Source organism: Artemia franciscana, chromosome 14, assembly GCF_032884065.1.
Source record: "Artemia franciscana chromosome 14, ASM3288406v1, whole genome shotgun sequence".
Lineage (NCBI taxonomy): Eukaryota > Metazoa > Arthropoda > Branchiopoda > Anostraca > Artemiidae > Artemia > Artemia franciscana.
The window spans coordinates 11,043,716-11,275,491 of record NC_088876.1 but is presented as its reverse complement, the minus strand read 5'-3'; the positions used below and the strand labels follow the sequence as shown (position 1 = coordinate 11,275,491).

General features: G+C 35.7%; 4 protein-coding genes across 8 annotated transcripts in view; 1 reads left to right on the top strand and 3 right to left on the bottom strand.

Annotated features, from left to right (window-relative positions):
• Nucleotides 1–245: 245 nt before the first annotated feature.
• On the bottom strand, nucleotides 246–117,047 carry LOC136035303 (protein transport protein Sec16A-like). 4 transcript variants are annotated; one of them, XM_065716997.1, is made up of 26 exons: nucleotides 116,997–117,047; nucleotides 109,553–109,609; nucleotides 106,986–107,020; nucleotides 101,805–104,129; nucleotides 96,133–96,946; nucleotides 94,581–94,754; nucleotides 91,824–92,022; nucleotides 90,111–90,236; nucleotides 84,694–84,756; nucleotides 81,733–81,857; nucleotides 78,762–78,951; nucleotides 72,908–72,993; nucleotides 63,466–63,616; nucleotides 57,705–57,849; nucleotides 42,968–43,112; nucleotides 38,795–38,961; nucleotides 36,345–36,462; nucleotides 32,599–32,801; nucleotides 28,846–29,026; nucleotides 26,722–26,964; nucleotides 20,309–20,487; nucleotides 14,795–15,151; nucleotides 9,930–10,058; nucleotides 9,609–9,768; nucleotides 4,412–4,525; nucleotides 246–400 (listed from the first exon to the last, which is right to left on the bottom strand). In XM_065716997.1, exons 2-26 carry the CDS (start codon nucleotides 109,581–109,583, stop codon nucleotides 396–398), a joined length of 6,465 nt encoding a protein of 2,154 aa, XP_065573069.1. In that variant the 5' UTR covers nucleotides 109,584–109,609; nucleotides 116,997–117,047; the 3' UTR covers nucleotides 246–395. The 4 variants fall into 4 exon arrangements, with proteins under 4 accessions (XP_065573069.1, XP_065573070.1, XP_065573071.1 ...); XM_065716998.1 differs by lacking the exon at nucleotides 90,111–90,236; XM_065716999.1 differs by lacking the exon at nucleotides 14,795–15,151 and having other exon boundaries at nucleotides 116,997–117,046.
• Nucleotides 117,048–119,745: 2,698 nt separating this feature from the next.
• LOC136035302 (ras-related protein Rab-21-like) lies at nucleotides 119,746–136,893 on the bottom strand. The gene is made up of 5 exons (XM_065716996.1): nucleotides 136,827–136,893; nucleotides 135,171–135,323; nucleotides 122,251–122,418; nucleotides 121,308–121,426; nucleotides 119,746–120,146 (listed from the first exon to the last, which is right to left on the bottom strand). The coding sequence occupies exons 2-5, from the start codon at nucleotides 135,294–135,296 to the stop codon at nucleotides 119,927–119,929; spliced, it is 633 nt and encodes a 210-aa protein (XP_065573068.1). The 5' UTR covers nucleotides 135,297–135,323; nucleotides 136,827–136,893; the 3' UTR covers nucleotides 119,746–119,926.
• A 30,912-nt stretch (nucleotides 136,894–167,805) lies between these two features.
• Nucleotides 167,806–199,792, bottom strand: LOC136035301 (ribose-phosphate pyrophosphokinase 2). 2 transcript variants are annotated; one of them, XM_065716994.1, is made up of 7 exons: nucleotides 199,664–199,792; nucleotides 193,209–193,315; nucleotides 184,867–185,059; nucleotides 177,936–178,159; nucleotides 175,071–175,244; nucleotides 173,269–173,428; nucleotides 167,806–171,328 (listed from the first exon to the last, which is right to left on the bottom strand). In XM_065716994.1, the coding sequence occupies exons 1-7, from the start codon at nucleotides 199,763–199,765 to the stop codon at nucleotides 171,236–171,238; spliced, it is 1,053 nt and encodes a 350-aa protein (XP_065573066.1). In that variant the 5' UTR covers nucleotides 199,766–199,792; the 3' UTR covers nucleotides 167,806–171,235. The 2 variants fall into 2 exon arrangements, with proteins under 2 accessions (XP_065573066.1, XP_065573067.1); XM_065716995.1 differs by having other exon boundaries at nucleotides 184,876–185,059.
• A 4,787-nt stretch (nucleotides 199,793–204,579) lies between these two features.
• The window catches only part of LOC136035300 (F-box/LRR-repeat protein 20-like), a 106,836-nt gene continuing 79,639 nt past the window's right edge, over nucleotides 204,580–231,776 (top strand). Inside the window, exons 1-2 of the mRNA XM_065716993.1 lie at nucleotides 204,580–204,670; nucleotides 221,914–221,949. Of these exons, the coding sequence (XP_065573065.1) occupies nucleotides 204,632–204,670; nucleotides 221,914–221,949 (75 nt within the window). The 5' untranslated portion in view covers nucleotides 204,580–204,631. The remainder of the gene's footprint in view (nucleotides 204,671–221,913; nucleotides 221,950–231,776) is intronic.

Sequence of the window (231,776 nt, the reverse complement as noted above, 5' to 3'; positions counted from 1 at the left end):
TTTCTTCACATAGCAACATAATGATTTTTTATGCTTTACTGCTGTGGATTTGGAGCTTTCTGAATATATAACTAAAACTAGTGAGATTTGCAAGGGTAGACAGCCCAGGATTCGTGCCCATCCTAGGCTATTATAAAAAAAAAAATTCTGTTGATGATAGCAAATAATGATTCATCTGTCAAAAACGAGATTAATACAGCCTTACTGTCCTCTTTTCGTTATTTTCTAGTATTTTGTTTTCTTGATGACCTTGCTAAAACTTGTTTATTCCGAAAAATAAAAGACAAAACTCACAAACATCCACAACCAAATAAATGTGGGTAAACTACTAATTTTACAAATTCAACATAAATTTTCCAAGCAATTTTTCTAATCCAGTCTCTATCCATCGTCCACTAACCTGAAAAAACAATTAATAGCATATAAAAAAATTGTAATAACTTGGTCATAAGCATGATAATAATAATTTTCGTAGAGTTTTTTTTTATCTATATAAAAAAAATCTTTCTTCAACTCTTCGAACTGCACATTAGAATCGTTATAAAAAAGGAAGAAAAGCGGAAAGATTTGTGAGCTGTGGGAGACGAATAGACTCTTTATAACTGCTTTAAAACGTGAGACTTTTTTTTTACAACTGTTAGAAAAGAGATGTTGCTTAAACAAGCGTCTTTTTTTCACCCTCCAAGTCCATGAAAAAATATTAAGGTACGAAATATACTTTTTCAAACTTGAACCTCAAGACAAAAAAATAGAAATGGCGTATGTAAAAAAAGGGACGAAAGAGTTCTAGAGGCGGTTTCTCCGAACACGCACATGTAAAGTACAAGGTAGGTTTACTAGAGTAGCTGTGAGAGTTAGTAGGCAGGTTTCAAGGTTAGATACAGAATGTAACGAGTGCAAACAGGGTTGCACACTGTCTCCGAAATTATCCATCCTGTCTAAAATTCTGTAGTGGCGTTTATTGGAACGAGTAACCGATGGTGAGTTTTGATTGCGGATTTACTAAGGAACATTAAAAAATTATTTGATATTTTAGAAGATTATTTCGATAGGAAAAAGTTAGAACTTAATCTAGATAAAACGGATATAAAACTAGATAAAAGGTTAGTAGAGGAATGGTCATGTTTAAGAGTTAAGTTTGAGGCGAAAGGAAATTTATTTAGTCGCCACATAGAAAGTAGGATTGAGAAAGGTAAGGTATGTTGTAATATGGCATTAAAAAGTCAGCTTGGGGGTGTTAAAAAAAATTTATGTAGTTAATGAGGTTTTCAGGGATAAAATTTTAGGTGTTATGCACTATGGATCTGAGGTTTAGGGGTATGCAAAGGAAGGTAGGCTAGAAACCGTCCATTCAGGAAATTATAAGAGATAGCTAAGGATAAGTAACCATACAAACAGTTTTTTTTTAGATAGGGTGATTTAGGTTTGTTTTCTTTAAGAAGTCTTAGGCTAGTTAACATGACTAGGCTTTGAGAATTTTTTTTTAGGGATGCCAAGGGTGCGGGTGGTGAAGGCCGCTTATTTAGAAATGTTGAAGTGTGGCTAGGAAGCAGGTGGCCGTACCATGCATTAGATCACTGTGGATGAAGTCATATGTGGGGAGCAGTTTAGGGCTTGAGGATATGAGTAACGAAGTAAGTGGATTACTTGAAAGGATTTTAACGGACCAGGAAATACAGGAATGGTAGGCCCAGCGCTCACTTTGGAGTTCACTGGGTCTTCGTTGTTGGTCAAAAGATATTAAGGATGTAGTTTATTCTTTAAGATGGCTTTAAATAAAAAGGAAATAAAAAGCTAATAATTGAAATGAGGGCTGATAACTTGCCCCTGAATCAAAGAATAAAGTTTATTGGGAGGGAAAGGTCAAAAGCTGGTCCATGTTTTTTTTTGTCCTATGTGTAGAGGTTTGAATGAAAGAGTATATCACTTGATGTGGGAATGTGAAGAACTGAATGCTTGTAGAATTCAAGTGTTTGGTAGGGATCATTTTGATATTGAGCGGTTGGTGAGGGTTTGAGCGGATGAATAATTTATGGGTGTCAGAGGTTTGACATGATTCCGTTGTCTCGTGATGGATCATAGAGCTAGGTTTCCGAAGGAATTGTGTAATTTCTAAACAATTGTTCTTTTTTTTTGCCATGACCTATGGGCTTTAAGCGCAAATAAACTCTATCACATTGTATACCACTAAGATTGGGAAAAATTGAATACGTAGATTCCACTTAAAAGCAAAATAAATAGGAAATATAGAACATAACGTTTCATATACTTTTTGCTGTTTGTCACAACCATAGACGTAGCATGAATTATATAATTGATGAGTATCGGTACAACGTAGATAATCCCTTACAAGTTATACAACGGATAGTTGAAGTCAATATTTATAAGGACTTTTACAATCATATCCCAGCTGGGTTTCCGTCATTATAAGGGATTAAAACCTGTTTTGTCTCAAGATGGGGGGTCAAGTTGAGACTTTCACGACAAGCTTTCATGTTGATTTTTTTTTCTGGGAGAGAGAGAAATTTTTCTGGGATATATATATATATATATATATATATATATATATATATATATATATATATATATATATATATATATATATATATATATATATATATATATATATATATATATATAATATATATGCGTACATGTTGCTGCTACTTACCGACTGATTACAAGAACTTAGCTTCCGAAGAAAAGTTCTCCCATGCAACAATAAAGCTTGCTAAATCTTTGCAGCAGTGTGTCTATGCATCTCATAGTGTTACCCTCACCGGGGACGTGAACTGCGACCTCTCAGTGCCAGATCACTCAATATACCAAATGCTTCTGTCCGCTCTTTCCAATCTGTATGTTGCCACAAGTGATCATTCGTAGACGTATATCCAAAACACCGGAGCGACGAGTTCGCTTGATTTCGTGCTCTGCTCGAACAGCGTGACTTAGTATGGGTCAAGCCATGTTGCCTTTAGCATATCGGTATTGGATCATTTACCAATCTTCAACTCTTGTTATTGATAGTGTTCTCTCTCAAAAAGGTGAAAAGAAACGGAAGTGGGAATTCAAATGTGACTGCAAGAAAATAAATACTGTTGCATATAAGGCAGAGCTTGATGCCACACTTGACATAATAAGATCCCTTTCCAACTGCTGCAACAATCCTCAGAACTCACCAAGTCGCAGAAAAAAATTCTAATCAACATTTACTGTAGTGAAACCACACATGCAATGCGTTGTGCCGTTCCTGTATATTAAGTTTGTCCGAGTTCAGAAATACAGGGCTTGTCAATAAATCCGGCTTTACAGCATAGTTGCGAAAATTCGAAGTTTTGGCACCAAATATGGAATGATTGCGACCGGCCGAAATCTGATGCCGTGAATGATGTACGGTAATATACTAAATGTCGTTTTGCTAAGTGCCTTGCCAATCACAAAGCTGAGGTTATTGACTGCAGGATCGAGCGTCTTGCAACTAACCCCAATAAAATCTGGAGATCCATCGGGGGAGAAAAGTCAAAAGGTGTCGCTTCAGAGCTCCCAAGTGAGTGACTTGATCAACTGTTTCACCAGTGAATTTTCTCCACCTGATCCACTGATAGAAACCTACTATGAATCACTACTAGTGGATAGTCTAGTTGATACTGAGTCAGATATTGGTTTCGAAGTTACGGCCTCTGATATTTTTAATGCTATCATTCACCTTCAAAAAAAGTTCTCGCTTGGTTATGATCAACTAAATGGTTTTCTTATACTACATGCAAGTGATAAGTTGCTTCAGCACGTACATTTATTCTACCAAATCATTTTTAATTCTGGTGTTGTCCCCGATTCTTTTTCTGTTGGAACATTGACTCCTGTTCCGAAAAAAGATTAAGATAGCCGGCAACGTCGTTACAATAGGCCTATAATAGGCTCTTCTGTTCTATGTAAATTGCTAGATTTACTAGTGATTAAGGACGTAAAAAAGGCTTGTCCAACCCTGGACAACCAGTTTAGATTTAAGGAAGGCTATAGTTGGGAACACGTGCATTATATACCTGTCAACGTTATGCGGGATATAGAGAATAGTGACAAGTTTCTTGTCCTTGTGGCATATGATGTCTCTTGATTCTTTTTGATTTGCTTTTGATTCTAGTGTGAATTCCCGTTTGCTGCATAGTGCGCAGCAGCGAAGTTTTAATCGTTCAGTTCTGCGGGTATTTATAAAAATCTGTATGCGAGATTACGCGTTGTCGTCAAAGTACCTACTCGTCATGGTTACTTCATGCGTCAAGTTGCAATTCGAATTCGGAAAAGAATCCGCCAGGGTGGGGTAACTTCAACACCATTGTATAACAATCATGTGGTTGCACCCCAGAAAAAGACTAAAATTAATTTTACAAAACACATTTTGTATCCAAAATACCTTGGTTTTCTTGATTCGATTGATTTGGGACTGCAACAGGTGTAAAGTTAAATGGCCTTTGTTGTGGAGGACCTCGGAAATTTCTTTGTGTAGTTCCTGACTGAACTCTTTTATCTGAAAGATACAATAATAATAATTAATAATAATATATAATAATATAATAGCATAAACAACGAACATGGTCTGCGTAGATATCAATCTCCTGATCTGCGCAGGTATCAGTCTCCTGATTCGATGCCTTCGGGCGGGGGTGCAATGCGTGGTTGGGGGTAAATCACTATATCGGTTTCTTCTTCGTATCTTTAGTAGTTAGTCCCAGATTTTGAGTCATTTCACTCTTTCCATGAATCAAACAATTAATATTAGCTATGAACTAAAGTTATGTTTATAGTTATAAGGATTATAAATTAGAGTTATAAAAAAATTATAAAGAAAATGATTCATGAGCCTTTAGCCCTTCAGAAGCAACCTTACAAGGAAAAGACAGTGAAACAGAGAGAACAAAAACTACAAATATAGAAGACTGGAGAAAAGGAATTCATAAACATAAAACGTAAGAAGTGAGAAAACAAAAAAAAATTACCAAATTACCCAAAAAATTACCAAATCTTTAAACATCACATAATTAGATTTCAAGAAAATAACCTATTAGATAGTTTTTTGTTGTTAAAATACCAGCTATGTATCAAACGATACGTTGTGAAGCTCCATATCCAATCGCATAAACTCATCAGACAAGCATGACTTTCTGGAGATGTTTCGCAACGAAAAACTGCTAGACAAAAACGTACTTGGAAGTGGTTTGTAGAAGAAAAACAAGGAAAACACATTTGAAGAAAAACTACTGTTACAGGAGTAGCTGCAATCTAGTAAAGACAAATAAGTGATAATTCAAGTGCGCAAATTCGTGAAGAAATAGACAATAAGAATATTTGAGCTACTAGATCATAAAACCATTGATTAGCATAAATATTCAGGGATGCTACACTAGTATGAACACAAAAAGAACTGCTGAATATGAAATGACGTTTTGTGATGTTCTGAGCTATTTGATTGTAAATTCATTTCTCGACTTCCAGTCGAATTTTTCAATAAAAATTTTTAACACAAAATATCTCATGTATTCAAAAACCCCCATTCTTGTAAGTTATCGTTAATCATACTGATAAATATATTATAAATTTACACAATATAACCTTTCCTTGTTTTGACAATTTTATTTTCTCTTTTAGCAAAAAGCATACACTTCACAGAAAGTCAAGACAAAGGTGTATGTTATTTTTTTTGTATTTAAGAATTAACGACGCTTCTTGACTACTATGGTCCCTGCGTCGGCCCTGCAGTGCATTCCTGCAGCATGATTCGATCTCTGGGTCCCGTATTACCAAGCTAAGGTCAAATCCACTGCGCCACCACAGGACAAGGTGTATGTTAGTTTAACAGCAATACAGTATTCAAATATATTGCAAGTTTGAGAATACAGAAGGCAAACTGTTTCAACAATACAAGGAGACGGTATTAAAAATTAAACGATAAACAAATTACACTAAACGATTAGCAATAACATAGGGCTATCATAATTAACAACAACATATAATCCAACAATAACATATCAGAGACAACGCTATAGCGTTATCTATTATAAAGGCCACGAGACTTCAATTTTATTATTCATTTATTGTTTTTTTTTCCAGAGGCATTTCATATGATCGTATGAAACTCGGAAGTGACTAATTCGATTGGAAATCTGAAATTCTAGTGCCTATTTTAAGAGTCAAAAGTGATCGTTGGGGAGACAACCCCCCCCGCCTAGTCTCTTTTTCCCCAAATACACCGACAACAATTTTGAGATAACCATTTTATTAAAAACAGTTCAAAGATCAAATAACAAAACTACAGAGTCAACACAATGCCCCAGGGCCCGGTGGTAAGTATTGTAAGTTATGTCCTAGTGGGTATATACGGTCATTATGGAGGGGATAGTCGTATAGGCTTCAGAGGAAGCTCATTCGATTGAAAATGGGAATTTCTAGTGTCTTTTTTTAGAGTTAAAAGTGACCAGAGGGCAACTGGCCCTCTCAAACCCTTTTTGCCCCAAAAAAATTCGATCAAAATTTTGAGATCGTCATTTTCTTCAAAATAGTTAAAAAATCAGACAAAAACACCGGGTTCGAAACAATCCCCAGAGCCCGAGCGCAAATTTTGTAAATTATGCCCCGGGGCCATATAAAGTTTTTATGTAGGGGATGGTCATATAAACTTCATGGGTGAGGGGGGGGGGGTGTTCTCTTGATTGGAAATTGAAAGTTCTAGTTCCCTTCTTAAGATTCAAAAGTGATTGAAGGGCATCTAAACTCCCTCCTCCTATGCTCTCTTTTCTCCAAATGCATGTGATCAAAATTTTAAGATGCCCATTTTGTTCAAAATAGTCAAACGATCAGATAGCAAAACTTTGGGGTCCCGAGAGGAGGCTTGTAAGCTATGCCCTGGGGCCACATACGGTTTTCATGGAAGAGGCAGTCGTATAAACTCAGGAGAGGAGTCAAATGATTGGATACTGAAAGTTCTAGCTCTCTCTTTAAGAATTAAAAAGTAATCGGATGACACCTAGCGCTCCCCACGCCCTATGTTCCTCATATGCATTCGATAAAAATTTGAGAAAGTCATTTAGTTCAAAATAGAACAAAAGATCATATAGCAATACTCCGGGATTTACACAAACCCCTCCCCTCCCAGAATCCAGGGGGCAAGTGTTTTCAGTTATACCCCAGGGGCAAATAACGTTTTTATGGAAGAGGTAGTCGTATAAACTTCGGAGTGGGCTCAAATCATTAGAGACTGAAAGTTCTAGTTTTCTTTTTAAGAATCAAAAGAGTCCGGAGGGCAACTAGAACTATTACCGTCACTTCCCTAAATACATCCGGTCGAATTTTTTAGGTAGCCAATTGTTCAAAATAGACCAAAGATCATACAACAAAAACTCCAGGGTTGACACAATTCCCCAGAGCCCGGGGACAAGTGTTGTAAGTTATGCCCCGGCGGTATATAAGATTTTAATGGAAGGAGTGGTCGTGCAGACTTCAGAAGGGGCTTATTTGATTAGAAACTGGAAGTTCTATTTTCAGTTTAAGAATCAAAAGCGATCAGAGGTCAAAAAGACCCAAACCCCCATACGCTTTTCTATAAATGAATTTGGTCGAAATCTTGAGATGGCCATTTTGTTCAAAAAAAAGTCCACGTATCACATAACAATACCTTTGGGGTTGACACAGCCCCGCAAAGCCTGGAGTCAAGGGTTTTAAGTTATTCCTCGTGAGCATATAAGGTTTTAAGGAAGTGAATGGTCATGAAAACTTTGGAGGAGCCTCATATGATAAGAGATTTAAAGTTTTAGTTCCCTATTTAATAGCCAAAAGTAATCCCGGGGCAGTTGCCCCTCCCCCCTCATTTCCCCTAATGCTTCCGATTCGAAATTTGAGATACTCATTGTGTTCAATTTAGTCCAAGGATTATATAACAATGCCTTCGGGGTTGATACAACTCCGGAACTCCGAGGCAAGGGTTGTAATTTATTCCCTGAGGGCATATAAGGTATATAAGGAAAAGGCGGCAACATAAACTTTGGAGGACGCTCATCTGATTAGAAATTGAAAGTTCTATTTCCATCTTAAAGAATCGAAAGTGATCGGAGGGCAAATAGGTCTCCCCCACATCCTCTTTTCCTCAAATGCATGCAACCTAAATTTTGATATTGCTATTTCGATCAAAATAGTCCAAAGATCATATAACAACGCCTTCGGGAAGATCGAGTTCCTTTTTAAGAGTCAGACGAGACATGAGGTTAACTAGGACCTCCCCCCACGGCTTCTTTTCCCCAAATGTATCGGATGAACTACCCATTCTGTTCCAAATAGTCGAAATGTCAAACAACTATGGTTCTGGGTTTTAACCCGTACATCCCTCAGGGAAAGGGCCATAAATTATACTAGTTACATATTGCTAAGATGTAAAGTTTTTATGAAAGGCATGGTCGTATAAACTCTGGAGAAGGCTTTTTCGATTGGAAATGGAAATTTCTTTTGCTCTTTTGACAAGTCAAAATTGATCAGAGGGTAGCCACCCCTGCCCTCACAATTTTTTCCCCATATAAACCCAACTAAATTTTGAAATAGCCGTTTGGTTCAAGACAGTCATAAAATCAAAATAACTATTAGTTAGGCGATTGAAAAATTCTCCATAGTTCCCGGGGAAAGGTTTGTAACTTTTTTAAGTTACCCATTGTTCATATATAAAGTTTTTGTGGAATGGGTCGTTGTATTAACTTTTGAAGGGGCTCATTCAATTGCAAATTTAAACTTCTAGTTGTTTTTTAAGAATCACAATTAATCAAAGGACAATCAGAACACCCCCACCCCCCTTTTCTCAAAGTTATCCAGTCAAACAATGTGACATAGTCATTTTGTACAAAATAATCCAAAGACCAAATAACTATGCTTTTGGGGTTGACCGGCTCTCCCAGCCCAGAAAAGAGTGTGAATTATGTAAGTTGCTTATTGTTACTTGGATATTTTGTTTACTTCGATACTCCGCTTTACTGATTTACGGGGGAAAGACATGTATGTTATGCAAGTTATTTATGGTTACTTTCAACTTTATTTACTTTGATATTTTGACACTTTGTTATTGGTACTTGGATACTAGCTTTGATACTTTGATGAAAATATGACGTTGAAAAAAAAAATGAAATAGGGAATTTTGAAAAACTTGGAACTTTGGCAATGAAAAACGAACACAAATTAAAAAAAACTTTTCGAGAGAGAAGATTTAAAAAAAGTAAAGGCCATGCTAAACTTAAGATCCGCATAAATATAAGTCTATATCTTATATTTATGTGATTTTTGTACGTTTTAAGCTTGATTTGCATAATTAATTTAAATTTTACTCGTTTTAAGATTTTTTTATTCGTTTAAATTAGTACCTGCTGTATATTTGTTTGCTAGGACTGTTTTTTTTTTAATTTTTCGTTCGGCTGGGTTTTCTTAATTCTTCAATAGTGATAGATTTTTTGTTCGTTTATGCTTGATCTGTATAGTCAGTTTAAGTTCTACTCATTCTAAGGTTTACTTATTCATTTATATTAGAACTTGATGAGATATGCTAAGTTTTTTCTTATATAAATAACTATGAACAGACTCACTTCTCAAAGCAGCTCCAGATGCAGTTGGGTTCTTACTTACAGACTGAGCAGCCATGGGTTGACCCGCAAAAGTTGAGCGAGGTGGAGGAGCTCGGGTTTCCGTCTCCTCATCTGGGTTTTCAAGGTTTACCCACTTCTTCTTGGCTTCATCATACACATACTAAAAATACATATGTTTGTAATAACCAGAGGAAGAAAAAAAAGAGATTTAAATAAGGAGAGAGAGAGAGAGAGAGAGAGAGAGAGAGAGAGAGAGAGAGAGAGAGAGAGAGAGAGAGAGAGAGAGAGAGAGAGAGAGAGAGAGAGAGAGAGAGAACAAACCTTCTGCTTCTTATCGTCAGGTAAAATGGCTTGTGGAACCTTTTTTCCTCCAAATATAGATGTGAATTTCGAAAATAGACCACTTGCTTTGTCGGTCTGTTCTTCTGGACCACTCTTTGCACTGGGCGTCTGAAAAGCAACAAATAGGATGTCATATGTTTTATTCTACAATAAAACTGGAAAGTTTTCCGTCAGTCGAGAATAAAGTCACTAATACCTTCTTTAAACAATTTTTTATTTGTACAAAAACAAAAATTTCTTGTAAATATGAAACGGCACTAAGAAGGAGGTTTTAGCACACAATAGTTTCTGAACGATGGAATTTGAGCCAATTATAATCTACGCAGTTAAAATATATATTGATTGACAACAATCTAATTTTAGTAAATTGCCAGATCATACCTTGGCCATCTATTTTAAACTGAAAATATAAAAATCGAGGAGAGGATTTTTATAGACCATTCTGTCAGTAAAAAAAATTTAAAATAAACGGATTTGCCTTACATGCGAGATATTTAAGGTCATTCTCACTGAAATGTTTAGTATTTAATTTTTCTACTTTTCTCTGGTTTTAATATATAAACCAAAGACAAAAATTTCACTTTCATTGCATAGCTTAAATTCAGCTCTTTAAATCTACTTAATTACATTTTTGAAATTTGGTTTACATGCTTTATAGATTGAAAGTGCATTAAATACTCATTGAAAATTGCCGAGTATAGACAATTTTTTTATTTTTAATACAAATTTAGATCCTTCTCGAGCAAAAATTCTAAGTGATATTATAATTCTGGCTCAGTGAATGGACGAATCTGAGACTAGCCAATCCAATAATCATAGTATTCTGTCCTTTTAGTGCAAGCTAGAGACTTGGTGCAATGTCACTTTTTTAGGGGGAATATACACCACAAAGTGCTTTAAGATTGATAGCGTAAAACATATTACATGTGATTCACAGAATGCAATTTTTTAAGATTGTCTTAAAATTACTAAAATCAATTCGCAGCTTCTACTTCAAAGCTTTGAAACTTTAAATTTTTAGTTAATTAAAAACATCAATTGAATTATGTTTTGATTGATCAATATAATTTTTTAGTAAACAAATCAATGATTAAATCATCTTTAGTTAACTTAATTAATGGTTGACATCCAATTGATTTTAATTTAAAATCAAAATTCATTAAAATTACAATAAATTATTATTTAAGGTAGGAGATACTGTACTAAGGCATCTTATATTATACATACTTTTTTCTTACTGAAGTGTTTTTTCTTACGTAATGTTTAACATCCAATTAATTTTAATTTAAAATTGAAATTCGATACAATTACAATAAATTATTATTTAAGATAAATGATGCTATACCCGTTGTCTCATATTTTTGAAACAGCTACTCTCTTTCTCTTTTTAAAACAATTAAATTTTAATTTAATTTAAATGATATAAAATACAAATTTCAATCAATTTTTAATTAATCAATTTGATACTTTGAATGAACTAATCAATTATTAAATCATTTTTAGTCAACTTAATTTAAAAAATCCAATTAATTTTAATTTAAATTTAAATTCGTTACAATTACGATAAATTATTATTTAAGGTAAATGGTGCTGTACTAAGGCCATCTTATGTAATACGTGTTTTTTTTCCTTGCTGAAGTGAAGAGACTGGATTTTAGCATATGAGAGATTGAACCACAGGATGACACCCATGGTCCCATATTTTTGAAACAACTGCTCTTTCCATCTCTCTTTATCAAACAATTAAATTTTAATTTAAATCAAATAATATAAATTGCCAATTTAAATCCATTTTTAATTAATCCATTTATTTTTTTAATAATTATTCTATGCTTAATTCATCCTTGGGTTAATTTAATTACCATCTAATATACAATCAATTTTAATTTAAATTACAGTTAATTAATACAAATTATTATTTAAGAGAAACAGCGTTGCACAAAGCTATGTTCCGTTTCACGTATTTTTTTTCATCACTAAAGCAGAAAGATATGATTGTGGCGTGTGAAAGATTGTGGCACGACACCCACGGCCCAATATTTTTTTTAAAGGTGTACCCTCTTTCTTTCTCTTATTCAACCTCTGCTTAAAATATTGGATTTTCATTTAATTCACATTATGTAACATATAAATGGAAATTAAATTTTTAATTATTAAATTTAATTTTTAAATGAATTAATCCCCAACTTATTAATTTTTAGTTAATTTAACCAATATTTGATATTAAATTAATTTTAACTGAGAATTGTTATTAATTAATTATTATTCAGGTAGCATTTTTGTTCCATATATTTTTGTTATATCACTGAAGTGGAAAGATTGGATTGCAGCAGTAGAGAGATTAATGCACAGGATGATTTCTATGGTCCCATATTTTTTTAAAGATGCACTCATTTCTGAATTCAGCTGGAGGAGACTTCTCATATTCAGATAAATGCATGACATAATCCTAGAGTTTTTTGAGCGATTGGGCATTATAACAGCGCTTGACAAAGTATGATTTGCATATAGCCGTTTATAGACTGTAGGACAAGTTATTGTCATTGGTGATAACAATCCTGCTGAACAAATATTTTGCATAGAATGGGCCCTGGATGCAGGAAAGAAGTGATACCATTTAGATATGCCCACATAGGCAGAAGTATATGCCAACATAGGAGTCTCGCTGACATGTTGCCTTAAAAGATGGTTGCAATATATTATATAGCAACCTAGCAACTATATATATAGGTAGAATTTCCGTCCCTATCTTAGAAATTCTACTGTGTGGCCTCATCGCAGCGGAGAGATGGAAAAGCAACCATTACTGAGAGTTAGACGAATACGTAGAGGGTGCCAGCAAGCTGGGGCTTTGTTGGTCAATTAAATTCCTAAGAAACATCTATTTGAATGCTGGGCGAGGCAGATCAACGTCTAGTTCCCGTCAAAAGTAAAGTACATAACTTCCCTATCAGGATACCCTAAGAAAGCCTCGTAACTGCACCCCAGTGAGACAAAGGAGATACAGGGGAAGTCGTAAAATATCATATTTAGCCTGGGCACTGTCAATATATAAGTAAAAAAGAAAGAAAAGTGGCGAAAGTGAAACAAATCATCTCAACATGAAGCGAAAACCTCACTATGGCCAACAATGAAAAATATCTATAGCAATTAAATCAGTATGACCCCAGCATTCAATGCTTCTGTAGCCAAACTTCCAGGGAAGAACAAATGATTTGAGATTGGACTGAACAAATTTTAAAAATCTGATTTTTTGGTAGTCCGCATTCTGGCGAAACTGTCTATATTACCTAACTGAGATACATTTGGTTTTATCTATAATTTGAAATCAATCGTAATGAGTTATTAAAGTCTATTAACAAAGATTCATTTGACCTAATTAACTTCCTAAGCGTTAATAAGACATTCAATAAAGTTTACTTTTGGTGATGAAACTTTTAGTAAAGCTATTTATCACGGCTACTTGAGATAGAATAGATCTTATTTGGATAGAAATTTTTAGTATTTAGGATAGGACAGATTGAGAATAGTTTTGCTGTACAGGAATAAGGTCAACTAACTCCAATTTTTATGCTTCGAGAAAAAACAACAACCTAAAAACACAAACAACCAATCAAGGCCGTATCCAGGGAGAGAGGGTTTGACCCCCACCCCCCGAAATGTTTGTCTGACTCGTAAAAACACAACAAAAATGAACATAGATAAATTTTTGGTGTTTTTTTAATAAATTTGTACCCCCCCCAAAAAATAAATCATTTTGTATCCCCCCCCCCCTCAGATACGACCCTGCAGCTAAGTAATAAAAATTTATTTCCATTTGTGCCGTCAGTTTCCCACCCATTCTTCTTTTTATTATTCAATAATTAGGTACCCTCTCATGATTTTATCCTGAAAGCTAAAACATCAAGATCTCACTTAAGTTTCCAATGAACTAACACAAATCAAATACAGGAACAGGCAGATAAAAGCAGAGATGCAACAGAGAACTTGGCATAAACTAGGAACTCGCGAGAACTAGAAAAGACTAGTAACAGCTAGAGATTTACTATATTAAGATAAAACATGCAAGTGATATATAGTTCTAAAAAGCCTTTTCATTGTATATCATAGTGAAAGAAATTCATGATACAATATAGTAATGATGCGGCTTTTGCATGTTCTCTTGAGTGACAAAGCTCGTACAACCAAAATCGTGTAATAAATACCGTACAAAGGGGGACATTAATAGGACCAGGCCTAAGTTTTGGGGAAGAGGGTCTACCTAGAGTAGTAACAATCTTCCGTTTATTTATTTCTCTTTCACTCAATAGATTCTGGGTATTGAAATCTTTTTGGGTCAGGACCACGTATTCGTTTTTATTTCAATACATCCGCAGGCTTGAATGTATTCGCTGGATAACTTTTTTTGTTGCTCAACAGATTTGTAGAAATAAAACGGTGGGGAATACGACATCATAAGGCGAAATGGGGGGGGGGGGTCCCTCCCTGCTTCCGACATCTGCCACAGTATAGAAAACAGAGAAAGGTTAGACTTTATGAATTAGTTTGAGATGAGATTTAAAATAACTCAACATCTTTGATAATTTTTGCCACTATGTCAACCTCAAGTGGCTTAACACTGGGATAAGTCTAAAATAGAAGTAGTAAAGCATCATCCCCTTTTTTCAGAAGTTATTAATCTATAATCAAGCATAATTACGATTAAATAAAAATAAAAAAAGGCCTAGCAAAAATTCAAAGAGCAAAGTTCAAGTTTTATTAAAATACATCATGCAAAAACAAAATAAAAAAGAAGAGAACAGAGCCAACATACAAACAGTAAGCTTCACTATAACTTTGCATACCTCAGGAGGTAAACAAGAGTTAGATTCCTCTTCCACCACTGCCTTCTCCCTTTCCGGAATATCTTCTAGGCTGTTCCTGCTAAAAGGTTCGTCAATTGGGAAAGTCCTCGGTTGCCTACTTCTACTTGTGATTGGCAAATCAATTGGATATGTACCATTAAAAATGACCGATTTTTCAGTTTTGCCAACATTATAATTGTTTTTAACAAACGAATGGCTGGTTTTGCTCAAATATCCAAGGAATTCCTCTTCCAGATCTGTTTCAGATTTAATTATGTCTTTAATCGTCTTCACTGGTGGTTTATTTTGGATGCTCATCGGTTGTTTCGCATTACCGCGTCTATTTCGTAACTGTGGCTTGTATAATAAAAATCTATGAATTGTCGTGACTTCAATTATCCACATTCATAATTAGAAACTGAAGAGAGGGAACATAGTTGGCTGCTGTAAGCATTTGATATCCAACCAAGGGACAAAATAAGTTCAACTGTAGGGTGGTCATACTTATCCCCCCCCCCCAAAAAATATAGTTCGAAACGTTCAAGTTCGAAGGTACTAAGTTGCACATAAAGCAATGATAAATAATATGTTTAAAAAAGTAAATCAAAAAGGATATATCTAGGTATACTGCAGACGTATTCATTGTATAGAGCAAAATCCAAAGCCAATTATTTTGCACCTGACTCAAAACCTGTTGGCACAGCGAAACTGTTTTTATCATTGAGCGATATCGCAAAATGGATCAGATCATAGACTCTATTAAAAATTGCATGTTTATATTAATAGACTTCAAAATGGGTACCATTTTGAATTCTGTACAGCAGAAGATAGCACTCTGAAGCATTAATACATTGGTGAAAGAAACAATTTAAAATGAGCGTAATTTTGAATTTTCTACAGTAAAAAAAAAACAAATTCTTTAAAATTCCAAAATTGATGAATGAAACAACCGAAAGAAACAAAACATGTATTAAAGACAACATCCCTGAAACAAAGAATGTAACAAAAAAAAATGTAGAGCGTATGATTTAATCCTATATTATGGATTAAGATGACAATTCATATAAATATATATATATATATATATACTAGCTGTTGGGGTGGCGCTTCGCGCCACCCCAACACCTAGTTGGTGGGGGCGCTTCGCGCCCCCCCCCAAGCCCCCCCGCGCGCGTAAGTCGTTACGCGCCATAATAGTTACGCGCCATTGTAGTTGTGTCCCTATGTCCCACCTGTGAATATAGATATATATATATATATGGTTTTAACTACGTAAAACTTGCGAATATACAACATTCTTTGCTGTCCCATTGTCTTTGCATATAAATAGATTGTCAGGTTATCCCCCTGTTTCCCCCGGTGTCCCCGTTGTAGTTGTGTCCCTGTGTCCCGGTCGTCATTTATATTCCCTGTGTCCCGGGTCCCGGTCATCATTTGTATCCCGGTGTCCCGGTCTGTATATACATTCGTTTTTTAGTTTTGTTTTTCTCCTTTATTTTTTTCCTTTTTTTTTCTTTTTTAGCTTATTTAGATTTTTAGATTTTTTAGTTTTTTTTATTAGTTTTTAGTTTTTATTTCTTTTTAGTTTTTTTGTCCCGGTCGTCATTTATATCCCCCTGTTTCCCCCGGTGTCCCCGTTGTAGTTGTGTCCCTGTGTCCCGGTCGTTATTTATTTTTTAGTTTTTTACCTTTTTTTAGTTTTTTTAGTTTTTTAGCTTTTTTATTTTTTTTATTAGTTTTTAGTTTTTTTGTAGTTTTTGCCTTTTTTTTAGTTTTTTTAGTTTTTTAGCTTTTTTATTAGTTTTTAGTTTTTTTTGTAGTTTTTGCCTTTTTTTAGTTTTTTTAGTTTTTTAGCTTTTTTATTTTTTTTATTAGTTTTTAGTTTTTTTTGTAGTTTTTGCCTTTTTTTAGTTTTTTCAGTTTTGACGTCACCTGATCCAGTTTTTTCAGGTGACGTCACCTGATCCACGATCCACAGATCCACAAACAACTTATTTTTATATATATAGATAGTTTTTTTTTTTTACTTATGTCCTGGTCGTCATTTATACTCCCTGTGTCCCGGTGCTTTGTTGATTGCTAATCGAACATTCCTTTTGTCCTGGTCGCTTTCTCTTTGAGTGTCGTCATTTATTAGTTTTTTCCTTTTTTTTTTAGTTTTTTATTGGTTTTTACCTTTATTTTAGCTTATTTTTCAGTTTTTTCCTTTTTTTTAGTTTTTTTTTATTTTTTATTTTTTTTAGTTTTTATATATATAGATAGTTTTTTTTTTTTACTTATGTCCTGGTCGTCATTTATACTCCCTGTGTCCCGGTGCTTTGTTGATTGCTAATCGAACATTCCTTTTGTCCTGGTCGCTTTCTCTTTGAGTGTCGTCATTTATTAGTTTTTTCCTTTTTTTTTAGTTTTTTATTGGTTTTTACCTTTATTTTAGCTTATTTTTCAGTTTTTTCCTTTTTTTTAGTTTTTTTTTATTTTTTATTTTTTTTAGTTTTTTACCTTTTTTTAGTTTTTTTAGTTTTTTTAGTTTTTTAGCTTTTTTACTTTTTTTATTAGTTTTTAGTTTTTTTTGTAGTTTTTGCCTTTTTTTAGTTTTTTCAGTTTTTTTTTAGTTTTTTATTGGTTTTTACCTTTATAGTTTTTTTAGTTTTTTAGCTTTTTTATTTTTTTTATTAGTTTTTAGTTTTTTTTTGTAGTTTTTGCCTTTTTTTAGTTTTTTCAGTTTTGACGTCACCTAATCCAGTTTTTTCAGGTGACGTCACCTGACACATCCATCCATCCATCCACAGACAGACAACTTATTTTTATATATATAGAAGATATATATATATATATATATATATATATATATATATATATATATATATATATATATATATATATATATATATATATATATATATACAACATTTACATTATATTCTTGATATTAATTTGATATGTCATATATTATTGATAATTATAAATAATATGAAATAAACAAGAATACAATACACATAAACAGAATATCTTTGGTTATAATATATTACATTTTATAGTGTTTATGCACATATATACGAGCAATATTTATACATAATTCTCATTTTAAGTCATTTAATAAAATGATTTAATATAATTAAAATTATCAACACTAATTTAAAAGTATGGATTAAAAAGACGAAACCATACATTGCTCTTGCTTAAAATTTTCCGTTTATATATATGATTACGATAAACAGTAGATGGGGAAAAAGTACTATTTTTTAGGTGGAGATTTTCATATTTAAGGAAGGAAGTTCTCCCAAGAATGATTTAATTTACTGTGAGGACAGAAAGGGGGGGGGGTGAATGAACGAAACAACTGTCCATATATACATCTTAAATATTAAATTTGTAGAAAGTACGGTACCTACATCGACCCAGATAAAATTAAATATACGACTCAAAAATTGCGAGACACCAAGGGTGTATATACATTAATAAATATCCTTAAAAGAACAGATTATAGCCATGACATTCTGTTTTGAGAACCCGGTACATTTTACGTGCTTGGTTTTAGTCCTGACGCTATACCAGTTATACCTTATAAAGGGGTGGTAGTCAAATTTTGAAAAAATATTGATTTTTCTGTATCCGTCGGGTGGTATAAAGATGCATTACATGAATCATAAGAAGACCAAATATTTACATCCTTTTTTAAAACTCTTCTTTTTAAAACAGTAAAAAACTTTAGCGTAAAGAGCGCGGCGTTGATGAGGAAGCAGCCCCTTTCATATACGAAGTAATTTCTGCTCGTTTTAAGTTTTAATGTCGCTCCTTACTTTCAGTTGAAAAAACTTGTTTTTTATTATTTAATTTCTGAACGTTTTTGAATCAATGCATGTTTTGATTTTGGCTCTCCGCGGAGAAATAATTATAACGAAATTCGCATATTTTTTTTTGGGGGGGGGCTAAATGGCTTTCTCATAATTTTGATCGAATGATTTTGAGAAAAAAAGAGCGGGGGAGGAAGCCTAGTTGCCCTCCAATTTTTTGGTTAATAAAAAGGCAACTAGAACTTTTAATTTTTTACGAATCTTTTTATTAGTAAAAGATATACGTAACTTATAAACTAGCTTACGTAAAGAATTTTGTATTCTCATGTCTTTATTACACATATGAGAGGGTTCGCCCCCTCGTCAGTGCCTCTCTCTTTACAGTAAATCTTAAATTTTGGCCCAATTCATTAAGAATGACTCCTGAATCACCAAAGCCGTAGAATAAATAGTTGACATTACTAAAAACACTTTAGCGTAAAGAGCGAGGTATTAGGAGGAGGTGAGCCCCTCATATGGGTAATAATTTCTGTTCGTTTTAAGTTTTGATGCTGCTCCTTACTTCCAGCTGAAAAAACCTTTTTCATATTTATTTTTTCATTGTTATTTTTTTAAAATAATGCTAGTAAATCCTGCACTCCCTTCATGGAAATTTTCTTCCCCCATGACAAATTCCTCGATGGAAAGTTCCCCAGTATATCCCCCTCTTTTCAACCCCTCCCCCCAACCAAAAAATTCTCCTGAAAACCCCTGTACACTTCCCAATAACCATTACTATATGTAAGCACTGGTCAAAGTTTGTAACTTGTAGCCCCTCCCACGGGGACTGTGGAGGAGTAAGTCGTCCCCAAAGACATAGTTATAAGGTTTTTCGACTATGCTGAATAAAATGGCTATCTCAGAATTTTGATCCGTTGACTTTGGGAAAATAATTAGCGTGGGAGGGGGCCTAGGTGCCCTCCAATTTTTTTGGTCACTTAAAAAGGGCACTAGAACTTTTCATTTCCGTTAGAATGAGCCCTCTCGCAACATTCTAGGACGACTGGATCGATACGATCACCCCTGGAGAAAAAAAAAAAAAAAAAAAAAAAAAAAAAACAAACAAACACGCATCCGTGATCTGCCTTCTGGCAAAAAATACAAAATTCCACATTTTTGTAGATAGGAGCTTGAAACTTTTACAGTAGGGTTCTCTGATACGCTGAATCTGATGGTGTAATTTTAGTTAAGATTCTATGACTTTTAGGGGGTGTTTCCCCCTATTTTCTAAAATCACAAAAATTTTCTCAGGCTCGTAACTTTTGGTGCGTAAGACTAAACTTGATGAAACTTATATATTTAAAATCAGCATTAAAATGCGATTCTTTTGATGTAGCTATTGGTATCAAAATTCCATTTTTTAGAGTTTTGGTTTCTATTGAGCCGGGTCGCTCCTTACTACAGTTCGTTACCACGAACTGTTTGATTATTGTCTTCTATTCCAGAAATTCAAATATAAATTCAAAATGACATGAAAACCCCTCATTTTTATTTTTCTTTATAAACTTGGCCAACCTAAATTTGGCATTCCTAAGAAAACCTACATTCCAAGCTCATCAACACCCATATCTTAGTAAAATTCCGTCAGTCTCATCTGTAACTCAAACTATAATGATCTGATTACTTTTAGTCCGATGCAAAAGAAACAATTTTAGAAAACGAGCTTTAGAAGTCCACTTACAGCTTCCAAAACTGGTTGAACTGGGGTTGCTCCCATGTCTGGATTGGGGGTAGATGTTTCTTGAGGAGGTGGATAACTGCTAGTAGAGGCTTGAGCATTAAAAGATGAAAATCCAATCTCATCGGCATATGGAGAATTCAGCTCTACGTTTGGATGTTCAGTCAGCGAAGAAAACGGAACTAAACATGAAAGAAAAACAGTAAACCGACAAACTACATAAATTTTTATTACAAAAAAGCTTAAATTATTAACGAAGAATTCCACAGATTTCGGTAAAAATTAAGACTTGGTAAAGCTGCGACTTGACTGTCTAATTCCTGAAAGATTGCTCATTACTATTGCTCTGCACACATGTCGTTAGTCACACCGTTTTGGAAAATCATTACTCGTACAGACATTAAGCTTATTAGATCGAGCTACTACCCTTTTGCAAAATATCTCCTTCGCCACTCACCCTGGACCCAAAACTCGTTTGTGTCTAAGTAATATAACTGATCCATGTACTACCATTGCGACAAGTATTGTGAATTTCAACACTAAACTATCACGCGAAAGGAGCTATATCCTGCAGCAGGAAACGGCCACAGTGGAAAGTAGATTTTTTGTCTACACACATTTTCTAAGAAGTTTTATTTGTTTAGTTTCCTTTAGTATATTAGATTGTGCTGTATTCTGTCTATAAATCGTTTTCTTTTTCTATGACTGGTTATAAATAAATCATTCATTAACTTAAAAATATCTTTAAAATACTTGAAAGATTAAAATACCGTTTTATATAATCGATTACATAAATATAATTAAAATATAATCCACATAGCTTAAAACTTGCCCAAAGATAGAAGAGGGAGAGAGCAAATGAGAGAAGGTGAGAAAATGAAAAGTAACGAGTTTATTTAATCGACTTTTAAAAGATGCTAAAAATGACAAGTTCTGTACAAAGGATTTTAATATTCCCAAATTTGCCGCCTCACCGATGAGACTGAAGATAAATAATTTGATAAAGACGAAGAAAATTTTTTTTGGTCCCATTATAAAACTTAGAAACTTGACACTTTGTTCCAGGCTCTCAACCATTTTTCATTCTTCACATGAAATCAACTCTTCATGGAGAAACATTTTCTAGAAGGCTCCAAACTTTGCTCCGGGCTGTCTACCATTTGTTATTCTTTACATGAAATGAACTTTTCATGGATAAACATTTTCTAGAAGGCTCCACACTTTTCTCCAGGCTCTCTACCATTTCCCGTTCTTTACAAAAAATCAACTTTTCACGAATTAACATTTTCTAGAAGGCTGTTCTAGAAAGTCTTGTTCCCGACTCTCTACCGTTTTTCATTCTTTACATGAAATCAATTTTTCACGGATCAACGTTTTCTAGAAGGATGTTCTAGAGAGTCTTGTTCCAGGCTCTCTACCGTTTTCCATTCTTTACATGAGATCAACTTTTCACGGAGCAAAATTTTCTAAGAGGTTCCACACTTTGTTTCATGCTTTCTGCCGTTTTCCATTTTTTACATGAAATCAACTTTTCACGGCGCAAAATTTTCCAGAAGGCTCCACACTTTGTTCCAGGCTCTCTTCCATTTTCCATTCTTTACATGAAATCAACTTTTCACGGAGCAAAATTTTCTAGAAGGCTCCACACTTTGTTCTAGGCTCTCTTCCGTTTTCCATTCTTTACATGAAATCAACTTTTCACGGAGCAAAATTTTCTAGAAGGCTCCACACTTTGTTCCAGGCTCTCTACCGTTTTCCATTCTTTACATGAGATCAACTTTTCACGGAGCAAAATTTTCTAAGAGGTTCCACACTTTGTTTCATGCTTTCTGCCGTTTTCCATTTTTTACATGAAATCAACTTTTCACGGAGCAAAATTTTCCAGAAGGCTCCACACTTTGTTCCAGGCTCTCTTACGTTTTCCATTATTTACATGAAATCAACTTTTCACGGAGCAAAATTTTCTAGAAGGCTCCACACTTTGTTCTAGGCTCTCTTCCGTTTTCCATTCTTTACATGAAATCAACTTTTCACGGAGCAAAATTTTCTAGAAGGCTCCACACTTTGTTCCAGGCTCTCTTCCGTTTTCTATTCTTTACATGAAATCAACTTTTCACGGAGCAAAATTTTCTAAGAGGTTCCACACTTTGTTTCATGCTTTCCGCCGTTTTCCATTTTTTACATGAAATCAACTTTTCACGGAGCAAAATTTTCCAGAAGGCTCCACACTTTGTTCCAGGTTCTCTTCCGTTTTCCATTCTTTACATGAAATCAGCTTTTCACGGAGCAAATTTTCCAGAAGGCTCCACACTTTGTTCCAGGCTCTCTTCCGTTTTCCATTCTTTACATGAAATCAACTTTTCACGGAGCAAAATTTTCTAGAAGGCTCCACACTTTGTTCTAGGCTCTCAACCATTTTCCACTCTTTGCAAAAATTAACTTTTTACGAACCATCGTTTCCTAGAAGGCTCCCCACTTTGCTCCAGGCTCTCTACCCTTTTTCACATTACATAAAATCAACCTTGATGGATCGGTATTTTCTAAAAGGCTTCCCACTTTGTTTCACACTCTTTACCATTTTAAACTATTTACATAAAATCAGTTTTGTCACAAGATCAATCTGATTCTCCCGATTTTTTCTGGAACCTTTTCAGACTCTCTCCCCTTTGGATGTTATAAAATAATCTTTAAATCCACTTTAAGGGGCTACAAGACTACAACAAATACTTTTATATCAATCAATCAATCAATTTATTTATAACCCATCTACAAAAAAGAGGGCGGAACGCCCTTAAGATGGAGTAATAAGAGAAAAATAAAATAAAAAAAAAGCTACAAATAAATACAAATCAACACAAACAAACAATTAAATAAGTAATGCTGACCATGGGTGAGACACTTTCGACATAGAAGAACGAAAATCATGAAGCCTTTTATCAATAATAGATGTAGGAGAAACTAGGCGGAATTTGTTCATTAAGTAACTATTTCTAGTCCAAGGAGGGTAACTGAGAAGGAATTTAGCATAACGAAAATATACTCTACGAACAGATGGTTTCTGAGGTTCACTAAAAAACTGCCAAACCGGACAAAGAGAAAGGCGATGAGATACAACTAGGCTATTATAGATTTTCGCAAGATTTAATTTATCAATGTGTTTAATATTAGATACAATTGAAGCATAAGCAATTCTCAGTTTTTTCTTCAATTTTCAAGGGACAATTTCACAGTTTCTTTCATATTATTTCCAATAGGCATTCCAAGGTAAACTAATTTCTGAGAAAGGGGGACTTGAACATTAGCTAAAGATAAAAAAAATAGGGCCATTTGTCTCTTTAAATTGAAAGTAACAACAGCAGTTTTTTTCAACATTGAAAGAAAGCCCAATATTTTTATATTCATTGTAAAGCTGATTAAACGCATTTTCCCATCCACTAAAAGTACGGCTTAGATTCAAAACATCATCTGCAAAAGTTATTAAAGACAAGTTAAATCCCCGGTGAATACAACTAAAATTAACAGAATCTTGGGCATTTAAAACAGAGTTATTAAATAAAGAAGGTGAGGTAAGGCCACCTTGTCGGACTCCTTTCAAAATATCAAAAAGGGAAGAATATGGACATAGTGCATTATATTTTTTATAGAGATGCTTTCTAAAATCTTGCTCCTGAGTCCTACGTTGAAAATTTCTGTTATAGACAACCTATATATAACCGTCACATTTTCACATGGGAATTTACCTTACAAACAATGTCGTCTGGGGGGGGGAGCGACCCTGACTGAGTGAATACATAGTTTTAGTGCAAATGCTAGAGAAAAAACCTTAGGTACTATGGAATGACATCGGACCATATAAATCACCTGCACAACGCAGTTTATGAACAGGTTTCAAATTTTCTCAGAAATAAAGGTAAACAAGGGCTAAAAGCTCATATGGCAATTGTGACGAGGTCAGAAGAGCCAAGAGCTCACATGGTATGAGCTCTAGCAAAATTCTAAGAATCAGAGCTAAAGGAAAATCAGAGGCTTAATATCGGTCGGGATTTAAAATAAATCGCGAGGTCCTTCTAAATATTAAAATTCATTAAGATCCGATCACCCACTCGTAAGTTAAAAATACCTCGATTTTTCTAATATTTCCTCTCCCTTCAGCCCCCCAGATGGTCGAATCGGGAAAACGACTTTATCAAGTCAATTTGGGCAGCTCCCTGACACGCCTACCAATTTTCATCGTCCTAGCACGTCCAGATGCACCAAACTCGCCAAAGCACTGAACCCCACCACCTAACTCCACCAAAGAGAGCGGATCCAGTCCGGTTACGTCAATCACGTATCTACAAAATTTATAAGCGTTTTCCAAGATTTCCAATTTCCCCCTCCAACTCCCCCCAATGTCAAAAGATCTGGCCGGGATTTGAAATAAGAGCTCTGAGACATGAGTTCCTTCTAAACGTCAAATTTCATTAACATCTGGTCACCCGTTCTTAAGTTAAAAATACCTCAATTATTCTGATTTTTCCAAATTAACAACCCCCAGCTCCCTCAAAGAGAACGGAACCGTATCAATTATATCAATCTCGTACGTATAACTTGTACTTATTCTTTCCATCAAGTTTCATCCCGATCTCTTCACTCAAAGGGTTTTCCAAGATTTCCGGTTTCCAAGATTTCTGTTTTCCCCCTCCTACCTTCTATTTCCCCGGATACGATTCGAATTGAAAATGGAGCATCTGAGACATAAGATTCTTCTATATATCAAGTTTCATTAAGATCCGATCACCCATTCGTAAGATACCTCGATTTTCACGTTTCCCAAGAATTCCGGTTTCCCCCTCCAACTCCCTTCAATGTCGATATTTAAAATGAGAGTTTTAAAGCACAAGATCCTTCTAGATATCAAATTTCATTAAGATCTGATTACGCGTTCGTAAATTACAAATACCTCATTTTTTCTAGTTTTTCCGAATTACTCCCCCCCCCAACTCCAGCAAAGAGAGCGGATCCGGTCCGGTTGTGTCAGCAACCTATCTTGGACTTGTACTTATTCTTTCCACTAAGTTTCATCCTGATCTCTCCGCTTTAAGTATTTTCCGAGATTTCCGGTCCCCCTCCCCTAATGACACTGGATCCGGTCGGGATTTAAAGAAAGAGATTTTAGTTTCGAGGTCCTTCTAAATATGAGATTTCATTAAGATACGATCACTCTTTCGTAAGTCATGTTTCGTCATTTTTCAGAATTAACCATCCCCTCCAACTCCCCCAAAGAGAGCAGATCCGTTCCGGTTATGTCAATCCCGTATCTAGGACTTGTGCTTATTTTCCCCATCAAGTCTCATCCCGATCCCTCCACTCTAAGCGTTCTTCAAGATTTTAGGTTCCGCCCCCCCAACTTCCCCTTCACCGGTTCCGGTCGGGATTTAAGATAAGAGCTTTGAGACATGAACTCCTTCTAAACATCAAATTTCATTAAGATCCGATCACCCCTTCGTAAGTTAAAAATACCTCATTTTTTTAATTTTTCAGAATTAACCCTCTTCCCCCAAAGAGAGCGAATCCGTTCCGGTTATTTCAATCACGTATCTAGGACTTGTGATTATTTTTACCACCCAGTTTCATCCCGATCCCTCCACTCAAAGCGTTTTCCCAGGTTTCAGGTCCCCCCCGGACTCCCCCCAATGTCACCGGATCCGGTCGGGATTTAAAATAAGAGCTCTGAGACACGATAACTTTCCAAAAATCAAATTTCATTAAAATCCGATCACTCCTTCGTAAGTTAAAGATACCTCATTTTTTCTAATTTTCAGAATTAACCCTAGCCCCCCCCCCCCCCCAGCTCCCCAAAGAGAGCGGAACCATTCCAGTTATGTCAATCACATATTTAGGACTTGTGCTTATTTTTCCCACCAAGTTTCATCCCAATCCTTCAACTCAAAGCGTTTTCCGAGATTTTAGGTTCCCCCCAACTCCCCCCCAATGTCACCGGATCTGGCCGGGATTTAAAATAAGAGCTCTGAGACAAGATATCACTCAAAACCTCAAATTTCATTAAGATCCCATCACCCTTTCGTAAGTTAAAAATACTTCATTTTTTCCGAATTAACCGGCCCCCCATACCTCCCCCCCCCCAGATGGTCAAATCGCGAAAACGACTATTTATAATTTAATCTGGTCCAGTCCCTGCTACTCCTGCCAAATTTCATCGTCCTAACTTTCCTGGAAGTGCCTAAAGTAGCAAAACCAGGACAGACAGACCAACACACAGACCGACCGACACAATTTGCGATCGCTATATGTCACTTGGTTAATACCAAGTGCCATATAAAGAGGCTCCTTTCATTTTATGGGAATGGGAGGTGCAACCATTACTTTTGGGCATGAGGATATGATCCGTTTCTATATATAAAACTCTGTAATACCTGTATTTTGGGCTTCCCAAGGAGTATCTGTCACTGGAGAAGCCGGATCAAAGACAGGAGAGATGGGCTCTAAACTCGATAAAGTTGGCTCCATCGGATTTGACGTCCTAGCACTCATTGTACTCTCAGTTTGATTAATCTCAGCTTCTGACAAGCAGGGCTCATTTTGTGGCACATTAAAAGACCAAATAATACCTGAAGCTTCAGTAATCCAATCAGGATAAGTTCTATGACCGTCTTCATCTACAAGAATGATCAAGCTTAACTTTATAAATTCAATTCTATCTTCGATTGTACGAGAAGATGAAAAAAAGAAAAAAGAACGATTAGGACAGTGTAACATAGAACTCATCAGTTAAGTGCTAAACTTTAGTCTAATGTTTGCTAAATTCTAACAAAACTTAACTCCTGGAGAGGGATAAACGCACACGCAAACATATTTAAATATATGTTTTTTACTGTACATACAGTAAGAAAGAGAACTAGAGAAAAGAGCGACAGGAAGAAAGAGAGAAAAAGAGAGAAAGAGAGAGAGGAGGCAGATAAAAGGAATCAAAGAAAATGCATATTCAACCATTAGATTGGGAGCGAGTTTTATCCACAGCCATATATTGTTCCACCGGCTGAAAATTCCCATCATTGGTTTTGTCCTCTAGTTTTTTTTTTTTTTTTTTTTTTTTTTTTTTTTTTTTTTTTTTTTTTTTTTTTTTTTTTTTTTTTTTTTCTGTCCAAACAATGTAGTGTTAGACCTTACTAGCAGAATATACAATTATATCTTTTAGTCAAGGTGCAATTAAATAATTTGAAGAATCCATAAAATTCTATAAATCAATTTCTAGGTAACTAAGATTAAAAAAACAGTAAACAAATTGGAAAAAAAATCAACTTAAAAATTGGAGATAATACTTTTAGGAAAAAATTGGAGAAAAAAAAGGATAATACTTTGTTTTCTTGTTAGCTGGGAATATATAAACATGCTAAAACTAAAAATGAGAGTGTGCAGTGGTCAGGACAGTTATCCTTGAATAGTTATAGCATAAAATATGGCTTCACCATGGTTTATTTTCAGTCTAAAGGGTTCATTTTTCCATGTGAAAGGGGAAATAGTATTATGGCTTTTTAGCGTTTGGAAATGCAATCTTATTTTTTCTTTACTATTATTATTATTATTTATTATTAATTTTTAATATTATTATTAATTTTCAGTAAATTATTTAGAACAAAATAAACAAATAAATATTTTTTATTTTATAATTTAGCATAATATCATACAACATTCATTTGAAATAATGATTCATAGTTAATAAACTAGCGAAACATTGCTTGTAAAACTTCATAGCAAGATCACGCCTATATCTGCTTCGAACAATATATCCATAGGATTATTTGCATATGATGAATGCCATATTTTAAGAGAGTTTCTCAAGATATCATCTTTCAATAGTTAATATTAGAAGATTTGATCCCCTAAACAGACAAAATAACAAAAACGCAGAAAGTTTTTCTTTTTAAGAACCATCCTTTGATATTTTATGAACAGACCAAAAAACATAATGCATAACTCTTATTTTTTTATAGACTTTTTTTAACAATTTTGTTTCCAAGTCAAATATCTAAATTAATTTGGGACAAGATAAGATAATATTTATTTTCAAAAGACTATCACAAGCTCTGTAGAGCCGAACTCGCTTTATATGTCAATAAAAGCTAAGAAAAAAAAATTTCAAATCAGTACATTAAGTCAAACACTTAAAATTAAAAAGGCAAAATCATCAAAGATAAAGGGCAAATCAGTAAACTTGACAATTAAATTACAAAAACATTACAGTAAATCAAAAATAAAAACGGCAGGAACAACTGGGGAGCCTCATGTGATCCAACCGGCGCAGCAACAGGATGGAGACAGTAGGAATTTCTCCAACATTTTCCTGGGTATATAGACATCAGGGATATAATCTGGTTGGAAAACAACACTCAAGATTAACTTTACATTTTCTAGCCCGTACCAATTTTAGTACATAGTCCATCCTTGAATAGTTAAATCGTTACAATGTTAAAGAGTTAATATACTACTACTTACATTAAATAAATTATTATTAATCATTAAATTAAATGGCAACTTACTAATCGTATTTGGATCTAGAAGCATTAGTTTTTGTCCCAGTTCCAAAATATTCCTTGCAAGCTGGAAATCATCTCGTGTATATGAAGTCCTTAAACAGCTCCAAATACTTTGACAGTATTTATAAGCCGCACTGTACAAGCCATGGGTGACAAGAGCCAATGTGTATTTGAACTTGTATGCCTACGAAATTATAACAGAATTACAGACAACCTAGTAGAATTACAGACAACCTAGAATAAGGATCGAAATCAGATCCGTGACCGACATATAAGGGTGTCGTTTTTTCTTTTTTTCGAACAATTATCACAATTCTCATCTGTAATCCTTGTATGCGGGAGACATAGACATAACGAATTGTCTCAGGGATTTCATTGCGCTTTTCCTTAGATAGCAACAACAGAGATTTAGCAAAGACCCAATTACAATGAAATTATACTAACAACACGACTTTGCTTGCGCTAATTTCAGCCAATCAGATTTTTCACAGAATTTTATAGTTCGCTGAAGAATTCTGTTTTGCTTTAATCAGCAAAAGCTAAAGCTCGGTGATAGTAAAATTTTACTGTGAATGAGCCTGAAGGGGCTTAAAGCAGGCAAACCGGTTAATTAGGTCTGCTTCTTTATTACCACCCTCTTAACTAGACATAAGGTGGCTGTTTACCCACTAGAGTATTCCATTTCCTTTTCTATATCATCTGGCATCTATTCAGTTAAAACACCGAGGACAGTGACAATCAAATCTGATTATTAGAAATGCTTAAGCAGATGCGTAACCAACTCTACTAGGGAGGTCTGAAAAGTTTCGGATCTCAACGTGAAGATGGCGGAACTCGTCAATAAAAGTGCGGAAATGTAGTCGTGCATCTTTTGACAGCAGCACATCAAAGTTTCAGCCATTTTGGAAACGTAGTTTTTATTTGACAGCGGTTTGAGTGAGTCGATGTGAGTCTTTGTGTGAAATTGGAAAAAATCGAGTATCGAGCTGTCTTAAAATATTTTTTTTTGACAAGAAATAGGCCTAAGAAAATCAAAGATGAGTTAGACTCTGTGTACGGTGACTCTTCACCGTCATTTACCACAGTCAAATTTTGGGCAGCTGAATTTAAACGTTTCCGTAAGAGCTCGGGAGATGATGAACGTTCGGGACGTCGAACAACTGTAACTACAAAAAAATCTCTAACACTCCCCAAGTTGTCTTAAACTATCGCCGAATTAAAGTGAGAGAAATAGCAGAAGCAATGAAAATGTCCAAAGAACGTGTTCGTCACATATTAAATCAAGATCTAGGCATGAGAAAGCTGTCCACACGCTGGGTGCCGCGTTTGCTAACGTTAGGTAAAAAACGTGTTCGAATGAACATTTGCAATGCTTTGTTGGCGCAGTTTAGGCACAATAAATCCAAGTTATGGCGCCGATTGATTACTGTAGATGAAACTTGGATACACGACTATACTCCTGAAACAAAAATAGAGTCAAAACAGTGGACTACAAAGGGGGACCGGCTCCGAAAAAAGCAAAATCTGTTTTTCGATTGGGAAACTGATGGCGACTGTTTTTGGGATACTCTTGGAGTTATCCAAATCAATTTTCTTCAAAAAGAGAAAACCATTCCCCTAGGGTACTACGCATCTTTACTTGACAAGCTGAAGACGGAAATTGCGGATAAATGGCCACATTTGCAGAAGAAGAAAATCCTGTTTCACCAAGACAACGCCTCGTCTCACACCTCAACAGTTGCAACGGCAACCACCTTAATAAGGTGGATGCTTGACCATCCACCTTATTCACCAGATCTAGCTTCAAACGACTTTTTTTGTTCCCTCAGCTAAAAAATGCACTCGGAGGATAAAGATTTTTGTCAACTGAGAAGGCAATCACCTTCGCGAACAATGATTTTGCAGAGGAGAATGCCGAGTAATATTTTGATTAAAGCGATGGGAGCATCGCGATAGAAGTGTATAGAATCACATAGAGCCTATGTAGAAAAATACAAATATATTCTAAAAGAAAAATTTTTGTATCCATGTTAGGTCGAAAACTTTTCAGACCACCCTCGTACGCATCTTTAAAATCAGGAAATATTGGGATTCTAATTTTTAATTTAAAAAGCCCCTATATGCAGTTATGGAGCTTTTGGTAGTAGTTGGCACCAAATTTAAAAACAAAAGAAACGTTGGGGACAAATTACAAACAAGCTAAAATCATCAAAAAAATTAAACTAAACTAAACCAAAAAAAACTAAGATGTGGCGCTCCTTCGAAGGTTCGAGAGTCTCCTTTGACGTATCTTAAATAGTACATAAAGAGACCTTTATGAAATTTCACCCAAAATGTGAAATACAAAGCATACGCAAGCGAGAAACACTTTGCTGTTCTTCTTCATTCAGAAACACTACCGGTTGCTTTTTATTTCGTCTTTGGCTAAATGAAATAATGTGACATTTCGAGGCCTTAGTTCTATGGGAGGTTTTGTCTATAGGGACTTCACGTTTCAAAATTCACTAAAAGATTTAATTTTCTATTTGCCTGGTCCCAAAATTGTACTAAAGAACCCGACGAATTATATTTATTATATTTTTTGTAAGAAATGATCTTTTCGAGAAACTCAAATTCCGTATATAGCAGGTTATAAAATTTATAACCTATTTAAGTATAAAAAGGCATTATACCTTGCATCAAATACTTTGTGTCAAGAAAGTTTTTTTGGGAAAAAAAGAGTAATAATACAACAAACTGTGGCATTTAAGTCGATATCCATCAAGCTAGGATGTTTCGAAACCTATTTTATTTAAGAAAAAAAGAAAACAGCAGTATATAACTAAAATAATACTAACCTCCAGTTTTTTCTGTAAGTCCCTCCCCCCCCAAAAAAAAAAAACAAAAAAAATTATGTAGCATTAGTAGACAAGTTTCCTCAAACTGACATGGAAATTATCAATCTACATCAAAACAACTTTTTCCTTATAAAGGAGTCAAACAATCTTTGTAAAACTTTGGTTTCTCAAAATTCCATTAGAATTTACTTATCAGGTCAAGACCAAGCTGTATCTAATGGTAGTAACAGGTACAATGTAAGCAATTTCAAATGAAGTGTATTGAGATATCTAATAAGATCCACAAATTGAAATTCAGAAAAATTTTGGAAAAAAAATGATGACGGTAATCTAAATTTTTAATAAGTGAATATCAACATGTATTTGCGATTCATAGTATTAAGGCTTACTACAGGGCTTGTTTATCTAAATTTACAAACGACCTTTGGGGATTATGGTTTTTAGCAAAAAAGGGCACGAAAAGCAGAGGTGCTCCAAGCACTTCAGACTCTTAAGAGGAACAATAGAACTTGCAACTTCCCATCAAATCCCATTCAATAGAATCTTTACATTTTTTTCAAGAGTTGTGAATATTTTCTCTCATCATAATTTCTGTTTCAATATTTCTATATATTTTCTGGAATTTTTGTTCCATTATCTATTTGAAATTTTCAATCCAAACAAGGGGCATTTAGTTTCTAAAAAAAGAAAAAAGGAATACTTGAAAGAATTCAAGAAATCAAGTAACATATTAAACAACATTTGTTTTCACAGATTAACATGTAGCTAACAGCCTTAAGACCAAATATAATTACTATAATTACAAAGCCGATTGCCCTAAAATCACTCTAACCTACATATAATTACAATTAAACCTAGGATTATCCAAGATAATGATTCTTTTATTAAATCTAAAATAAATATTAAAGTGTTTTCTTACAAATAGAAATCTAATCGAGTAATTGGGAAAAGCCAGTGACATGGCGTATTCATAGATTTCCGTCATCTGAATAAATTCTAGCAACCTAGATGGGTTGAGCATTTCCTCCCTTGTGGCCCCAATGAGCATCATCCGCGGTGTTCCAAACTCCACTCCTGCAACTAGGTAGCAAAAATGTGCAGCATAACTGTCTCCTCGTTGCTCTGTTAAAAGAATATGTCAAATAAATGCCAAATAATAATAAATGTCACACTGCCCCCTTGTTACTCTGTCAAAATTAAATGTTGAATAAATGTCAAATAATCATAAATGCCAAACTGTTTCCTCGTTCCTCTGACAAAATAATAAATAAACGTCAAACGTCGAATAAACGTCAAATAATAATAAATGTCACACTGTCTCCTCGTTGCTCAGTCAAAATAACATGTTGAATAAACATCAAGTAATAATAAATGTCACACTGCCTCCTTGTTGCTTTGTCAAAATAAAATGTTGAATAAACGTCAAGTAATAATAAATGTCACACTGTCTCCTCGTTGCTCTGTCAAAATAATATGTCAAATAACTGTCAAATAATAATAAATGTCATAGCGACTCGTCATTGCTCTGTCAAAATAATATGTCGAATAAATGTTAAATAATAATAAATATCACACTGTCTCCTCGTTGTTCTGTCAAAATAACATGTTGAATATGCGTCAAGTAACAATAAATGTCACACTGTCTTCTCGTTGCTCTGTCAAAATAATATGTCAAATAACTGTCAAATAATAATAAATTTCATAGTGACTCGTCATTGCTCTGTTAAAATAATATGTCAAATAAATGTCAAATAATATTAAATGTCACACTGTCTTCTCGTTGCTCAGTCAATAAAATATATCTCATGTTTATTGTAATAGAAACCCAATTAAGAAAAGTTCAATTATATAAGTTAATCACAACTGGCGTCAATTTTTTCACTGAGTTTTTTTTAGAATATACTTTTGACATAAAAATGGCACCCAAAACTACAAGGGCTACTACCATAAACATAGACAGATAATTAATGATCTACATGGCAATCAATGACCAGTAATGATCATCAGGGCAACGTAGAACAGGAGACTAAAGTCTAGCCAAACTTACGCTGCCCACTGATTTTATTTTTTAAATAGTTTAGCTAAGTGTTCTTGCCTATAACCTCAGAAAGATCAAATTTCAGATACGACCTTTGGCCGTGGTTAATTTTCACTCCAATTTCAAGTTTTCTACAACAAGCCGGATCACCAAAGTTATCTTACATTTTATTGTCTTTGATTACCTATTGCTCCACTGTAATTTATATTATAGTTTACCTTTGAATACACACAGTCAATATCGCTAATCCTGATATATATATATATTCATATATATATATATATATATATATATATATATATATATATATATATATATATATATATATATATATTAAAAAAAAAAAAAACATAGGATACAACACAATAGGATTCGATGGGAAAATAAAAAAAAAAAACACCTAAATTCGTATTTATGATATTATTAATGCGTATTTACGTATCGTAAAGAAAGATTCAAGGGAAATGGGACTTTTCTGGAAGGGTGTAAAGAGGGAGGCTTTGAATAGATTAGGATGGACCAGGAACGTGCGTAGCTGTGTTGCCTTCAGGCGGCTTGGCGCTGTTGTGAATTTTTAGTACTAGTATTAGCAGGATTTTCGAGGTAATATCTTAAATTAAGACAAATCCCAATTTGAACGTTTATTTGTTAGTATTAGTAGGACTATTTATGGTTATTAAATACCACTAAAATGTTTAGGTGAGGTCTTTTTTTATTAATTAGGGATACAAACAAATATTAGTCCAGTAAACTGATGAAATCAAGCAATAGTTAGTCAATTAAGAAAGTTAAGATTTAAACAGCTCCCTATTAGCAAGTTAATTTCAAAACATGTCAATTAAACAAAATCAAGTGCGACAATTGTCTCTTCCTTGTTCTCTGAAATCATAACTGATGTCATTTACTGTCAACAAAAAATTTACTGTTCAAGAAGCACAAATAAAGGAAAAAAAGAAACTTATAGGAATGTGGATTCAAAGTCCGGCTTGAACACCTGATTCAGCAATTTGGAAAATCCGTCCTAGTCAATACGAGCCACCGATCACTATTACTTGAACTAGACCCTCTAAATAGTCTTACTCGGTTACAAATAAACTTCCACCCCCTAAAGCAGGAACTAACCGTTACGCCAAATCATTTGTGCCTTTCTTCACACCAATTTTCAATGCTGAGTCGTAGTGTGTGATTTTTGTTTAAAAGTTTGATTTTGTGACATTTTGTAGTTTTTAAATATACCGATCTCTCTCTTTCTCTCTCTCTCGATTTTGAACCAAAGCAAGTAGAAAGTGAGGCATTAAAGCTTTACAAAAATGACAAAGTAGTTCTAATTTCAAATTAGAAAATAAAAATGGACAATCAAGCATATATTCAATTGGTGCTTTTGAATAGTTCTCAACAAAAATATTTTGCAATTCCTCAGATTTTATGACACAATTATTTTTTTCAATCCAAATCCATAGATTTTTGTCAAAATTCTCAAAAACTGGATGCGAAACATATGAATCGAAGAATAAAGACAAGAATTTACGAAAAAAGAGAAATCAAGCGCTGTAGCAAAACAACAGAAAAACGAAGAAAAAAAACTCCAAAACTGAATGTGAAACTATAGATTATACAAAAAAAAAAAAAAAACTATGGAGAAAATCCAAACGTCACATGAAGACATCGAAAAAAAGGAGAGGAAAAAATTCCCGAAAACTGAATATGAAAAATATAAATTAAAAGAGAAACGCAAGAATTTACGAAAAATAGACAAGCGACGCAGAAAGACAATAAAAACAAGAAGAAAAGAAATCATCATTAAACAACTCGCGAAAAGTGAAAATCTCGTATACATATCAAAGATTTTTTTTTAATAAAGTTATTCAAACAGACTAGCAAACTGACATAAATCGTAACTAATAAGGAAAATATTATTTCTTATAATGTCCATTACAGCCTTATAGGACAATGTTTTGCCCTTTCTTTCTATTATGGGCAATTATTGCCTTTCTTCAAGCAAGAAATAGCTAATATGAACGTTGAGATATAACTAAAAAACGATCAGCTAGACGTTTTTCTTACCTTAAAACGAAACAAAAGGTAAACGATAACTTACCATAAACATACCGGTAACAACCTACCGAAATATACCCTAAACCTACGCATAACAGCCAGCAGAAACATACTATAAACGATACTATAACACACAAAGATGATATACGTCATTTTGAAATTAATCGATTTGATAGAAAGTGATCGAGCGCTGTATTAATTATGATACGATTATTAATTATATTACTTTTAGATAGTCCAACGACGGCTCCAAAAGAAGATGACGATAAAAATGATCAAGATATGACATTAGTCTATACTATAAGGCCTACAAAAATGACACTAGTAGTATTGTCTTGACTTATTTTTGATTAAAAAAAGGAAAAAAAAGGTGGTTCGTGCCTAAAGAGATAAAAAAAAGTAAAAAAAAAGTGGCGAGATTCTTTGAAAATATGTGGTCAGATGTCACCGTTAACCCGCTGCCACGTTATATTGGAAATACTTTTTTTTTATAGAAGAATGGAATAATTGAGGCGAAGAAGCAACAATTTGGCCTCTATTCTTTTTTCTATCTCTACGGTTGTACCACTTACCCAAGGAATCACCCATAGCAACAATCGAAGTTTTATCTAATTCTGGGTTTCTGGACGGGTTAGATAATATCACAGCCAGGTGTTTTCGCCAGTCGATCATCTGGTTATTACTTAAAATCTGAAAGAAAACAACTAGGGAATTAAACAACGCATAAAGAAAAAAATATTGAAAAAAGCAATATACATATAAAGACAAGAAAAAAAGAAAAGAAAATAAGAGCCACAGAAAATGATAAGAAGCATAAATTAAAGCTAAATAGAAAATTTTCAAAATTTCGGACAATGCCCGAAAAAACCTACGTTAAATTTATATTACCCCTCGTAGTGATACACTCAATCAGTCAAATAATTGTATGATGGTAATTCGTTCTGGGCTGTTCATAAAAATCGAACTGTAATTGATTTTCAAAGATACAGAATAATCCTAATCTAGTATTTTTTTTATGCCATTAATTTATCAAAAACTTTCAAATTTCAGATAATACCCGAAAAAACTATGTTAGATTTACATTACCCCTCGTAGTGATACACTCAATCAATCAAATAAATGTATGATGGATAATAGGGATGAACCCTATTAGGCATCTGAATCAGGGGAAGGAGATCAGATCAAAATGATTCGTTAACTTTGATCAGTGATATCTAGGTCTCTGCTTTAGCTCCCCCGCCCCAAAATACAGTTTTCGAGGTCTTCTAGTAATGAACTTTTTTATTTAGTTTCAATGGACTTTCACGAGTCTTCTGGATTTTTTTAAGGATTTCTACAATTCATCATTTCAAATATGTGAAGATTATTCTCTTCGGCGGTTCATTATTCAGTCTTTGCTTCGACGAAATTCTCTGTACAATGGTTATTTGTGTATCTCAAGGGAATTAATTCACGGAAATAAAAGGCAAGGAAAGATTTTAAGTTTTTTTTACTTTTTTTCAAATGAAAATACGAAAACAAAAATTTTTCAAACTAAGAATTGAATTTTAACTTTTTTCTTTTCCACTAATAAAATGTACACAACAAATAACCAAATGAAACACCATACGAATGTTAAGATTTTGCTATTCCAGAAAATATACTTAACAATTTGCAGCGTCCTCTGCCAGCAGAACGTTTCCGTGTTGGATGTATTTCGGATTTACCAAAACATCTTCAAGAGGTAAGTAAACTATTCTCTTTTATACTAATAGTTCTTAAAAAGCCGAGTTTTTTTTCAAAAAAAGGTAACCGACAACATCAAAACAAAATACGTGCAGAAGATACCCTAAATACAATTACCAGCTAAATATAGATCTGGAAATTTGTTGCGAGACCAATCTTTAGTTATCTTCGTAATTCAGTTATCTTCGTAATTCAGATCTAAAGATTCTAGACTTTCAGTCCCAAACAGGAAAGGGTTGCAGACACACTTACTGCTTAAACTCCCAGCTGTTGAAACGATTAAGAACGTAACCCACAGCAAAACATTTTTAACCGGTAGTATACCCACCTCCCTTGATTTATGGTCGAGCCAATAGATGAATGCCTATATGGGAGTTACACTCTTATTTCCCTTCGAGAGCAAAGATATGTGCACGTCTCCTAGCTGGTAAGTCATCCCACGGGAGGCACACAACTGATTGCATACATGAAGCATACAAACAACTGGTAAATGAGCTCTAGATTGGAAAGAAGCTGAAGTATTTTATAACTGACATACAACCAATATGCTATCGGTGTTTCGATGAAAAAATTGTAATCTATTTGCAGTTGAACGGAAAATTTTTATAATGAAATTATGATTTCTTGAAAATAAAAATTACGGTACCCACAGATTAATTTGTAACTGCTTGGAAATGCTAAGCTTAATTGACCAATTCAAGTAAATCTCTCAGTTGCATATCCCTGGCCCTTAGAACCCTTAGTTCACATCAATTCCAATGCCTACCCCTACCAGTGAGCCTCCTTTCTGAATGATTCTTCCATCCACCCTTTCAGCTGTTTTACAGGCCCATACACAACGTATGATATAACTCACTCTCTTCCAGCACATATAACAAAAATAGTACCAGCATCAACCTTATTAAGACTTAAATATTTTTACTTAAGTTGTTACATTAAAGTTCTTATTTTATGTTTCGTTGAGGTTAACTCCTAAAAATAAAACATACAGAGTAGGCTGCCCTTTTCTTTGCACGTTCCCCATCCAATGTTAGAGCTCTGCTACAAGTACATATAAAATGTACGATATCTTTGCCCTCTTTCCTGGATATACGACAAAAGAAGGAACCAGCAGCAATCCTATTAGGACCCAAACATTTTTACCTTGGTTTTGCATGGAAGTTCCATATTAGGTTACGCTGATTTTAACTATTTAAAGGAATAGAAGAAAAGCAAACGAAGAAAACAGGAAGTGGAGAAAAGGGAAAGGGAAAAGGTAAAAAGGGAACAAAGTAAAACCGACAGAGAGAAAACTTACAGAGCATGCGACCGGTTGTCGTCCAGAATGCAGCTGAGAAAATGTCTGAAAAGAAGATGGTGACAATGACAACGCATACGCCTTCCTCACTTTTTTCGCCGCTTGTTCGTCCATTGAGAAAGCGACCTCATAAGCATCGCCCCAAGAGCTACATTCAATAGCGTAATCTGTACATAAAGATGTATCATTAGTAATTCATCAAAAGTCTGCACTAGATGCAGTAAGAGGAAGTAACAGCACATTAACGAAGTGAAATAAAAAGAACAAGAAAACAAAGCAAAAGGAAAAAAATAGAAGCGGTTGTCGAGAAATTACAAAAACATATTTTAATGTGTTAATCCAGTTTTCTATTGAGCTGCATAAATACACGACGCAAAGTAGCAATTCAGCACACTTGTAAATGATTGACCTCATAAGAAGGTAAACAGAGGATCTTCAGACTGATCAAATTAAATACTACCTTCCTCTTTCAATTTTATTTTTACGTTTAGAACCCTTCATTTGTCATTGCCTAGATGATACACCAAGTATATTTTCAAAGGATTCTTAAGAAGTCTTATTAGAAGGAAATGATTGTTTAAATGGTAATTTCAATGTGTCTACTATTTTCTATGATGTTCGAAAAGCATTCGACACTTCAAACCATGGAATTTTTTTGGTAAAACGGAAAATTCGGGCACAAGAGGGGAAGGACTAGAGATAATAAATCAGACCTATGTGGACTTAAAATCGCGGTAGATGTTGACCGAAATCTGTCCTATTTAATTAGACGTAAAGATGTTGGTGCTCCTGAAGGTAAAACATCAGGTTCACTTTTATTCTTGATATATGTTAATGATCTTTCACGAAATTTGCAGGAAAATATTAGGATTGAAAATTTATTTACGGATGACACAGTTATATCACGAGATTCATCTACAATGACTAAAATTTCATTATAATTCTTGTTTCGTGTTAATCGTAGGTTTGTTTCTGATAATTTAATAAAAAAAATTAGAAAAACCGAATTTTTGATTTCCGGTTGTTTAAAACGTGCTACTCGCGAAATTTTTTGTTGAGAGCTTCAGGTTGGTGAGCACAAAATCCGTAGGGTCCATTCATATCGTTAGTTAGGATTTTTTCTTGATCTCCTTTTGTCATTTCCAAATCATATTGAACATAAGGGTAAAATTTTCTCAACCATTGGGTCGATATGTCATTTAATTTTTTTTTCCATCTCAACAATAATTTATCAGTAATCAGTTGCTTCTTGATTTATGCAATTATTTTTAATAGTATTTTTAGACGGATATAAATCCATAAGAGGTAAATAGGGCAGTGAGAGTACTAGGAAACATTTTGAGTCGACTATCAGAGAGAGAGAGACACTTTTATTATACATATCATCAATATACAAAAAAAAAAAAAAAAGTGGGAAAAAGAAAACAACAGGAAAATAAAGAATAAAAAAAAAAAAAAAAAAAAAAAAAAAAAAAAAAAAAAAAAAAAAAAAAAAAAAAAAACACTTAAAAAAAACAAATCAATAAGCCATCCAATTTAAATTATTTATTTATTTTCTACTCAGAAGGTGATTCTTCAGTCTACTCTTAAACTGGCTAACATTTTCAGATAACCTTATACTCATTGGTAAAGAATTCCACACTACTGGTCCAGCAAACTTGGGACCAAAACTTCCCCTCTGAGAGCTGCGACACTCATATACCAAATCATCCATATTTCTAGTCTCATAACTGTGGTATGAAGAATTCCTTATAAACATTTGACGAAAAATTTCAGGGGTCAAACCATAAATACAAATATAGCAAGTTGATAATCATGAAGTTGGCTAACATTAAAGATCATAAGTTTCCTATAGCAATTAACTGTATCATTTTCACCATGGACATAATTTCCTAGTAGTCTAATAACTTTATTTTCTAAAACCTGAACACGTTTAAAATTTGTATAAAATCCACCAGCCCATATCACACAATCATAAGAAATATAAGGCATGACAATAGAATGATAAAGAGTTAAAAGGGCAGAATGAGGTAACTGATTTCTCAGACGCCGAATCAATCCAAGCCCTCTAGATACCCTAGCTGCCACCTGATCACCATGTGCTTTCCAATTCAGATTTTGATCAAGCTGGAAACCAAGGTATCTCACCACAGCTACTTGTTTCAATGGCCTATTACAAAGAAATATTTTTCCATTTAAATCAACTGGACTTCCTTTCCTACTAAATAATATAAAATGAGTTTTTAAAACATTCACTGATAAACGGCTAATCTTTGTAAAAATTAAAAGATGACTTAAAGCTTGATTAATTTTCTCCACAAGATCATCAGCATTTCTTGTAGCAGCTGAAAATACCGTGTCATCAGCGAAAGAAGTATTAACAACACCCGGAACATAAAACCGCATAGTATCTACATATACAAGATATAGTGAGGGACCCAAAACAGAACCTTGCGGAACACCACAACTTATAAAAAATTTATTAGATATAACATCATCAAAACATACACGTATCGACCTCCCTATCAAATAAGATTCAAACCACTTTAAAACTTTAAATCAAAACTTAAAAATATATCAGACACATAAACGATATTTTCTTTCTTCAATTCGTTAGATTTAAAACATCTAAAAAAAAACCTCAATATTTCCATATGACATTTTCAAATACAAAATCCTAGTAATTATTTTTATTACAAGCCTCTGTAAAATTTACCCCCACGTTCGGCTCGTTGGCGTTCTAGAACATACCGAATTCCCTTTGTAAGTTCTGGAAGGTCTAGGCTTTCAATTAGGTACGAAATGCCATTAATTTCAAACAAATATAAGCTGAATGAAAAAGCTCTAATTGATTCAGAACGAAAATCACAGCTGAAATTAAAGAAAGAAATGTTCAACATTTTTTATTGACCAATGATGATGGAATATTAAAATATATAATATTGGAATGTGTCTTTATTATAATGTTCCCATGTTGAGATGGCCTCCCACGCCCCTCTGGCCCATCATTTCTTTGCTTGTTTTTTAATTTTAATTTTTTCTTGTAGTTATTTTAGTTAACCAAGTAAATTTTCGCTATCAAAATGATTATGACGAGATATAATCTTTTATTATATATCCTACCATTTATATACCCAACTTTACAAGCTCTGTTCTCCGTTTGGGATTAAAGTCTTCTGTAGTTTTAATTGAATCAAACAAAATAGTTCAAAACAGTACTTGGCCCTTTAGCTTTATAAGAAGAAGATTGATTGAATAGCTGTAAAAGCATAAAAAAAACTTGTCCTAAAACAGACTAAAAACTTGCCTCGCCAGGAGAGTGCCAACAGTTTCCGCTCCGCACCTATGTTTATCAAGCATATTTTTTAATTATATATTAAAACAAACACATTCAAGGTAAGTGTTTCTGAAAATTTGTTTTTTGAAGGATCAACTCCTTTGCCTAAGGGAAGACTTCTCATTCCACCTTAAAAATAACAGCTATGTGAGATGAAAATTTTTTCCCAGTTATATCCAGTAAGTGTGTATCCAGTAAGTTCCAGTGTGTATCCAGTAGCCCAGTGTAAGTGTATCCAGTAAGTTGTATCCAGGGAGTGTGGAACTCCCTGAGCAATCATACTGTATCCAGTAAGACCGTCGAATAATTCAAAGTCTCACTTGACAAGGAGTGGAGCAATAAGGAATGGAGGCTGGAATGGGACACCTTGGAGTCCCAGACCAGAGCATAAACCCTAGTTAATAAAACCAACTTAATGTTCAAGCAATTTCGAGTCGATCCACATGGCAATTTTTTTTAGAAATGTTGAGCAATGCTACAGGATGGAAAATGCTTCAATTGCTCCAAGTTGCAATTTAAGGTAATTTAAAATAACGTATCTGATTCTTATTATACGTTATTATTCGGAAAAAAAAATCTGCAGCGACAATATTACTTGATAGAATATGTTGAGGTCAATGGTCTTGCGCAAGTCATCAAAGAATGTGCTAGGAATCCTCAAAGAAATCATGGGTTAGCATCTATAGGACAAAGGAATCTGCTAATACAAGCCCCAAGCATCGCAAGCAGAGTTATCGACCTTTGTTCGGGTAAACAAAGGCAGTTGCTACAGTATATACAATGGCAATTAATAAAACAGCATAAAATAAACAACTAAAGAATATTAAAGTAGCTACCTAAAGCTTCTTGTCTCTTCCCAGCTTCGATCAACCATTTAAACCAGTTGAAATCCAGAGATTTCCTATTATCAATCTCTGTAGGATAGATACCTTCCGGTTCGTCACCAGTCAACAGTCTGCTTATTTTCCAATTTTCTGGATACTAACCGGGAAAATATAGTCAATTAAGGACATTTTACAAGGAGGTGTAAAATTATAACCAACAAATTTCCCAAAAAGTTAGACCTTACTAATTGTAAGGTGACAATTAATTTTTGGGACAGGTAAATATCATTCCTTAACTTTCCTAACACGCGTCTCAACACACAAAATATTAAGAAAGAAGGTATGGTATCCTTCGGCTAACCAACGAATGCATATGATTTTTATTTTGTACTTTTTTTTTATTTTTTTTGTTGTCTTTCTTTAACACCGTAATTGACCAAATTGGCACTTTGTCTTTCGATGGGCAGCACAAAACGAAATGTTCAACGAAATGCCCATATGAGTGCCGTCTAACACATTAGCAACACCCGGTGCGTATACATACATATATTTTTGGAATCTTAAGTATCATTTGGAATTCGATGAAATCTGGACGAAATTACATTTTTATTTCATCAAAAAATAAAAAGAAAAAAATTTGTGGTACCTGTAAAAGACAGTCAAACAAAGCTCTTTAGACATAATATCTCGTGAGCTATTTTGGCAAAATTATAAAACTGCAAAATCATTAGAATGGTTGGAGATAATTTGCAGCTTTTTTTATTTAACGGAAAAAGTTTTTCAATGGTAGGTTATTATATTCTGTTTGGATATATATAACCTTGTCTCTGAGCTGCAGCCTTCTAAAATTTTCTTTTTAAAAACCTTTTTTCGTCACTTTTTTGAAAACATCAATCCCGAAACTTCAGAATTTTCTGCTTTTAATGCAAACCAGTACCATACGATACTACGTTTCCTAATTTTCTGAACAGAGGAATTTCTCTTGTGAGTTCTTCATGATACTTCCCGTGTAAAGTTTTTCTCAAAGTATTAGAATTACTCAATCATTGGAACGGTAACGGATATTTAGCTGGTTTTCTTATTATTAGAACGACATTCATTTTCTGAATAAATTGGAATCCTTCCAATGGTAATATGTCCTCAAGTTCTTTACGAGTAGACGCTAGAATTTTGTTTTTGAAAAAGTGATTTATTTTTTTAAGTACTAATTCTAAATCTTTCTACATTTTCTTTTTATTCTGAAATTTTGGGCAGTATTACATTGCAAATTCCTGGGAAGGAGAACTCAAATCCCTAATCAGAACTGAAATCTAACTTTTGGTTTTAACTAAAATTTTTCTAAAAGGGTAGCCGTTATAAACTTCAAGAGTACGTCCTCCAGACACCAAGGATTTAATTTTTAGGGCTTGAATCCCAGACCTTGGTAACTGAAGTTCTGATTCTCAAGTCCCGGGGCCCTAGAAGTCTTAAGCCCCATCTTATCTTCGCCTGTTGCCCCGAAGTCGGTAACTCAAAGAGAATATATAGCAAAATTTGTCAACAGGAGTCCTTACTCCTGTATGATCTACACTCATCTGTATGATCATCCGTTTTACTATTTTATTATATTCCAAAAAACACAGTTTCTTCCCAAAAACAATTATTGCCCCCCCCCCCTCATGTACACTCCCTTGAACTGAAATCCATAAGAGCAGACCTTAACATATTAAAGATATTCCCTACAGAAGTTATAACCAATGTAACCAACAAAGTAGCCGATTTCTATCCCCTAAATTCTTTTATAAATTTTCTAGTTTGAACTTTCATGTTATAAAACACATTATTTAATAGGGATTTTAAACAAACATAAAAGAAAATTTTCGCACAGAAGCGTCACAAGAAAGAAGAAATTATAACGTTAAGTTTTAAGACATTTCACATTTTTAAGGTTCGTTCTTAACTCTATTAAATAAAAAAAAACTAATTTTTTTAGCTGACAGTAAGGAGCGACATTAAAACTTAAAACGAACAGAAATTAATCCGTATATGAAATGAGTTGTCCCCTCCGCAATCCCTCGCTCTTTACCCTAAAGCTTTTAATTGTTTTAAAAAGTAGAATTGTGGCAAAGAGTCAAACTTTAGCGTAAAGAGCGAGGGATTGCGGAGGGGACAACTCATTTCATATACGGATTAATTTCTGTTCGTTTTAAGTTTTAATGTCGCTCCTTACTTTCAGCTAAAAAAATTAGTTTTTTTTTTTATTTAATTTTTGAACGTTTTTGAATTAATGCATGTTTGGTTTTGGCTCTCCGCACATAAATTATCAAAATGCAATTTGCATATTAATTCTTTTTTGGCTAAATGGTTTTCTCTTAGTTTTGATCAGACGATATTGAGAAATAAGGGGTGGAGAAGGAGGCCTAGTTGCCCTCCAATTTTTCGGTTACTTAAAAAGGCAACTAGAACTTTTAATTTTTAACGAACGTTTTTATTAGTAAAAAATATACGTAACTTAAGAATTAACTTACGTAACAAACTTTCACAACCTTATATTTTTATTATGTATACGAGGGGGTTTGTACCGTCGTTAATACCTCGCTCTTTACACTAAATCCTAAGTTTTGTCCCAATTCTTTAAGAATGACCCCTGAATCAGAAATGCCGTAGAATAAATAGTTGAAATTACTAAAAATACTTTAGCATAAAGAGCAAGGTATTTATCTCCTCCTAAATACCTCGCTCTTTATGCTAAAGTATTTTTAGAACCCCTCATATGCGTAATAATCTCTGTTCGTTTTAAGTTTCAATGCTACTTCTTCCTTTCATTTGAAAAAACGTTTTCATGTTTATTTTTCATTATTTTCTTATAGTAATGCTAGAGAATCCTGCGCCCTTGTCATTGAATTTTTCTTCCCCCATGACAGATTCCTCCAAGGAAAGATCCTCCAACATAGCCCCCTCTCCTCAGCCCCAACCCCAAACAAAATAAAATCCCCCTGAAAACGTCTGTACACTTCCCAATAACCATTACTATATGTAAACACTGGTCAAAGTTTATAACTTGCAGCCCCTCCCCCAGGGATTGTGGGGGAGTAAGTCATCCTCAAAGACATACTTATTATGGTTTTCGACTATGCTAAACAAAATGGCTATCTCAAAATTTTAATCCGTTGACTTTGGGAAAAAAATGAGCGTGGGAGGGGGCCTAGATGGCCTCTAATTTTTTTGGTCACTTAAAAAGGGCACTAGAACTTTTCATTTCCGTTAGAATGAGCCCTCTTGCGACATTCTAGGACCACTTGGTCGATACGATGACCCTTGGGGAAAAGAAAAAAAAACAAAAACAAAAAAAAACAAACAAACAAATAAACACGCACCCGTGATTTGTCTTCTGGCAAAAAATACAAAATTCCACATTTTTGTAGTTAGGAGCTTGAAACTTCTACAGTAGGGTTCTCTGATATGCTGAATCTGATGGTGTCATTTTCGTTAAGATCCTACGACTTTTAGGGGGTGTTTCCCCCTATTTTCCCAAATAAGGCAAATTTTCTCAGGCTCGTAACTTTTGATGGGTAAGGCTAAACTTGATGAAACTTATATATTTAAAATCAGCATTAAAATGCGATTCTTTTGATGTAGCTATTGATATCAAAATTCAATTTTTTAGAGTTTTGGTTACTATTAAGCCGGGTCGCTCCTTACTACAGTTCGTTACCACGAACTGTTTGATATATTAATATCCTTTGCCTGAAATTAAATTATCCGATTGCCCGAAATGAGATCACTTCACAAACCAATTCCAAAGCAAGGCCATTTTAGCTATATAGTCTATTAGAAATGTCTCCATTTCTAATAGTTTAAAGTGGTTGCTCTCGTTCCAAAAAGTACCTTGAAAGCGATTAATTACCCTAGCTCTACTATTTAGAAGAAGCTATCCGAGTTAGTGACCTATAAGCATAGGATATTTTAAACACCTGCTTTATATATTCAAAGGGGCATTTAAAGCTAGTTAAATAGACAAATAGAAATTTATATGAATATAATACTTAGAAAAAAGACAGACACCCAAATAGTGATCACGTTTTATCAGTTGTAGCAATTACTTAATTACACATTCTGGACAGTGTCGTGGGAAAGGGGTGCCAAATATGTAGGGGTAAAAAAAAGATAGATAGCAGCAGTTGCAGCTTGATTTTTTTTTAAGACAAGCCCTTTAAATATTGTATAAAATATTAAAATATTTTGTTTTGTTAGTACTTCAATACGCATTAATTTATTTACGCTAGAAAGTTTATATATATAAATTCATTAAAACATACAATTTACTATTCTTTTAACTTCCTTGTTTCAATAATATAAACACTATAAATGAGTTTTGCGAATTCTATAGTTAAAAGGTTAGAAAAAGTCAACAAATGGGGTGAGAGGTGACATGTTGAATTTCCGCCCCTATTGTCGGAAGACCTTTTAACGCCACTTAGTCGAGATCTCACCATTTTAGGGTGGGTATTCGTGTATTATAGCACCAATGTTAGTTCTTAATCCATTGACGCACTGTAGATCCAGTTTCTTCGTAAGTTTCTTTCAGCATAGCGTGAGATAAGTAGTATAGGGGAGGCATTACTGCGAGCAGAGCCATGTCTCGGTGTACAATTGAAGCTTCTACTCCTTTGTATCCACCTATACTCCGAGCGGAGCCCTATACCGATGTACTATTGTAGTTGCCAAACCCTCATATCGCCTCAGTTGGTCCCTATGTAAACCTATCCTGATGTACTATTGGAGTTGCTAACCCCTCACATCCCCTCAATTGGTCCCAATGCAGTCATATCCCGATGTACTATTGGAGTTGCTAGCCCCTTTTATCCACCATTACTCCGGTCATTTGTGGACCAAGTTTATTGTGTCGCTGAAACAACACAATATTTCTGAGCAGCCAGTACCATTGCGTAAGGTATATCAGCTTCCAGTGAAAATAAATTCTTTGTCAAGTATTTGATATAAAAGAATGAGAATTTGTCCAAGTTACTATCATTACATAAATTGAGCTATCAACATGTTTAATAAAAGGAATTTTGATGAGGACTGTAATAAACAAGAGATTCGTAATCTATGTATTTTTGTCGTATGCTTTATGGACGGGAACGGTTTTTTCATACAATTTTGTTTGGTACCGAGCACACTGGTTCTTTTGATTGGTCATTGACACTTGTTTCGGCCTCAAAAATTGTAATGACTACAGCCGTCTAGGTATCCTTTCTTTAATGTATAGCACACTGGTTTTCCATTACCAGACTTACGTATGAGTTTTGTCCCCGAGTTCCCTTCCAGGACCCCATATCCCCTCCAGGAGGTCCTGATACCCCCCCCCCAAAAAAAAAATTGCCCCTGTCATCTTGTTTTAACTTAAATTTTTTAGGGGGGGACTTTTTGAACTTAGAATTTTTTTTAACTTAACCTTATTTCATTTTTTAAACCTAGACTTTTCTAGGTTTTTCCATGTTATTCCAATGGTGAATATGCTAGAGTACCATTCCAGAGATGATAACACTTAAATTTCCAGTTACATGTTACCTGTTGATAGATCCTATCATGTTCTATCTGGTATTGGCGTTCAAATGAAAGTAAAGGGAAAAAGAAAAGCTTACTGTTGCACCGTTGTCATGATGCATATCATGTCTATGTTTCAAAACGGCAAACAATGTAAAAATAATGTGGTATTAGACAATGAAATTACAAGTGAAACAAAAAGGGCAATAGCAGACAATAAAACAGCGGGATATAGAGATGAATTGATGAAAAACAAAGCACCTGTAAACGTTGACAGTTAACCAACATATGCGGTCAATGAACCCAATAATACAAATGATGAAATGTTCTACGAGATTGTTGCTGAAACCATGTTAAAACTCGTATATGACCCCAAAATGGAATAAGTGTATGTCAAGAGTATAATAATGAGCTATTTTATAGAATGGATTCAAAGCATTCATTTCTTTTTCATGATAATATTCGTAATACCATTATTTCAATAAAGATATTTGATTGAATTACTTTTTTATGTTTCCTTTATTTTTAGGGTACACTAGCAACTCCGACGTTAAGAGTGTTTATTGAAAAGTCTGAAAGGCAAGAAAAGGTGTTTTGAGAAAAATGGGTACTACTAGCAGGCACATAAGGGATATACTTGACTCTGAGATAGGTTAACAGGATTTTTATCAAAGTCTGAGAGAGACGAGAAGTATTTTTCAAAAATCCACACAGACAGGCAAACAGACGGCTAGACAAAAAGGTACATTAGATTTCCATTAGAGCTGGGTTAAGGAGAAAAAAGGGGGTTTACTATGAAAAAAAAACTCCTCTGATCTTTGTTTTACCTTTTAGCGTAGACTACGAGGCATTCAATACTCGTTCCTTTAGGAAAAAAATCCCAAAAGAGGATGAAATTTTCGCTCTTCTTTGGGAAAATTCAGAAGTGAAGTGCAACATTTCTCTTCTTTTGGAAAAATTAGAACAGAAATTGAACTTTTTCTGGAATAAATTCCCACTTCATATGTCACTAACTCTAAAAAGAATCCGATTAATCGCTCTCAAACTTAGGTAAAAACCTTATTCATGTATTTTAGAATATACTAAACCCCCTTTTTGCTCCTTAGCCCAGCTTTAATGGAAATCTACTGTACCTCTGTGTCTGACCGTATGTTTCCCTGTCAGCGTTTTGGTTTTGGAAAAAATACAGCTCACTGCTCTCAAACTTTGATAAAAATCCTGCTAATATGTCTCAGACTCTAGTAGACCCCTTATGAGCCCACTGATAGTACCTATGTCTCTGTAAATTCCTTTTCTTGCATCTCCGACTTTCGAAAAAACACTCTAAAGGTTGGAGTAGCTAGTGTACCCTTAAAATAATAGAAACATAACAAAGTAATGCAATGAAATATATTTTCTTTAATAATAGCATGTAGAATATCATCATAAAAAATTATACATTTATGAATCCATTACATAAAATACGTCTTTATGTTTTCTCTTGACATGGTACTTATTCTATTTTGGGGTCATACACAAGTTTTAACAAGGTTTCAGCTGCAATCGCATTACACATTTCATCATTGATATTACTGGGGTCACTGACTGTATCTGTTGGTAAATTGTCATCATACTAATAACGTTTGCAAGTGCTTTGTTTTTTATCAATTCATCTTTATAAACCCGTTGTTATATTGTCTGCCAATGCCCTTTTTATTTTACTTGGGATTTCACTGTCTTTTACTCATTATTCTTACATGGTTTTTCATCAATTCATCTTTATATCCCGTTGTCATATTGTCTGCCAATGCCCTTTTTACTTTACTTGTTCTTTCACTGTCTATTACTACATTATTTTTACACAGTTTGCAGTTTTGACACATAGACAAGATATGCATTATGACAATGGTGCAGCACTAAGCTTTCCTTTTCCCCTTTGCTTTCATTTGAATGCTAATACCAGAAAGATAGTGATAGGATCTATCGACAGCTTACATGTTACCAGAACCATAAGCAAGAATTTGACCTTCTTCATCCGCTAATAGTTTTATGTTTGCATTCTATTTGAGTGCTATTATCTCTGGAAATGTTACTCACGCATATCCACCATCGGTAATGTCGAACTGTTTCGGTTGTCCAAGAGAATCTAATCTCTCATTGTTACGACAACACACGCATACATTTCCAATAGCGTTACCACTAGTACTTGTTTCATAGTTCAAATATTTTTCTTATGCAGTATTCAACGCTACAATAAATTTATCATGTGTACACACTTTCTTGAAACATTTCATCTTCACTTTTTTAATGCATGATGTAAGTTTCTATCCTTCCAATTTACAGATAATAGTGATTGGAAGTATACAATAAACTAGGTACTGTCACTGACTAGACAGAGTCTACACATAGAAATCCAAAAAACTATGTTCACCAAAGATCACATGTCATTCTATGACATGAAAAATATTATAAGTTAAAAAAATTTTCTAAGCTAAAAAAAATTTCTGGGTTCAAAATATTTCTCGGGGGGGGGAGGGCATCGGGCCCTGGAGAGAAAGCATGTAAGCCCAAACTCAGACTCAAGCTCGTTAATGGAAAACCAGTGTACTACTCATTACAGAAAGGATACCTAGCCGGCTGTGGTCATTACAATTTTTGGGGCCAAAACTAGCGTCATTGACCAATCAAAAGAAAGTGTGCTCGGTTACGAACAAAATTGGTTGAAACAACAGTTCCTTTGTCCACAAACCAAACTACAAAAATACACAGATTATGAACCTCTTGTTTATTACAGTTCTCATCAAAATTCCCCTTATTAGGCATGTTGATAGATCACTTTATGTAAGGATCATAACTTGGACGAATTCTCATTCTTTCATATCAAATGCTTGGTAAACAATATATTTTCAATGGAAGCTGAGATACCTTACGCAATGGTACTGGCCGCTCGGAACCTTACATTGTTTCACCGACACAATAAACTTGTCATACAAGTGGTTCCAGGAATGTTCTTATCTCAAAGACCAAACTTTGACATGCAATGTTTCCAGGAAACGTTCTTATCTCTATATAGCTGTGACTGGAGTATAGGTGGATACAAGGGACTAGCAACTCCAATAGTACACTGGAATAGAGCTGTATTGGGACCAATTGAAAGGATGCAAGGGGTTAGCACCTCCAATAGTACATCGAGATAGGGCTGTATTGGGACCAATTGTGGGGATACGAAGGGTTAATAACTACAATAGTACATCAGGATATGGCTCTGCTCAGAGTACAGGTGAATACAAGGGGCTAGCAACTCAAATAGTACACCGGGATAGGGCTCTGCTCGGTATATTTCCCCTCCATACTACAGAGACAGGACAAAGAGAAGTGACAGAATAGATGGAAAATGTATAATTTAGGATATATATTTGCACATTGGGGTGGGGGGGGAGGTGGATAAAGGTTTAAGTCAAATTGAAAAAATAAAATTGAAAAAGTAAAAAAAAAAATCTATAATAAACAAAATTGAGCAAGTAAAATTTGAATAATGTGACAGGTATTTTCATTTGAATGCTGAAATAACTGGAAAAGAGAATATTCTTAATTTAATTCGCTTTCAGTAAAACACCAATGACGCAGTAGACTTTAGATTTTTAAAGTTAGGAAAGTGGGCAGTAGCTAAAGTTTTGTTTGTAGTGAAACTAAATTTGTCGTCAACGGTCTTCGGAAGAAATAAGGTTAAACTAAATATTTGATGTACGGCGATGTCAGCTGCTGAAAAGCCAATCAGTTCAAAATTTGATTTTACTGTTATTTCATTTTTCATATTCAATGTTGTAATAAGTAAGTAGGAAAATGTTTGTAATAAACCGCCATTTTCAGTAAAGTGCCAATGACGCAGTGTTTTAGACATTTACAATTAGGGAAGGAGGCAGTACGCTTCTTTGAATTGATTTTTGTTTGTTTCAATCTTGATTCGCATATTTAATTAAAGTTTTATTCGTTTTAAGGTTTATTTATTCATTGATGTTAGTACATGTTGTACGTTTGATGGCTATGATTGTTTATTTGTTTCTGTTTGTTTTGGGGTTCATTTATTCTAGAATAGTGAAATATTTTTGTTCGTTTGAAGCTTGATTTGCAAATTCAGTTTTACCTGAACTCATTTTAAGATTTATTTATTCATTTCTATCAGTACAACAAAAGAAGAAAAAAAGAAAGCAATACGAAACCGGAGGAATGGAACAACAAGAGCAGTGCAAGAACAGATAAGGAAATTAGAAACAATATCTTTTTACAAAGAAAACCAAAAAAATTGACCCCATCCCCCTCCCGCACGAAAAAAAGCAAACCACGTGTATTTAAGCTACTCCAACCCCATCCAGGTAATAAGAGTCCAGCATAATGCAGGTTAGATTTTAATTACTTTTAGTTTTATTGACGAGCAATTCTGATTTTTCGCTTCTCTTCTTCAACTGATTAGTTGCAATTCCATTTTTCTTATTATTAGACGTTTCTGTTCTTTTCTGTTTTTTATCGGCATTGAGCATACCTCGTTTGACGCATCTAAAGATATTACCGGTCTTTTTTTTTTACCTTTCCTTGTGCTTTTTGGTGGCAAGCGTTTATCCCCCCCCCCCCCCGAAAATACACCACAGGGAAAATACCTCACTACGGAAAACACCCTTCCCCAGAAAAAAGGGAAATTCCAGCCAGAAAATATCACCCCACGCAGCTGGTTGGTCTCCAATCCCTTTGGACTTCAAAAAAAAATGACTAGAGATCTGAATTTCTGACCTAATGAGCACACTTCAAAATTTCATTGACCTTGAGGTGGAGGTGTGGATAAGGAAGGGGCTATCCCCCTTCTCTACGGAATAAATTCTGCTCATTTTAGGGTTTAATGTTATTCTTTACTTTCAGAATAACAGCGTAGACCAGAAATATACCCAGAGATCATAAGGAGTAGATATCAATTTTACATTTTTGATGCGCTTTTAAAAGTTTTTTTTGTACCCCTCCCCCTGCAAAAAAAAAACTTCGCTGGAAAATACCCTTTGCTGGCGTTTTGTTGGGAAACTTTTCACAGAGGGGATTACCTGCATGATTTTAAGAACAATCAGAAATTAGTCTTTTTCAAATGAAAGCGCGGAAGAAACATTTTCCATCTGAGATCATCCACAAGAAAGTTTCTGGGTGGAATTTTCAGCTAGAATGGAACTGTCTTGGAGGAATTTCTCTGGAGCGGGGGTATTTTTACGTGAAAAGCTTTCCACGGTGGAATTTTTCCATGGGAGAAGGAATTCTTCATGGAGGAGAGCCAGATTTCTCGGTATTATTTGAGAACGATTAGAAATTAATTTAAAAAAAAAAGTTTTTTTAACTGAAAGTAAGGAGCAACATCAAAACTTAAAATGGACGGAAACTATTACGTATACTTTAGTATAGTTTAGTATATAGTCTACGTATGTAGTTTAGTATATAGTGGACAGAAACTTTAGCATACGTATACTTTTAATTATTCGTAACTTTTGACTTTTTGTCCCAATTCTTTAAGAGGGACTTTCCTGAAACAAAATGGCCGTTTCATAAGAATAATTAGCTTTTTTTCAATTTCCAATCATTAGTTAGGAAAGATTGTCGGTGGGTGAAGAGCAAGGACAGGAGATAGTGCCTGAAACCATCTAAAGGGAGTTAGATTTTCTGGCATGATCTGATCAACAATCAGAAAGTAAAATTTAGGAAAATAAGTTTTTCCTACTGAAAGATTAGAATAGTAACCAAAATTCTAAAAAACTGATTTTTAATATCAATACATACATCAAAAGAATCAAATTATTGTGCTGATTTATATATTTAAGATTCATAAAGTTTAGTGCTACCCATCAAAAGTTACGGGCCTGAAAAATTTACCCGATTTCTGAGATAGAGGGGGATACCATCTAAACTTCAAGGAATCTTAATGAAAATCGCACGATCAGATTTAGCGTATCAGAGAACCCAACAATAGAAGTTTCAAGCTCCAATCTGTAAAAACGTGGAATTTCGCTATTTTTGCCAGAAGACAGATCACGGATGCATATTTATTTGTTGCATATTTATTTTTTGTTTTTTATTGTATTTTTCCCTGGGGTATCGTATTAAAATAATGGTCCTAGAAGATCGGGAGAGGGTTTTCAGGAACAGTTGGATACTTTTCAGGAACAGTTGAATACTAAGCTGGAGAATTTAAAATTTGACAACGCGGAAGATGGATGGAATAATTTTGTGAAGGCGTTTACTGAAACACGAGGGCCATTTAATTAGAATAGGAAGCTTTTTTAAAAGTGATAAAAGCTTTAACGTAAAGAACAAGTTAATAAGGAGGGGGCGACCCTTGATATACGGCTTGAATCTCCCAAAATTAATATGCAAATTTGTTTTAATTTTTCATGTACGGTAAGCCAAATTCGAGCCTGCATTAGTTTGAAAAACGTTCAGAAATTAAATGCAAAAAGCAAGTTTTTTTACTCAAAGTAAGGAGCGACATTAAAACTTAAAACGAACAGAAATAATTCAGTATATAAAAGGGACTGTTTCCTCCTCAACGCCTCACTCTTTACGCTAAAGTTGTCATTGTTTTAAAAGTAGAGTTGTGACAAAGAGTCAAACTATAGTGTAAAGAGCGAGGCGTTTAAAAAAAAAGAACCCCTTTCATATACAGAATAATTTCTGTTCGTTTTAAGTCTTAGTGTTGTTTCTTACTTTCGGTTAAAAACAAAGTTTTTTTTTTTTTTTTTTTAATTTAAAAAAAAAAGACAAGCCTATTGCCTATTACTTACGCATAGCATTTGTTATTGGGAAGTAAACAGACATTTTTCGGGGAGGAAAATTTTCTCTGGGGGATTTTCAGTGGTAGGATTTGGGGGATGCCCCCTCTTAAATACTTAGCTCTTTATGCCAAAGTATGACTTTGTATCCCAATCCTTTACTAACAACAAGCGAAAGCAAAGGTTCGTTAAATTAGAATACGAAGCTTTTTGAACATCCTAAATAACGTTAGAGTGAAGAGCGAGGTATAGTGGAAGGGGTATCCTCCTCGTGGTCCTAGGCGTTTACTCCCCTCTACCTCCCGCGGAAAATATCCCCCGAGAATACCCTCCCCCCCCGGAACACGCACCCCCCGGAAAATACCCCTGTGGAAAACACGGCTTTCCAAATTTCAGAATTTTATATTTTTTTTTCGTAGAGGGAAGGATTTCTGGTGTTTGTATATTATGTGCCACTTACTCAAGTTTACGCTGTGTAAAACTCGAGAACAATCCGGTATCTTCTTTAGTTTATTTCAGCTTAGCGCGAGACAAGACAAAGACAAGTGACAAAATAGATGGGAAATTTCTAGTTTGGGCTATATGTTTGCACATAAGGGGGGGCGGTAAAGTATTTGGACAGTTTTAAGTCAGAAAACAGTTCTTACTTTATAATATGCAGAATATTAGCCCAAATTTGTCAATGGCCTCAGGTGGTTTGATGCTGCGATGAGTTGTTAGTAGCGGTAGTACTAGTATGGAATAAAAATGCTAAATTACTGAAAATATCAGTGACGGTCCGGAAATATTACGGTTTCTGCCAATTTTTCAATTATCTGGAATTATCTGGGGGTTATTTTCCGCGTGTTTTTTTTCTGGGAAATAGATTTCCATGGAAGGGGACATTTCTAGAGTGATATAGAAACCAATTAGAGATCAAATTCTTATTCAAATGAAAAAAATGTTGAGAATTTTTGAGGCTGGATCGTCCACAAGCAATTTTACAGGGAGGTGGGATTCTCAGCAAGGATCGAACTGTCTGGAGGGGATTCGACGGGGGGAAGGTTTACTTTACATTGGATGAAATTTCACCAAAGGCGATTTCTATGTGTGGGAGGATTGCCCCCTCCATGTATGAAAAGTGATCTCCTCCATAATCCCTTGCTCTTTGCGCAAAAGTTTGACTGTTTGTCCCAGTTTTTTAGAGCGTTTACTGAAAAATTGGGCTTTTTAATTAGAATAGGAAGCTTTTTAGAAGTGCTAACAGCTTTAGCTTTAAAAGTAACGCAATGAGGAGGGGACAATTCTTCAGATAAGGAATAAATCTTCCAAAATTCATTTCCAAATTGGATTTAATTTTTCATGTAAAGTGAGCCAAATCTGAACCTGCATTAGTTGAAAAACATCCAGAAATTAAATAAAAAAAAAGTTTTCTCAACTGAAAGTAAGGAGCAACATTAAAACTTAAAACGAACAGAAATATTTCCATATATGAAAAGAGGTTATCCCCTCGTCAACGCATCCTTTACGCGAAAGTTTTTATAGTTTTAAAAAGTAGAATTGTGACAAAGAGTGAAACTTTAGTGTAAAGAGCGAAGCGTTGAGGGAGGATCAGCACCCTTTCAATAATTCATTTTAAGTTTTAGTGTCTTTCATTACTTTCAGTTAAAAAACTTGTTTTTTTTTCATTTAATTCAAAAAGAAAACCCTATTACCTATTCCTTACGCATAGCCTTTGTTATTAGGAAGTAAACAAACATTTTTCGAGAGGGGAATTTTCTCTAGGCTAATTTTCAGTGGTGGGACGTGGGGGTTGCCCCCTCTTAAATACTTCGCTCTTTTCGCTAAAGTATGATTTTGTATCCCAATCCTTTACAAACAAAAAGTGTAACACAAGGTTCGTTAAATTAGAATAAGATACCCTTTTGAACATTCTAAATAACATTAGCGTGAACAGCGAGGTATTGTGGAGGGGGTATCTTCCTCATATAGTAATAATTCTGTCCGTTTAAATTTTAATGTTCCTCCTTACTTTCAGTTGAAAAAACCTGCTGTTTTTTTTGTTGAATCACTCAAAGGCCAAAACAATTCTTTGAAATACAGCTGATTTCACGCTTAGGACGCGTGAGCTAATTTTATATAGGCAGTTTGAATCGCCTTTGTCAACGTAGCATTAATCAGCTATACAATGGTGGAATGTGACGTAAATTATGCAAATAAGGTAAATAAAAATTTCTGAGGTTCTGACCATAACTGAGATGAAGAAATTAACATAGATGATATAACAGACAAGTACCGTAGTTTGTGCTGTTCACTATCCACAATTAAACTGAATCATTCCTAGCAATAGGTGGAAGTGTGGATGTTTGCTGATAGTTGCATGACACCTGCGAAAGTAAAACACCCAAGATTTACGATCGAAAAATCCAATCTAATTAAGAGGCAAAAACTTAAAAGACACTCACTTCTTGCTCATTTGATTTTAACAGCAGGTGTAAGAATTCCCATAGAAGAATCTTTGACTCCATCATAGCACCTCCTCTAATTCCACTGAGAGAAGATATCTTATCTTTACAAAAACTTCGTAGCCTAATTGTCATTGTCCCGTCCCTAAAAAAAATAGCAATTTGTACATGTAATTCAAACGGAGGGGGGGGGGAGCGGAAATGTAAAGAATTTTATCTGAGGGATCGGGTGAGTATGAGGTTGAAAGAAGATTTTAGCCTCCATTTATTCAACTTGAGAGGGACAAAAAATAGACAGCAGGATTTTAAGCCACAATTTTCCAATAAAATGGAAAATTATTTAAGAAATACCTCGCGTGTGGGAGGATTTCTCTCCTTTTTGCGGCAATGAAAGCAGCAGTATGTCTATTTTTAAACCCAAAAGAGTTTTATTATGCTTCTATTACTAACTATAAAGCTGATAAAACAAGGATTAATATCGCAAAATTAACATTTTGTTTTTGCCACCGAAGCCCTCGCAAGCAAAAACTGTAAACAAAAACTTTACTGTGGAATAAAAAAAATAAAAATAAATATAGAGTTAGGAGCACAACTTTCAGACAGTACGGTTCTAAACTAAAATATCATATTTTGAGTCAAGTATACCAAAAAAGTAAAGTTTTACTATTTTATCAAATTCCAACAAAAAGCGTAACAAAGTTTCTTCCCAAAGACATAAGAATAAAAACAATTTTTGCCCCCCACCCCCTGGATCCATCTTAGGCCTATTCATTACTGAAAGCCGACATTTTCGAAGATATTTCTTTTGGTTGTTGCAAAATTAAGAAAGTTTTTGGGCAGTACCACACTTTTGTCAGTGTTGCCACGTTGAACTGTTAAAATAATTATGCAAAACTAATTAGTTACATTTGACAACACTTATCGTCTGCAATACTCGAAAATAGATAATCTTTAGATTCCTAAAGACAACTACACCTTCAAAAGAAAGCTACATCATCTTAAGGTGTTTGGTTCCATATATTTTAGCTTATTTTATGCTGGTATTTCACCCATGTTTCTTTTTTTTGTAATATGACTCCCGCTATTACCAAAAAAAAAACTCCATAAATGCGCATGAAGGTGATTTTTGCATTAAAACTGAGCAACCGATGTTTTAATTTTTCTTTCCTAATTTGTTCATGATATACAGGGTTGTGTAAATTTCCACGTGGATTTAGAAAATACTACCATTTTTAATTTAAGCCTTAAATATAAATATTTACCAACACTTAAAATTCACCATTTAAATTCAGAAAACCCGAAAAAAGTATAAAAGCCGAAATAATGGAAAAAAAGATAGTGGCAAATAAATTTTAGAATTTACTGAGAATTACTGCATAAAAAGGGAACATAAATAAAAAAGAAAAAAGGCTTGGTAAGAATTATTATCTTCATGAATTTCGGAATTTTTTTTTTACTTTTTATCTTGTAATGGTGAACAATTCATCAATTTTTCATATATTTTACGTCTGTTTTGACGGATTATATTGCATTTTTCTTTTTTACTTGTATATTCGTATCTTTTCCTATTTTCTTATCCTTTGTTTTCTTTCAAGTTTTGTTCGTCTGGATTTTTTTGGTTCTTGTGCGCTTGGCCACTGTAAAGTAAGGTTATTTACATTCTCCCAGTTGCCATTATTATAGATTAACAAATTTAAATGGTTAGTTTAAGCAGAAAAAGATCGGGGTTTCTTGAGTGATTTAATGAGACTACATAATTTTGGGGGTGGGGTACTGCATACAGATTTTGATGTTGATGGGTTGCATAAAGATTACGCTCATGGCGGGTATCTATTTCTGTGTGAATTGGGTTCTAACAGATGTCACAGAGAAATGTGTAATATTTATTTAAACTGCCCGGACCTTGGAAATTCTTGCCAGTTTTTAAATGAGTTGCGTGTAGGCACCACATTATGTACTAGCTTTAATGCAGACTTGGCAGGAAAACCAAAATTATTCATTGCAGGAAATTTGTAATCATAAGCTATAATTTAAAATAGAAAATACGTCAGTAGGTAATGACTTTAAGGTTAAAATACGGCATGATATGAGAATAAATCGTGAAATGGTAGATGAACAATTGGGTAACGTACCAAATTCTAGTAAACATTTTTTTATTTGTAGTAATTTTAATTGGGATTTAATAAAAGTAGATAGTAACGGTTAAGTTCGTAAGTATCTAAACACTATCCAAGGTTATGGGTTCAAGCCTACTATGAATAAAAAAAAAAGATCGTGGATTGTCAGTTTAATTGATATACACTGATATTTATTCTTTAAGCTTTAGATAATTTTTAATTTGTGAAAGAAAAAAGCGAAAACATTTAAAACGTATTTTGTTTTCAGTAAAGCGCAAATATGTTCTGGTCCTGAGAAGGCATGGGGGTTATCAGCTTTACTCATGTTAATTCCTGCTCGTTTTGAGTTTGACTTGACTATTTATTGTAATTTATGTTTGTTTTGGGTTTCATTTACTTATTGATAGTGATTTGTGGCAGTTTTACACTTGGAAGATTATTTGACTTTATTTCTGATCATTTTTGGCTTAATAGATCTCTTTACTTTTCTTTGAAAAACTGTTTTATGGAAAAGTTTTTAAATTAAATTTATGTTCGTTTTTTTTTATTGACATAGTCTTTATCATATTTTTAATTTTTTACATCTTTTTTTTATAAGAATTAATAGTTTGGGTTGCTAATTGTATGTTGGAGAAACTTCTTTAACAATTTTTATTAGCAACAAAAACGGTATTTTTAATTTATTTTTAAAATTTCAGTCTCAAAATTTTGACTGCACGCATTTAGAAAATGAATAGACTTGACAGAACGGCTGCTAGCCCTTCAATCTCTTTTTACTCTACAAAAAGGGCGCTAGAACTTTTAATTTTGGATCGAATTAGCTCTTTTAAAGTTTTGATGATATTTATAGCAGTTATAGAGTGGCATTGCCTATGATATTGCTTATATGCCCTTTTGAAAATCTGCATGCACACACTTTTTTTCCTTTAAATCAAACTCCTCCTAAAAGTTCTCTGAAAGTTTCACCTTAATATCCTTAGCGTCATTAGCTACAGTAACTGTAGTGGTAGCATTAAAAGTAAACACATAGTGGCTTCTCTCTAGTTCAAAATCCCCCATAACTTACCCTTAATTGTTTTAACTTAATAATATAAGTTGTTCTTCAGACATTGCTTTGTCACCTAAAAGTTCACATGCTCATAGTTTGTTTTGATTTAGTTCAACATCCGCCTAAATATTCCTTAAAAGCTTCACCTTAAAACCCTTAGCCTACGCAGTAGCAACGATTGTAGCAGCATTAGTAGCAGTACGCGCATAGCACCTTTGGTTCCATCAACATCCCCTTCAACACACGCTGAAAGATTTAGCATAATACCATCCACCGTTCCTGAGGCATTTCTGATGCGTCCGCTCGACAACCTGTTTGTGCATAGTGTGTTTCGAATTAGATCCACTCAGTTTCTATATATCCTAAATTGTTCACCTTAATACCCTTAGTCTTAATAGTACTAGCAGTAGAATTATAGTACTATGAGTAGAAGCTGTAGCATTAGGATACAAATATTTTCGTTTGGTTAGTTCAACATCCCTCACAACAAGCCCTGCTAGTTTCAAATTCACATACCAAACTGTCCCTAAGATATAGTTGTTACACCCTTTTGACAACCTGCATACAAACGGCGTGTTGTGATTCAGTTCACCCTCCCCCTCAAAATTCCTTGATAATTTCACCTTCACACCCTGAGGCATAGTTGTAATAGTATTCACAGCAGTAGTATTAATATTACTAGTAATAGTATTGAATAGCGGTAACACTACTAGCAGCAGTAGTATTAACATATTGCCTTTTGGTCAGTAGAACATCCCTCGCATCAGGTCCTGGAAGTCCCAACTTAATACAATTAGCCATTGCTATGATATTGCTGATATGTTCTTTCGATTATATGTCTATACACTTCTTAAAATTTCATGTAAACGCTCTTAGTTACGATAGAAGTAGTAGTAGTAGTAAATGTAGCACTAACAGTAAAATTAGCAGTAATGTGCATATATTGCCTTTTGGTGAGATGATCTTCTCCTTTAAGGAATCTCTGAAAGTTCCAACTTAATGCCAAAATCAATTCTTGAGACACGCTATTTCTACAATGTGCATGCACATAGCGTCTTATGATTTTGTTCGAATTTTCCCTCAATACAGTAAATGTAGTATTGTGGTAGTAGTTGTAGTAGTAACGATAGCATGCGAATATTGCCTTTTTGATCATCTCCCTTGTCATTTCCTAAATTTTCCAAAGTAATCTCCTCAGTTATTCCTGTGTTACACCCTTTCGACAATCCGTAATACACATAACGTGTTTTGGTTTAGTTCAACCCTCCCCTCAACATTCCGTGAAAGGTTCATCTGAATGCACCTCGTCTTTTTGGAAAGTAAATTCCAAACATGCATACCTTTCTCAATAACATATACTATGTGTAAAAAACAAACGAATTGCCTAACTTACAGCCCTTGAACTGAAGACTGTGGGGAGGTTGGCATCTTCAAAGACATCATTGCTGGACCTTTCCGCAATACTGAACAAAATAGCTCTCTTAAAATTTTGATCGGATGTGTTTTGGGGAATGATGGGTTTGGGAGGGGGTTGATTGTCCTACATCCACTTTTGACTCTTAAAAAGGGCACTAAAACTTTTGACTTCCAATCAAATGAGCTCCATCCGATCCAAAGTTTATGCGACCACCCGTTCCATCAAAAACTTATATGCCCTGGGGCATAACTTACAACCCTTGCCCGGGGGTTCTGGGGGATTGTGTCCACCCTAAAGACATTGTTATATGATTTCTGGACTATTGGTAACAAAATGGCTATCTTACAATTTCAAGTGAATGCGTTTCAGAAAAAGAGGATGTCAGGGAGTGGGGGAAAGGACTAGTTACTCTCCATAATGTTTGACCCTTCAAAGAGAAATAGAACTATACATTTTCAATCAAATGAGCCTCTTCCTAAGTTCCACGACCGCCCCTTAAATAAAAACCATATATGCTCCTGGGGTATAACTTAGAACCCCAACCCCCGGACTCTTGGGGATTCTGTCAAACCAAAAGGCCTTGTTATACGATCTTTGGACTATTTTCAAACAAATTACTATATAAAAATTTATATCGGATGTGTTGGAGAAAATACGAGTGGGGGGGATGGTGGTTGCCCCCAACCATCCTGTGGATAAAAACCGTATATGTCCTTTGGGCATAACTTACAACCCTTGCGGCGAGGGCTGGGGGGGGGGGTGTCATCCTCAAAGACATAATTTTCAAGACCTTTCAACTACGCTGAACAAAATGGCTATCTCAGAATTTTGGTTATAATGTTTTGGGAATTGCTGGGGGTGGGGGAAGGGTTGTTGCCCTCCGATCACTTTTGACTATTAAAAATGGCACTAACCCTTTCAATTTCCAATCGAATGAACCCTTTCCGAAGTTTCTAAGTTTTGTTTTGATATTGTTTTAATAATTTATCTAATCTATATAATCGTATTTAATTTAATCTATCATAATTTTGCAAGTTATCAAAATGTCGGTTTCAAGATCTCTTTATTCGCATTTTGTTCTTCGAAAAAGAGCTGTTGGCAACCCTCCATTAAAACAAATAAAAGGGATAGCATAATAGTTACAGGGATAATAGCAGGGACAAATATGATGGAACTTACCTTATGAGAGGCCCTGGGAAACAATGTAAGGTGTCAAAATCTGGCAGTGAATGCTCGGCCAATTCTTTATCAAGTAGCCAGACTTGTGGCTGTAAGTTCAAAGTTCTCGATCCTGATACTGCTAAAATAGCCGTAGTTTGGCTCACAGAAGCTGGAAATTGAAACAAATTAAAACGTAACAGAGTAAGAAGAAAAGGAAGCAAATAATACAGTAAAGTTCCCATCAAATTGGGGATTTGGGAAATTAGACAGCATGAGGCAGATGACACAGAAGTAGACTAGCCGTATTTAAAGTGAAAAAAAAATCCATGCTAGCAAAACAAAAAAACTTCGGTACTTCTTTTACGAACGAAGCGTGCTGATGAAATCTTCAACATTACAACACGATTAGCTAGTTATAAATTTAGAAGGTCAAATAAAAAAAGAGAAGAGAAGAGAAGGAGAGAGAGGGAGGGAGGGGAGAGAGAGAAGGAGGAAGGGAGGAAGAGAGAGTGGGAGGAGAAGAGAGAGAGAGAGAGAGAGAGAGAGAGAGAGAGAGAGAGAGAGAGAGAGAGAGAGAGAGAGAGAGAGAGAGAGAGAGAGAGAGAGAGAGAGAGAGAGAGAGAGAGAGAGAGAGAGAGAGAGAGAGAGAGAGAGAGAGAGAGAGAGAGAGAGTGAAAGCTTCGCTAATTTTCAAATAAATTGTACAGAAGGATAAATTGTTGTTTTTTAGAGGGAGGGGGAGACAATTTTACACCGATACGGCATAAAATAAAATAAAAGAATTAACCGATAAATAAAGACCATTTCACTAGAATCAGCTTTCGTCTCCTCTGACAAAACGAACTGAATTGCATTTTCTAGTTAAATTGTCGATTTGAGGAGGGTTAAGCTCAATGGGGAGGATTTGAATGGGAGTTTGAGCCAGACTGGTTTAAGTTAAACGGGGGATGATTTGAATGAGGATTGAGTTGCACCAGATATTGAATTGAGTGAGGTTTGAATTGCACTGGGGTTGTTTGCACTTGTACTGTTCCGCTGAATTAAATCCACTTGCATGGGCGTTAAGTTGCTCCTGGGGTCATATGCAAGTTCAGTTACATCGGTGCAGCTGCACGGGTCCAGTTACACAAGGGTTCAGTTGCACTGGAGCCTTGTTCCATGGTAACATTCTTAACCTTAAAATCTACAATTTTTTCGAGTAGTAGAAAAAGGAATTATAATTCACTTTCAAGAGTATTTGGACATAGAGATTATACTACAAAAAGTGCTTGTCTTTTATACTGGTTTATATTGTAGTCAATTTTTCACCCTTCATAGTTACAAAGCCTAAAGACATATTTCGCAACTATTCAAGAACCTCTTAGGACCTATTATAACACAATCAAAGAGAATGTGCAGTTTACAGGAGTAAAAAGTGGCGCTTGTGCCAACAGAAAAATCACTAGCATTATCTAGAATTTCTTGGTGTTTCTCAGGGCAATAACCCCTGTTTCTAAAAAAAAACGCATTTGCAAAGTATGACAAAAAATTCCAAGAGATGTCAAACGCTAGAAGGTGTTAGTAATTTTTCAACGCTAGCGACAGTGTCAACTCTATAGTACCATTTCTTGCTTCTAATATTTAATCGTGAGACTACGCCTTCCTCACCGAAAGAGCCAATAGTACAAATATTGGCTCCAACCATGCAGTTAGATCCAACACAGCGGAAAGTAAAAGCAAATATAAAAATAGTGTCATTAAATCAAATGAAATAACTGATTACAAAATATTAATGCATTACCAAAGAAAATCAAAAAGCATACAAAATTTTAGACCAAATGTACCATGGGAACAGGGTAAAACATTGATTAGAATATTTATTTAAGATACTATCTTTGGCCAGAAAAGATGAAATTAAATTACACCATTTAAAAGCCATCTGTGCAACAGACACTAAAGTATGAATAACTTAAATCAAGAACACCATTTAACGTTTGGTGTACCTTGGCAATTTTTCAGTGTAATAACAAGGTAAACTCAATATAGTAAGTGTAATTGGCAAATTAGAATAGTAATAAGTACCTGATCTAAGTTTCTGAAAAAAAAAAAAAAAATGATTGCGAAGCTTGAAAAAAAAGCAAGAGGCGAAATAAGCTAGATGGCGCTAGTGCTTTTTCTTCATGCTAATACCAGTTCTCACTCTTGTAAGATACCCATACTCTTTGCTACAGACGACAGAGCATCAGAGTTGAGCCAGAAAAGCATAAAACGAGCTTAAATACGTCTAATATGGCAAGGTATGTCCTAGTTGCTAAGTTTATATGAACATTTATTCATTCTTAAATAACTAGGTATGAGAATAAATAATTAAAATTACCAAATTGAAAGCACTACATGCAAATAAAAGGTGTTCCGCAGTGACCTAATGTACCTAAATGTACCTCAATGATTATTTCTGGCTCCGACTAATAGAATGTAGGGGATAAACGCAGGTCCTTATTTAGATTAATTTGAACTACTCTGGGTATTTGTCTGATTGTATTTCGTAAGTTCTGTTGTTTTAGTATGAAGGCTATTTCTTCATTTTAAGTGGCAGTTGGTTCCGTGAACCACTAAATAATAACCTTTTTCTGGATTTTAAACAAAGCTGTTTGGCTAGTTTTTATGAACTTATTTTGCAATCTCTCGACAAACGAAGATCTCTTACGAAACCTGTCTGACTAGTTTGTAGCAAGAAATTAGACACTTCATTTAGCCATCAAGAAGTGAATATAATTAGGAATTCCGATATTTATAGGCAACCACGCTGCGATAAAGGTGGCGAGAGAAAAGTAAGCATAAGGGGGGTGAGTGAGTTGGTAGCAAGAGCCGTGGTACCCGTCGGGCGTGCCCCTTAAATTGCGGGGACAAGGTAGCCAACCCTCAACAATTCCCTTACTTTTCTCGTAAGGAAACTACCAGTAAAATGGGTGATAACCTAGTACGGAATGCAGTACTGAATTTTATCTCAAGAGCTATGATAGTAGGTGTGAAAACAAATGTTTTTACTAGGCGAGGACTCGAGTTTTTTAGCCGTGAAGCGATTTTAGAAGCAAAAGAAATTATCTATCGCAAGTCGGAATTAGGGGAACGTGTAATAAAACACGTAAAGGACGAGGACAACTTGATGGACATTGCGAAGTTGTTCGCTCGCTGTGCCAAAGAAAAGAGATAGCTTCCTGAGTTCGTTATTTTTGAGCCCCAAGAAGTTCCCGCCTGCAATTAAGAGATCGCTGCTTGTGTAGTGTCCACTGTCAACGAGATGAATCGCAACTTCATGTTGCAAACATGTTGCAAACAATGGCCTGTTTGACCGTTTGAACCAGAAACCATTACCGTGGCCTGAAGGCAACACTGTTGCTGCTAAAGCTAATGAGTCTACTCCTTCTCCTCCGTCTTACTCAGTAGTCTTGAAGAAGCCTCCTCCTACCGTTGTTACCACAGAAAAAAGGAAAAATTTCTTGTCGAATATTTGCGGTGATGCTTTGAATGATGACGATCTTGAACTCCGTCGAGGGAAGTACGAATGGCACCTCGTAACTAAGAACAAATCTAAAGCGGCGGTACTAGCAACATCTATTAACAAAAAATCGCCTGAAACACTGGCAAGCGTTAAAACTCCCACTTTCATCGGTATGATCAAGTTTGTCCCAGCTCATATTAATGGTGACGCGCTTAAGGGAATTATACCGAATTCCCGCCAGCATCTGAACCACGCCATGAAAAACCCTCCTAAAATTGACTTGGAGCGGTACCCCATCGAGGAATTTATCTTTCTTCCAAAGCGCTCTTTTAACTGCCAGAATTTTGGTCATATTTCTGTTACCTGTTCTAGCCAGCAAATTTGCTCTCAATGCGGAGAAGGAGGCCATGGCCTTCAATGGCCTTGAAGGAGGCCATTCCTTCAAGTGCCCCACAATAATGAAAATCGTCAGTGAGCTGAAGCGGCCCAATGTCTAATAGCCCTGCCTGTGTCAAAATTACGTCATGGAACATGAATGGAGGAGTCCCCAACAAACTTGCCATAATTCAAAAATATTGTGCAGACTGTGACATTATGTTTATACAAGCTCTCTCCTCACAATATTTCTCTCCTAAAGTTCTCGCACGAATTTACTTTTTAATTCGAGCCGGCAAAAATTCGGTCTTTCGGACGCCCCTCCGGTGGCTTGGCGATTATTTGCCACCCGTATATTGAAATTAAGGTGTTATTTACGCATGATCACTTCTTGGCTATATCTTCCGGCAGTATCGCGTTCTTCAACGTATATATTTCTACAAACTACAATGATGATAAATCGGAGCGAAAGTTTATGAACGCAGTTCGCGAACTAGCGAAGTGCCTGAAGTCTGTGACCCAGAGAGATTTGCAAGGCGTAGTCATGGGAGACTTCAACTGCAACCTGCTTGACAGCACGTGTGCCCGTAGTCAGCTTTTAAATGGCATCTTTAATGACAAACTTATCATCCTCCCAAAAGACAGTGATTACTCCTTCGATAATAATTCTGGGTCCGTTTCAAACATTGACCACACGGCCTGCTCTAAGAATATTAACGGAAGTGTAACTGTTCTAAAAGACGCTGTCTTCGCTGATCACTTACCCCTACTAGCATCTTTACGCATAAAGCCAGCTCTGCGTCAACCCAAGAACGGCAAGTAGAAAGTAGTAAGTGAATGGGATAAAATTAATACTACTTTGTGTCATCAGGTGCTGAACTCACTTCTTGTAAAGATACGAATCCCCTTCCATTTACTCCAAGTGAATTCGAATTTTGATCCCGCAGATGCGAGAGTACTCATCAATATATTCTGTGCCGAAATTACTCACTCGCTCCTCTTAGCTGAAAAAATAGCAGTTCCTACTAGAAAGGTTAGAATGAAAACAGAAATTCACAAATTCTCGCAAAATCCGGCCCTAGTTAAGTGTTGCAACGATGCTAAGTTTTGGTTTAGAATCTGGCAAGATTGTGATAGGCCCAAATCCGGTCCTGTTAACTCCGTCCGTTTATGGACGAAACGAAAATTTGACAAGCAACTGAAAGCTCATCGTGCCAAATTAAAAGAAGAGTACTCCTCCAGAATCGTAAGTGACCCAAAACTAATCTGGAAAGCCCGGTTGAGCGAACCGGCCGCCGGAAAACCCCATGATTCGATTAGCGAAAAAGATTGGGAATCGTACTTTTCCAACGAATTCAGTGCCCCCGACCCAAATTCGTCTAATCCCTTCGCAAACCGGCTAGAATCGGTATTATTCAACCAGTGTGTCCCTGATTTTGTCGTTACTTACGGAAGCGTACATGAAGCTATTTTAAAGCTGAAGAAGAAACATTCCCGTGGTGTAGACGAACTGTAAGCACTAAATCTGCTACACGGTACCACTATGCTTACTGAATATCTGACGCTGCTATTCCAGATTATTTTCACCACTGGTATAGTACCTGACTCTTTTTGTGTTGGTTTGCTCTCGCCCATCCTTAAAAAAGGGAAACCACCAGACCCATGCTCTTTGTACAGGCCAATCACTGTTGCTCCAGTGCTCTGTAAAGTTCTAGAGATCTTAGTCTCAAAAGAAATTCAATATTTGTGCCGAATGCCTGACCACCAGTTCGGTTTCCGACCCGGTCTGGGTTGTGCTCACGCTCTCTTCAGTCTTGCCGCTATTCTAGGAGATTCTCACGAATCTGGTGACCTTACAGTGATTGGTGCTTTTGACGTGAGTAGAGCGTTTGATTCGTCGATTCACGCTCAGGCCCTTTTAGCCGCTTACCAGCAAGGTGTAAACCTCCGTGTCACTAGCGTACTGTATGATATGTATTGCCGTTTAAAAGCGCGTATAAAGATAGGTAACCGCATCACATCAGTGGTTCTTCCAGTAAAGAAAGGTGTCCGCCAGGGTTCATTATTATCCCCAAGTTTGTACAATAACATTGTTCTAAATGCCCAGGCATGTGTCAATGTTTCATGTATCTCCAAGAATATAAATGTGTCGCTACTTACATACGCGGACGATCTATTAAATCTAAGTCGGTCTATTAGGGGTCTGCGATCGAATTTCTTGATCCTACGTGATAAATACCGAAAATCGCCCCGGCTTTCAATACTTCTAAATCTGCAGTTCTTTTTTTCAACGATAGTCCTTCTCAGTCTGAACACATCCTGCTGCTTAGCGAGTCAATTACCGTTTCATCTCACGTCGTGTATCTGGGTCTACCCATAGGCCGTAACCTTAACGAAACTCGTCTACTGCTCGTCAAATACATCGAGAAAAAACTCCGCACCGCGTAAGGGTCTATCGTCGCCAGCAGACTTCTCTTATGCCAAAAGTATCTCGCGAATATATTCTATATATTGCACCATTTTAGAATTTATTAACTGACACCCAAAAACACAAGCTCCGGTCCCTTTATTTTATGGTCGCGAAGTTCCTGTTGCGATGCCCCTTGTGGACGAGAAATAATTATAGGATTGATAAACACAGGATTGCAGACCCCAGTATCGCGGTAAACCGGTTGATTTCTAATTTTCAGGCAAAATGGAACCACCCCTGGCTTAACCACTTCTACAGTTCTTGATTGTGTATTTTTCCATGTTGTGTTTTAAATTTCTCTCCATTTTTCTTCCTTTTTTTTCTTTTTTTTTTCATTGTAATCCGTTTTGTTCCATGTGAAAAATACGGGTAATAAATATTTTACTTACTTACTTTACTGGCTTACTTACTAGCTTCCACTCCCAACTCTCACTTTAAAGCCTTAGTTGATAACAACCCTGATCTTGTCCTTAATAAATTAGTACAGACTTCATGGTTCGGACTATATAGCCAGACTCAGAAAACCTTTTATTTGCATGTAGAGCTTTCAATTCGGTTATTTGTATTTACTTAGTCGTTATATCTAGCTATTCTGATCTATTCTGAGCTATTCAAGCCATTCTAGCTATTCTGATAGGGATTGGCCTGATCACTTCTTCCTCTAGTTTCTAAGATTTTCTATCACTAATGAATTTCGCTGAAGGTTTTGCTGTCTCTATAGATAATTGCCGTAGGGTCGGCGTTGCAAGTGCTGCATTAGAGTCAGAGAAACCTTCAGCGAAATTCATTAGTGATAGATGATCTTAAAAAAAAACTAGAAGAAGTGATCAGGCACAGGATTGCTACTGAAGGCAAAAAATCACCATTTTCTTAAGAAAAAAATCACTAAAAGATAAAATAGCGGTGAAAAACTTGAGTAAACCGAATACGTCTCTCAAATAAAGCAATTACGATAGTGGTAGTTACGTCTAGTAACTGGTAGAAAATTGTACTTTATCTATAAACTGACACTAACACTATTGCCCAAATCCTTATGTATTAAGGTCCGCTTGAATTGAATGAGCATTTTCACTTGAAAATAACGAAAATAACATTTGACAAAGGTAGAGCTTACCTGTTGTCATGCATGTACTATATCTACAAGAGTACAACATCACACGAGTCATCTGAACATTTTAACAGCTGACAGAACATATTTCATGAGTTTTTTTTGCGATGAGGAGTGGGCGTTTAGAAACAATTACCACCCTCTTTTTCTAAAATTAATCAAATTCAAGGGAGAAACAGCACAACTGGGAAATTTTTGTAGTACTATTCAGTGGATGCATTTTTAATTCTATTTTATAGGTGAATCTATACGTGCTATTGGTATTAACATGTTTAGGTGGATTTGTACGTGCTATTGATCTATACTAGTCTCCATAATAAAGAAAAGCATTTTTCATACTAGAACTTTTAAAACGCCACGTTTACACAGATTTTGTCCACAGCAATAATTACAGTCCCCATTTTAATTGTTCTTTCTAGATACTAAAGACTCTTTGAAATCAAAGACAAAGAGGAAATTTATTTAAAAAAAACTTCCTTGCCTATAGTGTATTTTATCATTATTTTGCACCAAAAGCTACCAAAATGGCAGGTATTTACAAAATTTTTGCCTGTAACATCAATTTCAGTCCATGTTTTAGGCATGCATTTCCAGTTAATATAGAGCATGAGGTGACAAGTGTCAGCCTTTTGTTTTAGCCCATGTCAATTTTTTAAGGTCAAGAGCTTAACCCAACTCTTCTCCCAAGATTAAAGAAACTGATCAGCCCGGTAATAACCCCAAATGAAGACCCATATAGCCTCAACTCAACTTAACTCAAGCTTTGGTTGCCTGTGGCTTTTATTTTCCCCTTTTGTGTGTTTTCTCTTCTTTCTGCCTGCCTGCACTCCCCGCCATAGAGCCCTGTGCGGGGTATAGAATATTCTGTTTATGTATATGCTATGGACATGAAAACGTGTATATCTTATTTAAATAAATATATTATCTTACCTTGAAGTCATTTCTATCGCCTAAATTTCCTTTTTTTTTTAAGAAAAGTGAAACCAAAAGAAGTTTTTTCTCACCGACAACTATCGACAAGCTGTATTGCTGTTTCGAAGTAGGTTGGAAGTAGATACAAATAAGTAAATTTTGTGAGAACTTTGGAGGGATATCTTTCCATAATCCTATGATTTCTATTGTACCAAGAAAATCCTATGATTTCTATTGTACCAAGAAAATCTGCCTCGGCTTAAAAAAGGGGGATATCCAAACCACAAATTTTAATAAAATTTGAATTTTCTACACAAAATCCTTTTAATTCTTTCCAGCCCTTTCGTATAAAAAAAAAATTGATGAATGAGGAGCTAAAGGATGAATTCACTGATCATCACCCGCTCATCATTTCCGTGTCATGGAAGAAATAAGGAAAGATTCCTTGGGAACGTGAAATAGGGTGTCACTTATGTCTATAGCTTTCCTACTTCTTGAACTGATAACTTTAAGAATAAACATGAATTTTCAACTGCTTCTCGAAATGGAAGCAAAAAATTATACTAACTTTTGAACTGAAAGGAAAGATGGCAAACTCAAATTTTTAGACTGAAAACAGAACATAATGACTTAATTTAATTATGCAAACAAATGCTTAGATTATGTGAGTATTAATCGTTAATCTTCTTCAGCTTCTTGAGTTTCCATTTTCTCACCTTCAAAACAAGTGCATCAGGTATGTCCCATGATACGTCCGTCACAAACCTATGCACACGCATGAGAGAAGAAATGGTGCTAAGGTTCAACTTGTTTCTTAGAGGGTTCTTAATGAACTTGAGTTGAGAAAATTTCCTCTTAGTTGAGGCACTGAAGTGGGGAAGGGACATCAATTATGCACAAATACAAAAAGTTGTAGCGTAAATGTAGTAAAACCGCTAATTTTTTAGGGGGAACCACCGAAAATCACCAAACGGAAAAAAATCACCAAAATTGGTGATAAATCACCAATAATGGCAATCCTGCACCAGGGCGTAATCCTGATAACATACCTGAATATGAAACGAGAAAAAAATGGGTCAAGTTGAGACTAATCAAGGAAAATAAAAGAGCTTACCTCTACAGTGAGGAGTCGTCATGCGTCGGTCTTCAGAAACATTTGTCCCACTAATATCTTGAGTCGAGTTCACCAAAGAGGGCATACTGGAAATAAATAAAAATGTTTATATAAGCTCTGTGGGCCTAAGTCAAAGAGTAGAAAAAAAAATAAAATCCATAAATGACGCTTCTCTAAATCTCTTGATGATCGGTTCGTCTCTTACAGGTCTGCATACCACACAACCTGCGAAATGCATGTATCCACTGATAAAACCTGGTAAAACCTTTCGGATGAATAATTGTTCAATCTTATGAGTGATTTACCGACAGGCAATTATTCTAGGTTCATTTTCTTTTTTTCATAACTGGAATATCTTTTTTACTTCTTTTTAGCTACGAATATCATTGGGGGTATTTGTTTTTGCTCATTGTAACCGGTGCGTGGTTGCCAGTAGGTTGTTTTTTTTTTCTCAAAAAAAGGCAGTCATGTTTGGTCTTGATTGTCTTATCAGCTAAGAGCTTCGTTTGCTCCTAGGGATCGTTTGCTAAGGCAAGATATCAAAATTTTGCTTGGATACCCTCTGGACACGAAACGCGTAATTGACTAAATAAGAAGATGATATGCATGTCTGCCTTTCCCATGAACTGCTTGGAACATTGAATTGAAACATCCAAGGATTGTTGGATGTCAATTGGGCCTCAAATTCTGAATTAAGGGAGGGAGTAGAGGCAAACCGAAAGACTCTTTATGTATCAAATCATCGAAATAAGAAGGGTCAAATCACTTTTATTTACAAAACTCCAAACACAAAGAAGAATTAAAAGAAATAAAATATAAAAATAAACCATAGGATAAATAAAAAACAAAAATGTTTTTTTTTAATTGAAAGTACGGAGAGGCACTAACACTTAGAATGGACAGAAATGATTGAGTGTATGAAAGAAACCACCTCTACCCAACACGTCAGCCGCTACGCTAAAGCTTTTTAGTGCTTTTAGAAAGCTTATCATTCCTATCCAACAGCCCTTGTACTTAAATAGTCCTTCTTAATTGGGACAAAATTTCAAAATAGCAGTTTTGTTGAAAATATTCATAATATAATTTTTACTACAACATTTTGGACGGACCGAAAGGGGCATTATTTTTCCTATGAATTAAGATTTTTAGTGATTTTTATCTCTACATGGCTGAAGCTATTGCAACCTCTGTAATAGCCTTGTTTGATGCTTAAATGCACTGTATGGATATGTTTACATTCGTTGAAACATCGTAGCCTACATAAATAAGAAAAGAGAACTATTACCGTTTGAAATCGCGAAAAACAAGGCTCTGGGTAGGATTTGCTCCTCCCGCCATCCCTCCCCCAATAAATTTACTGGCAACACTGATGATCGCCCGTCTTGCCTTTAAAATCCCTGTACCGGTAGATCTGCGAATCCAACATTTTATGTTACGTAGAAAAAGGTTGTCGTAATTGAGGGAGCACTATTACTCCCCCTCCCCCTCCCTCCATCACAAATAATAAAGTAAAAAACCAGAAATATTATCGGAAATCAGGGTGGATTAGATACCTTGAAAGTTCTTAAGCCGAACTGGCCAGCCATGACAAGAAACAACAAAGAGAGATAAAACTCAACAAGAAAAAAACCTCAAACGAAACTGTGGCCAGTAGAGAGAAAAGAGATGAAAGATTAAGACTTCCCTCCGTCCTGATGTATCAACTTTCTCGTCACCTGTTGCAAAATTAGGAAAGCGGTTGTCGGTGGCATTGCGTCCACACTCTTAGGAACACAAAAATCATACTTAAAATATTCCACTGATCTTACTAATAAGTTGAAAAATTTCATATTGGAGGAGAATTCAATTCGCCGTAGTTTTGATATGGTTTCAATGTTTTCGAATTGTAATGTGAAAAAGTGCGAAGATGTATAGAGGATTAAACTACAAAAGCACTTTGATTTGATACAAGATGTAACCATGGCTAGTTTGGAGATGGAAGTCATTATGAAGTTGGTTATCCTTGCAAATGAATATTCTCTTTATTTTGGTTTTAGAGATGAATTTTACAAACAGATGTCTGGTTTGGCTATGGGGGCATCTCTCTCCCCTTTGTTGGCAAATCTCTTCATGGACTCTATCGAAACCTCCGCTATACACTGTTTTAGGCTCTCCCCTTGTTTCTGGGTAGATTCATGGACGATGTGGTTTGCATTTTGAAACACAGTTTAGAGTCCTTAGACCTTTTCCATAAACATTTAAATAGTTTTGAAAAACACGTAAAATTTACAGTGGAGATTGAAGAAAATGACAAACTACCTTTTCTTGATATCCTATTGATTAAAAGTAGTTTCCAGTTACTGTTCTCAATATATAGAACACCTACACACAGTGATAGGTATTTGAACTTTCATTCATGACACCCTATTTCAGTTAAAACGAGGGGTTGTAATTGCACAGGTGGATAGAGCTTTCAGAATTTATTCCCAGGAGTTCTTACATTCTGGATTGCTGTATTTGAGGGATATTTTATTTTGAAATAGTTACCCGATTAAATTCATTGATAAAATAATAAAAAACAGACGCATTAAACATAACAATAGGGTTATTGGAGTTTCATAGTGTAAAGAACTAAATATGCCGAAAAGTTTAATTTGTTTCCCTTATGTACCTATTTTGATGGAGATGCTTTTGAGGGAGATTTATCTCTCTTAGTGTTTTTGATTATATACCAATTTCTAGCTTCAACAATTCAAATGTCAGATTTGGGAGGTATCATTTTACAGGACCCTTATCCAGGGTTGATTTAAATGAACGGACCCCCTGCCCCATACCTCTTCCATAACTTATCTAAAGGCTCATAGAGATTTACATTCATTTTAGCATTGAAATGCGCTCTTTTAGGCATCTGGCATCCCTCGGCCAACACAATGAACCCTCAACCCTTCTTTATAGTGGCTGATGTAATTTTTTATTTGTTATTCTTATATGTCTTAAACTTCTCTCTGGCTGCTCAATTATATATCTTGGGATAATTTTCTGGGGGATACGCTGGACGTCCCCCACATTCATGCTTGGTGGCAGAATAAGGTTTTACTTGCTGAGAGTTTTTCCGTAATTGTTTCTTAAAGCCAAATTTTAAGTTTTATGCAACACAGCAAAAATTGTTTACAAAATATTTATCAAAAAAATATATACCCATGTAGGATCCACCGACGTTTGGGTTTTGCTTTTTATTTATTTTTCTTCGTTCACCGTTGAATTGTTGTATGTCATGTTTAGCCACTATAACCTCACAACGTATTTAAGATTGAGCTTGCAATTTAAAGGAAATCCTCGATTCCCGGGTGTTCCCGATTAACAGGATTAACAGGCTGTTGAGCATGACTGATTTTTTGACCACACTAGTAAAAAACAATACTTGTGAGGAGCACTTGCACTTGTGACGAGGCAGGACGAGCCAAGAGCTCATGTGGTATGAGCTCTAGTAAAATTCTGAGAACCAATAGATTGATTTAAAAGGAAAACTGAAGGCTTAATGCCGGTCGGGATTTAAAATAAGAGCTCTGAGTCACGAGGCTCCTTCTAAATATCAAAATTCATTAAGATCCGATCACCCACTCGTAAGTTATAAATACTTCATTTTTTCTACTTTTTCCTCTCCCTTCAGCCCCACAGATGGTCTAATCGGGGAGAACGACTTTATCAAGTCAATTTGTGCAGCTCCCGGACACGCCTACCAATTTCCATCGTCCTAGCACGTCCAGAAGCACCAAACTCGCTAAAGCACTGAACCCACCCCGTAACTCCCCCAAAGAGAGTGAATCCAGTACGGTTACGACAATCACATATCTACGACATTTGCTTACTCTACCCACCAAGTTTCATCCCGATTTCTCTACTCTGAGCGTTTTCCAAGATTTCCGGTTACCCCTCCAACTCCCCCTAATGTCAACCAATCTGGTCAGGATTTTAATTAACAGCTCTGAGACAAGTTCCTTCTAAATATCAAATTTCATTAAGATCCGGCCACCAGTTCTTAAGTTAAAAATTCCTCAGTTTTTTTAATTTTTCCGAATCAACACCCCCAGCTCCTCCAAAGTGAAAAGATCCTTTCCAATTATGTCAATCACGTATCCATAACTTGTGCTTATTCTTCCCATCAAGTTTTATCCCGATCTCTCCACTCTAAGCGCTTTCCAAGATTTCTGTTTCCCCCCTCCAACCCCCATCTCCCCAGATCCGATTCGAATTGAAAATGGAGTATCTGAGACATAAGATCCTTCTATACATCAAGTTTCATTAAGATCCGATCACCCATTCGTAAGATAAAGATACCTCAATTTTCACGTTTTCCAAGAATTCCGGTTTCCCCTTCAGCTCCCCCCAATGTCACCAGATCTGGTCGGGATTTAAATAAGAGCTCTAAACTACAACATCCTTCTAAATATCAAATTTCATTAAGACGTGATCACCCGTTCGTAAGTTAGAAATACTTCATTTTTTTTATTTTTCCGAATTACTCCCTCCCCTCCCCCCAAATCCGCCAAAGAAGGTGAATCCAGTCTGGTTATGTCAGTCACATATCTTGGACATGTTTTTATTCCTCCCACCAAGTTTCATCCTAATGTCTCCGCTCTAAGTGTTTACCAAGATTTCCGGTCCCCCCCCCCCCCAATGACGCTGGATCGGGTCGGGATTTAAAATGAGAGATCTGAGTTACGATGTCCTTCTAAATATTAAATTCCATTAAGATACGATCACTCCTTCGTAAGTTAAAAATACTTCATTTTTTCTAATTTTTCAGAATTAGCCCTCCCCCCCCCCCAACTCCCCCAAATAGAGCGGATCCGTTCCGGTTATGTCAATCACGTATCTAGGACTTCTGCTGATTTTCCCACCAAATTTCATCCCGATTCCTCCACTCCAAGCGTTTTCCAAGATTTTAGGCCCCCCCAACTCCCCCATATGTCACCAGATCCAGAGCTGATCCGTTCCGGTTATGTCAGTCACGTATTTTGGACTAGTTTTAAGTCTTTTAAGTGTTTTAAGTGTTTAAGTGTTTTCCAAGATTTCCGGTCCCCCCCCCCCTAATGACTCTGGATCCGGTCGGGATTTAAAGTAAAAGATCTGAGTTACAAGGTCCTTCTAAATATGAAATTTTATTAACATCCGATCACTCCTTCGTAAGTTAGAAATACCTCATTTTTTTAATTTTTCAGAATTAACCCTCCCCCACAACTCTCCCAAACAGAGCAAATCCTTTCCGGTTATGTCAATCACGTATCTAGAACTTCTGCTTATTTTTCCCACCAAGTTTCATCCCGATCCTAACACTCTAAGCGTTTTCCAAGATTTTAGGTTCCCCCTAAAACTCCCCCCAATGTCACCAGATCTGGTCGGGATTTAAATTAAAAGCTTTGAGACACGATATCCTTCCAAACATCGAATTTCATTAAGATCCCATCACCCGTTCGTAAGTTAAAAAAAACTTCATTTTTTTCCGAATTAACCGGCCCTTGGTTAATATCAAGTGCCATTAAAAGTATATGTAAAACTCAAAGTTTTGGACACGCGTTTTAGATAAGGTCTTATTTGAGAATAACCTTTATGAGTCTCAAATAATCCTCAAATCTGACAAGCTTTAATGAACCACATCTGAGGTGTAAGAAACAAAAAAAGCAATGAGGCAAAAAAGCAAGAAGCAAAAAAAAGAATGAGATGCAAGAAGCAAAAAAATAGCAGGTTTACGAAGTCTAGAGGAAAGAAAAACAACTACTTTTGTAGAAGCATTTAGTAAAAAGGTGATGACAATCTTTTATGGTAATTATGGCAGAATAACTGAATTGCATAGAAATAAAAAAAATAAGCATACATCTCACGCCTAGAAACATCTTCAGCTGAAGTTCTCGAACTTGATTCAGCTTCTTTAGGAGCAGGGAACGGGGAGACAACAGATTGAGGCGTGATGTTCTGACGGGCAGCCATTGCCTGGAAGGCTAGATTCTGATTATACCAAGCACGTACCATTTCTGGGTTCCAGCCAGAGTAATATTGAAAATTATCTGCAAAGATTAAACACAAATGAGAAGAAACAGAGGTAATGCTACTTATTCGGTCGGAGAATAGCTCAGTTATGGCTTTATCTTGATGTTTTCAGAATAAGGCGACAGAGCAAGATACAACAGAATAATATAATACAATGAGTGATTTAATAGGATATACATACAATATAATAATACAATTCAAGTAATAAATATACTAGGGCACGACAATGTGAATTCTTTTTTCACATCCTATTATCTCTTTTAACAATTATTATATTATTTTAGTTCTTTATTGTTGACCCACAATTGCTTTATTTATGTTTTTATTTATAATTACAACAATCATTTATTTATTTTTACTTTATATTACCTTATCTAGTTATTTTTTACTGAATTTTGCATTACTTACTTTACTTTTACTTTATTTGTTTTTTAGCAATTCATAGGCCAGACCAACTAACTGTTTCACTGTTCGGCTATGTGTTTAAGTATCGAGAACAAACTTGGTACATTTAAGAATGGTTATGAATCAACTATTAAGAATAATAGTCATAAACTAAGTACTGAGTTATTCAGAGATGCAAAAGTCCTCATACTGACGAGTTCATCTTGCCTGTGTTTACGTCGTGTATCAGACCAATCATGGAAAATTCAAATCGTCTTTTTGCTAAGGCTCCAAATAAGCCATATCGCTTCTCTCGAACGTGCTCAAAATTAAGCAGCAACATCTAGAAATCATGATGCAAAAGCCTTGCAGCCACTTTTCTTGATTTTTAAGCCAATATATTTTTAAGTCCCGGGTGGGCTTGAGCCACCAACATTTAGGTTGACGGCCTTACATAAAGGATCAATCATCAGATATAACAAACCACGGCACATAGTAACTAAGAGTTAAGATAAAACAAGCATCTTTTGAAAGGTTTACTTGGCAAAGGTAAAGTGCCATACTGAGGTTTGTGTCTTACCATTCCAACTAAGAAAAAGCCAGAGGGTAATTCCTGTTTGTTGTAGTAAAGTTATATTATATCTGAAAAGAAGCGCATCTTCCCGTTAGAAGTGTTTAGTCTACAACCAAAACTGTTATTGGTAAACTACTGTCGAAGTTTTCCTGAGATAATTATGCATGCTGCATCGGACTTTTTCCCAACTATTGGGGTGTGTTAAAAAACATTCTCGTTTACTTACCCCCCTCCTCTCCTGAGGTCCAACAATGATGGAATCTGTCCTAAAACTAAAACATATTTGTTTCAAAATGTGTAAAAATATGATTCTTTTCAGTCTTACCGACTATTCACTTCATACCAACCTAGATACTCATTGGGTGGTGACTTGGAATCTCACCACTGAAACACGATTCAACTTCTTCTGTTATAAGTTCAAAAACCTATATTTAGCCAGTACATTATGGTAGTCAACGATGGGAGAGCTAAGAGTGAACAAATCCTTCGAAACAGTTAGCTAATATCTTTTTTCATCAAATAGGTTTACTTAGAGATTGACTTCTATCAATTTTGAAAACGGGAAAAAGGGAAATTTTTGGAGAAAAATAACTTGTAGAAATAATTCCAATAATTCCAACTTATCCTTTAATACAAGCTATATAATTTATAATATTACTTTGTGTCACCATTACAGATGACTTAGAAGACGATGGAATATACTTTTCGCCGTCAACAACTGTAGCTGATAAATCTCACACAAGCAAACATACATAGAAAAAAAGAGGAAGACAAAGAAGAAGCCTTAACATGGCAGATAAAAAAGGACAAAACTTCCTAGTCACGTGCTATACTTTTAAAATTATACAGCCACCACTTGCAAACAACAACAGCTGAGAGGACCTGATTTTCAATAAAAGATCCAGTTCTATTACAGACTTCGCGGTTTCATCAACAATGATGATATGCTACTATTCCTGGTAATTTTATCATTTCATTTTTAGCTTTTGCTGCACTTTTGCTGTAACGCTTCTAACAAGGGATTTTATAGGATCACCTCTATTGGGAGACCATTCGAAGTGGTGAGGGATGGTCCGGCAAAACTCAATTTTAAGTGTTCTTGACGGGGTGTAACCTGTTCAAAGTAGTCCTGCTGGGCTGTGTTTTGGCGAGTTGCCCTTAAAGGCTCTAAAGGCTCTTTCAAAAACTAGCTTTGCTCCTCTAGCAAAAACTCCTCTGATGGAGGAGAATGCATGTATTTTTAAAAGACCGACACAGATACCACGTTGAAAAGATCTTGAATCGACTGCAAGGCTTTTGCATCATGATTTCTAGATGTTGCTACTTAATTTTGAGCACGTTTGAGAGAAGCGATATGGCTTATTTGGAGCCTTAGCAAAAAGACGATTTGAATTTTCCATGATTGATCTGATGCACGACGTAAACAGAGGCAAGATGAACTCGTCAGAATGGGGACTTTTGCATCTCTGAATAACTCCTGGAGCAGAAGAATCTTACTTTGCTAAGATCTTTAGTCCCCGTGAAATCTGAAGAAAATTGGACTCGAAGAAGGCGTAGTATATTCATTTATTTCATTTATTCCGATTTGGAACACATATTTTTAAGCAAATAATTTTATTAGTGAAAGTTATGTCAGAAAGGGGAGACTAATCTATTCATTTGAACATTCAAACAGATTTGAATAGTCCCGGCCATCTACAATCTATTCTGATTATCCCTGTGACATTTTTAAATAATCAATGAGTCAAAAAGTATTTAAGCTACAAAAGTTACAAGATGTTTCAAACACCTTCTATAAAGCCAATTACATGAACCTTGTTAAATAAATGCAAGAACTTACAGTCATACTGATTAGCATACTGATTAGGGATTCTTGTGGCTTCCCGGTAATAGCCGTAACGAGGATCGTACTGAGGTTCTCTGTCTCTATATCTTCGCCCTTCTTCTCTTCCTTGATCTCTCCTCCTGAAAGAAATTAAATTCAAAATGTGAAATAATAAAGCGACCATTGTCTTAATAATTATTTAATCTAGTCAATTAAATTTATTGCATACAGGACAGATTAACAGGAATTTTCAAGAGCACATTAAATCGAAGAATTCACTCCTCTATCTTCTTCCCTGCAGCTATGTCCATGGCATTAATTTTTCTGTTTCCCAGAGCAAACACGTACGTACGATTATCTTTTCCGGGGGGTAGGGGAGTTGTAGGCAGCATAAGAAAATCGACAGACAGCAAAAAAATGATTTGATAATTTGAAAAAGAATTGCCATTAAATTCAAGAAAAATTAGGAACGAGGGGAGGTAAAAACGTTGGGTGCGTTTAAATTGCCGAAAATTCAGCCAAAAATCTAGCAATATTATTATATAAACGGGGAGATTATATGATAGGGGGGGGGGGGGGTCCATGGGGAGTTCAAAAAGTTCCCATGAGTTTTTGGACAACTAGTAATACTGGAAAGATGCCAGCTCTGGCAAAAGACCTACGTATATTTGAATTGATAGGGCAAAAAATTATTCATGAAAATATTCATGTCGGGGCTCTGGCAATGATACCACTTATAAAAAGGAAGTATTTTACTTAGTGCGTCGGCTACCAATGGCAAGCTGATTGGATGGTAAACAGCTGCCTTTGTGGATAGGGACCTAACCTGCCTGAGACTCTAGGCGGGTATGCCTCTCCAATAGCTAACACACACGCATTTGTTCAAATTGAGAGTCATAGCCACTCCCACCGCTTGCCCGTACTGTTTACCAATACACTTGGGAAACTATAGGTCTCCCCCTTCGCCTGCGAGTTCAGAGGGTCTCTTCTGTCATGTGTCAATCCTAAAGCATGGTAGTTCGCCTGATATTCTAAGCGGGCAAGCCTATTAGGCTTAGGTCAAATGTTAGCCTGTGAGTCCAAGCAAATTCAGCCCCCCCCCCCTTGGCATACACGTCCAGTCAACATTGTTGGTCAGGAGCCAAACCGAAAATCCCGATCTCCCCTTAGTTCTAAAACAATCTACCTTAGTTCTGCCCTAAGATGGATGGATGGATGATAGACTATCTATCAACAAGTGAAAATTTGTATACAATCCTGAAAAAGTCTTATGCCAGCTTCGCCTCTAACTCAGACTATCTTTCTTAGCTTTGTCTCCAATTGGCCAATGGCTTGATGGAAACTCGATTTTAATTCAAATTGGATGGCCAACAGCTGCCTTTGTGCATTTTGACCCGATTACCCTGTTATAGGCTAGGCTACTTGTCCAATGGGACGCCATAGCTTAAGCAACCCCAGGGATAAGGTCCCTACACTGCTCAATTAAATTAAACAAACTAAACATTTTACCTCTTTTGTCGACTGCTTATGAGTATTCATATGCGGCTCGAATAGATACATTTATTTGTCACACAATTTTCCTGAAAACAATGAGACGCAAGCTTCAGCATGATATTGAACCTTGGCCATCCGAAGTCAAAGCGCATATTCGAGTTCAAGCTCAAAAATAGTAACATAGTAACACGAAGTCAACCATTCCAGCCACGAGAAATATAAATCACATGAGGTTGTCAAAAGTATAAATGAATAAAAAACTAAATTTTCTCAATTTACCTTGCATCTTAGCAAAAGAAATATAATTACTGAAGCACATTATTCAGCAGAGGATCACCAAATGGCAACAAGTTGAGCCCTGCCATAAGAATGAGTTGCTACGAGTTCCCCTTATCCCTCTTACAATCCGCTTTTGCTGCCTGCTAAAATCTTGGCAATAACTGATAATTGTGAAGAAGCAGGGAACACATCAAAACTAAGCCACAAGTGGCGATACCAAATAGTCAATTATTTTGACGCTGGAAAGTTTCCTGTTACAAAATTATCATGTCCACCATTTAGAACTCTGACAGTACAATTCAAAAGTTTACAACATCTGCAGTATATATCGGGGAAAATCCCAAAATACAAGGGATTATTTCTAGCGCAATTCAGATACACCTCGGCAAAATAAGCAAAAAATTACAAAAATTTATTTTAAATTACATAACTACAGTATTTTTAATTATGTTTTTAATTTCTTTTATTGAGTAGTATTTACGATACAAAAGCGAACAAGTTATACTGAATTGCCACTTACCTTGTATTTTCTTTGTTTTTTCGTCTTTTTATTCAACTTAATTTCGTTTTTGGAATCGTTTAATTTATTGTGTTACATTGTCTACTATTAACTAAGCTATTGTTGAATTCGGCATTTCAAGCATCCCTTAGCCAACTTACTGACTCAACACTAACTTAGTTGGATGTAATCTGTAAAAGATAATAACAAATACTTTTGCGGTAATTTGTTAACTGAAACGCTATGGACAACTAAACGAGTAACAACAACAACAATCACGTGTGTTCTTTTGCAAACACAGTTTATTTACAAATCCCTGGACGTCTACCACATTTCACAGTTACAGTTCCTTTTTGTTCTGTAGCATATTTTGTCGCTGTGCACCATTTTCTACATTTGTACTATTTAAAAAAAGACTGCATTTTTCCTTCATTATTTGACGGCACTTACCGCTCGCTTACCCAGCATTTTTCAGGTTAGCAGGGGTAACTTATTTGATAACTAATCTACACCGTTTAAAGTAGTGATCCTTCTAACCTCTGACATCATTTACGTCTCTTGAAACGCTAAAAATAAGTAATCTTGGGATGCTTGAACTCACTATATTTTGTATAACCCGTTTATTTGCAACAAATGTTCATATGAAGCATGTAGTTCCATTTTTTAAATACACTTAACGATTTAAAATATAGAACAAATTTTACCTGTCATTCATTCTCTCTCGTTCTGAATATCGACTCCTCTCATGGTCAATAGGGGGTCTAACCCTGAAAAATAAGAATGTTTAACCGAAATCCCAGATAACTCAACAGAATTCGTAGTCCAGTAAAAATACGAAAAAAACGGCCAAACTTCGGCGTTAAAATGAACACTAAAATGTTCAGGAAAATTTGCTTGATAAAATCCAAAACTGGTCGGACAGAAATACCTCTTTTTCAGGGAAAAGATGGCGAAAGGGGGAGGACGAAAAAGGTGGAGGGGAATCTTGAATTTAAATTTCTGCAATATTTTCTGGATTGAAAGGTCGTTTCCTATTTATTCAAGTCTGGGAAGACAAAAATGACATCAAGTACCACAAATGGTATTTTCACCTGTTCTGGCTTTGCCCACAGTGGAAGTGATAGAATTTTTCAGTTCTGATGTCATTTTCAGTTTTCCCATACTAGAATTATCAGGAAACGATTATCAGGACTAAGCGATGGGATTTTTTTATTTGATGTCAATTTTGGACTCTCCGGGTTCAAATTAATAGGAAACGAACTTTCAATCCAAAAAATATTTAAGAAATTTAAATTCGACACCACTACCCTTTTTTTTTCCTGAAAAAAGGGACATTTCTGCACGGCTGATTTTGGGTTTGTTATACAGTGAATTTTTTTGAATACTTCAATGGCAAAAACCTTTATGTTGCTCAAATGCCAGGTTAAAACAATTTTTTTACTGGACTGTACAACTGAGGTAAAGTTAGCACAAACACAAAGAAATCCTTCCAAAGAGGATTAGTCTATGAGGACTCTTAGAAAAACGATAGGCATATACTAGCAGCGAAATCTATCAGAAAACGAGAATAAAAAGAAGAAAAAACAGCAAATTATACTTTCTTCGAAGAATGGGAAACCTATTTATTATATCTAAGGAATTAAAATTATTAGATTTGGGTAACCATTTTATAGCACATAAAACAGTTTTCAGAGCTGAACAATAGTGATTAGTTGAGAGTAACAGAAAATTATTAATTATGAAGGCATAAGAGAGACAGAGGACGGTGAAACTGGTTGTCGATTCTTGCGACAAGAATTAAACTATTAAATTGTTAATAGTTTAATAATAGTTTAAGAATTAAATTATACGATTCTTTATCTGTCTAACAAGAGAAAGATTCACACGGGCAGATTTTTAACTGATATTTCAGATTGCAGGTGATTATACATTGTTTCGTTGATATACACCCAATTATTAAGAGTAAGTCACTTAAGCCTCCACAGGAAATTTACTCAGGACATGTCAAAGATTTTGATTTCATCAGGGCTCACTACTCTCCTATCGTCAAACTTGGCACTTATGCTTTTATGCTGCTTATGCTTACTGGGGCCTATTTTCGTATTCGTGTTCGTTTAATAAAATAGCTATCGTAGCACTCAAAAATGAAAGCTAAATTACGCTGCTTTTAAAATCACAAAACGGTCACTTGTTAGCTACATTTATGAAATATGGCACAACTTTCAACTCACTTGCTAAATATACTTAGGAAATATGGTACAAAGAAGTTTGCGAATTTGTTCGTACGGCATTTGACTGGTTCTAGTTTGTTATAATGCCTAGAATGTCTGCTGGTTGATGCGGATGGTGGAAGCATGGATCGGTGCTTCTCGTTTGTTAATAGTGATTTCCCAAATCAAACAGTTCGTGGTAACGAACTGTAGTAAGGAGCGACCCGGCTCAATAGTAACCAAAACTCTAAAAAATGGAATTTTGATACCAATAGCTACATCAAAAGAATCGCATTTTAATGCTGGTTTTAAATATATAAGTTTCATCAAGTTTAGTCTTACCCATCAAAAGTTACGAGCCTGAGAAAATTTGCGTTATTTTAGAAAATAGGGGGAAACGCCCCCTAAAAGTCATAGAATCTTAACGAAAATCACACCATCAGATTCAGCGTATCAGAGAACCCTACTGTAGAAGTTTCGAGCTCCTATCTACAAAAATGTAGAATTTTGCATTTTTTGCCAGAAGGCAGATCACGGATGCGTGTTTATTTGTTTTTTTTTGTTTTTTGTTTTTTTTTCTTTTTCCCAGGGGTGATCGTATCGACCCAGTTGTCCTATAATGTTGCAAGAGGGCTCATTCTAACGGAAATGAAAAGTTCTAGTGCCCTTTTTAAGTGACCAAAAAAATTGGAGGGCACCTAGGCCCCCTCCCACGCTAATTATTTTCCCAAAGTCAACGGATCAAAATTCTGAGATAGCCATTTTATTCAGCGTAGTCGAAAAACCTTATAACTATGTCTTTGGGGACGACTTACTCCCCCACAGTCCCCGTGGGAGGGGCGACAAGTGACAAACTTTGACCTGTGCTTACATATAGTAATGGTTATTGGGAAGTATACAGGCGTTTTCAGGAGGATTTTTTTGGTTTGGGGGAGGGGTTGAGTAGAGGGGGATATGCTGGGGGACCTTTCCTTAGAGAATTTGTAATGGGAGAAGAAAATTTCCATGAAGGGAGAGCAGGATATAGGCTACTAGCATTATTTAAAAAAAAACAATTAAAAAATAAAAGTGAAAAAGCTTTTTCAGCTGGAAGTAAGGAACAGCAATAAAACTTAAAACAAACAGAAATTATTACCCATATGAGGGGCTCACCTCCTTCGAATACCTCGCTCTTTACGCTAAAGTATTTTCAGTAATTTCAACTACTTATTCTACGGCTTTTGTGACTCAGGGGGTCATTCTTAATGAATTGGGATAAAATTTAAGCTTTAGTGTAAAGAGCGAGGTACTAACGATGGGGCGAATCCCCTCATATATGTAATAAAAACATGAGAATACAAAAGTTCTTTACGTAAGCTAATTTATAAGTTACGTAAATCTTTTACCAATAAAAAGATTCGTAAAAAATTATAAGTTCTAGTTGCCTTTTTAATTAACCAAAAATCGGGGGGCAACTAGGTTTCGTCCCCCGCTCTTTTTTTCTCAAAATCATTCGATCAAAATTATGAGAAAGCCATTAAGCCAAAAAAAAAAAAATATGCAAATTTCGTTTTGATTATTCCTCTGCGGAGAGCCAAAATCAAAACATGCATTGATTCAAAAACGTTCAGAAATTAAATAAAAAAAACAAGTTTTTTTAACTGAACGTAAGGAGCGACATTAAAACTTAAAACGCACAGAAATTACTTCGTATATGAAAGAGGCTGCTTCCTCATCAACGCCCCGCTCTTTACGCTAAAGTTTTTTACTGTTTTAAAAAGAAGAATTGAGAGAAAGAGTCAAACTTTAGCGTAAAGAGCGGGGCGTTGATGAGGAAGCAGCCTCTTTCATATACGAAGTAATTTCTGTGCGTTTTAAGTTTTAATGTCGCTCCTTACTTTCAGTTAAAAAAACTTGTTTTTTTTTATTTAATCTCATTATTAGCTCATGCCTTCAATCTAATAAGGTGGGCAAATTCAAGAGCTCAAGGGCACTTTCGTAGTTGCTGAAACTGTGTCTGAGTATTATCTTAGTAGCGCGTTTTAGAACATCTTCTAGTTCAGCTGTCATATAAGCTGTGTTCTGAGTTTGGGGACCCCAACCAGAATAGCAATACTCGAGGATAGGCCTGATGAAGGTTGTATACGCCAGCAGGAGCTGACGATAGGAAAAGCCTAATCTGCACATCCTTGTTAAACTCTGGATTGAGCAGTAACCTTTGTGCACAATATTGTCCGCATGCAGCTTAAACGACTTGTAAATGTTATGCCTAGGATTGTTGCACAGGAAACAATTGGAAACGAAACATCTATCACAAATGAATATCATGCTGGCCAAAGAGTACGAGCTTGGATAACTTATAAGACTTGAAACTGGCAATAGTGTTGAAGAAAAATTACTGCCGCCATCTATCAATAGGCATTTCTTTGTATTTTATTTTCAAGCTTCGTTACTGTGTTCTTTTTGTTTGTCCTGTGGTGGCGCAGTGTGTTTTCCTGAGCTTGGTAAACCGGGACACAGAAATTGAACCTGACTGCAGCAACATACTGCAGGGCCGACACAAGAACCTTAGCAGTCAAGAAGCGTCGTTAATCCGATATAGTAATAAAAGTCTTTCTTTTCAGAAACTGAGGTCCTGATCTCTGGTGAAGTGGGTTTGATCTCTGCTTGTAATACAGGACTCAGAGTGCGAACTCAGCTGTAGCAACACACTTCAGGGTCGACGCAAGGACCTGAGCAGTCAAAAGCGTCGTTATTCAAAAACGAAGAAGAAACGAACCTGAGATTAGACACTTACTACTACACAAATCTTACCAATTACGCTAATTTTTCTGATTATTACACTGATAAAATGTCAAGAGACACTAAAGGCTAGATGGCATAGGTGATTTTTTCGTCGACACCAGCACCATTTACCACTCTTGTATGTTATTCATGCTCTTTGTTGCTAAACAAGGCAAAGAATAATGCCATAAGGAGTTCCAGATCTCTCAGAATTGCTTGTCTAACCGAGGCTAGAAACAAGAAGCGCAATAATACAGGTTCTGCACCACCAAAAACCCTGGGTTTGCTTGAAAGTAGACTCTTATGCGAGAAAACGTTTAGGTTTTGTTCCAAGGTGGATAATTTTCAGAGATTTATATTGTCACGTTGAATTAATTTTATTTTATAACCAGCTGTGTTTATAAATGACAAACAGAATAAAGAAAGAAAAAAAAGGGTAGAAAACAACAAATAAAACAGAAAAACGAGATTCGTAGCATAGCCAATGCACAATAGTAACGGAATTCCGGCCACTGCTGGACAAGCAGCTCATAGAAAGTAACTCTTTATAGGTGAACTATAAAAAAGAACTGAATGTTTTCTTTCTCAAATTATATTGACTACTTCAAAATAAACCCCCAAGAATTGATATATACCTCAGTCTATATGTACGTGAGATAACTGATATCTCATACCTAATTGAGAACCAATATGTTTTGAAATTAACATAAGGAAATTCATGTGTTCCGTACATTTCTAGGAAATTACAAATCATTCTAAGGGAAATTGCTTTATGAATAAGCACTTTGCAGGTAATTGCAAAATAAACTTCATACAGCCTCCTTTCCACTCCTAGACAGCTGATTTCGTCTGACAATTGAAGAGCGATTTAGAATATAGGTTTATTCTAAATAAAGAATTATATTTTAGAATATACAGTATATCAATATCGTATCTATAAAATATATATGGTATACATAGAATACAGAATATCTAACTATAAAATATACGGATGTAATGATATAAACCTACTTATCAATGAAAAAGAACTCGCTCTCCTTCGAATGTTCATCTAAATGTAACTTTACCAATCAAACTAAATTCAACTAAGTTAATCGAACAAGCGGTAGCATTGAAAAAAAAATCGTTATAAAATGTCAATGACAAACCTGCGTCGACTACTAGCGAACGTATCTGACTCCGATAATTCACTGGCTGATTCATACCTGGCATAATCATCAGCTCCACGTAAAAGGGAATTTCTGCTTGGCGGGTACAGTTCATCATGTTGATACCTAATAGGATGTATAGAAAATAATAACCATGCACGACAGAACATAAACAAGCAAATTAAACAGAAACAGTGCATGCCGACCCTAACGCTTGCTTTATTTATAATGTACCATTCTGATAAAAGACGCAGGTTTTGGGGAGCAGACAAAGGTTAATTTTCAGACATACTGAAAGATGGCCAAGTCCACCAGATATTGCTTAACAAATCTAAATCCACAAATTTCTACTCTCACTCCCTCCCTACAACTATACTGCAACTAAAATTTCTATTTCCAGTATATTTAGATTCAAGACAAGTCTCGGGTTACTAGAAAAAAGTTAAAAGAAAATAAGCTCATATGACCCATGAGTTGCTATATGCATCATGCTTGCTAAATTCAACAATATGTTATTATAAAAGAATGCTACTTTGTTAAATATCCATCTAAGATATATTATCGCAATACTGAATATGCAGAATAGTTGCTAGTTTAATAAGAATATATAAGAGCATACCGATCGCACTTTTTTGCCAAAATAAATTATTTCACCTTCAGTCTAATTTAAAGAATAAGTAAAAACGTCCTGAAACAAGGACGAAAAAAGGAAAGAAATACGATTGATATTTTGAATTTGGTTATTAGCATTAGCTTTATGATTTTACCATGTGACCCATGATGTTTCCTCATTAACCAACTCAAGTTCCCTTTCTTACCCCTTCCCATGCTCTTTACTTTGGAGATAATAGGAAAGTATGGGATGCTGAAAATGGGTTTCAAATTTGCAACTTTGACAGAAAAGCTAGCTTTGTGATGCTAGCTAAACCCACCACAACAATGAAGATAAGTATGCAAGCTTACACATCATCAATAATTTCTTTTTAACTTTTTTTTTATTTGCTGTGTTTTGAGTCGAAGATTATAATCCCAAAGCCCACAATGTGATCTTTTATAACCTAATTAATAGCCTAGGTTTCATTTTTATGTCATTTAATCGATAGTGCATATAACCTACTTTTGATTAAATTTTATGTTCGATCCAAAAAAAAAGCCAAGTTACAAGTAGTTGCACACACAAATTACGTTGTGCCTCTAATTAAATAAAACGAATGTAACACTAAACCCTCACACGAAAAACCTCAAAAGAGACTCCCCATTCATATTGCACCCACCCTCTGCAGCTTTCATCCTGTGTCTATCCCCTCCCCCTTCACTGTCGTTTTTCAAGATGAAAAAAATATGTGCTCCTTCAAATAATTATTAATAAACCATTCCCACATCAGATGTAACTCCCGAATCAGATTGCTTTAGCTAAATTTCACTGAGACTAGGCCTTTACCTCAAGCAAGTTTTGCTAAGTATATTATCATACAAAACCATAGCAGGACCTTTTCACGGTAAAGAAAAAAACATTCCTCAGAGATTTCCCCGAGGAAAAATTAATGCACGACCTTGAATCCAAGAAAAACATATTAGCGGGAAAAGGATATATGAATTGAAAGGAACCACAAAAATGGAGCAAAGCTTACATAACTAGCAAAAACTTTCTATGGAAAAGGTTTGGGGAAAAGCTTGCACAAGTTTGAAAGCCAGAAAAGTAGGAACACTTACCTCCTATCCATATCCCGTCTGTGAGTTCTTCTATCATCAGGCAGATAGCGACTATCCTCATCACTGTCATCTGGATAGCGTCGTCTGCTATCTCGGTAGTACCTTTCATCACCATATCGACCATGCTGTGAATCATGTCTAGGACGCCGAGATCCACGATCTTCAGGTTCATAGCTTCTTCTGTCTTCCGTCCTTTCTTCTGAAAGAAAAAGGAATTGAAGGACTCGGGCTCAAAATCTATAGAGAAAAAAACGGAGGAAAATGACAAAGAACGTACATTGGTCATTTTGATTATAAAGTAGGCTTATTGACAATGTGTTTACTATAAATAATGGTATGTGTTCAGCACATATGTAATACAATAAAGGTTTGGTTCAATCGGCTTTTAGCATTAACATAGTCAATCTGACTTCTGCCACAGGCTCAGGATTCCCTGACCCAATCAGTTTTTTTTTGCAATTTTCGTTTATTTTTTCTTCTCTCCTTTTCAACTGAGAGAGAGGTTCTAAATGAGCTTACACAGTCGAGAGTCAATCAAGCGGTATGTAGCTCAAACCTAAAGCGGCATTACTAATTTTAACTGTGGACAACCAAATCATATTGTTTCACAAACAAGCATGACCTTGAAACATAGTAGGAATGGTTTCAACTTTAACTTATGTAAAAAATTTTAAACGAACAAATAAATGTTCAAATGGGGATAAGTCCATTTATTAGACAGTACAAACAGATACAAAAGTCTGCATACTTCGATCACATGTACAGCAATCGTCATCAGCAGAATCACTAAAGCATTAAAATTAACATATTTATACAAAACAATAGCCTCTGGTCCACAAATAGTATGAGGTTCATTCACTAGATTTGTCTGAGAGAGTTCATTAACAATATATTTTTATGCCTCTGTTCCAACTGATGCTTAAAAGCAAACGCACCATCAAGCGCAAGTTTAAAAAAATGAGCTATTGAGAATGGATCAAGTACATATTATAATATTCTAATAGTTAGAATATCACACTTTGTTATAAAGTTATAATAGTTTATAACATAATATTAAGTTAGAATACGATCTTACATTGGTGGTTCTATTCAGATCTACCAATTATTAGTTGCCCCATAACAACAGAGCACATAAAAACTGCACCTGAAGATTCTGGAATATGCTCTGGCAAAATTTTCTCTCTGTTCAGAAATGGCATCCCATGAGAGTACTATAGCCAACAAAATGACAAGGCTTAAAGCTCTGCTTGCATCATCGATGTCTTAATTTATAATTTTGAGATCCAAGTTCATTGCGGTGTTTCTCCCATACAAAGGACAAAGGCTACGGTATAATTCCGGTATATTATTTGAAGGATAGCAAGCAAAACAAAGTATATACTATGGATATTATTTGTTTTGTAAATATTTTCTTGTGGGCCTTTTACACAGACAGACCGCACTGTCAAGTCTCAAATGGGTTGAAAATTTGCCGTTTCGCAGATAATTTAGATCATAAAAATACTACTCCACTTATAATCAGGATCGTGAGCTCCTAAATCACGACAGTGATTTCAAAGATTAATTCAACAACTACGCTTGAAAAGAAAATTGTGTGAAAATTGGTTTATCGATTTTGCCCAGTCAGGGGTCAGGTTTATAAACTCTGTTGTTCCACAGCCGTTGTTCGTTAACCCAGCTTTATAAACCGATTTTAAAAACTTTTTTGTTTCAAAGGATAATTTTCAATCCCGTTTTCAGAATCTGGTTTGTCAGTGGAAAACACCTTATATTTTTTTAGTGCTATATGTGTGATGGTTGTTTACCTGCTCAAGTAATACAATCTCTGTTCTTTATTGATCGGTATCTATCCAGGTTTTAACCCTATAATTGATCCCCCGCAGCTTTGAAGTGAACTATTAGTAGTATGTCATCTCCGGGAAAACTTTGCCCAATTTCTCAGTTTTTCTCTTTGCATTTGGGTATAGACAGGGTCCAAGTAATATTTGGTAAGAGCTGAATCATTAAAAGACCTAAAGCCAAACTGCCCTAACAAGACAAAACGACAAAAGAAATTTTGTATTGTTCTTCAGAAGAGTGGCTCTTTTATTGTATATTCTACTTCCGGGGTATGGTAACTGTGTATATTTGGGTTATTTTCTTTATGCTCTTCTTTGATTCTCAATTCTCCATTTTTTTTTATACAGTTTTGTTTTTCCTTTCTTCTCCATGCTGAGGGTGCAATGACATGCATAGGGCACATCAATATTTCTTTTCCAAAACAAATGAGCAGTACCGAAAATGAAAAGAATAACTGGGGAAATAAAGCGATGGTAGGGACTGCTGAGACACTTTCTAGATCAAGGATCTTCAAGATCTACAGGAGCCACTTGATCACAATAATTGAAACATGGTTGTTGCAAGTTGATCTCCCACTTTAAAGCCATTGACACACCGACGGAAGCAAGACACAATTTAACTATAGACAAATCATTATTAAATAGGCTACTACGAATACAGCTTCGTAGAAGAACGTCTTTAAAAAAATAGTATAACAAGAAGGTGCACAAGCCCATACCCAGATAACATTTCGGAAGATGGGACAAGAGTCATAAAAAACGATGTTGAATTTGAAATTGACTGGGATTCATCTAACATGTATATTTTCACACTTAGTGACAAAGAAGGTCCATGAGAACATATAATAGTTCTATGGGTTATTCTACACTTATTTTACAGAAGGAAAGAGCAAAATTATAAAGATTGTTCCCTACTTACTTCTTAATGATAAATCTTGCTCCGATCCAACCATCCCACTTCGAGTGGACTGAGGCCTTGAAGGCCGTTCAATCTTTTGACTTGACATGTTTTTGTCTTCAGAAATGGAATGCTCTGTTTCATAACCAGGTACTACTCTTGCTGAATCCTCAAGTTGACGGGTTGGGGTGGACCCTAGATAAAACAATCACAAATTAAAAACAAAAATTTCAGCTTTTCATCCTTAAGACTGTCAGCTAGAAAAGTAAAAGATTGTCGATTCATCACATTATCAAGGCAGATAAAGAATTAATCAAACTTTAAGGCACGTCAAAAGAGCATTAAAAACAGATAGGACTAAGAGAAGGAATTCATGTTCTTCGCTGTGAACAAATAATAACAACTGTCACAATCTAATGTTATCATTATTTCATTAATTAAACGAAATCATTAATTATAATCAATTTTTATTATATATTATTAATATTATTATTATTATTAATTATCTTCTATATACAAAACCATTAATTTAGCAATAAAATATTTTATTCATATCGCAAAATGGAGTCTTCTTACTCTCAACCAAAAAATAAATAAAATATTAAAGGAAGTACTTCTGATGATGAAGCTATCACTACAGAATCCAAAAGTTAAATTGGTGTTAGACCAGTTCAGCGCTCCTCGCGGAGCTTTTTATCGTTAATCCCCCCAACTTCACCATCATCATTTTTGTTGACAAATAATTGAACTATATTTGTCAATATACACTGTGATCAAGTACCCAGTCTATTTCTTGTCAATAAACTTGCTAGAGAAAGGCTATTACAATTTTGAATCTGTTGAACAGTGTATACTTTGGTCTGGTCTGGTCTGATAGGGATTTTCAGTGATAAAATATTGATGATGCTGAGGAACGAGGGGACTTAATCGGTAACTAATCCGCTTGACGTCTCTGAACCCAAATAACAAGAATTTGCAGCTTCTCATTAATAATTTTTGAGTTAGTTTGGTTTCTACCAAAACTAATTTTAAAATAGTCAGAAAATCTATTATTAATAAGAGAAACTTTTTAACATAGTTACACAGAAATTAAAAGCAATGAACATTACGACAGTATTTTTAGCAACGAGCAACGAAATTTAATTGTTCCAAAACTTGCTTTATTAACTATTCATTCTCACTGAAGATAGTCCTAGTTTTTATTCTCGTAACTTTTAGAAAGCAGTTCTCCTTTCATTTTTTTTTAAAATCATAATTGTGCAAAAATCATTGTCACTGAAAATGACCAGCAAGTACTAGGTAGAAATTCTCATGAAATGTCATAATCGTTAGAACTAATTCTTTCTTTATTAGTTTGAACAACCTGGACGATAGTGGAAACTTTTAAGCATCAGAGTTCAAGATACTAATGTTATTGTTAATGCAACTATTTTATTTACTTATTGATTTTTATTGTTACACCGATTTTTTCTAGTAAAAAAATGGAGCTTCTTTTAAAGCTTTGAAAAAAACTGCCACAGCTAAAATGAAAAGTGAAGTAGAATGAATAATAGAGAAAATTAAAGTAACTTACCTTGATGACGTCGTTGCTCATTTGAGTATGCTGCGGTACCCCTTGGAAGAGATGGTCCAGCAATTGCACTCGAGTTAAATGGAGTATCCTCTGTTCTTGGAAGAGCTCCGTTGTATCTTTGTTCTGGTGTGGAATGCAACGGATAGTTGGATGGTTGAGCAGAACGATTCAGATAAGCTACTCCTTCCGGGTCTGGGTGAGGCCCGAGTTTCTGAGGTAAATTCCTAGGTGGCTGCTTAGATCTATTTCTTCCTAGTAGTGGTACAGCAGGAGAGGTAGCTGCACCTTCCGGACCATGCAAGCTGCGAATGTCTTGTCGACCTTGAGGATTATTAACAACGACATCTAGATCTGACTGCCAAAGTTGAGAATCAAGTAAAACATCTGCAGCTGATGAGGGTCGAATGTTTTGGGTTCTAGCATCAGGTTGCGCAGGCAACCGATCATCCTGTACGTATTCAACAGCTCCTTCAGGTGGTTGTTCCAGCCTTTGGGAAATTTGCGCTGGTATTGACGCTGGAACTTGGGATAATTCAATTCCACTCATTCCAGGGACCATCCTCTGGGAACTAGGAGGCAGATCTCTACTAAATGCACCCTCCTGAATGGATCCTTCTGGGTAATTTGGTCGTAGTACAGCCGGGATTAATTCTACAGATCGCGATGGAGCGTAAGGGGTAGGGGCAGGAGATGGTCGGCTGGCAGCGCTGGATGGTCTAGATAACCTTGCCTGTTGAGTAAGGCTGGATGGTTGACCATAAGCAGCTTGGCGAGGTTGCTGAAAAGAACCACTACTAGCACTATCTGCTTCATCCTGCAAAGCAAGTATCAGTAAAGATACGGCGAATTAAGATACCCACTAGCTGAAACATGTAGAGGCACAGATAATTCATGGTAATTTTGACTATTTGGTCGAGAAAAATCCTCATTATAAAGCAATAACTACAGAAAGAATGCGAAATAATTATTCAAACATCAACATCTGATATCAAAAAAGTGTTATAAAAGATTTTTAAAGTTCAAGAGAGGAAGTTATCATTTTTATAAGCCTTTCTTGGTAAACTACTAACCTTTTGTAACTATTTTATTAACCAAAAATAAACACTATATTTTCTCAAAGCTCATAACTATTAGATATTTCAATAGGAGCCTTTTTTCTAATGTTAACAAGAAAGGAATTATTTTCAACACTAAATATGCACTTAAGAATAAAAATTCTCCTGGACAATAAATTGTTCATATATCATAAAAATAACGAAAACGGAATAAGATACAAGGTTGAAGATTAGCAATTTTTTAACAACAAGATTCATATAGACAGATATCCAAAATATTGAGAAAGGTAAAATTGTTCGGAAGGGTGTTTTGGGTTCTAGTCTCAGGTTGCACGGACAACCGATCATCCTGTACGTACTCAACAGCTCCTTCAGGCGGTTGATCCAGCCTTTGAGAAATTTACACTGGTATTGCCACCGAAACTTGGACAATTCAACTCCACTCATTCCAGAGAACATCCTCTGGGAGCTAGGAGGCAGATCTCTGCTAAATGTTCCCTCCGGAATGGATCCTTCTGGCAATTTGGTCATAATACAGCCGGGATTAATTCTACAGATCGAGAGGGAGCGCAAGGGGTAGGGGGCAGGAGACGGTCGGCTGGCAGCGCTGGATGGTCTGGATAATCTTACCTGCTTTTCTGCAGGACAGAAATGATGACGCACTTGGCTCCTTTACTTCTCAATTGCAATCAAATCTGACATAGAATTGTGAACTGGGCAAAACAGTAATAATAGTAAAAAAAAAAAATGCAGCAAGTAACTACAGAATACAGACCATTTTACGAAAACCTAGAAGTTTTAACGTCTTATACAATTACAATTCTAGTAAGACCAATATCTTTTGGAGGGTTACTAATTTTTATTTATAATATTTTAGAGGACTATTCTCTAAATCGGGTTGGACTCTCAAATGTCGGTACAATTTATTAGAAATTTTCAAATAGCAGCAACAATTTCAGGAAGATGCTTATTTTTTTATGGAGGAAAGGTGGAAGCATACTTGTCAAAATAGTTAAAAATCGTGCAAGTTACAGGGAAAATATAGAAACTTGTGGAGAATTCTTATACAATTACAACTGTCAGTACAAAATGTCAGTAAAACTTGTTAGAAATTTTCAAATAGTAGCAACAATTTAAGGAAGATGCTTATTTTTTTATGTAGGAAAGGTGGAAGAATACTTGTCAAAATAGTTAAAAAACGTGCAAGTTACAAGGAAAATATAGAAACTTGTGGAGAATATCTTATACAATTACAACTGACGGTACAAAATGTCGGTATAATTTACTAGAAATTTTCAAATAGCAGCAACAATCTCAGGAAGATACTTATTTTTTTTATGGAGGAAAGGTGGAAGCATACTTGTCAAAATAGTTAAAAAACGTGCAAGTTACAGGGAAAATATAGAAACTTGTGGAGAATTCTTATACAATTACAATTGTCGGTACAAAATGTCAGTAAAACTTGTTAGAAATTTTCAAATAGCAGCAACAATTTCAGGAAGATGCTTATTTTTTTATGGAGGAAAGGTGGAAGAATACTTGTCAAAATAGTTAAAAAACGTGCAAGTTACAGGGAAAATATAGAAACTTGTGGAGAATATCTTATACAATTACAATTGTCGGTACAACTTGTTAGAAATTTTCAAATAGCAGCAACAATCTTTTTTTTATGGAGGAAATGTGGAAGCATACTTGTCAAAATAGTTAAAAAAAGGTGCAAGTTACAGGGAAAATAGAGAAACTTGTGGAGAATATCTTATACAATTACAACTGTCGGTACAAAATGTCAGTAAAACTTGGTAGAAATTTTCAAATAGCAGCAACAATTTCAGGAAGATGCTTATTTTTTTATGGAGGAAAGGTGGAAGCATACTTGTCAAAATAGTTAAAAATCGTGCAAGTTACAGGGAAAATATACAAACTTGTGGAGAATATCTTATACAATTACAATTGTCGGTACAAAATGTCAGTAAAACTTGTTAGAAATTTTCAAATAGCAGCAACAATTTCAGGAAGATGCTTATTTTTTTATGGAGGAAAGGTGGAAGCATACTTGTCAAAATAGTTAAAAAAAAACGTGCAAGTTACATGGAAAATATACAACTTGTGGAGAAAATCTTATACAATTACAACTGACGGTACAAAATGTCGGTACAATTTATTAGAAATTTTCAAATAGCAGCAGCAATCTCAGGAAGATATTTATTTTTTATGGAGGAAAGGTGGAAGCATACTTGTCAAAATAGTTAAAAATCGTGCAAGTTACCAGGAAAATATACAAACTTGTGGAGAATATCTTATACAATTACAATTGACGGTACAATTTACTGGAAATTTTCAAATAGCAGCAACAATCTCAGGAAGATACTTATTTTTTTATGCAGGAAAGGTGGAAGCATACTTGTCAAAATAGTTAAAAAAAAAACGTGCAAGTTACATGGAAAATATACAACTTGTGGAGAAAATCTTATACAATTACAACTGACGGTACAAAATGTCGGTACAATTTATTAGAAATTTTCAAATAGCAGCAGCAATCTCAGGAAGATATTTATTTTTTATGGAGGAAAGGTGGAAGCATACTTGTCAAAATAGTTAAAAATCGTGCAAGTTACCAGGAAAATATACAAACTTGTGGAGAATATCTTATACAATTGCAATTGACGGTACAATTTACTGGAAATTTTCAAATAGCAGCAACAATCTCAGGAAGATACTTATTTTTTTATGCAGGAAAGGTGGAAGCATACTTGTCAAAATAGTTAAAAAACGTGCAAGTTACAGGGAAAATATAGAAACTTGTGGAGAATATCTTATACAATTACAATTGTCGGTACAAAATGTCAGTAAAACATGTTAGAAATTTTAAAAAAGCAGCAACAATTTCAGGAAGATGCTTATTTTTTTATGGAGGAAAGGTGGAAGCATACTTGTCAAAATAGTTAAAAAACGTGCAAGTTACAGGGAAAATATAGAAACTTGTGGAGAATATCTTATAAAATTACAATTGTCGGTACAAAATGTCAGTAAAACTTATTAGAAATTTTCACATAGTAGCAACAATCTCAGGAAGATGCTTATTTTTTTATGGAGGAAAGGTGGAAGCATACTTGTCAAAATAGTTAAAAAAACGTGCAAGTTACATGGAAAATATACAACTTGTGGAGAGAATCTTATACAATTACAACTGACGGTACAAATAGCAGCAGCAATCTCAGGAAGATATTTATTTTTTATGGAGGAAAGGTGGAAGCATACTTGTCAAAATAGTTAAAAATCGTGCAAGTTGCCAGAAAAATATAAAAAACTTATATCTTATACAATTACAATTGACGGTACAATTTACTGGAAATTTTCAAATAGCAGCAACAATCTCAGGAAGATACTTATTTTTTTATGCAGGAAAGGTGGAAGCATACTTGTCAAAATAGTTAAAAAACGTGCAAGTTACAGGGAAAATATAGAAACTTGTGGAGAATATCTTATACAATTACAATTGACGGTACAAAATATCGGTACAATCTATTAGCAATTTTCAAATAGCAGCAACAATCTCAGGAAGATATTTTTTTTATGGAGGAAAGGTGGAAGCATACTTGTCAAAATAGTTAAAAAATCGTGCAAGTTACATGGAAAATATACAAACTTGTGGAGAATATGTTATACAATTGCAATTGTCGATACAAAATGTCAGTGCAACTTATTAGAAATTTTCAAATAGTAGCAACAATCTCAGGAAGATACTTATTTTTTTAAGGAGGAAAGGTCGAAGCATACTTGTCAAGATAGTTAAAAAGTGTGCACGTTACATGGAGAATATAGAAACTTGTGAAGAAAATCTTGATTCCAGCGTGTCTTTTGGTCTGGACAATATTTGAGAATTCAACAGTGGCTAGTAAACTAGTCGTACATATAAACTTAAGAATTGTTGTACATAAACTAGCTTACAGCTTATGGTTATTAAAAGTCAGTATATAGTTTATGTAAATTTTTAAAGTATACAATCTAAGGACCCTGTTGTTCCTTGTAAGAACTGGTATTCTTAAGACTTATATATTGAGAAAAAAAAAACAGATTTTGAGCTTTCATTGAAAACATTGATCTTGTGAATCAACCGTACCCAGGATTATCTTTTGGTTGCAGCGGGGGGGGAATGGCTGTATTATATATCTATGGTAGCTTTTAATGAAAACCAAAGTTTCCAGTATGCAGAGGAAGGATTGAAAATGCTGAAAGCTAGATGATAATACAGTTTTTATGACCATTAAGACAAAAAGGGAAACTTGGAGAAAACAAATATTTTCAGTCTTTTAGATATCTTAGTGGACAGAGCTTTGATGTTAATATTTGCTTTTTATTTACAAATATTAAGAAAAAGTTTATTTACAAAGTAGTTGTAAATATTTATTTACAAGTTTATTACTTCGAGTTTGCCTTGAAAATATTTTATTTATTGAATCTACTGTGAAGAATAACAAATCAAAAAGAAGAAATAAATTATGAACAAGAATTCTGAAAGGGATTGTCACTTCCCTCAAATTTCACTGGCTGTACATGGCTATTATAGTTTACTACTACTTTTACGTTTATACCAAATAGTCTACAAGTTCAACGTACCATATTTTTGGTGACAGGTGGTTGCGGCGGTACTTTAGGCCAGGCTACTTCATTGACATCTAAACTTCCCTCGGCGTCTGTCCTCTCTGCACCAACTGATTCTTCTACAAGCGTATGTCGAGAATCCGCAAGTTTCACAGCCTCGGTTGAAGGAGGATCATTTGTCATCAAAGACAGAACAGAGTGTGAACCAACAAGGGATGTCGTTGAATCTGTAACAGGCATATTGCTCATCCTTACATCAAAACCATCACGGAAGCTAATAGCAGAGAGTGGTACTGGAGCAACATCTGAAGCATCTTCACCACTGCACCTATCAAAGCTTGGTTCTCTAGAAAGATTTCTAGATATGCTTCGCTCTTCCAGCGGTGTTGTCCTTCCAGAGACTGCCTTCGACCCTCGTTCGTCGAATCTTATATTGCCAAGACTTTCAGAATCAATACTACCGGGAGCAAAACTTTCAACTATACTTGAGCCATCAAACGAGTTACTTCTTTCTAAAGATTTAGCTCCATTTTGCTCATCAAGCTCATTTGGAGGTGAGGACAATACCGATCGAGGATGATCATCATAGCCTGAGCCCCAAGTGGAAGCACGGGACCACAAATCTGAATCCACTGGAGGTCTTGTACCAGAGATAGAATCTAGAGCGTCTGAAGCAAATGATACAGCACTCTGCCTGACACTCTGTTCACCATTTCTTTTCTCCCAAGTAGACCCTTCAAAATCATTTGAAATGTTTACGGATTCTAACGAATTTGCAACTTCGGCAACATTACGATTATAGTAGTTTTGAACTCCTTCAGTCGAAATTTCTGAAGGATTCTCAACAGTGGTCAGAGTTACGTTTGGGTGCTGATTCATCTGATGAGACGCTTCCCCCTGAAAATTAGGGCCTTGATTGTTAGATACCTGGGCGGGTTCGCTGATGTTTTTGCCAAAGTTCTGACCCATCGTGGCTGTCGTAATTGCATTGGTTTTGCTAATATTATCTTGTTGAAAGTTTGGATAATAAAGAAAATCTTCACCGCGAGAGAGAGTGCTAACCCCTGGTTCAGTATACTGGTAAAAATCATTTTTTCCAACAGCTTCTAATGGCTGGGAATAACTAACTTCATTCTGACTCTCATTTTGTAAATATTGCGTACCAACATTATAAGTCCCAGAGTAACCACGCATCTGTTCAGTATGTTTTTGAACTTGCTGATATGTTACAAACTGTTTTGACTCTGATTGCTGATTATCATATTGTCTGGGATCAGCTGCAGCTTGTGTTTCTGATAAATAAGAATCAACTGCGTACGCCGAGGAATTCGGCATCATGCTTTGAGCTTCAGACTGCTTCATAACGTTGGAATGAAAATCAGAGGCTATATTATGTAAGACCTGTTCTGAGTGATGAGCCTTGTTTGACATTCTTCGACTAGAAACAGGGAGACGATTAGGGACACATGCTATATTTTCTTCCTTCCCTTCTTGGAGACTAGGAGGTGGCGCAAGGCTGCGATTGCCTTGGCTTACGCTTTGTAAATCAACAATGTTCTGCTGTGGCTCTCCTAATCGTCCTGATGGCGCATCTAAATTTAGATTATGCTCAGAAGGCGCAGGTAAACTATTTGCAGAAACTGGCTGAGAAGTTGACGGTTTTATCACGCTGGGCACATTAGACTGCAATTGAGTAGTGAAAGAGCCAAATGTGTCATCATTTCTATTCTGCAGAAAAGGCTGCTGGACAGCTGAATGTGCAGCTTGGACACGACTTGGATCCACTATGTTGAAATTTTGACTCATAGATGAATTTACAGATTGTTTAGTAGAGTAAGATCCACTGGAGGTAAACACCGACTGATTAACATTTGTCTGTGATTGTTGAGTGATAATTGGAAGCACTGTTTGCTCTGATGAAGGTAAGTTCACAGATCGACTTGTCATATCACTTGCAAGAGGACGAAGTTTATTAGGTATCCTTCTAACTCGTGGTAGAGATGCAGTTTTAGGCTGTGTAAAACTTTGAGATCCTGACGTGCTGTTAGTGGAGGGAGCTCCGACCACACCTTGAAGATAGCCTTGTCTAGGATCTTGCAATATGCTGTTAGTTGGAGCAATGCTCTGCGTTCCCGGCATCGGTGATATTAAGTTTGCATTGAAATTATCTATCAGGAGGGTATGAGGAGCAGATGGTGTCCCAGACGACAAAAAAGGCGGAGTAGGTTCTTGCGTCAGAACAGTAGGGTCCATATTTCTTGGATAATTGTTGTTAGATTGCTGGTCATTTACAACACCAGGATTGTACACGTTGCCAGTAGGAGGACTAGGGTAACTTGCCTATTCAAAAAGAAAGATTTAATAAAATTCAAGTTAAACACCATAAAAATACACACAAGTAAAGTAGCAGCTACTGATCCCTAAAACCATGATTTGACTGGGAATTTCGTAAATTTAAACCTCAAAGCGTCTTTTGGCAAAAATTGAAGTTTTGTGACAGAAAATAGTGAAAACAACAACTTTGCTGCGGAAAAATCTGTGACAAAACAAAAGTTACTTAAAAACGGTACTAGACATGGTGATTTTCTTTCAAATGAGCCCTCTTTCAACATTTTCCGGTCATTTGACTGATTTATTACGATCGCCCCTGGAGAAAAAAGAAAATAAACGAGGACGTATCAGTGGCTCCCATACAAAAAAGAAGTAATTTTCCTTGCTGTTCAAAGTGGGGGACCGTAACTCGTCTGCACAGAGTTCGTAACTCGTCTGCACAGAGTTCTCGACTAATGTGATTTCAATGATGCATAAATAGTTTTAATCTAGCGTCATTTACGAGGGGTTTCTGGCTTATTATATTACTTTCCCATGAATCTGATTCTATGGTAAACTTTTATTGTTTAGATTAATCAAAATAACAGTTGTCATTCCTGAATCAGCTTTAATTGACAACTTTTTTTTACTAGACATTTTCCTTAGAAACATGTTTTTAACTATTGGCTACTATGGGCCGTGGTTACTAGACAGCAGCTATTGCTGCAACTATGATAGTTCCGAAATATTCGTTGTTACGTACGAAATCAAAGTTAAAAAAAAAAAAAAAATAGCAAAATTGGACATACACAAAAGCTGTAAAAGTAAATGTTCAACTACATAGAAAACCGAAAAGAAAAAACGTAATTAGATCACAAACAAAAAATTCCGTGAAAGGAATCCTGTTGATCTCTCTGTGTAATTAAATGCATAAAAAGGATAAAAATTTGCATGAAAGAAAAGAGCGACAATAAAACCTTAAATAAATGGAAATTATCCTGGATATGAGTTTATTGGATTAATAAGCTTCTTAGTCTGAATTTATCCTCCGCATCAAGGGATAACAGAGGTTAAATTTTCCTACATATTCAACTGACCTACTTCTAAGGAGAAGTTTGTAAACGTGGGACTAATAATACTCCATCACGTACCAATATGTCTTCTGAGACTAGAAGGCTACTTATATGCCCCTCAAATTGTTCTCAGCCAATTGGCTACCCAAACCTTTTGCTACATTTCATTTTGAACTTGTTTGGGCCAACTGTGGGGCAAAATGGCAGAAACCGGCACTTCGCTGCACCGTGTCTCTTTTGTTACAGGTCGTTAGAACGATACTTTTCCACTTGAACATATACTTTCCTGATAAGCATCGTCAACTGGCTCTGTACAAAAAAGAAAAAAAGAAAAACACAAAGATGCATCTGTGATTACTCTTATCATGAAAAAGACGGTATTTTCGTATTTTTTTGTAAATAGCATCTTTAAGGCTCATTCCAATTTCAAATTTTATTGTATTGATTTCATGGAGATCGTAGTCCTTTCTGGGTTGAGTAATGCTTGCTTCTAAAGATATGAAAATTTCCTAGTGCTAATACTTTTGATGATTAAATGTGAAAAAAGTGAATTTCAAATGCTTAGAATCAAAAAGTTCGTGGCCACGAACTGTAAGTAAGGAGCAATGCGGCTCAATAGTAACTGAAACTCTAAAAACCAGAATTTGGATATCACTAGATATGTCAAAAGAATCGGCTTATTATGCTGATTCCAAATATAAAAGATTCATTAAGCTTATTGTTACAAATAAAGCTTATGAACCTGAAAAAATTGGCCGGATTTTAGAGAAAGGTAGAAATACCCCATAAAAGTCAAGAATTTTCATGAAAATCAAGCCATCAAATTCAGCACATTGAAAAACCCTACAGTAAAGGCTTCAAGCTCTTGTCTGCCAAAATGTGGATTTTTTTTTTGCCAGAAGAAAGGTCAGGGATGAGTGTTTATTTCTTCCCCAGGGGTGATCGAATTCAACTAATGGTTCTAGAACATTGGGAGATGGCTTATTTGAACGCGAATTAAATGCCCTAGTGCTCTTTTTAAATGACCAAAAAGATTGGAGGGCCACTAGCCTCCCTCCCACGCCCTTTTTTCCTCCAAATAGTTTGATCAAAATTATGAGATAGCCATTATGTTCAGCATAGTTGAAAGATCCCAAAACTATATCTTAGGAGATAACATGACCCCTTACAGCCCTTAAGGATAGGTCTTTAAGTTATAAATTTGTCCATTGTTTATGCGCATTATTCGCTATTAGGAAGTATAGACATTTTTCGGGGGGGGGTGCTTGGGCTGGGTTTCCATGCGGATAATCTTCCGCGAGGAGAAAAATTTTGGGGAGTGAACTAGCCAGATGAAATTTTACACTGGGAGGATTTGACGAAATTCCTTTTATTTGTCTTACTTTCTCTTTACCAACTAAATTTTCCATGAGGAGATGCTCCTGAAAAATTGTCCGGAGAAGTTTCCAGCGTGTTTTGATTTCCAGGAACAATTTCCATGGAGGGGGGATTTCCCGAGTGATCAGAAAAAATGATGGGATTTTCATGGAGAATAGATTTGCCCGGAATGAATTTTAAGGGGGGGGGGTGTATTTGTTATGGGAGGAACTTTCGACGGAGGAATTTCCGTGAGAGGAAGGAATTTTTCACTGAGGGTGAGTCAGATTTACCAGTATTATTTAAATAACGAGCAAAAATTAACATTTTAATTAACATTTTTAATTTAAAAAAAATATAATAAAAAAAAAATTTCAATTTTTTTTTTTTTAAATAAAAACTAACATTTTAGGCAAATAATAAGTCTCTATCATATCATTAAGTACAAAGGACTCACCAGGTTTTGTTGCATTGTCCTTGAATCATTTCCAGCTAAAAGAAAAGATAAAACATCAGTAGTGAAAAAACGGTAAAATTGAAAATGAATTTAGTTAAGGTAGACTTAAATGATAAAAACAAACTCAAACTAAAAAAAAAAGTTGTGTCGCTGTTTAATAGGACCATGACCAATAACACCATGGTCTTGTGTGTAATAAGACCAAAAATGTTTTAATAAAACCATGAACTGATTTGGACAGCTCAAAGCCCACCCGTAGCTATGGATTGTAAGGCTTCAATTGTCAAATTAAGCGATACTTCAACAGGTTCTTAGCCTTGTAATCCATCAGGCTTGATTGAATCTAAACTCTCACCAAAACATGAACCGAAATCATATCACTGAGTATCTAGGGAAAAACAGGACAAAAGATTACAAAACACAGAATTAATCTGAATTTGCTTGTCTTTAGACACACTGAAACTCCAGGAACACATTCCTTTAAGGGACAAATTGCCGTTTCTGTGGGATTAGAATGGCATATAGACTTTTCAACTCATCCAATTCACGATCCCGAATTTCACTTAGCAGTACTTTAACCCCATCTCTATTAAAACTCTGGGAATTTTTCTTTACATCAACTGTCTCTCTTAGGTTTTATTCCCAACATTTATTGGATAAATGCGAGGGGCGTTCTTTATTAAGGTCCGTTTGAACATAATTACAGAACAAAAGATTATTTTAAAAAAAATTATTTTCAGAAAGAATATACTGTACTCTATTTTCAGCATAGGTGCCAAGTTTTTTCAAAGACTTATCATACCTATCAACTAATTTTAAAGTAACCTCTTCATCAAAACTCGCTTACTGCTCCAATAACCAACGAGTTCGCTGCCATTAACGTCGTCGTCATCATTGTAACGGTTGGCAATGTGGTGGCAACCGTCTGATCTGGAGACGAAACATGGGTTTCGCATATCACGCCCAAATTGAGGCAACGTAACATGGAATGGAAATACACACACTCCCCTGTAAAGTTGAAGGCCAAACAGACTCTCCTCCAGAGCAAAATGATGACCTCTGTGTTTTGATATAGGCATGGTGTTTTGTTGGTCGACTTCATGCAACCAGGAGCCACTATCAATGCAGAAGTATACTTCCAAACCCTTGGAAAGCTCCACAGAGCGACAAAAAAAAAACATGGCATGCTGACAAAGGGAATTGTCTTTCTTCATGACAATGCAAGACCTCACACTGCAGGCCAGACCCGCAATTCGTAGGACAGTTTTGGTTGGAAAGTTTTAGACCATCCACCCTGCAGTCCCGATCTTGCGCCGAATGATTAACATCCGTTTCTCCAACTCAAGCAACACCTCAGTGGCAACTGTAACAATGATGATGACAACGTAAAAACGCCAGTGAATACTTTATTATCAGAGGCGGCAGCAATTTTTTATTAAGAGGTCACTTTAAAATTAGTTCAGAGGTATGATAACTGTTTGAACAAACTTGACATCTATGCTGTTAAATAGAGTTAAGTATGTACTTTCTGAAAATAAATTTATTTTTTTGAAATGATCTTTTGTTGTGTACTTATTTTCAAACAGACCTTACTTAAAAAACACCCCTCGCGATAGCATTCCAAATTGGGCATTCTTATCACTTGGTCTAGCGGTCATGAAGAACTGCTTACGTGTAGGAGCTATTAAGAACAACTGCAAGCAATCTCATAAATGCCAGGATCTTGACTGTATTGATCCTTATCCTTTTCTTAGTTGGAAAAGAAAAATATTGTGATCCCAGAAGAGAAATAGACACACGAAACTTTTAAATTTGCTGATTAAAATATCCATAACTCCTTTTATGACAGGTAATTGGAGATAAACAAGATCTCTGCAGTCCATTTCCTTAAAAAAAAGCTTTTTTTGTTGTGAGATATCCGTTTAGAAATAATCTTTTCAATGAGTGAAATTAGGACTTATTACTAACCATTGATAATACTGCTTGATTCAAGAACTGATGTATAAAATTCCAGCAATAATTCTTTGCCCAGCATCATCTCCAGGTTGCATGTATATGTTAAACCTTCAGCAGAATTAAACTTGAACAGCTTTAATGGAATCCCCCCACCCCCAGAGACAGTTCCAGATGGATGTACAGCAGGATCTAAATATACTTTTCTAGTTCTCTTTTTGGGAGATTTTCCAATCAGGTAATCAGAATAATGGCATGCCTGATACAGGTGACTTAAAAAAAGAGAATAAATTGGAACATTTTTCAAAGCTTCAAAATCTGAATGAATAAGAACGAGATAATAAAACGCTTTTAAATAAAAATTGGTGCAAAAGCAATATGCTGACGTAAAATAACAACCTAAATAATTTATTTGATTTTTTTCAACCTGATACAAGGTAAGTCATACAATAAATATGATGCAAAATCTAGGGCACAGGAAGGCTTTCTAGAGCTTCAAAATTTTTAAATTAACCACAATATGAAAAAAACATGATCCCAAATTAGAGATACAGGTCAAACAGCTCATAAAAAAATAGCAATCAAGATATCAACATAAAGCAAAAGTTTCTCACCTTCTCTAATGGGTCTTCTTCTATGCATCATTCAGGATCTTTGACCATATCACAATGCTAGAATAAAAAAAAATTAAATGAGACAAAAAAGAAAGCGAAAACAGATTCAAGACACATGACAATGCAATAGAATAAGGAGAAAGTTTTTCTGCAATAGAGGTGTCAGCTTGTGCAACTCCCTTGGTGAACACATAGTGACCTCTTCCAAAGTCAATGCTCTCAAGTTTTCTGCAGGGAGGGAGCAGCTTAAAAATCATGGTGCCTTTTCTGTGATGCAACAGATGGTTACAAGATTACCATTACTGCATTTGGTTGAAATATGACTCATACTATTGTAAGCAAGTACAATTGAAGGTGATTTGTTAATTAATTGCTCAATTTCAGAAATCAAAAATGACTATGAAATATAACCAAAATGAAAATTGGTGCTGCTATTTTTGGCCAGATATGTAGCAGCCTCTATTGCATTTAAAAAAATTGCAGACAATTGATGTGTGAAATTAATGCTTTTATCATTTATTGTAACAAATGTACAGATATAAGGTGAAATTTGCTAATGTAATAAACCTTCTGAGGATGCAGTACAAAAAAATAAAAAATTAGAGGCTTTTGTTATCAAACAGTTTGTGGTAGCAAACTGTAAGTAAGGAGCGACCAGGCTCAATAGTAACCGAGATTTCAGAAAACGGAAATTTGATAACAATAGATACAACAAACGAATCGGATTTTATGCTGATTTCATATATACAATTTTAATCAAGTTCAGTCTTACCCATCAAAAGTTGAGCCTGAGAATATTTGCCTTATTTTCGAAAAAAGGGGGAAGCAACCCCTAAAAACCACAGAATCTTAATTAAAATAACACCATCAGATTCATCATATCAGAAAATGCTACTGTAGAGATTTCAAGCTCCTATCTGCAAAAATGTGGAATTTTGTATTTTTGCAAGAAGAATGATGATGGATGCATGCTTATTTATTTTTATATTTCCCAGTTGTGATTGTATCAACCCAGTGGTCCTAGAATATCGCAAGAAGGCTCATTCGAACGGAAATTAAAAGTTCTAGTGCCCTTTCTAAGTGACTAAAAAATTGGAGGGCAGCTAGGTCCCCTCTCATGCTCATTTTTTCCCAAAGTCACTCAATAAAAATTTTGAGAAAAATCATCAGAGTCGAAAATCTAATAACTATGTCTTTGAGGATGACTTAATCCCACACAGTTCCCAGGGGAATGGCTGCAAGTTGTGAACTCTGGCTATTGTTTACATATAATATCAGTTATTGGGAAGCATACAGAGATCTTCAGGGATTTTTTTTCTGGTGGAGAGGGGGGTCGGAAGAGAAGGTTACATGGGAGAATTTTTCCACAGAGGAAGAGGGATTTCCGTGAAGAGGGCACCAGATTTCCCAGCATTATTCAAAAAATGATCAGAAATTAAATTTAAAAAACAAGTTTTTTCAACTGAAAGTAAGGAGCAACATTAAAACTTAAAATGAACAGAAATTATTATGTATATGAGGGGGTTCACCCCCCCCCCCTGTCAATACCTTGCTCTTTGCGCTAAAGTTTTTTTTAGTGCTTTCATAAGAGTTTTTTATTCTAATTAAGCCCTTTGCAATTCAGGGATCATTCTTAAAGAATTGGAACAAAATTCAAACTTTAACGTAAAGAGCAAGGTATTGACAAGGGGGCAACAAAGCTTAGTTTATTTAAATAAAAATATACCAACATAGAAATTCATTACGTAAGTTAATTCGCAAGTTACGTATATTTATTACTAATAAAACAGTTCGTAAAGAAAATCAAAAGTGCTAGTGCCCTTTTTAAGTAAACAAAAAAATTAAAGGGTAACTAGGCCCCCTCCCCCTGACCCTTTTTTTTCTAAAAATCGTCCAATCAGAATTTTGAGAAAGCCATTTAGCAAAAAAAGTAAAATTAATATGCAATTTTTTTTTATATTCATGGGTGAGCCAAAATCAAAACGTGCATTACTTCAAAAATGTTCAGAAATTAAATAAAAAAGCAAGTTTTTTTTTAACTGAAAGTAAGAAGGGACATTAAAACTTAAACAAACAGAAATTATTCCAAATATAAAAGGGGCTGCCCTGTCTTCAATGCCTCACTTTTTATGCTAAAGTTTGATTCCTTTTCACAACTTTTTTTTTTAACAAAAAAAAACTTTAGAGTAAAGAGCAAGGCGTTGAGGAAGGGGCAGCCCCTTTCATATACGGAACAATTTCTATTCGTTTTAAGTTTTAATGTTGACCCTTACTTTCAGTAAAAAAAAAGCTAGTTTTTTTTTATTTAATCTTAGAAAGTGGTCAAGTGACATAAAATTGTGATATTATATCTACAATCCCTGTAATATTCAACCATTCAATTGCCTTCTAGTCAATTGGTTATCCCCTCATCATTCCTTGAAAGTTCCAACTTAATACCTTAAGCCATCCCTGAAATACTCCCTATTGACAATGTGCATGCACAGTGAGTTTTGGCTTAGTTCAACTTTGCACACAATATTCCTTGAAATTATTGCCTTTGTACCATTATCCTCAGTAGCAGTAATAACAGCAGTAGTATGCAAATATTGACTTTTGAACACTTGAACCTCCCCCTCACCTTGCCCTGAAGTTTCAACTTAGTAATGTTAACATGTCCTAAAACATTGATGATACACCCTTTTGACAATATGTATGTTAGTTAGTTTACTTACAACAAATATGTTGTTAGTTTACTTACATTCGATTTTCCTAATGCTAGATAGAAAAAGGAAACTTAACATTAATTCTCAATTCAATATTTGATACAATTGTAACAATCATAGTTGTCACATTTGTGTCCCACTTCTCCCTTTACCAATAGTGCCGAATTTAACATATTGTGTCAGTTACCAGGAAAAAAAACACATTTTTGACTTTTAACCAAAATAGGTTAATTTATAGTCTACTAACATTCAAGAAATATATACTATTTAAAAGTTCATGCAGCAAAAATTTACAGCTTCCACATTTAAATTACTATGCTATAGATTTTTTGTTCCACTAAGGAAGATGTTATCAGTATGTCAGAACTCTGGAGTCTTAAAATTGTGCATTTCATTGTGCATTAAAAGTTTTGCATTTGGAAAACTAAAAATTTTGCACTTCATTGTGTTTAGCATTATTTTTAATAAAGCTGCTTTTAGAAAAAGAAGAAAACAAAAAGAAATCAATAAACTTTTGTATACAGCCAGGGCTCTATCTGGCCCCCTAGGAGCCAGAACACATTTGCGACAGCAGTGATTATTATATTAGGAAAGAATATTGAATTAGGCTGAAATTCTAGTAGGCAGACTTTCAACAATCAGAGGCAACACTCTAGTATTACCTTTTTAAAGAGTCACAAGCCTTCAGTGTCTTTTTTTTTACCATGGCAACATCATATGTTAGAGGCTGTCATGGAGCCTATGAAGGGGACTCAATCCATTGGAAATTCAAAGTTTTAATGATCCTTCAACAAATACAAAAAATTAGATGGCAACCTGCCCCCTCCTTTGCAACCTGGCCCACATTAACTTAAAAAGACATTCCATAAATTTCTGAGATACTATTCTGTTTAAAGCAGTTGGTAAGCCCAATAAAAATGAGTTAAGGGATGACATGACCCATACAGGCCCTGGGACAAGGGCATAAACAATTTAATTGGTTAATGTTTAAACATAAGTTTCATAATAGAAAAGGGGAGGGACACATTTCAGAAACAGCTTAGGATACTAAGTTGAAGACTTCAGAGAATACAGAGAGAATATTATACAAAAGCACACCATGTGCATTTAGGTTGTCAAAGGGTGTATATGCAATATCTCAGGAACAGCCCAGTCAAAACTTTCAGAGATCACTGAGAAGGATGTTGAACTATATATATTAAAAGATGCCTTTCAAAGGCTGCCTACAATTCAATCATTACTAAAAGGATAAATTTAACTCTTTGGGAATTAAAGTATTCATCCCAGCTGGTTCAAGCAGAATCATATACAATCTGAATGTGTATGCTGGAAAAGGTAAAGTGAAAGTTATTAAACTAGGCCAAGGAATTGAAATTATTCTACACTTGCTAAAGGTGTACCTTGTCATCAGTACTTCAAGTCACCTTTTGACTATTTCTACACTGGTGCGCTACTGATTCAAAAAAACCTTATGTGCTCAGAATTCTGTTGCTTGAAACTATTTGACCAAATCAAGTAAAATGCTCTACCTTAGAAAGCGCCATCAGCTGATGAAGAAAAGGTAGAGGAGTTATGAGTATAGAGTTCAACCAGCTGCTGATATGTAATTGTATGACAACAAAGCATTGCACTGTCATTTGTTGGGCATTTTCCTAATAACAATTGTCAAAGATGGGACTCAGAGCAGAAATATCCCAAAGATGTTGCTTTATTGCCTTTACAATATGCTACTGGAATTATATCAGATAAATATTCAAAGTAAAATGCATTATTGGAAGCTAATCTCCTATTTTGTAGACTTGTCAGTAGCCAATGCATGGTTACTCTTTTGTTGGCATATGAATCAGCAGGTTTCAAAGGACAAAAAGAGTCTCCTTAAATTCAAGTATGAGATAAGAAATTACTTCATGAGTAGCAATCAAATGACTCCCAGGAACAGGAGTAGGCCAGACATTTTGGTAGAGGATAGCCAGCCTATGCCAAAGAGACCACAAATTGTCACGTCACAATCAAATGCTAGCTTAAATTTTGATGGAGTAGCTCATTGTCCTGAAGCAGTTGGGCTGTACCAAGCTTTTGCAAGAATCCTATGCATTAAGAATGACATATCTTTACCTAGCTAGGATGAAGGTGAAAATTATATTGTCAGCTATAAGTTTACCAATGTTCCTATAAATAGACCTAATTAAAATATTACTCTCTATTATAATTTTTTTGGTTTGTTAATACCTTTTTTTTACTATAGATTATCTTAAACTGCAGCTTGGAGCAATATAAGGATTCATTTTCTTTGTGAATTGGTTTCTTGACCAATCTATAGGCTAAATGATTTCAAATGGATTTCTTATCTATTGGGTATTAAATATGTGTTTTTAAATGTGGATAACAATGCAAGAAAATATAAAAATAAATTTGCTTATTAGAAACTTGCTCTATATAATAGCAGAATAATTTTGCTGTTTTAGTAGTTTCCTTTAGTTTTATATAGACTGTATCCTTAAGGTATATCAGGGACCATGAAGGGGTGAGAAGGTTTTGTAACAAAAGCACCATGACATTGAGAAGAAGCATCAAATAAGGAATCTAGTAGTTGCATACCTTTAAATAGACATACCTTTAAAATCAGAATATAACATTCAGATTGGAACTGAACTTTCTTCATGCCCCCCCCCCTGTTTTATTGGGCAAATAGTGGAAAGGTAATAGACCAGTGGTTCCCAACCAACTTTGGGCCATCCCTTGCCTAGGCATTTTTAAAATTTTGATATTTCCCTCATGAAACTTAGACTTTTTTAGTCAGAATTTTACTTGTATTCATCTGTAAAAAGCTTAAAAGGCAATTAACTAGTTTTTTGTAAGTCCAAGTGGAGGCTGGACTGGGAAGCTAAGCCAACATAATTACATCACTCACCACCAGCAAGAACTACAGGAGGATCTACCACCTTATCTTGCTGGCAAATGCGATTAAGGTAATTTAAGGTAAGTATCTTTTATACAGATTAAAAATACTGTCAGAACACCTTTTATACATTATGAATAACATCATTGCAATACTTCATGTCTGTATTTTGCTCTTTAAAAGCATTTGAATGTGACATCATTCACATGAAAAAGTTTTGTTTGTTCCAAAATTAATGCTGTAAAGTATAGTCAGTTGAAGGGTGCATGTCTAGTCAATGACTCACCAAAATATTACCATTCCCTACTGGTGGTGCCTGTGTTGGGAGTCATGGGGGTAAAATTCTAGTTTAGGGACTTTTGGCTATCTTGGAAAGGAGATAGGTTAGGAAAATGAAACTTTCAGGTATGGGTCTAAAGGCTAAAGTATTTCCCAGGAAGGTATTTTGAAGTACCTACCTCTACTCTCTCTCCCTCTAGAGGATCTGACCTTTGATTACCTTTAAAAATATGTGTGTTATAAAAGTGAAACCTTGCAAAATAGATCTTCTGCTTGACTGAAGTACAACAAAATTGTTTTCAGCTTCACAACTTTGCTCAATTTCAATTTATAAGGTTTTAAAGACATTCAAATACATTTCCTAAATTTTGAAGAAGAAAAACATTGATATGGCTCAGAAGTCTACTCAAATAAAAGGAATTGCATTTTCAGAACTAAAGGCAGAGAAAAAGGAACTGGTAACTGAAAATTAAGGTAAAATGTTGTTTTGTCAAAATTTCAATAGGTTCAAAATTTCAGGGCACTCTAGAGGGAGAAGGAGTGGAGGTGGGTACTTTAAAATACCATACTGGGATATACTTTAAACTATAGACCTACCCCTGGAAGTTTCATTTTCCTAACCTAACCCATTTTGGAGATAGCAAGAAGTCACTAAACTAGAATTTTACCATTTTCTAATATGCAGAATAATTATAGTTAACCTATTTTGACTGCAGCTCTCCTATACTTTGCCTCCCTCCTTAATGTGCTGAGATGTAGCACAAATCATATATTTCTCTACATGTTTTCTGGTTCTTGATTTTGTCATAGTTAATTTAACTTACAGGTGCACAAGCTGTAATTAGAGTAATGTTTTGCAAAATATATGTGAAATATATGACTTGGGATAGGTTATTTATTTTTTGGGGACATTTATGCAAATTATGAGTGGTTGGGAACACAGTAGGCCAATAGCCTAGCAAATTTCCAGTTGAAATGAAATAACTACGATTTTTTTTGATATTATGGAGTAAAACTTACTTTCATAACATTTTTTCTTCTTAACAGCTCTAATTCTAGACTTACAGCCTGCCTAATATAGCCTATAGCCTAACCCATGTTATATATAGGCTACAAATTGAGATAAGAGTTTGACAAAATTACCAATTAGAAAATTCATTGCATATACTTTTCTTAAAATTGAGATAACAGTTTGTGAAAATAGTGGTATGAAAATTCATGACATACAGTCTACAATTCAGTGTAGCCTATTGCCTACATTTGCATATTAAAAGAAGATGCAAGTAAAGTTCATTTCGGACACAAATAAATATTGTATTTAAAATAGAATTCTGATTCTAAAAATAGTTTACATCTATCTCTTAGCTATTTCATTAGTGAGTTAGCCTAATTGAAACATTTACCCTAATAATGTATTCCATTCAGAGAAGCTATATACCTCAAACTAGCAGTGTCTTAGAAAAGATTATTACAAAAATCAAAAAGTTTAAGGCCACTTATTCCACAATGAACACCCTTTACTAAATTTAGTTGGAAAATTCAAATTGTCAGTCAAACAAACCTTTAAGGTAAAAACTTATCTTTTGTTTCTTCTACCAAAATCAACGGCCAAGTAGTTTCATTAAAATTGTTCTTAGATGTCAATAATAGCTCAAACACGCTTACATCACATCACAGCTCTGATAAATTGAGTTGGAAAATTCAAACTGTGATTACACTGAAATTTTTGAAAACAATTTTAGTCGTTCATGAAAAGACATTACATCACTAAAGTACTGGTAGCCAGGCACTATTTCAAAATTTTAAGGAATAATGTGATCACCGATCAGGGATGCCGAATCACGAAAATGCAGGTTTAGGGGGGGGGGGGGGGGTAAAAAATAAGAGATGTAAAAAAAATGGAAATCTAAGCAGTAATATTTGTATTTTTCAAATGTTTTATTGAAAATCTTGAAAAGGTTGCTTTTCAAAATCTTGTGGTAGGGGAGAGTATCCGACCCACTAAGGAGATTTTGTGATTCATCCAGAAAAATGTAAGCTACTCAATTGTCAATTCTTAATATGAAAGTATTTATTATTGGGAAACATAACCTGAATCAAGTTGGTTACCAGTAGTAAAGTACTCCCCCCCCCCCCCGGCACAAATAATAAAGGAATAGACCAAAAATATACGTCACAACTAAAAAGGATTAGACAACAAGTCCTAAAAACTCATTCAATTTTCATCTGACGGCTCAATAAGGCTTAGAAAATATGGCTATTGAGACGTACCCCTTCAAAAATATTAGTTCTCCCCCCCTCGAACAAAAAGACCTAATACCGCTCCTTAATAATACATCACTGTATTATGAAGCAAGTCATTTCAGTTAAATAAAGCATTAAAATAAACATTTTGGCGCAATAAGAAAGAAGATGTCACCATGCAGCACCCTTACGGTTTTAACCCACGTTTTCACTAGAAAAATCTTTCAGATAATTTAATCCTTTGTCCTGAATACTTCCAGCGTAAAATTTTCTACATATGTAAAATTGTGCATCCAAAGAGAAAGAAAGATAAATAAAAAGAATTCTTCAGATTAATTCAGGGAAAGATTTCACACAAAATTTCCAACCCGCTAAAACATTTCTCCTTGGTAAACCCCTCTACACTACAGAAAACTTCCCGCAAAAAATTTCCACATGTTTCCCAGCAATAAATACTATTTGTAAACAATGGAGGGATTGCAAAAAATATAGCTTGTTCTTTAGGGGCTGTGAGGGGGGATTACGTCATCCCTAGAGGTATATTAATTGAACCTTTAAATTGTGATGAGCTAAATGGAGCCCCCTCCTGATTTTCTAAGAGACTTGGTTCGAAACGTTCATCCATGAGGGACACAAAAGAACCAACAATAAACAACACAAATCCTTGATGTTAAATAACCCCGAAGACCCCTGTGCCTTTCCATCATAAAAACAAAAAAAGACCCAGAGGATGGTGGAATTGATAAACAATCTCTATTGATTTCAAGGAATATTAATTATTGACGCCGTTATTGTGAAAGTAAAGAGCAACATTAAACCCCAAAACAAGCAGAGGTTATCCCCAATAGGAGAGGGGCTGCCCCTCCTTCATCCCCAGCCTCCCCCTCATGGTCGTAAAATTTTGAAAAATACTCATTCGATCGGAAACTGAGAACCCTAGCACTTTTTTATAGTATCGAGTGATTGGAGACCAACCAGCCCTTGTCCTAGAAAAAAAATTTTTAATATCTGGTCCTTGTAGATATCTAGAAAGTGATAACACATCCATGATCTTTATTTGTTAAAAGAAAAACACGATTCCAAACAATTGTAGATGAGAGCTAAACCTCTACAATATGATTTTCTGATTAATTTGTAGTTTGGTAGGGGGCAGATGCCTCAGAGGATGAATTTTAAGGCCAAAACATCCAAACTCTCATTGAGTCATCATATAAATACACCAATAGTTCTAAGGGGGGGGGAAGGTGGAGGTAGAAATAGATATATATTCCCTCTTTATTCTTGGGAATATTTCTGGACAACACTGTTGTTATCAAAAAGTAAAAAGCAACATTAAATCCCAAATTGAGCACAATTTACTCCGTATATGAGTGAGGATCCCCGTTCCTCCTTTCTAATCTCCCCCTCTTGGCCATAGAGCCTTTTGAATGTGCTAATTCTATCGTCAATTAAGAGTTCTAGTCCTTTTTTTAAGTCGAAAGTGAATTGAAACCAACCAGCCCCTGTCCTAGAACTGTTTTTGATATCTGGTCCTTTTGTTACCTCATAGGTAGGACATCTGATCGAGATTTTTAGGCACATATTTTCTTCTTTCTCTAGGACTGCTAAATTTTGCGTGCATGGGAATTACCAGGGGGGATTTTCAGGGATTGAGGCCCGCTTCCCAGCCAGTTCAAGTAAATTTTGGGCGGGGGGGGGGGGGGTGCAGTAATTTTTCTGACAGGTTTTTAAAGGCCATACAAAAAAAATATAATTTTTATAATCTGCAATGGCAATCAACCTCTCCTCCCTTATAAATCACTCTTGCCTCTTACTGTCAAAAATAAAGTCTCATTTAATCCCTCTCGAATTGCTATAATTGGCACCTCAGGCCTTCGGCTCTCGCACCCTTATTATTATTACATCAGATTTCCATTTTTTTAATTTCGTAGCCACCCTCGCAAACTGTCCTTCAGGGCTCGCAGACGGTGCAACCTACAGTCGTGGTTTTGACGGACAAAATGACAAACCCGATTAGTTTCAAATTGACAAATAGATACCAACATTAAAAAAATAGAACAAAGCAATTTATGTATAAACTCTAACAATTTATTGTTGCAACATATTAGGAGTTTTAACAAATTCATCTAAATAGTTCATCTAAATATTCAAAAATTAATTTAAATTCATCTAAATATACATTAATACATAAAATCCGCTCATTCAGCTCCAAAAAAGAAAATTAAAGGACACAAAATAACCAATTTGTCAACCACAGCAACTTTTCTTTTGAGGTACATCATCTTCAACTACTACCACTGACCTACGGCTACTGGCTCGACTCACACCATTTCGACAGAGCGAATTTGAAGCTTTTTCGTCGGCCTTCTCTATCATTCGTTTTGTAATGTTGAAAAAGAGTTCATCAATGCCTTTGTTGATTTTTGCTGATGTGCTTACATGATGAGCTCCAACCGTATCAGCATAGCTAAAATAAAAGTCACTGTAATTCTTATTAAGCAAGAAGACATAAAATCTTACCCTAGAAAAAAGAAGGAGCATTTACATTCTTTTCCAATTATATTATCAGAATACACTCATGGATGCCAATGAGGGAGAGGGCAATCGATCCTCCAAGATTTTTGAAAAAAATTGTTTGGTATCTTCATAAAAACAATCCGTTAGCCAACCCACCACCAAAATTTTGACGAATTGGTACCCTTGAATACACTCTCCTCAGACTAACAGCTACAATTCAAAACATTGTCCTTTTTAACAGTTCTAAGATCAAATACCATATTGGCCAGACATAATAATAATCAGAATAAAAATAAAATTAATGATCATGATAACAATACTGAAAATTTGAAACAAAACAATCCTTGAAAACAGGCAAGAGGTATTTTAACCATAGTTATTTTAATAAAGCGATTGATACGACCATCTTCCCTTTTTCCTTGATCTGAACAGACCTTGCGCGATAGAAACTTTTAATAATAAAAAAAAACCTGGAAAAAAGGTAACAACATATAGAGCTTTTGACAAGGAATTATTCTCAGAAAAAAAAGGTTTTAAAGAAATGTGAAAACAGAAAAAAACCTAGGAAGCAGAAATGAACAATGACAAGAAAAGAACACAAGGATAATACAATCTTAAATGAAAGAAGTCAGAACAGCCTCCATAGAAATGAGGAATAAGAAAATCCAGGGCTTGAAAAAAAACAACAAATTAAACGAAAAACAAAAGGCTCACCCTCTCAGCCAAATGTAAAATAGTAAATGGATTAAAGAGCCAGATTATCAATAAATTGCAATATATTAATAATTTCCCCCATACCTCTGTGATAATGATGAAAGTATACATTATTACGTTTCATTTTGAAACAGTACAATAAGTAGATATGTTATTATTCTTTAGTGTCTTGGAATTTTTTTCCCATTGGAAACCTTGATATCCGTGAACTTTGCTAGCTTTGTATGGATTCTGAATTTCTTCAGAAACAGGTATAAAAAACAAGGTACATCATCATGAATAAAATCCGCACTAAAGTGATTAAAGCCGAAGGCAAATGGGCCTCTAAATCAATAGGGCAAGCCAAAAGTTAAATAATAATAATAGTCTAGTACATAAGAAGAAACAAATATCTAACCTTTCACAAGTTGCCAAGTTTATAGCTCGTTCACTTTCGAGGTCAATTTTATTTCCAGCAATTAATATACATACTTCCTCTCCAAGCATCTTCCGCAATTCTTTTATCCAGTTTTGAACCTAAAAAGACAGAAATGAAGGGGAAAAGCACGAAATTTCATATAAATGATATTTTTTTAAAAGAGAGAGAGAGAGAGAGAGAGAGAGAGAGAGAGAGAGAGAGAGAGAGAGAGAGAGACCCTAGTATACAACATACCCCTTATTCCATTGACAAATCTTCTGCTATCTTTCCTATCTTCTAATGTCACCTACCTGTTAAGTTTTCGGTTACACCCTCTACTTTGACGTTTTCGAAATTTCAAATTTCATAGAAACAATATTGAAAAAAGACAAAAGCAGAAGAATGATTATCTTCAAAATTGTCAATAAAAAAAGAAAATTTGGCAAGTTCGACTTGAGGTACATCTTGAATTTGACATAAACCACTTCTAGTACTCCATTTAACAAAATAGTCTCTTGAGATACCTAGCAGCAGCAACATCATAATAGAACCCCCGGCCAAAAATACTCTCTCAGCTAAGTAAGAGTTCAATCTACACGGACAAAAAAAAAAAAAAAAAAAAAAAAAAAAAAAAAAAAAAAAAAAAAAAAAAAACCACCGAGGTGCCACTTAGGTGATGCAAGAACTCAATTTGGGAGGATTAAGTACTCGGGCTTTCGCTTGAGTAGCGATATTTCTGAACTAATCTGCAATTTGGTTTACTAACTTAATATTTTCGCTAATTAGTGTTTGTTAACTGCACTAAACCATAAACTTCTTATGTCATTAAATACATATGCGAGCTTTAAGAAAATACCATGAATTTTAAAACATACGCTCCTTCTTATTATATTATGCGTCATTCAGTCCGAAACATCGATTACTTCCACTTCGCTATACGTACCCTTTTGAAGGACTCCTTATCAGTGATATCATAAACGAGGATGGCTCCCTGAGAATCTCTATAATAAATAGGACCAAGGGCATGGTATCTTTCTTGTCCTGCTGTATCCCATATTGCAAGATTTGCCACCTTTCCCGGTAAGTTTATCTTCTTTGTCAAAAATGAGGCCTGAAAAGTTAAAAAACAAACATTAGATTTTAGCTATAGTAAAAACAATAATATCTCAAGAGTTTTCAAAGAAGACTGCTTGCAGAAGCCCTCGATCGGTTTTTGTCGTAGGGCTAAGCCAAAGAACACTTCAAGCAAAAAAAAAAAAAAAAACGTAAAAAAAGAGAAAAATACGAAAAAACACTACAAGATATACGTGAGCTTTACACTTCCCTCCTTCTCTCACAAAGTTGAAACTTGTTAGAAAATTAGAAAATGTGTTTATTTTAAAATCCCTCTCAGCAATTCACCAGCCCAAATCCTTATTACTTATGCTGTTTTTTCATGCAATTTACGCAAAAATCTTTGTGACTTATGACAGGAATATACAGAGTCAAAAGTAAGTCAAGTACAGTCAATATACACAGTCAAGAAACAAAAAGTATACTGACTTGTAGGTGAGATTTCACCAAATGACAAAGTGCTTCTCACCTCTGGCCTTAGATTTCCATTGAAAGTAAGGAGCACGAGTGATCCAGGCTTAAAAGCAAGCAACTATTAAACAACTCAAGCTAAACTTTACACTGACGAAATTAAGAAATTGTTCAAAGAGGATAATTTCTATCATCAACAATTTTAGTAGGAAGTTCAAAAGAATTCGTATACTATTTAAAAATCGACACAACTTAAACGAAGACTAGTATGTGGCATACAATAGCAATATAGTATACCAAAAGAAAATACTTTACGGGAATGGAAATTTTTTTTATAGCTCGTAATGACGATGAGAGCAGTAGACCAAATAGAGAGCAATGTTTGTGTCATATCCAGCAAAGCTAAAAAGCTGCATCCTGAAAAATGTTGAAGGTAAAAATTATACAAACTTTTCCTTTAAAAAAAATAAAAGAATTAGGTACAACTAAACCCAATGTGTATGGCAAAGATGACAGAATTATACAAAAAAAGACGCAAGATAGCAAAAGATGTAAATCACTTTTCAGAATTTAAAAAAAAACACAAAAATCGGGATATTTGAAAACACCATATATTTTTTTCCAATAATCTATGCCCGAACCATTCGACCACTTACATTTCCGTAAAAAAAAAAAAAAAAAAAAAAAAAAAAAAAAAAAAAAAAAAAAAAAGCTTTTCCCCTTATATTTTGCGCTATTTTCTTTCTGGCAATGATTCAATTGAACTGAAAATTCTAGAAAGTGGCTAACTTCGAAGAATACGAATCAATCGAAAAATCGAATCAATTCGAAGAAAAACTGAATCAATCCAAAAAATAGCATTGCGGATAATCTTTAAAGAAGGCAAGGTGTCATACTCTGCTCCTAATAAAGGGTTTGGAAACCCTTGAGCGAAAGAGGGTTTCATTGTGCCTCCGTTTTGCAAAAAATGCAATAACAAACCCTCGGACCGCAAGTATTTTCCCTAAGCGTCACTCCCCATTCAGATCACTCCCCATCCAGATTACGACCGCCTCCACCTGTTTCTGAGCCCATCACTATTTTATCCCCCATTCACTGCATTATTTCCAGAGATGAAAAAACTTTTGTACCCTTCATCACAGAAAAAATGAATAAAATATCCCACTAGTTTCTTCCTTTTGTTTCTCTTTTTTTATTGGCTGATGATACTGCCCTGGTTGTTGCACTTGTTTGCTTGTTTCCCCCCTTTTTTTCAGTTTCCCTTTTAATTTTTATATTTCATTCTCTTTTTTGTGTTTATTCACTTATTTTTTATTCACTTATTTATTCACTTTTAATTTATACATATAAATTTACATCTTATTCTTTTTTCTATTTATTTTCTTATTCCCCCCCTTCTCCTTTTTAATGTTCCTTTGAATTGTTTTTCTGACTTGCATTTGTTTAAGTTCAGTTTGACCAGTTTTTATCTTTTTAACTTTTTGATTGACTTACTACAGTTTTATTGACTCATAAATGATTATTCATTATGATTTTTCTTTTTTGTTGTTGTTTGTGGCATTTTTGCCAGTTTTAGTGCAACCATGTGAATTGTCGACTCCGGAGTGTGAATTTGGCCCTTTGTGGGTGCTAGATGTGGGCTTGTGTTTTGAAATAAATATCTTATCTTATCTAATTTGATATGAATTGTGTAAGATGCCCTAATGCTTTGTATAGTTCCACATAAATATGCCAGACTGTAATGACTATCTCTTCATACCCAAATGACAATTTTGCTTAAAATTATTTAAAGATGGAGGAATTTCAGCTCTTCATTTGTATTTGATTTGATAATTGATTGCATTACAATTATTCAGCTTATAGATAAGATTTATTGCAAAAAGTCTGCGGGCCATAGCAACACAAAACACAGTCTAAAAACAGACCTTGAGGAACAAAATACAGCTTTAAATAATACAAACCAAAAACACGATAAACTCCTAGAAACCATAAAAAGCTATCCCCTCAAAAATGATTCCCCATGTTTAATCCCTAAACAGTAGTGAGGGGTCAATCTATTTCATGGCACCCCACCCCCTTCGAACCCCGGTCCCGAAAACTTTTTTAAAGAAACTTCTTCAAGACGCAGGTGTTATTAATTTTCTTCGAAATGCAGGTGCATGTTCTGTAATATGGTTTGTTACTTTTTGGTTATTACCTAACAGGGGTTTATTTATTTATTTCAGAATGTCTTTGGTTGTTACGTAATTGAGTTTGTTTACTTTTGATTGTTACGTGATAGGACTTGTTTATTTTTGGTTGTTGCATAACAGAGCTTATTTACTTTTGATTGTTACATAACAGGGACTGTTCACGATTGTTAAGAGTCCGTTAGCTAATCGATGAAGTCTTGGTTGTAAAAAATTGATAGTGGTCCAAAATTTACCGGTGAAGATGACGCAATCTTACGTGACTAATTACGTGACTCCGACAAAAACTAGTTTTGAAGGTCACGGACGCGTGACTATTTAGATTTCGTCAGTAATGAAAAAGAGTTCGGTGTGTCAAAATCTAGGAAAATATTCTTTAGTAATGGATGCTTTTACTCTATTGGATATTGAAGGCACTAGCAGTGGCGAATTGAAACCTAGAGTGCCTAACGTAGCAGTAAATACGAGGGGTTACCGACTAACCCTAGAATGGAACGAGATGTTAACACGATATGTAATGTCATTAAGCAAATCCAAGCCGGAAGAACAGTTAAGCTTCGCAGCAAAAGTGAATATAATGCATATTCACAGATTACAAGACGGATTAAACGCAATCTATATATATAAAAATAAGTTGTTTGTGTGTTGACAGACGTCATGCATATTTATTGACTGACGTCATTATAAGGATTGAGCATTATGCCGTCATGAAGTTGTTTGTCGACTAACATCATGCTTGTCGACTGACGAAAATACAGACCGGTACACCGGGACACAAATGACGACCGGGACACAGGGAATATAAATGACGACCGGGACACTCAAAGAGAAATTATAGACTGGGACACCGGGACACAAATAACGACCGGGACACAGGGAATATAAATGACGACGGGGACAAAGGGACACAACTACAACGGGGACGCCAGGGGGCACAGGGGGGATATATATATATATGACGACCGGGACATAGGGAATGTTCAATTAGCAATCACCATCAACAAAGCTCAAGGGCAATCATTAGAGTAATGAGGTATAGATCTGAATGTGTATTGTTTTTCTCATGGACAACCGGGACACAAATGACGACCGGGACACAGGGGATATAAATGACGACCAGGACACAGGGACTGTTTTTCTGAATACGGATTGTTTTTCCCATGGACAACCGGGACACAGGGAATATAAATGACGACCAGGACACAGGGACTGTTTTTCTGAATACGGATTGTTTTTCCCATGGACAACCGGGACACAGGGAATATAAATGACGACCGGGACACTCAAAGAGAAATTATAGACCGGGACACCGGGACACAAATGACGACCGGGACACAGGGAATATAAATGACGACCGGGACACAGGGACACAACTACAACGGGGACGCCGGGACACAGGGGGATATATAGACGACGACGGGGACACAGGGAATGTTCGATTAGCAATCACCATCAACAAAGCTCAAGGGCAATCATTAGAAAAATGAGGTATAGATCTGAATACGGATTGTTTTTCCCATGGACAATTATATGTTGCATGTTCAAGAGTCGGTAAACCTGACAATCTATTTTATATATATATATATATATATATATATATATATATATATATATATATATATATATATATATACTAGCTGTTGGGGTGGCGCTTCGCGCCACCCCAACACCTAGTTGGTGGGGGCGCTTCGCGCCCCCCCAAGCCCCCCCGCGCGCGTAAGTCGTTACGCGCCATATTAGTTACGCGCCATTGTAGTTGTGTCCCTATGTCCCACCTGTGAATATAGATATATATATATATATATATATATATATATATATATATATATATATATATATATATATATATATATATATATATATATATATATATATATATATATATATATATATATATATATATATATATATATATATATATATATATATGTTTTTAACTACGTAAAACTTGCGAATATACAACATTCTTTGCTGTCCCATTGTCTGTGCATATAAATAGATTGTTTACCGATTCTTGAAAATGCAACATATAATGGTCCATGGGAAAACAATCCGTATTCAGATCTATACCTCATGATTCTAATGATTGCCCTTGAGCTTTGTTGATGGTGATTGCTAATCTACCATTCCCTGTGTCGCCATCGTCATTTATATATCCCCTTGTGCCCCCCGGCATCCCCTTTGTAGTTTTGTCCCTGTGTCCAGGTCGTCATTTGTGTCCCGGTGTCCCAGTCTGTGATTTCTCTTTGAGTGTCCCGGGCGTCATTTATATTCCATGTGTCCCGGTGTCTCGGTCGTCATTTATATCCCCCTGTGCCCCCCGGCGTCCCCGTTGTAGTTGTGTCCCTGTGTCCCGGTCGTCATTTATATTCCCTGTGTCCCGGTCGTCATTTGTATCCCGGTGTCCCGGTCTGTATATACATTCGTTTTTTAGTTTTGTTTTTCTCCTTTATTTTTTTCCTTTTTTATTTTTTTTCTTTTTTAGTTTATTTAGATTTTTAGATTTTTTAGTTTTTTTATTAGTTTTTCTTTTTTTTTCTTTTTAGTTTTTTTGTAGTTTTTACCTTTTTTTTAGTTTTTTTAGTTTTTTTTACTTATATCCTGGTCGTCATTTATACTCCCTGTGTCCCGGTCGTCATTTGTGTCCCGGTGCTTTGTTGATTGCTAATCGAACATTCCTTTTGTCCCGGTCGCTTTCTCTTTGAGTGTCGTCATTCATATTCCCTATGTGCCGGTGTCCCGGTCGTCATTTGTGTCCCGATGTCCCGGTCTGTAATTTCGTCAGTTGAAAACTTATGATGAAATAAATTTTTAATTTTTTCCCTTTTTTTGTTTTTAGTTTTTTTTTGAAGTTTTTATCTTTTTAGTTTTTTTATTTTTATTTATATTTTTTTAGTTTTCTTTTTCTCCTTTATTTTTCAGTTTTTTCCTCTTTTTTTATTAGTTTTTAGTTTATTTTATGGTTTTTTCCTTTTTTTAGTTGTTTTTTTAGTTTTTTATCTTTTTTTAGTTTTTTTTAGTTTTTAAGCTTTTTTTATTTTGTTTTCTTTTTTTTTTGTAGTTTTTACCTTCTTTAGATTTTTGCTTCTTTTATTTTTTTAGCTTTTTTAGTTTTTTTTTTCGTTTTTTCTTTTTAGTTTTTTGTAGTTTTTATCTTTTTTATTTTTTTGTATTTTTATTCTTCATTTATTTCTATAATTCATTCTATAATTCATTCATTCTATATTTATTCTTTTATTTTTCAGTCTTTTCCTTTTTTTAGTTTTTTTCTTTTTTAGTTTTTAGTTTTTTTTTTAGTTTTTTACCTTTTTTTAGTTTTTTTAGTTTTTTTAGTTTTTTAGATTTTTTAGTTTTTTTATTAGTTTTTAGTTTTTTTGTAGTTTTTGCCCTTTTTTAGTTTCTTCAGTTTTTTTTAGTTTTTAGTTTTTTACCTTTTTTTATTTTTTTTTAGTTTTTTAGCTTTTTTAGTTTTTTTTTTCTTTTTAGTTTTTTTTGTAGTTTTTACCTTTTTTAGTTTTTTTTCTTATTTTGTATTAGTGTGAAATAATTCAGACGTCATATGCGGACAAACATGACGTCACCTGATCCACACATCCACAGACAGACAACTTATTTTTATATATATAGATATATATACTCACAGGTGGGGCACAGGGACACAACTACAATGGCACGTAACGATTAAGGCGCGTAACGACTTACGCGCGCGGGGGGGCTTGGGGGCGCGAAGCTAGTAAGCTGGTAATCTATATATATATAAAAAAGTTGTTTGTGTACTGACGTCATGTTTGTCGATTGTCGACTGACGTCATGTTTGACGTCATTATAAGGATTGAGCATTATGCCGTCATGAAGTTGTTTGTCGGCTGACGCCATGTTTGTCGAATGTATATGACGTCATTATAAGTATATAAGAAGGCCTTTCAAAGAGAAATCTATATATATAGATCTTAGAATGACGGAAGAAACAGCAAAGGAAGCTGCTCAAAGAGTTAATTCAAAGAAAAATTTTAGTATAAATCCTACAATGGCAGAAGAAAAAGCCGAGGAAGCTGCTCAAAGAGTTTATGCCAAAAGGCTTGTGGATAATAGAGAAAGTAGGAAAAGAAAGCGTGCCGAGGAATCACAACAACAGCGTGAAAACAGGCTTGCGGCTAATAGAGAAAGTATGAAAAGTAAGTGTACCGAGGAATCACAACAACAGCGTGAAAACAGGCTTGCGTCTCAAAGAGAAATCACCAAAAGAAAGCGTGCCGAGGAATCACAAGAGCAACCTTAAAATTCTCGCCTGGCATTCAGGTACAGCCCAGTCGATGATTATAGCTTGAGTGAAAGTGTTCAAATCGGGACTCTGTCTAAAATGTCCCTATTGCAAAGCCTTGAAATTTAATGGTGAAACAATGGGAATGTGTTGGGCCTCAGGAAAAGTTAAACTGGCTGCACCACCAGAGCCATTGAAGACTTTATGACGTTACAGACTGGGACACCGGGACAAAAATGACGACCGGGACACCAGGAAACAAGGAATATAAATGACGACCGGGACACTCAAAGAAAAATTACAGACCGGGACACCGGGACACAAATGACGACCGGGACACCAAGAAACAAGGAATATAAATGACGACCGGGACACTCAAAGAGAAATTACGGACCGAGACACTGGGACACAAGTGACGACCGGGACACAGGGAATGTTCGATTAGCAATCACCATCAACAAAGCTCAAGGGCAATAATTAGAATAATGAAGTATAGATCTGAATACGGATTGTTTTTCCCATGGATTATATGTTGCATGTTCAAGAGTTGGTAAACCTGACAATCTATTTATATGCACAGACAATGGGACAGCGAAGAATGTTGTATATTTGAAAGTTTTACGTAGTTAAAAAAACACAGACACACACACACACATATATATATATATATATATATATATATATATATATATATACATATATATATATATATATATATATATATATATATATATATATATATATATATATATATATATGGGGTGGAGCTTCGCGCCACCCCAACACCTAGCTGGTGGGGGCGCTTCGCGCCCCCCAAGCCCCCCCCTCCGCGCGCTTAAGTCGTTACGCGCCATTGTAGTTGTGTCCCTATGTCCCACCTGTGAATATATATATATATATATATATATATATATATATATATATATATATATATATATATATATATATATATATATATATATATATATATATATATATATATATATATATATATATATATATATATATATATATATATATATATATATATATATATATATATATATATATATATATATTTTTAACTACGTAAAACTTGCGAATATACAACATTCTTTGCTGTCCCATTGTCTGTGCATATAAATAGATTGTCAGGTTTACCGACTCTTGAACATGCAACATATAATGGTCCATGGGAAAGCAATCCGTATTCAGATCTATACCTCATGATTCTAATGATTGCCCTTGAGCTTTGTTGATGGTGATTGCTAATCGACCATTCCCTGTGTCGCCGTCGTCATTTATATATTCCCCTGTGCCCCCCGGCGTCCCCTGTTGTAGTTGTGTCCCCGTGTCCCGGTCGTTATTTATATTCCCTGTGTCCCGGTCGTCATTTGTGTCCCGGTGCCCCAGTCTGTGATTTCTCTTTGAGTGTCCCGGGCGTCATTTATATTCCTTGTGTCCCGGTGTCCCGGTCGTCATTTGTGTCCCGGTGTCCCGGTCTGTATATACATTCGTTTTTGAATTGGTCTTTTTTTTTAGTTTTTTACCTTTTTTTAGTTTTTTTTAGTTATACCTCATGATTCTAATGATTGCCCTTGAGCTTTGTTGATGGTGATTGCTAATCGAACATTCCCTGTGTCCCCGTCGTCATTTATATATCCCCCTGTGCCCCCCGGCGTCCCCGTTGTAGTTGTGTCCCTGTGTCCCGGTCGTCATTGAGCTGCACAATTCAAGGAATATCGAGGGGTTTTGTTCAAATAAATGGAAAGACACCTTGTACATGCAAGTTTTCAAAAGGACCTATGAGCAGAATCTCAAGAGTGGTAGACACTAAGCTATTAATTTGAAACTTTAAACTGCTGAGAGCGATATTGAACTAACGAAACGGCATTATGCACGTGCTATGACTAATACTACTGCTACTACTGCTGTTAAAACTAAAGCTTATGGTATTAAGGTGAAAATTTCAGTTAATGTTGAAGAAGAAAGTGAACTGCATCAAAGCATACAATGTGTATACACGTTATAGAAAGAGCGTATCAGCAAATATCTCCAGCACAGCCTAGGGTATTAAGCTGAAATTTTCAGGGCAGGTTTAGGGGAATTTTGAACTAAGCAAAAGGCACTATGTATATATTGCTACTACTATTACCACTGCTAAAACCACTAAGGTTATAATCAATATTTCAATAAGAAGCAAGATCTCAGGAAGAGATTAGAGTATTAGCAAAAATTAAAACTTTCAGGGCATCGTGTGGGGATGAACTAACCAAAAGGCAATTTGCATGATAATACTACTATGGCAACTACTTCTATTAAGGCCATGAGGGTGAAACATCTACTGTTGCTACTACTATCACTAATACTGCCACTTCTAAGGTTATTAAATTGTAACTTTCAGGGAATACTGAAGCAGCTTCTGAAAGAAATCAAAACGCACGATGTGCATACAGATTGTCAAAAAGGCATATCAAGAATGTCATTGGAACGGCTAAGGGATATGAGTTGAAACTTCCAGGGCATGTTAAGGAGATGCTGAACTAGCCAAAAGCCATCAAGTACATACTGCTAATGCTACTACTGCTACTATCACTACTAAGGTTAAGATCATAGTCATTATCTCAGTACTCAATAATAATCAGTATTTCAGCAATAGCTTAAAGTATTAGAGTAAGTTTAAACTTCCATGGCATGTTGAGGAGGATGTTGAACTAGCTAAAAGTCACTATACATACACTACTACTACTACTGCTACTTCTAAGGCTATTATAGAGAAACTTTCATTGAATGTTGAATTAAATAAAAAAAAAAAGATTCGTATACTTGTCAAAATTCGTATCAGCATTGTCTCAGGAACAAATTAGAGTCTTAAGTTGAAACTTTTAGGAAATGTTTAGGGGGATGTTTGAGTAATCAAAGCACCCTATGTACAAACAGCTATTATTATTTCTACTGCTGCTACTAAGGCTAAAGTTATAAGACTGAAAGTTTCAGAGAATGTTGAACTAACCAAAAGACGCAATGCGCATACAACTTCGACTTCAACTAATACAGCTACTACTACATCTATTGCTTGGGATATTAAGGTGAAGGTTTAAGGGAATATTAAGGGAAGGGGGGATCAAACTAAAGCCAAATACACTATATACATGAAGGTTATCAAAATGGCATATAAACAATATCCCAGAAACGGCTTAGGGCATCAAGTTGAAACTTTAAGGGACATTGACACAGTTTTTGTGACTGCGATTGCAATAACTTACAACTGCTATTGCAATTCATTTTGATTGAAACTACTTGTGGCAGTGACAAGCACCCTATGCCTAAGAAAATTAAACCTATGCTTTTGGGGAATTTTGAGAGGGAGGGTCGAATGCAATTGCGCTTTGCTGGAAATAATCTTATTTCAAGCCATCAGTTTTTGTTTGTATAACATCTAAAAGACAAGAGCTAAGAGCTCATATGAAACTTGTGATGAGGTCAGAAGAGCCAAGAGCTCATATGGCATGAGCTCTAGCAAAATTCTAAGAATCAATAGATTGATTTAAAAGGAAGATCAGAGGCCTCGTGCTGGTCAGAGTATAAAATAAGAGCTCTGTGACACGAGGTTCTTCTAAATATTAAATTTCATTAATATCCGATCACCCATTCGTAAGTTAAAAATACCTCATTTTTTTAATTTTTCCTCTCCCTTCAGCCCCCCAGATGGTCGAATTGGGGAAACGACTTTATCAAGTTAATTTGTGCAGGTCTCTCACATGCCTACCAAATTTCATCATCCTAGCATGTCCAGAAGCACCAAACTCGCCAAAGCACTCGACCCCCCTAGCTCCACAAAAGAGAGCGGATCCAATCCGGTTAAATCAGTCACGTATTTATGACATTTGCTTATCCTACCCACCAAGTTTCATCCCAGTCTCTCCAATCTAAGCGTTTTCAAAGATTTCCGGTTCTCCCCCCCCCAAATCCCCACAATGTCACCAGATCTGGTCGGAATATAAAATAAGCGCTCTGAGACATGGGTTCCTTCTGAATTTCAAATTTCATTAAGATCTGGTCACCCGTTCTTAAGTTATCAATACCTCAATTTTCTAATTTTCCGAATCAACACCCCCCAACTTCCCCAAAGAGAGTGGATTCACGTATCACGTATCATGTATCTAGGACTTGTGCTTATTCTTCTCACCAAGTTTCATACCCATCTCTCCACTCTAAGCGTTTTCCGAGATTTTCTGTTTCCCCCTCCAACTCCCACAATATCACCAGATACGGTTGGGATTTAAAATAAGAGCTCTGAGGCACGAGGTCCTTCTAAATATAAAATTTCCTTAAGATCTGATCATCCATTTGTAAGTTAAAAATACCTCATTTTTTTTTCAATTCTTCCTCTCCTTCCAGCCCCCCAGATGGCCAAATCGGGGAAACGACTGTTATCAAGTCAATTTGTGCAGGTCCCTGACATGCCTACCAATTTTCATTGTCCTAGCACGCTCAGAAGCAACAAACTTGCAAAAGCACTGGCAATCCCCCCATGACAACCCCAAAGAGAGTGGATCCATTCCAATTATGTCAATCACGTATCTAGAACTTGTGCTTATTCTTCCCATCAAGTTTCATCCTGATCTCTCCACTCTAACCATTTTCCAAGATTTCCAGTTTCCAAGATATCTGCCCACCCCCTCCAACCCCTATATCCCCAGATCTGATTCGAATTGAAAATGGAGCATCTGAGACATAAGATCTTTCTATACATCAGGTTTCATTAAGATCCGATCACCCATTTGTAAGATAAAGATACCTCAATTTTCACGTTTTCCAAGATTTCTGGTTCCCCCTCCAACTCCCCCTGATGTCACCGGATCTGTTACTTCCCCACCCCCAACTCCCCCAAAGAAAGCGGATCTGTTCTGGTTATGTCAGTCATGTATCTTGGACTTGCGCTTATTCTTCCCGCCAAGTTTCATCCTGATCTCTCCACTCTAAGCGTTTTCCAAGATTTCCAACCCCCCCCAACTCAGTGTCAGATCCCCCCCGAATGGATCTGACACTGGATCCATTCGGGATTTAAAACATGAGATCTGAGTTACGAGGTCCTTCTAAATATGAAATTCCACTCCAATCACTCCTTCATAAGTAAAAAATACATTATTTTTTCCTAGTTTTTCAGAATTGGCCCTCCCCCCAACTCTCCCAAAGAGAGCGGATCCGTTCCAGTTATGTCAATCACATATCTAGAACTTGTGCTTATTTTTCCCACCGAGTTTCATCCTGATCCCTCCACTCTAAGCATTTTTTATGATTTTAGGTTTCCCCCTCCAACTGCCCCAAATGTCACCAGATCAAGTCGAGATTTAAAATAAGAGCTCTGAGACACAATATACTTCTAAATATCAAAATTCATTAAGATCTGATCACCATTTGCAAGTTAAAAATACCTCATTTTTTCTAATTTTTCTGAATTAACCATCCCCCATTCCTCCCAGATGGTTGTATTGGAGAAACGAATATTTATAATTTAATCTGGTCTCTTCCCTGATACGCTTGCCAAATTACATCGTCCTAGCTTATCTGGAAGTGACTAAACTAGTAAAACTAGGACAGACATACCAACAGAGAGACCAACAGAATTTGCAATCACTATATGTCTATTGGTAAATACCAAGTGCAATAACAAGGAAAAAACATGTTAGCCAAAATTATTAGAATGATCTAGTAATTTAATTTTTGTTTTTATGGCACTTGGTATTCACCAAGTGAGATATAGCTATTGCAAATTCTTTTGGTCTGTCTGTCCTGGTTTTGCTAGTTTATGCACTTCCAGATAAGCTAGGACAATGAAATTTGGCAGCTCCACTCCCATTTTTGCAAAGACACTGAATATTAAGACAATACTTTTACAGGGCTTACCTGGATAGTGCTTTCATGTGCTTCACTGAACTTTCCATGGACATACTGCAACACAAGAGAGGTTTTCCCAACTGCTCCTTCTCCTAGTAAAACAACTTTAAAGTTGTACTTCTTCACATCTGTCATCACAGCTACTTCAATATATCCAAGAAACTAAAAACAATTTAAGAAACTGAAAATTAATTTATTTTTTTACCAGAAAAAAAACCCAACTCACTAAAATAGGGAGACAGAAATGAAGAAAATCAGAAATGTGAAAAGCTCACAATGGATAATGGGAGTACTACTGCTATAACTGTTAGTACAGCTACTAATCCTACTACTGCAACTTATATGTCTACTATTAGTACTTTGACTACTACTACAACTATGGCTAAGGGTATGAAGGTGAATACTTATGGGAATATTGAGGGGGAAGTTGAAAAAGAATAAAAAAAACATTGGTTTAAGCCAGTTGTAAAAAGGACATATAATAGTCATCATATGAACAGTTTGAAGTATGAAGTTGGAACTTGCAGCAGGCAATGTGGAAATAATTAAAAGGTAACCTAAGTAAAGAGCAAAGTGTGCACACTTTAAGATTTAATTAGCTTTCATTTACTTGTTTTTTCACCAAGATATTTTGTAGAGAAAGAGTTGTCATAGAAACTTTGGAAGGAGTTCTTACCAATAGAGCAAAGCATATTAGTCCATGAGCCCTATATGCAGCAGGGCGAGGTCTGTATTCTATATTTATTCAACAAAGAGTGATAAAACTAAAAATAAACCTGAAACAAGGGGAAAATTATATTGTGAGCCCTTAAAGGGGCTCAAACTAGCCAATAGAAACCAAGTTTAAAGAAAAAAATTAAAACTATTTCTGGATCAACTACAGATGGCAATTTTTCTCACTGTATATATATAAAATATACATATACATATATATATATATATATATATATATATATATATATATATATATATATATATATATATGGCAATTTTTCTTACGTATATATATATATATATATATATATATATATATATATATATATATATATATATATATATATATATACAAAGTCTAGGTCTATATTCTATATTTATTTAATGAACCTTGTTTGAGTTTTTTTCTGAGTTTTACTATTCTTTGTTGAATAAATATAGAATACAGACCTTGTCCTACTGTCCACAGAGCTCATGGACCAATATGCTTTACTTTATAGGTAATGTTACCTGTGTACAAGCCCACTTTAAGCATTTTTAGTTTTGTTGGAGGGGGTTTTAAAAAGCTAAAAAATGGATGCACTTCTCTAATAATGACACACAAAATAATATGTGATCATCAGAATCTTGCTATATGCAGTAATGTGCACCCTAGAGCACTTGGAACAAAACTAAACATTTACCCATTTACTAAATTGAGGAGGGATAAACCACATTTTTTATCACTGATATGTATTTAATCTTATAAACTCTGAAAATATCAGCATGGTAGACATTAAACGTTAACAATATCTTACAGTTACATATTAGTTCCAGGCTAGATTCATTGCTGGAAATTTCATTTGGTTAACTAAACTAATTTTCAATTTAGTACGAAGCCCCTTAAGCTACAATTATACCCAATTTATTATCTATCTGAAGATAAAGTTGAATCAAAACAATTTTACGAACAGAGATGGGTAATCAGAGTAGACTATATTAAACCCTTCGCATATTGTTGAAGTTTGAAATATTTTGCCTTTAAAAAGCAGTGTTGCCCAAAGTGCTACAAAAGATATGCCAGGTCTTTGAAAGCAAGGCCAAATAAACAAGACAGTGTTTTAACCCAAAAAACCAGAAAAGAACATAATAAGCAGGAAAGAAAGCCAGAGCTCTTTAAAAACAAGCGACAAATAAAACCGTAGGAAACGGTTATAGCAGGAAAGAAAGCCAGAGTTCTTTAAAAACAAGCGATAAATAAAACCGTAACTCCAAATCTAACACTATTCGACCTTGCTTGCCTACCCGTAGTTATGATTGGAAATTGAAACTTCTAGTGCCCTTTTTAAGTCAAAAGTGATCGGAGGGTAACTAACAGTCCCCCCCTCCCTTAGGCATTCCTCCCAAAATGTATCCAACAAAAATTTTGAGATAGCCATTGTAATCAAAAAAGTCTGAATGTGAAATAATTATAACTCAGGGGCTCGTGAATCCCTTGGCACCTGTGCCAAGGGTTTTACTTGTGCAAGTTGCCCATTGTTGATATATTGGATGATTTTTGTGAAGGGATTAGTCTAATTGAATTTGGAGGGGACTCATTCAATCGAAAATTTACAGTTCTAGTCGCTTTTTAAAGGTCCTTTTTAAGAGCAAAAAGTGACTGAAGGGTAATCACTTTTTCATAGTAATTATGTCTTTTGGGCTGTACATCCTCCTTCCTCACAAGCCTCGGAGCATGGGCTGTAAGTTTTTACAATTCGACACTTGTCTATATATAGTCTTTGCTATTGAAAAAGGTCGGCACTTTTCACCTTTAGTATCCAAAAAGAAGGATGGACACCCAGTTGAACCTTTCAGAGAATATTAAGGGGAGTGTTGAATCAAATTAAAACACGCTATGTGCATATGGGTTGTCAAAAGGGCGTAACTCAGGAATGACTGTATGTATTAATTTGGAACTTTCTGGAAATGGTAAGGGGAACGATCAATTGGCCAAAAAGGCAATATTTTAACGATACTACTGCTACTAATACTAGATCTACTATTACTATTGCCACTACTACCATGAGTGCTACCAAGGCTAAGGAATTTGTATTTTAACACTTATGGATCCAAGTTAAATGCATTGATTATTTGTTTTGTGTTCATGGTTCCGGGTCTAGTGAATACTACCGTCAGGGGTAATTTCCCAGTAGGTTTCAAATGGATTTAGTGAGATTAATGCAATAGTCTCCGTCATCGATTCACCAAAGGTGCACTCTAAAGGTACAGTACCCATTGGAGCAATACTCATGTCTCATGTGTCCGAAGTCTACTAAAATGTTACTATGGGTTTTTGAGAATAATGAATCAGTCATTCCATTTTCGAATAGTCGTGAATATTTGTCTAGGGATTCCATTCTAAACCTGTGCAGGGTTTCCTAAGATTTACCAAGGATATATTGTAGGATGGGATTCCATTTACGTTACACACAAGACTGGGAAATCCAAAGATTTTAAATTTGTGTGGGGAGCTTGTCCATAATCATAGGTCCCTAGCATTTATTACAAATGCCAAGGCACGTTTTGAAGGAATTTCATCACTGACACATGAAGAACCATCTTAGGTGCGTAAAGCTGTAGAAACATGTCGTTGATTGGGGATCGTATGAGGAACGAGCAGTATGCTATTATTTTCCCTGGCTCTAAATTGGTTAGTCGCTAAAGCAACAGAACTCAAAATCAGCTGTTTTTGTACATAAAGCTTTGCCAAGGTGAGAGACAGTGATGCATCAAGTGCATTTGCAACTACCTTTCGCAAACTGAAATTGGATGGCGTTAGTGCTAATTTTACGTCCACCTTAATATTTGGTGGAAACCAATGGGATATATTGAATATTTCAGGATTTATTTCCCCAACCAAATGCAATTCGCTAGTTATCGCCTCTCTAACTGCATTCGTACTCTCTCTGTCCATTATATATTTATAACCGTTGGCTAGGCCTCTCAATTTCCTATAGGACGTTACTTTGGTTTTTATTTATTGTAACATTAACAGCAACGCAACAGAGAAAAACTACTTTCCAGGACTAATCAATGCTTGCAAAAACAGTGGTGCTTTCTATTGCTTTTCTTTAATTTTACAGATTCACAACTGTATTTCTTTAAAGCAATATGTGTTTCCAACAATTACAATTATATAAGGCCATATCTAGCATGTTTTCGGGAGAGGGGGTATGATTTGTTCGGGGGATACAAAACATGTCAAAATTTGTTTACATGTATTTTGTAGCATTTTTAAGAGTAAAAATGAACATTGGGCGAGGGGGGGGAAGCCTGTTAAGACCCTTCACACTGGATGATTTGTTTGGAATGTTTCGTTAGAGGAAGGCTACAAATAACTACAAAACTCATCAAAATTTGTTTATTTGTGTTTTGTAGTTTTTTACGAGTAGAATCTAACCTTTGGGCAATGAGGGAAGGGATTTGAGCTGAATTCTGGTAAACTCTTCACTTTGGATATGGCCTTGAGTCTTTATTTGACAAAGCATTAATTTTATTAGTTTCCTTTCGAAATGAGATCATTTAAAATATTTATTGCTTAAAGTAAAGCGTGAATGACACTCAGTCTAGAACTGGGGTGCAAGGGGGACGAATTCCCACTTCATATATCTAACTTTAACTTTAGGACAACTAACTTTATCAACTTAACTTTACTTTTAACAACTTAAATTTAACTTCCTTAACTTTGGGACATAAGATATCTGAGAGAAAAACCTGCTCTGGTTCCATTTTTGTAATCAGTGATGATCAGCTATGTAATCAGCTATGAAGTGATTTATTTTCTCTGTAAAAACCATGAAATACCACGAGACTGTTACAATTCTAACACTGATACGAGAATATTCCTGCTTGGTAGTCAGGAAGTTGCCCGAAATTAAGCACTTTAAGTTTACTATAACATGCTTCAGTGTAACTGACTTTATCCAAGTATCCACCATTAAGTTGAATAGCTTTGTTTTGAAGAATTTGCACTCGTTTAACATGTGAATAAAAGATGCTTGACCACAATACACATCCATATGAAATACATGGGTGGACTAAAGCATTATACAAAAGTAATAAAATTTGTGGTGGTAAAAAAAATTTAAAATGTCGAATTGATCCAACTCCTTGTGCGACCTCCGTTGCAGTCCCATAACTATGTCGTTTCCTTGAAACATTGTAATCAAACAGTTTGTGGTACCGAACTATAAGTAAGGATTGACCCGGCTCAATAGCAACCGAAACTCTAAAAAACGGGGTTTTGATACCAATAGATACATCAAAAGAATCGATTTTTAGGCTAATTTTAAACATATAAGTTTCATGAAGTTTAGTCCTACTCATCAAAAGCTACGAGCCTGAAAAAATGTGTCTCATTTTCGAAAAAGGGGTAAATACCACCTAAAAGTCACAGAATCCTTATGATAATCACAAAATCAAATTCAGCATATCAGAGAGCCTTACAGACGAGGTTTCAAGCCCCTATCTGCAAAAAGGTAGAATTTTGTATTTTTTGCCAGAAAAAAGATCACGGATGCGTGTTTATTTTTTTTTTTTATTATTTCTCCCAAGGGTGACCGTTTCGACCCAGTGGTTCTAGAATATCATGAGAGGGCTCATTCAAACGGAAAATAAAAGTTTTAGTGCCCTTTTAAAGTGACCAAAAATGGAGGGCAACTAGGCCCCCTCCAACGCTCATTTTTTCCCAGAGTCACCGGATCAAAATTTTTAGATATTCATTTTGTTCAGCGTAATTGAAAATCTAATTAACATGTCTTTGAGGACGACTGAATCCCCCACAGTTCCCGGGGGAAGGGCTGCAAGCTGTGAACTTGCCCCTTGTTTACATATAGTATTGGTTAATTGGAAGCATACAGACGTTTTCAGGGATGATTTTTTCAGGTTAGGGGGATCGGGGATGGGGTTAAGTGGGAGGATCTTTCCATGGAGGAATCTTTCATGGGGAAAGAGAAATTCGATGAAAGGGCCGCTGGATTTTCCAGCATTATTAAAAGAAAACAATGAGAAATTAAATGAAAAAACAAGTTTTTTTCAACTGAAAGTAAGGAGCAACATTAACACGTAAAACGAACAGCAATTATTACGTATGTGAGGGGGTTTGGCCCCTCCTCAATACCTCGCCTTTTACGCTAAAGTATTTTTAGTAATTCCAAACAAGCCATTTATTCTAATTAAACGGCCTTTGTGATTCGAGGGTCATTCTTAAAGAACTGGAACAAATTTGAACTTTAGCATAAAGAGCGATGTATTGACGAGGGGGTGAATCCCCCTCATATACGTAGTATATCATACGAATATAAAAGTTCGTTGCGTAAGTTAATTCGTAAATTGAGTATATTTATTACTAATAAACACGTTCGTAAATAAAATTAAAAGTTCTAGTGGCCTTCATAAGTAATCAAAAAAATTAGAGGGTGACTAGATTCCCTCCATCGCCCCTTTTTTCTCAAAAACATCCCATCAAAATTTTTAAAAAGCCATTTAGCCGAAACATTAAAATTAATATGAAAATTCCGTTTTAATTATTCATGTACGGTGGGTCAAAATCAAAACCTACTTTAACTTAAAATTGTTCGGAACTTAAATAAAAAATGATTTTTTTAAAGCAGCCCCTTTCATATACGAAGTAACTTCTGTTCGTTTTAAGTTTTAATGTCGCTCCTTACTTTCAGTTAAAAAAAACTTGTTTTTTTTATTATTTAATTTCATCTAAATGCAATGTCGCTGAAAAAAGGAATTCTATACGTCTGTCATAGTATTTTGTTAACAGTCGAAATTATAAATGCATTGTAAAATTACGATTCTATTCCTTAAAAGCTGTTTTAGCAAAATTTATAAGAATAATAATGACATAGCTTAATATGACTTGAAATAGTCAAGTAAAAAATTTTAATTTTAAGTATTCCAAAATTAGTAAATACAACCTAACTAAAACGAAGAGAAATCAAAAATCGATAATTAAGTCAAACTTTGGAATGGTAAGAATTACTAAAAATGAAGAAATAGAACCTAGTACAAGAGTATGTAAGAAATTGTAATCCAATCAAGCTTAAGCCAACAGAAACTACCACTAACAGGAGTCGGGCTGCTGACTTCTAAAGGCCAGACTGACCACGCTACATCACGCAACATAAACCATTGCACTTGTCAAACTTGACTGCCTCGTACGCTAAGGATCGTGCACTACCACCAGCCAAAATTTTGATAATTTTCAAGTAGTTTCGTATTTGTTTTTATGGCTTCATGTCTGTGTGTTGTGTGGGTATTCAGACTCAGCCTACTGCAAAGCTTAGGTACATGCGGTATAGAAAATTTGTTTCAAAAACGGGACATATCTCAGCTGGGCGCGAAATTGGTACAAAACTATTGATTAATTTGTCTATGTCCCAAAAAATTGATTGCTGTGTCCCAAAAATTTTTAATTGAGGAGATAGGAACTTTTGTATTGCATATTCTTAATATCCATTGCCAAAAAAAAAAGAAAAAAAGAAAAAAAAAAATGTAAAACACACAAATAGTTTTCTCAGCATTTCACCATCCTTATCTATCAGTTCTTTTAAAGATCTGATATCTTTTAATGATAGCAAACTTCAAATGAGATGAAAAAACAAAAATAAGGCTATTCATTTATATGTACATATTATCGGGTCAAAGATTTAATTGTCAATTTTTGATTAAAGTCAATTTCATTTGACTTTTTGTCAATTTTGTTTTAAGAAAACCAGTGAATTTGAATAAATTAAATAAAAAACAACAACTTTTTTTTCAACTAAAAGTAAGGAGCAACCTCAAAACTTAAAACGAACAGAAATTATTACTTATATAAGGGGGCCGCCCTCTCCTCCATATCTCGCTCTTTACGCTAAAGTCTTTTCTCCTTATTATTCTAAATAAAAGGCTCGTGTGTTACAGGAGTTGTTCTTAATGAATTGGGACAAAAAGTCAAACTTTATTGTAAAGAGCAAGGTATTGAAGAAAGGGCAGCCCCCCTTGGAGAAGTAATAACTTTTGTTCGTTTTAATTTTTGATGTTGCTCCTTACTTTCGTCTAAAAAAACCTTGTTTTTTATGTAATTTCGGGTCGTTTTTAAATAATGCCGGTAAATCCCAGCTCCTCCTCCATGGAAAATTCCTCCTCCCACATACAATCCCTCCATGGTAAGTGACCCCCACATAAAATACTCCCACCGCCAGGAAAATTCCTCTCAGACAATTCCATTCTAGCTGAAAATTCCCCCCCCCAAAAAAAAATTCTTTCGGACGGTTCCAGGTTACTGATGAAGGAAATTCCGTCTGGATAATTTCGCCCGTGAAAACTTCCCCCTCCTACGGAAAAATACTCTAGAAAAATCCAGCCCGGTAAAATTTTCCCCTCGGACAATTCCCCTTTACACCTACACGTGTAAAATTGAGTCGGCAAAGAGAAAGTAAGATCTAATAAATAGAAATTCGTATAATAATTCTGGCAAATTTAGGAATTTTCGCTCGGTGTAAAATTTCCCCTGGAAAGTTTACCCCCAAAAAACTTCCCTCCCCATGGAACCCCCCCCCCCCCTCCATACTACAATGTATGCATATTTTCCAAAAACACATACTGCACGTAAGCAATGGGCAAGACCTTTGGGGGTCTTATTATCTTCAAAAGCATAGTTATTCACCCTTTCAACAAAATGGCCATCCTAAAATTTTGAGCGGAAGACTTGGAGTAAAATGGGGTGGGAGGGGGCTTGTAGCCCTCCAATATTTTTGGTCACTTAAAAAGGACATTATAACTTTCAATTTCCGTTCAAATGATCCCTCTCCCGATATCCTAAGACAATTGGTTTGACACGATCACCCCTGAAAAACAAATCCACATCTGTGATCTTTCTTTTGGCAAAAAATGCACATTTTTACAGACAAAAGCTTGAAACTTCTACAATAGAGTTCTCGGATACGTTGAATCTGATGATGTGATTTTCATTGATATATCTCAACTTTTAAAGTGTGTTTTCCCCTTTTTTTCAAAAATCAGGCAAATACTGTCAAGCGCGTAACTTTTGACGAGTAACATTAAATTTAATGAATTTTAGATATCTGGAATCAGCATATCCAGCCAATTGTTTTAATATAGTTTTTGATATCAAAATTCTGTTGCTTAGGGTGTCAGTTACCATTGAGCCGTATCGCTTCTTACTTACAGTTGCTACGAACTGTTAGAACCTATTTTAAAAGAACTGTAGAACTTAAGAGAAAAGATTATGAGTTGAGGGAGGGCAAAAGATGTCCGTTATTAAGGGGAGACTATTCTTTTCTCAAAATCTCGTACTTTAAGCTAAAGTTTAGCAGTGCTTAAGAATAGTTCTTACTTTAATGTAACTATCAAATGTCTTTTAATTAAATAGTTAATCTCTTTTGGAGTCATTCTTAAGGAGCTGGGCAATAAGCCATATTTTAGTTTAAAGAGTGGGGCTCAGGAGGGGGCAGCTTCCTGACCTACGGGATCATTTATGTTCATTTCATTCTTTAATGTCGCCCTTTACACTCAATTGAAAAAAATGTATTATTAGCTACGCTGGTTTTAATAGCACGTTCAGGGTTACCTTAAATATGAAGAAGCATACTACTCCCCCTGATCTCTAAAAAAACTAACACAACTCTTGGAATATTGCAAGATTATTTATGTATATATTCAAGTTATGAACCGTAAGTAGGGAGCCTATCGGCCCAATAGTAGCTAAAACTCTAAAGAAAAGGAATTTGATGACAATCGATACATCAAAAGAGCTAGCTTTGTAGGCAAATTCCAAATATGTAAAATTGTTTAATCTTAATATCATCCATTAAACGATATGAGCCTGATAAATCTACCTGATTTACGAAAAAGGGAGAAATACCCCCAAGAAGTCAAACAATCTTAATGAAAAACAAACTACCAGATATCAGAAAGTCCTAACATAGAAGTTTCAAGCTCCTATTTGCAAAAACTTTGAATTTTGCATTTTGCCAGAAGAAAGATTACGGATACAGGTATATGTTTTCCCCAGGGGTAATGGTATACAACCGATGGTTATTTTTAATCGACCAAGAAGATTAAGCCTTGGGGAACTAGCTTTTTCTGCAATTTTGTGGCACTAAACTACGATTTTGACCAGAAGAGATCCAATTTGTTGTTGATTGATAATTCTGAGATAGCCAATCTCTTTAAAAGTATAAAAAGAACTATATATTGAGCTTCCCATCTACTGATGAATTAAATGGTGGCACATTTGTTCCCAAAAAGTCACGTAGTGCATTCAGGATAAATGATTAGCATGGTCATATATTTTAATGCTCAAATTAACTTTTAATGCTTAAATTAACTAAGTTGATTTTCATTAAATTATGTTTGGTGATACATAATTGAGCATCAGTTATTACTAAAGAAGGGGGGGGGGGGTGGTTCTTTGTGCTGACAGGAGAGGGGTGTCAGGTACCTAAAAGAGCGCATTTAAATACCAGAATTGTATTAACTCTCCACGAACCTAAACAAAAATATGGAAAGTAGCATGGAAGGGGGGCTAAGAATAAATCTCTTGTCCCCCTTCCTTTAGAAAAAGCTCGAATAAGGATGAAGTGCGGCTATGCCTTCATTCTTGTTGAAAAACAAAGATGTCTCTTGATTTGAAATCAATCAAAAAATACATAGGAAATCAAATTAGATTGTGCATCATCCTAAATCCCTCGCTTATTACGCAAAGGTTTTTTTTAATGGTTTTAAAAAGCTCCTTGTTCGAGTTCAACCGTATTTTTGAGATATTGTATAAAACACAGGGTTTTATAAAAATATTTTAAGACTTCATCGTAAAGAGTGAGGTTGAAAAAGGGTCAGTCCCCCTTTTATACGGAATAATTTCTTTTCAAGCTTTTAGTGTTGCTCCTTACTTTCAACTGAAATTTTTGTTTTGTTCAATTTCCTGTCTTTTTTTTTATATCATGCTATGATATCCCCTTTCTTCCCTCATTAAAAATTTCCCTGGAACTTCTTTTCCCACAAAAACCTCTTTCTATGGATAAACTCCCCCATGCAAAAAAATTGTATATTTTCCAAAAACAAATACTACAGTGTGGACAATGGGTAAATTTCGGAGCTTACAGCCCTTTCCAGAGGAATAATGGGAATCATGCCAAGATTTATTTGTTGCACCTTTCAAATATGCTGAATCAAATACCCATCTCAAAATTTCAATCAAATGTCTTTGGGGAAAAAATGCGATAGCGTTTAAAAAGTGTACTGGGACTTTTGCTCTTCACTAAAATTGATCTCTTTCCCTGTCTTCTAGGACCGCTGGTTCGATGCGACCATCCCTGGAGAAAAAATTAACAATTAAACACACATGACGATTTTTCAAATGCCCAAACATTACAAAATTCCACATTTTGAAGATAGGACCTTAAAATTCAATAATAATTTTCTAATATGCTAAAACTGATGGTATGATTTTCATTAAGATCACTTGACTTTTTGGGGTGTTTCCCATTTCCTTGAAAAGCAAGCAAATTTTCTCAGGCTCATAGCTTTGGATGGGTAGCATTAAACTTAATGGATTTTAATTATACAGAATCAGCATAAAATGCCAATTCTTTTGATGTATCTATTGTTCCCAAACTTCCGTTTTAGAGTTTTCGTTGCTATTGGGTCCATTTGATAGTTATCACAAACTCTTTGATTTTGCGACAGTTGCGTTGGGCGTGCGAAGTATTGCGAACACTACACTGTAATTTAGTTTTTTTTTTCCATCTCCTGCTTTTTTAATAAGCTTGATCCTATGGAAATGTCAACCTCGATGCATAAGTTCTACTACCACTTTATCAGATGTAATTAAATCTTTGACCCAATATTATCTAAATGTAACTGAATGGCCTTATTTTTTGCGTCTTTCACCTTATTTTGAATCAGCTTATCCTGAAAAAAGTCAGATTTTTTAGTCCTTTGATAGACAAAGGTGGTGAAATGCACAGCAGATTATTTGTGTGTTTCACATTCATTTTATCCTTCATATTTTCTGAGGCAGTGGATATTAAAAATATAGAGGTAGGCCGAATCTGAATAGCCACTAAACAGGCCCGTGCGCTCAAATTCTGTTTGGAGGGGGAAGTCTTAAAAATAAGTAAGAAATCGCTGTGAGATTGAATTTAATTCTTGAGACTCTGTGGGGAAGTTGTGTATGGTCGCTTGGCGTATGAGTCAGTCAAGTTTGACAAGTGCCATATTTTGTGCGCTTGGTTTAGCCAGGTAAAATCTAGCCATCAGAAGGCAGCAGTTCAACTTATTAGTAGAATTTTCTGTTTGATTAAGTGAAACTTGTCTTATATAAAACACATTCAAGAGGTGAAGTTTGGTTAATGCTAATGAAAAAAAAATATGATGAAAATAGAATACTTTACTAGAAAAATTGTTCTGTTCACGGTCTGCAAACGGTTTTTCTGTTGCAGAGAAAACACGCACAATAAACGGAGGTAGTTATTCCAATCGACAACCGTTTGTTTAGAATTCCCTACCTCTTGTTGACACCAGGCCACAGACGACAATTCGTTAGCCAAGATATAAATGAAACGAGTCACAGTAACAAATAGTATTTTACTTTTAGAATAGCGTATTGACACGCAAATTGACGGTTTTCAAACATGGCCTAGTGTTACACTTTCAAAAATGTTGCTTCTCCTTAGAGTACAAAGTCATGGTGTGTCCATTGACACAGTATTTTCTTTTGAACAACAACCCCTTATCCTGGAAAAAGATAAATTCCTGTTCTTCGGTCCTTGGCAAATCGTAAATCTTAATTTGAACGTCCTTAGTGAGACATCACTAGTCAAAGCAAACTAACCGGTGTCCACAAGAATCGTGTTAATAATGAACTTTTCTTTGTCTTTGAGACGGTCAGCCGACGCCAAAACTCCCAATTTAATGATTCACATATTTCCTTCACAATTTTGCTAATAAACTATTTTATTTTCATCATATTTATATATATATAGGATACATTATATATATATATATATATATATATATATATATATATATATATATATATATATATATATATATATATATATATATATATATATATATATATATATATACATTATATATATACATTATATATATATATATATATATATATATATATATATATATATATATATATATATATATATATATATATATATATATTTATATTTATACATATATATATATATATATATATATATATATATATATATATATATATATATATATATATATATATATATATATATATATATATATATACGGGGCAATGTGGGTGGATCTTTCCTTGGAGGAACATGTCATGGGGGAAGAGAAATTCAATGAAGGGGGCGCATGATTTTCTATCATTATTATTTAAAAACAAACATGAAAAAGCTTTTTCAACTGAAAGTAAGGAGCAGCATTAAAATTTAAAACGAACAGAGATTATTACGCATATGAAGGATTCTCCTCCTCCTAAGTACCTCGTTCTTTATGCTAAAGTGTTTTTAGTAATTTCAACTATTTATTTTACGGCCTTTCTGATTCAGGGGCGATTCTGATAGTGTAAGGGCGAGGTAATAACGAGGGGACAAACCCCCTCGTATACATAATAAAGATACAAGAAGTTAGAAGTTCGTTGCGTAAGTTAATGCTTAAGTTACGTATATTTTTTACTAATATCAAGAGCTAAGGGCTTATATGGCACTTGTGACGAGGTCGGAAGAGCCAAGAGCTCATATGGCATGAGCTCTAGGAGAATTCTAACAATCAATAAACTGCTTTAAAAGGAAAATCAGAGGCTTAATGCCGGTCGGGATTTAAAACAAGGGCTCTGAGTCACGAGGTCCTTCTAAATATCAAAATTCATTAAGATCCGATCACCCACTCGTAAGTTAAAAATACCTCAATTTTTCTAATTTTTCCTCTCCCTTCAGCCCCCCAGATGGTCAAATCCAGGAAAACGACTTTATCAAGTCAATTTTTACAGCTCCCTGACACACCTACCAATTTTCATCGTCCTAGCACGTACAGAAGCACCAAACTCGCCAAAGCACTGAACCCCACCACCTAACTCCCCCAAAGAGAGTGGATCCAGTCCGGTTACGTCAATCACGTATCTACGACATTTATAAGCGTTTTCCAAGATTTCCGGTTTCCTTCTCCAACTCCCTCAAATGTCAACAGATCTAGTTGGGAATTGAAATAAGAGCTTTGAGACATGAGTTACTTCTAAATATCAAATTTCATCAATATTCGGTCACCCGTTTTTAAATTAAAAATACCTCAATTTTTCTAATTTTCCAAATTAACAAACTCCCGCTCCCCCAAATAGAACAGATCCGTACCAATTATGTCAATCTCGTATCTATAACTTATGCTTATTCTTCCCGTCAAGTTTTATCCCGATCTCTCCACTCTAAGCGTTTTTCAAGATTTCTGTTTCCCCACTCCAACCCTCTATGTCCCCAGATCCGATTCGAATTGAAAATGGAGCATCGGAGACATAAGATTCTTTTATATAAGAATCTTTCATCAAGACCCGATCACCCATTCGTAAGATACCTTGATTTTCACGCTTTTCAAGAATTCTGGTTTCCCTCTCCAACGCCCTTCAATGTCCCCAGATCTGGTCGGGTTTTAAAATAAGAGTTCGAAAGCACAAGGTCCTTCTAGATTTCAAATTTCATTAAGATCTGATCACCCGTTCGTAAGTTACAAATACCTCTAAATGGGTACCTGGAGAAATCTGGGGAAGATAAACAGGAAGGGTGTGCGAAAACACAGGATGGCTGACCCCCAACCCCCCATTGCACTTCCTGGATGAAGGGCCAAGAAACGGAGATCAGCACCACCGGTACGGACTGTAAAGTCTAATGCCGTATCCTTTACCTTTTTTACAAATACTTCATTTTTTCCGATTTACCCCCCCCCCCCAACTCCACCAAAGAGAGCGGATCTGGTCCGGTTATGTCAGTCACCTATCTTGGTCTTGTGCTTATTCTTTCCACCAAGTTTCATCCTGATCTCTCCGCTTTAAGCGTTTTACAAGATTTCTGCCCCCCCCCCCCCTAATGAAACTGGATCTGGTCGAGATTTGAAATAAGAGATCTGAGTTTCGAGGTCCTTCTAAATATGAAATTTCATCAAGATACGATCACTCTTTCGTAAGCTAACAATACCTCATTTTTTCTATTTTTTTAGAATTAACACTCCCCCAAAAAGAGCGTATTTAGGACTTGTGCTCATCTTCCCCACCAAGTTTTATCCTGATCCCTCTGCTCTAAGCGTTTTCCAAGATTTTAGGTTCCCCCCTCCAGCTCTCCCCAATGTCACCGGATCTGGTCGAGATTTAAAATAAGAGCTCTGAGACACGATATCCTTCCAAATATCAAATTTCATTAAGATCCCATAACATGTTTGTAAGCTAAAAATACTTCATTTTTTCTATTTTTTCCGAATTAACCGGCCCCCACTCCCCCCCCCCAGATGGTCAAATCGGAAAACGACTATTTCTAATTTAATGTGGTCTGGTCCCTGATACGCTGGCAAATTTCATCTTCCTCGCTTACCTGGAAGTGCTTAAAGTAGCAAAACGGGACAGACCGACAGGCAGACTGACAAAATTTGCGATTGCTATATGTCACTTGACTAATACCAAGTGCCATAAAAACATTCTTTAAAAATTAGAAGTTCTAGTTGCCTTTTTAAGTAACCGAAAAATTGGAGGGCAACTAGGCTTCCTCCCCCACTCTTTTTTTCAAAATCGTCTGATCAAAACTAAGAGAAAGCCATTTAGCCAAAAAAGAATTAATATGCAAATTCTATTTTGATAATTTATGTGCGGAGAGCCAAAATCAAACATGCATTAATTCAAAAACATTCAGAAATTAAATAAAAAAAACTAGTTTTTTTTAACTGAAAATGAGGAGTGACATTAAAGCTTAAAACGAACAGAAATTACTCCGTGTATGAAAGGGGCTATACCCTTCTTAACGCTCTGCTCTTTACGCTAAAGTTTTTTACTGCTTAATAAAGTAGAATTGATAGAAAGAGTCAAACTTTAGCGTAAAGAGTGGGGCATTGAGAAGGGAGCAGCCACTTTCATACATGGAATAATTTCTGTTCGTTTTAAGTTTTAATGTCGCTCCTTGCTTTAAGTTAAAAAAAAACTATTTTTTTTTATTTAATATGTAGCAAGGACCGACGCGGCTCATTAGTAACCAAATCGCTAAAAAGTAAATTTTTATATCATTAAATATATCAAAAGAATTGGCCTATTTCAAATATATAAGATTCATTAAATTTAGTATTTCCTATAAAAAGGTACGAGTTTAAGAAAATTTGCCTTATTTTAAAAAAAGGGGGTGATTCACTCAATAAAACCTAAGGAATCTTAACGGAAATAGCACCACAACATTCAGTGTATCAGAGATCTCTAATGAAATGGTTTCAAGCTTCTATTTATAAAAAATGCAGAATTTTGTGTTCTGTTGATCACAAATACGCATTTATTTGTTTTGTTGTTATTGTTCCCTTCCCAGGCGTGATCGTGTCAAACCAATAGTCCTAGAATATCGATAGAGGGCTCATTTGATCAGAAATTAAAAGTTATGTTCCCCTTTTTAAGTGACCAAAAAACCGCGAAGCTATTCCCCCTCACGTTGAACCCCTTCCCCAAGTTATCTGACCAAAAGTATGAGATAGCCATTTTTTCGGCATAGCTCAAAAATCTAGCAACTAGGCTTTTTGGTGATAATCTTATTATTTGCGGACTTTTGGCTTGGCTTCTAGAGTTCTTGTGGACTTCGTTTTGTGTGTCGTTCTGGTTTTATTTTATTTTTGATTTTATAATGAAAAAGAATAGCAATATTTATATTCAAAGTGGTCTACCGAATGGAATTATTCAGATTCAAGAGTATTTTTAATCGATTTATGTCAGATTTGTGAGACTAATGTTATGGCTAGTATAATCAAATCTTGAAATAAGTTGTCAAGGAATAACTTAACAAAATTATTCTGGATTACAAAAAATAATACAACATGTAACTCTAAGACTAAATTAACTTATGGTGCAGTTTGCATTTCAGCTAAAACATAATTTGTTTTAAATTTTAGTACTAAACAGATTTTAGTAGTAAATTTTTTATGGTGTAGTTTGCATTTCAGCTAAAAAAAATTATTTTAAATTATAGTACTATACAGATAGAAGAAATCAATTTACCCAGAATCTTAAACCGGCGGAGAATGAAAAATGCCCTACCAAGTAATTTGATATATAAGATTGAAAGTTTTAAAAATCGGTTGAATTTGACTTTGACTAGTGCATGAAATAACATTTATATAATTAATTCAAATAAATCTAAGAAAAATTCAATATTTTATAATGCTAATATGAGACAAGCAATAGCTAATATACAGAAAAAATTCGTAATTGCAACAGGTGATAAAGCTAGCAATAATTCTGCCATAATTTGTCAGAAACTCTATTGTGATATTTTGTCAAAAGATTTACGTTCAAGAAATACATATGCAAAGACTCATCTAGAGGATAATAGTTTAATAGAAAATATAGAAGAAAAAATTTTGAAAAAAAAATATTAAAATTGAAGATAATGATGAAAAGTTCCCTTTCTTGTATTGGACGGTAAAATTTCACAAAAATTCCCTTAAACCACGTTTTATTACTGTGGTAGCAAGGTGTCCAACCAGACTTGCAGCCACTGATCTATGTTTAATTTTAGAGGGAAATTAGAAATATATTTAAAGCATAATTCTTCGGAATAAATTTTTTTTATAACTTTAATCCATATTGGAGTGTTAGCAATTCATTACAAGTGATAGACTCTTTGGCTATGGTTCAGCTGAAAGAGTCGATTCATTTGGTTTCACTACACTGTATACAAATCTGTCACTTAATTTAGTATTCGAAAAACTGAAAACAGTCATTAAGAAATCTCTTCTTTTGTCTAATATGGGATTTTGGAAAATTGATACTTTAATAAAAAAAAAGGCCCGATGGACTAATTTCTTTAAAAGTACTATTAGTTCAAGATGTTGTAGCTTGGATACAATACATGATTTACAGGAATTGTGTTTTGTTCAATACTTTTATAAGGATTAATGGTAATTTCTATAAAAAAAATTATTCGCATTTCTATGAGTGGGAATGCTAGTCCATGTATAGCAGACTTGTTTTTGATAAATAAAAATACCCCAAGTAATGTAAAATATTACCTTTCAAATAATAAAAGATATATATATATATATATATATGTATATATATATATATATATATATATATATATATATATATATATATATATATATATATATATATATATATATATATATATATATATATATATATATATATATATATATATATATATATATTTATATAATGAAAAAAGAAATCACCAATGAAACAGAATAAACACGTAAAAAAAAAACAGAAGGAGAAAAGGAAGACTGTTTTCCTACATTAGTAATTAATATAGATCAGTATCTGAATGAGGTCTTAACCCTACTCATCCATACAATCACATAGGTCAAACAGCATAATCGACCAGGGACAATAGGTCATTGTCCAGGTACGAGGCTGGAGGGTGTGCCTGATGCAGCACAAAGCCTATTTTACCCTCAAATCTTCGAATTTTCTGTGTGTCTTCAGATAAATATAGAACAAAGTCTCTAGGGGGGTAAAAATTAATTTCTGATCTTCCCTCATTTTGACTTGAGTCTATTTGCTACGGTGTTAAGGCTCCCTCCTTACTACAGAAAATTGTTTAGTGTATGACATAAAAGATCACACTTAATTTTGCTAGCACAGAAGACCAATAAAACGGGAGGGGGGATTGGGCAAAGAATTATACAAGAGGGTAGAGCCAAGTTTGACTGGGTAAATTTTATCCTTCGATGTTTTAATGGAAATATAAATAAGAGAGTTGCATGTTTATTTTTATAGGCCTTTAGATAGTTCGTGGCAACAAGGCCCAAGTTAGGAGCGACCTGTGCTATGTGGTAACCAGTCCCCAAAAAAGAGCCTTATTACAGTAATATAGACGTTAAAACTGTAAAAAATTTTATGGCAATTCTAAATATATAAAATTCAGAAAGTCTTAAGCCTCCGAACAGAAGTTACGAGTCTGAGAAAATTAAAAAAAAAAAGAAGAAACATTCCAAAGAGTGATTCTGATGAAAATCACACCCTTAAATTCGTATCTTTTGCCAATTTTCGCTTTTTCATTCTTCCTAGGAAAATCAGGTGTTTTCAAAATGCTTGCTTTCAATAAAAGGCACTTCACTTGATTTTTATTGTATCTAACTTACAGAAGGTTGGGAACACGGACGCTTCAGATCAAACAAACAGGTGACTAGCCAAAAAAATAATATTTCCTTACGATTTTCAGGATCCAAGATTTGACAAGGCATTGGAAGCGTTCCTTTCTCTTGGTGGCACGATCCTTCAAAGGGATAAATGTATAAACCGACTGGGGTGTATATTATCTCAGTTTATTCCCGATTTTGAGGGAAAAGGATTGATCCTTCTTCTCCTCCGAATGACTATTCCAAGGAGATTCATCGAAATGTTAGATGCCGTTAGAGAAGGAACCATATTAAAGGATAGCTGTAGTGCTTTTCAGTGCCTATTTTTTTAGCTGTTTTAAAAATATATATAAATCCATGTATTTCTTTTTTAATCCCTAATATTTTAGTGTTAGGGAAATTTTGTTCTTGTTCGAAATTAATGCTAGGATTTCAGGAAAGAGGCTGGAGGGAGGCATTGATTATAAGTGTGTTTATATAAATTATAGCACCTACAAAAGATTTCGTCTTTTTGAATAAGTTTTCTCATTTCGGATGAATTTCGAGGAGCACATTTGAAAAGCTTGTGTACTTAATTAGTTAAGGCTGGGTACCATGATTACCGAAAATTAGCCATGCAGAAGGCGGTATCCTTTGGTCAATGCAAACAGGTTCAAAAGGCGTTCCTTTAATTGACGCAGCAAAATTTGAATAGCAGGGTTTCCAATTGTAATGAAAAAATCATAAAAAGGTAAAAAGAGGACACTTATGAAAAACTTTGTTCCGTCTTCAGCTTTAGTCAAGTTGAGGAAGGAGTGAATTTGAAAAAAAAGTGAGGATAACTGATAAAAAATTGACAAGCACGAATACGCTTATTTTGGGTAAATTATTTGACAATGTATAGATTATGCGATATTTGATTGTTTACACACAGGATTTATCATTGGGACAGGGAGAAATGTTCCAACCTGATTGTACCCCAAAAGAGTTAGGGGTCTAAATGTGAAACTGCAATGAATTTTGAGGGGTATTTTGAACTAAATCCAAAACCACAATGTGCATCCTGGTTATATGGAAAGAGGAGAAAAATTTGGAAAATGATTAATTAAAGAAAAAAACGTTAGGATAATTAATAAAATATTTTCAATAGACAACACACTTATTTTGGGACATATTATTTGGCATTTTCAAAATTATGCAATTTTTTTATTGTTTACACACAAGAATTATCATTGAGAAAGGGGGGTATGTTTCAACCAAGTTGTGTTCCAAAATAGTAAGGGTGTTAATGTGAAACTTCAGTGATTTTTTGAAGAATATATTGAGCTAAATCAAAAGGAACTATGAGCATCCTGTTTACAAGAATTGTACATCTGCAATACCTTAGGAGTAGCTAAGGGTTTCAACTTGAAAATTTCAGGCCCCCTGCTACCGCTACTTCTACAACGGCTGCAACTACTTATTAATTTGACTACAACTGCTTGCAACTTTGACCAATCCTAATTGTGACTGCTTTCAAGTAATTTTGAAAAGGTTATTGGTCAATATCAAAAAATATTATTTGCATACGGGTTGTTAAAAATGCTTATCAGCAATAGCTATGGAAGAGCCGAAGGCAGAAAATTAAAACTTTTACAGCTAGTTGAAAGGGATGTTGGAAAGTGATTGACGGGAAGGGGTAACAACTCTCCTTGCTCTTCTTGAACCCTCCACCCCTGGTGAATATTGACCGAAATTTGAAAATTCCAGTTTTTTCAAAATAGTCAAACGATAAATTGTCTAGTAGCCCTGTAATCTAATAGCCTTGAAAAAACAATCTAGCACTTACTGATGTCAGTAGCCAAAATTATGTTCGGGCTTGTTTGTTCTGTCTAATCCACTTCATCAAGAAATTTATTAATTCTATGGTGGTAGGGTTTCTTCCCGTAAAATTGTTCTGGGGGGAGGTTTTCTTCCCCAAAACATTTTCACCTGCAGAAAATCTCCTCCCCATGAACATTTTTTGATGGGGGGGGGGGGGCATCAGCCCTCAAAACTCACTTTCTAGCTAATTGAAGAGATGAAATTTAAGTCTCAGATCTTTTTTTAACCCAAATCTTTTAGTCGTTTGAAAAGGTTAGGCTATCTTGACAACCTAAACACACAATTGCCTACGATTACCTTCTGAACCTCTGTTTAAGTCGAAAGTCAGGGTCAATTGCTCTCTCCCCCCCCCAAACATCCCTCATCAATTTCAAGGGAATCCCGATTCCAGTTTGTTCCTGATATAATGAAGATATGCTATTTTGATAACCTTGGTGCACAAGGCTTTATTTAGTCTACATTGCTATTTAACCAGGAATTGATTTTTAGATCACCAGGCAACTTATACAGTCTTTTGATTTAAGTAACTATTTAACAGTGAATAGAATAAAAGTACTATATAGGCTTGTAGAACAGAAATGTTTAGGTGAACTAATAAAAAATATTTAATTCTTCCCCATATCTTCTTTACCCCCCTCCAAGTCATAGTTTGAGTTTCATTTGGCAGCCCTAACACTCCCTCAAAGTGTAAGCTTGATAATCCAAGAAAATACAGAGATATTGCAGATGCTCTATTTTGATGGCCCCGTACTATACAGTGTCTTTTGACTTGCCTTCAAACTTAGACGAGATAAGATTCTAATGGTCAAAGGAACCTCAGCGTAAGATTATTGAATTACCAGAGAAACGACATTTTTAAAATAATCCCTCGTTCAAAATTAATATTTCCTCTACCCCTCCCTCTTCTTTGTTTCCCTTTAATTTTCGACTCCATTCCCCAAACTGTTCTAGAGATCCTGCACATTTGGTGTTTGATAGCCAAGATTTATGAAGGATCTTTGATTTCCTATTTATCTAAGTTGAAGGTCAACGCACACTTTCCCCCTCCCTAATCCCGCAAATAAGATTTCTGAAGATTTCAACTTGATGCCTTAAACTGGGAAAACTTGTCAGACTTCTGAAAAGGGGAGAAAACAACTCCGAAAAGTCAAGGAATTTACTGAAAACTGCACCCTCAAATTCAGCGTATCAGAGAACTGTACTGTAAAAGTTTTAAATTCTCCTCTGTGAGTTTCATAGTTTTTGTCATAAGGAAGATATCTTAAGCGTGTGTCATACCCAACCAATGGTCTTAGGAGACCGGGAGATGGCTCATTTGAACGAAAATTAAAAGTTCTAGAGACCTTTTTAACTGACCGAAAACATTGAAGGAAAACTTGACTTCTCTTACGCGCTTTCCCCCCTAATGTCGTCAATCAAAACTTTGAGATAGCCATTTTGTTCAGCATAGTTGAAAGATCCAATAACTGTATCTCTCTGGGCTAGTTTTGCGAGGGTAAGATTATCCACGGGAGAAACTCTGCATGGAGGAATTATCAGCAGGAGAAATTTTCCATGGGGATATTTTTTATGGGAGAAGCTTTCCATTGGAGGGGGATTTTTGGTGAAAATTCCGCATAGGGAGATACCACCATATCCTGAAAAACTATCAAAAATACAATAAAAAATAGGTATTTTTCAAAATAATAGTATGCTCAATAGAATCGCAGAGGCTGAACCGTCCGCAAAAAATTTATCTGGGGAAATTGTCAGTGAAAATAGAATTGTCTGGGGAAAAATTTTCCATCAGTAAATATGGAGGAGTATCAGTAGTTCATTATATCGTGGGGAGGGGGACAAGTTCTCAATGTTTCAGAAAGTAAATTTTTACATCAACATTTATTTCTACCTTTCATTAGCATTCCAGTAAACACAGGAGATGATCTGAGGAGGGAGGAAGTATAAGCTAATCTTTGTCATTTTTTGAGTTAAATTAAGTATGAATGTAGGTGTTACTCGATGATAGTACCCTTCTTATCGCATTTTTTTTTTACAATTATTACTGTCATTTTCTTGCCGGGAAAAAAAAATTGCAGATGTTGGAAGTGATCAACTTTGTCACCAGAAAATATAGATTGGTTGGACGTAGAAAAATAAAACCAGATATTTTTTTCGAAGATTGATTGTGTGGTATCTCTCATTTTTCCGTTTATATGCTATGTTTGATGGCATCTTGTTTCCTGAAGTCATTCCCTTTACTGGCGTTTATGGATTGTCAATAAACGCTATGTGCTACGTGCTATGGGTTATGCGAAACTCTCCAGTTACTGTTTAGGGTAATGCTGGGCTAAATCGACACACATTGTGAATATGTAGGTTATCAACAAAACGTATCAGCAATATCTTGTAAACAGCTTAAAGTAAAGTTGAACCTACCAGGGCATGATGAGGGGGTGTTGAACTGGACCAATAAGGCACAATATGAATAATTTTACTGCTTGGACTAATACTACTACTATTATCCACTAATACTGCTCATATTGCTTCTATTGTTACTTCTGCTATTGTGCCTACTACGATTACCAATACTAAGGACATTAGTTAAACTTCCAGAAAACATTGGGGATGGTGTTGAACTGAATCAGAACAACTAGGAACACATGTATTATCATTTTAATATAAACTAAACCCTCAATCCACATTCATTATCTTTTTTTCAGTAATATTGGTTGTAATAGAGCATTTTCCCGATATTATGAGAAATAGAAATATTCAGCTCAAAGTAAAGATTGTTTTTCAGTAAAGCACAAATCATGCCCTGGTCCTTAGAAGGCACAGAGGGCGTCATCCCTACTCGTTTTACTGTCTGCTTGTTTTTATTTCTTGTAATTTCTTTTCATTTATTTGTTTATTGTAATTTGTGGTAGTTTCACTTTTAAAAAATTATTTGACTTGACTTCTGCTCATTTTTGATTTAATGAAGCACTTTACTTTTTTTGAAAAACTCTAGATGTAGAAACAGCTTTTTTTTTAAATAGGTAAATAAAAAACATGTTCTTTCAGCTAAAAGTAAGAAGCAACGTTAAATATTAAAACGGACACAGATTATTCAGTCTATAAAAAGACTGCCCCTTCCTCAATACCTCTCTCTTCACGCTGAGCTTTTTTCAGTGCTGTTAAGAAAGACTCTGATTCTAATTAAACGAGCCTAGTGTTTCAGGAGTCGTTCTTTAAGAATTTGGGCGAAAGTTCAAACTTTAGCGTAAAGAGTGAGAGTATTAAAAAAGAGCATACCTTTCCACATACGGAATAATTTCTATGCATTTTAAATTTTAGCGCTGCTAATTACTTTCAGCTGAAAAAGCATGTTTTTTTCACTTTGATTTCTTACAGTTTGCCGAGTAATGCCAGAAAATCCACTTTCCGCTTTATTAAAAATCCCCTTTCCATAAAAATTTCCTCCCGCGTAAAATTCTCCCCCAGGAAATTTCCCCCGGAAAATTCGATCCTCGCTGCAAGTTCACACCCGAAATTTGTTGCGGACGATTCCATCTGAAAAATTCTCCTTAGCGTACTGTCATTTGATAAGTGCTGCTTTTCATTCTATTTCTGATCATTTTTCTGGTCATGCCAAGAACCCCTCTATGTGGGAAATTTTTCCCAGAAATCCTCCAACCCCACAAAGGGAAGTTTTTCCGGCGAAAAAATTTCTCTCAAGAAATACAACCATCCCTTTCCCCACTTCTTGTGACGACATACTTTTTATTTACCAGATAGGGGGTACTACACATAAACAATTTCTTAGACCCTGCTGCATTTCGCTTTACAATATAACAAAATGAAAATTAAAACGCTTTTACTATATGTTTATTTCATTTTTATTGTAAATGAACTTTTTTGCCACAAGTAATAGAAACCGGAGATCGTAAAGAGGGATTTCGGGGAAATCGGAACTTCTTGGAGTGTAAACAGGGAGGCATCAAATAAACTGGGATGGAGAAGAAGCGTGCGTAGTTGTGTTCGCATCAGGTGGTTGCCGTTTTATCCTAAGACTTGTTAATTTGGCTGTTTTTTTTTTTTTTTTCAGTGCATTGATCAGACCCTTATCTGCTGTTCCCTTTACTTTTGGCGCGAATCTTAAATTTTGTAAAAAAAAAAACAAAACGGATAAAGCAGCACACTGCAGTGCGAAAGTGCACTGCAGGGACCATAGTTGTCAAGAACTGTCGTTAATCCGATTATTTTAATTACTACGCAGTAGTGGGTTTAGCATACACAAAAAAATTTTGTAAAACAAACTAGACGTACTGAAGAAGACTTTGTCATATGTAGGAAGTCCTTTTCTTTTCAATTTTCAGAAGGCTATAAAACCTTCCAGTTTCCCCCTCAAAATTACATCCCTAGGACAAAAGATAAATGAAGTCCAACGTGCATCACACATGGGTAACTGAAAATGGGTGTCACTGTCAATGTCTGTCATACTGCAGGTACCACGGCAAGAGACGGATGGAAGCGAACGCTACCATCCATTTAAAAGCGAGAAGAAAGTCTGAAAAATGACTACAATCTACAGATTGTTGAGTGTTGTTGCTTGTGTCACGTTCTCCTCGAACTTACTCTCACTATTATGTAGTACGTGCCCTCTGAGTTATAAAGGGCTTTAATACACTCGTCAGTTTATTTGGATATGAACGATACATCACTCATCGCGTTTTGAACAGGTTTGAGACTCTTTCTTGATAGGAAAATTGGCATCGATCGGCGGCGCATTACCAGAAGAAATTGACACCACGCCGCCTTTCCCCCAAAAATAAACTATTCGCCACCGAAAAGAAAAACGGTGGGGCGTCAAGGCTGATTATATACACAGTTGTGATTATACTTTAAACCAAGATAATTTTGAAACAACCAAAATGAAAAATTTAGGAGATTGAGGTATTAAGCTAAGATTAGATGGCAACAATAATGTTCCTGTTTTTATCTCCTTTGCACTTTAAGCGGAACATCTACATGTCTTTTTGACATGTTTCTTCTAGGTGTATATTTCCGGAGTTTTATTCCGTGTTTGATCCGAAGTTCATTCCTTTGCTCCTTGTTTCACTCATTCCCATGTGTGCTTCTGTTTTACTCTCATGTTTATTTCCCTGTTTGGCTTTTTTTCTTAGTTTCCATGGGATTTGACAGAGGTATAATATTACATCAGCAGTTAGTTATTTTGTCGTCAACAATTCAAACGAAGCTTAGGTGCTCTGTTTTTTACCTTCGTATATGTTTGTCAAATAAATTTGCAAATAGTTTTTTACCACTTTCAAACGTTGGTAAATTGTATAACCAAAACGGTTTAAAAACTTGAAAAGTAATGATTAAAAGTGCGGTTATCGAAGAAATTACAATGGGTACTCAAATCCAAGGAAAATGAACGTAAAAAAGTATTTTGTTGTCCTCTAAGTTTTTTTGCCTGAGTGAAATAGCAGAGAACTAAACAAAAGCTGCGTTACTTCGTTTTAAATCTAGCCGTCTTTAAATTGAAATTCAACTCAGTCCAATCACCTTTTTTGTTCAGGGAATTTTCAACAAGGCCAATAGGAAAAATATTGATATTTCTCTCCAGGTTTCTCAATGTACCTATTTAGAGCTGGGTTGGTTGTAGCTGAGCTTCGAGAGTCAGGTCATTGACCTCAGTTCCAAGCCAATTAGCCAACGTTTACCTGGATCCGTATCCCACAGCCAATCCAAGTCACACACGTAGCTTGTTAGAAACTTGCTAAACTGTTCTAGAGATCCTGCACATTTGGTGTTTGATAGCCAAGATTTATGAAGGATCTTTGATTTCCTATTTATCTAAGTTGAAGGTCAACGCACACTTTCCCCCTCCCTAATCCCGCAAATAAGATTTCTGAAGATTTCAACTTGATGCCTTAAACTGGGAAAACTTGTCAGACTTCTGAAAAGGGGAGAAAACAACTCCGAAAAGTCAAGGAATTTACTGAAAACTGCACCCTCAAATTCAGCGTATCAGAGAACTGTACTGTAAAAGTTTTAAATTCTCCTCTGTGAGTTTCATAGTTTTTGTCATAAGGAAGATATCTTAAGCGTGTGTCATACCCAACCAATGGTCTTAGGAGACCGGGAGATGGCTCATTTGAACGAAAATTAAAAGTTCTAGAGACCTTTTTAACTGACCGAAAACATTGAAGGAAAACTTGACTTCTCTTACGCGCTTTCCCCCCTAATGTCGTCAATCAAAACTTTGAGATAGCCATTTTGTTCAGCATAGTTGAAAGATCCAATAACTGTATCTCTCTGGGCTAGTTTTGCGAGGGTAAGATTATCCACGGGAGAAACTCTGCATGGAGGAATTATCAGCAGGAGAAATTTTCCAGGGGGATATTTTTTATGGGGGAAGCTTTCCATTGGAGGGGGATTTTTGGTGAAAATTCCGCATAGGGAGATACCACCATATCCTGAAAAACTATCAAAAATACAATAAAAAATAGGTATTTTTCAAAATAATAGTATGCTCAATAGAATCGCAGAGGCTGAACCGTCCGCAAAAAATTTATCTGGGGAAATTGTCAGTGAAAATAGAATTGTCTGGGGAAAAATTTTCCATCAGTAAATATGGAGGAGTATCAGTAGTTCATTATATCGTGGGGAGGGGGACAAGTTCTCAATGTTTCAGAAAGTAAATTTTTACATCAACATTTATTTCTACCTTTCATTAGCATTCCAGTAAACACAGGAGATGATCTGAGGAGGGAGGAAGTATAAGCTAATCTTTGTCATTTTTTGAGTTAAATTAAGTATGAATGTAGGTGTTACTCGATGATAGTACCCTTCTTATCGCATTTTTTTTTTACAATTATTACTGTCATTTTCTTGCCGGGAAAAAAAAATTGCAGATGTTGGAAGTGATCAACTTTGTCACCAGAAAATATAGATTGGTTGGACGTAGAAAAATAAAACCAGATATTTTTTTCGAAGATTGATTGTGTGGTATCTCTCATTTTTCCGTTTATATGCTATGTTTGATGGCATCTTGTTTCCTGAAGTCATTCCCTTTACTGGCGTTTATGGATTGTCAATAAACGCTATGTGCTACGTGCTATGGGTTATGCGAAACTCTCCAGTTACTGTTTAGGGTAATGCTGGGCTAAATCGACACACATTGTGAATATGTAGGTTATCAACAAAACGTATCAGCAATATCTTGTAAACAGCTTAAAGTAAAGTTGAACCTACCAGGGCATGATGAGGGGGTGTTGAACTGGACCAATAAGGCACAATATGAATAATTTTACTGCTTGGACTAATACTACTACTACTATCACTAATACTGCTCATATTGCTTCTATTGTTACTTCTGCTATTGTGCCTACTACGATTACCAATACTAAGGACATTAGTTAAACTTCCAGAAAACATTGGGGATGGTGTTGAACTGAATCAGAACAACTAGGAACACATGTGTTATCATTTTAATATAAACTAAACCCTCAATCCACATTCATTATTTTTTTTTCAGTAATATTGGTTGTAATAGAGCATTTTCCCGATATTATGAGAAATAGAAATATTCAGCTCAAAGTAAAGATTGTTTTTCAGTAAAGCACAAATCATGCCCTGGTCCTTAGAAGGCACAGAGGGCGTCATCCCTACTCGTTTTACTGTCTGCTTGTTTTTATTTCTTGTAATTTCTTTTCATTTATTTGTTTATTGTAATTTGTGGTAGTTTCACTTTAAAAAAATTATTTGACTTGACTTCTGCTCATTTTTGATTTAATGAAGCACTTTACTTTTTTTGAAAAACTCTAAATGTAGAAACAACTTTTTTTTTAAATAGGTAAATAAAAAACATGTTCTTTCAGCTAAAAGTAAGAAGCAACGTTAAATATTAAAACGGACACAGATTATTCAGTCTATAAAAAGACTGCCCCTTCCTCAATACCTCTCTCTTCACGCTGAGCTTTTTTCAGTGCTGTTAAGAAAGACTCTGATTCTAATTAAACGAGCCTAGTGTTTCAGGAGTCGTTCTTTAAGAATTTGGGCGAAAGTTCAAACTTTAGCGTAAAGAGTGAGAGTATTAAAAAAGAGCATACCTTTCCACATACGGAATAATTTCTATGTATTTTAAATTTTAGCGCTGCTAATTACTTTCAGCTGAAAAAGCATGTTTTTTTCACTTTGATTTCTTACAGTTTGCCGAGTAATGCCAGAAAATCCACTTTCCGCTTTATTAAAAATCCCCTTTCCATAAAAATTTCCTCCCGCGTAAAATTCTCCCCCAGGAAATTTCCCCCGGAAAATTCGATCCTCGCTGCAAGTTCACACCCGAAATTTGTTGCGGACGATTCCATCTGAAAAATTCTCCTTAGCGTACTGTCATTTGATAAGTGCTGCTTTTCATTCTATTTCTGATCATTTTTCTGGTCATGCCAAGAACCCCTCTATGTGGGAAATTTTTCCCAGAAATCCTCCAACCCCACAAAGGGAAGTTTCTCCGGCGAAAAAATTTCTCTCAAGAAATACAACCATCCCTTTCCCCACTTCTTGTGACGACATACTTTTTATTTACCAGATAGGGGGTACTACACATAAACAATTTCTTAGACCCTGCTGCATTTCGCTTTACAATATAACAAAATGAAAATTAAAACGCTTTTACTATATGTTTATTTCATTTTTATTGTAAATGAACTTTTTTGCCACAAGTAATAGAAACCGGAGATCGTAAAGAGGGATTTCGGGGAAATCGGAACTTCTTGGAGTGTAAACAGGGAGGCATCAAATAAACTGGGATGGAGAAGAAGCGTGCGTAGTTGTGTTCGCATCAGGTGGTCGGCGTTTTATCCTAAGACTTGTTAATTTGGTTGTGTTTTTTTTTCTTTTTCATTGCATTGATCAGACCCTTATTTGGTGTTCCCTTTACTTTTGGCGCGAATCTTAAATTTTGTAAAAAAAAAAACAAAACAGATAAAGCAGCACACTGCAGTGCGAAAGTGCACTGCAGGGACCATAGTTGTCAAGAACTGTCGTTAATCCGATTATTTTAATTACTACGCAGTAGTGGGTTTAGCATACACAAAAAAATTTTGTAAAACAAACTAGACGTACTGAAGAAGACTTTGTCATATGTAGGAAGTCCTTTTCTTTTCAATTTTCAGAAGGCTATAAAACCTTCCAGTTTCCCCCTCAAAATTACATCCCTAGGACAAAAGATAAATGAAGTCCAACGTGCATCACACATGGGTAACTGAAAATGGGTGTCACTGTCAATGTCTGTCATACTGCAGGTACCACGGCAAGAGACGGATGGAAGCGAACGCTACCATCCATTTAAAAGCGAGAAGAAAGTCTGAAAAATGACTACAATCTACAGATTGTTGAGTGTTGTTGCTTGTGTCACGTTCTCCTCGAACTTACTCTCACTATTATGTAGTACGTGCCCTCTGAGTTATAAAGGGCTTTAATACACTCGTCAGTTTATTTGGATATGAACGATACATCACTCATCGCGTTTTGAACAGGTTTGAGACTCTTTCTTGATAGGAAAATTGGCATCGATCGGCGGCGCATTACCAGAAGAAATTGACACCACGCCGCCTTTCCCCCAAAAATAAACTATTCGCCACCGAAAAGAAAAACGGTGGGGCGTCAAGGCTGATTATATACACAGTTGTGATTATACTTTAAACCAAGATAATTTTGAAACAACCAAAATGAAAAATTTAGGAGATTGAGGTTTTAAGCTAAGATTAGATGGCAACAATAATATTCCTGTTTTTATCTCCTTTGCACTTTAAGCGGAACATCTACATGTCTTTTTGACATGTTTCTTCTAGGTGTATATTTCCGGAGTTTTATTCCGTGTTTGATCCGAAGTTCATTCCTTTGCTCCTTGTTTCACTCATTCCCATGTGTGCTTCTGTTTTACTCTCATGTTTATTTCCCTGTTTGGCTTTTTTTCTTAGTTTCCATGGGATTTGACAGAGGTATAATATTACATCAGCAGTTAGTTATTTTGTCGTCAACAATTCAAACGAAGCTTAGGTGCTCTGTTTTTTACCTTCGTATATGTTTGTCAAATAAATTTGCAAATAGTTTTTTACCACTTTCAAACGTTGGTAAATTGTATAACCAAAACGGTTTAAAAACTTGAAAAGTAATGATTAAAAGTGCGGTTATCGAAGAAATTACAATGGGTACTCAAATCCAAGGAAAATGAACGTAAAAAAGTATTTTGTTGTCCTCTAAGTTTTTTTGCCTGAGTGAAATAGCAGAGAACTAAACAAAAGCTGCGTTACTTCGTTTTAAATCTAGCCGTCTTTAAATTGAAATTCAACTCAGTCCCATCACCTTTTTTGCTCAGGGATTTGTCAACAAGGCCAATAGGAAAAATATTGATATTTCTCTCCAGGTTTCTCAATGTACCTATTTAGAGCTGGGTTGGTTGTAGCTGAGCTTCGAGAGTCAGGTCATTGACCTCAGTTCCAAGCCAATTAGCCAACGTTTACCTGGATCCGTATCCCTATCCTTAAAGAAACAAGATTTTCGTAAGGGGATATAATTCACAGCCAATCCAAGTCACACACGTAGCTTGTTAGAACAAGAGGTTGCTACATTGTGGTAATCTTATTACATAATCGTGCTCCAAAATTGAAAAAAATCTTTTTATTTTGTCTCTTAGCTGTGGTTCATCACTGGTGCAGTCAATCATATATGGCGCCGTTGTGATAACACTACGTCAAAGATACACAATCATAAGCCCTACCGGGTTCAATTTTTACTATGGGATTTACGTTTTTTCATTTTTTGGTAACTATGGACAATGGTTCGTCCTTCACTCGGCTGCAGCTATCCACTACAACCATGATATTCTGGGTTATAGTTGTTGCTACAATCATGATCATACATAATTTACAAGCAAAAGACTTCGTATTTTTTTTTAAGAGATGGATATAGTAAAGAACAAACACCAGAAAGCCAAGCAGCAGCCACTGAAATATGGCATCATTTTGTATATGAAGATGCAATTATTATCAAAAATTTTCTATGATGTTCCAGCGCCCCACCAGCAGCGAAAAAAAAAGATAATACATTAGTGTTACCCATACAAAAAAAAGATTTCCCTTGTTGTTCAAGGCTAAGGTTCCTGAATGGGTTTTAGGCAAAGACAATTCTAACTGTGATATTGTTTTCGATGCATCGCCATTTTCGAGGGATTTTAGGGTATCTTTGGAAATTACCATAAATTAGTTTTCATAACAAACTTTTCTTTTTAAGACTAATCGAAACAATAATTACCGTTCAACGTGTTTTGAAATTTTTGGTTAGTATGTACCGTAGTTGGTTCTGTACTAGATTATAAGTGTCGCTGCAACCCCAATGAAATAAATATGGGAAGTTGGAGCTTAGGTCGGCCTGGTAAAACATATTTTTTGTTCTGGGTGTAGTATGTATGCTACTTGACTACTAAGGTCCCTGCGTCGGCCATGCAGTGTTCTGCCAAAGCAAGGTTCGATCTCTGGGTCCCGTACCAAGCTAAGGTCAAACCTACTGCGACACTACAGGACTATTTTCTTCTGGAAGTATCCATGTGTTTACGAATTCAAAACGTTTGCAAAGAAACGAACACCTTTCTGTAGATAATTAGCTTACAATTCGCAAATCTACGCCCATAAAATGCTGCGTTTCTTTTCCTCTATATTTAATATATCTGGTGAAGCCTAAAGAGCTAAGCATATGATTTCACGACTTGCCTTATATTTTGTTCTGAAAGTCGCTAAGACAATAACTATAATAAAATGGCACAACATTTGAAGGAATGGCTTAAACTTCAACTATTATAAGCACTACCTTTTTAGAGAGAAAAAGAAAAAACCTAAAGACGAATCAAACTTAACATACATTAGATCCAATTGAACTTAGAAAATAAAAAATAATAGATTCAATTTGAAACAAAAGTCGATAAATTACATAAATTTTTAGCAAAATTAAGATAGCACTACAAAAGTAGTAACATATACGAAACAAAGCTCCGTTCACTGAGATTTTGATAATTTCCAGAATATCATGTAGGACCGTAAACGGGATTTTTATTTGGAACAGTGTTTGGATAAAAGCTAAAGCACTGCCATAAGAAGATAAAAAGCGCATTTCAATGTTATTTTCATATTTCATGGGGATCCAACAGGATACGGCTTTGATAGACTAGTTCAGTATTAAAGTGAGAAACAATCTTTGATCGACATGTTAAAAGGCCTAAAAAATTATAATGGCTAATGTAGAATTGAACTTTAATCTAATCAAGGGCCCTCATATTCAAAACAGTTAATATTTTTAGTCACTCATTAAAACCTGCTCCCATTCTCGGGATTACAACGGATGAAAAGCAAATTCCGTTTTGACAACAATTTAGAACTAAGTGTCAAACCTTGAATAGCAGGGCAGTTATGTCTAAAGTTTCTTAGAAAAAAAATCAATTTTTTTAAACATCTTCTTGCAAACTGACATTTAGTCTCCTTAAAATTTAGCACATGACCACATAATTAACCCAGGCAACATTATGGTTTCTTTTGTCCATTACGCACGAATACAACACAAATTATGTATCCTGTTAAGAATTTGCCAAGCAGAAGGAAGTTCGACTTTTAAGCGTAAATTTATTTTAATCAATCAGAGTACGAATTTCAGGTATAATTTTTTGAAATCAGAAAACACATGTAGAGATAGTAAAAATACGTAACAATCAGGAAGATAATTATATTGATAAACACTTCTTAAACGAATCTCTTCTTATTTCAAATTCCAGCCTCTGCAGTGCAACTGTGACGTTAAATCAATCAGAGACAAATATAAATCACAAATTTTGGGTTTTTTAATTGACATGCGTGACTGGTGTTGCTGGGGCAATACTATGTAAATTATTTTAGAAGTACAAACTGACAAAAAGAAAAAGAAAAAAGAAGAACGAGCCAAGACAGAAGGAGGAAAGGTAAATACAACAATAGTTTTGTTACGTAACATTTTGAGCCTAACTAATCTAGCGCTCCCGATAAACTACCTCCGTATCCCTTCTTAACTTGCCTGAAGCCTCCATCTAAGCTTAAAACTAACGACTAAGAATTATGGCAGCCATCGAATGCTCCAAAACGCAGCTAAGTACCTGTAATATTAAATAGCACATTGTTCTTTTTTTGAAAAGCAAATTTTTCAAAATACATCAAAAAGAAAAAAAAAATCATTTTTCAACGTCAAATTTTGAATATTTTAATAAAGACGTTCTTATGTGCATATTCAAAATTCTGCCCATATTAGAACTAAGCAGTGAATAAGTACTTTAATGAAGATTAATTTCTTTACCACGATTAGGTAAATATAAATTGTGTACCATATACATCCTGTAAATCATAAAATTACCCCCCCCCCCCCCCCCCCAATCAAAGAAAACACCTGTATTACTCGAGTTTTTCTTTTCATATATCCCTTCTTTTGGTATTTTCACAAAAAAAACGAAACATAAACTAAACTGCCTAACCTTAGAAAATCATAGTGAATGTGTACTCCCCATGCGGCGAAAAGAAGAAATCATTTACATTCATAGGGAGTCCATAACAGCGATATCTTAAAAGAAAGGCAAAAAAACCTTGAGACTTGACTAAAAAAAGGTTTAGAACAGTGTGTATGGGAAAAACACTACTTTCTTTTTTCATGATCAAGATTTTGGATTTATAGCAAAAAAACAGCTCAAGTCCAGTATTACAAAGAACATTTGCTAAGATGCTCTCAAAGAGAAGACCAACCGGGTAATTTATATATAATGATAGTTAGGTCCTGCAGATCGAAATTCCCAGCCGATCCTAGCTTCGAGAACGGCTCACCAAACGTTTTTTGCAATTATCCATGAAGAGAGAAAAAGTCAGATTTGAGCTTCATCTGTGACCCTAACAAAAGAAACGATTCGTCAACGGCTTCACTCACAGCCAAAAGTTTCTTGAAATACATGTTTTTATACTTATAAGAGTATTTTTTTATACATTGAAAAATATAGTTATGCCAACTAATTGAGCTTGATTTCAATCCCGTTATAATATTTACTGTATTTATTCCTTAATTTAGGTGCAATTAGCTTCCTCCAAATAAACCAGCACTAAGTACCAAAATATCAAGTACAATTGGCTGTTAAATATATCAAACATTTATGCCATCAGCGACCATCAATAAAAGAGGAATCTTCTATGAGATAATTCACGTTAGCATAATTCGAGGTCAGTTTTAACAGATTGTCCTATGAGACGTTAAAAGACATTTAAGTTTTGAATAAGTCAACGATTAGAAAGTCTTGAAATCAGAAAATATCCTTAACATCAATAAACTATGGAAGGGTAGAACATTTCCTTATGACCCCATTCACTGTGACAAAATGTGTCCAGAGCACAGAAACTACACAATTTGTCGATCGATATTCGTGGAAACAGAAAGAAGAATTTAAAAAGGGAAAATTTTAAGTTTTCTCTATTTCATTTTTGGAATTTTCAATCCCAACGTAACTATCCACCAAGACTGGGTTCAGAGGGAGTGGAAGTACTGGCTTTGAACCCCCCCCCCCCTTCCACGAAATTTTTGCCTGACCAGTAAAAGAGTAGCCAAATATTATTTAAACTATTTTTTGATGCTTTTTGTAAAGATTTTTATTTATTTATTTTCACCAATAGCGGAAAGCATCAATGCTTTAACCCTCCTCCCTCCAACAAAAATCCTGGTTTCTGTCCGTACTACCCACGTTTATTCTTATTCTTAAAATTAGTCAGCTAGCAATTTCCACTGGTACACAGCAACATAATCGCCTAGAAAAAGAATCAAGCAAAAGTGATTGTGATTTCTGTGGCTTGCTCACCTTAGTACTACCTTGTATACCCCCTTTCTCAATGTAATCACAAGAACAGAAATATAATAAGAAAAATAAATTCCTTCTTTCAGAACTTACAGCGGCTAATTTCCCTTAATGTTTGTCTTGCGAATGACACAAACAAAGAAACTCTAATGTACAGACAGTACAACATTGCTGCCTGATTTTATCCAAGGCACCAACAACTCGTGAAAAAAGAATAGAATATTAAGAACGAATTATAAAATACGTTGATTAAAAACGACAATTACGCCTAGATCTGGTCTTTTCAATAAGGAACGTTTGAAAAGAGATAAGAGACCGATTCGCCGTTATGAGTTCTACGAACAGCTTCGGCAAACATCATTGAAACATCAATGCACTGAAAAAGAAAAAAACACAACCAAATTAACAAGTCACAGGGTATATTCTAAACTAAAACACTAAAAATATGAAATTCTTACTTTATAAAATGCAGAGACTTTCAACAGGTTTGAAAGTTGGAGATACCTGTTGACAAAGAAGTACAAAGCATCGATAGATACAAGCAATCGAAAAACAGCTACTTTTTATTTGCTAGCAAGCTTCCTTTAGATATCGACATGCACCAGATATTGCCAAAAACAATTAAAATAATTACACTTTTACTGCAATCCCGTTTGTAGACAAACTTAAATTTCTGCATTTTAATTTTTTCTTAATGATCTTTTATTGTTCTTAACGAGCTTGGAACAGAATTCCTGTGCATTCAGAAGGCCCAGAAAAAAAACAGAAGAAAAATTGATGTTAAGAAAACTAAATTGCTTTAATAATGAAGGAAGAGGTGATGTTAGGTGACAAATAATTGACTGAAGAATTGCTTTTCTTACCTAAACAGCATTATTAGTTGGAATGGTGGATGCAATCAAGAATTAGATAACACAATTACAAAGGGAAATATTTCGCAAAAAAAAGGAAAAAAATCTGCATAATTTGTAACCAGGAAATACCAAATTTGAGTGCCGTTGCTCTGAGCGAAAAAAAAGGAGATACAATTAACCATGCTTGTCAAGCCCATGATTCAAACCCCATAGCTGTTAGTGGCGATGTAGTTGCGCAAACAAGGACCACATCAAGATGTATACAAAATCGAAGGAAAAGGCAACTGATCTCGCATTCGACTGGCATCTATCAATTAAAGCAAGACTGCCATTTTGCACACAAATTGTATCCCTTGACAATAAACCAAAGAAGCCAAACGTTTTCTCCGTATGAGTTATAGAATTAGAAGATATTGTTAAGGCCTATGTTGCGAAATAAACACTTGCATTGCAATGTATTCCGGCTCAAACCGTACATTGACTAGACCACTATAAGCAAGGAAAGATGAAGATGATCAGGCCACGTTTTACGTATTAAAGAAGTCGAAGAATATCTCTAAGAAGTGGCACGAAAACTAGGACGGTCTCAGATTGGGTGGAACGGGAATATAGGAAAGGATTTGAGATAGCTAGAATAACTCCATTATAAGGAGTAATAAATGAAGCTCTGATTACTGTGTGGAGGAGGAAGCGCTGTGCTGGCCTCGGGCGGCTTGGTCGTTCAAGTATTAGTGTTAGTAGTTTTGGGCCCAAGTTTTCTGTTTATACCGAATTTCAGAAAACTTGATGAAAATAAAAATGTAAGCAGAACTATATTTTCATAAAATGCTTCATAAAAATCTCTTGAGATTCAGAACTTCGATTCCAGGTTTGGTTGTTTCTTTTTAAAACTATTTAACAGATTGAAAAAAGAAAACTTTTTCGGTACATTTTCTCCGTTAGATTTTGACACTAGGCAATTATTTTTTGTTAGCACTCCTGGTTCTGACATAACATTTTGTTAGGGACATAAGCACCAGGATTTCAACGTAAGAACTCAAATTATAAACAGAATATGGACTCCCGGAAAGACGTCTTATATTTTAAAAATTCTAAAATTTAATAATGTATATATACTACATCTGCTACTACTAACTCACTGCAGCACTAAGCCGCCTTAAGCCAGCACAGCTACGCACGCTCCTCTTCCATCCCAATCTATTCAAAGCCTCCCTCTTTACAACGCCCCAAGAAGTTTCCATTTCCCTTAAAAATTTCGTTCGACATCCTCCCACCCCATTCGGAGATGACCTGCTTTTCATTAGAAATAGCCGAAATATCAAAAATAAAAAATAATACAATCCTTCCTTCCTTACAGATGATGACAAACCTTTACTCCCCCCACCTACGTTTCTGTGAATCGACACTACGGCTGCTAAATAATAAGAGACAGAGACTTTGTGAGAATATTTGAGTCAAATACCTGTATTTTACTACAGTCCTTCATATGTTGCTCCTGTGGTATGGTGTTTGTTACAACAACCGCTTCAAAGCAAGCATTGTTGATTCTGGAAATTGCAGGACCCGAAAAAATGCCATGGGTGAGAATTGCATACACTTTGGTTGCTCCAGCCTCCAAAAGCCTAAAACAGGAATTTAAACTGTAAGGTTTTTCCCAGAATACTACGCTTAATAATTTTTTGCTAAGGGTAACTTACAAGAATGGAAACGACGCTAATATCGGCAAAAAACACCAACACCATTTAGCGTTCCTTGTTTTCGGTGCAATAATAAGGCAGAATTAACATAGTAATAAATGTCTGATCTCTGTTTCTTATAAAAGACACAATTATAAAGCTTGATAAAATGCCAAGAAACAGCAACCGATATTGCATTGATAATTGGTTTGACAATATCGCCAGTTTCCACTCTTATAGGTTGCCCATACTTTTTGAATTGATCGTAAAAAGCGTAAGATCAAGCAAAAACAATTTGCAAATGAGCTAAACACACAATGCTAAAATGATGAAACTAAACTAGATCGAGAAAAAAAAGAAGAAGAAATGGTCTTCAATATGGGCAACAATAAGTTGCACATACTCTTTAAATTTATCGTACGAAAACGTAAAATCAAGAGAAGACCCATGAGCTAAACACACAATGTTAAAATGCTGAAACCAAACTAGATAGAGAAAAATCGTCATCAACGCAAGGAGTAAAGTGATAAAAAGAAAGGTCCCAATGCCTCGCCATCCCTTGCCTGCTTTACACAATAATCTTCATTGGAGGATGCAAAGAACTACTCAATCGTAAACCTTACGTAAATATTTGAAACTTTATTCTCTTTAGATATTTGTCAATTCTAAGGAAACACTAAGAGATGCAGTATTTTTCTCCACACATTGATTGCCCTATCAATAAACTGTGTTATAATCATCCTATATAATGATTGGCTATGTCGTAAACTTTAAAATTGAATAAGACATGGTAATACTGACACTACAACACAGGTTCACTATAACCAGTCATTGGTTCTGTTTTATAATAGGTTAAGTAATTTTTAGGTAAAGTTGTATATGACGAACTAAGTAAAGTCTTAAGTAGTTAAGTCTAAGTAGTCTTAAGTTTATACAAAGAACTATTATTATTTAGTTTGCGTTTAACATCCATCCCCTCTCAAGCAATTTGCATAATGCCTAGGTCATTGAGAGTAGCGTCTTCAAAATATATTGACGAACAGAAATTTCTGGGAACTATTTTCCCAGAAATTTCCTGGTGAGTCATTGCCCCCCCCCCCGTAAAACTAAAGAAAACCCAGGAATACTGACCATCTTTCAAACATGTTTTACCGATACAAGACAAGCCCCCTCCCCGCAATCAAGGGATCAAAAACGCTTAAATTGTACGAAAAAGACATTTCCCGCAAGGCTTTTTTAATTAGTCCCTTGCTTTAGCTTCTGAGATGTTGCCCCCTTCCCCCCAAAAAAATTAACAATGTGTCGACTATTAAAGGGTCTAATTGGGCCATGTGGATCTAATTAGACAGCCGAAGCATTCAACAATAAGCTACAAATTAAGGGGAAAAACCCTAAGGAAGATACATTAGCTGGTCTTGATTGTTATAAACATACGTGTTCAGAAATTGGACATAAAATCTGGTTTATACAACTTCTGAGACTTTTTTGCATTCTTCTCTTTTTGAATTATTTTCTAAGTTGTGTTTAATAACACTCACTCCAAAAGCACCCTATGAACAAACAGAAACTTCCTGTACTCAAAACTTACTTTTCAGCAGCATGACAAATTGTGCCACATGTATCAGCCATATCATCAACAAGAATGGCAATTTTATCTTTGACATCACCAACTAATACCATTGAAGCAACCTCGTTTGCTTTCTTTCTTTCTTTATGAATAAGGGCAAATTCAACATTCAAACGATCTGCAATCGAGGTTACTCTAAAAAAGAATAAGAACATTTCAATTAATTCAACAAAACACAAATATTATTTTTAAAGCGACCATCAAACATATTTTACACAGAGCAACCGACAAACAGGGGGGGGGGGGATCTTTGCTCCACAACTTTTTAATATCGTTCTTATATTTGACCACTCACTTTTACGCAATATCGCTAGGTGACTGCACAAGTAGTGGTATCACAACACGCAGGTTATTCGGAAGTTCTGCAATAAGGAATATGATCAAAATAAAAAGAACATGAAATAGTATCTTGAGTAACAAAATCAGCAGCGTACTGCACCGATTTCAGATTAAGGCCCGACCCAGAGACCAAAGAACCCAACTTTAGTTTTATTGGAGACGGAACCCAGCTTAGACATTTAATTCCTTTTAGAGACCCCAGTTTTACGATTTTATTTGCACATTCAATGGCAGAATTAGACCTATTATATTTACAACAAACTTCTGCTTTTTTTATAGATTCTCCTGTATTTCCTCACTTTTATATTAAAAATCAAAAAAATAATTTTTCTACCATAGGAGTGGATATGTGTTATATAATCCCCCCAATCAAATCCAGAAAACTTTACTTGTGATGGGACTTTATTTACGACGCGCGAGACACAAAGGGCAGAACTCCTGATCGTAGCAAGTGATGCAGACGAAAGGAGACAAAAATTGAGGGTAACTGCAGTGACTAAAAACCTGAGACAAGGGCTTTCTGCAATCTAAAGAGCAGGTGAAGTTAGCTCTTTTATTTTTACTAGCTCTTCACTAGATTTTACTCAATGCTAGCTATACTTTACTTTTACTTAATTCTTTACGTAATCTGTTTACTAGTTTTGTTTTGTTTTTACTCTATACTAGCTCTTTACTTAGTTATTTGTGGAAAGTAATAATTATTCTTAAGGTTAAAAAGGAAATGTCAATTACAACACGGAAATTCAAAGATGTAACGACACATAAATATACAGATTATATCTATACCATAAAATTTGGCAAATATATTCACAAATATAAAGATTAATATATGGAGATCAACAGACTGACCTTAACCACCTGACTGCAACATCAACATGCATAAATTTATTGAATCACTAACAAATAATTAGCTCTTAAAAAGTAATGAATTTTCCAAATTTTACAGACCACAAAGTTGTATTTTTTATTCACTGAGCGTGGCAGGGAGGACCTCCAGACGATAGTTAATGTAATATGTCCCTCCCCACATTAGGGTATTATTAGGCGGATTTGCTCTTTGGGTTTTGCAACGACAAACTTAATTCACTTTCTTCACTCATGCAGTATCCGCATACTGAGTGAAATCAAGCGTAAATGGTGGCGTTTAAACTTCCTTATTAAGCCTCTAAAAGTGTTCCCAAGCAATTTCCTTGGCAAAACTGTCGAGCACATCCGAGTTTTCTGATTTTACCATCATTCCTTGTGCAATAGGCACAGGTAAACTAAGTACGAGTCAGGTGATCACAGATTCAATTTCAAGTATTGGTTTTGTAAACATTTTCTTGGAATCCCGTTATGGTTCAAAATAGGTATATTATCCCAAAATTCGGAATATTTGATATAACTGTTAAAATGGATCAACAATACGATCGATTTCTCAGACGATCTAGAGAAAATAGAATTAATTTTCCCCTTAGATGTTTTGTTTGATGATAAATAGTTTTGTCGCCATAGCTTTAATTAGACCGAGCTATTTATTATGAGTGTTTATGTGTTATGTGGTATAATATTTCGGGTATTTTTGAAGACAAAAAAAGGGTGAGGGATTGATCCCTCAGAAGGAGTCGAATTAGAAGACAAATACCTACATGACGTAAACCAATTCAATTAAACATAATTTTTTTTTAATTTATATTTATATATATCTGGCACGTACGCAGAGGGGGTGCCTTCGGCCTCCCCTGAAATTTTTTGAAATGTTTAACTTCTCAATGGTTTCTTGGGATTTCTGGCAAAAATAGGACATTTATTAAGAATCTAGATACATGTGTGAAGCCTTTTTTGGGGGATTTTTCAGCACGCAATTATCCGGTCAAGTCACTGCCTTAATCCATTTTCTGTCTAACTTTTTACCTCTTTGAAGTAATTAGCAATTGTACTGCTATTTTTTTTTTGTAAAGAGAGTTTGCTTTCCACAGCAAAATAGAATTATCCTTGATATTAGGGCGTTTATCCCCCCTTTTCAGGATAAAGTACAGATTTTAATGGATCAATTTTGGAAACTATCATTTTCCATTAAAATCTACGTTTTGCAATAGAAGAACTACTCCCCGCAGCACCCATGTTGCACTGTTAACCCTAAAATTTCCCTTTCAGTGGGATATAATAGATGAATCACTAGTTCTAAATCGCTATGAACATAACCTGAGCCTAAAACGTACTTTTGAGGCTTCAGTCTTCTTCCCCCCATCCGCTACAATACTACAGATTAAAGTTAATCTGTATTTTCCGATATACATGCGTTTATATCTTTATATCTGCTGTTTCTAAGTTTTTGCCCCCCCCCCGAAAAAAAAAAATTCCTGCGTACGTGCCTGATATATATATATATATATATATATATATATATATATATATATATATATATATATATATATATATATATATATATATATATATATATATATATATATATATATATATATATATGGCTCGGTTGATCCTCACCTTTTAGCTCCACCAGCATCTGGGGATACGATGACTGAGTTTTTCCAGTCAGGAATACTTTCTTTAATCCATTTTAACACAGCGGGTTCTGCATACAAATTATCCACAGGAATATCAAAGAATCCTTGGATTTGAGAAGCATGGAGATCCATAGTAATTATGTGGTCAGCTCCAGAGACGCTTAACATATTGGCAACTAACTTCGCTGATATTGGTGCCCGACTCTGCAAATAGGAAAACATTTAAGGTCACGGAAAAACAAAAAGAAAAAACGCTTTTCTAATGCATTATATTGAATTTTTTTTAGTATTTGTTTCATTTTTGTTTCTCCCCTGTTTTTTTCCTGGCCATAGAGTGTTAGAGTCTATGTTGAAGTGCTTTTGTTGTAAATTTATTGGTTGCATTGATTGTTTAAAAAAGAGGAAGAAACCAGCCACGTGAGCAGGTCATGAGGAGGGGGTGCTTCGGGCATGGGTTACTCCACACAATCAACGGTGACAGTTCTGGTGCCTAAAAATATACAACATCTAATCATTACCATCTGCCTGAAGGGTAGGGATTTGTACCTCTCAAAACCTAAAAAAATTATCAAGATATATTCAAAATGTACGGATTATGTACAACAAGAAACAACCCTGTATGGGAGTTATGGAGAAATATGGAAGTCTTGTTTTTGTAGTTGTATGATATTGTTTTGTAACTTCATAGATGTTTTCCTTTTTGCGAAATGACCATCAAACAGTTGAAAATGAGTGAACTTCGAATACACAGGTTCTATAGTTAATCTTAAAACAAACGCCAATGGGGGAGGGGAAAGACAAAATCCGTCGAAAATATTCAAAACAAAAAATATTGGTATTTGGGCCCGAACGCAGTTATCTAATTTCCGTGTAGCGTACACACGTCATTCCACTCATGGAGTTATCCATCTACCCCCCTAAGAACTAGGCTACATGCTAGACAACTATCCATATCAGAGCCCATGTACGTTTTCTTCTTAAGGAAAGAGCAAACATTCATCAAGTTTTCCAAGAGTCACGAGTACAAAAAATCGACCCCCTTTTCCCTAAGAAATGTACTTACTTTAAATTTTAAGATATGTCAAATCTCAAATTTCTAGGAAGGAAGGGGATGGCCTGTTTTATTTTTTCTTTAGAGAAGATCGTTGATTAAAAAAACAATAAACCATACAATTACGACACATGGTAGCTTAGGACTTTAGCTAGCCTATATCCTAAATTATTGAAGGTCTTGTAACTAAGGGTTAAAAACAGTATACTTCGAAGTTTACTTCGAACTTGAATCAGATATTGAGGGTTACGTATGCCTCTTCAAACAAGTGATGGAGGCATGTCACAGTGAAAATACCCACGCTTTAATATGATGTGTTCTTAGATTATTAAACTTTCGATGCACTTATCAACAAACTTATAAACTGGAAAATTTTAATAGCTGATAAAGTACTGCGAATTGCCCAAGATATTAATTAGACGATGCCGAAATCAGCACATGGCAACTGTATGTGTAATGTACATAAAATCGGGAAAGTTTGGGGATTTCAGATTATCCCCCGAGTATACATACTTTTGCTGTTGTTTTTTTAGGGGAGAGGGGTTGAACTTTGCTGAAAATAAATGTGTTTTAAGCATTCCCTCTATTCAAAAAACATAACTTTTTTAAAATCAAAATTGTTAAGATTTCAAGGAGTTAATATCATTATACATTGCAAAACTAGTCTATTTCCAATCAGCCATCTTGATTATTAACTTTTTTAATTGACTTTTTGAGAAATCAAACCAAAAATAATCAAAATACATATTGTTTTCAGCTAATTACTAATGGCACCTCAGAGCTTAGACGATTCGGTAGAGAGACAGAGTGGCACCAATCGTGGTTGTAAACACTGATAATCCCTGTGATTTTATTTTTGTTGTTATTGTTATGCCAAACAGAAAACACATGCTCCGAAATAAAAATCGTTTTCAGTAAAGCACGAATAACGCTATGCCCTCAAGAAGGTTAGAGGACGATAAGCCTACTCCTGTTTGTGCTAATTTCTGTTCATTTTAAGTTCGAACGGATTATTCATTTTAATTTCTGTTTGCTTTAGGATTGATTTCTTCATCTATAGCAGCATCTCTTATCTTTATTTTGGATGTGATTATTTATGTTAATTTCTGTTCGTTTTAAATTCGAATTTTACGATCGGACTTCTTTCTCCACTCGCCTTATGCTATAATATGGTTCTTTACTTTTCTTTGAATTTTTTTTTGTTAAATTAATTAGTAAATTTGGGAACAAATGCCATAAATGTGCATTTACTGGCTATATCCCTCCGAAACAAAATCAATAGCAGCAGCAATAGTAGTATTCCAAAACGAAATTTTTACCTTAGGAGCGCTAAAAAAGCTACATAGAACTAAAATGAGAAGGTAAAATTCCTCTAGACTTGGATTGTGCAGATGATTTGAGCGTCCTATATAGAAATTCTAGCAAAATGATGAACTTATGTAGATTTTGAGAGTTGGAGGTGCAAGAGTAGGCTTGAAAACAAAAAATAAGAGGATTATGACTAGGAATAAATGTAGGTGAAGAGGTGATACTGAACAACGAGAAGATCAATCTGGATATCACTTATCTGGGAGCTATTAAAAGTTCAGAGGGTGGAACCAGTGAAAAAGTAAAAAGACAAGGCCTAGGCTGTTTTTCACAGTTCAATTTTCTAGAAAGAATAGGTCAAATGGGAGCCCCTCCCAACAAGTGGAAAACTCCCCCACACGAAAAATTGAGCAGCCACAGAGGAAGTACAAAATAGGTACCTAAAAATCGATCAGATGTCCTAGGGGGTAAAAATAGAACCAGATGCCAAAACACTTTTGGGACAGGGGCTGTTAGGTCTCAAATCACTTTCGATTCATAAAAAAAGGACTGAAACTCTCAATTTTGGATCACATGAGCATTCTGTGAAGTTTCTACGACCGTCAGGGGGAGGTTGGGGACGAAGAAGGGGCAACCCCCTTTTTTATGGAGTGAATTCAGCTCATTTGGGGGTTTAACGTTACTCTTTACTTTCACAACCACAGCGTAAACCAAAAATATTCCCAAAATCAAGAGGAATGAAATATCGATTTCTACTCCCCCCCCCCATTAGAACTAATTCTGTAACCCCAAAGTAAATGTTAAAGCTCTCATCTACAAATGTTTGGAAATGTGTATTTTTTTATCAAAGAAAAATCATGGTTGTGTGATCCCTTTCCAGGTATCAAAAATAATTCTAGGACAGGAGTCAATCACTCCAATCACTTTCGATAAAAAAATGACTAGAACTCTCAATTTTGTATCGAATGAGCATCCTCCGAAATTTTTCGGTCACGTGGGGGAGACAAAGAAGCACCTCCTCTTCTATATGGAATGAATTCTGCTAGTGTTGGGGTTTAATATTACTCTTTGCTTTTATAAAAACCACGTAGACTAAAAATATTCCTGGGAATCAAGAGGCATTCCACAACAATTTTTACTACCACCCCTCCCCGCTTCCTTAGACTACCACCCCTCCCCGCTTCCTTAGAGCTATTTATGTATTTATCTGAAGGCTTAATGTATAAGTTTCAACTTAATACCCTCCACCCTTCATTAGATATTGCTGATACACCCTTTTGATAACTAGCATACCATAGTATGTTTTTATTGTGTTCGACATTCCTTTCCAAAGCTGTGGAGTGTTATGCAATTTTCAAAGGCACAGTTATTAGACCTTCTGACTATTTTGAACCAGCTGGCTATTTCAGAATTTTCATAAAATATTTTTAGAAAGAATACAGCTAAAGATGGCACGGGAAGGAAGCTGGCAGCCCTCCAATATCTTTAAAAAATCCCCCTCAACATGTTCTGAAAGTCTCAACTTAATACCCTCAGCCGTTCTTCTTAAGATATTTCATACCTACCTTTTTGATAAACTGGATGCACATAGTGCCTTTGATTTAGTTCAAGATACCCCTTGAAGTCCTCCAAAGTTTCACCTTAATACACTTGGCGCTTCCGGACGCACATAGAATCAAAACGTTCCCATTTTCCTAATGATAAATCCTGCATGTGGACAATGGGCACATTGCATAATTCACAATCCTTGCCTAGGGGCTGTGGAGGGCATGGCATCCCTGGAGGCATACTTATTTGATATTTCGACTAGCTTGAACAAAATAACTATTGCAAAATTTTGACCTTTGTTAAGGACAGGAGGGCACATACAAAAGGCAAGGAGGGGAGAAGGGGGCTGATTGCCCTCCAATCTCTCTTCCACTCCTTCTCAGCATCCACTGAAAGTTTCAACCTCATACCATCCACCATTGCTTAGATATTGCTGATATTCCCTTTCCACAACAAGCAAGGACAAAAGGAATTTTGATTGTGCTTGACATCCCTCTCAACATTTCCTTAAAGTTTCACCTTAATACTCTAAGCTTTTTCGGATATCCAGGACAAACATGCCCCATTTTCTTGATAAAAAAAAACCTTATAAACATTAGCCACGAGCAACTTACATAGGTTACAATCCTTGCACCCAGGACTGCGAGAGGGGCGTTGTCAACCCCGGAGCCATAGTTATTTCACCTTACGACTATTTTGAATTAAATGGCTATTTCATAATTTGGATTGGATGCATTTGGGGAAAAAGTGCAGGGGGGAGGGTGTGCCAACATATCACTTTTGAATCTTAAAAATGGAAATGAAACCTTCAGTTTCCAGTAGAATGAGCCCCCTTAGAAGTTTATACGACCGCTTTTCCCATAAAAACCTTATATCTTGATATTGGGCGACTTGCATAGCTTACAGCCCTTGCCCTGGTCTTCTAATGAGCATCCGAAATTATCCAGGGGGAAAACGGGAGGGGGAATTTCCGGTGGGGGTGAATTTTCTGGGGGATGGGACGCCTAGCACTAGGTCAAGTATGGTCCAGAAACGTGGGCACTTGGAAAGGCAGAGTAAAATTGTTTTTAATGTTTCCTAGAGGAACTGTCTTCATGTACTTTTAGATGTCTGTTTGACTGCCGTATATCAAACCACGAGCTGTACGAAAAATGTGGTTCATCTCACCTTCTAGGGACATAATGAAAAAAAAAGGTTGAAACGAATAGGAAATGTTTTAAGGATAAAGGACGCCAGACTGCTAAACATTGCGCTTTCTGGCCATCCTTCTGGGGCTAAACGAAAACCAGGCCATGCTCACATAGACTGGAAAGAGGTCATAAAGAAGGACTTGAAGGAGCTGAAAAGGAAACTTATGGGTAGGGCTAAAATACGGGTCTTTGAATAGACTGGGGTGGAGGACGAGTGTGGCTTGTTCTCGTGTGGCTTGATGCTACAGTGAGTTGTTGGTAGGAGCTGTAGTGACAAAAAGAAACCTGCAAGAGCAAATTTACGAAGCGAAGTTACTTCTTTCCTCGAACTGATCCATGTAAACTAAAACAAAAGAAAATTAACAACAATCATACGAAAATTGGAAAAACATCAAGTTTCAGGTCCCTAAACTACCCACCCAGTTACCTCCTTAAATACCCAGTCTGTTTTTTAATGATAAACTGCATTTGCTTGTTTTCTTTTATAAATCCTTGGTTCGGCTTGTGATTTCTTGCTCAAGCCAAAACAGAGAATCATATCAGAGAAAATCATCAGACTTCCCGAAAGGTCGAGGGAGGGGGAGGACAGAAAAAAAAACATTCAAATTACACGAAAAATGTTTTGATAATTGTAAAAAATTTTAAGTTTCAAAAGCGGTCAATGCCTCAAAGCCTTCCTCCCTTGAGCGGGTACCTCATGGAACGATCAAATATTGATTCCTGGTAACAAAAATGATTCCTGGTAACCTGGTGGTGGTCCTCCACCACGACCATATCCAGTACATCTAATTCGGTGGACGGTATGAATCTCCTTTACAAGATTTCTCAACAAAGGCAATTTTCCCTATCAAGCACCCAATAAGTGCGCAATTTGTCTAATCCTAGATATTGGGGGAGGGGTGAAACCATAAAACTTCACAGATAAGACCTTGCCTAGTACACATTCTTTCTCTTCCAATTAAAAAAGGAAAGGCAAACCAGGAACCACCACAAAGATAAGACCTTGCCAAGTACCTATTCTTACTCTTCGAACAAGTGAAAGGAATTAACATTTACGATTGACCTTATAGGGTTAAAGTTATACTACTAACTGTTACTAAGCAAATAAAAAATGCCTTTTTCTATTTCTAGGTATTTTCGGAAGGCAAAGCAGGAACCATCACAAAGATAAGACCTTGCCTAGTACCAATTCTTTCTCTTCCAAAAAGTAAAGGGAATTATCATTTAAAATTGACATTATAGGGTTAAGGTTATACTATTAACAGTTCCTTTTCTAATTGTAGGTATTTTTGGAAGGCAGACCAGGAACCACCACAAAGATAAGACCTTGCCTGGTACCCATTCTTTCTCTTCGAACCCGTGACAAGAACTAACATTTAAGATTGACCTTATAGGGTTAAAGTTATACTACTAACTGTTATTAAGCAAACAAAAAAAAATGCCTTTTTCTATTTCTAGGTATTTTCGGAAGGCAAAATATGAACCATCACAAAGATAAGACCTTGCCTAGTACCAATTCCTTCTCTTCCAAAAAGTGAAGGGAATTAACATTTAAAATTGGCATTATAGGGTTAATGTTACACTACTAACAGTTACTAAGCAAACAAAGAAAAACTTCTCATTCTAGGTATTTTTGGAGGGAAAACCAGGAAATACCACAAAGATAGGACCTTGCCTGGTACCCATTCCTTCTCTTACAAAAAGTTAAAGAGATTGTCGTGGAAAGTTGACAATACAGGGTTAGAGCTATTCAAGTTACTAAGCAAATAAGGATAAACAAAAGTGAAAAAAGAGAAGCAAAAAACGTGTCAAACCGTTGTCACCTTATCCTTTTTGTCCTGTCTGGCATAAGGAAAACAGGGTATTACAGCCGTTACTCTTGAGGCTGAAGCTATTTTGCATGCATTAATCATAATCAATAGCTCCATTAAGTTATCATTGATCTCCCCACAACCACTCTGAACAATATACACATCTTCACCTCTGACTGACTCCCCAACTTCAACCCTGAAAAGAAGAACGTTAAATGAGGGCAACTACTTGCTAAACATTATCAAAATAGGAAAGAGTTAAATTCTAAAAAAAATAACAGGAAACTAAGGGGAAATTAAATCAACCCACTGATAGATGGATAGATAAAATTTTATTTTCACCAAAACTTTCATGGCACTGCCAAATTTCCTTGGTACAGTCACACTAAAAAGCGACGCAAAAAAACGAAAAAAAAGAAAACAAAACACTTATCTATCCTCCTGATTTTCGTTATACATTTTTACGAAACTAGGTATAAAACTCTTCGCTAGCCGCTGGTGGGCACAGCGTACCGGCTGAAGTTTGTCAACAGGCACTGCAACCCTGTGCGGGAGTCGTTTTGTTTTGGATTGAGGGGGAAAAAGGGTTTTGTGGATTGGGTGGATCAAAGATTTTCTCCCGAAATCCATGCAGTTTCTCTCTTCTTTTTTCTAGAGTTTTTATTTTAAACTTTGTCAGCAGCTCTTCATACAACATTTCTGCCTGCTTCGAAACTAAATTGGCCCACAGTCCTGTTCTCGACTTAAATGCTCCCTATTACGAAGTATTTTCTCATCATTATTTTTCTCTGTGGGTTATCAAACCGATCAGGTAATGACAGAATGCTGGCAGAAAAATGATTTTTTTTCACTCTTGTTTATGGATCCAGTGGTCTTCAGCAGAAAAAGAAACATAAGTTTTCGCTACACGGTAGTGGAAGAACAAATCGAGAGTTTGTTTCACCCGAAAATAATAGTGCGAAAAAAAAGTTTTTCGTTTTTACAAGCAGACAAGATGACTACTCATTTGGACTGGAACATTTATTCTGAATTTAAGATTTTAGTTCTGGGCTCTTTTTTTCGAAATCATTTTCTTCTCAAGTATAAAAAGGAGAGAAGGGATAATATTCTATAGAATTTACATAGGTTGTTGAGGAGTGATGATAACTTCGTATACCGGCTTATCATTTTTAATCGAACAGCATCTAAATTTTATAATTCATTTTTTTAATAAAGGAGAAATAATCATAAATTCAAGTTTAGGAAGATTATAATCTTTCAGGAGATCACTGATGCATAATTTTCCCCATCGTTGCCATAAGTAATCTCAAATGTAAATAGATTGCAAAATTTTCGGTCAGTGTTTGCATAAATTCCAGGAAACCAAAATGGGGTCAACAGACTAAACGACTTTTTTTTTTTTACAAAAAAGACAAGTTCGCCATTAATATTTTCCCAAACCAAATAAAATGGCAATTTTCATCAAGTACATAGAGCGAATCAAAAATGAAAAACATCTTAATTGTGAAGCTTAAGATTAATAAGGTTATGGCGCTAATAATAAAACTAGTAAGCCATAGGCAATTTTATAACACATTTTTAAATTGACTAAGTTGTCTTACTTAAAGACTAAAAGTGTATATATATATATATATATATATATATATATATATATATATATATATATATATATATATATATATATATATATATATATACTAGCTGTTGGGGTGGCTCTTCGCGAATATACAACATTCTTTGCTGTCCCATTGTCTGTGCATATAAATAGATTGTCAGGTTTACCGACTCTTGAACATGCAACATATAGTGGTCCATGGGAAAACAATCCATATTCGGATCAATACCTCATGATTCTAATGATTGCCCTTGAGCTTTGTTGATTGCTAATCGACCATTCCCTTTGTTGCCGTCGTCATTTATATATCCCCCTGTGCCCCCCGGCGTCCCCGTTGTAGTTGTGTCCCGGTCGTCGTTTATATTCCCTGTGTCCCGGTCGTCATTTGTGTCCCAGTCTGTGATTTCTCTTTGAGTGTCCCGGGCGTCATTTATATTCCTTGTGTCCCGGTGTCCCAGTCTGTATATACATTCGTTTTTGAATTGGTCTTTTTTTTAGTTTTTACCTTTTTTTTAGTTATACCTCATGATTCTAATGATTGCCCTTGAGCTTTGTTGATGGTGATTGCTAATCGAACATTCCCTGTGTCCCCGTCGTCATTTATATATCCTTTTTTTTAGTTTGGTCGTCATTTATATATCCCCCGGCGTCCCCGTTGTAGTTGTGTCCCGGTCGTCATTTATATTCCCTGTGTCCCAGTCGTCATTTGTATCCCGGTCTGTATATACATTCGTTTTTGAAATGGTATATGATGAAATGATTTTTTTTATTTTTCTCCTTTTTTCTTTTTAGTTTTTTTTTGTTTTTACTTTTTTTTCTTTTTATTTTTTTAGTGTTGTTTTTCTCCTTTATTTTTCATTTTTTTCTTTTTAGTTTTTCTATTAGTTTTTAGTTTTTTTTTCTTTTTAGTTTTTTTTTGTAGTTTTTGCCTTTTTTTTAGTTTTTTTTTTTACTTATGTCCTGGTCGTCATTTATACTCCCTGTGTCCTGGTGCTTTGTTGATGGTGATTGCTAATCGAACATTCCTTGTGTCCCGGTCGTCATTTATATTCCCTATGTGCCGGTGTCCCGGTCGTCATTTGTGTCCCGATCTGTAATTTCGTCAGTCGAAAACATGACGTCAGCCAACACACAAACATGACGTCACTCGACAGACCCACATACAGACAACTTATTTTTATATATAGAGAAGATATACAGTATTCGGGTATCGGGGTCAAAATAACTAACCCCTTCTCCGGACTCCCCCCCTACCCACTATTGTTTTAGAGATATCGCACCAGTAAAAATAGAAGTGAACAAAATTAATTAAGATCAAAAACAATACCATGGAAAGCAAACAGAGAAATCTGATATAAGGCTATATTTACACCGGCCAAAGACCCGAAAGGTTTTGGTTACATTCATATCTGAGCACAGAGGAATCACGCTGTACTGTTGAAAAGGATCTTTCATGTCGAAAAATTAAAAACCATCCCCTAAAATACCATTTCTTTGTATGTTTAGCCTCCCTCTCCCCACTACAAGGAACAATTCTCCTCTCCAGGGGCGAATCCCCGCCATTTTTATTGGGGGAGGGAAAAGATGAGTTCATATTCAGACAGTCAAGGGGCATGTGATATATAATAATTTTTTCTCCGCATTATTGGGGGGGAACTACACCCCCCCCCCCAAAAAAAAAAAAAAAAACAAGACCCTGCTCCTCTCCCATTTGGTTCATAACAATGTGAACTTGTTCATACCAACAGTCAATGTAAATATGAGCGACTATTCCATCCAATTATTGTGGGGTTACAGTTTCAAACTATATCCCGACGTATTTTATCACGCTTCTTTACCTTGCATATAGTAGGGCGAATCTCCTCCAACGACACATGTGAATGCCAACAAACAAATTCAATTTTTCTTAGAGTAGAATCAATTTAAGGATTAATCTCCTGGCACAGAACATCGGTAGAATCAGCGGTAAAAGTAATAGCCACATGATTTCCGGATTCCACAAATTCTTGGAAAAAGTAACAGCATTTACAAAAAAAAAACAATGAAAAAGGTTTATTTTTTACAGAATAATCAAAAATCAATAAACAACAGAATCTTGTTAGGTTTCCACCGTGAATATCTAATTAGTCGATCAAGGTTTATTGCAAAATAATAGCCGCGAGATATTTACAATTATTCTGTGTCATCTTCCAAAAGCAATCTACAATACAAAAAAAAACGTCTAGCTATAAATAGATAATTTGCTAGTTCATAATGCATAAAAACACTTATGAGGCTTTAGGGAGCGGGGCAATCATTTTCCACGGTAAGACTGTGGAAACGCCTCGGCGAAGTAAAGTTGCTCTTTGTCAAATATTGTATCTATTTTTCTAGTCTTGGGGATCAGTATATGTAAGTAGGGGAGGGGGGCATTTCACAAAAATAAAATCAATCAGTCCTCTTTTTTTCACTGCTACCGGGACACTGGAACATCATAGAGAGCTGTTTAAGAGCTTATAAAAAAGGAAATTGCAAAATCTTCGTGCTAGGGCCGAAACATAATGTTAAACATTAAAACCCATCTTAATTAAAACTGTTTCTCAATATGCAAAATTTCGAATGACGTCATAATCATAGGTTACAGCCAATTACGTATCCAGGGGGGGGCACATACACCTCTTAAATAATAAGTTTTTGTCTCACTCGTGGAAACGGAACAAAAATGCTTATATAAACAAAGTTTGATACATTTTTTCTTGTACCCCCCCCCAAACAAACATACTGGATACGCCCTTGGTTACAACCATCATTTGCACTGATGACATGTACCAATTTAAAAGGGTGACATATCAAGTCGTCTCGACAGTTTAAGTTGGTAATAGCCTAAGTAAAAACACATATGAACATGATGGTGTCAACCAGGGCAGTACCGGTTTTTTTTCAGGGGGTATTTTAAACAAGGATATTTCCAGGGGAGGGGGTATATACACTAAAATCGCATTTTTCTTTATATTCATCTTTGTTACGGTTTTACGAGTCAAACATTTCAGGGGCAGGGGGTTCAAACTCCCTACCCCCTGGATACGGCCTTGGTGTCAACAGAGCATGCTAAACTGAAAAAAAAATTCCGGATAAGTATCAAAGCAAGACAACTCTCGTATCTACTCCCAAAAAAATCAGCGATAGAGCAAAAATAGAGATAGCACCCTGGAAACTGAGAATAATATGTTTAAAATGGATAAAAAAAAAGCCTATGAAAGGAACAGTACTCGAAAACACGTAAGGATGGTGACACCTGACAGAGAAAAACAAAGGATTAAGGAACCTTGTCGTAATAGTGAAGATTACTGAAGCAAATATAGACAGAAGGTTCTGACTCAAATGAGTGTATTCTTTACCAAGTTCAGAAAAAGTCAAAGGCTTTCTCCTTTGTCATATAAAAATCAAAAAAACTTAGGTTCAAAAATAGAAATAGGAGCTCAATCGGTGATAAGAAAAGTGAGAAAAGGGGTTCTTCATGGAGCAAAAGAATGAAGTGATCTGAGTTGTAAATGTTTTGGGCCAAGGCGTAATCAAATGTTTCGCAACTTTGGCATAGCTTTATGGCTTTGTCAATTGACAATTTTTGTGTTCCAACATCATTTTTGCAGTAGTACCTGCAAACTAGTAGAGAACGAACCACGGCCCATAGTAACCAAATTGAATGAAAAAGCAATCTGGAAAAATGATGCATTTTTAATGCAGCAAAAGCCCTGAAAAAAAAACAAGAGCTAAAAGCTCATATGGCAGTTGTGACGAGGCAAGAAAAGCTAAGAGCCAAGAGCTCATATGGTATGAGCTCTAACAAAGTTCTAAGAATCAATAGATTGATTAAAAAGGAAAATCAGAGGCTTAATGCCAGTCAGGATTCAAAATAAGAGCTCTGAGTCACGATGCCCTTCTAAATATCAAAATTCATTAAGATCCGATCACCCACTCGTAAGTTATAAATACTTCATTTTTTCCTCTCCCTTTAGCCCCCCAGATGGTCGAATCTGGGAAAACGACTTTATCAAGTCAATTTGTGCAGGTCCCTGACACGCCTACCAATTTTCATCGTCCTAGCACGTCCAGAAACACCAAGCTCACCAAATCACTGAACACATCCCCCCAACTCCCTCAAAGAGAGCAAATCCAGTACGGTTACGTCAATCACGTATCAAGGACATTTTGCTTATTCTATCCACCAAGCTTCATCCTGATTCCTCCACTCCAAGTGTTTTCTAATATTTTCCCCTCCAACTCCCCCCAATGTCAAAAGATCTGGTCGGGATTTGAAATAAGAGCTCAGAGACATGAATTCCTTCTAAATATCAAATTTCATTAAGATCCGATCACCTATTCGTAAGATAAAAATACCACAATTTTTACGTTTTCCAATAATTCCGGTTTCCCCCTCCAACTCTCCCCAATGTCACAAGATCTGCTCTGAATTTAAAACTAGAGTTTTAAAGCACAAGATCCTTCTAAATATCAAATTTCATTAAGATCTGGTTACCCTTTCGTAAGTTACAAATACCTCATTTTTACAAATTACCCTACCCTCCCCACTCCACCAAAGAAAGCAGATCCGGTCCGGTTATGTGTCACGTATCTTGTACAGATTTTTATTCTTCCCATCCAGTTTCATCCTGATCTCTCCGCTTTAACTATTTCTAAGATTTCCGCCCCCCCCCCCCCAATGACGCTGGTTCCGGCTGAGATTTAAAATAATAGATCTGAGTTACGAGGTCCTTCTAAATATGAAGTTTCGTGAAGATCCGATCACTCCTTCGTAAGTTAAAAATACGCCATTTTCTCTTATTTTTCAGAGTTAATCCCCCCCCCCCCAATAGAGCGGGTCCGTTCCAATTATTTAAATCACGTATCAAAGACTTCTGCTTATTTTTCCCACCAAGTTTCATCCCGATCCCTCCAATCTAAGCGTTTTCCATGATTTTAGGTCCCCCCTCAAACTCCCCCCAATGTTACCAGATCCGGTCGGGATTTAAAACAAGAGCTTTGAGACACGATATCCTTCTAAATATCAAATTTTATTGAGATCCGATTCATTGAGATCCAATCACCCATTCGCAACTTAAAAGTACCTCATTTTTTCCAATTTTTTAGAATTACCCCCCCTCCCAACTACCCCAAAGAGAGCGGATCCGTTCCGGTTATGTCAATCATGTACCTAGGACTGGTGCTTATTTTTCCCACCAATATGTGTTTGCCAAGATCTTAGGTTTCCTCCTCCCAATGCCACCAGATCCGGTCCGGATTTAAAATAACAGCTCTGAGACACGATCTACTTCCAAACATCAAATTTCATTAAGATTTGATCAACCGTTCGTAAGTTAAAAATACTTCATTTTTTTAATTTTTTCCGAATTAACGAGCCCCCCACTTGCCCCCTAGATGGTCAAATCGGGGGAAACGACTATTTCTAATTTAATTTGGTCCGATCCCTGATATGCCTGCCAAATTTCATCGTCCTAGCTTACCTGGAAGTCCCTAAAGTAGCAAAATCAGGACCAACAGACAGACAGACTGACAGAATTTGCGATTGCTATATGTCACTTGATTAATACCAAGTGCCATAAAAAGCCAAAACAGGCACAAAGCCCCGTTCATATGTTTAATTAGCTGGACTTCAATCCCTAGCCATCATCACTACGAACCAATCATGACTACTTATGAAAAAGGAAGAAGATTGTGAAGAAAAAAAGAGGAGGTATTGATAAAAAAAAAATGATTATGCCTAGACATTGGTGTCTAGCTAAGCATGGACGTGAATCGGACTTCAACGTCATTTATCTGATAATTGCGATTATATATCAGAATGTATACCCATAGTCAATATTATAAATGAACATACATATTATACTGACTCACAAGCAAATTATGTATTCGGTAATTCCCTTTCTTCCTCTAATACTATAAATGAAATTCGGGAAACTTTACACATAAACCTATATATGAAATCGTATGAAATATTCTGCCAAGCTGTTAACCCCTGAACGCTCCAGTTTTTTACTGATCATAATGATCTTCTTCAAGTGACAAAAACTTCTCCTAATTATAAACTGACACAAATTATTACTGGTCACAATAAATTAAATTCCTTTTTATGTAGAATTAATAAAAGTAATTGTTAAACTTGAGATTGTCGTGATGAAGAGACTCTTTTTGAATGTAAACTTTTTGAAAATGAAAGAGCCGAAATGCAATTTAGATTACAAGAGTTTTCTTACTCTGATATTTTATGTTAATCTGATTTGGTTTATTGAAGAAGCTCAATATGCCGTTCCAACACTTAAAACAAAGAGACTGAATATTGGTTTTTTCCCCTTTGTGCTATTTAGTACATGGTATTTTGTAGGTGAATTTGTGATATAATCTACACGTTTAGGATTCACTATTGTATTGTGAGCAGTTTTGTTGAAGTTGTGCTTTTAAAAGATCAAATAAAAGATTACTAAACAGTTTCCTAGCTAAAGGTATTATTCACCTTTTGTTTGTCTATTTGTTTGTCTAATTCTACGCGGGTGTACATTAGCTCCAAATATAGGAAGTGGACAATATAGAATTTTCCTGAGACAGATTGAAATCGAAAAGATGCATATAAGGTCAAAGCATCATCAAAAAGATGGTCTACACCATATGCACAGGGAGAATTTTGGGACCCTATTTTAACACATGAAAAAGATTAGATAATTACCATAATACTTACGAAGTTTCCCTGTTGCTGAATTTCTTTGTTACTACCTTTCCAAGGTCGATTCCCAGTCTGTCGACGATTTTTTGGGCAAGGTCGACGTGCGAAGAGCCACTAAAAACCTAGAAAGAAAAATGTAAAATAATTCTAAGAGGTTTTACTAAGCAAAACATTTAGAGAAGGGATCAAACATTATTTTAGCAAAAGGATCATTTCTACCGACCATGAAATAAAATTGTGAACAGCTAATTGAAATTCCAATAAGATTATAACCAAGGCTTAATGTACTAAATTTGCTATAGCAGTAGTATCCCCTCCACGGTTTTAAAAGCACACATAGCGGGTGTACAAATGGAGCTACTAGTCCCTCAAGAGGTTATTACGCATATCAGCGCAATACTATAGCGCACCTGTAACTGTATAGTACACCTATGTCATACGGTTTGCTTGTTACACAATAGGGTTTGTTTACTTTTGGTTATTATGTAAGTCTTCAAGGCGCACGTGCATGTTACATCATATGTTTTTTTTTTGTTTTGTTTTATGTAATAGGGGATTTTAGAGTCCGCTAGTCAAGCCTGAACTCGCTACTTGTACCGGGGGGAAGGCACACATGAGTGTTACGTAATAACGGTACACACATGGGATGTGACGTAATCTTGCGTGACTTGATAGATTTACTGGGGGTGACGCAATCTTAAGTGACTTTGTATATTCACTGGGGCTGATGTAATGTCAGCACACACATGATATGTTATGTAATGACAGCACACACATGTGTGTTACAAGATACTTAAAGATATTCTTTTTCGAGAGTTGATTTTTTCTTTGAAGAAGTTTTTTTGGGACTTCATTTTCCTTTTGTGATTTTTTTTCTTTTGAGAGTTTTTATGGCACTTGGTATTAGCCAAGTGACATATAGCAATCACAAATTCTTTCAGCCTGTTGGTCCTGGTTTTGCTACTTTAGGCACTTCCAGGTAAGCTAGGACAATGAACTTTGTCAAGTGTATAAGGGACTGGATCAAATTAAATTAGAAAAAGTCGTTTTCCCGATTTGACCATCTAGGGGTGGGGAGTGGGGGACTGGTTAATTCAGACAATATAGAAAAAATGAAATATTTTTAACTTATAAGCAGGAGATGGAGTCTTAATGAAATGTTATGTTTCGAATTATATCGTGTCTCAGAGCTCTTACTTTAAATCCTGACCAGATCTGATAACATTGGGGGGAGTTGGAGGGGGGAAACCTAAAATCTTGAAAATGCTTAGAGTGGAGGGATAGGGATGAAACTAGATGGGGAAATTAAGCAGAAGTCCTATATACATTGTTGACATAACTAGAACCAATCTGCTCTGTTTAGAGGGTTGGAGGGGGGGGGGGGGTGATTCTGAACCATAAAAAAATGAGGTATTTTTAATTTACAAACGGGTGATTGGATCTCAATGAAATTTTATATTTAGAAGAATATCGTGTCTCAGAGCTTTTATTTTAAATTCTGACTGGATCTAGTGATATTGGGGGGGGGGGGAGTTGCGAGGTGGAAACCTAAAATATAAGAAAAAAATTAGAGCGGAGGGATTGGGATGAAACTTGGTGAGAAAAATAAAACCGGAACGGACCCGCTCTCTTTGGAGTAGTTGGGAGGGGGGTTCATTCTGAAAAATTAGAAAAAACGAGGTATTTTTAACTTATGAACAGCTGATCAGATCTCAATGAAATTTGATATTTAGAAGGATATTGTGTCTCAAAGCTCTTATTTTAAATCCCAAGCGGATCTGGTGATACTGGGGGGAGTTTGGGGTGGAGGAACCTAAAATCATGGAAAACGCTGAAATTGGAGGGATCGATTTGGCAGTTGGGGGGGGGGACTGGAAATCTTAGAAAATACATAAAGCAGAGATCAGGATGAAACTGGATGGTAAGAATAAAAACCTATCTAAGATATGAGAGTGACATAACCGGACCACATCTGCTCTCTTTGGTGGAGTTGGGGGGGGGGGGGGGTAATTTTGAAAATTGAGGTATTTGTAACTTATGAAAGGGTGACTAGATCTTGTTGAAATTTGATATTTAAATTTGATATTTAGAAGATCTTTGTGCTTTAAAGCTCTAATTTAAATTCTGACCAGATCTTGTGACACTGGAGAGAGTTGGAGCGGGAACCAGAATTCTTGGAAAATGTGAATATTGGGGTATTTTTATCTTATGAATAGGTGATCAGATCTTAATGAAATTTTATATTTAGAAGGAATTCATGTCTCAGAGCTCTCATTTCAAATCCCAACCAGATCTTTTGACATTGGGGGGAGTTGGAGGGAGGAATGTTGGAAAACACTTGGAGTGGAGGAATTGGGATAAAGCTTGGTGGATAAAGTAAGCAAATGTCCTTGATACATGATTGACGTAACCATACTGGAATTGCTCTCTTTGGGGGAGTTGGGGGCAGGGGTTCAGTGATTTGGCAAGTTTCTTGCTTCTGGACATGCTAGGATGATGAAAATTGGTAGGCGTGTCAGGGACCTGCACAAATTGAATTGATAAAGTCATTTTCCCAGATTTGACCATCTGGGGGCTAAAGGGAGAGCAAAAATTAGGTATATTAAAACTTACGAGTGGGTGATCAGATCTTATTTAATTTTGATATTTAGAAGGACAACATGACTCAGAGCTCTTATTTTAAATCCTTACCAGTCTTAAGCCTCTGATTTTCCTTATAAATCAATCTATTGATTCTTAGAATTTTGTTAGAGCTCATGCCATATGAGCTCTTTGCTCTTAGCTCTTCTTGCCTTGTCACAAGTGCCTTATAAGCTCTTAGCTCTGTTTAACTAAAGATTTTTGTCTGCTTTAGGATTCAAATATAAGAGCAGAAATTTCACCAATGACCAGACAAGTGCCTTAACTACCTGGACTACTAAAGTCTTTCAAGCCACAAAAATATCCAGCAAATCTATTGGATTATGATCTATTGGAAACACACGCATGCTGCATGACATTAGTGCTCTAACAAGACCTATATGGGTCAAGTTATATGCTACTACTAATAATAATAACCCAGAGCATGACCAAGCTACCTCACACTAATACACCTATGCAAACATCTTTCATCTTCAGAATATACCTATATTCTATCTGTCTTAACCTTTCTCTAATTTTAGCCCTAGCAAGTGGGATTGAACCACTATTTTTTGATTGAGCAACTACTAATAATAATAACCCAGAGCATGACCAAGCTACCTCACACTAATACACCTATGCAAACATCTTTCATCTTCAGAATATACCTATATTCTATCTGTCTTAACCTTTCTCTAATTTTAGCCCTAGCAAGTGGGATTGAACCACATTTTTTGTAGAGCTTACTGTGAGATTTGGTCAGCCAAAACAATTAATTGACGATTTCTCTGGAAATCATCTAGCAAATCCTCCTCCATCTTTTAAAGTGTCCATGCTTCACAACCATACTTGACAACTATCATTAAATTAACTTCCAATATTATAATCTTAGTTAGCAGACTTAATTTCCCATTCTTCCTAACTTTTTTAAACTGTGAAAACATACTCTGGGCCTTGGATATTCTACTTTTAAAGTCTTCATTGCACCTGCCAGATTTTTACTACCCAGGTAAGTTGAACTGTTCATTTAATCAATGTTCTTGCTACCAACATCACATCTTTGCTTATTCCCAGTCTTAGGAGCTTAGTCTTCTTAACATTACTTTTCAAACTTATTTGCACACCCTGAATTCTCAAAACCTCCAAAAATGCATTTATTTGCTAATATTCTGATTGAAGATTCTCAAATCATCAATATAATCTAAGTCTTGGAGAGTTTTACTTCTCAAATTAATTCTGTGATCTTAAATTGTCATTACTGAGTTCCTTAGGAAAAATCCCATCAAAATGATCCATACAAATAGGGATAGAACACAACCCAGCAATACTCCTGATTTTATACAGAATCAACAACTAATCTTTTCTGCTACTGTAACTACAGCAATTTTATTCTTGTATGTAACACTAATCACTATAATGTAGTTATCTGGTGTACCAAACAAGGATATGGCCTTTACTAAAGCTCTCCTAGTGGCTGAATCAAATGTTTAGTTCATAATCAATAAAACTGAGGAGTAAAGAGGGTTGATAATTCAGTCACTTCTTGTTTATTAATTTAAGGGTGAAAATTTGGTTAATGCAACTTCTCCCCTTTTAACACTTCCTTAAGTGCCTTATAGCACTTCTCTTGAACCTTTATGTAAAGCATCCCTAACTAAAGAATGTAAACATATAAAGTAATTTGCTTTCTGCAGAAAAAAGGTGATGGCTATATAACAACTCTACTCATCCTTATCACCTTTGTATAGAGGGGTTTAATTAAAGTTTGTCAAAAATTGCTGGAGACTTCCCCCTTTTCAAAAATAATATTCATAATTTTCAGCAGTTCTTTCTCTAACTTCACAGCTACCATATTAAAAGAAAACTTGTTTATGACTCTATCAGCACCCAGGGCCTTATTGTTTTTTAGTCCCTTTAGTAGTGTTACTAATTCTTCTTCACTAAATGAATCTTCCTCTACTTCCTAAGTGTCAAAACTGTTTCAGTCTATCCTAAAATATTTGCTATAACTTTATTGCAGTGTACCATATTCCCAAAATCTTCCTCTTGTCAGGGGTGGATCTAGAGTAAAATCTTGGGGGAGGCCCAATATGACAAGGGTGCCAATGAGTAAAATCTGGGGGAGGGCAATGTGACAGAGGTGCCAATAATTGACAAATTTATTCTAAAAAAGGGTACTTATCTATTATACAATAAATCATATATATTTGCATATCTTTAAAACCTCAAAAACTGAGTTTGAGCAAAGTTGTGAAGCTGAAACAATTTGGTTGTACTTCATTCAAGCAGAAGGTCTATTTTGCAAGGTCATCAAAGGCCATGATCCTCTAGAGGGAGAAGAAGTGGAGGAAGATACTTCAAAATACCTTCCCATGACAAACTTTAGTCTGTATACCTATCCCTGAAAGTTTCATTTTCCTTACCAAACCCCTTTCCAAGATAGCCAAAACTACCTAAAGTAAAATTTCACCACCTATTGTGTCCACCATTAGCCTATTTGCAAAGTGATGACTGGGGTAGCCTATCAAATAGCTTACTGACAATTTTGGTGTTGACTCGGGTGGTCTATCAAATAGCTTAGGCCCTACTGATATTTTTGTGTTCTTAGGAACACATGAAGAAAATATTTCTTACTTGGTAACATGAAGAATAATTGTAGCTTACAGATTTTGACTACAGCTCTTGTATACTTTATCCCCCCTCCTCCTTAGTGTGCAAATAGACCTATGTAGCCAAGATAATAGATTTCTTATCATTCTTGTTTCATCCCAAATATTCATAAATTGAGTAAATATCCTACTTACCAAGTCAGGAAACAGAAAAACACTTGAGAAATATATAATTTAGCTAACCTATATAATTGAACATTAGGGGGAGGAAGTTGGGTAAATTATAGTGAAAATATAGTCAAATAGGTAAAATTCTAGTTAATTGACTTCTAACTATCTAGGATAGGGTTTAGGTTAGAAAATGAAACTTTCAGGGATGGGTCTATAGGTGAAAATATGTCTTGGGAAGGTATTTTAAAGTACCCACCTCTACTCTTTATCTCTCTAGTGAGCCCTGAAATTTGCCTACATGACAGATTTATACCTATTGAAATTTTGACAAGACAACATTTTACCTTCATTTGCAGTTACTAGTTTCTTTTTCTCTGCTTTTAGTTCTGAAAATGCAATTACAGTTATTTGAGTAGAATTTTGAGCCATATCAATGTTTTATTTCTTCAAAATTTAGGAAATGTATTTGCATACTTTTAAAACCTTATGAAATGGGATTGAGTAAAGTTTCAAAGCTGAAAACAATTTTGTTGTAGCCTACTTCAATTAACCAGAAGATCTATTTTGCAAGGTTTCACTTTTATAAACATACATACTTTTAAAGGTCATCAAAGGTCAGGGCCCTTTTGAGGGAGAAGGATTGGAGGTAGGTACTTCAAAATACCTTCCCAGGACATATTTTAGCCTGTAGACTCATCCCTGAAAGTTTCATTTTTGTAACTTAAACCCTTTCTGAGATAGCAACAAGTCAATTAACGAGAATTTTACCATCAAACGTATTAACTGCAATTGTTTTGCACATTATGAAGAATAGCCTAAGAAACATCTGAAGATGTTTCCTTTTCAACAGCCTCAATGATAGGATTATACCAATAGTTTTATATGAAAAAGAGTCCAGAGACTGGAACAAAACCTTATTCAACGTCATATTTGTACCAGCTAGTATATTACCTTTCTCAGGCCATGTCTAGGTAAAACTGGATAAGCCTAAACTTATGTGTAGCCTAACCTAGATTAATAAATTTATCTTAAATCTATTTGCTTCTACAATAACAATTGGCGATGATTTACCTTAATATTAGGCATTCTCGCCTGAAATGAAGGAGCGGAACTACTTATGAGATTCCTCTTCAGCAAACTTTTTGCTCTGATTCTTTCAGAGCTTGATACCATTTGACAGTGTTTTGGTCATGGTAGTGATATAAGTGATGCAACTAAAATCCCGAAAAACCACGAATTTGGCAAAGTAGCTTAGCTCTTTCGATCTATTGGATTTTAAAGCCTGTTTTGGACTTGTATTAATTAAGAGCTGTGAACTTGAATTAATTCAGTGACCGCAGGTAATTCAGTTGCTATTTCATAATATTTGCTATGGCTCAACTTGACCTAGATTCAGAGTGAATATATTTTTTTTGGATTTTAAACCTGCATTAATTCAGTGGTTTAAACTCGGATTATTTCAGTGACCATAGATAATTTTTGATTTCATATAATTAAGAAGCCTCCCGCAAGCGACGTATTGTACCCGCCGGTATTAAGTTACCCGTAAATTGCGGGGAATAGTTAAGGGGGTCCTTACACTTCCCTTGTTCTTAGGTTCCTTCATTCATTGTGAATCATCCCTGTGAGATAATTTATTCTGAATTAATTGACATTTGATTACGAGCTTGGATCGCCCCTGCACTGATTTTCGGACTGGTTACTGCGGCCTGATTAGCAGCGTAAATGGATAAAAATAATATCGTTTGGAATGGGGTATTGAACTTTGTGTCGAGGTCAATGCTCGCTGGCATAAAACACCAGCTGATTGTAAGCCATGCTGTGAAATTTTTCAGTAGAGATAACATTCTAAGTGCAAAAGAACTGTTGCTGTTAAAATCTGGTTTACCGGACCCCTTTCGCAAATCTCTGAAAGGTGATGAAATTGTTTTGGATATAGCCAAATTCTTTGTCAAGTCAGCAAAGGAAAATCGTGTCTTGCCTACCTTCGTTATTTTTGAACCTACAAAAGTCCCAGCTTGTATGGAGGAGATAAATACATGTGTAATTACTAAAGTAAACGACATGTGTCGTCGTCTTGACGGCTTTATGGAACGTATTAAGAAAGGTGAGTTCCACGTTTCTACCCATACCAGCCCCACTGGTGAACTTTACGCTCCGCAAAAGCTATCATACTCCGTCGTTGTAAAAAACCCACCACCCTTGAAAACACCACTGGAACGAAAGAAATTTATCGAATCTGCATGTGGCGAAGCTCTAGACGCCACCAAAGTTGAACTAAGGCCTGGAAGGAACGGTTGGCGTATGACTGTTGCTCACAAGGCTACGGCGGAAAAAATAGCACTAGCGATAAAAAATAAAAATTCAGAATCCGATGCCTAAGTAAAAACCCCTTTGTACATAGGACTGATTAAAAGGATTCCGGAACCCCTTGACGCAGAGATAATTCAGAGTTTAGTTTCTGGATGTGAGAAAGCCGAACAATGTGGAAAATCACGCACATTCAAGCTTTATTTTCCAAGTCGTGAATCCCTTAATACTCCCACAAAACTGTCAATGAAAGTGGGCTTTGAAAGTTTTAGAATTCAAGAATTCGTCTTTCTTCCGAAACGTTGCTACAACTACCATGAATCTGGCCAAATAGCGGCCCAGTGCGAGAATGTATCGAAGTGTGCCCATTGTGCTCAAAATAACCATTGTGCAACGAAAGAAAATCCCTGCCAGAATGCGATGCGGTGCCTAAGCTGTACAAGCACCCGACACACATGCTACCACGCTAGCTGCCCATCTAACAAGTCAGCGAAGTTAATGACCTCATACGCCCAAAATGAATGAATTTTATATTGACAAGCGTTTCGTCTCCTGGAATATGAATGGTAGTCTTAGTACCAAAATTACCGTGCTTGAACAGATCTGCATTGCCGAAGAAATTATTTGTCTCCAAGAACACTTTCTGTCTAACGACAGTAGAAATATACTCAATGCCTTACCCTCACACATGGTCCATTTTGTACCTGCGAAAAAACCTAGGAAACGAGGGCGCCCCTCGGGTGGACTTGCCACGCTAATAAGTGGGCATATCAACTCCAAATTGTTCGCTAGTTCCGACCATTTCTTAGCAGTTAGAGTTGGCGAGACTGTTATAATAAATGCGTACCTGCCCACCGACTACAGAGACGATTGCTCCAAAATGAAGTTTGCTCTAGTCTGCAAAGAACTGGGGAAGTGTATGAATAAAATTAGTGGTTCTCATCTCCATTGAATTTTATTGGGGGACTTTAATTGTGATATATCCAAAAGTGAAAGCTCGCGTTCAGCTCTTCTGCTTAGTCTGATTCCAAATGAAAGTGCTCTTGTACCGAAAGCGGGTGACTTTACGTACATCCACCCTACCGGATCAGTTTCTAACCTTGATCATGTCCTTGTGTCTAGTAGTATTTTTAGTAGCTCATTAACAGTAAATGTGCTCCGTGAATTTTTTGCTTCTGACCATTTACCGCTATCGTTCCGAATCAGTGCACCATTTTATCGAATGCGCGCAAATCGACCTTCAAAATGGACAACAATCATTGAATGGAGTAAAACCGATTTGACTCAGTATCAGTACTGGGCTGATAATCTACTTCCGAAGATAAAAATACCTGTTGACTTGCTCCAAACATCAGTACCTATTCCCACGTCTGAAATTCGTCTAAAACTAAATATGTACACGTCGCTTATTTCGAATGCGCTACTACAAGCGGAATCGCACTTTGTCCCTCGATCCAGAGTCCGTGCTGGGTCACAAGTTAAGGGCTGGTCCGGGAACCCATCCCTTGTTGAAGCCTGCCAGAAGGCCAAATTTTGGCTAGGCATATGGATAGAATGCGGGAGACCTAAGAACGGCATAGTGAACCAAATACGGATTTCCACAAAGCGCCATTTTTCCAAAGAACTGCAAAAACATAGAGCCGCTATTCGTTCTGATTTTTCAGAAAAGATAATGAGTAATCTGACGCTTCTGTGGAAAAGTTTGACCCACAACCAGAGTGAAAGAAACGCTCCGTCAGCTCATATCTCTACTGAGGCCTGGCAGCAGCATTTTTTGAAAGTTTTCAGAACCTGATTCCAAAGTAGAATATCCCCTTAAATGTGATCTCAATTGGATACTGTCAAAAAATACTGTACCCACGTTTATTGTTTCACTGTCTGATATTATGAATTCTGTGCAAAAAATTAAGAAACCTTTTTCGAGGGGTACAGATAATATTTGTGCTAAACACATTCTTCTTGGAAGTCCCCTACTACTTTGTCACCTTGATCTTATGTTCCAAATGGTGTTCACAACTGGAATAGTTCCAACCTCGTTCTCTTCTGGTCGTCTTACTCCTGTTCAAAAAAAAATAAATCGCTGAATGAGTGTTCTTCATATTGCCCAATTACAGTTGCTACTACTTTCTGCAAGATTTTTGAAACACTCGTAATGCCAGAACTTACAAATAAATGCTACATGCTGCCATATTAGCTTGGCTTCCAAAAAGGCCTAGGGTGTGCCCACGCGCTTACTGCACTATCGTCAATACTTATAGATACTGATAAGTCTGGTGATTCGCTCGTCCTAGGGAGTCATGATGTAAGCCATGCTTTTGACTTTCTGATTCACGCACAAATTCTCCTTGAGCTATATAAACGGGGAGTTGACACATCTGCCATTCGTGCTTTATATGATATGTATAACCATCTTGCTGTTGTTATCAGACTACCTGATGGGACCATAACACTTTTTGTTATTCCAGTCCGTCGAGGTGTTAGACAGGGTGCCCTTACCTCTCCAGTTGCCTTTAATAACTGTATCCTGAACGCCCAATCCAGCGCAGTTCCTTCGTGTATATTAAAATGGATTGATGTGTCACTTATCGCTTATGCAGATGATATTTTTCACCCTAGTCGAACAGTAGTCGTTCGAAAGAAATTTTGCTATTTTAAGTAAAGAATATGCTAAGATTAACCTTACATTCAATAGAGAAAAATCGGACGTGGTTCTGTTCAACTGGGTAGAAACTCCAGCAGGATTTACTATTAATCTCGACGGCGCGCCAGTTTCCCCAAAATCACAAATGAAATATTTAGGGCTTCTTATCGGTGACACTCTTAAAGCAACAAGAAGGCTCTTGATCCTTCATTTCCAACGTCGAACAGCAGCTGCATACGGAAGCTTGGTAGCAAACAAACTTCGACTCAACCGTAAACTGCTAGCGAAACTCTACAATGCTTCTGCACTCCCGAACTTCTTATACCTTGCACCTTTTTGGCGTACATTTACGATAACCGAGACGAAGGAGCTTCGGTGAATCTATTTCCGGTATGCCAAATACCTGCTTGCCCTTCCACCATGGTCAAGCAACTCCTGGGTCATTAAAAGATACGGCATCATAGACCCGAATGCTTCTATCAGAAAAAGCATAGAAGCTTATAATAGTAGAATTGGTCGGCACCCATGGAGAGCTATTTTGTTTCAATGAATGTTTTGCTTTTGTATGTTTTAATTATTTTTAAGTAAGGTGAAGTGTTGAAAATTTTCTTGTGTAGTTTTTATTTCATTTTCTTTTTCCTCTTTTCTTTTATTCACATTTTGCTCCGTTTTTCATGTGTATTATAACGGGTTATAAATAAATTCAATTCAAATAGATGGCAAAAATGGTTGGTAAAAAACACAAAGTTTCACATCTTGCTACTTAACGTGAGTAAGTGAAATGGTTATAATAGGTAAGTCAAAAATAATTCACCAACCAGAAATAGTTTCTTTTAGATGATAAGCAAACCAATTTAATAGGCGACTAAGCAAAACCATTAACTGTTTGACGTCACCTCTCTTAAGCCTTGTAAAAGTCTTTAAAAGGCTTCTGAAATTTAATACAGAGTGGAGGTTTTAAAGAGGAATTTCTTCAGATTTCGTTAGGTTTAACGATTCGGGGTCAAATCCATGAGCGACAAATGTGAAATGTATTCGAGGATGACGCAAAAGTTTCAAATAACATATAGCATGTATTTCGACTAATAATGAATTTAACTACTATTGCAAAGGCTACTGTCCACGAGGTGAAAAATTTCCGTTTTAAAGATTTTCTGGTGCCACTTAAAAGAAGGTTGGGTTGGTTGTAATGCAAGAGTTCTCTTATAAACTAGCTAAATGCTTGCTTCATTCTTATCTAAGAAACAAAGCATAGCCTAGGCTGCTTAGGCTAACTATTATCTGTTTAGTACTCCTAATGCCATAATAGAACAGTTTAAAATTCTGTAAATCACTTAAAACATTCTACAATGATTGGTTTTGTTTTTCCAAAAATCCAAACTGCTAAAATTTACCCCCCTCCAAGAGTTCTCTTCTAAAGTAGCTAAAATGGCTGGTTCATTCTTATCTAAGAAACTAAGCATACTTGGGCTAACTATTACTAGTTTAGTACTCCAACAGCCATAATGGAACAGTATAAAATTCTAGAAATCACTTAAAGCATTCTACAATACTTGGTTATGTTTTTCTGACAATTCAAACTGCTAAAATTCCCCCCACCTATCCCTCTTAAAGGAGAAATTTGGCCTATAGTGCAATTTCTCTATAGGCTACTCATTGAATTTGTTTTTTAAATTTTGTGAATAATTGAATATTAGGATAGCTTATAAATAGAAATCCTTAGAATCAGAATTTGATCCAAAATTCAAATAGCCTACAACCTAGCATAGCCTTAATCTACATTACAAAGGAACTTTCATTTGAATGGCATTGTACCTCCCCTCTCACCAAATGGTCAATTATATTACTTTCATTGTAGGCTAGCCTATATATGCTCTGAAGTTTTGATTGTTTTGAAAAACTGCATAATCAATCTAGAGAAAAGGGTGATATTTAGAAAATTTAGTGCACTTATACAATTTAAGTTATAAATTTGACTATTTTGGGTGAGGTTTAATCTAATGTCCAACATAAAGGAATGTTATAGGCCTATTTGGAATCTCTGATTCTAAAGACATGTCTATTTCTTAGCTAGGCTGTCTCTATATTCAGTTTACCCAATCAGAAAATTTAGCCTAATGAATTGTAATGTAACTCTTCTCTCCTAATTAAATTAACAGCAAATAGAAAACAATTATGTAAGCTACTATGGTTCAAAGGATAACTCTAAATTTATTATTGAACAGAAGTTTCTCATCTTTGAATTAGTTGGCCTAACTTTACCCAATATATTTTGTTATGCAGGTATTGATGATAAGAAGATATGCTGGTATCATTCTAAAAGTCTGCCTTAGTCTTTTTTGGAAAGTACTAAGTATAGTTACTAAGACTCAGAAGGAACAAAAAGTCTCAGTGATCCACAGGGAGTTATTTTGAAGTACTTATTTCCATTCCCCCCTCTCCAGAGGGCACTAAGCTTTGATGACCTTTCATATGCCAACTAATTATTGTAACCACATCTCTGATAATGAGCTTGGATCAGCTTGTGTGTCAAGAATTCAAAGGTTTTCCATAAAATTCAATCTACCAACAGGTGGCTTACCATTTGTAGTGACTTCAACATGAATCTGAATGATTTCTCACTGCTGTTTACACAAATACCTCTCTTTTCACCTTCACTTGATCTGTCCATCCTATCTAAATGTATGACTTTCTCACATGTTCATAATTCTGGGCCAACTTCAAACCTTGATTTTGTCCTGTCTGATAATCCAGACCTTCAAGCTAGCACTATTATTTTCTCAAATGGCCATATATATCTTCAGTTTGTCATAAACATTTCACCTTCACAAAATTAAACAAAACCCCATTGGTTTACAAATTTATCATAGGAACACTTAGGTATATTCTCCTTTCAGTAAGGGAATCCCCTAGACCTTGATTGCTTTCTAACTGAGTTGATGCATGCTCTTAAGGTTGCTTCTTTTGTATCTGTGGCTTTGACAAGGGTCAAAATAAGGACACAAAAACATGGTTGGAGAGGGTACAATGAATTGCAAGATTCCAACTTCTGTCATAAGTTTTGTTTGGAGTTTATTATGATCATCCCCATTTTAGTGTTATTTTTTTTTTATAATTAATTCAACTAAGCATGAGTTCTGAGAAGCTCTCTGCTGTTTGAAAAATAGACAAGTTCAAATGGCAACTCATGAGATAAGAAATAACCCCCAGCAGCTTTGGAAGAGATGATTTTAAGAGAATCTTCATCAGTTGAGGTTGATTTTTGGGAAGTTTGATACAATGGAGATTGTAGAGTTCCTATGTCTCAAGTTGATTTAGCTCTTTATTAAGACCCAAGCACCTGTAAATATAACAACATAAGCACATAACAAAAACGACACTAAGCTGATAAGCAAGCAATCTCAGCAGGATGCTACAATAATATAAGCACATAATAAAGCAACACTAAACTAATAAGCAAGCATGCCCAGCAGGATGCTACATCTTCCTTCTTCTGAGCTTGCTATTGTCTCTATAAGTTTTACCTGGTGGGTTTGATTACTGTTCTATCCGATCTTGTTTGCGTCACTCCGCCTCTGTCCGGGACTGGTTTTGTTTGTTGCTGTGTTACAGCGCTAGTAGGGACATTGACAATATTTCCATTGTGTTTGGGGGGGGGCTGTGAGGCTGGAGACTCAACCAGGCTGACTTTGGGTACCAACTCGGACGGTTGGGTAAATTCTATATTTTGGTAGTCTTGTTTTGAGTGGATTGCTTTGTCTGAATTCCTATGGGAGAGTCTGACCCTGTTGCATCGGAGCGTTGATCTGTCGTCAGTAGCAATTGTGTAGGATCGCGGCTGCGGGCACACTTCGACAATGGTTCCTCTCTTCCAAGGACTGCTGGGTGCCATTTGGACACTCACTCTTGACCCTACCTGAATTTTGGGTAAGGATTTAGTGGTCCTGTCGTAGTACTCCTTCTGTCACACTCTTGATTTCTCTCTGTGTTTCTGAAAGCTTGCTTTGGACACGATGTTCTTCTCTAGGTGCTTCTGCGTGACAGGGAGGACTGATCGCAGCTGTCGGCTCATGAGCAGCTGGGCTGGTGCTGCTGTATTGTCTACGGGCGTGTTCCAGTATTCTAGGATATTGATGTATGGGTCCTGTCCACTGATCTATGACTTGTTCAAGATTCTCTTACAGGTGTGCACACATTTCTTGACGATCCTGTTTGCTGTGGGGTGATAAGGGCTAGACGTTTGATGTTCAATGCCCCAGTTTTCTGTGAATAGCCTGAATTCGCTGGAACTGAACTGTGGCCTGTTATCAGAAGTGAGAATTGCTGGTATTCCATGGCGAGCAAAGTGTCCTTTGAGTTTTGTGACCACATGAGAAGTGGTGGTGGAGGTTAGGTTGTCCACCTCAAAATAGCGGCTGTAATAGTTGACTGTTATTGCATACTGCTTCCCATTCCATTCAAACAAATCACATCCCACATGCTGCCATGGTAGTGACGGGATCGGCGTGGGAATCATTGGCTCTTTTTGATTGTTTGACATTGTGTGAGTGCAGGCATCACATCTTTGGATAAACTGTTCAATGTCTTTTCCGATACCTGGCCAGTAAATGATCATTCGGGCTCTTTGCTTGTTTTTTTCAGTGCCCAAATGAGCGGAATGTAGTCCCTTTAAGACGTTGTCTCGTAGACTGGTAGGAATGACAATTCTTGAACCTTTGAAGATCAGGTCATCATGCGTTGAGAGATCTTGGCGAATACTCCAGTATTGGACTATGGTGTTTGGGCATTGTCTCTTGTTGTCAGGCCATCCCTCCAAGATGACCCTCTTCAGTGCTTGGAGTTCGTGATCTGTTAAGGTCTCCTGTTTGATCTCCTCCAGTCTGCTGCCCATGGCGGGTATGGATTTTACAAACGAATGTACAAAGATTTCGATCTCTTTGTGTAATTCTTCATCAATGTCAGGAAGATGTAGTCTTGAGAGTGCATCTGCGACAGGGATTTCTGTACCGGCTCGGTACTTGAAAGTCAAGTCATATGGCTGTATGTACATCATCAGGCGTTGAATCCTTGGTGGTGCTTAATGGAGGGGTTTGATTAGTATAGATTCGAGTGGTCAATGATCCGTGATGACTTGTACTTTCCTTCCGTATAGATAATGGTGGTAATGCTGGCAACCATAGATTATGGCAAAGAGTTCCTTTTCTAGCTGTGAGTAGTTCTGTTCGGATTTACTCAGTGATCTTGATGCGTAAGCAAAGATTTTGCCATTCGCGGATATTTGTGCCCCTAGTCCATGTTTTGAGGCGTCAACTTCGAGCTCAAGGGTTGGGCTGGAGCTGTCAAAGAAAGCCAGGTTAGTTACTATGGACTCTTTGAGCTGGTTGAGACATGTAGTGTGGAGCTCTTTCCATTCGAACTCGTTAGCTTTAATCAGATCCCTTAATGGTTGGTTCTGTGTTGCCAGGTTTGGGATGTACCTTGAGAGAAAGTTTAGCATTCCAAGGAGAGTCTGCAGTTCCTCCTTCGATTTTGGAGTAGGCATCTTGTTGATGGCACGGAGTTTCTCGGGGTCTGGTTTGACGCCAGCATTGCTGATGATGTGGCCGAAGTAGCAGACTGACTGGACTGCAATCTGGCACTTTGATCTATTAAATTTTACCCCCTTCTGTCTTGCTCTTTCGAGCACTTCCGCAAGTCTTCTGTTGTGCTCTTCTCGTGTGGCTCCATAGATAAGTAGGTCATCAACAAGTATTTTAAGACCTTGAAATATCTCTTCCATCTTCCGCTGGAACTCGTTCTGGGCAGATATCAGCCCAAAGGGATATCTCCTCCAACGGTATCTGCCATAAATTGTATTAAAGGTCGTGAGGTCTGAAGCTGATTTTGAGAGCACAAGCGACCAGTACCCTGAGGTGGCATCAAGCTTTGAGAAATATTTCGCACCGCTCAAATCAGAAATGGCATCTTCAAAAGTCGGGATTGGGTAATGAGGGCGCTTGATGGCTTTGTTCAGGTCTACTGGATCAATACAAAGTCTCACACCGCCATCCTTCTTTTCAACTAGCACCATCGGGTTGACCCATTCCGTAGGCTCTTCCACCTTTTCTATTATCCTCAAGCTTTCCAATCTGTCTAGCTCTTGTTTCAATTTCTCATGCATTGCAATAGGCACTTTTCTGGCAGGATATGCTGTCGGCACAGCTCCTTCCTTGAGGTGAATCTTGCACTTGCCTTGTATTTTCCCAATGCCAGAGAACAGCTCTTTGTACTGTTCAAGGAGTGGCTCCAAATCTGGCGTTGATTTGCTGTCATCTAAGGCATCTATATTCAGGACAAGTTTCACCAGGTTCATGTTTTTGCTAGACTTGAATCCAGGGATAGGAACAGAATTTCCTCCAGCTATGAAAAACCTATGTTTCTGTTCAGGAGCTCCATTATAGCTGCATGACAGGAGGCAGGTTCCGGCTGTTGGGATCGTTGAGCCACAGTAACTGGTGAGTTTTTGCTTTGTTGGTTGTATGAGTGGTTTTGGAGCAAGGAGATCAAAGTAGTGTTTTGGTATGATGTTTGCCTGAGCACCAGTATCAATTTTGAAGCTTACAGTAGTCTGATTGTTGATCTTCAGTGGAACAAACACCTCATCCTTACTCCCATCTTGCTGTACAGCATATAGCAGTATTTCATCTTCTTCAGCAGTTTCTGTTATTTGGCTCTGTTCGTCATTTTCGATAGCATTCACGACTTTGCTGCGGCATACTTTTGCAAAGTGGTTTAATTTTCTGCACTTTGAGCATGTTTTCCCTTTGGCAGGACAGCTGTGTCCAGGGCCATAGATTCCTCCACAGAAGTAGCACTCTGTGCCTTTTGTTCTTGATCTTGCGTCTGCTGGTTTTGGTTGTTTCCGGTATACTACATCCACTTCCTGTTTGATTGGGGGATGGTGGGAATTGTTGTCAAATGATTTCAGCTGTGCTTGGGTCGTCTCATAGATCCTACAAACTTCTACTGCTCTTTCAAGTGTTAGGCTGTTGCCGTCAGCTAGAAGTTTCTCTCGTATTCTTGGATTTCTGATTCCACAGACGATTTTGTCTCTGGTCATCTCTTTTGGATCATGGTATTCGCATGGCTTGACTAGCAACTTCAGCTCTGTGATGTATTTCTCAAGTGTCTCTCCATCACGCTGGTCACGTTTCTGGAAGATATATCTGGCAAATACTTTGTTCTTCTTTGGAGCAGCATACTCACGAAATTTCAGAAGGTAAGGCTCGATTTTATTTGAATCGTCTGCTTCAATGTCAAAAGTTTTAAAGATGTCTCTTCCTTTTTCGCCAATCCATATAAGTAGATAGGCACACTGAATCTTCTCCAATTTACCAGAGAGAGGGCCTAGAAACATAAGTCTTGCATGTTCTTCAAACTTTGACCATTCTTCATCAAGATTTTCAGATTCCCAGTTGATTGCTGGAGGGGCAACTCCATCCATCTTTGCTGTTCAAAATCCCACTTCTGACACCATGTAGAGTTCCTATGTCTCAAGTTGATTTAGCTCTTTATTAAGACCCAAGCACCTGTAAATATAACAACATAAGCACATAACAAAAACGACACTAAGCTGATAAGCAAGCAATCTCAGCAGGATGCTACAATAATATAAGCACATAATAAAGCAACGCTAAACTAATAAGCAAGCATGCCCAGCAGGATGCTACAGAGATGTTGCATACACTTGTTAATTGCATGACTTTGATTGTTGTATTCAGCATATTTGGATACATCAGATTGTATTCTGAAACATTCTGCTGCATACTGATCACCCAAAACCTTGGCTCTCTGACTATATTGGACAGAGCTATGTAAGTATAGACAGTTTAAATAGGTATTTTTGGTCAAAAAAATTGATTTTATTTAAATATTATGTTTTGGTTCTTACAAACGGCATTGGAGATAGCAAGTTCCTTTGAAACAAGCCATTAAACAACTAAATGATTTTCCAATGCTCCACCAGGAGTGGAGAAGGAAAAAAGAATAAGAAAAGAGGTATTTCTCTATCTCATGGTGGAGGAGTGGCTTTTTTTGCTGGTGTACCCTCCCAAATTGGATTCTTTCATTTTCTGAAATAGAGCACAACTCCAAAACTGAAGATCTATGGTTCTGGACCAGACCCAAAAACCTCCCAAAAGAAGTATCTTGCATGATTTTTTGTATTATTTAATACCCTCCTCATAGTGGATTTAAGAAGGAGCTGACAGCATATCTGTAACTTTATGGTGCAACTGACATGTTCAAGTCCCACCTTGATTGGGAATGGCTATGCCAGGAGTTCCTTTTACAATTTGGAAGCTGCAGAGTCCTCCACAAGAGTCTAGTCTAACAGCCACAATTTACACCAAATGCATTTTTTCTTTTCATGGAGCATCACAAGGATGGATAATCCTTCTATTGATCCAAGCTGTGATTTAAGGTAATTTATACTGACAGAATTCACTGCAAGTACCCTTATGCTGCAATTACATTACGTGGTGATTTTAATGAGTTAGACCAGAAGTGGCTTAGCACTGCTCTTAGTCTTGATCAGGTAGTCAAGTCACCTACATGCAGCAATAAAAGTTTAGACTTGATTCTTACCAACATTGAAGATTACTACTGTGCCCTGAAAATAGCCCCTCCATTAGGGGCAAATGACCATCTATGCATCTTTTGGACCCCTTTATCATCCTTTCCCCCAAAACCATTGATCAGCTATTAATATAGAACCATTACTGACAAGAAGATTGCCCATTTCAAAATAAAACTTATCTCCAAATCTTGGGCCAATATTCTATGTCTTACCAGTGGTGATGAAATGGCTTCTAGGTTTTCAGAAGAACTTTTCCAGTTATAGTCTGACACCCTTCCAGTGAAAAAAGTTAATTGCAAATCCAATTGTAAACCATGGATAAATAAAAAAAAATTGTGCCTAATAAATGAACATGATAGACTCTTTAAGGAAGTATTTTTCCAAGAATCTTGAAAACTTCAAAACATTGTCATTAGTGAAATCCATAAAACAGGAAAGGATCATGGTGCTCACGTGCTCAATAAGTTTACTGTATTCTAACCCTAAGAATTTCCACAAATGCATCCAAGATCTCATGGGAAAGGTCTCTTCAAAGTTTTTCTTACTGGATATTAATGGTGACCCAGTGAGTGCAGATATCATAAATGATTATCTTGCTTCAATTTGTAAAACTCACCCACCACTCCAAAATATGCAAGCCAACAGTGCAGTGAGTGACATTCCTGTGATTGAAATACATCAGACCCAGCTTAAACTCGAAAATCTCGACACAAAAGTCAGTGTCCCCAGGTGATATCCCTACCAAATTGATTGTGAAATGTGCTCAGTATTTAAGTGTACCCCAAAAGTTCCCTCTGACTTTAAGACCAATATTGAAAACCTCTATTTTCTCTCAATTTTTGAAAGTTTTACTTACAATTTCCTCTTTAACAGTATTCAAGATAATCAACCCAAATCAGTTTGGCTTTAGGCCAAATCATAGCACCATGCATTGCTTAATTCATATACTTGACACTGTTTTCAAACATCTTGAGTTAAATAGTTCCTATGTTGAAGCTGTTTTTGCTGATATTAGTAAAGCCTTTGACAACTTGGATCATCAGACAGTTATTGATAATGCAAGGGCTTTAGGTGTCAGATCTTTTGTTTTATGTATGATAGCTAGTTTTTTGCCTAGTCATGAGCAATGTGTAGTCCTCCCTAACGGAGATTCATCAGGCTCTACCTCAATTTCCTGCAGAACCCCAAGGGACTAAATTAGGTCCTTTAGCATTTTTAATTGTTTTTAACAATGTTTTACCAAATTTTGACAACGCTTTTAAATTTGTGGATGATTTGACATTACTTAACCTTTGTTAAGCCTCAAATACTTTGGTCATTAAACTTGACTCACTCATTAACAACTTAAAGAATGATCTTGACAATGTTAAACTCAACCTAAGCATACCTAAAAGCACTTTAATGCTATCCTCCTTTTTAAAAAATTTACCCCCAATCAATAATTACCTTTGCATCTTCCCCCCTTCAAAGAAAATCCCCCAATCCTTTGTAATACAAGACTTAATGCTTGTAGAGCTCCAAATTCTCAAATTGACTTGTGTCCCCAAATGTTGACCATGAGGTACAAAAACTCTTTTGTTCCCTATTTTGTTTTGCATTTTAATAATTGATTTAATTTTGTAATTATGTTTATTCCTCAATATCTGTTTTATCGTAATTGTTCTGATGGGCTTATGCTAGCCTGTGTGCTATTTTAGCCAATAAATCATATTCTATTCTATTCTATTAGTTCTACCCGTGTGAATAAGTTATTTTCCTTTTAAAGAAATAAAATCAGACAGAAAGGAAAAAAAGAAACATCAACTTTTCTCTTGCATGGTTCTCTGACTGTAATGGACAGAGCCACATATTGGTAGAAACTTGGTTTTATATACCACTGCTACTGCTACTATCAACTCACCACTGCACCAAGCTACCTGAGGCCAACACAGCAATGTACACTCCTCCATCCCAATCTATTCAAAAACATCCTCTCTACACCCTCCCAGGAAGTTCTCATTTCCCCTAAATCTTTCTTTATGACATCGTCCCACCCCAACTGGGGACAACCTACTTTCTGTTTATCCCTTGATTGTTGGCTGAAAAGGACAATTTTTGGCAATCTGTCATCCTTGATCTGCAGAACATGTCCATGCCATTTCGACCTTTCTCTCATTATAGCCCTAGAAAGCAGGATTGAACCACACTTTTTGTACAGCCTACTGTTTGAAATATGGTGAGTCAGCTGGGTACCCAGAACAATCCATAGGCAATTTCTCTGGAAAAAATCTAGCAAATCTTTATCTGCTTTTTGGAACACCCATGCTTCAGAACCATATTTGGTAATTGTCATCACTGTAGCTTTCAATATTGTAATCATGGTTTGCAGACTTATCTTCCTATTCTTTCAAACCTTTTTTCAACTGTCAAAAACACCATGAGCCTTGGGTATTTTACTTTTAACACCTTCACACCTCCCACCATCTTTACTAACAATACTACCAAGGTCAGTGAAGATGTCCCCCTGATCAATCTTTTTGTTACTCAATGCCACTTTTCATCTTCACTTATTCTCAGCTTTAGCAACTTATTCTTCTTAACATTCATTTTCAAACCTATTCTAGCACCCTGAACTCAAAAAATCTCTAAAAGTTCATTCATTTTGCTCGCACTTACATCTAGGATACTTAAATCATCAGCATAATCTAAGTCAAGGAAAGTTGTTCCTCCCCATTTAATTCTGTGTTCTCCCATTGCCTTTCCTGTGCTCCTTAAGACTAAGTCCATAAAAATGATCCACATAAAGGGGGATAGAATACAACCCATATAATGATCCATATGAAGGGAGGGGGCAGGATTCTCCCCCCATGGAAAATAAGGCTTTCCAAATTTGACAATTTTATTTGAGCTTTGTTTTTTTATTTCCATAGAGGGAAGGAATTTTGGTGCTTGTGTATTTATACACCACTCACTCAAGTTTATGTTGTGTAAAACTTGAGAACAAACCAGTTTCTTTGTTAGTTTTTTTTTCAACTTAGCTTGAGACTAGACTAAAAGACAAGTGACAGAAAAGATTTGAGACATATAATTTGGGCTATATATTCGCACATAAGGGGGGAGGGTAAAGTATTTGGACAGTTTGAGGTCAGAAAACAATTCTTACTTCATAATATGCAGAATAACTGTGCCCAATACATTTTTCTTGCTGACCCCCTATACTTTACCCCCCCCCCCTAAGTTCAAATATATAGCCCAAATTTGTTTCTAAAGTAATAAAGAAACTGGTTTGTTCTTGAGTTTTATGTATTGCAAACTTGAGCAAGTGGCATATGATAGACAAGTACCAGAATTTCACATGGAGAGAGAGCCTGATTTTCTAGTATTATTTAAAAACGATCAGAAATTAAATTAAAAAACAGCTGAAAGCAAGAAGCAAAAACAAAATTTAAAATGAGCAGAAATTATTATGTATATGAAAGGAATTGTTCCTTCCACAAGACCTTGCTCTTTATGCTAAAGTTTTAACTTTTTCCCCCTAATTCTTTTAGAACAATTCCTGAAACACAATGGCTGTTTAATTAGAATTAATTTAAAAAACTTTTTCCACAAGACAAGTTTTTCAAAGAAAAGCAAGGAGCTCCGTTAAGCCAAGAATGAGCAAAATAAAGTCAAATAATCTTTCAAGCCTAAAACAACCACAAATCAATACCAATAAATAAATAAAACTCAAAACAAGCAAAAATTAACGTGAGTAGGGGTGACAACCCCCATGCCTTCTCAAGACCAGAACACAATTCGTGCTTTACTGAAAAAAAAAACAAAAAAAAAAAACAAAACAAATGACTGTGGATTGTCTGTTAAATTGACATATACTGACATTTCTTTGTTAAGATTTTGATAATTTTTCATTAGTGAAAATTAGAAAGGTAAAAACGTTTCGAACGTATTTTGTTTTCAGTAAAGCGCAAATTCTGTTATGTTCTTGAGAGTGCGTGGAGGTTATCAGTCCTATTCATGTTAATTTTTGCTTGTTTCGAGTTTACTTTGCTATTTGTGGTAATTTCTGTTCGTTTTGAGTCTCATTTATTTATTGATAGTAATCTATCGTAGTTTTATGCTTAGAATTTCATTTGACTTTATTTTTGCTTATTTTTGGCTTAATGAAGCTCTTTACTTTTCTTTGAAAAACTTGTTTTGTTGAAAAAGTCTTTTAAATTAGTCTCTGTTTGTTTTTTATGGACATAGTCTTTTTCATGGAAAAAAATATTTATATCTTCCCAGTTTTCTTATATAAGAATTCATAGTATGGGTGGCTACTTGTATGTTGGAGAACTCTTTTCAACAATTTTTAATCCTGACACAAACAGTATTTTAATTTAATTTTATAGCTTCTGAAGTTGACGACATTCTATTTATATTACAAGACAAACTGGATACACTTACACTCTTATTATTTATTTAAATTGTAAGAGCAGAAGTAGTAATAGTAGTATCCCTACAAGTTTCAACTTAATACCCCCAGTCGTTCTTGCTATATTACCGAGGTGTCTTATTGCCAACCATTTAGCGCAATGCCTTTTGATTTACTTTAAAGCATATTGGGCCAATTGCATAATGCAACTGTGGGGGGTTGACACGCCCAATATTCCTAGACATAGTTGCTGGACCATTCTACTATGCTGAACAAATTGCCGTTCTCAAAACTTTGACTTGATGCGTTTTGGAGAATGAATGGGTTTGAGAGAAAGGCTGCTTGCCCTCCAATCTCTTGTTACTCTTAAAAAGGGGCACAAGACACTCGCGCTGCTATTGGAGTGCAAGGGGAGGACTCCCCTCTTCATACATCTAATAAAAACATTTTAAATAAGTAACAACAAAGTGAGAACATTTTAAATGTATTTTGTTTTCAGTAAAGTGCAAATTATGTTTTGGTCTTGAGAAGGTATCAAGGTTGTCAAAGACATAATTTCCAGACCTTTCAACTGCAGTGAACAAAATGGCTATCTAAAAATTTTGATGAGATATGTTTTGGGAATTGATGGACATGGGGGTGTGGCTTGGTGCCTTCCTATCACTTTTGTCTAATAAAACAGGCTCTAGCCCTTTCAATTTCCAATCAAATGAGCCTTTTCGAAGTTTCTACAACAAGAAATGGCCATCTCAAAATTTCTCTCCAATGCATTACATAAAATATAAGGTTTGGGGTAGAGGTTATCCACCTCCAATCAGTCTGAATCTTGAAAATCGCGCTAGAAATTTTGATTACCAATCCAACGAGCCCCCGTTGGGCTCTTTGGATTGGTAATATATATATATATATATATATATATATATATATATATATATATATATGTATATATGTATATATATATATATATATATGTATATATATATATATACTAGCTGTTGGGGTGGCGCTTCGTGCCACCCCAACACCTAGTTGGTGGGGCGCTTCGCGCCCCCCCAAGCCCCCCCGCGCGCGTAAGTCGTTACGCGCCATATTAGTTACGCGCCATTGTAGTTGTGTCCCTGTGTCCCACCTGTGAATATAGATAGATTTATATATGTGTTTCAAACTACGTAAAAATTGCGAATATACAACATTCTTGGCTTTCCCATTGTCTGTCCATATACAAAGCCGTATGTACTAATAATGACGTCATATGCAAACGCTCTTTTTACAAACAAACAAACATGCATACACACAACTCGTTTTTATATAGATAGATAGATAGATAGATACAATACAAATTAACTACGTAAAACTTGTGAATATACAACAGTCTTCGCTGTCCCATTGTCTGTGCGTATAAATAGATTGTCAGGTTTACCGACCCTCAAAGATGCAACATACAATTGTACATTGGTAAAGCAATCTGTATTAAGATCTATACCGCATTTTTTTAGTGATTGCCCTTGAGCTTTGTTGATGGTGATTGCAAATGCTAATCGAATTGGGAATTGCAATCTTTTAAATTGAAAAAGCAGATCCGTTGGAATCATGGGAATGCGAGGAATAAGAACAGCCTCACCCTCATAAGGCCCTGTCAAGATTGTGGCCTCTATTAGGTTTTCCATTGTTTTTTTTTTACGGCAAGTCGCGTGCCATTGCAAAGCTTTGGTGGGTTGATATTTCTTAAAAGTATTATTGGTACGCCTATTTTTAGTTGTAGCACGTGTGGTGGAAACCCTGAAGGATCTATGGAATTTAAAAATTCAGATGGATAATTAACCGCTTCATTTGGTTCCAAAATACAAATTAACTGCGTAAAACTTGCGAATATACAACATTCTTCGCTGTCCAATTGTCGCTGCATATAAATAGATTGTCAGGTTTACCGACCCTCGAACATGCAACGTACAATTGTCCATGGGAAAAACAATCAGTATTAAGATCTATAGGCTACCACATTTTTCTAATGATTGACCTTGAGCTTTGTTAATGGTGATTGCAAATGCTAATCGAATTGGGAATTGCAATCTTTTAAATTGAAAAGGCAGATCCGTTGGAATCATGGGAATGCGAGGAATAAGAACAGCCTCACCCCCAAAAGGCCCTGTCAAGATTGTGGCCTCTATTAGGTTTTCCATTGTTTTTTTTACGGCAAGTCGAGTGCCATTGCAAAGCTTTGGTGGGTTTATATTTCTTAAAAGTATTATTGGTACGCCTATTTTTAGTTGTAGCACGTGTGGTGGAAACCCTGAAAGATCTATGGAATTTAAAAATTCAGATGGATAATTAACCGCTTCATTTGGTTCCAAAACTGTGTCGACTGACTTGTAAAGGACTGCCTGGTCTCGAATCTTGGTCAGAATAATATTGTTGATTTCGTGGACGTCTATATTTTTGGGTGCGAGAATCGCTCTTTCACTTAGCCATTTATTATTTTTATAATTTTTTAGAATATTCGGAAATACTTTTTCAATCAATTCATTTTTGAACGTCACTAAATTACAGAAATCAGCAGGTAGTTGTATACGTCCTGAAATTGAGTCTACTGGGAGCTTTCTGTTCCCCATTGCCAGCAATTGATCTGAAAATGTTTGACCAGAGTCATCGTTTTGCAATCGGACACGCATATTTGTAGTTAATTTTAATGTTTTTACGTGTGCCCATAAATTAGAATTTTTCAGGCAAGCATTCATTTCGTCTGCAGGAGTTGATCTAGGTATTATAGGTAATGTTTGCCTGAAATCTCCCGCAAGCAATATTAATGTGCTGCCAAAGGGTTTCGACTTCCCTCGCAAATCTTTCAAGCATTGATCCAGAGCCTCGAGCGATTTTTTGTGTGCCATTGTGCACTCATCCCAAATAATAAGTTTGCATTGCTGCAATACTTTACCCATCCCAGATGATTTGGAAATATTGCACGTGGGAGTTTCTGTAGAATGCAAGTTCAGAGGCAATTTCAAAGCGGAATGAGCAGTTCTTCCACCAGGCAGCAATGTTGCGGCTATTCCGGACGACGCAATTGGCAACGCTATATCATCCAGCCTGATATTGTACGATTTCATCGAAATCTTTGATTTCGGGCTGCAAGCCAAAAACTGCCATGTCACTGCCTTTGTTGACGTATTTACATATGTATTTGATTGCCTTTACGGAGTTACAGTATTCAACGTTTATGTGTGCATTAAATGTTTTTGATAATAATGGGGAATATGGAACAACCCACTGGTTATCTACTTCGATGGTGGTACCGTTACGCTTCTTTATTATTGCTGTTTTACCGCCACCTTCAGTAGATCTTCTTCTATATTGTGGGTAACCATCATTGCCAGTAATTGTGTTTGATACTAAAAGTCGAGGATATTGCTTTGTGCACCTTCCTTTGGCCATGCATGGTGAATTTTCGTTCAGTGCACCGCAAGGTCCATGTATCATATTTTTTACAATAATATCATTTAACCCCTTATCGACATTTTTATCAGGTATTTCAGCGGAAATCACATCATCAATTTCGTTCGAAGTAATTTTTTTATGTAGCCAGATTAGTATATGTACGTGTGGCAAACCTCGTTTTTGCCATTCCACTGAGTGGAATGTCTCGAGGTAAAAACTGATCACCGACCATAACGATTGCCACTTCGTCGATAGTTGGAGCATTGTATCTACGCACATGTTGGCCAGGAGGCGTTTTGTCAGCGGAAATAACAATTTTATGCGTATCAGTAGGCATCAAGTCGATGGCTGTTTTGAACAGACGCACTAAATTATTATTTTCGTGGAAAAGATGTTGCAATTGGAAAACGATTGTCCTTTCAACGTTGGGAGAAATTTCGCAACGTGCATTCAATTCAGAATTTCTATCACTGATGAAGTACAATTGTAAAAATTTATGATTCTCGCCTGAGAATGGTAGAAGGGACCCTGCTTTATGATAAATTTGCCCTTTTACTTTGAAAGTAGACATAAATTGATCTGGATTTTCGATTTGGGCTCCAAACGACGTCATTTGGAAACATGAGTTGTATTGTCTGATTTTTGACAAAAAACGCTTAGATTCTGACGTAGTTCCAGTAAGGAAAGTCTTCAATGGCTCTGGTGGTGCAGCCAATAGAGGAAGTTTAACTTTTCCTGAGGCGCAACACATTCCCATTGTTTCACCATTGAATTTCAAGGCCTTGCAATAGGGACAAATTTTAGACATTGTCCCGATTTGAACACATCTACTCAAGCTATAATCATCGACTGGGTTGTACCTGAATGCCAGGCGATAACTTTCAGGTTGCTCTGATTCCTCGGCACGCTTTCTTTTCTTACTTTCTCTATCAGCAGCAAGCCTGATTTCTTGCTGTTCTTGTGATTCCTCGGCACGCTTTCTTTTCTTACTTTCTCTATCAGCAGCAAGCCTGATTTCTTGCTGTTCTTGTAATTCCTCGGCACGCCTTCTTTTTTCACTTTCTCTTTTAGCAGCAAGTCTGCTTCCGCGTTGCTCTGGTAGTTCCTCGGCATGCTTTCTGTTCTTTCTTTCTCTATCAGCCTCAAGCCTGTTTCCTTGCTGTTCTTTTGACTCCTCTGCACGCTTTCTGTTCTGTCTTTCTCTATCAGCCTCAAGCCTGTTTCCTTGCTGTTCTTTTGATTCCTCGGCACGCCTTCTTTTTTCACTTTCTCTTTTAGCAGCAAGTCTGCTTTCGCGTTGCTCTGGTAGTTCCTCGGCACGCTTTCTTTTCTGACTTTCTCTATCAGCAGCAAGTTTTTTGGCATAGACTCTTTGAGCATCTTCATCGGCTTTTGCCATTGTAAGTTCATCAGTCATTGTAAACTTAAACATTAATAGATTTCTACGTGAACATATGTCTTAAATATCTTGAATGACGTCACCGTCAAAGCAAAAATGACGACAACTAATTTCATGACGTCAGTCAACACAGAAACATAAACATGACGTCACCTGATCCACAGACAGACACACAGACAGACAACTTATTTTTATATATATATATATAGATATATATATATATATATATGAACAGACAGACATTCATTTGAACAGACTGGTTTAGTTTTTGAGAACATTGACGAAAAATAAAATGAAACCACTAGAATGATCAATGTGACTGGAAGAATTACTGAAATTAAATTGAATGCTACCTTTCACTTCGAAATCCTATGGAATTTATTGGGATATTGGCTTCAGCATGTTTGGCTTTTAATATTGACCAAGTAGAGTGGCAATATCTTAGAAATATATCATTTTTTTTTATTGTTGCTATTTTATACATGAATAGATTTGTAGATCCTAACCTTGCTTTTTTTTTCTTTCATTTTAGGCAGAGATGATTCCAATGAAGGCCTGTACATTCAAGGTAGCTAGTTTTTTTATTGTAGCACAACAATTAAAGCATAGTAATGGGCCCTAGTTTTTAGCAATAAGGACTGTAAAAATAAAATTTGATTCTTTAAATTGATTAAGTAGAAACCTAAACAACAGTAAACGTCGTAAAAAAATCAAGCAAACAGAACGTTCTAGTTTTTAATATTATTTCAAGTAACATTTTGGTAATTACTGTATTTAATTACTGGCAAAGATAGATTTTAATTACTGGCGACTCATTTTCAAAGGATCAAAGCCTTATGAGTAATGATGCCTCTCTGCTTTTGAGCAGACACATAGCCAGTACTCTTTTCTTCCTTTAATGACTTAAGATGACGAAGAAGACTTAACGGTAACTCCCAGGGCAAGACACAGGTGCATATTACGGCATAGGGAATGTTTTCTAAGAGACGCCGGTGTCTGTTGTATCATAGAGAATGCTTAATTTTGCATGTTACATAATAGAGAATGTTCAGGATTTCTTTGAATGATACATAATAGTGTTTGTTTACTTTTGGTTATTATGTAATAGAATATGTTAGAGTCCACTAGTCAAGTGGGGGGTTTTATTCAGACATTTTTGATAATCAAACATAACCTTTAATTTATTGGCTTGCAAATCACTCGTCACTGCAAAGTGAACCCAGTTGAAAGCTTATCTCTAGCACTATAGGGCCTATAACATACGTAAAATCACGGGTTTTATCCAAACAATCAAGAAATTGCTCAATATACCCTCAATTAGTATTGTATGTAGCGACACTGGAAAATTTGGCTACGTTCATCTGAAGAGCCACCAAAAATTAGAAACGCACTTTTGACGCTTAAGGCTTACTGCTCCTCCAACCTACACAAAGATTCACTGACCCTTCTCAACAATAGCTGAAGCTCTATTATATACAACTGTCCACAATTTTTTTAAGCGTCAACCGAATCTTCTACTCATACGAAGCGTTAAAATAAATGTCTATGTTAACCGTTATGTTTCTTAGGACTACCTGTACCTTTAGAAACCAATGCCTCACCATGCGATATTGCTGCCTCTGAAACAGTAGGCTCAATATGTCTATAGTTTTTGTAGTAATTCTAAATCGACTGACCATATCAGAATTTTTGCGCAATAGTTTTTTAGCCTTCTTTTGGCCTGGATTGTTGTTTTGTACCACAAAATGCTTGAAAATGCTGCTTTTCTGTTGTACAGTCAATTTGGCTAAAATAAATGTCTATGTTAACCGTTATTTTGTAGGACTACCTGCACCTATAGAAAACAATGGGCCATGATATGGCATCACTGCCTTTGAAACAGGAGGCTCAATATGCATGTAGTTTTTTCGGTGATTCTAAATCAATTGACCATCTCAGAAGTTTCACACACTAGCTTTTTGGTCATCTTTCGGCTAGAATTGTTTTACATCACGGATTCACTGAAGATGCTGCTTTTCTGTTGGACAGTCTATTTGGCTAAAACAAATGTCTATGTTAACAGTTATTTTGTAGGACTACCTGGACCTTTAGAAACCATTGCGCCCACTTACGGCCTTACTGCTTTCGAAACAGGAAGCTCAATACGCTTATACATTCTTTGGTAATTCTAAATCAATTGACTATACCAGAATTTTCAGACAAAGAATTGTTGTTTTGCACCTCGAAATTACTGTAAACACCGATTCGCGGGGACTCCCTTGTAGTCCCACTTTGTAGGATTACCTGCACCTTTAGAAACCAATGCGCAACCATAGGCATTACTGCCTCTAAAAGAGGACGCTTTGTCCTCTTAGCGTATAGGCGAATAAGCGTATAGTTTATTTGGTACTTGTAGATCAATTGACCATCTCAGATTTTTCACACAATAGCCCTTTGGCTTTCTTTTGGCTAGAATTGTTGTTTTGCACCACGGAATGACTGAAAACACCGATTTGCTGGGGGACAGTCATTTTGGCTAATATAAATGTCTATGTTAACTTTTATGGTACTTGTTGCCTGTTGTTTTTTTTGTTCGTGAAACTTGGTGCATGTCAATTTTTTCTTCATGAAGCTTGTACTTTGATTTTTCACCTTGTGAAACTGGTTTATATTGCTTGCTATGGGGTGGGCCAGCCATTGAGTGTCATAGGCTTGGAATTTAGAGAAAATAATACCAAGAGAAATAAACAAAATATAGAATTAAGTCACATGTCTTGTGCCCCAATTTTCCTATGTTTTGAGCAAACTTAGATTATTCTCTAAGAAAAATATCTCTAAACATTCTCTAAGAAGGAGTATTTTCTTATGTTTTGAACAAGTTTGTATCATTTTCTAAGAAAATCTTTCTAGAAATTCTCTGAGAAGGCCCCTTCAAAATTCTAGAATTATATCGCTAAGAAGTGAAGAATCGGTTTACCGTCATTACGTAACACCCACGTGTGCGCTATCATTACGTAATACCCACGTGTACACCGTCGTTACGTAACACCTTTGTGTGTGCCCTCCTCAGTTATAAGCGGGGATTTTTCCACAGGGCCCAAATTTTATCTTGGGTCATTCTTAACATAATTAAACATTCCCCTATTACGCAAGAGCTATAAAAATGATGGAGAAAAATGCCTTGAAGAAAATGTCTTAAAAAACGTCTTGAAATGTCTTGAAACGTCTTGAAAAACGTCTTGAAGAATAATGTATTTAAGAAACTTGTTGACATGTCTTGTAGAAAATGTCTTAAAAAAGATCTTGAAATGTCTTGAAGCGTCTTGGAAAACGTCTTGAAGAAAAATGTCTTTAAAAAGGTTTTGAAGTGTCTTGAAACGTTTTGAAAAACGTCTTGAAAAAATGTCTTAAACACGTCTTGAAATGTCTTTGAACGCTTTGAAAATTGTCTTGAAGAAAAATGTCTTAAAAAAGTCTTGGAATGTCTTAATAAAACCCTCCGCTTGACTAGTGGACTCTAACACGTCCTATTACGTAACAACCAAAAGTAAACATATGTAACATTCAAAGAAATCCTAAACACTTTCTATTATGTAACATGCACAAGTAAAGATTCCCTATGACGTAACATAGGAAGAAATGAGTAGTGGCTATGTGTCTGCTCAAAAAGCAGAGAGGTGTCACTACTCTTGTACTTTGTATTTCTTCGCTACAAGGTTTTTCGGCCTATCAAAGGCATTTGTGCATATGATTAAAAAAATTAAGATCTGTTAGATATTGTGTATTATTTAAAAAGGTTTGAAAACGTGGATAACAATAAAACGATGAATGATAATCTGATGAACAGAAACATAATTATGTACGCTAAAGTAAGGAATTTATTGGTTCACGTAGGGTATTGCTTTCAGTTTTGTCAGGGGGGGGGGAGTGCCGTCAACGTGATCATGATACTCAGAAAGAGTACCAAAGGACTATTGGGGGAAAATAGTCCCATTAGATGAATCTAATGGGACTATTTTTGTTTTTATTAGCATTGTTTTTTAGTGTGATCCTGCTCTACAAGTGTGCCTTTTCCCATAAAAATACCCAAAATAAGACATGTAAAGCTCCCTCCCCCCATCAAATAAAAAGAAAAGGGGAAATCGCGCTCCGTCTTTATGAGCGCCCTCGGCTCAGAACCGTCAAGTGATTCAAATCATACATGCACATAAGGGGGATTTATAATGCTGGTGGGGTAAGTCAAGAAATGATGTCGACTGTAAGCTTGATGCTGATGTAGTACACGTTAGGCTAAAATTGTTTCTTGGAATTCTGTCTGATTGCCTGTAAAACCATGGCCAAAGTAAGATTAAGCACAGTTTTTATAAAATGAGAGCCGTCTGATGGTCAAGGATCCTCCACAAATATTCCACAGAGAAAATATTTGGAAAATTTGGTCTGAAATAAATTTTTGTTTTTCTTCAGTTTCAAATATCCATCTGGTAAAAATTTCCAACAAGTCATTCACCCTTCTCAAAAAGTAAAATATTAGGGTGTGTATAAGTCAACTTTCTACGCTCAGAATCTTTTTAATTGCGGGATTCGTAATTTAGCCTCAAGTCGACGGTCAACCTACCATCTTCAAAGATACCACGATAGGAAGACTCTACACCGTTCACCCCAATTAACATGAATGCTTCTTTCTATGCCTGCTTTTGGTGAATGTACCCGGTCCGACGCCCTTTGAGTATTTGAGAACTGTAAACGGTACTATACATGACACTTACCGTAGTGCATGCCAATCTCTGAATTTATTGGAGAATGACCAACACTGGGATAACTGCATCAATGACGCGTGCGAAACGTCAACTCCAAGTCAAATTTGTGCATTGTTTGGCCTCATACTAATAACTTGCTCTCCATTAGCTCCTGCAGAGTTATGGGAAAAATATAAATCAAAAATGTCCGAAGATATACTCCATCGAAAACGGTTAGAGACGTCAGATATGACTTTTGATTTTACATCAGAAATTTTAATACACTTTAGTTATTATAGAAGATTTGTGCGTATGTATGGCAAACAAACCTCTTCAGGATTTGGGAATGCCTTCACCTAATCGTACCGCTGCTGTTTCGACATGTGTAGAATTGGATCGTGAACAAAGTTATAGTATGAGTGATCTATTGTCGTATCTACAAAATAACATTTCCAAGTTAACGTCAGAACAAAAAGACATTTATGATACGATAATGCATTGTGTCGATAACAACGTTGGATAAATTTTCTTTTTGGATGCGCCAGGAGGTACTGGTAAAACGTTTGTGATAAAACTGATTCTGGCATCAATTCGATCAAAAAATGATATAGCGTTGGTAATTGCGTCGTCCGGAATAGCCGCAACGTTTGTGCCTGGTGGAAGAACTGCTCATTCCGCTTTGAAATTGCCTCTGAATTTGCATTCTACAGAAACTCCCACGTGCAATATTTCTAAATCATCTGGGATGGATAAAGTATTGCAGCAATGCAAACTTATTATTTGGGACGAGTGCACAATGGCACACAAAAAATCGCTCGAGGCTCTGGATCAATGTTTGAACGATTTGCGAGAGAATTCGAAACCCTTTGGCAGCACATTAATATTGCTTGCGGGAGATTTCAGGCAAACATTACCTATAATACCTAGATCAACCCCTGCAGACGAAAAGAATGCTTGCCTGAAAAATTCTAATTTATGGGCACACGTAAAAACATTAAAATTAACTACAAATATGCGTGTCCGATTGCAAAACGATGACTGGTCAAACATTTTCAGATCAATTACTGGCAATTGGAAACGGAAAGCTCCTAGTAGACTCAATTTCAGGACGTATATAACTACCTGCTGAATTCTGTAATTTAGTGACGTCCAAAAATGAATTGATTGAAAAAGTATTTCCGAATATTCTAAACAATTAAAAAAATAATAAATGGCTAAGTTAAAGAGCGATTCTTGCACCGAAAAATATAGACGTCCACGAAATCAACAATATTGTTTTGACCAAGATTCGAGACCAGGCAGTCCTTTACAAGTCAGTCGACACAGTTTTTGAACCAAATGAGGTGGTTAATTATCCATCTGAATTTTTAAATTCTGTGGATCTTTCAGGATTTCCACCACACGTGCTACAACTAAAAATAGGCGTGCCAATAATACTGTTAAGAAATATCAACCCACCAAAGCTTTGCAATGGCACGCGACTTGCCGTAAAAAAAAACAATGGAAAACGTAATAGAGGCCACAATCTTGACAGGGCCTTTTTTGGGTGAGGATGTTCTTATTCCTCGCATTCCCATGATTCCAAAAGACCTTCCTTTTCAATTTAAAAGATTCCAATTCCCAATTCGATTAGCATTTGCAATCACCATCAACAAAGCTCAAGGTCAATCATTAGAAAAATGTGGTATTGATCTTAATTCTGATTGTTTTTCCCATGGACAATTGTACGTTGCATGTTCGAGGGTCGGTAAACCTGACAATCTATTTATATGCAGCGACAATTCGACAGCGAAGAATGTTGTATATTCGCAAGTTTTACGCAGTTAATTTGTATTGTATCTATCTATCTATACTATATGTTGACGTCATTCAACACACAAACATGACGTCACCCGACAGACCCACACACAGACAACTTATTTTTATATATTTTTATATATATAGATAGATAGATAGATATATGTCCCGGTTGTCATTTATATTCCCTATGTGCCGGTGTCCCGGTCGTCACTTGTGTCCCGATGTCCCGGTCTGTAATTTTGTCAGTCGAAAGCATGACGTCAGTCGACACACGAACATGACGTCACTCGACAGACCCACACACAGACAACTTATTTTTATATATATAGAAGATAGATAGATAGATAGATATCTTCTATATATATATATATATATATATATATATATATACTAGCTGTTGGGGTGGCGCTTCGCGCCACCCCAACATCTAGTTGGTGGGGCGCTTCGCGCCCCCCCAAGCCCCCCCGCGCGCGTAAGTCGTTACGCGCCATATTAGTTACGCGCCATTATAGTTGCGTCCCTGTGTCCCACCTGTGAATATAGATAGATTTATATATGTGTTTCAAACTACGTAAAAATTGCGAATATACAACATTTTTGGCTTTCCCACTACTGGGAGCTTTCCGTTTCCAATTGCCAGCAATTGATCTGAAAATGTTTGACCAGAGTCATCGTTTTACAATCGGACACGCATATTTGTAGTTAATTTTAATATTTTTACGTGTGCCCATAAATTAGAATTTTTCAGGCAAGCATTCATTTCGTCTGCAGGAGTTAAACTACGTAAAAATTGCGAATATACAACATTCTTGGCTTTCCCATTGTCTGTGCATATACAAAGCCGTATGTACTAATAATGACGTCATATGCAAACGCTCTTTTTACAAACAAACAAATATGCATACACACAACTCGTTTTTATATAGATAGATAGATAGATAGATACAATACAAATCAACTGCGTAAAACTTGCGAATATACAACATTCTTCGCTGTCCAATTGTCGCTGCATATAAATAGATTGTCAGGTTTACCGACCCTCGAACATGCAACGTACAATTGTCCATGGGAAAAATAATCAGTATTAAGATCTATACCACATTTTTCTAATGATTGACCTTGAGCTTTGTTAATGGTGATTGCAAATGCTAATCGAATTGGGAATTGCAATCTTTTAAATTGAAAAGGCAGATCCGTTGGAATCATGGGAATGCAAGGAATAAGAACAGCCTCACCCTCAAAAGGCCCTGTCAAGATTGTGGCCTCCATTAGGTTTTCCATTGTTTATTTTACGGCAAGTCGCGTGCCATTGCAAAGCTTTGGTGGGTTGATATTTCTTAAAAGTATTATTGGAACGCCTATTTTTAGTTGTAGCACGTGTGGTGGAAACCCTGAAAGATCAATGGAATTTAAAAATTCAGATGGATAATTAACCGCTTCATTTGGTTCCAAAACTGTGTCGACTGACTTGTAAAGGACTGCCTGGTCTCGAATCTTGGTCAAAACAATATTGTTGATTTCGTGGGCGTCTATATTTTTGGGTGCGAGAATCGCTCTTTCACTAAGCCATTTATTATTTTTATAATTTTTTAGAATATTCGGAAATACTTTTTCAATCAATTCATTTTTGGACGTCACTAAATTACAGAAATCAGCAGGTAGTTGTATACGTCCTGAAATTGAGTCTATCGTATCACAAATGTCTTTTTGTTCCGACGTTAACTTGGAAATGTTATTTTGTACATACGACAATAGATCACTCGTTCTGTAACTTTTTTCACGATCCAATTCTACACATGTCGAAACAGCAGCGATACGGTTAGGTGAAGGCATTCCAAAATCCTGAAGAGGTTTGTTTGCCATACGTACGCACAAATCTTCTATAATAACTAAAGCTTAGTTATAAATTTCTGATGTAAAATCAAAAGTCATATCTGACGTCTCTAACTGTTTTCGATGGAGTATATCTTCGGACATTTTTCAACAACAGCTGGACTACGTTCATGTATCGGAAATGAAAGAATTCACCAAACAGCTTCATTACTGCTTATGTATCTTCCAGCCTGATATTGTACGATTTCGTCGAAATCTTTGATTTCGGGCTGCAAGCCAAAAACTGCCATGTCACTGCCTTTGTTGACGTATTTACATATGTATTTGATTGCCTTTACGGAGTTACAGTATTCAAGGTTTATGTGTGCATTAAATGTTTTTGATAATAATGGGGAATATGGAACAACCCACTGGTTATCTACTTCGATGGTGGTACCGTTGCTATTGTAGGTTCTTCAGTCATTTTACAATTAGAAATTTCTCTTTCAACGGTCTTCTTACAATTAAAAATTTGTCTTTGAACGATATTCTTAAATACCCGTGTCCTGGTCGTCATTTATATTCCCTGTGTCCCGGTCGTCATTTGTGTCCCGGTATCCCAGTCTGTAATTTCTCTTTGAGTGTCCCGGTCGTTATTTATATTCCCTCTGCCCCGGTCGTCATTTGTGTCCCGTTCTGTAATTTCTCTTTGAGTGTTTTTTCTTTTTAGTATTTTTCAGTTTTTTACATTTTTTCTTTTTTCAGTTTTCTTTTTCTTCTTTATTTTTCAGCTTCACTATGAAATACATATCGCCGAACCTTTGTTTTTTTAACTAAAATCTGGTAGGCATTGATGACCTTATCCAAGTCAAAATCCCAAACCCAATCATCATCGCTATCATTTTCAGTTTTGATATGTTTTGACTCTCGCTGTCCAGGTGGATCTTCATCTAACTGCGCGGTTTTGCGTTCTTTAGCCTCAAGCCTGTTTCCTTGCTGTTCTTTTGATTCCTCGGCACGCTTTCTTTTCTGACTTTCTCTATCAGCAGCAAGTTTTTTGGCATAGACTCTTTGAGCATCTTCATCAGCTTTTGCCATGGTAAGTTCATCAGTCATTGTAAACTTAAACATTAATAGATTTCTACATGAACATATGTCTTAAATATCTTGAATGACGTCACCGTCGAAGCAAAAATGACGACAACTAATTTCATGACGTCAGCCGACACAGAAACATGACGTCACCTGATCCACAGACAGACAGACAGACAACTTATTTTTATATATATAGATATATATATATATATATATATATATATATATATATATATATATATATATATATATATATATATATATATATATATATATATATATATATATGTATATATATATATATATATATACATATGTATCTATCTATATATATAAAAATAAGTTGTCTGTGTGTGGGTCTGTCGGGTGACGTCATGTTTGTGTGTTGACTGACGTCATGTTTTCGACTGACGAAATTACAGACCGGGACATCGGGACACAAATGACGACCGGGACACCGGCACATAGGGAATATAAATGACGACACTCAAAGAGAAAGCGACCGGGACACAAGGAATGTTCGATTAGCAATCACCATCAACAAAGCACCGGGACACAAATGACGACCGGGACACAGGGAGTATAAATGACGACCAGGACATAAGTAAAATAAAACTAAAAAAAACTAAAAAAAAGGTAAAAACTACAAAAAAACTAAAAAGAAAAAAAAACTAAAAACTAATAAAAAACTAAAAAAGCTAAAAAACTAAAAAAACCAAGAAAGAAAAAAAAAAATAAAAAAGGAAAAAAATGAAAAATATAGGAGAAAAACAAAACTAAAAAACGAATGTATATACAGACCGGGACATCGGGATACAAATGACGACCGGGACACAGGGAATATAAATGACGACCGGGACACAGGGACACAACTACAACGGGGACGCCGGGGGGCACAGGGGGATATATAAATGATTACGGGGACACAGGGAATGTTCGATTAGAAATCACCATCAACAAAGCTCAAAGGCAA

Coding starts and splice junctions, on each gene's coding strand:
- LOC136035303 (XM_065716997.1), bottom strand. CDS start 109,583: ATGATGCATAGAAGAAGACCCATTAGAGAAG. Junction 36,463..38,794: donor GACAACCGGTCGCATGCTCT/GTAAGTTTTCTC, acceptor GTTTTCTTTCAG/ATTTTAAGTAATAACCAGAT. Junction 9,769..9,929: donor CTGACGATAAGAAGCAGAAG/GTTTGTTCTCTC, acceptor ATGTATTTTTAG/TATGTGTATGATGAAGCCAA.
- LOC136035302 (XM_065716996.1), bottom strand. CDS start 135,296: ATGACAGATGTGAAGAAGTACAACTTTAAAGTTGTTTTACTAGGAGAA. Junction 121,427..122,250: donor ATAAGGAGTCCTTCAAAAGG/GTACGTATAGCG, acceptor CTGTCTTTTTAG/GTTCAAAACTGGATAAAAGA. Junction 120,147..121,307: donor AACTTGGCAACTTGTGAAAG/GTTAGATATTTG, acceptor CTTTTATTTTAG/CTATGCTGATACGGTTGGAG.
- LOC136035301 (XM_065716994.1), bottom strand. CDS start 199,765: ATGGTATCAAGCTCTGAAAGAATCAGAGCAAAAAGTTTGCTGAAGAGG. Junction 185,060..193,208: donor TTCAGCAACAGGGAAACTTC/GTAAGTATTATG, acceptor TCTTCTTTTCAG/GGTTGAAGTTGGGGAGTCAG. Junction 175,245..177,935: donor GATGCTGGTGGAGCTAAAAG/GTGAGGATCAAC, acceptor ATTCTTTTTTAG/AGTAACCTCGATTGCAGATC.